The sequence below is a fragment of the Oppia nitens genome, unplaced genomic scaffold (genome assembly GCF_028296485.1).
Source record: "Oppia nitens isolate AA-2021 unplaced genomic scaffold, nextdenovo-longstitch-racon4-pilon3 scaffold2_pilon_pilon_pilon, whole genome shotgun sequence".
Taxonomy (NCBI): Eukaryota; Metazoa; Arthropoda; class Arachnida; order Sarcoptiformes; family Oppiidae; genus Oppia; species Oppia nitens.
In genome coordinates, this window is record NW_026533210.1 from 3,078,144 (window position 1) to 3,327,070 (window position 248,927).

At 25.0% G+C, this 248,927-nt stretch overlaps 34 protein-coding genes and 2 non-coding genes across 43 annotated transcripts; 17 read left to right on the forward strand and 19 right to left on the reverse strand.

Annotated features, from left to right (window-relative positions):
• Positions 1-256: 256 nt before the first annotated feature.
• On the reverse strand, positions 257-1,839 carry LOC128955608 (uncharacterized protein DDB_G0287625-like). The gene is made up of 2 exons (XM_054301282.1): positions 1,215-1,839; positions 257-1,145 (listed from the first exon to the last, which is right to left on the reverse strand). The coding sequence occupies exons 1-2, from the start codon at positions 1,667-1,669 to the stop codon at positions 257-259; spliced, it is 1,344 nt and encodes a 447-aa protein (XP_054157257.1). The 5' UTR covers positions 1,670-1,839.
• Positions 1,840-2,826: 987 nt separating this feature from the next.
• Positions 2,827-3,608, forward strand: LOC128956180 (uncharacterized). The gene is made up of 2 exons (XM_054301864.1): positions 2,827-2,882; positions 2,946-3,608. Exon 2 carries the CDS (start codon positions 2,948-2,950, stop codon positions 3,338-3,340), a length of 393 nt encoding a protein of 130 aa, XP_054157839.1. The 5' UTR covers positions 2,827-2,882; positions 2,946-2,947; the 3' UTR covers positions 3,341-3,608.
• A 1,985-nt stretch (positions 3,609-5,593) lies between these two features.
• Positions 5,594-6,653, reverse strand: LOC128955609 (chymotrypsinogen A-like). Its single transcript, XM_054301283.1, has 4 exons — positions 6,476-6,653; positions 6,262-6,416; positions 5,995-6,166; positions 5,594-5,892 (listed from the first exon to the last, which is right to left on the reverse strand). Exons 1-4 carry the CDS (start codon positions 6,651-6,653, stop codon positions 5,594-5,596), a joined length of 804 nt encoding a protein of 267 aa, XP_054157258.1.
• Positions 6,654-10,481: 3,828 nt separating this feature from the next.
• LOC128955296 (substance-P receptor-like) lies at positions 10,482-26,928 on the forward strand. 2 transcript variants are annotated; one of them, XM_054300955.1, is made up of 5 exons: positions 10,482-10,970; positions 24,383-24,743; positions 24,972-25,158; positions 26,148-26,188; positions 26,427-26,928. In XM_054300955.1, exons 1-5 carry the CDS (start codon positions 10,555-10,557, stop codon positions 26,679-26,681), a joined length of 1,260 nt encoding a protein of 419 aa, XP_054156930.1. In that variant the 5' UTR covers positions 10,482-10,554; the 3' UTR covers positions 26,682-26,928. The 2 variants fall into 2 exon arrangements, with proteins under 2 accessions (XP_054156930.1, XP_054156931.1); XM_054300956.1 differs by having other exon boundaries at positions 24,383-24,734.
• An 8,453-nt stretch (positions 26,929-35,381) lies between these two features.
• Positions 35,382-41,814, reverse strand: LOC128955610 (uncharacterized). Its single transcript, XM_054301284.1, has 13 exons — positions 41,116-41,814; positions 38,800-39,032; positions 38,611-38,725; positions 38,387-38,498; positions 38,016-38,299; positions 37,778-37,874; positions 37,348-37,618; positions 37,070-37,275; positions 36,873-36,996; positions 36,692-36,757; positions 36,008-36,265; positions 35,536-35,645; positions 35,382-35,469 (listed from the first exon to the last, which is right to left on the reverse strand). The coding sequence occupies exons 1-13, from the start codon at positions 41,723-41,725 to the stop codon at positions 35,382-35,384; spliced, it is 2,574 nt and encodes an 857-aa protein (XP_054157259.1). The 5' UTR covers positions 41,726-41,814.
• A 4,709-nt stretch (positions 41,815-46,523) lies between these two features.
• Positions 46,524-51,851, forward strand: LOC128954890 (rho guanine nucleotide exchange factor 12-like). Its single transcript, XM_054300495.1, has 6 exons — positions 46,524-46,663; positions 46,765-48,529; positions 48,925-49,039; positions 49,576-51,331; positions 51,388-51,483; positions 51,566-51,851. The coding sequence occupies exons 1-6, from the start codon at positions 46,537-46,539 to the stop codon at positions 51,772-51,774; spliced, it is 4,068 nt and encodes a 1,355-aa protein (XP_054156470.1). The 5' UTR covers positions 46,524-46,536; the 3' UTR covers positions 51,775-51,851.
• Positions 51,852-51,898: 47 nt separating this feature from the next.
• LOC128954891 (uncharacterized) lies at positions 51,899-53,243 on the reverse strand. The gene has a single exon (XM_054300496.1). It carries the CDS (start codon positions 53,137-53,139, stop codon positions 52,051-52,053), a length of 1,089 nt encoding a protein of 362 aa, XP_054156471.1. The 5' UTR covers positions 53,140-53,243; the 3' UTR covers positions 51,899-52,050.
• Positions 53,244-53,807: 564 nt separating this feature from the next.
• LOC128954892 (uncharacterized) lies at positions 53,808-55,778 on the reverse strand. Its single transcript, XM_054300497.1, has 3 exons — positions 55,501-55,778; positions 55,192-55,394; positions 53,808-54,115 (listed from the first exon to the last, which is right to left on the reverse strand). The coding sequence occupies exons 1-3, from the start codon at positions 55,519-55,521 to the stop codon at positions 53,908-53,910; spliced, it is 432 nt and encodes a 143-aa protein (XP_054156472.1). The 5' UTR covers positions 55,522-55,778; the 3' UTR covers positions 53,808-53,907.
• A 5,585-nt stretch (positions 55,779-61,363) lies between these two features.
• LOC128954961 (pre-mRNA-splicing factor SYF2-like) lies at positions 61,364-62,352 on the forward strand. Its single transcript, XM_054300581.1, has 2 exons — positions 61,364-61,639; positions 61,707-62,352. The coding sequence occupies exons 1-2, from the start codon at positions 61,544-61,546 to the stop codon at positions 62,310-62,312; spliced, it is 702 nt and encodes a 233-aa protein (XP_054156556.1). The 5' UTR covers positions 61,364-61,543; the 3' UTR covers positions 62,313-62,352.
• Positions 62,353-64,441: 2,089 nt separating this feature from the next.
• On the forward strand, positions 64,442-83,448 carry LOC128954947 (rap guanine nucleotide exchange factor 1-like). Its single transcript, XM_054300565.1, has 9 exons — positions 64,442-64,996; positions 77,400-77,814; positions 78,291-78,441; positions 78,751-80,551; positions 80,902-81,073; positions 81,447-81,714; positions 82,288-82,661; positions 82,953-83,084; positions 83,243-83,448. Exons 1-9 carry the CDS (start codon positions 64,906-64,908, stop codon positions 83,367-83,369), a joined length of 3,531 nt encoding a protein of 1,176 aa, XP_054156540.1. The 5' UTR covers positions 64,442-64,905; the 3' UTR covers positions 83,370-83,448.
• Positions 83,449-88,851: 5,403 nt separating this feature from the next.
• Positions 88,852-109,464, forward strand: LOC128954968 (transmembrane protein 198-like). Of its 3 annotated transcripts, none has more exons than XM_054300589.1 (4): positions 88,852-89,086; positions 106,823-107,696; positions 108,382-108,800; positions 108,867-109,464. In XM_054300589.1, the coding sequence occupies exons 2-4, from the start codon at positions 107,012-107,014 to the stop codon at positions 108,993-108,995; spliced, it is 1,233 nt and encodes a 410-aa protein (XP_054156564.1). In that variant the 5' UTR covers positions 88,852-89,086; positions 106,823-107,011; the 3' UTR covers positions 108,996-109,464. The 3 variants fall into 3 exon arrangements, with proteins under 3 accessions (XP_054156564.1, XP_054156563.1, XP_054156565.1); XM_054300588.1 differs by lacking the exon at positions 88,852-89,086 and adding an exon at positions 101,011-101,198; XM_054300590.1 differs by lacking the exon at positions 88,852-89,086 and adding an exon at positions 101,774-101,863.
• A 1,405-nt stretch (positions 109,465-110,869) lies between these two features.
• Positions 110,870-113,104, forward strand: LOC128955125 (phosphatidylserine lipase ABHD16A-like). Its single transcript, XM_054300766.1, has 5 exons — positions 110,870-111,108; positions 111,162-112,191; positions 112,271-112,531; positions 112,614-112,765; positions 112,839-113,104. Exons 1-5 carry the CDS (start codon positions 111,034-111,036, stop codon positions 112,956-112,958), a joined length of 1,638 nt encoding a protein of 545 aa, XP_054156741.1. The 5' UTR covers positions 110,870-111,033; the 3' UTR covers positions 112,959-113,104.
• A 4,321-nt stretch (positions 113,105-117,425) lies between these two features.
• On the forward strand, positions 117,426-117,978 carry LOC128955902 (uncharacterized). The gene is made up of 2 exons (XM_054301580.1): positions 117,426-117,772; positions 117,851-117,978. Exons 1-2 carry the CDS (start codon positions 117,479-117,481, stop codon positions 117,935-117,937), a joined length of 381 nt encoding a protein of 126 aa, XP_054157555.1. The 5' UTR covers positions 117,426-117,478; the 3' UTR covers positions 117,938-117,978.
• Positions 117,979-118,288: 310 nt separating this feature from the next.
• LOC128954959 (peroxidase-like) lies at positions 118,289-122,558 on the reverse strand. Of its 2 annotated transcripts, none has more exons than XM_054300580.1 (17): positions 122,457-122,558; positions 121,987-122,343; positions 121,721-121,897; positions 121,518-121,658; positions 121,301-121,430; positions 120,807-121,021; positions 120,603-120,727; positions 120,309-120,531; positions 120,133-120,234; positions 119,937-120,056; positions 119,615-119,812; positions 119,406-119,539; positions 119,179-119,346; positions 118,880-119,082; positions 118,636-118,805; positions 118,464-118,569; positions 118,289-118,390 (listed from the first exon to the last, which is right to left on the reverse strand). In XM_054300580.1, the coding sequence occupies exons 1-17, from the start codon at positions 122,518-122,520 to the stop codon at positions 118,294-118,296; spliced, it is 2,730 nt and encodes a 909-aa protein (XP_054156555.1). In that variant the 5' UTR covers positions 122,521-122,558; the 3' UTR covers positions 118,289-118,293. The 2 variants fall into 2 exon arrangements, with proteins under 2 accessions (XP_054156555.1, XP_054156554.1); XM_054300579.1 differs by having other exon boundaries at positions 121,987-122,379.
• Positions 122,559-122,951: 393 nt separating this feature from the next.
• On the forward strand, positions 122,952-127,074 carry LOC128955611 (nose resistant to fluoxetine protein 6-like). Its single transcript, XM_054301285.1, has 13 exons — positions 122,952-122,956; positions 124,071-124,336; positions 124,403-124,714; positions 124,779-124,866; positions 124,974-125,044; positions 125,190-125,363; positions 125,437-125,530; positions 125,604-125,748; positions 125,847-125,960; positions 126,032-126,228; positions 126,307-126,433; positions 126,515-126,692; positions 126,746-127,074. Exons 1-13 carry the CDS (start codon positions 122,952-122,954, stop codon positions 127,072-127,074), a joined length of 2,100 nt encoding a protein of 699 aa, XP_054157260.1.
• A 768-nt stretch (positions 127,075-127,842) lies between these two features.
• LOC128955299 (glycoprotein 3-alpha-L-fucosyltransferase A-like) lies at positions 127,843-129,333 on the reverse strand. The gene is made up of 3 exons (XM_054300960.1): positions 128,413-129,333; positions 128,272-128,331; positions 127,843-128,198 (listed from the first exon to the last, which is right to left on the reverse strand). Exons 1-3 carry the CDS (start codon positions 129,289-129,291, stop codon positions 127,890-127,892), a joined length of 1,248 nt encoding a protein of 415 aa, XP_054156935.1. The 5' UTR covers positions 129,292-129,333; the 3' UTR covers positions 127,843-127,889.
• A 952-nt stretch (positions 129,334-130,285) lies between these two features.
• LOC128956375 (nuclear hormone receptor FTZ-F1 beta-like) lies at positions 130,286-132,939 on the forward strand. The gene is made up of 6 exons (XM_054302109.1): positions 130,286-130,519; positions 130,598-130,855; positions 130,926-131,087; positions 131,162-132,060; positions 132,122-132,374; positions 132,482-132,939. Exons 1-6 carry the CDS (start codon positions 130,501-130,503, stop codon positions 132,724-132,726), a joined length of 1,836 nt encoding a protein of 611 aa, XP_054158084.1. The 5' UTR covers positions 130,286-130,500; the 3' UTR covers positions 132,727-132,939.
• Positions 132,940-140,550: 7,611 nt separating this feature from the next.
• Positions 140,551-154,349, forward strand: LOC128956227 (serine/threonine-protein phosphatase 2A regulatory subunit B'' subunit beta-like). 2 transcript variants are annotated; one of them, XM_054301914.1, is made up of 8 exons: positions 140,551-141,189; positions 144,154-144,570; positions 147,507-148,572; positions 152,284-152,645; positions 152,741-153,162; positions 153,233-153,513; positions 153,602-153,849; positions 154,195-154,349. In XM_054301914.1, exons 1-8 carry the CDS (start codon positions 140,804-140,806, stop codon positions 154,334-154,336), a joined length of 3,324 nt encoding a protein of 1,107 aa, XP_054157889.1. In that variant the 5' UTR covers positions 140,551-140,803; the 3' UTR covers positions 154,337-154,349. The 2 variants fall into 2 exon arrangements, with proteins under 2 accessions (XP_054157889.1, XP_054157890.1); XM_054301915.1 differs by lacking the exon at positions 140,551-141,189 and adding an exon at positions 144,002-144,056.
• A 937-nt stretch (positions 154,350-155,286) lies between these two features.
• LOC128956289 (condensin complex subunit 3-like) lies at positions 155,287-159,329 on the forward strand. The gene is made up of 9 exons (XM_054301985.1): positions 155,287-155,447; positions 155,532-156,038; positions 156,099-156,345; positions 156,402-157,077; positions 157,137-157,617; positions 157,693-157,800; positions 157,873-158,422; positions 158,478-158,769; positions 158,837-159,329. The coding sequence occupies exons 1-9, from the start codon at positions 155,328-155,330 to the stop codon at positions 159,198-159,200; spliced, it is 3,345 nt and encodes a 1,114-aa protein (XP_054157960.1). The 5' UTR covers positions 155,287-155,327; the 3' UTR covers positions 159,201-159,329.
• LOC128956291 (uncharacterized) lies at positions 159,326-160,519 on the reverse strand. Its single transcript, XM_054301987.1, has 5 exons — positions 160,237-160,519; positions 160,133-160,159; positions 160,013-160,036; positions 159,740-159,925; positions 159,326-159,663 (listed from the first exon to the last, which is right to left on the reverse strand). The coding sequence occupies exons 1-5, from the start codon at positions 160,466-160,468 to the stop codon at positions 159,482-159,484; spliced, it is 651 nt and encodes a 216-aa protein (XP_054157962.1). The 5' UTR covers positions 160,469-160,519; the 3' UTR covers positions 159,326-159,481.
• A 256-nt stretch (positions 160,520-160,775) lies between these two features.
• Positions 160,776-161,473, reverse strand: LOC128956292 (peptidyl-prolyl cis-trans isomerase cypE-like). The gene has a single exon (XM_054301988.1). It carries the CDS (start codon positions 161,354-161,356, stop codon positions 160,790-160,792), a length of 567 nt encoding a protein of 188 aa, XP_054157963.1. The 5' UTR covers positions 161,357-161,473; the 3' UTR covers positions 160,776-160,789.
• Positions 161,474-161,678: 205 nt separating this feature from the next.
• Positions 161,679-164,703, reverse strand: LOC128955612 (uncharacterized). Its single transcript, XM_054301286.1, has 10 exons — positions 164,683-164,703; positions 164,465-164,549; positions 163,501-163,524; positions 163,265-163,438; positions 163,056-163,180; positions 162,798-162,990; positions 162,588-162,719; positions 162,436-162,519; positions 161,919-162,329; positions 161,679-161,847 (listed from the first exon to the last, which is right to left on the reverse strand). Exons 1-10 carry the CDS (start codon positions 164,701-164,703, stop codon positions 161,708-161,710), a joined length of 1,389 nt encoding a protein of 462 aa, XP_054157261.1. The 3' UTR covers positions 161,679-161,707.
• A 109-nt stretch (positions 164,704-164,812) lies between these two features.
• LOC128956290 (putative defense protein 3) lies at positions 164,813-165,838 on the reverse strand. The gene is made up of 3 exons (XM_054301986.1): positions 165,351-165,838; positions 165,054-165,275; positions 164,813-164,980 (listed from the first exon to the last, which is right to left on the reverse strand). Exons 1-3 carry the CDS (start codon positions 165,690-165,692, stop codon positions 164,852-164,854), a joined length of 693 nt encoding a protein of 230 aa, XP_054157961.1. The 5' UTR covers positions 165,693-165,838; the 3' UTR covers positions 164,813-164,851.
• A 1,822-nt stretch (positions 165,839-167,660) lies between these two features.
• Positions 167,661-168,405, forward strand: LOC128955613 (uncharacterized). The gene is made up of 2 exons (XM_054301287.1): positions 167,661-167,712; positions 167,854-168,405. Exons 1-2 carry the CDS (start codon positions 167,701-167,703, stop codon positions 168,403-168,405), a joined length of 564 nt encoding a protein of 187 aa, XP_054157262.1. The 5' UTR covers positions 167,661-167,700.
• A 670-nt stretch (positions 168,406-169,075) lies between these two features.
• On the reverse strand, positions 169,076-172,354 carry LOC128955464 (uncharacterized). Of its 2 annotated transcripts, none has more exons than XM_054301137.1 (2): positions 172,240-172,354; positions 169,076-169,691 (listed from the first exon to the last, which is right to left on the reverse strand). In XM_054301137.1, the coding sequence occupies exon 2, from the start codon at positions 169,623-169,625 to the stop codon at positions 169,215-169,217; it is 411 nt and encodes a 136-aa protein (XP_054157112.1). In that variant the 5' UTR covers positions 169,626-169,691; positions 172,240-172,354; the 3' UTR covers positions 169,076-169,214. The 2 variants fall into 2 exon arrangements, with proteins under 2 accessions (XP_054157112.1, XP_054157113.1); XM_054301138.1 differs by lacking the exon at positions 172,240-172,354 and adding an exon at positions 169,821-169,876.
• Positions 172,355-173,331: 977 nt separating this feature from the next.
• LOC128956430 (acyl-CoA dehydrogenase family member 11-like) lies at positions 173,332-176,057 on the reverse strand. Its single transcript, XM_054302171.1, has 8 exons — positions 175,562-176,057; positions 175,051-175,507; positions 174,837-174,979; positions 174,623-174,772; positions 174,464-174,558; positions 174,272-174,407; positions 173,679-174,211; positions 173,332-173,592 (listed from the first exon to the last, which is right to left on the reverse strand). The coding sequence occupies exons 1-8, from the start codon at positions 175,841-175,843 to the stop codon at positions 173,478-173,480; spliced, it is 1,911 nt and encodes a 636-aa protein (XP_054158146.1). The 5' UTR covers positions 175,844-176,057; the 3' UTR covers positions 173,332-173,477.
• A 463-nt stretch (positions 176,058-176,520) lies between these two features.
• LOC128954874 (negative elongation factor E-like) lies at positions 176,521-177,933 on the forward strand. Its single transcript, XM_054300478.1, has 4 exons — positions 176,521-176,752; positions 176,858-177,137; positions 177,224-177,485; positions 177,550-177,933. The coding sequence occupies exons 1-4, from the start codon at positions 176,672-176,674 to the stop codon at positions 177,836-177,838; spliced, it is 912 nt and encodes a 303-aa protein (XP_054156453.1). The 5' UTR covers positions 176,521-176,671; the 3' UTR covers positions 177,839-177,933.
• A 620-nt stretch (positions 177,934-178,553) lies between these two features.
• On the reverse strand, positions 178,554-179,629 carry LOC128955354 (mucin-6-like). 2 transcript variants are annotated; one of them, XM_054301018.1, is made up of 3 exons: positions 179,391-179,629; positions 179,095-179,176; positions 178,554-179,008 (listed from the first exon to the last, which is right to left on the reverse strand). In XM_054301018.1, the coding sequence occupies exons 2-3, from the start codon at positions 179,147-179,149 to the stop codon at positions 178,632-178,634; spliced, it is 432 nt and encodes a 143-aa protein (XP_054156993.1). In that variant the 5' UTR covers positions 179,150-179,176; positions 179,391-179,629; the 3' UTR covers positions 178,554-178,631. The 2 variants fall into 2 exon arrangements, with proteins under 2 accessions (XP_054156993.1, XP_054156992.1); XM_054301017.1 differs by having other exon boundaries at positions 179,385-179,629.
• Positions 179,630-180,521: 892 nt separating this feature from the next.
• LOC128956458 (5S ribosomal RNA) lies at positions 180,522-180,640 on the reverse strand. The gene has a single exon (XR_008484521.1). It is a non-coding gene; the product is annotated as a 5S ribosomal RNA (ribosomal RNA).
• A 318-nt stretch (positions 180,641-180,958) lies between these two features.
• Positions 180,959-181,077, forward strand: LOC128956446 (5S ribosomal RNA). Its single transcript, XR_008484512.1, has one exon. It is a non-coding gene; the product is annotated as a 5S ribosomal RNA (ribosomal RNA).
• Positions 181,078-183,369: 2,292 nt separating this feature from the next.
• Positions 183,370-183,975, reverse strand: LOC128955614 (metalloproteinase inhibitor 1-like). The gene has a single exon (XM_054301288.1). It carries the CDS (start codon positions 183,844-183,846, stop codon positions 183,370-183,372), a length of 477 nt encoding a protein of 158 aa, XP_054157263.1. The 5' UTR covers positions 183,847-183,975.
• Positions 183,976-185,828: 1,853 nt separating this feature from the next.
• Positions 185,829-188,720, reverse strand: LOC128956371 (MYND-type zinc finger-containing chromatin reader ZMYND8-like). The gene is made up of 4 exons (XM_054302105.1): positions 188,441-188,720; positions 187,459-188,349; positions 186,857-187,350; positions 185,829-186,783 (listed from the first exon to the last, which is right to left on the reverse strand). Exons 1-4 carry the CDS (start codon positions 188,698-188,700, stop codon positions 186,029-186,031), a joined length of 2,400 nt encoding a protein of 799 aa, XP_054158080.1. The 5' UTR covers positions 188,701-188,720; the 3' UTR covers positions 185,829-186,028.
• A 2,824-nt stretch (positions 188,721-191,544) lies between these two features.
• Positions 191,545-192,469, forward strand: LOC128956373 (mitochondrial fission 1 protein-like). Its single transcript, XM_054302107.1, has 2 exons — positions 191,545-192,107; positions 192,195-192,469. The coding sequence occupies exons 1-2, from the start codon at positions 191,844-191,846 to the stop codon at positions 192,387-192,389; spliced, it is 459 nt and encodes a 152-aa protein (XP_054158082.1). The 5' UTR covers positions 191,545-191,843; the 3' UTR covers positions 192,390-192,469.
• Positions 192,470-193,305: 836 nt separating this feature from the next.
• On the reverse strand, positions 193,306-204,081 carry LOC128956372 (ABC transporter G family member 20-like). Its single transcript, XM_054302106.1, has 7 exons — positions 203,822-204,081; positions 201,764-201,787; positions 201,426-201,688; positions 201,263-201,334; positions 198,046-199,222; positions 195,179-195,370; positions 193,306-193,703 (listed from the first exon to the last, which is right to left on the reverse strand). The coding sequence occupies exons 1-7, from the start codon at positions 204,057-204,059 to the stop codon at positions 193,396-193,398; spliced, it is 2,274 nt and encodes a 757-aa protein (XP_054158081.1). The 5' UTR covers positions 204,060-204,081; the 3' UTR covers positions 193,306-193,395.
• Positions 204,082-206,025: 1,944 nt separating this feature from the next.
• Positions 206,026-208,589, forward strand: LOC128955136 (uncharacterized). Its single transcript, XM_054300778.1, has 4 exons — positions 206,026-206,689; positions 206,780-207,454; positions 207,531-208,075; positions 208,148-208,589. Exons 1-4 carry the CDS (start codon positions 206,182-206,184, stop codon positions 208,448-208,450), a joined length of 2,031 nt encoding a protein of 676 aa, XP_054156753.1. The 5' UTR covers positions 206,026-206,181; the 3' UTR covers positions 208,451-208,589.
• A 6,472-nt stretch (positions 208,590-215,061) lies between these two features.
• Positions 215,062-232,367, reverse strand: LOC128955616 (galanin receptor type 1-like). Its single transcript, XM_054301289.1, has 2 exons — positions 231,961-232,367; positions 215,062-215,314 (listed from the first exon to the last, which is right to left on the reverse strand). The coding sequence occupies exons 1-2, from the start codon at positions 232,365-232,367 to the stop codon at positions 215,062-215,064; spliced, it is 660 nt and encodes a 219-aa protein (XP_054157264.1).
• Between the last annotated feature and the right edge of the window lie 16,560 nt (positions 232,368-248,927).

A 248,927-nucleotide genomic window follows, 5' to 3' on the forward strand; every position in this document is an offset into this window, starting at 1 on the left:
CCGTAATTCATTTGTTAAAATTTTTTTATGAGTATTTAAATGATTTATAACAATAACAAAAAGTGAAACCCTTTAAAATTAATATGAATTAATGAAAAAGAATTTGTTTAAATGTTTAAAATTAATATATATATTATTATATAAAATGATATAAAAATGTATAAATTTATAAATGAAAATACATATATTAAAGAACATAAGTATATTAATATATGACTTATTTAAAGCATTATTATTATTATAATAATAATAATCATTAAACCATTTCTTCTTTAATACGTTTACATCTTTTGTCAAATTGAATGGTAAAATGTGTTGTCTGTTTGCGATTCCTCCTCAGCTTCCGATTTGTGGTGCTCTTATCGTTTAGCAATTCTAGTGTCTGATCATTATTTTTAATAAATTTATTATGTTTTTTAGATTTATGTTTATTAAGCGACGATTTGGTGGTGTATTTCTTCGAGCATTCGTCACAATAAAATTCATCAATAGTTTTGGCTGATTGTTGTTTACATTTTCGGCAGTGTATACGAATAGCAATTACCGATTTGGTCTCATATTTGCAATAATTACAAGAATAGTCTAAAATTTTGCCATTTATCTCTTTAGTAATTGAATAGGATTTGCAATTTATATTTTTTTTGTCATTGTTGTCATTCGTATCATTGTTATTGTTGTTGTCATTGTTGTTATTATTGTTGTTGTCATTGTTGTTGTCATTGTTGTTACTATTATTATTGTTACTATTATTATTGTTGTCAATGACAGTGTCGACAATAACTGTTGAGGAATCAGTAGAACTGTTGTCATCTTCATCGTCAATAATCTGTATTTCTAAAGCACTCATTTTTTCCAAAGATATCGATAGTTTAGATTTGAGACACTCTTTGATCAATTGATTTTCACCGGTTTCTGTATCCGAGTCAGTGGTATCGCGAACTTCTTGTAATGAAAATCTAGTCTTTTTCACGTCTTGTTTCTTGTCTGGCGAATCGTCAGATGACTTCAAACTCAATTTACGTCTATTGAGCTCTTCCTCTATCTCTTGTCTAACACTTTCCTCAAATGTCTGTCTTTTATTTGAATACAATCTGTGATTCAAATCATTGATTCGTGTCTTCAAATCGGTCTCCAATTCTTTAGAGCTGAACATATGATTAAAAAACAATTAGTTAATAGACTCGTGAATCAAATGGCTATTAATGTCTACAAACCTGTCGAGTTGTGACATGAGTTCATTGATTTGTTTCAGATATTGTCTCTCTTTTGTCTCAAACTTTTTTGTCTTCTTTTGCAAATCATTTTCAATATTTTTGCATTCATTCACAGATTCTGCGAGTTTGTCCTCCAAAGTCTTGATAGTACTCTTCAGCTTAACTTCGGCTGTTGTGTCCACAACACGATTCGTACTGTTGTTGTCACCATCACGACGACGACGGTGATGACATTGTCCATCGTTTGTCTTGTCATCGGTGGCCAACACCTCTTCGGGTTTAATATCCGAGTCGTCCAGCAGTTGGTCGACAAACGAGTTGATCAACAAAGCCATATGAGTGGTGGACACACATCGTCGGCCATTCAACTGATCCAATATGAAGTCGCGCTTGTCTTTCATCTTCTTGACCAATAACTCGACGCTCGTGAGTACGTCCCGCAAATTGCCCGCCATTTCGGTGACGACGATGACAACTACAAGTTGGTTACAAAACAATTGGGTAAACAATTTAGTTATTTTTTGTTTGTTTGAATCACTTCCGCAAACAAACAAAAATTTATTCAATTGTTTTGAAATTTTAATAATAAAATAAACAAACAATAAGTTGGCTTCAAATGGATTAACAATACATAGAATACTCTGTATATAAAGTATTGCATTATATTTATTGAGTAATATTGAGTAAAAACTTATTGAAACATACATTACGTTTACATTTAATATTAACTGTAAAGTACTGTAACACTAATGTACTGTATATTCAATATCCTATAACTTATATTATATAAAAAAAAACAATACAAAACTTTTGTGACATTTTATTAAATAATATTATGATTTAAACAACAAAATTAGTTGATATCTCTTATAAATTTTATAATAAATTGATTTTTCAAAAATAAATAAATATTACAATTTGTTAATTTTCAATAATAGTAATATTTGAATGTAATTTATACAATAAAATAATATAAATATTGAATTACTGAATTGAAATTTTGATTTAAAATAAATTTCAAAACTACAAAACTTCAAAACACTGTATTGAATACAGTATATGATATTATTTGATAAATACAATTATACATAGATATGCTTATTATTATTATTATTATTATTTGTCATTTTGTCAAATTTAAAGTCATATTAGCTAAAAAATATATATAATTAATTAAATATATCTTTAAATAATAATATATAATTTATTGTATAATAAGTTTGCGTGAAGTTATCATAAAATTTTATAATTAATAATTGATTTTTATTATAATAAATTTGATTACATATATGTAAAATGTATCCCAATTTATATTTAAATCATAAAAAAAGATTTATTTAGAAAATAATTTTTACGACAATAGTATTTACAGATAATTTAATTAGTAATTCATTAAATTACATAAATATAACATAATATATGAATAGATTATTATTTGAAAACCAATACTTATTATTACAATAAGTATTACTTAATATTTTACTTAATATTAATATTTCCGTTAATACTGTAGTAAAGCATTGTTTGTGTTAAGCATTGAATGCAATCAATGACTGAATTCTATTCAATTGTTTTAGAGTTTAATTTACATCAAAATTAAACTAATATTTATTGATTTGCTTTCAATTGATTTTTTAAAATAATATTATCATTAATTGTCATCAAATTGTAAGACAAATCACTTATTATGAGATTATTTGAATTGATTTTACAAATAATTATTGTCTTTAGGTATGGCATCAAACGAGACAATGAGTTTGCCATCGATGACAAAGAAAATGTATTTAAGAAGTGATTCATCGATAAGACAATCGTTTGATCGATTCGGCGATGATTTGACTGAACTATTGTTGTCTTATCTGTCATTTGATGAGAAGATAAGACATGAATGTGTGTCCAAACAATGGCAACGATTGGTATTTCAAAGCCATAACTATATCGAAGACAACGAGATATATGTTAAGAATTACGAGAAGATAATGAAGAAGTTACTGAACAGTCCATTCAGTGCCACAATTAATACATCCAATAAAGCAGTAAATCTGTGGTTAAAATACTCTTTCGATAAATCAAATATCGATTTAATGATAGACTACGAGAGTGAAGATGAAACTGTTATACAATAGTTTGAAAAATATGGCAAACAATTAAAGAAGATTAACATCACAAGAGTTGACCAATTTGTTGGCAATCAGCTGAAGATATGTCACAATTTATCACAGATTAAGATCAATAGTATAACTCATTTACCGGATGCCAACATTGTATCGCTTATCTTTAATATCAACGCTAATAATAGTAATAATGAAGTATTGTTTCCAAAACTACGAAAAGTAAGGCTTACTCTTCCCTGGTTTCACGTAAAAGATTTTGAAAAGTTTGCCGAAACTTATGGACAAAATATAAAGTCGATAAACATTTACTTTGTTGGACTCGAAAATATTCCACTGATATCTGTGTCCAAACATTTGACACAATTATATGAACTAAGTTACAGTAATTTGCATACTTATAATAAATATAAAGATTTATCACTTATATCTTATTTGGCCAAAATTGGTGACAATTGTCGACAATTAAAAAGTTTTGAACTTAGATTAATCTTTTTGACAGTCGTTGAAGATATTAACGAAACACTGGATACTATTTGCAAACATTTTCCACAATTAAAACAATTGAAATTTGAAGCAATCAATCAATCATTTGGAAAGAATGGTATCAATGAATATGTTTTATCTGTTAATTCATTGAATCAATTGTCAAAACTAACACATCTAACAGTGAGATCAGATGAATGGCATTTGAGTCCGGATTTTATGGCAAATCCCATGAAATATATACCAAATGTTCACTATTTATGCTTTGAATTCTTTATTCCGACCGACAATTTGTTGGACTGTTTGGCAAAAATGAAAAATTTGCGGACATTAGAGATACGGCTATCGGCAGAACAGAAACAATTTTCTGAAACAATTGCCACTAAAGTAATCAATAATTGTCCCAAAATTACGACAATTAAGATAAGAACTACAAACTAATAACTATATATAGTATATATATACCATAATTTAAGAAACATTAAGCTATAAAATATACGATAATTTACGGCAATTGATTGATGTAATAATATTTATTAAATAATAAATTTTTTAATACTTAACATTTTTTTCAGTTAAATATTTTCATTGATTTTTTACTAATTTTTAAAAAAATTATCTTAATTAAAAATGAATTATTAGATTGTATAGAAAGTTATTATTATTATCTTAATATTATAAACAAAAATAATTTTTAATATTGTGTTTTGTTTTAATATTTCAGTTGATATTTAATTAATAAAAATATTTTTTTAAATTTAAAACATTTTATTAAAAAGTGCTAATTTGTGTTATTATTATTTTCAATACTGTAATTTATATTTAGTTATATTTATAAATGTTATAATTAGTGACCAATAATTGTTTTTGTTTGATTACATATGTAAAAATATATCCCAATTTATATTTATAGCATCAAAAACAACAAAAAATTATTTAGCTAATAATTTGGACGACAATAACATTTAATTTATTTGCCAATTCATTAAATTACATTGAATTGCATTGTTTGCAATACTATAATGTAATGAAATTAGTTTTGATTTTATCATCCGATAAACAACTCATAAAATGTATTGTACTCTACAGTACACTACAGTATGTGTTGTGTGTATGTAATTGTATTATCAATAGGGAGACAAAACATAATATTAGTTAATGTGGTTAATGTCAATAGCAAATGTGTTGACCAATATATAAATATATACTGTATATGAATGTATGTGTGCGTCAAACATGTACAGTATGTCTAATACCTGTGCCCATAGATTACTACTACTAGTCAGTACTACTATGTGTACACCAGTCCACTAATATTGGTCTACAAATATAAGATCAAACAACAGATTAAATGGATTTAATGGACTTCTTTTGTTTGCATTTAATCCTACATTACTTAATGTATTTTATTTTGTCGACCAATAATGTGATTTTGTCGGCCAAAACCAAAGTTATGTCTAATTAATAAAATATTACCAATTTATGTACTGTACATACATTTATAAATAATATAAAAGAGTATAATACCTAATACCTAATATTAGGAAATTTTTTTCTATAAAAATTAATATTTTATTATATACTTATATAGCAAATACTCTATATGTTTATAATATTAGAAAATTAATTAATCAAATTGTTATACAAATCTTGTTAGTAGATTTTGTATGCTATTTTTTATTGAGACAAAAAATAAACAAAAATTAATAATATAGATAAATATTATATCATATTAATTAATTGAAATAAAAGTGGTAGATATAATTAAAAAAAAGTTTACAATTAATTATTATCAATAACTTGTTGAATCCAATTAGTAAATGACAAAACTTTAGTATAGACACCGAAATCAGTTTCATCACAACCGGGTGCACCATATGATGTAATGCCAAACTGATACCATTTGCCATCATTGGTTTGACATTGTAGTGGTCCACCCGAGTCACCGGTGCAGGTACTACCGTGACCACCGGCGCATAGTTGTTGTGTTTGGTTGTATACATCACTATATAAGTTATGGCAAATATTATCGGCAACGATAGGCTCCGATACTTTTTGCATTATTACCGGCTGTTTATAAGCTATATAAGAGATTTAATATTATTTAATTAATCTATTATTATTTAATCATATATTATTTACATAAAATAAATGTCTATTAATTAATTGTTGTTATAACTTACTCTTATTTAATCCAATACCAGTGGCCACGCAATCCTTGATAGTAATACTACTGTCGGGCAAACAAATAGGTGCCAAATGTTTATGTTTGCCATTGAAATCTAATGATTCATTTAATTTGAGTAATGCTATATCATTAGATATTTTTGACGGATTATAATTGTTTGTTACAATCTATATATTATATTAATAAATATAACAAAAAAATTTGCTTAATTTCTATGCTTAATATAATTAGCTAAATATGTTTTATAAAGTAATTTTTATACCTTAACTGGTCGTACATTGACTTCACTGGTTTCATGTGCCGTACGATTGCGGACACCGAGTCTTATATTATACTTATCTTTATCGGGCATTTCTACTGTACAGTGGGCCGCAGTTAAGACCCAATTTTCATTGATAATTGTTGCACCACAATTGTCTAGACATTAGATTTATATTAATTATTATTATTAGAAAATTATACTACTACTACAATACCTGCCGATCCCCATGGAAATTGATAGCTGAGTATGACCTGCCACGGAAACTCTCCCGGTGCCACATCAACGCCACCGACTATTAATGATTTAATTGTCTCTGATTTAGCACGAGATTGACCACAATTTTTTGATAATAATTTATCCCCATTTGCTAAACATGTTAAACATATAAACATTAATATTATTGTTGTTTTAGACATAATTACTTAATTTTTATTTCTATTTTTTATAAATAATATTTTATGTTTAATTAAATGAAATATTACTTTTTTATGTTAGAATTTATACTTTAGTTATCTTTGTTATATATATATATTTGTACTAATGATACAATAATAAATTTATTATATATAAAATAATTAATTTAATTAAAAGTGTTTAAGTGATAATATTAAACTAAAAATTGATTAATAGAGATAATTGTTGAGTCGTTATTTGGAAATAACTTATATTGATATAAATATAACTTTTAATAATTTTTTTATTCAGTAGTTTACCAAGAATTATTTAAAGTATTTATAAAATTATCAATAATACTTAAAAAAATATGAAAATAAATCGCCAGGTATTAGTTGAAAATTAATTTTAAAACATAATTTTAACTTTATTTATTAAACAAAGTTTAGTGGAAAAAATACTATTATATTTTGACTATAGTTGAAATATTATTAATAACCTATAATTTTTTATAATAAAATAGTTGGAATAATTTTTTATATTTAAAAAAAATTTACTATAGTTTTTAATACAACAATTACAAAAATAATAATAATAATAGTTATTAGTTGTATATATTGGTACGGTATTGCAAATTGTATGTGTGTAGTACACTGTGTATTCCCAAATCATTTTAATAATTAAGCCTAAACTTACTCTAAGGGCATATGTCTAATATAATGTTTATTCAAAATACAGTACATTTTTATGATAAATGTTGTACATGCTTATTAGCTAATGATATCATATAATCATATAATTATTATACATTATTATATTTTAAAAAATAATACGCTTGAAAATTTATACATTATATATTGATATCATATGATAACAGCAATAATAACTCTAAGTCTAACACACACAGAAATCATTTACTAATTATTAAATTTATTTATTTTAAATAATGTCACTTATATTTTTAAAAAAAACATTATATTTATGTCTAGTAAACATAATAAGTTTTACATTACTATGAATTTTAATAAATTTTTTGTTCAATTGAATCAAAATAAGTATTATTTTGATGCAATTTTCATGTTTTGCAAAATAGCTATATACTGTATACATATTTTTTTCTATCATATTTACATAAAATATTCGACAAATTGATTAAGTAATTTAATAACTATTTGGTTAGACTGTTAGATAAAAAAAATATATAATAACAAAGTTTAATACTTATAACATTTATGATGATAAACAAATTAAATAATAATTTATTTATCGCTAAAAACTGTCTCTAAAAAATTTACAGTCATATTTAAAACTAAATGTAAATTTATTATATTGCAAATATTGCAAAAACACCAGCATATTTATAAAATTATCGTAATAACAAATTTGTTTATTAAATCACAAATTTAAAAATTTAGTTTTACTATTAAATATGAATTTTTTTTGCTTGTTATTAATAAAGTCATTTATATAAAAATATTATTTAAAAAAACATTTATACCTAATAATATAAAATACAACAAGTATAACAAATATTTATTTTTAAAAATGTACTGTAGTTGTAAATGATTTATTAATTAATATTTAATAGCAAAATAATTTTTTTATAAATACAAACGCTTTTAATATTAATAAGTGGAAATTTGATATAAAAAATTATAGCAAATATTTTAAATATTTAATTTATCATTATAATTATTGTTTAAATATAATAAATAATTATTTAATTACACAATAATTATTATAAATTAATATATATATATATAAAGTAATTATTGTATACAGTGAACGTGTGTACAATAAAATCTCAATTAATTGCTTTTTTGCACAAATAATCATAAATTGTATAATGAATATTGTCAAAATAAAGTACCTAGATACTATTGTAACTGCAATTAATATACAGTTAATTATAATTATTATTATATATATTGTATATATAGATTTTTCCTTCTTATCGTAAAAATTATTAACTATAATTGTTATTGTCTTTTATAATTAAATACTTTTTTTTGTTTGTATTGCAATAAAATTATTTATATAAATGAAAGCATTGGGCATTAAATTACTTACTTAATGTTAATCTTTCATATTTTTATATATTGTGTGAACCGATAATTCACATTAATTCATCATTAATTTAACACATGTTTTTAAAACGATAGATAAGCTTAATAATATATAACTTATTGTCTATAAGCTATTGAATATTATTGTATATCTATTGGATTATTTATTATATTATTACTATTAACTAAATTTTATTAATAGTAACATTTATATTTCTGACAATAAAAATAATTTTCAAATCAATGCAAAGCTCTTTATTTTATTTCTATTCAAATTTGATATTCAAGTTATTTATTTTGTTTGCATAAACAAGTGAATACATTGAAAACTTATTTGAATAAATATAATAACACTATTATAATATTAAAATCAAACAATTTATTTGTATTCTATTGAATAAAGACATAACTATATTATATATTAACAAAATAACATTTTTATGACTACAGTATTTAATGAATACATTTAATATATTCAATATAAATTGAAAGCATATATTATATTTACTTTTAACAATTATTTTGTAAAAGTTTAATATTAATATATACAGTATTTAAAGTTTTATAGAAAGTTACAAAAAAAATTTATTTTAAATAACAGATTTAGATTGCATTAACATTTTCTAAACAAAACACACATTAATAATAAACACATAATGTATACTAAATTTATGGGCAAAAGAAATGAATTTTCATTTTGGCCTAACTTTCAACAATAAAAAAAATGTTTATCTTTCAGCAAAAAAAAACATTTTTTTCACAAAAAAAAGTTTTTTTTTCTAAAATAAAATAGCATAACAGTCTATGAGTTATTTAACATTATATAAACAGTCGACTGTGTTACTAGTGCTACCATAAGTTTATATACAGTGTATACAGTGTGTGTGTGTTAGCGTGAGGAGAACTGGTTCTGTGGCACTGGTAGGTGTGTTGGATAGTCATCGTAAAGAGAGAGAGAGAGAGAGAGAGAGAGAGAGATAAAGATAGAAGAGAGAGAGAGAGAGAGAGAGAGAGAGAGAGAGAGAGAGAGAGCAGGAAAGTCATGTCTGTCTGTGCGCAACATTAGTGCCGTTCAGAAGCAGTCAAATAGTTTGACTCTTGCATTGAATATCACACACAAGTGATGACCGAATTTTTCCACAAGTGATGATACATTGAAAAAAACAGTGGAAAAAATTTTGTCCACAAAAATGTGGTAAACTATTAGATATTAGTTTAATCAAAATTGTATCTCTTTTTTAAAAAACAAAATTAGTTAATATTTTTATTATAAAATTTGTATAATATTTATATGTTTGACAAACATGCATAAACTATGTGTTTTTATTATTTAGAAAACACATTTGAAATAGTATACTAATTAATTAATAATAAATTTCAAAATTAAAAGTTATATGTAATAATTTGACAGTGTTTATGTGAACTACTAATATTCAGTTTATTTTTTTACTAAAATTTTAGTAAAATAAATTTTTATTTATATAATTCTTGTTTTAAAAATATCAAATTTAATAGAAATGTTTTTGAAATATTTTTGATGAAAATGTTAAAAAGTTTGCAATTTTTACAACAAAATTATGACAAATTTTGCTATATTTTGTTTGATGTTTTAATATGAGTACAAATAATATACAGTATATATATATAATTTAATATCAATATATATATACTAACAAATGTTTAAAAACTATACTTTCAAATATTAACTGCAAATAATAATACTAATAATTTTCAAGAAATAAAAGTTATAAGCATTTTATCTAAAAAGTTAAAACTTCAATATTAAAGCTCTTACAAAAAATTATTATTTGATAACACATTTTCAGGCGAAGACATGTCAAACGTATCCGCACTGTTGTTGACATTTAACGCCAATTATATCAATAATAGCAACGGCGCCGCTTCGGGTAAACTACAGACAGAACGAGATCTCGAGCTACTGGAGCCCAAATGGCAGGTCATGTTAATCATACTTTATTCCCTTACGGCCACACTGTCACTGGTGGGCAATGTCATCGCCATATGGGTGCTGACGGCTGGTAAACGGTCCTCAAGAGAGTTGCGGATCTTTTTGGTGAATCTATCGCTGTCTGACATAACAATGGCTATATTTTCCATACCATTCACGTATACCGACTTTATGTTAGGTCGTTGGATATTTTACCCATCATTCTGTCCGGTCGTACAGTTCATGCAATTGGCCTCAGTTTTTGTCTCAGTCTATACTCTAACGGCTATTGGCATCGATAGGTATGTGATCTACTGTACCGCATATACAGTATATATAACTTTATAACTGTTTATAACGGTATAATGTATACAAAAAATTATTACACCATACAGTAAATTGATTTTTTTGTATGTTTGATTAAATTACCGTTTAATTTACAATTGTTTTTTGAGGGGTTAATGTATACATAGTATTGCATTGACTGCAATATAAACATATAACACATGTGATTGGCAAGTGTTTTGAATTTTTAAATAACTAATTTTCTAAATATTATTATTATTGCAGTTTTAAAAGAGTTTTCTGTTCAAATTTTAGTCACGAAACACATATTTTATAAAATCAAATATATATATTTATTTATATATAAGTAAATAAATTTCAAAATTAAACAACACAAAGATAATTAAAAAAATATTTTAAATTACAATTATTATACTGTATATATATTGTGTCCTCATTTATCTCATATGATGTCAATATAATACAACTAAAGTACATATACTAAAAGCATTAACTAAATAAATTTTTATTTAATTAGATGAAAATAATAAGCAATAATAAAATAGAATTATTTGTTCAAATAAAATATATTTAGTTAATTTTTTTTAGTTAAAATTAAATCTTTTAAATTTGTTTATTTCAAATTATAAAATATATTTTTTTTTTTTAAATCTAATTCACACTTTTATATTTTTTTAAATCAATAACTCTTTTGCTGACATTTTTAGTTTATATGATCCCTAAGGCTTTTATAAATAAAAAAAAACATTTAACGATAAAATTGTTTGTTTCATCATAAACATCATTGTTAAAAATCTATATACAATAATAATGAAAATCACATTTTTATAATTGTTTTCTCTCTATTTGTTTAACAAATATATTAATATATCTGAAAAAATAACCTTATTATTTCTATTAACATTGAATTAATTTAATAATATACGATTTATTGACAATTTTATTTGTATAAAATATTGGAAGCCATAATAATAATTTATTAATAGACAAATTAATTTGAACAATAAAGCAACTATCGATGAGAGTAAGTAAATATTTATCATTATTATCTAAAATATTATTGTCAACAATATCATTATAATAATAATAATAATAATATAAATAAAAAATTACAAATTTATTATAAAATAAATTTTAATCAACTAACTTTCCATGTAAATGAGGTTATAAAAATATAAAATAATATGCAATATAATACTGTATGAAAATAATGTATTTATTTGCTATCAACGTTGAATTTATATCAAATCCATTTAATGAGAAATCAAAAAAAATTGTTGAACTGTTATGAAATCTTACAATATATGACATATTAAACTAATGTTATATAAATTGACTCTCATATTATTTCTATATAAATTTTTATATATTTAAATACAACTTTAACTCTATATCATATAACTAAATAGACTAATCTGTCATATAATATAATATTTAAGAACATTTGACAGATAAAGTGGGAGTTACAGTATAAACCTATATACAGGAAACAACACCGAAAGAGTATATTTTTAAAAAGCTATTTCATAGAAAATAATAATACATTTACAGAATATTCTGTATTCTACTATTTTCTAATAAAAGAATTGAGAATCCGATAACAAAAAAGTGGTTTTAAACGAAAATGTCATTCAATATAAAAGATAGTCGATATTTATTGTTATCTATATATACTATCTAATAATAATTATATTTATATCAATAAATAAATATATATATAATATTTGCAATATAATCTTGTTATATAAACTAAACAAAATATAATTATTACAATAAATTATATTGATGTACAGATATAAAAACATTTGAATTAAAAACTATGTATTAATATTAGTTATTGAAAATTTATTTAGATATTTATTATTTAAAAAAAAAAGTTTTACCCAGTTATCAATATATTAGTTATCGCTATATACTATTCATAAATTATAATATATTTTTATTTTTTTAACAACTATAATATATATTTGTTATATGTATAGTTATTAGATAAACTTATATAACAAATATACAGTTTATATATATATATATATTCTACATATGCTATGTGTGTGTTTGTGTGTGGTATTGTAAATGAAATGATCTTCAATATAAAATCTTAAGCTTAATATATGATTTGTTTTTATCAACAACAATGTTAGCCAACATTAACAAACAACAATTTTTTATATTTATTTTGTGATTACATTTCCCGTATGAAAGAGTCAAATATAATATATAATACAATACAATACATAGTTGGCATAAATTGTTTTTTCACTTTTATAGCAAAATACCACTCAACTGACTGACTAAAATAAATAGCAATTGTGTATACAGTAGCTGTTTTAAGTAATAATATATAAGATACTCAATAGATTAGCTAATATATATATAAATATATTATACATTTTATTATACAGTATATCTTATATTTATATATTTTGTATTTGAATTATATATATATATATATTATTTGTTTTTGTTGAATGAAGTGAATGAATAAATATTATTGACACTACATTTATGCTATAATGTGTTTCCAATATATTAATATTTAACTTTCTATACCAAAATCAAATAGTATTTGTATATCTATATCAAACAATTATTGCTAAGATATTATTTTTTATCAAATCTAAAAATACCAAAAATACCAACATATATGTCATAATATATAATATCTTATACTTTATTAATAATATTCAATATCTGTAGATTGTTTTTGTTTAACATTTATTTTATCTCAATTTCTAGTAAAATGAATAGATAGGAAAAAATTAATCATTTAGCTACTTAAACTAATTTTGTTGTTAATACAGTACATAAGTCAATTATTATTTTTATATTCATGGTCTAAACAAATTAAATTGTTTTATCTAATAGAGATTTGTAGAAAATTTCAATTAATATTTATATAAAAAAAATATTTATTGTCTCACTATTTTGTATTTATGAATTAATTTTGTAGATAATACATACTATTATATATAATAAAATAATATTTTTGTTTTATTTTTTGGTCTGCGTTTATAATAATAATTATAAATTATAATTTTATAGTCAATTTTGATTTTGGTGTTTATTTACCTTAATTATTTTTATTATTATTACTATTACTATTATCACCATGAATATATTTATGATTAATGATTTAACTTAACGATATTAATGTATTATGGAAAAATCTTATACTCTATAGCTTATATTTCTATTATCAAGTGTTATATTACATAATGACTTATAAAGCTTAATGAAAATTTGTGATCTCATTAATGGTTATAAACAAAAGTAAAATTTTCTAAATATATTTTAATTTTCTCACTAAATCTCATAATACCTAAATATATTTGAACAAATTTATATGAGTGAAATCATATAAGTAAAAGTAAAAATAGTCTAAATTTATTTTGACTAAAATCTAAATTGTTATATTACTTAAGTATAATAATTATCAATTAATAAGTCATCAGATAATTATATATTTAATTAAATAATATTTTTTAATATTAGTTTTGGTCAAATGATTGGTTTATATTATATAATAGTTGAATGAATGAAATAAATTAATGTTTTGTGAGTTTGGATATTTGAGTTTTGGCTAATTTAATAATTATTGTATGAAAATTAATATTTATAAATATAAAATGCTAATAATTTATGCATAGCATATGTTTATAAAAATAAAAATATTTTTATATATTTATAAAACTATCTAAATTATTTAATTAAAAATTTTTCCTTAAATATTTTAGGAAAAATTTCTAGTAAATCTCTTTTTAAAATCGATATATCATTAAAACTATTAATAGAAACTATAATATTTTTACTTAACAAACATTTTTAGTTTATGTTATATAAAAAAAATTAATTAATTGCTAATTTTAATCTCTATCAGTATAACAGTATTATATAATTTATAAACAATCGTTAATATTGTATTTTGTAAAGACTTAAATATTTAGATATTAACTAAATAAGTGGTTAAACAAATTTGTATTACTTATTGATATTATTAAAAACTTTAAGTAACCAATAAAATTTTTGTATTAAATATTTTAAGGTATTAGAGATTTATACTATAATTATTTGATATGTTAAGAAACGGGTAAAAGTCAAAGTTTAATAAATATAAATAAATGTTATTTTTTTAAATAAAATTAACATTATTATATAATTATTAAAATTTATCACTATTTTAAACTGAGTAACTTAAATTGTTTTTAAAAAATAAATGTATGTATAGTATTTATTTTGATTTTTAATCTTATAATAACTTCAATTGTCCAAAAACTAAATTATAATAAATTTTGATAATAATAATAATAAAATATAACTACTGTTAACTGTTAAAAATTATACTAAACTTATCAAATAATATACTGGTATAACAATATATATTTTTAAAAATTATTTTCTTCTATATTTCTATAAAAATGCATAAATAATATAAATTTTTGTCGGCAATTGCAGACAAAAAAAGTTTTAATATCATTAAAATTCAGACATTTAGCTTATAATTTAATAAGATTTCCTTTGTTTCCTCAAAAGTATATTAATTTATTTAATGTTTAAATATATTTTGTATTAAATAAACAGCTTTTGTAAAAATTTAATTAAAAGGAAAATCTATTCTTAAATAACAAATGAAAATTAAGTGAAATTTTGTAATAATAACAATAACAATACACTAAATTATAAAAGATTTTTATTATTATAATATACACAAAATAATATGTGACATAAAAAACTATTTTTGTATCAATAATTGTATATTTAAACATGTGATTGATTTTTATTCTCAAAGTCAATGTCAGCGATATATTATATAAATATATTTTGATTTGACTGACAGCACACAACATACTGTATAATAATACTTATATAATACAGTAGTATATTATAAGTTAGATATTAACAAACAAAAAATTATATCGCGTTATCTTATTATTTAATTTGATAATTATTATAACATTTCTTTACAATTTTCCTGACATTGGATTATTGATGACTTTATACTAGATTTTGAATTCAAATGTATAAAAAAACACTTAATTTGTCGTATAATTTATATCTTATTACCGGTATTTTTATCAAAATCATGCCTTGAAATATTGTACTGTTTCTTCAATTATTTTAAGTATTTAATTAAATTAAAAAACTTTTCTGTTAGTTAAATTATATTAATTTTTAAAAATTAAGTACAATTTAATATTAATTTTGCATTAAGTGCTAAATTATTTTTAATATAATTTACAGTATCAATAATGTGTAAAAATTATTAAAATCATTCATGCATTGTGTTATAATTTATATTAGATCCAAACTATGATATTTCAAATTAAAACTTTTAGATATTTTTATATAATTTTATTAGCATTTTTTAAAAAATGCTTTGAATTAATAAAAATTTTGATTAGTTTTACATTTTTGTTTACTTGTTGTAAAATGATAAATTTTATTTTGTAATTATATTGCCATTTTCACGAACTCCTGAAAGGAGTACGTACTGAATTCTATATGTCCTTCCGTCTGTCTGTCCTTCCGCATTTGATTGAATTTTGACATTTTGACTTCAGATTTGGATTAAACATCAAAAATAAGATATAGGGGATCAGCATTAAAATTTTGATATCTTTTCAGGAACACAGAGAAAATGGCGGCCAAAGTTAAAAAAAATTTAGGTAAAAATTTTTAATTATAGATTTGAATAAAGCATCAAAAACAAGCATAAGGAATTAGCATTAAAATTTTAATATCTCTTCGGGAACATAGAAAAAATAGCGGTCAAAGTAAAAAAATTTAGGTAAAAATTTTAAAATTAAGAATTGTATAGAACATCAAAAATAAGGTATAATAAATCAGGATTAATTTTATGAAAAATGGCGGCAAAAGTATTAAAAATTAAATGCTTATTTAGTCACTGTCATTTGATACCCCATATGATTATGGTTGAATATATTTTGTCATACTGAATCATTTGATACCCCACATGACTATGGTTGAATTTACTTTGTCATACTGAATCATTTGATACCACACATGACTATGGTTGAATTTATTTTGTCATACTGAATCATTTGATACCCCACATGACTATGGTTGAATTTATTTTGTCATACTGAATCATTTGATACCCCACATGACTATGGTTGAATTTATTTTGTCATACTGAATCATTTGATACCCCACATGACTATGGTTGAATTTATTTTGTCATACTGAATCATTTGATACCCCACATGACTATGGTTGAATTTATTTTGTCATACTGAATCATTTGATAACCCACATGACTATAGTGCGTTTATCTTGTCATACTTAAGCATTAGTTTCTAATTTAATTTTTAATTCGGATTAGGAGTTCGTATGGAAATGCTTTCTAGCATTCTCAACTGGTTATATTTGCAAACTAATCTATCTTGAAGCTATATTTTTAAAATTATCGCAGTTAATAATTAATTTTTTTGCAATCATACAATTTTCACTATTTTATTTACTATTATTTAGTAATGTTATATGCAATATAAGTAAAGTTATATGATTTAATAAGACACTAATGAAAATTAATGTACATTTTGAACAAATTGAATATAAATTCACTAAACAATTGTGACTATACTTTAATTTCTATTATTACATTCCACTATTATACACATATATAAATTATATACTGTATTTTACTAAAAATAATCTGCCACTAATTAATTTTTTTTATTTATTTGAATAAATTGCTAAAACCGTTGCAATACATATATGTACAGTACTTTGTGTGTCTGTATGATAGTGAGTGAGCGGGTGAGTGAGTGAGTAAAAGAGAGAGAGAGAGAGAGAGAGAGAGAGAGAGAGAGAGATAGATTTGATACATTAATTTAATTAATAATTGACAATTATTATAATTTAATGTGATTTCATGTCTACCATTAAACATTAATCTGTAATAAATTTAAGATACTGTTGTATTGTATTTACTTTATCTAAAAGTTTGTGTACTTATACACAGTTCATAAATTTAAACATTACTTTGAAACTTATTTTCAATAATCATTATTCAATTGCTAATATTAATCTCTTTTATATGATTATATAAATTTATATAACTTATTTTCTGAAAATTGCTCACTTTTTATTTGTAATTTATTATTATATAATATATAATTGTATTATGGATTTATATTATATATTTTATTCTTAAAGGTTAATTATATTTGTTTAAATGATGAATAAAATTTAAAGTTGTATTAAAAATAGATAATAAATAGCATAATACGGTATTAATAACATTAACTAAGCAGATTAATGCAAATAATAAACATTATATTTATTATTAAATGCTTTTATTATAACATTGATCAATACACTATAATAATAAACTTTTTTTTTAATTAACTGTACAAAATTGTTAATTAATTATAAAAATAATTAATATATTTAATTAATATTTTATTTATTATATTTTAACTTATTCCTAGAGAAATAAAACTTATTTTATTTAAATGCACTATATTAAGTTATACTGTATATATTATCAAACAAAATTATATAAAAAAATAAAAATTAAATACATTTTATTTAAGATAATGTCTGCAAAAAATGCTTTTAATACAACATTACTAATCGAAATTCAATAATATTAAAGATGATGTTTTTTAAACAACATTTTTGTGAACAACACTAAAAACAATATTATGGACATTATTTGATGATAAGTTTAATGTATTTTTTTTTGGTATAATTATATTTTTTTACAAAATCCACAAATATATTGAGTATAACTTATTAAGTATTAAAAAAAACTAAAGGAAAGGAAAATTACTGTAAATATGTGTTTATATATCCAAATGGATAAACAGATTATCGATACAATTTGATGTATAGAATATACACAAATAAATATATTAATATATATTTATATCTAATACATATTACATATATTTTTTGTTATTTTCACATTTAATGAGTACATTCACTTAGTTTATTGCTTTTCATTTAACCAGTTGTTGTATTTTTTAACGATTTGTTAACATTCAGTCATTCATTTATTGAATCATTCATAGCTCGCAAAAAAATTAATATACTTAACTAAGCACTACTGTTACTATTAATTGTATTATATATATATGTATTTAATCGTTAAATACAGTAAATGGAGAAATTAATATCCATTTCCCGGACTATAATAAAATCCAACAGTACTTAAGTTTATAAACATAAGCTCATACTATAGTCCTTTATATTTGTGATCATAGTTTCCCTAATAAATAAATAAATAAACTAATAATAATAATAATAATAAATTTATTATATGTATATAATATGTCTTTTAATATGGTCTCATATATGTCTAAATATGTTTGACAATTGATGACATGAAATGTTAGATCTATTAATATATAACACAAACATTTATAGTTTATATATTTACTCGAATAGTGAAAAAAAACAAAATCAGTTCATAACTTATAAAATTCATAATATGAATGCAAACATTTGCTCTGAATGTTTGCTTAATTTTTTAAAAATAATTTTATTTTTAGTTATTTATTGCTATTTATTAATGTGTTTAGTATTTATGGTATTTTTAATGACAAACATACTGGTTTTATCAAATATCAATTTAAATAAACTGTTGATTATGTTGATATTGCATGTTAATTATATTTACATTTTTTATTAGCCAACACAGTGATTGTTGTAACGTATAATATGTATAAATAGAAAATTAAATTATATTTAGATATAATTTATTGGTTTCATATTATGCAATACTAAACTTATAAATATCATATTTTTATTTATAAAAATACCTAAATAATGTTTTTCTCAGGATATTTACATAAATAACTTTTTTATGTGTGTAAAACTCAAATAATTGTTTGGTATATTTGTTGTGTATGTTTATGTTAGTCTGTGTAATCAAATAGTATTACTTTTAAAAATTTAAATTTTAAACATAAAGTTTTGAAATTTTTTTGGTAATTTTTAAAATTATTTATAATAAAAATATAAATACTGTTTATTTAACTCCACTCATATCAACACATTATTATTTAAGTCTAAATTTTTATTTAATCATTAAAATATAAACTGCATCCTAATATTATATTGGGCAACTTAAGTAAATACTAATAAAATTAATGTTTACGATAATAAAATCGTGTTTTTATAAAAAACTTTGCGATTAATAAAAGTTTTTTTTTAAAAATAAAATAGTTGCGAAAATTTGTTGATTTATTATAATACTTTAATATAAGATTATTAATATTTGTAAATTTTGTTGAAATATTTTTAATAAAAATTAATTAATTTTCGTATTACAGAAATTGATCTAAATTTAAAGATTATGATGTTTTAGTTATATACATACTATGTTGTATACATAGATAATAAACCTGGATAATAAAATATTTTTCAATTTTATTATTATTTAAATCTGATTGAGAAAATTAAAATGTTTATTATCTGTTCAATAATATAAATATTGTGTTTAACTAAATAGATAATTTGTGTCTATAATTAAATGTTTTAGTTATCAATAATATTATTATATAAACTACTAATTTATTTTTATTCATTAGTCACTCAATTATTAATTTTAATTACAACAAATGTTTATTTAGTTAAATCAGTGTTTATGAATATATTTATTTAATGCTTTTAAAAAAATTTGTAATTAAAACTCATGTTTTTGATACTATTGAATATTTGATACTATTTATAGATATATTTGTTTTTATAAATATAATTATTTTTACAGTTAATTTTGTAGAAACTTCATAAAAGTTTCTTAACTAAAATTTAAAAAAACGTTAGAATCTTTAGTGTTAAGTAAATTTAATGTTTTAATTATGAATAAAAGTTTTTATTAGTTTATATTTTAAGTATTTTTTCATTGTATATTTAATTATATTCAATTAAAATAGTTTCATTATATAAAAACAAATAAACAATTATTTTTGATTATATACAGTAAAATTGTATTAATAAATACAAAATTATAAGTAAATAAAATATATAATAAATTGCAGTCATTTATCATTTTGTATAAAAAAGCAAAATTTCTAAACTAAATAATGCCAATATCAATAGTCAAATAATATACATGCAATAATTTATTGATGAATATTTTTATAAAATTATTTAATAATAAACATACCATAACTTTACGGCTCATTAATTATACAGTAATAATCAATTTATTTTAAAATATTTTTTTTGAAGATCTTATGAATCTATTTATAAATACTATTTCTAAACAACATGTGTTTAGATTTAAGAATATCTTAATTTGTAAATCATTTTGATATTTATAATTATTTAAAACTTATTTTTGTCTAATATTTATGGTTACAAAATGACAATCTTATTCAAAGTCATTAACAATAATGTGTTTCTTATGTCGTGAATATACTATTGACATAATTTTAAAAGTTTTAATGTCAATTAAATTACATTATTTTGTAAATAATAAGTTTTTTTTTGCTTAAAAGTCAAATATTCTTATAGGATTTACTATGAATTTTGTAATAAAAATTTGCATTTAAATTGCAACAAATTGTTTTTCACTTAATAAAATTATTACATATAATAAAATTTTAAAATTAAAAAATAATTCTTTACTAATTAATATATTTATTATTTTTAATTTAGATATTTTTAATTCAATACTATCTAAAAATTTGAAAAAACTCTTTTATATAGAAAAACTTAATAATGTCTTAATATAGAAAAACACAATTTTGAAATTCACAGCACATTTGCTTTACTAGAAACTAATAATTTGTTTTATTTTCTAAAATTAGTATACATTGGTTGACATTAAATGTTTTCATTAAGGCTAAGACATTGTCTTAAGTAATGAAATCACAAGTGTTTGTGTGTTTTAATCTCTTAGTTTGACTTAACAATAGTATTAAAAGTTTTAATTAAGCAAACTATACAAGATTTTTAATAAATGAAACATTTTCTGTTATACTTAGTTTGTTTAATTAAAATTGTTTAATATATGTTAGTTATTAAAAGTTAGAAACTAAATCTTAGATATAAAATATAATAGTGATTATATGTTATAACAAAATTATTATATAACTTAAAATTTTATTGTTACATTATATTGTATTATTTATAATAATACTAAAAACTTAAAATTATAAATATGAATATATAAATTTTTAAATATATAAAATTATTATTTTTATAACTGTATTATATTATATCGTATAATACCTGTATGTTTGCTTACCTAATATCCTATATATATGTTAATACAATATATTGTAATTAAAATGATATATAGGTATAAAATTTTATAGTTAAATGCTAAATAAGATCTCAACAAATAAAATTAAAAATAAGAATTTATTATTTTCTTTTTAAATTGATTTATATTAAATAAAATCTCAACTGTGATATTGTGTTAAATTTTATTTTATTTTTATAATCAATTTTAGTTTAATATAAAAAGACTTATAAAGTACTGAACAATATAAAATAAAATTTGTCATGTTTGAGTAATATATTTTTAAAAATGATCTTGTACAAATAGTAAATCTAATTTTATTTAATGCATTTATTTTTATAAAGATTTGTAATATATATGTTTAGTTACAATAAATAATTTAATATATATATATGCATTATATTGTAAAATCTATAGGATATAGTCAAAATGTATTGTATTATTGTTTTTTTTACTTTTTTAAAAATAAACATAATAATACTAATGCAACATTTTATTAAATGTAAATGATATAGACTGTTAAAAAAATATTTTTTTATTAGAAATTTTCTTGAAAACATTTATTTTAAAATAAACATTTTGAACGTTTTGATATAAAATTAACAATATTGAAATGCAATCAGTTTAATATATATTTATTTATTATTTAAAATTAACAATTATTTTTCATAACTTATATAACTATATATTATATAACTAAAATCAAACCTTGAGATTCCTATTATTTATTAAAAAGTTTTTTTTATTTACAATTCATTGAGACTTTAGTTAATTGTAAAGAATGAAACATAATATTTTTGTATAAATTTACAATAATATATAAGATTATTATAATAAAATAATTTATTCTCTAATAAGATACTTAAAAGTTTAATTACATTATTATAAATATTTTGTGTAATATTTTATATTTTCAATTCATTAGAATTTAAGAATTATTGTTGAAAACATTAATTAAAATATAATTTTATTTTACCTAAGTTTTTGATAAATTTTCTTAGAATCTTTGAAATTTACATAACATACAGTAAGTAATATCATTTAATATAATAAATATATACTATATATAATAACTGAATATATATAATACTGAATAAATTTTTGATAAAACCAATCGTATTATATTTGACATTACATTATATAATGTCGTCTTTTACTTATTGAAGTGTGTATTAAATGCTACTTATGTTATCGTGTATTAGTATTCAAGTCAACTAAAAGGCAAATAAAGTAAATATTATTTGCTTTTAAATTTAGGCAAATAGACAATGAAATAAAAATAAAAATAAGATAACAATTTTTATAAGGAATTAATTTTTTTATTTGCATTAAAATTACATTTGAATAATTCAAAGAATTGATTATAAAACTATTTTTATCTAAACTTAATAGAATATTCTATAGTATATTATGAATCTCTTGTATAAATAATTAGTTATTTATGTAGACAAATGTTAAGACAATAAATGTTAAGAAACAAATGTAATTATTGAATATATTTTTTTAAATTGTAATTTAATTGTAAGTATTATAATATTTTTTAACAAATGTGTTTACAAAAACATTTAATATATTAATTAAAATTAACTTTTAAACATAATAATCAATAGAGTTATCTATTTTAAATGATGCTAAATATAATATATTATCAATAAAATATCAATATTAATCTAATGCAATATAAATGTGTATTTTATTAACTCATTTTATCAACAAATTCAAAAAGTTGTTTTTTCCGTTTACACACTAAATGTAAGGCACAAAATAATTGTAAAAAACACGATGTTTTCAAAGATTATATCTATATTTTGTGTTAAGATTAAGCTTAAACTTTACCAAAGAATATAGAAAATCAATTTTTGTTTAGTTTTTTTATTTATATAAAAAAATTCTTTTTAATCGCTATAAACTTTTATTAAGTATAATACACAAACAAAAAATTGTAAATAAAGTGAAAATAGATTTTTATCAAAATCTAGTTATTTAACTATAACTCATAGTATACTATACAGTAATAGTTAATTTAAAAATAAATTGATTATTATAAGTCATCTATCAATATATCAAATATATAGATTGATAATTTTGCACTTTATTATTATTACATTATGACATTGAAGGTTAACTTTAATCTGTATTTTGTAATATACATAACTTAATCCTAATGTATTAATATTATCTAATTAATAGATACATAGCCATTATCTACCCATTGGCCAGTTCACGACTCACCAAATCGTTTGGCACCGTAATAGTGCTCATCATATGGTTTTTGGCTATAGGTCTGGGATCCATATCCTTCTTCAACTCGATGGCTGAGCCATTTGAATGGGCAAACAGTACATATTATGACTGTAAGGAAACGTGGACTCTTGAAACGGCCCGTGCGTTCACTTTAGGCATATTTATCATAACCTTTGCACTGCCTATTCTCATATTAACGTTCGCCTACGGGTCGGTTGGTCTGAAAATGTTGAGACACACGACCCCTGGCAATGCCGATCTGGTACGCGATGAGGCACAGCATAGCGCCAAACTTAAGGTTAATAAGGTTACCAAAAGTTATCCCTTTTTTTAAAATACTTGTTAGATTAAAATTAGTATTATAAGCAATTTATTACAGTAATAATTACAAATTATTTTTTTTTGCATAATAACTATTTGCTATTTGTCTCGCATCTCATTCAATTTGTTAACATTTGACATTTTTTAAAATTATATTTTATTATTTAAAATAAACAATTGGTATTTATTTTTATACGAATATATTTATAAATAGGTCATCAAAATGTTGTCGACAATTGTGTTTTTATTTGCCGTTTGTTGGCTTCCCATTCATGTTCTCAATTTGTTTATTTATTATGCTCGGGATTGGATGGTCGGTCTATACGATACCGAAACCGGATATAATGTCTACATAGCACTGACCATTGGCGCCCATTGGTTTTCAATGGCCAACTCTTTCGGTAATTATAATACAGTACAATACAGTACTACATAATTTGATTAATTTAATTAAATTTAGTTTTATTATTATTAGAAAGTTTTTGTCCCTATCATTTAGTTTTATTATAATATTAATGATAAAATGAGTTAATAAGAAAAAATTAGCAAAATAAAAATAGATGTTTGCAACAACAAAAAACAATATAATTAGTTAATTGAATTTGTGGGTCATATTATTATTGGAAAAATTCGACATTTTTATTAACATTTGTTTCTTAATTTATTTTTATTTTGTTTTAATTTATAATATTAGTGTTTTTTTAGTGATTTACAAAAGCATTAATTTTATTTCTACTATTTATATTGTAATATTAAGTTATTAAGTTTAAATTAAATCTTGAATAAATGTAAGTTAAAATTATTTTTATCAAATTACAATGTGTTGATTTAATTTATGAAATTGAAAAAGTATAGTATTTTAATAGAAACTATTAATTTTGAAAAATTAATAATTTAAAAATTAATTAATTTAAATAATTTGATAATATTAAAACTTATAATAATTAGATATGAACAAGTCAATTTTGGTGTTTAGTATGCACTCATTATAGTGTGCTCTTATAAATATGAGATGACCGTTTGTCTCCCCCCATACAATCCCCACAAAAATATGATACATATTAATATTAATTGGCTATTAATAATAGGTCATCGATAAGTGCACTGGTAGTTTAGTGATAATGTAATGTATGCAAAACAATACATACAATTACAATTTAAATTTTATATACACTACACTGTGTACTGAACTTATAATGTAAAGAGAAAATTAAAACACGTTTATAATATAAGTAATTTATAATAAAATTTTAATTTAATTATAACCAGTGAACATTTTGTAATAATAATTTAATTTAAAGCATAATATTATATACAATATAATAGATTGTAGATTATGTTTTAATTTTATAATAAATAATTAATACTTTTTTAAAATTTTATTTTACAGTAAACCCAATAATATATTGTTTTATGAGTGAAAACTTCAGAGTAAGTATTTAACAGAAATAAAAAATGATTGATTGACACAAAGAGTTTAAATTTGACCACTGATTATGAAACTGTAGTATTAGTAGCACTACTACTGTTGGCCCCAAATAATAGTCCCAGAGTTTTGTCAATATTTGTAAATATTTAAAGATATCAATAATTGTTTTTCTTTATTGCTGACCATTTTTAATGACAGTCAAGTTTATCAAGTTTTCTAACAATAAACTAAATTTTGAAGACAGATCTCAAGATACTGGTCTCGAGATGCTGTCCACTGATGAAAGGTCGCGCCCGACGGGGAGCTACACTTCGCAGCAGTGATTCTCTGCACTCGTATCGGACGTCGGTGTTTGCGATGTCCACAAAAAACACGAGTTCGGGTAACAGTCTGATCACTATGAACTCAATCAGGACTCATCCGCGCGCCGGTGACAACAACTGTGGCCACAAACTCAACGGCAACTCTAAGACAAGAGATTCATATATTCAGTAATTTTTCAGTACAAAGATGTGAATGTTTGAGTGAGTGATGATTGAGAGAGAAAGAGAGAGAGAGAGAGAGAGAGAGAGAGAGAGAGAGAGAGAGAGATTTAAGACATTTTTTCAATAATAAATTCATTTTGATTGACAATAATGTAAAATATATATATCATATGTACTCTCACTTTTGTCAACCAATGTTTGCCCTCAAAACAACTTCTGATTGTCATATATTTTAATACCGAATATACATTACATATTGAAATATACAACTAATATATCTATATATATCGTAAATATTTTATTATACAATAAACATTATATATTTATATATGTATACAAAATATATATATTGTAATATATTTTGTATAATATATATATATATACATAAAGTAGGTAAATGTATGAAATATTTATAAATTTTGATTGAAGATTTAAAATGTATTATCTATTAAATGTGACTTTTTTTTGAATAATGTTTTTATTTGTTGAAAATATTGTCACAAAAAGCTTAAAATTGTAACAAAAAATATGGGTTTTGATTTAAATCAAACTATATATCCATATATTTATTTAATGTTGTGACGTTTAGTTGACATTTTCAAGTACAGTAATTGATATTTTAAATTATGATTATTATAATTGTTAAATATTTATTTTTTCCTAATATAATGCACATAAATTTTAAATAAATTATGTAAATTATTATCAATGTTAAATGTAAAGGTGTAAGTAAGTGGTGTATTAAAAAAAATTGTATCAAACAATTGCAATGAAATGATAAAAAATAAAAACAAACAAACAATTCATCTAAAATTTAAATCACAAAATAAAAAAATAAGTTTTGTTTAAATTTTAATTAATTATATTTAATAGTAACAATATATTCCAGGTCACTCATGTATATTATTTTGAGTAATGTACAATACAGTTGGTTTTAAGTGGTTTATACTAATCTGGATATCTTAAATAGAAATTATAAAAAAATTGATTTAAACATTAAATTTATAAAATAAAAAATATAAACCAGTTAAGAATGCTAGAAAGCATTTTCAGAAAAAAAACTTGAATAACATTGAAAACTATTAGTTTGTATAATTATAGCGGCTATATAATAACATATAAAAATTTAAAAACTGGTCAAATATACATAATATAAATATTGGTATATGTATGGTATCAAATGATTTAGTATAACAAAATAATAATCTATAATTATACTTTTTCCGCTTATAATTATTCTTTATGTTCCCGTAGATATCAAAATTTTAATGCATATTTTTTATCCTTGTTTTTGATGGTTTATTCAAATCTATACTTTAAAAAAATTTCTTAAATTTTTTTTTACTTTGGCCGCCATTTAAAAAAATTTTATACTGATTTATTATATCATATTTTTGATACTCTTTACAATTCTAAACGTTAAAATTTTTACCTATTTTTTTTACTTTGGCCGCCATTTTCTTTATGTTCCCGAAGAGATATCAAAATTTTAATGTATATTTTTTATTCTTATTTTTGATGCTTTATTCAAATCTATACTTTAAAAAATTTTTCTTAAAATTTTTTTTACTTTGGCCACCATTTTGTCTGTGTTCCCGAAGAGATATCAAAATTTTAATTAAACTTTTCAATACATTATTAGTAGTCCTCTAACCGAATCTGAAGTCAGAATTTCAAAATTCGCAAAAAAATTGCTACACACACACACACACAAAAGGCTCGTATAGATTTCAGAAAACAAAACTTTTCAAGTTTTTTTTGAAAATTATATTTAAATTTAAGATTAAATACAAAGTGTTGACAAATTAAAAAAAATAATTAAAAACTACTTCAAATATATATAATATAATAAAAGTATAATATTGAAACGGTTGGATGGGTTGGTTAAGGTGTCCGGTGCTGACTCGACGTTATCGGCACCAAAGTGTTGTCGGTCCTAGAGATGAGTCGGCACCAACACCTATGTAGTTGAGGACATCTGCGACCACAGTATAGCTCTGACGTTGAGCGGTGATGGCTATGATTAGCCAGAAGTGATGAGCGGTGCTGTGATGGCCTATGAGTTGAGCGGTGCTGTATCGACCAATGGGCTGAACGATGCTGTATCGGGTAATGAGCTGAGCGGTGCTGTATCGGCTCAAGTGTTGAGCGGTGCTGTATCGGCCAATGTGTTGAGTAGTGGTGGTGATGGACACGGGAAAGGGACACACGCGACTGACACGGCAAGGGGGCCCGTAGAAGAAGTGAAGAGAAAAAGTAAGAGAGAGAGAGAGGAGAAAAAGTACGGGCCAAAAGCCCAAATGACTTACTCGGGACTTATAACCAAAACCGAGTTTTATTTATAACACATATAAAATTAAAACTAATACAATGAGATACACTATACTAGTGTATCGGAGAGTCAAGTGACGGCAACCGACCAGTTCAGGAGTAAGACAACTTGTGTCGAGCATTTCGCTCGACTTAGAGCTCAGCAGTCTGATCGCTGCATAAGCCACTGCGCGCGCAAACTGTTAAACTCTGCATTCATATTTGATGACTACTTTTGCATACACTACTACTTTGCTCTTATTGGTTAATTCAAACTCTGCCTATTTTTGATAAGTCGCACACTACCACCTAAAGGCAAATTCTCATTTGCATTAAAATACAATACACAAGTGTGCATAGAAATTAATTAATTCATTAATGTTAAAGTATAGGAAACAAAAACCCTTGTTAACCCCTGTATATAAAATATTTAAACCAATGGTTACATAGTATTCACTGAAACGCAAGTGCGTCACTGCATTTACTGACACTATATGTGTCACAAACTAAACTTATATGTTTGTATGTTAAAGTATAGCTAATGTTATTTCTATGGCAATGTTAAACCCATATTTATAATAGTGAATGAGCCGCTAATGCTATTCCTATGGGTATACTAAACACATACTTTATAATACTAAATAACCAGTTAATGTTATTTCTATGGGAATAAATATCTCATATTAAACTATGTATTTAATACACTAAAACATTACTGTAGTTAAAACATGAGAGGTTATATAAGTAATTAAATTTATAATTTTAGTACATTTACTATTGTTTTAAGTAATTTATTATTATTCCGCTACAGTATAATCAAAATAACATTTTAAGATATTAATCTCCGGATTTTTGTATGACACCTTTCCGCAACAACCATATTTTAATTTAAATCTAAAATGTATTGTTAAATTTTCAATTTTTATTCAAAGCAATGTTATTTTTACGGGAAATTTTAAATGTTTCTTGAGCTCAGGTAGGTTTTAGGGACAGGTAGACTGGTCCTATGTAACTATATTTTGCTATAGACACAGGGCACCGGTAGGATAGCTACATTAGTTGACGCGCCTAATAGCCGCAATTGACGCGCCATAAAGCCGGAGTTGACGCGCCTAATAGCCGCAATTGACGCACCATAAAGCCGGAGTTGACGCGCCTAATAGCCGCAATTGACGCGCCATAAAGCCGGAGTTGACGCGCCTAATAGCCGCAATTGACGCGCCATAAAGCCGGAGTTGACGCGCCTAATAGCCGCAATTGACGCGCCTAATAGCCGCAATTGACGCGCCATAAAGCCGGAGTTGACGCGCCTAATAGCCGCAATTGACGCGCCATAAAGCCGGAGTTGACGCGCCTAATAGCCGCAATTGACGCGCCATAAAGCCGGAGTTGACGCGCCTAATAGCCGCAATTGACGCGCCATAAAGCCGGAGTTGACGCGCCTAATAGCCGCAATTGACGCGCCATAAAGCCGGAGTTGACGCGCCTAATAGCCGCAATTGACGCGCCTAATAGCCGCAATTGACGCGCCATAAAGCCGGAGTTGACGCGCCTAATAGCCGCAATTGACGCGCCTAATAGCCGCAATTGACGCGCCATAAAGCCGGAGTTGACGCGCCTAATAGCCGCAATTGACGCGCCATAAAGCCGGAGTTGACGCGCCTAATAGCCGCAATTGACGCGCCTAATAGCCGCAATTGACGCGCCATAAAGCCGGAGTTGACGCGCCTAATAGCCGCAATTGACGCACCATAAAGCCGGAGTTGACGCGCCTAATAGCCGCAATTGACGCGCCTAATAGCCGCAATTGACGCGCCATAAAGCCGGAGTTGACGCGCCTAATAGCCGCAATTGACGCGCCATAAAGCCGGAGTTGACGCGCCTAATAGCCGTAATTGACGCGCCTAATAGCCGCAATTGACGCGCCATAAAGCCGGAGTTGACGCGCCTAATAGCCGCAATTGACGCGCCATAAAGCCGGAGTTGACGCGCCTAATAGCCGCAATTGACGCGCCTAATAGCCGCAATTGACGCGCCATAAAGCCGGAGTTGACGCGCCTAATAGCCGCAATTGACGCGCCATAAAGCCGGAGTTGACGCGCCTAATAGCCGCAATTGACGCGCCATAAAGCCGGAGTTGACGCGCCTAATAGCCGCAATTGACGCGCCTAATAGCCGCAATTGACGCGCCATAAAGCCGGAGTTGACGCGCCTAATAGCCGCAATTGACGCGCCATAAAGCCGGAGTTGACGCGCCTAATAGCCGCAATTGACGCGCCATAAAGCCGGAGTTGACGCGCCTAATAGCCGCAATTGACGCGCCATAAAGCCGGAGTTGACGCGCCTAATAGCCGCAATTGACGCACCATAAAGCCGGAGTTGACGCGCCTAATAGCCGCAATTGACGCGCCTAATAGCCGCAATTGACGCGCCATAAAGCCGGAGTTGACGCGCCTAATAGCCGCAATTGACGCGCCATAAAGCCGGAGTTGACGCGCCTAATAGCCGTAATTGACGCGCCTAATAGCCGCAATTGACGCGCCATAAAGCCGGAGTTGACGCGCCTAATAGCCGCAATTGACGCGCCTAATAGCCGCAATTGACGCGCCATAAAGCCGGAGTTGACGCGCCTAATAGCCGCAATTGACGCGCCATAAAGCCGGAGTTGACGCGCCTAATAGCCGCAATTGACGCGCCATAAAGCCGGAGTTGACGCGCCTAATAGCCGCAATTGACGCGCCTAATAGCCGCAATTGACGCGCCTAATAGCCGCAATTGACGCGCCATAAAGCCTAATAGCCGCAATTGACGCGCCATAAAGCCGGAGTTGACGCGCCTAATAGCCGCAATTGACGCGCCATAAAGCCGGAGTTGACGCGCCTAATAGCCGCAATTGACGCGCCATAAAGCCGGAGTTGACGCGCCTAATAGCCGCAATTGACGCGCCATAAAGCCGGAGTTGACGCGCCTAATAGCCGCAATTGACGCGCCATAAAGCCGGAGTTGACGCGCCTAATAGCCGCAATTGACGCGCCTAATAGCCGCAATTGACGCGCCATAAAGCCGGAGTTGACGCGCCTAATAGCCGCAATTGACGCGCCATAAAGCCGGAGTTGACGCGCCTAATAGCCGCAATTGACGCGCCATAAAGCCGGAGTTGACGCGCCTAATAGCCGCAATTGACGCGCCTAATAGCCGCAATTGACGCGCCATAAAGCCGGAGTTGACGCGCCTAATAGCCGCAATTGACGCGCCTAATAGCCGCAATTGACGCGCCATAAAGCCGGAGTTGACGCGCCTAATAGCCGCAATTGACGCGCCATAAAGCCGGAGTTGACGCGCCTAATAGCCGCAATTGACGCGCCATAAAGCCGGAGTTGACGCGCCTAATAGCCGCAATTGACGCGCCATAAAGCCGGAGTTGACGCGCCTAATAGCCGCAATTGACGCACCATAAAGCCGGAGTTGACGCGCCTAATAGCCGCAATTGACGCGCCTAATAGCCGCAATTGACGCGCCATAAAGCCGGAGTTGACGCGCCTAATAGCCGCAATTGACGCGCCATAAAGCCGGAGTTGACGCGCCTAATAGCCGCAATTGACGCGCCTAATAGCCGCAATTGACGCGCCATAAAGCCGGAGTTGACGCGCCTAATAGCCGCAATTGACGCGCCATAAAGCCGGAGTTGACGCGCCTAATAGCCGCAATTGACGCGCCTAATAGCCGCAATTGACGCGCCATAAAGCCGGAGTTGACGCGCCTAATAGCCGCAATTGACGCACCATAAAGCCGGAGTTGACGCGCCTAATAGCCGCAATTGACGCGCCTAATAGCCGCAATTGACGCGCCATAAAGCCGGAGTTGACGCGCCTAATAGCCGCAATTGACGCGCCTAATAGCCGCAATTGACGCGCCATAAAGCCGGAGTTGACGCGCCTAATAGCCGCAATTGACGCGCCTAATAGCCGCAATTGACGCGCCATAAAGCCGGAGTTGACGCGCCTAATAGCCGCAATTGACGCGCCATAAAGCCGGAGTTGACGCGCCTAATAGCCGCAATTGACGCGCCATAAAGCCGGAGTTGACGCGCCTAATAGCCGCAATTGACGCACCATAAAGCCGGAGTTGACGCGCCTAATAGCCGCAATTGACGCGCCATAAAGCCGGAGTTGACGCGCCTAATAGCCGCAATTGACGCGCCATAAAGCCGGAGTTGACGCGCCTAATAGCCGCAATTGACGCGCCATAAAGCCGGAGTTGACGCGCCTAATAGCCGCAATTGACGCGCCATAAAGCCGGAGTTGACGCGCCTAATAGCCGCAATTGACGCGCCATAAAGCCGGAGTTGACGCGCCTAATAGCCGCAATTGACGCGCCTAATAGCCGCAATTGACGCGCCATAAAGCCGGAGTTGACGCGCCTAATAGCCGCAATTGACGCGCCTAATAGCCGCAATTGACGCGCCATAAAGCCGGAGTTGACGCGCATAATAGCCGCAATTGACGCGCCATAAAGCCGGAGTTGACGCGCCTAATAGCCGCAATTGACGCGCCATAAAGCCGGAGTTGACGCGCCTAATAGCCGCAATTGACGCACCATAAAGCCGGAGTTGACGCGCCTAATAGCCGCAATTGACGCGCCATAAAGCCGGAGTTGACGCGCCTAATAGCCGCAATTGACGCGCCTAATAGCCGCAATTGACGCGCCATAAAGCCGGAGTTGACGCGCCTAATAGCCGCAATTGACGCGCCATAAAGCCGGAGTTGACGCGCCTAATAGCCGCAATTGACGCGCCTAATAGCCGCAATTGACGCGCCATAAAGCCGGAGTTGACGCGCCTAATAGCCGCAATTGACGCGCCATAAAGCCGGAGTTGACGCGCCTAATAGCCGCAATTGACGCGCCATAAAGCCGGAGTTGACGCGCCTAATAGCCGCAATTGACGCGCCATAAAGCCGGAGTTGACGCGCCTAATAGCCGCAATTGACGCACCATAAAGCCGGAGTTGACGCGCCTAATAGCCGCAATTGACGCGCCTAATAGCCGCAATTGACGCGCCATAAAGCCGGAGTTGACGCGCCTAATAGCCGCAATTGACGCGCCATAAAGCCGGAGTTGACGCGCCTAATAGCCGCAATTGACGCGCCTAATAGCCGCAATTGACGCGCCATAAAGCCGGAGTTGACGCGCCTAATAGCCGCAATTGACGCGCCTAATAGCCGCAATTGACGCGCCATAAAGCCGGAGTTGACGCGCCTAATAGCCGCAATTGACGCGCCATAAAGCCGGAGTTGACGCGCCTAATAGCCGCAATTGACGCGCCATAAAGCCGGAGTTGACGCGCCTAATAGCCGCAATTGACGCGCCATAAAGCCGGAGTTGACGCGCCTAATAGCCGCAATTGACGCACCATAAAGCCGGAGTTGACGCGCCTAATAGCCGCAATTGACGCGCCTAATAGCCGCAATTGACGCGCCATAAAGCCGGAGTTGACGCGCCTAATAGCCGCAATTGACGCGCCATAAAGCCGGAGTTGACGCGCCTAATAGCCGCAATTGACGCGCCTAATAGCCGCAATTGACGCGCCATAAAGCCGGAGTTGACGCGCCTAATAGCCGCAATTGACGCGCCATAAAGCCGGAGTTGACGCGCCTAATAGCCGCAATTGACGCGCCTAATAGCCGCAATTGACGCGCCATAAAGCCGGAGTTGACGCGCCTAATAGCCGCAATTGACGCGCCTAATAGCCGCAATTGACGCGCCATAAAGCCGGAGTTGACGCGCCTAATAGCCGCAATTGACGCGCCATAAAGCCGGAGTTGACGCGCCTAATAGCCGCAATTGACGCGCCATAAAGCCGGAGTTGACGCGCCTAATAGCCGCAATTGACGCACCATAAAGCCGGAGTTGACGCGCCTAATAGCCGCAATTGACGCGCCATAAAGCCGGAGTTGACGCGCCTAATAGCCGCAATTGACGCGCCATAAAGCCGGAGTTGACGCGCCTAATAGCCGCAATTGACGCACCATAAAGCCGGAGTTGACGCGCCTAATAGCCGCAATTGACGCGCCTAATAGCCGCAATTGACGCGCCATAAAGCCGGAGTTGACGCGCCTAATAGCCGCAATTGACGCGCCATAAAGCCGGAGTTGACGCGCCTAATAGCCGCAATTGACGCGCCTAATAGCCGCAATTGACGCGCCATAAAGCCGGAGTTGACGCGCCTAATAGCCGCAATTGACGCGCCATAAAGCCGGAGTTGACGCGCCTAATAGCCGCAATTGACGCGCCTAATAGCCGCAATTGACGCGCCATAAAGCCGGAGTTGACGCGCCTAATAGCCGCAATTGACGCGCCTAATAGCCGCAATTGACGCGCCATAAAGCCGGAGTTGACGCGCCTAATAGCCGCAATTGACGCGCCATAAAGCCGGAGTTGACGCGCCTAATAGCCGCAATTGACGCGCCATAAAGCCGGAGTTGACGCGCCTAATAGCCGCAATTGACGCGCCATAAAGCCGGAGTTGACGCGCCTAATAGCCGCAATTGACGCACCATAAAGCCGGAGTTGACGCGCCTAATAGCCGCAATTGACGCGCCATAAAGCCGGAGTTGACGCGCCTAATAGCCGCAATTGACGCGCCATAAAGCCGGAGTTGACGCGCCTATTAGCCGCAATTGACGCGCAAAAAAGCCGGTGCTAATATTAAATATAGTTATGACAATTTAAAAAATATTTAATCGATTTCAAATACAAATTATGAAATAAATTTAGAATAAATAAAGTTAAAATCAAATACTAAATGTTGACATAAATCCGCAATTGACGCTCCATAGAGACATAATTCACATGAAAATACAAAACATTGATCCGGTGTAAAACAAATAAAGAACAAAAAAATAATTATTAATTATTAAATTATCAAACATTTAAATTTATTTATTTAAATCACAAAATAAATATTAAATTTTAAAAAAATAATCAAAATAAATATTATAAAATTATAATACAATTTTAAAGTCTAACATTAATACAATCGTCATTTGCACCAAATTTATCGCCAATAATATTGTTGCCATTGATCTCTCTGTCGTCTAATTTAATAATAATTGTATTGTGATTGTCGACAGCCGTTGCCGACCTCTTGATGGCGTCCGACAGGATTTTATCGGAACTGTCGGTTAAAATACGTTTCGATAGATTCAAAAACGGCGCCTCAAATACCAGATAACCAAATATTGATACAATCAAAGTGATCACTAATATACCCAAACCGATACATATCTGATAAAAAAAAGTTTTTATTAGTTTATTATACTTTTTTAATGTGTTAAATGATATTTGTAATTAAATGAATCATTTATATATCATTTAATATTAGTTAAAACAATTGATACAATGCTTACCAATTCAATGTCGCGATAAATAATAAGATCGCGTTTATGAAAATAGTAAAACCAAATAACTATTAAATTTAATAAATAAATTTGATAAGTTAGTCGACTTAATGGCAATAATTGCTTATTGGATAAAATTTTATTGACAATGCCTGTTAAAAATGAAAAAATCAAAAATTAATTATCAATAATTTATTTATAAATATTTATTTTTTATTTAAAAAAACCTCCTCTTTTATTGAGACATTCATTGAGTATCCAAGCGATTCCCGCAATAAATAAAATACGATGAAAACCATTGTATGCAACAGACAATGTCATCGATGGCTCGTTTTCTGATATTGTATTGTATAAACAGGTTATTATCAATGAAACCAAACTAATTAGCGGTAAAATACACCATAAGAATAGTTGAGATAACTGTAATAATTAATTATCAGATTTTTAGACATAAATATGATAATTGTTTTATTTTATTATCAACTTTTACTTACTAGACTTAATGTATAAATTTTTTGTTTTGTACTCAGATATACACCAATTGATACACCAATAAAATATGAAGAAAAATGATTAAATGGCAAATAATTTTTCAATCTTAAATCAGTTGCTATATCTCTGTATAAAAAAATTGAAAAACATATAAATAATTTATTTATAATAGAAATAGTTTTATTAATTTTGAATTTACCCAATAATTGGTTTATCAATGAATGAACTCTTAAGTGATAGTTTGTTGTAAAAAGTCATAAATATTGGAAATATAACTCCAATTATGATAAGCGATGTGCATATTATACGAAACAATTTTGGCTTATTATAAGTGATGAACAATACTATTAGTGAAATTAAATTGAGCTGAAAGTAGACGCTTATGAACCATAAGTGCGGCAAACACTATGAAAAAACATTATTCAAAAATAAAATTAACAATCAATTGTTACATTTGTGGCAACAAAATATAATTACAAGATTATTAAAGTTGTTTTCGGGTAACAAATTGCTTATTAATAGTAAACTTTGCCACCAATTGTGAGCGCAAGCGTCCCGGAGTCGTTCAGTACTTGAATTATAAACTGGTCCTCCGTTTGGTAGGACAGGCATTAGGAAAACCAGTGTCAACGGCAAGATAATGGGTGGCAATAGTCGTACCAAACGTTTTCCAATATATTTGGCAAAATTTAATCGTCTATTGGTTTTTGTTAAATATGTTGTCGTCGTGAAGGCGGTTAGGAAACCACTATAAACAATGAAAGACAATAAACAAAACAAAAAAAGTTAGTTTAATAATAAGTTATTTATACACAAAAAGTGTCGTAAATCATTGATTAGAATGAGAGAGAGAGAGAGAGAAAGAAAGAGAGAAAGAGAGAGAGGATGTGTTATAAATGGCAAATACCCGATGAGGAAGAATATCTGCGATGAGTTCCAACTGTTTAATATCAGTTGATAGGGAAGACTTTGGCCTCTAATGTTAAGCTCTGTTTGCATACTCTCTAGATTTTGTAAGAATTAATATATCAAACAATTTAAAGAAAATTATTATTATTAACAATAATACACTTTTTTTTTGTTTAAAATATTTGATTTTAAAAACAATTTTTTTTCTGCAAACAAGAAAACTCTTAATTAAGTACTTATAAGTGCTCTGATTTGTGGCTGATATCCAAACAAATAGACGTTTGCCATAACTATCCAAACGATTGCAATCACTTTTAAGCCATTGATTGATTGCAATTGTTTATCATTTTGTTTACACTTTAATGAATATAATTTTTTCAAATTACTAATCAATGAGAAACACATTATCATCGGTGCGCCAGTGCTTTCAATATCAATAGGTTTATCATTAAATAAATTGTAAAACAGTTCACAGCCAGTGGCCAAACCAACTAAGCCGCACATACCGCTGATAATGGCACTGATAGTTGCAAAATAACAAAAACAAAAAAATCATTGTAATAATTGTCTGAATTCATAAATTATATGAAAAAAAATTATGACTTACATTGAAATGATTGAGTAAAAGTCAAGTCTTTGAAATATTGTTTTGACAGTTATTTTCTCTCCCGTATAGCAATCACTGCCTAATTCAGCCTTTATTTGATATCTACTCAATGCTACAATTAAATTATCAAAACATTTATTATGTTTTTAAAAAATAATAATAATAAATTCAATTTTATAATATTCATAAAATATAATTATTAGTTAATAATTATATAAACATACAATGATTTAAAATCATGTTTATATCGTTGGCCTCACAATCTGATACAATGCAAACACCCAGTGAATAGACATTAGAGTAATAGTTATGGGCCAGGGATGTCAAGTGCTGTATATTCTGGACAATTTTATTATTATTATATATTTTATGTTATATAATAGTATAAACTTTTTAATAAATAAAACATTTACCGGATTATCAAGTGATGTATCGGTAAAGTTGAATAGTTTGTGTGAATACCGCAGATTAGGGGATAAGGGGGGCAATGGAGGTGTTATGCGTACCAAACAATACTTTCCGTTTAATTGTTTTTCACTTTCTGTATCCTCCAGATAGCCTCCAATGCATTGATCAAAGTTACCTAGATCAGCTAACGTTCCCTCTAATAGACCACTAGATACTAATTTTCCTGATGCATCTAAATCTATAATATAATTGAAAATACAAATTTAAAAAATACTATTAATTGCATGTAAATTAATTTAATTATTAAATATTTGATTTATTATTTTTTCATTGACTTGAAAAAATAGGAAAATAAATGAATCTATAAATAATAATATGTTCTAAAATATAATTTTCAATATATTATGTTTAATTTATTTATAATTTTTATTATTTTTTATATCATTAAAATTTGTTTGTATATTATTTTAGCAATTAATTGACAAATTAGTTATTTTAATAAAATAAAATAAAATATCTTATATGTTATGCTGTAATGGAAATATAATTTATTTAATAATATACAACTCATTGATTAAAATTATAATTAAGGAAAATCTTTCTCTAAATTATTATCTTGAGTCTTATAATGTATTTTTTTGTAGATACAATGGCATTCATTTTATTGTATATTTTCTAAACTTATTAAAAATATGTGTAATTTAGCTATTTTTATGACATTTATTTTTTCAAATTCAAAGATTGTGTTGTATTGTGATTAACTACTACTGTACATACTGTACAGTATATAATAACTATACATTAAATAATATTATATTTAGATATTACTAATCATGTATTATAAGTTATAGCATAAAATTAAAATAACAATTATCAATGAAACCCTTCAATTGAATTGTAATCAATAACTTACTATTGAATTTAACATTAAGTGTTTAAAAAAATAAAAATTTGTTTATCGCATATAAAAAATCATTAGTCGTGTCAAAAAAAAATGATGTTTTGAGATATTATTATTATTATTATTAAAACATTTTGTTTGACAGTATAAATAGCATTTATTATATACTGTAAATAAGCTTATATAGATATTTACAACATTTGCTAACTTACCTGACAACTTAAGCCTTTGTTATTTAAATTAAGTTTATTTTTTGAAAATAGATATAATCATTAATAAAAAAATTCATGTTAACCAATATACATAAGTCAAAAACATCACACATATTTAAAAAAAATAAAATTATACAATATATATATAAATAATAGGTTATGTTTGTACTACTTTTTTTTATTTAGTTAGAAAAATGTTTTGATACCACTTTTTTAAATAAAATTCTAAAAATAAAAACATTTTATCACTTTTATCGTTGTGTATCACTAAGTTTTCCAGTGATATGCATGATATGTATGATATTATATAACATTTGACTTTTATATAATATATAAAAAATAGCTTTTATAACCCATTTTTAACAAGTAGTGTAGCTTTGTTTGCATTGATTTTTTTAATTAGCATTTTTGTATTTCAAACTCTTTTTCTTCAAAATTATAAATATATTGTTAGAAAAAATAGTATTTCAAACGTGTAAACATTTGTAAATTTGCTTTCAATGTTAAATTCAATCAATTATACTTCAAAAAAATTATAGTATTGAATACAAAAATAAAATCAATCAATTTGTTGAGCAATTTGTCTTAATATGTTCATGTATTGCAAAACAAGTTTCTGTTATTTTATATTATTATTAAAAAAAATTATATGAACTACATTTCACTTTATTATTATTATTATGTTATTGTAATTAACAAAAATTATATAACACTATCAATAAACTAAAATCAAATGTAAATATTACAAAATCTATAACTATTTATGTAATTATTATTAATATTAAAATTATAGCATTCTTTGAATTACTGGTTGTCAATTAAATGATAAAAGTTTATAAATATCACTATTTTAAGTAATACCACTCCATGTGTTTAAAGATAAATAAATAACACAATTCTTACTTGAAATGTATAAAAATATTTTGTTAAAATCAGTACAAAATCATTAGAAAGTTAACAGATATCTCAGTGAAATATATTTCAAGCATTTGACAAACATGTTAAACATATTACAAATATGTTAAGCATTGTTAAAATTGAAATAAATTCATAGTATGGTACTTATCAACGACAACAACAAAATAACTAACACTTAATTAATACTTAATACTGTAAATACTGTATTACAGTATAACTTAATAATAGCATTGAAAATCTCTAAATGTAATAATTTTAATAGAAGTTAAAAAAAATTTAAGATAACATACATTTGACAGCTCTGTTATCAAACTTTTGTAGACGACTGGCCCAACGGGTCAAACCAATGAAACAATTTTGGGAAATGTGTTCACTTAAGATAAAACCGTATTCATTGAGAGCTGGCATCACTTTCTTGAACTCTTTATCCAACTCTTTGGACAATAATTGCCATAAAAAATCATATACTTTCTCGGGAGTCGAGTTTAGCGGTAATTCCTCATCAGTTGGTCCTTTGATAAGCAATTTGTCGAGAAGTTCGACATTATTGTCTTCACTATCATCTCCTGTATCGTCGTATTCAGTGTCCTCACTGTCTTCACTATCTTCACTATCTTCAGCACTGTTTTCAACTTCTTTATGATTATCTTCATTGGTATTAACTTTGAATTCAACTTCATTTGGTTTAACATCACTAGTAGTTTCAATCATCGATTTGTTAATAAACTCCACTTCAGACTCCGTGATTGTGACCACAGTTTCAGTTGTGATGAGAACTTCATCTTCTACTTCAACACCGTCTGTGGCAATAATACTGGTTGTGGACTCATTATGTGATAGACAATGTGAAGCCAGTAATAAACATAAACTAAATATCTTTATTACTGTTTTAACACACATTTTACTAGAAAATGAAACTTTTGCTCAAAACGAGTTGTCTGTTAAGCAAAACTTCAAAAATTGAGATTAGCTTTCCTTGAATACGAAAAGTTTATATTTTATTTTAATTTTTGTTTTGTTTATTGAATTCTCAAATATTATTGCTCAAGAAGTTTACTAATATCATAAATTAACGATAATATTGAAGAAACATATATAGAAAATATATTCACGCATATAATAAAAACTGGTATTCATAAAAAATTATTATAGTTTATGATTTACTAGAAATTTAGTAGTCAAACGTTTGGCTATAAATGGCATACAATTTATTATTATTATTATTAATATTAACTAAACTAATGTACTCAACAACAAACAATAAAAAACTAAGTAAACAATAATAACCAATAGATTTATGGCAATAAGTTTGCCAAATAAATTAGGCTTTTTTTAGTTGTGAACCAAAACTTAAGAGGAATGGTTTAAGTGGTCTAACTTTCCCTTATAATAGACAACTACTGTCAGTCTATCTCTATCTTTCCCTTTGGTTATATATTTGCTAATCTAATGGTCATAAAGTTTATTATAAGTTATATCCAGTCAAAGTATAGCGAGAGTAAAACCTAGTGAAGCCTACGAATGACTTCCCTTATAAGCTTACTATTTGATGTTGTTGTTGTTGTTGCCTAAACTACCAGTCCTTTTCATCAAAAAAGCAAGTCTACAAAAAACAAGTTATCACACCATCCATACAGACATCAATTTACTTAAAGCACTACTTGAGTGTCAACTTTGAAGGACAACAACACTACTATAGTATGCTATTGTCTACTATTTAATATAGAGAAAGACTGAGATGATATTATTTTTTTCCTAAACTCCATGTGCCGTACGACTGGGCACATATAGATTCCATTGACTGTATTGAACCAATGAGCCGCATCAACACCATAGTCCAACTAAAATACAATCATCCCATACACTACTGTATACAATCATCAAAACTTTCATTAAATCGAGAAAATAATAACAAAAATATAAAACTATTGTCACTTTTCAAGGACAGGGAGGTGTTATTTTTTATATAAAAAAGGCAAATGATTTTTTAAAAGCGTTTTTTTAAATAGTAAATAACGTTTAAAAACACATAAAAAATTTAGATTATCTCTTTTATATATATATATATATAACATAATAGCCTTACACTACTATAGATCTTATAAATACAGGTATATCAGGGATATTATTTGATGAGAAAGACCCCTCCTTTAGTATTGTGTCAGTAATGAAAAACATTGATATAAATTATTTTTAAGATTATAGTACTGTATATATACTGAATTATATAACATATATTTAAAGTACAATTTATTTAACTCAACAAAACGATATAAAAAATATGTTTAAAACCTTTTTATTCTGTTAGTAAATGCAAAAATGCAATGAACTCTACTGTATATACTTGTATATAATTTACTGTATATATCTATAAATAATAAAAACTTTAGATTATGATACTGTATATACTGTATAAAATAATTTACTTTAGATACTGTATAAAATAACAACAATGATAAATATCTTGCAAACATGACAATATAAAAAAATTTATTAAGATATCAAATTATTATATGATATATGTGTGTAAAAAAATTGTATGTTTTGTAGTGTTTTACAACAATAACAAAAAAAAATATTGATTGACTTATTGTTAAGAGAAAAATATACAATAATAAGTTTAGGAAATTAATGTATATCTTATTTTTGGTCATTTTCTTAGTAAATATCATATACTGAGACAAAAACATTTATATATTAATATTTACATATAATTTGTTTAATGTGTTGACCAAATAGTAATTGACGTCAATAACAAAGAATATTATTACTATTATAATATGTTGAGTTAGATATTAAAATGTGTGTATATATCAGGAAATATTTGTCAATTATATTTGCATATCAATTATTTTTAAAAAATTATATTATAGAAATACAATATATTAAAATAATACTATTTTTCCTTAACGATGATCTTACTTATTATAAATAATACTAATGTATTTAAATATTAAATATAAACTAATATATAAAATTTTGCTTGGTAAATAATTGTTAATAATTAAAAAATATGAATCATACATTATAATTACTGTAAAAAAATCATTTTTTAAAATAAATTTTTCACCAAAAAATTAATATGCAATTAACTTTTACTTATACAGTATAAAATCATTGAAAAATTAAAATTTAATAATAATATATATAGTATAAAATATTTTGTTTTATTGTTTTACAGTAAATCATTGATATAATAGAGATAATAAATACTAATCGTTAGTTAATTAATAAATAAAAATTGCATAGTACTGTATGTATTCAAAAATATTTAATTAAAAACAATGCACCTAAATATGATATGATATTATAACATATGGGGTATAAAAATAAAATATTTTGTATATTTATATAATTTCTAACTTCAACAACATTTATATAATATACAAAACAGTGTTTTTATCTTGATAATCATCGTAAATCATGTAGATTATACAACATTACAATAATATTTATAAAAGGCTTTACTCATATATCTATAAACTACTGTGAAATTTATCAATTGATAAAAAAAATTAAATTCATTATATAATATTAGTGACAACTTTTTTTATGAAAAAAAAACTAAAGTCTATATACAGTATTTATTATAATAACAATATCTGTAATAATAATATTTGTATATACAAAATAAAATTATATCTACTGTTGTATAATATTAATATACACACAGATCTATGATATCTATGCCAAATACAATATCAACATAACATGCGTGTAATGAAATTATTTATACAAATATTAATCAACTAATATATACGATATATATATATATATATAACAATATTAACAATTCACTGGTAAGGTATATGTTTGCTTAGATTATGGGCTATATTTTGCTTAAACCAGAAACAGAGATAACTAACTAACGCTATACTAAATCATACATTTTATTATTAAGTGGTATACAGTATTGTTGTGTCAAAACGATTTGTAAATTTATAATACTGTATAATTTGCTAATATTACACTATTGTATGTAAAAATAAAAAACTATACCCATATATTTATTTTTTTTGTGCTAATTATTTTTAAAATTTTACTTTATAATTACCAAAATTGCTTTTGATATTGCTAATTAAATTTTGTTAAATTACAGAAAAAAATATTTATGTTTATCATTGAATATAAAGCTAGAATATTCCGAATGATTGTAAATATTATAAAAAATATATTATAAGTTATTTATAATATTATCAAATAATAAATCTGCATTCATATATAATTACTATTAATTTATTTATTTTATGAAAACAATGCATTAAATTATTAATAGTGTTAAAAAACCATATAATTTATTTGAACTTTTTTATTATTATTATTATGCAAAAAATTGATATAATATAATTTATTGTAATATAAATAAGTTTATGTGACATTTCAAATATGTTGTGAAATTATATTTATATATAGATCTTGTTATATATATATATATATTTAAATGTGTATTTGTGTGCGATTTTTTTTACTATAAAGTTTATTATTATTATTATTATTACTGTATTTTCTGAGTATATGTTAAAAGTCAACCAATTATCACACATTTTTTCCAGTGCATTAAAATTGATAATAAAATAAAACTATTATATGATATACCAAACACCGATACGATCTCTCAAACTACTAAATAACTAAACAAAACAACTGATAAATTGTGGGAATCATCACATCATTCAATGGACAATCAAATCAATTGTTGTTATATAAGTATATATATATATACTATATATGTGGGACCTGTTTTTGGCAAAAAAAATAATAAAATAAACTAAGTTACAAAAATATTATCATTAAAATTAGTGCCAATTCATGAATTGTAGCAAAAAAATATTTTTTTTTCTATATATTAATATTGAAATATATAATAAACAACAATAAAACAAACAATAATATAACAAAACATTTTTTCCATTGAAAAACAACAGCAAAAAAAATGCATGACATTTAAAGCAATTTTTTTGTAATAATATACCTGTAATATACCTGCAAAACATTAATTATAGCAAATCATAAAACAGTAATACTGTACTACTTATTGTGTTTAACTTGATATGCAATTCAATGATAATATAATTTTAAAATTTTAATACATATATAGATACATACAGTAAGTGTTGTAAATAGTGTCTAATAGATGTCAATACAATAGTTTTGAATGTTTTAAGCTATGCTTTAAGCAATACATTGGGAGTACAATACTTTTCCATACAATACTACACTATATTTATGTGTATTATTAATACATAGACATAGAGTTGTGTTGATTATTGACAGACATATTATGTTATGTTAAATGATGTGCTGTTTTGTGTGTTTTTGCATTTATTTTCAATCAATGGATTGAATGCAACAACAATACAATGATTAACAACAAAAATAATGATAAATATAATTTTAATACAATTAATTTATTATTAAACATATAGTTATTGTGATATCAATGATCATCAATAATCTATACTCATATCTATTATTATTATTACGTAAATGAGTCACACGTTTTGAGTTATTTATTATTATTATTATTATTATGATATTATCGTAAAATAAAAATTAAAAAATAATAATAAATTATTATATATTTTTTAATTATACAAATCAGTGATTATATAAAATATATTCCTATATTTTGTTACAAGTGTTTAGCAATAATAAAAAGTTTATAATAATAATAATAATATAGTAATTATTATAATATAACTAATGTTACGATGAGTGATGAGCTGACGACCGGATCCGATGTCTTCAAGCGGTGTGTAATCATCCAAAAGGATGAAAGAGGTTATGGCCTTCGGGTTAGCGGAGAGTCGCCGGTGTTTGTCGAGAGTGTCAAAGAAGGTATGAGATGTGTTATATATTGTCCATTGTTTTGTGTTTGAAGACCACCCAAAATTGGTGACCAATTGTTTGAATAATGTTTAATTTTGTTTACCGTACAGGAGGTGCCGCGTGGCGGGCGGGCGTCCGTCCAGGAGACGAGATTATCAAAGTGTCTGGCACTTTGGTAACCCGTATGAATCACGGCGAAGTGGTCCGTATGATACAGAGCTGCGGCTCTTACGTTGGTCTTACTTTGCTGTCGCTGAAGAACCCGCCGCCATCCACAACAAACAATATGCAAGCGAAACCTATTCAGATTACAGGCCCGCAACCGGCCTCCGAAAGTACGCAACAGGCGTACGACGACAGGAAAATGGATATCTTTCGTGATATGATTAATAAACAACGAGAATATTTGGAAGAAATGATAGCCAAAAGAAACCAAACGGAAATCGATAAGACATTGAAGACTATCAAACATTTGGAAAAAGAGATCGAAAAGATGACATTAGACGCCCAACGACATCGACACACATCGATGAGTGCCGAAAACTTGACCACCGGTAGCACCAGTGACCCGACAATAGTCTCTGCTGCTAACGGTAATGCCAAGAAATCGCACTCATTTGGTCAGTACGATACACGGGCGCCGATTATGACGATGGAGTCCGACGAAGACAACGATGACTATACCAATAATAATAATAAAAACAACAGCTTTAATGTTGTCATTAATAACTCGAATAACAGAAGAAATAGTAATTTGTTGATTAACCAGAAAAGCAAATATCCGGATATCAACGAAATCCCTAAAACTGTGGACCAACTCCACGGTTACAGTCTTCAGATGACACGTTTTCTGTTGACACAAGACCTTAAACCCCATGCATTACTCTTTCATACCATTGCTGGACACGTATTTCCATTGTTGGTCGCACAGATGGGTCCCTACAATCAGAAGGCCATCCAACGACTTGCCTGGCAGATCGCGTCCACGTGGCTGATGCACGAATCGCCGCTCACATTCGCCGATTTTCCGCCCGAATTGATCGACCGTTTCGGTTTGACATTAGAGTCATCGCAACAATCTTTGGACACACTGTTTGAGCCATTTTTCGGTGTTACACGTGATATCCTTAAGGAACAGTTAGAGTCATGGCGTCATACCATCAACTTGGGTCTGGCGCCGCCTACGATGCCGACGGCCAAAGAAGAGCTTCACGCCATACTTGACTTAGTGTTGAACGAGTCGACCTCAATTCGCGAGCTTGAAGTGGTGGTCGATTCCTTCATACAACACGCCAACGTCAACAACACATCGACGATGGCTGTGGTAACGGCACTCTTAACCATTGGTCACTGTGTGTTTGCGTGTCACACAAAACATCTACTCTTCACACAAGCAAATTCGTCTCAACCAATTAATCCAGTGCTAAAGTTATCTATGGATCAATCAAATAAGAAACACAAGAGAGCCGTCTCTCTTCAGAACCGAAATCAAATGCCGGGTCATATAGAGGCCGGCCATCACTTTAATCCGACGTACGAGTTCACGAAACCGATTTTTTGTTACGGCTGCTACTCACCCGTTTGGGGCACATATGGTCTTAATTGTGCACATTGTCAGATGTCTGTCCATAACTGGTGCATGAAGAGCACGTCATCAACTAATCCGTGTCCCGGACCTCAATCAGACAATCAGTCGAATAGTGAGACCACGCCATCCGTTAGGGTGCCCAAGAAGAACAGGCGCTGGAATTCTGACAGATATACCTTTTTAGATATGATTAAGAAGATTGCGCCCAACAATGCTTATGACATACATGCGCCGCCACTCATCTCCTCGTCCGACGATTCATCCGATGACGAGGACGACGACAACACGTAAGAGCCGTCACTTTTTGTTTGACTAGTCGTTAGACACGCACTTCATCTCCAATACATTCATATCCTTTTTATTTGCAAATACAGTATACCTCTGTTTGTCTCTCTATTTCTTTCTATATATTAAATAAAGCTTTTTTTAGTTCTCTAAAACTAAAGCTTAACCATCAAAATCACATGTCGTTCCCAAATTCAGAGTAATCTATTAATTTATTTATATTAGTTTATTATAATTGTTAACAGTTTATCGATTGTATGATTTGCAAAAATATATTTTTAATTATATTTTTCCTCATTAATCCACTTTATGCTAAATCTTTGACTTTTTGTATTCACTGATCATTTGTTTCAATTAAATAAACTAATGATATTTATGTGTTAATTGATTGCATCAGATCTGGACTGACACCGCAGCCATTGCCTTCAGCAACAAGTGATACATCAGCCTCCAAGTCGACGACACCGACGCCTCCCAGCACTATAGGGCGATCCGAATCGTTTAAACAACGGGTATGTCATATAAATACATATTTTATATTGCAAGCCTACCCTACCTTATGATTATTATGTCATCAGCTTAATGTGCTTTAATTGAATGCATAAATTAGTGTAAATGTAATGTTTTAATATTGGATTTTATGGTTAGGACAGTAGTAAAAGACAAAGCTATTGATGATATTTATTGGCAATTATCTGAAATTTGACAAAAAATAGTACAAACGTATAGGTCGTTGGCTTTCGTTTAATAAATATATATAATATATATATAAAATTAAAAGCCTATCTCTCATCTCATTTGCTTCTAATAACAACTACCTCCCGGCGCTCAGCACGCGATCGCAATAAACAATATCCCTTTCCATTTACTCGATGACATCCCCATTTGTTATATAGATAGTTATTGTAGTTTTTTTGTTTTTATTTTATTTTTTATGTCCCTAAAAGACAATTTATTTTATCTGTAGTTGTATTGAACCAAATATTTGTTATACTGTAATATGTAATGACATGTTTGTTACAATATATTTCTGTTTTCTCAATATTAGCGAAAAACTGTTCCCTCGTATCGTAAACGCAGTGATCCGGCACTGCCTATAAGTAACACAAATCTGGCCAACAATAGTGTAGCGCAAGACCCGAACAGCAGTTCTCCGGGTGTGACTGGTTCGCCAACATCGACATCGCCGGGCAATTGGGAAGACTCGTCAACAGACGATGACGACGATCAGAGCCATAGCGATGTGCACAGCATTCAGACCCCAACCACTGGATCAGTGACACCGCAACATACCATTGATGATGATTCGCAGCAACCGATTCTCGATGACGATACACCACCACCATTGCCACCCCGTCCGCCATCGGAGAAGCGCAGACAGATTCGCAACGAGATTATTGACTCTGAGGGCCGACACGTTAAAGCCTTAGACTTTATTCATCAACTATACTATAAACCAATCAAAAGTCAAAATCTTATGACTAAAGATCAATTGTCGGCCGTCTTCTCCAATACCAAAAAACTATATAAAATACATAAAAATATTTTGAAAGCGCTTAAAGCGCCGCAACAGTCATTCGAGCAATCAATTTGTGATGTATTTTGTGGTCCATTAGGACAGCATTTAGAGGAAGAGGCCAGTGTTTTCTGTACCACACAGAAGTTGGTTGGTGTCGATACCTGGAGGTCTCGTAAAAAGGATTCAAAAATGAAGACAATTGTCGATAACGATCTACGATCGAAATTATTAGCTGAATCCGGTTCGGAATTTGCAAGACTTACACTCGAAGATCTTTTAGGATCAGTTTTCCAGAGACCATTGAGATATCAACTGCTACTCGAGCGCTTACTTCAGGCCACGCCATCCGATTCAATTGAATATCAATTGATAGCCAGAGCTCTTACTCGAAGTCGTGAAATCGGAGCCAAAGTCAATGAAGAGACACGAAAGGCGGAATCGAGACAACGACTCATAGACATCGAGAGAAAGACTGAAAGGGCGCCCGGATTTATACTTGACTTGGCTGACCATAGTCTTGTACACGAAGGACCTCTTGCCTGGAGAATCACCAAACAAAAGAGCGTCGATATACTGTTGGTCCTTACGAACAGAATTCTAGTGATATTAACACAAAAAGATAACTCAAAAGACAAATTTGTCTTAAAATCGCATACAAATCCGGCTAACAATACATTACATTCACCCATTGTCTTATTGGACGACGTGATTACACGGGATGTGGCCACCGATCAGACTGCCTTTTTCCTTATTTCCACAGATCATCACGTGTTTTACGAATTTTCTGCGGCCAACCCGAACGAGAAGAAACAGTGGAGAGACCTTATATTAAGTACTGCGTCGATGTTTAACGCAAATAAACCCAAAGTAATGAAAATGAAAGACTTGACGACACAGCAGAGCACTGATGAAGAGTTCAAACAAAATGATGAGGAAGAGGAGGAACGGGATGCTGAACAACATGAGGATAATGTCGTCAATGATGACCAAAATAATAACAATAATAATACCGATAATGATATTAGTGTTGAAACTGAAAGTCAATCAAAAGATCAATTAGATGAACAACAAAAGCAATCGAAAATTGAAGGAACCATACGTTATGTACGCGAAGATGAGTGTCGACCACCGGAACTCATATCTCCGACTCAGGTTACGGTCTCCACTGAGCCCAACGTTGCCGAAGCACTGGTCATTCATTCACCTGAACACCGAATTTGTGAAATCGATGAATCAATTAAACAATTATTGGATGAAAAACGAAATATTTTAGCGAATTTAAGAGGTTTTATCATTAGTTATATCATTTTATAAATTTAATTATTGATTTATAATAATTAGGTATTAAAGGTGAATACGAGTGGACAGTGGTTAGCGATATGGGTGAACACGATCACGTGTCCAGTAGTGCACGTGAGGTGACGTTTTTTGATAGAGGTATTGATTATGTCATTCAAATTGTTGATTCAAACATTTTAATTATAAACTATTTATTTTCATTTATTAACCATTAAAACAGCGATGTCTTTGGTGTCATCACTGGGCACTAATGGCTTAACTTCCGACTCATACGCACCGTTAGTTAGTCTTCGCGATCAAATCGACGCACTATTAGCCCGACTAACGCTCAGCCAAATAGAATCCGATGTCCGTCTGACAGCTACCGACGGCGCCGCCAACTATTTGGCGTCCAATGAGAGCACTGAAGATACGGCCGTTTACTTCTAAAATATACAAATTAAATGAAAGAAGTCCTAAAAAACTATATGACATTATTATAATTTAAAAATTGTATATATTTTTTATTTTTATTTTATTTTACTGTTGATAATTGAAAATATTTTTTCATCCACTAAATTAATTAATTAAATTACAATTAATTTTATTGTTCGACATTATGCGATGCCTATAATTATTAGCATTATTTTTAATATAAACAAAAATATTAATAAAGTTTAAGTCCACAAACTATAGTTGTTTTATGGCCACAAAATATATAGATCATCAACACATGGAAAACAAGTAGAGTGTCTGTCCATAAAATGAGGCCATAAGTATGTCCGTAAAGTTTTTATCACAATTTAAACCATAAATCAAATGGTTTTCATTGCCAAACGTATCCGACGGTTCCAAAGTTTGGACAACTTTATGATCGCAGACCAGATGTGCGCCCGAATACATACCGGACACCAAATGGCGATTTGGTTGATCTTTTTGTACAATTATCCTCCAAATACCACTTCCAGGTATATGTAGTTTATATTTCAATAATACACTCAACTGTAGACACTCACCGGTTATATCATCTGTGATGTAGTCAATGTCATAATAGCGGATAAACTCATCATAAGAGCCGACAATTAGTGATAAGCTGTTGTCTGAAGAATTATTTGTTGCAAAACTTGTGACACCAGCCGTCGGATCTTTGTTAACATACAGAGGTGTCAATTGAGTAAACACTTCGGTAATGTTTGGCAAACATTTTGCGGTCAGACAATAGGCTCTCCATTTGGAGTCATCTGAGCCGACAAACAACACATAATTATTATTAAGTCTAACGTTAAACAATGTCCACACGGGTTCACCAAATTTAGTTACCGATAATTGTCTAACAACTGACTGGTCATCAGTCAAGTGGACTATAGATAACTTTCCGTCAGAATCTCCAGTAATTGCTAATTCATTATCAGAAATAGTGGTCAAACACGTCAACAATTTAGATTCGGTGACAAAACGTCTTATAAGTTGAAACTTGTGGTCACTATCAATATTGTCCACACAATAGATGGCCACCGATCCATTGGCGTGTGCGACAAGTGGACAGTCGTCTCGGGAATCATATCGGATGAGTCTAAGATCGAAAACACCGCCGTCCGGACACTCAAAGTCGCTAATTAATTGGTTACTTCGGGTGATTAGCCCCAAACTACCGAAACGATTGTTGATTCGGGCGAGTGTCTGGTCATTGTCGCCGGCGGACTGGTCTTCGCAGAGCTGATACGTACCACAAATAAACAATTGATAGGTATGTGAATACTCGATGACCGACGGGTTATATCTTATAGTTATTTCATTAATAAATTTGTAATTCATTTGATTGATTGAAAAAAAAACAAAATTTTTGATCACTTTTTTGGTGACAAAACGTGTCTTTTAATGTCAATACAAACACATCTGAGTTGCCATCTGTTGGACCAAACATTGTGTGTGAATGTGTTGGCAGTGATTGTATAAATGCTGACTAGTATTGAATTAATAATAGAGTACTTATTATATAATAATTGTAAATTCCTATCAAAAATAAAATCTAAAATTTATTATCTTATTGTTAGTTATCATTGCATTTAAAAATTTGTTGCAATCATTAAATGAAATATTTAATGATTTTTATTTGTTATATATTTCTAGGAAATACCGATGATTTAAAAGTTTGTTAGTTTTTTTTATTAAAAAAAACATTAAATATTTTGTCAATCTATTGAATTTTAATTTATAAGCTTTAAATTTATTTTATCATTTGTATATTAATTTATTTGTTTTATATACTGTGTAATATTTGTTATGAGTGATAATCTTATTTTTATAGTCAAGTAATTGCACATATATTTAGATTATGTGACAAAAAAATTATTTTTAAAACAATTTTAAATCATATATTAATTTTCATATATTAAAAACATATTTGTATTTTTGATTATATCATATAAAACAAGCTATTTTATCATATAGTTATTGTTGTTTTTAACAAATTAATTAAAATATTTTCCCACAAATTATTATAATACAAAACAGGATATACTTAAAAATGACATTTCGACAAAAAATATTGAATGAATAAGTGGACAGTTGTTAGCGAAATGGTTATTTGCCATACATAAGGCGCTTTTTGTAGTCGGAGTCCAACTCAACCTTCATATTCTTCCCAAAAAGTAGACCACTGTCGGCTACTTGTACGCCAATTATCCCGAACTTGCAGTGCAATTCACCGAAGACATCCCTTGAATGTACGTGAAGTACCTTCTGATGAGACTTATTCCAGAACACATTCCAGGAACCACTCAGTGGTAACCTAATAAAAATAATATAAAATGTTACCATCGATTAATATAACGAGTAAACCGTTCTCATTATTGGACTTCAAATCCGAACATTTGGCCGAACAGATGACACTTATGGACTCTGAACTCTTCCTCAAGATTGAGGTAACCATTGATTTCATAAATTTAAATATTTATAGGAAATCATAAATTTAATCTTATTTATAAAAATAGATAAAAATAAATTATATTTATAGAAATCTATCGAAATTTTATCAATACTTATCAAATATTAAATATAAATTTATATCTGTATATATATTTTTAAAGTTTTGTAATATGTTTTGAAAGAAAAAAACAATTTTCTAATATAATATAAGTTTTCCTTGTTTATTTATAAATATAACCCAATTTGTTTTTTAAAACATGCAATATTAAAGGTATATTTTAAGTAAAAGTTTGCATAAAATGCCTTAAACTTGAATTTTTTAAAAATCCAATACACATAATATGCAAAATAAGTTAATATGCATTTAAATTGTTTTTTTTACTACAAATATATGTTAAAGTATATCACCTGAGATTTAGTTCATTGATATTCACACACAATTCATTAGTTTATCTTTTAAAAACATTATATGTATACATAGAAAAAAAATTGTTTGACTGCTGAATAAGCAATGAATGAATGGATGAAATAACATAATACCTAAACGTATTGTTTTTTAATGAAATTCAATGATTTGCACAACAGATACCAGAAGTGTTGGTTTGGGCTAAAGAACAAAAAGAAGAACTGATTCCCAATTTGAATACATTTACCGAACACTTCAATAACATGTCTTATTGGACGCGTTCACGAATTCTCGATGAAAAAGAGGCCAAAGAAAGGGAACGACTGGTTCTTAAGTTTATTAAAATAATGAAACACTTAAGAAAACTGTCAAATTTTAACTCATATTTGGCTATACTGTCGGCACTGGACTCGGCGCCCATCCGACGGCTTGAATGGCAGAGAAATATCACTGAAAATATCAAAGAGTACAGCGCTCTCATCGAATGAATGGATGAAATAACATAATACCTAAACGTATAGTTAATTACATACCCCTTAGCTTTTTTGGGGTCTTTCTGATGCAGATTACTTCTTATCTGTTCCTGAAATTCATCGGTGAAGTTATCCTTGAAGATGAACTCATTGGACGGATCGTCTACTTTCTTAAGTCTTGCCGTACGGACGATAGTTTTCTCGATTATGGCCTTCTCCATAATATCTATATTCGGATCCCAATTCTTGGAAATGAACTTAATCTATAATTAAATAATAATGATTACACAACGCTTGAAGACATCGGATCCGGTCGTCAGCTCATCACTCATCGTAACATTAGTAATATTATAATGTAATTATAAATACCATCTTTGGTTTCTCCGCCATTAAAAATTAAATCCAAGTGATGACAGTGATGACAATGATGACAGTGATGACAATGATGACAGTGATGACAATGATGACAGTGATGACAGTGATGACAGTGCTGGCAGCGGAAAAGGATAATATGCAATAGCAATTGGCGCCAAAATATTAATAATGTAGTATTGTATGGAAAAGTATTGTACTCCCAATGTATTGCTTAAAGCATAGCTTAAAACATTCAATACTATTGTATTGACATCTATTAGACACTATTTACAACACTTACTGTATGTATCTATATATGTATTAAAATTTTAAAATTATATTATCATTGAATTGCATATCAAGTTAAACACAATAAGTAGTACAGTATTACTGTTTTATGATTTGCTATAATAATTTATAATTAATTTATTTATTTTTGTTGTTATTAGAAAATTCCTAATTTGTATGTTTAAAATCAAAAAATATTAGTATAACTCCTATAGTATTAATATGATATCTACAGTACTGTAGTGATAGTCCCCCCCAACCGGGCGCTACAAAACATAACACTGTATGCGAATGAGTCACAAATATATACACAAATATAATATTTATTAATAGAGATACACAGTATGTGTATTGTGTTGCCATTGGTTACGTCAGTAGTGCTGACCTTTTTTTATCATTGCATCGATGATTGCAATACTCTGAGAGAGAGAGAGTGATAGTGTTGTAGTAGTAGTTACTGTTGAACAGTGTATGTGTACTATTCATTGACTGTATTGTATGTATTAGAGAAAATCCAATGTATTAGTACAACAACAGTGTATATGTGTATGTGTTGTATGAGTGGAAGCGCATAGTGTTATGCATAGTGTTTACAATAATACAGTATTAGACTCTCACTGACTCAGACTTACAGTCACTCATACATACATTGATAGCCAATTGAATAGCTGTGCGACAGTCAGTCAGTCAGTACTCGTGATTACCAAACGTGAGCACAAAATATATGCACATATATTGACAGTCTATGTGTATGTGTTTGGACTCATCCATACAGTTATGTGATTGACTGTCACTCACACACATACACAACAAATATAAGTTAGTGATATTATGAGTGATAATCTAATTTTTATAGTCATGTTTTTATCAAATTGATTATTATTATTATTAACATAAAGTAATGTGTATTTGTATATTTCATTATTTAAGCTTTAGATTTAATATATTTATTATTGTAGATAAATTCAATTGTTTTGTTTATAAGATATACTATATTATTCAAACATTGCACAAACACACACACATACACACAGTAGTAATAAAATTATAAAAAATATACTGATCATTTGGCATTGGCAACAAATTTTAAATGCAATGATAACTAACAATAAGATAATAAATTTTAGATTTTATTTTTGATAGGAATTTACAATTATTATATAATAAGTACTCTATTATTAATTCAATACTAGTCAGCATTTATATATATAATGTAATATTAATTGAAGTTAACTTTTAAGTTCATACGTAAATAAGTATAAACTCTTATGCGATAAATGTTTAAATAATTTTATCAATTATTACTTTTGTTACATTCAATCAATTTTTATCTAAAAATCTTGAAATATAAGTTTATTAAAACACATAAATATATTAAATCAATGCCTTATTTGTTTTAATAGTTATTTTTACGCAACTAATATTTTGTTTCATTCAATAAAAACAGATTTAATATTTATTAATGCTTTCAAATGATATTAAACGCTTGAAAGCTAAGTTTTAGTATTTAAAATATTAAATATTTTAGTTATTAATATAATACAAAACAGGATATACTTAAAAATGACATTTCGACAGAAAATATTGAATGCATTAAACTGAATAAAAGAAATATAAAGTATAATAGTATATAATTTATATAAACTTTAATAAACTCACCTAAAAATAGCAATTTTCTATGAAAAACGCATATTTATGAGTATAATTGAAAGTAATTATTTTGATTATATAATTTTAATATAAAGCAATAACAGATGCGTTTATTTTTAGAGATTCAAATTTTTGTCATTTAATAAATACATTATTATTTTTTAATATATATATTCTAGTTATTCTATTTATTTATAAATATATTAAAAATATTTGTAATATAATACTCATCAACTTTGGCAAAATATTCATATCTTTATTTAACTAAATTTAATTATTTATTTAATATAATTTGCTTGTCGAAATTTATGTTGTTGCTATTAATGTGATTATTTGAAAACATTTCAAAAATGTTTGTACATTTGTTTGCTAAATATAAGTGGTATTATGTTTCATTTTTTTTTGTTTTGTATTTAGACATATAGCTATCCTAATTGAACGCTGATTTTTAGTTTATAAATTATAAACATATTTTTTCATTAATTATTACTTCAATTCAATAAAACGCACATTATGTCTATAGACTTATTTACTATTTATTTTGTTTGATTTTAATGTCATTTCTTGTTTTTCAAAACTTCAATTATATATATATATATATAATTTACGGTACAATATATATATTGGTTACATAGAGATAATAATAATAAATGACCAGTGATTGATTAGTTTGCTTTTTAAAAAATTGTTAACCATTTTATTTGCAAATTTCATAAAATGTAAATCCCTTATTTGTTTAGTTCAATTTAAAACCAATGTCTTGTATTTCATTTATGTTAAAAACAAATATAAATTTAGTTATACTGTAATATTGAAAAGTAAATTTAATTATATACTATTTATGATTCATGGCATTGATATTTATCAACTATCAATATTTGTTATACTACTTCTACTACTATAATGAGAGGTTAGTTTATATGATAACATATTTTTATTTAAATAACTTAACTAATTATAAAATTAATTGATATTTATGGTTAAATTTAGTATTAGTTATAGACAATTATTATTATTAATAATTAAAGTAAATTATTATTATTAGTCATTTAAATTTTTGATATTATTAAAGCTTTAATTTTAAATAAATATTTTAATTTCTAATTTATCAATTTTTTATTACTACACTAGTTTTAATTTAAAAAAATTTTGTTTTTATAGTTTAAGTTTAATGTAATATAAGTTTAATATTAAATATTTTAGTTATTAATATAATACAAAACAGGATAATTAATTGATTGATTAAATAAATTGAAATAAATTTGTATTTTTTTGAAAATAAAAAATAACTATTGATTCATAACTATTGGTAATTATTAATATTATTTTTAAAAAATATTTACTTACTTTTATTATTATTATTGTAAATCATGTTTATAATCAAGGTAATGTTATTAATTAATTATTTTTTTAATTATATTTATGAACTTGGTAATTATTTTTTATAATGTATATTAAAAAACTATTTTTTTAATTATATTTATGAACTTGGTAAATTATTTTTTATAATGGATATTAAAAAACTATTTTTTAATTATATTTATGAACTTGGTAAATTATTTTTTATATATATTTAAAAAACTATTTTTAATTTTTTTTTAAATATTTTTTAAACTGCTTGCCATTTAAAAAATGAAATACTAATAAATAATAAAAAAAATTATCTAATATTTTACTGTATATTGTGTTCTATTGAAATACAGTACAGTATATATCTATGCATTAATATTGAGTCATTATTTAATATTATTGACTTAGAGGTCAAGTATTAATGACTCAATATTTGCATCATTTAGAGTATAAATACTGCAATAGTAGACATATATATATATCACGTGATTATATACCGTACACTACAGTACAGTATATGGACTATACATTAGATTGCATTACATTTGTGTAATATATTTATTATTATAATTGATTTATATATCATATGATTGCTATAATAAATTGACTTTAAATTAGTCCAATACTTATGACTTAACAAACAGTTTAGAAATATCTATAAGATATATATCATAAATAAATGTATAGTAATTGTTAATACAATTCAATATAAATATTGCTTTTATACAGTAAAAGGAAATAATTAAAAACAATTAGCATATAATATCAACAATTTAATAGTAATAATATGAAAATATAGTATTATTTATACTAATAGTTATTATTAGAGTATTATTGCACCGGATTTGACACAAATAAAAAAAATATAAATATATTTCAGAAAAACTTTCTTAATTTGATAACTTTTTTTATATACATAGAAAATTTTATACAAAAATTATTAATATTACTATTTTTTTTATTAATTATTGACAGTATAGGTTATAATTTATTTATTGTTAACTATTATATAATTTTTGAAAAGTATTCAAAAAATTATATTTTATTAATATTAAAAAATATTAATTATTAAAAAAAATATATTTATATATTCATTTATCTATCAAATATTTATTAATCTATTATATATTTTACTACTCATTCTCATCATTATAAATAATGACAACAAAAATGTCTAAACATTTGTAAATTTTTTTTAGTTAAACTTTATAAAAATATATATATGAAAATATCTAATCAAAAAAATATATTTAGTTTACATATAAATATAAAAAATAGGATGAACTACCCATAAAGTTATTTGAGATATAAATATATATTCAAGTCTACAAATATTTTACAATTTATTATGATTTGTTAATTAAAATTATGTATTTAAATATTATATAAATTATACTAAATATTGATATATCTCTATAATAATTATCAATATTACAGTATATAAGCCAATAATTTTATTTATAATTTTATCTCTTATTATTTGGTTTTATGCTTAAAATATAATTACTTTTCACGTTTAGATTGTTGTTAAAAAAATTTTAGTTTTATATTATTTACACATAAAATGTTAAAAAGTTTTGAAAAATGTTTTTTTTATTTTGAAAATATTGTGAATTATTTTGTTTGTATGAAAACATATATCATATGTCATATTTTTTTAAAATAAAAGTTTTAGTTTTTTTAATTTTAAGATTTACTAATAAATTTATAATAGTAGTAATAATAATAATAAATTTTATATACTATACATATATGTAATTATTATTATATTATTATTAATAATAAATAACTATTGAATTAAATAATAATATAAATTGTCTAATAATAATCATCAGAATAATTGCTGGAAAGTAGCCAAAGGAATGATAGATTCTGGATGTGATGGATGTGACGGTTGGTTATTATACTCGAGACTACTGCCGGTGTGACTATGATTATCATTTGGCGACAGTGTCGGTGACGGAGACGAGAACGGACGGGTCGAGCCATTGGGACTACCGATGCCCGTCGATGGCGTCGACGGATGGATTAACAGAGACTGATTGCCACCTAAATTGATGTCCTGACCGTCCGGTAGCTTAAGATTATTGCGCCTCCACTTTGCTCTTGCATTTTGAAACCAAACCTATAAATATATATATATTTAAATTTATTGTCAATTTAAAAATATATTAAATTATAATATTAAATAATTATTGCATTTGTAAAAATATTTTTTTTAACTTATTTTTATTTAATAAAAATAATATAATATATTTAATTAAATTTTTGGTTTTAGCAAAACTTTGTTTTGTAAACACTTAAAAAACTTAGATATTTTTAAATTTCATATAATCTAATAAAATATAATATAGTATTATAAAATAGTAGTTTATTTAATTATATAAGATATATAAATAAAAAAATATAATATAATATAATATAAATAAATAAATTGAAAATTTATGATATTGTGATACAAGTTTTGTTAACATCATTATCACTACCAAATTATTTATATATAAAAAAGTTTGCAGAAAAATAAATTTAGTAAAACAAACAACAGTATAACTAAAACATTGAGTTGCCATCTGTTGGACCAAACATTGTGTGTGAATATGTTGGCAGTGATTGTCGTCAGACGTCATACAAGTCTTTACTGTTATTATTGTTGTTATTGTTGTCGTCGTTTCGTTTGTTATAATCATTAATTGATTTCAATTTACTAAACAATCAGTGGTTTTATCAATGATATAAAGAATTGAATTGTTTTTTAGTTTCATTTATAACAATGAGTGCAACCGCCGGATCATCGGCCAGCACTTCGGCGGTCACCGACAAACGGGCCGAACGTATGAAACGTTTACGTGAATTACATCAAAAACGGGTATGTCTTTGGATCAGTTGTTTGATATTTATTTAGAAATTAATTACCATTTTTTTCAATTACTAAGAACGAGGCGAGTGTTTTGAACCATAAAGAAGTGGTCGAAGAAAATAAAAGATTTCAATTGCCCGACAATTGGCAGAAGAAACAAGAGGTGGCACAGTATAGGCTGAATGAAGAGTTGGCCAAAGATAAGGCCCGCGAAATAGGAGAAGACTACGAACGAAACAAATTATTGGATATACAGGCGGATGACTCGGAACGTTGGCACCGAAAACGTGACGCCAAACACAATCCCGATCCGGGTTTCAGTGACTTTGAAGCGGCCACTGCTCGACAATACAATAGACTGACCAAACAAATGAAACCCGATTTAGAGGAATATCAGAGAAATAAAGAAAAGATGGGCAAAGACTTGTTTTATGCCAATCAGAATACACTGATTCACGGACAGCATAAAGATTCAAAAGAAGCCATCGATAGGATGGTCGACGACCTCAACAATCAAATTGAAAAGAGATCCAAATATAGCCGACGGCGACGTTTTGATGACGACGCGGACATCGATTATATTAATGAAAGAAATATGAAATTCAACAAAAAGTTGGACCGATTTTATGGACAATACACTCAAGAGATCAAACAAAATCTCGAAAGAGGAACAGCTGTTTAAATATACAATATACCATTGCTTACTATTTGTTGCTTTTTGAGCTATTCATGAAAAAACCAATAATAAAATTAATTAAAAAAAACATTTGTTTTTACTTTGAATTGACACTTGTATTGAAATTTTCATATCTGTTTAAATCCTTTACCAGTAATACAGTTGTGTTTGTAATTTATGAATAAATTCTTGAGATTTTCTAAGTTTTCATTTACCGGTAAATAATAAATCAATTGTCTATAAAATTGAAAACAATATTTTCAAATAAACAATAATATTATCTTAATTATTATAAAATTATTTAAATCTATTAAATTGTTTATGAGATATTAAATGATTAAACATATAATGTTTGATACCCAGTGTAGGTGTATATAGTGTATATAAATTATATTATAATACAGTATTAGATAAGTTTTTGTTTTGTAAAATAATCTATTAATAAATATTTTGACAAAAATATATTTTTAAAAACCTTTTAATAGTGTTTTTTTATTATTTTTATAAGAGATTATATTTGATATTTAATTTGGTTTATGTCTGTAAATAAAGTTTTAGATTTTTATTATAAGTTATTAAACATTTAGCGATACTATTAGTTTTTTATCCAGTGTTTTGTTGTCTATATATAACTATTAATAACAACAAAATTATTAGCCTATCTATTGTTTTATTATTATTATGTGTTTCTTTGAATTTTGTTTGTTTTTGATGTCTTTTTCACTATTTTTGTTCAACACATGGATAAGTATTTTCAATGAAATCAATAGTAGTAGTAGTATTTGAAGCGAAATACTTATTGACATTTAAAATATACAGAAAAAATAAAATCTTTTTTTACGAGTGTATGAATAACAATGGATTTATTTGTTTGTTATTTAAAATATACAGTAATTTCTATAAAATATATATATATAATATGTGTTGGCGTTTAACTAGAAAAGAGTTATACACAAAAAAAAGACAACAAAATAAATCCATTTATTTTCTAAACATATTCTTAATTGAATTAAATAAATATTTTATATTTAAAATAAAATTCAATCCCATTTATATTATAAAAATTCTATTTTTAAATAAAAAGTTATTACAAAACAATACAACAAAATTTACGAAAATACAACCAAAAAAAAAAAACAAATAAAATTTTTCTATAATTTAATTTATTATTTTCATTAAACATTTAAAACAATTGTTAACATCAATCTTACAAAATTTTTTTAAAATTAATTTCTAGATAATTGAATAATAATAATAAAAATAGTTAAAATTACTTAAATTAATTAGAAAACAGTTGCCTTGTAACATTTTTATTTTATTTTATTAATTTAATTCATACAACACAACAAATTGTAATAAAATATAGATATTTTAATATAATGTAACCTAGGCAATTTTTAATTATTTTTATTTAATTAATTACTTAATTTTTGTTGTTATTAGAAAATTCCTAATTTGTATGTTTAAAATCAAAAAATATTAGTATAACTCCTATAGTATTAATATGATATCTACTGTAGTGATAGTCCCCCCCAACCGGGCGCTACAAAACATAACACTGTATGCGAATGAGTCACAAATATATACACAAATATTTATTAATAGAGATCAGGGTTTTAAAAATGGCAGGCATAAACAATAGATGCCAATTTTGCCAAATGCCTGCCCTGCCTCTGCCATGCCCTGGGCATTTATTTTCAGGTGGTGACACCTATTATTTTAATTTTATATTATTAATTAATTTATAAAACATTGTTTTTATAATATATTTGCTTGTATTTTTGTTTTGTATACCTTTAATTAAAAGGTAATATCATTGGAAATAAGTAAATTAATTGTAAATTTAATTAACACGTTAAAACACTAAATTACATTATTCTTATAAATACAGTTGCTTTTTAGCAATTTAAATTGGCAGGCAAATAAAATAGATGCCCAAAATGCCAGGCATTTATGGCATCTATTTGGGCATTGCCAGGGCAGGCATTTATTTTCTTAAAACCCTGATAGAGATACACAGTATGTGTATTGTGTTGCTATTGGTTACGTCAGTAGTGCTGACCTTTTTTTATCATTGCATCGATGATTGCAATACTCTGAGAGAGAGTGATAGTGTTGTAGTAGTAGTTACTGTTGAACAGTGTATGTGTACTATTCATTGACTGTATTGTATGTATTGGAGAAAATCCAATGTATTAGTACAACAACAGTGTATATGTGTATGTGTTGTATGAGTGGAAGCGCATAGTGTTATGCATAGTGTTTACAATAATACAGTATTAGACTCTCACTGACTCAGACTCACAGTCACTCATACATACATTGATAGCCAATTGAATAGCTGTGCGACAGTCAGTCAGTCAGTACTCGTGATTACCAAACGTGAGCACAAAATATATGCACATATATTGACAGTCTATGTGTGTGTGTTTGGACTCATCCATACAGTTATGTGATTGACTGTCACTCACACACACAACAAATATAATAATGCATTGATATATATATATATATATATATATAAACAACAACAACACATGTGTGATGTGCAATGAGATGACTGACCATTTGAGATGACTGTCCATCACTTAATAATTATATGCGAGGACAACAACATCAACAACTAAAAGATGATCAACACTTACATGTGATAATCACTGGCAAAACACCTACAATGTCATCACCTAATGGTTTGTATTAATTAAGTTTATAATTTTATAGCTAAAAAAATTAATGTTTTTATAATACTTAATAATTTTGTAATAAGTTTTTTTTTAAATATTTTTTAATTTATCAAATAATTTTTATCATATTTTTAAACTATTTTTTCTAACTATTTGTTTATAAAAAATATATTTTTTTAATTTTAATAATTTTTTTGTGGTTTCCTCGTTATATGAGTTGTGAATTATTATTTTTTTTTAATTTTAATTTTTAGGACAACTTTAATAGTTGTTTTATATTTTATAAATAAATATTATTTTGTATCATATATAGCATGTAATTATGATAATTATGTTTTAAATAAACAACAGAAAAAAACTTTATAAAATATATTTACAGTAATAACTGTACCGTTATTTTGTACTATTTGTGAACAACTTTTTTTTCTGTAATTCAATGCCATTATATATATAAATGCTGACTAGTATTGAATTAATAATACAGTACTTATTATATAATAATTGTAAATTCCTATCAAAAATAAAATCTAAAATTTATTATCTTATTGTTAGTTATCATTGCATTTAAAAATTTGTTGCAATCATTAAATGAAATATTTAATGATTTTTATTTGTTATATATTTCTAGGAAATACCGATGATTTAAAAGTTAGTTTTTTTATAAAAAAAAAACATTAAATATTTTGTCAATCTATTGAATTTTAATTTATAAGCTTTAAATTTATTTTATCATTTGTATATTAATTTATTTATACTCAGTATAAGCATAGATATCACTCAACCAAACATAGTCTAATAATTGTGATAATAACTGTTTCATATACTGTGTAATATAATGTTTATTATGAGTGATAATCTAATTTTTATAGTCATGTTTTTATCAAATTGATTATTATTATTATTAACATAAAGTAATGTGTATTTGTATATTTCATTATTTAAGCTTTAGATTTAATATATTTATTATTGTAGATAAATTCAATTGTTTTGTTTATAAGATATACTATATTATTCAAACATTGCACAAACACACACACATACACACAGTAGTAATAAAATTATAAACAAAATACTGATCATTGGCATAGTTTAAACCCAAATTAAATTTCCAAGTAATTGCACATATATTTAGGTTATGTGATAAAAACAAATTATTTTTAAAACAATTTTAAATCGTATATTAATTTAGATTTATATTAAAAACATATTTGTATTTTTGATTATATCATATAAAACAAGCTATTTTATCATGTAGTTATTGTTGTTTTTAACAAATTAATTAAAATATTTTCCCACAAATTATTATTTAGTAATTAATATTTTATAACAGAGTGCCAATTATTGCTTAAAAATAAAAATATATAATACCTTATATAAAAATTAATTTTAATTATAAAAACAGCATTTTTTAACAAAGATTAAATTATATTGAAATTCATTATCTTATAAAATATAGTTTTAATAAGTTTTTTTTTGATAAATTTATGTAAAAAGACAGTTATAATGTAATATTAATTGAAGTTAACTTTTAAGTTCATACGTAAATAAGTATAAACTCTTATGCGATAAATGTTTAAATAATTTTATCAATTATTACTTTTGTTACATTCAATCAATTTTTATCTAAAAATCTTGAAATATAAGTTTATTAAAACACATAAATATATTAAATCAATGCCTTATTTGTTTTAATAGTTATTTTTACGCAACTAATATTTTGTTTCATTCAATAAAAAAAAGATTTAATATTTATTAATGCTTTCAAATGATATTAAACGCTTGAAAGCTAAGTTTTAGTATTTAAAATATTAAATATTTTAGTTATTAATATAATACAAAACAGGATATACTTAAAAATGACATTTCGACAGAAAATATTGAATGCATTAAACTGAATAAAAGAAATATAAAGTATAATAGTATATAATTTATATAAACTTTAATAAACTCACCTAAAAATAGCAATTTTCTATGAAAAACACATATTTATGAGTATAATTGAAAGTAATTATTTTGATTATATAATTTTAATATAAAGCAATAACAGATGCGTTTATTTTTAGAGATTCAAATTTTTGTCATTTAATAAATACATTATTATTTTTTAATATATATATTCTAGTTATTCTATTTATTTATAAATATATTAAAAATATTTGTAATATAATACCCATCAACTTTGACAAAATATTCATATCTTTATTTAACTAAATTTAATTATTTATTTAATATAATTTGCTTGTCGAAATTTTTTGTTGTTGCTATTAATGTGATTATTTGAAAACATTTCAAAAATGTTTGTACATTTGTTTGCTAAATATAAGTGGTATTATGTTTCATTTTTTTTGTTTTGTATTTAGACATATAGCTATCCTAATTGAACGCTGATTTTTAGTTTATAAATTATAAACATATTTTTTCATTAATTATTACTTCAATTCAATAAAACGCACATTATGTCTATAGACTTATTTACTATTTATTTTGTTTGATTTTAATGTCATTTCTTGTTTTTCAAAACTTTTCAATTATATATATATAATTTACGGTACAATATATATATATATATGTATTTTTGGTTACATAGAGATAATAATATAAATGACCAGTGATAATAATCAGTGATTGATTAGTTTGCTTTTTAAAAAAATTGTTTACCATTTTATTTGCAAATTTCATAAAATGTAAATCCCTTATTTGTTTAGTTCAATTTAAAACCAATGTCTAGTATTTCATTTATGTTAAAAACAAATATAAATTTAGTTATACTGTAATATTGAAAAGTAAATTTAATTATATACTATTTATGATTCATGGCATTGATATTTATCAACTATCAATATTTGTTATACTACTTCTACTACTAGACATAGTAATGATATTTATTTAAATTTATTTAAATAAATAATGAGAGGTTATATAACACATTTTTATTTAAATAACTTAACTAACCATAAAATTAATTTATATTTATGGTTAAATTTAGTATTAGTTTTAGACAATTATTATTATTAGTCATATAAATTTTTGATATTATTGATGCTTTAATTTTAAATAAATATTTAAATTTCTAATTTATCAGTTTTTTGTTAGTACACTAGTTTTAATTTTTTATAGTTTAAGTTTAATATAATATTTTTTGATTATAATAATTGTTGTTTTTTATTAATATCTTATTTTCAATACAATTCATTTCACGATAATTTTCAATTAACCAAACTATTTGCCAAATAAGTAATGAATGTATGAAATAATATTGAATAACAACAAAAATATCAATTAAATTCTTAACATGTGATTAATAAAATGAATGTAATTTTTTATATTTCATATATGTTTGTAATATTTTATAAATTATTATCAATTCATTAATTTGTTTGGATATTATATAACTAATGCTATAAATATAAAAACGGGAAGAAAGTAGTAGCGATTGTCATTAATAGTGTTGTTTTTTGATATATTTGATGAAATTATATATTACGTTAACATATAGTAATTGTCGTCATTTGCCGTTCAAATAGACAAACATTGCATGAGATTGTGATTGAGATATTGTAATCATTGTCACTAAATATTTGGTCTATGTTTCTCTCAAATACATACACAAACAACTATATTACTATTTTTATACTTACTTTTAATATTATTATATAAACTCACTAAAAAACTATATAAATGAAAACAAACAATTAATCTATTTTTAGTAAATTTGTCGTCTAATACTGAAACATGTATTTATTGTTAATAGATATAACATTGCATTTTGATAAAAATAGCATAAGTTTTATCGATTTTCATTGATTTTTTGTTTGTTATATTTATGTACGCATAAGTTAAGTCATCGATTAATAAAATACATATACATATGAATATTATTATGTAATATTTGCCTAATATTTAACTCTAAACGTTAATCCAAAAGATGTTTCATATTTAACGATATAAAATATATTATTTTTTTATATTTATTATAATGTTTTAGTGTGTGATGCCTTATAGCGTATCTCATTTTGACTCATATAGGAAAATATATGTCAAATAAAGCCTCAAAAATAATAAAAATATAATTTATGATTACAAGCCATTGCATAACACCATAGCATAAATTGTTATATAAAACATTTAGTATTTTTACTATTAAATTTGATACACATGTATATTTAGATATAAAATAGCATTTATACTTTCAAATATATTGCTAAAAGGATAGTTTACTGTAAGCTTTCTGTATATAATTATATCGTATATAATTAAAAATATAAAAGATTATTTTTATAATGAATTTAAGCCTCAAATAAGGCAATTAAGTTTTGAAAGTATAAATGAGATGTTATTTATAATCTGTTGTGTTATTATATTACTTATACCATATATTTTACTATATAGTCAACTGTTTTTAATGTGTTGTAAAAGTTTTATATTGAGTTCATTATTAAATGGACACTGCCTTCAAATTTAAATGTATTCGCTATAATAATTAAAGTAAATGATAATAATAAGGCAAACAATTTTTTCAACATTTATGATAATATATTCAATCGATAGTCGAAAACCGCTACTTATATTATAAGAGATATTTCATTGTAATTTTGTTGGCATTTAAAATAACAATAAATAAAATTTAATTTATGCGCTTATTGTCATAAATGGTGTGATCATATTATTAATTATAAATAAATTCAAATTAGATATTAAACTTATATACACTTTTATGTATATCGTATTTGATAGTTTGGTTTATATTACCCCATAATAAATAGATTACATCATCTGTCCATCTCATGTCATATTAGAGAGAAATCAGTTTCCATTAAACATTGCATTAGATAGAGAGAGAGAGAGAGAGAGAGAGAGAGAGAGAGAGATTGTACTTAACTGTAATGTTTTGATCTTTAATAATATACAGTATTTAATAATAATTTTTCTCGAAAATGTCAAACATTAAACATTTATTGAGAAAATCGTATATAAAAATACTGATGAGTGGGTGGATGTATAAAGAATAGGATAAAAAAGATATATAATCTCTAATAGTTTATTATTGTTATTATTTCTGTGTCGAAACGTCTTATTATTTAATTTTCATTTCTTTTAAATTTATGTGTTTTTCATACAAATCCTTAATTAGATTTTTAAAGCCCCTAATGATTGAGTTGTTTTTACATAATATATAAAATATAAATACTGTACAATAAATTTCTAATTATTGTTGGCTTACATTACATATACTTTGTGTATAGTCTTATATCATATGATTTTTTCAATCGTTATTTTAAATAAAGCGAAAAATGTATTCACAATTTTTTCTGTTTCTCCCTCACTTATTGTTTGTTATATTTATTATTGACAATACACACACACACACACACACACACACACACACACACACACACATAAATATGTATATATATATACATACATACAAAATAAAGAGAAAATTTTTATGTTTTATTTATATTATTATTATATAATTTAGACATTTATATTAACGACGCCCACATATCACTCAGTATTATAGAAGGATTTACATATTTTTTTTAGTAAAACATAATCTGGATATTGGAAAATATTTTATGAATTTAGTAATTCGTAAACCGCTATATAAATATTGCTATAATATTAATGAATTTAGTTGTTTGTGCGCTAAGAAAATAGTAATCTTTATCTTCGACCATATTTGAGATTTTTTGTGTCTTTACTCTTATATAGATATATCTATATTATATATATATATATATAGTATATATAGTATTGAAGTGTTTTGATAATAGTCTTAAGTTTTTAATAAGTATTTTTTTCTCTTAAAAATTTATTTTTCACTCTCTTTTGGTGTTATTGTACTCAATAGTTAACTGCTGATGATTTCAAAGTCCTTTTTTCATGAGTTTATATATACAGTATTTATATAGTTTATAATTTTTATACTATACATAGTATGTATTACATACTACCAGTATGTCTATATACTGGTATATAAATTTATATATACTGTAAATGAATTCATTGAATGCTTAAAACTGAATTTTTTTTATAGTTTATTAATGTCTTAAAACTTTTTGTTTTGTTTAAGAACTTACTGTTTTTTAATCCATTTGTCGCCAAATAAATATCTGACACTTTTTGCTCTGTAGTCTCATTTCTCTTAAGCTTTTATGCTTCAAATGTTGTTTTTATTTTAATGAGAAAAATGAATTTTCAAATAAATTTTGTCACTAATGTTTTTATTTTATATATATATACAAACTATTATAGCATCACTTGTTGTCTGTCACTTGTATTAATAAATTGTTTGAATATTACTGCAAATACGAGTTCAATGTTTTCATTACAACAATTTGTATAATATTTAACATAAATTAGAGCATTGAGAGAGAGAGAGAGAGAGAGAGAGAGAGAGAGAGCTGTTATTTCCATTTGCTGTTTGAGTTAATGTTTCGTTTCCTCTCAAAAAATAATGAGTTATTAGTAGTTATTCACTTATTTATTATTTGCCATTACTATTTTATATACTTTATATATCGATGTGTACTGTATTATAGATTTATTAGTATTATTAATAACAAAATTTTGATTAATTATATATATATATATTAATATATATTCTCATTTTCGCTCTCTTTTTTTAATATTATATGACACAAAGTTTGTCTCATTAAAAATTGATGAAAACGTTATGATAAAAATATCAAACGTTGCGCTCTTATAGTGATGTTTATATTGATTTTAATCTTAATATAATATAATATGCAAATATTATTATTATTTTTTAGTATTATTATTCAATATTTAATATTCGATATCATATTTTAAGTTAAAACCTTTTTTTAAATTTTAAAGTAGACTTAGATTTATATTGTATATAATTTATATATATATATATAGCAAACACACAATTATTGTGTATCTGTGTCGTGAAAGTTATATTATAAATATAAATAACTAAAAGTAGTTTATGTGCCCAAACAAAACAAAAAAAAACCTTAAGTATATTTTATAGTTAATTTAAAAATACATTTTCTGTGTCGCCTGTTATACAAAGTTTTGTCGCTTAAAATATATACATATAGTTATCATATAATACACTGTATGTATATATATATATATATATGAGAGAGAGAGAGAGAGAGAGAGAGAGAGAGAGACAGAGAGAGAGACAGATATTATAGATATCAAAGAATTAGAACATAACTTAGATTTCCTCAAAAGCACATTAACTTTATTTTTATTCACTCAATATGTCTATCATAGAGATGTTAATTAAAATATTTAATATAAAATAAACTTTTTTTTATTATTAATATTATTTATTATTATTTGGTAATTATGATGTAGTTTTTTTTGTTAATATTCATTTTTGGTTTTAGACATGTATAATATTAAAAGGCATTACATTATTTTGACATGAATTTTCGTATTGAGTTGCGTATCGACAAAATGTTTATCGATTGATTACTTTAAAAAAAAAACTATTTTGTGATGTTTTTATTATTTTTATTTTTTGTGATGAAAAGTTAACCCAAAGGTCTCAAAGTCTACATTGAAAAAAGTGGTGATGAGTTTGGCTACACTTTATTTATAGCTCTTTAATATTGTACTGATGTATATATACTGTACAAGCGTTACATAAAATGTTATATAATATAATAATTAATTTTTGTTTCAGTCATGAGTTTGCTTTTGAATACACAATATGAATGTGTATTCAATATGTTGAGAGAGAGAGAGAGAGAGAGGAAAAAAAGTTTGAATATAAATTAATAATGAACCAACTAATTTATACTGGTATGTAAATAAATGATATACACTATTAATAGTTATTTTGCAAATATGTCTACAAAACTTGTATATTAATATTTTACTGTTAATGTTTCATTTAATGAAATATATGAAAATATTCAATTATCATTTGGTTTTTTTAAATAATTAATACCTTAAAAATTATTGTAAATGTACTGTTTATTGACACAGTCATATATATATAATATATATTGTATATATATGTATATATTTTATGATATTTACTATTAAATTATTATTCAAATTTAGTGCAAATATTTTCCTTACGGGAAATGTTTTTCTATTTAAAAAAATTTTTATCGGAAATATTAATTTATATTTAAAAATGAATTTAAATGAAAATCCTGTATAGAGAACAACACATTTAGAATCCATTAGTTTATAAATTATTATTATTTAACAAATTTAGTTTAGTTTATAATTATCAAATAATTAGACAATTTTACAATTTTACAATAGACGGTTTCTCACACTATATATCTGATCACAAAATAATGATAATAATTGTAAAAATAAAAAGTATAATTGTTTTTAATGTTCATTTTGATGAGTCTATTAGTAAACATAGCTTTTTTACTGTTGATCCCATAAGACGTGTGGGTTTTAATTATAAGGTTTTTTTTGAAGAGTTAAGTTGGATGACTCGTGGCGTCAACTTATTTATTACTATTAAAAAAAACTAATTTATATTATTATACACTATATATATATATAATATATACATTAAATTATATAATATCTTTCAATTTATAAAATTAACATACACTGTAGTAAAAGCCAATGTGTTTTGTTTGGTTTGTTAACTTAATTGAATTTAAATGCTAAATATCTTTCTGTTATTATTATTATTACATGAATGCCAGTCACATAATAGACTAATAAATATTGCGGTAAAAACTTCTTTTTTTTAATTTTTTTCTTTATTGAATTTGAAGTTTATTTTAGGAAACAAAACATTTGTTATTTAATAATATGAGAGATGAAAATTTATCACATGACTAGTCTATGTATTATGTTGTTTGAGAATTTCATATTATTTTTGATGCGATTTTTTGCTTTTTTCATCAAAATGACAAAACATTTATTGTATGACTTATTTGCTCTCTCTCTCTCTCTCTCTCTCTCTCTCTCTCTCACTCACTCACTTAAATTGAGCCGTTTGTCGAAAATACAATGTAAATCCTTTACTGAATTTAGTAGTACTGAATGATTGTTTGAATGGATTCTGGATTTTATTGATTTTTACTTACATTTGAAACATACACTGATATCACTGATTGCATACCTCTTTCATTGAATGTATGCCATGAGGAGAGCAAAAGTTAAAAATAGATGACTTATTATTATTTTTATTACAATTGCTTAACTCAAAGGGGTTGTTGTCATTAGAGACTTTATGTCTACTATTTAACGATCTTTACCTCTCAATGCCTAACAATGAAATGCTTAACAATAGATCAATACTTTGGAAATGATTTGTGTTATAGTTATGTTAAATGCAAAAGAGTTGACTCATTAATTATTAAATAATCGCTTAGTTAAGCAAAAAAATACCTGTCCCTCCCTATTGCTTACATAGTAATACCTACATTATATCTTTGGCGATCATTTGCCACACTTGTATCGCACTTATATTTTAAACGATTAAATTGTTTTAATGGTCCCGTAATAAATGTTTAATAAATTTACAAATTAAAGTAAAGAGCATTATTCAGGATTCAGACTAACATTAACTATTGTTAAAAGTTTTAATAATAATAATAATGAATTTGAATGTATTTATATGTATTTAAAGTGAATAATTTCTAATTAAAAAAATAACTATTGAATTGTGTGTCTGACATGTGTGTGCGCTTGTGTTTATAAAAGCAGAAATATTTATATAATTAAGTTTAACACTCACTCATTCACTCATACAAACAAACACAAGTAGTTTTAGTATTTAATTATTATTTTGCGTTTTTATATTTAAGAGATAAGCAGCGCACACATCAAGTATTATAATAATAGTAAATTGAAATAACTTTTTGTGTGTGTGTTTGAAATATATCTTTGCTTTAAGTAAGTGTCGCCACTCTATAATTAGATAGATTTTTTGGTCCGATTTTTGTTATGGCACGACTTGGATGCAAACTTTGGCGCTAATGTGTCATTTTAACGCCCCGTTTAAAAATACAGACATTTGAAAAAAACATAGTATAGAATATATGTTGCAATTGATATGAAATGCTATTTAAAACCACATATCACTTGTCACTTAGATATTTGGTAAAATTATTTATATATATAAAGTTATATACTTTACCATTTAAATGTCATTGCTATTAGCCTTATAGGTTTATGCGGTATATTTTGTATACGATATTTTTTTGGGTGAGATTTAAGACATTTTCTGCCCACACTTTTCTGATTTGATTGTTATGTTATTTTTTCATATCTACCAACACATATAAATTTATAACTAATATATTATACATTTGAAAGTTATAATCGCAGTTATAAAGAAAACATATAACACGAACTTAACATTTTTTTGTACATCTCATACCTACTTTAAACAACTAATAATTTTTTATGCCTCTAAAGTGCTATACAATAAGCGAACCAATATTTCTTTATTTATTAGCTCTACATCTTCAGCAATACTTATGTTATCTTAAGGCTTATACATTGTTAATAATGTGTGGGAAGTGATGGCTCAAGATTTTAATACTAGTATTTATACCTTACGTATAGTATATGATATATTAAATCTTTTTTCAATTGTGCACACACTGTGGAGAGAGAGAGAGAGAGAGAGAGAGCACAGGTAGATATTATTTTATATTAAAGATATACTGTACACATACAGTACATATCTTTATAAATACAGTACATAACTAGTTGAACATACAGATGATGCTATTCGTGATGTTTTTTCGGTGTGTATGTAAGTGAGTGTGTGTTTGTCTATGTGATTGGTGTACATGTAAGTGCATTACAGCATTACATAACATTATATTGTATTGTAATGGCAAATAAATGCACGAATCACTACATGTATTCAAACACTATCTTTTATTAATGAAATTTTCTAATAATTTATTAATAAAAATAATTTTTTTTGCTTAACAAAGACAGACATTGATTTTTCATGAAGTATTATAATACAGTATACAGAGAGCTATATATATACTGTATATAAAAAAAAGTAAAAGTTTGTAGGCTTAGTTTTATTTTTTGTTGAATAGCCTTATCTTTTATAGACCATTATATACTAACATTTGACATTTAGTTTGAATGATTTGCACTGATGATGACAAACAACATAATAATTAAAATACATGTTTTTATGAGTTATTTTATATTAATCATATGCTTTCATTGTAACAAATACTAAGACAAATGATAGTAATAAATTATTTTCATATAATATTATAAACTAAATAATTTTAATTATTAATAAATATATCAAATTGCCATTTATACTGTATATTAACATTGGTTAAGCTGTGGTAACCGTAATAAGCAGTGATTGCCACTGTAATTATCAATCAAAATATTAATTACATTAAACGCCTTATTTAATACAGAGTTCACACAACAAAACAACATAATTAGGAAATTAGTTATAAATCTAGTATTTATTCATTCATTCATACATATGAGTCAACTGTTTGTATGTTTTATCTTTTGATAACAACATCTGTCTTAATATTTGTAATATTTTAATAATAAATCCGTGATCTCTAAGAGACAAAAAACATAACAATTGATTTGTCTTTTTTTTATTTCATCGGTATATTGTTATTATTGTTATTTCATAGGATATGTGGTGTTGTCTACCAGGTCTGTGCCCTACAAAGTGTTTAGCTTTAGTTTTGTTTATTATATAAAAAAATAAAAATAAAAACTTTTCTTACATTTTTTCCACAAAGCATTCAAAATTATAATTTTGGGGTTTTGTCGCTAAATAATGTTGTTTTGTTTAATATTTTAACAATAATACAGTTAATAAAGTTAAACAAAATTAATAACAAATGCTATGCAAAAATAAATGTTATTTTCCTGTCTCTCTCTCTCTCTCTCTCTCTCTCTCTCTCTCTCTCTCTCTCTCTCTCTCTCTCTCTCTCTCTCTCTAATATATAAAATTTATTGTTTGCCGTTTACTTACTAACTATCTAAGAGCTTTGTGTATAGAGTTTATCCTGTTTTCAAATGAAAAGTTTTTTTACAACAAAAATTTATTATAATATTACTAATATCTAAACAAAATTTTAGTCTAAATATTAATGATATTCAATGGTATAGTTTGTAAACCCCGAGCTAATGATGACCTTCGATACACTCATAGATTTTTTTAAAGGAGTTTTCGGCTTAAAAAACAACATAAACAACATTGAAATGCAAAAAAAAAAAACATTTAAAATAAATGATATGCAATGCTATTGAATATCATATCATATATTATAATCATAAATGACATTTCCATGTCTTATGAATGAATTTTAAGCTAAATTTTTCTTATTTATTATATAATTAATGCAATGTTTGTCATTGTTTGACATGTAATTAGTTATTGTATTGTAATTTTTTTTATTCAATTTATTTTTATGGTTTCAATTGACAGACACATTACGTCATCGGGCGGCACATCGTATCGCCCGAAGGGCCCGATCTTTCAAACAGGACTTCATTGAAAAACTCAATCAAATAAGGAGTCCATCGGCCACACGGTCACAATCACCGCATAAATACGGTCACCATTACAGACATTATAAGAATAAACTGGTCAAAGGTCAACAACAACTACAACCACAGCAAACATTTGATAGCAAAAAGTCACAAAAAAGTGCTAAAAAAGAGAAAGACATCAATAGTGCCAATCAGTTCGTTAAACACTTGTCTTCAGCGCTTCGATACTTCCAGGATGTGGTAGAAAAAGACAAATTGGAACAGTTGTCCGGTTCGGTCACTATTATACTTGAAATTGTATTAACAGGTTATTCACAATTAAAAGCATATCTTATCAATAATGAACAAAGGTTTGTACAAACAAAACATTTATTCAATTATTATTTCATTCAAACAAACAAAAACTAATTAATTAATTAATTATTTAAAAATAAAACATTTTTTATGTACAGTATTTCAAATATTTGTTTTTTTTAAACATTAGATTTTTTTAAACATTAGATTTTTTAGCAACACTTTAATAATAGCGTCAAAAAACAATGTACTGTTTAAACACTAACTTTAATATACATTGTTATAATACAGATTATAATTAGGGAATTGAATATATTATATATAAGAAAATAATATGAATTAATATAATTCATAATAATATAGGGATTGTAATCATAGAAAATATCGTAACGTTTAGATTTCAAGTGATTTGATTGGCTGACCATTAAATGAAATGTTTTTAAATAAAAGACAATTAAATTATAATCAATATTTTGTTAATCAATTTCAATGTAATAAATGATAATTTTGTTTATTATTATTAAATGAATAGTTCACACATAGTTTCGGCAACCAATCAGGTGTATCAATGTTTGGCTCAATTGATCCGATGGTCGGACGATATTTTGCTTAATAATAGAGACAAACCATTAGATAAAGAAAATGTGACCGAAATTGCAAAGAATGTCTTGGAATCAGTTAATGTAATCATTATTTGTTTGTTTTGTTTCATTGCTTTCAATATATCATATGATATATAAAAAATTTTTTTGTTGTTATTCTTATCCTTTTTTTTATTATTCAAATCTCATCTCTATTTTTACTATATTATCAATGGTTTGTAAAAATTAGATAAAAAAAAGTCTTTTTTTTGTTATTTATTGTCAGTTTGTCCTCAATTTTATTATTAAGTAATTCAATACTTATGTTATAATTTTATTTATTTATTTTCTCTTTTTTTGTGTATATTTTCATATATGAAATGATATCAACAATAATAATAAAAACCCCAGAGTTTGGTTCAGTTATGTATTGATCGCTACAAGAATAGAGAAATACTGAATAAAGTTGTTGTCGTCGACGACAACAACCAAAATAATGTCAAACCTAACGGTTCTTCCACACCACTACTCACTACACAAACGTTGGGCCGATTGCCCAAAAAGGCTGATCCGACAACACTTAAACATAATCTTACAAACACCTCATCTCACAGGTCATCACTACCAGAGATACCGTTATCTCCGCGCGAGAAACAAATATTGGAGACAACAAACTTTGAGACTCCGCCACCCGTTCCCTACAGAAGAAATCTAATCGACAGATTCAACCATTCCTTGTCCTCAGACAATGTTCTCAACGACACGTTTGATACCATCGACGGATCAGATCCGCCGCCGCCTAAGCCACCGAAACTGCCTATCTTTGATCAGTTAGAACAAAGTATGTCCAATAGATACTCGGATGATGAGATAAATCCGCCACCACTTCCTCCTAAACGGTTTCCCCGTACAAACAAACTATTGTCACAGCAATCATTTGATTGGCCACAAACATGTCAGTCATCTAACTGTCACTCACAATGTGATAGCATCGACTCGTGTCTCAACCTATCGGGACTCAATCACCTTTCAGCTGATGACCTTTTATCTATGACTCGCAGCGACAACACATCCGAGACCCGAAGCTATCGGTCACAACTTAATTCATATAACACGACTTCATCGTCTGATGAAAATCGGAGCAATAATTCATATATCAATCGTTATGAATATCGGTCGACAAAACAAACTAAAACACATACTTATCATTACTCGGTTGACAGTCAATCGTCAAAAGAAAGTCTTCATTTTTCATTAAGTTCGCCACCATTTCATTCGCATAGAATCGACTCATTGATTGATAAAATGAAATCATTTAATGCGGGCGAAGACACGGTCGACGGCGATATTCCGCCACAATTACCGGTGAAATTACGACCTAAACTAAGTCTTTCCAATATAAACAATATATTAGATACTAAACCGATGCGTCCCGTCTCTCAATACGATAATATTGACGAAACGTGTGATTCTAGTCATTTCAATCACTATTGCGGACACGACACCAACCAAAGGTCACAAACAAATGAGTACTGTCCGCATATCACGACGTCGTGTCCGCATTCAATTTCATGTCCACATTTTCTAAATACCAGTGCTGCCCCTAACTGTCCAACAGTTACAGTAATTGATAGCAATGACCTGGAGAATAGACCGCCACCGTTACCACCGAAGAAGCGTAATATGATGGTATACATGCAAATGGTGGACAGTTATAACGGACCGGAAAGTGTCGAATTTTATCGACACTCACACACCTACCAGACCATAGAAAATCAATGGCAGGCCGTTGAGCGCACATTCATTCAGCAACGGTCTATAACTACTAGTTTTGTGTCGGCCAGCAGTGATGACTCTGTCTTTTCGCTTGAATCGGAGACGTCGTCAACACCGCCGCCTCTACTTCCACCCAAAAAGAAGAAATCCATGTTAACGACAACTACGATGACAACACCCAAACTTAATGAGTCGCCTGAGTTGATGCCGCGCACGAGTACGCCCGTCAGTCTCGTGCCATCGTCCGAGAGTGGCATCAGTTCTCAGTCGGAACTGACCAGAGTTGAGATAGAAGATCCCGAAGAGTTGTCAGCACTGGAAGAAACTGATGTTTCCATATATATTGTGTTCAAGAATCCATGTGATGACGGGCCGGATATTAGGGGTGGAACTGTCGACGGGCTTATCGTTAAAGCGACAGAAGTTTCCAAAAACGGTATTTATTATCATTTAAAGTCATTTAAAAGCACAATATTATCTCATTTCCTATAAAAAGGTCAAAAGTTTACATTAAATAATACAAAAAATTATATCTTTATAACAATTATATAAATATATATTGATTTTTTATATGATAAACGGATTAACTATTTTAATACTTAGTGAACAATAAAAAACAACAAAAAGTCAGTTTCCTATTTCTATCTATAGTTCTCTCTCTTTCCCTAATATGTTAAACAAATCAACGCATTGTAACAAAATTTTTCTAATGAATTGTTGTCCTGTCCTACCAAAGGACTGGTATGTTATAAACCGTTTGTAATATGAGTTTTGTGTTTATTACAGATTTCATGTTTCAAGAGGCCTTCCTTACCACTTATCGGACTCTACTGACTCCTATGGAACTCATAAATAAACTGCTATTTCGTTACAACAAATTCATACTAATTTCTGATATGAGACAGAGAGCGGCCAGAAATGCTTTCGCACTACTGGTCCGAGTGGTCGACGATATGTGGTAAGAGTCGTATGACATATACTATATATTTTTATAACTGTGTTGTCAATTGATTACTTACATATGTGTGCATATTGTGTGATAACCTCCCAAAGCATCCCCGGGACCCACAAAACTTGTTTTTGGCGCAGATATAGCTCATTAAGTGCTTGTGAATAGCACTAGTATTTCAGTTATCAATATTTGTTTGTTTGTTTGGTTTTTGCTTTTTAATAGTCCTATTAATCATATTGTAAATTGTGTTTTGTTTGCTATTTGTTTCTGCAATTGTTTGTCAGCTTTTTATGTAGTGTTGTTTGTTTGACATACCTATCCTCTCCTCTATTCACTATTTGCTAACAAATGTTTGACTCATTGCCCTCTCACTCAACAGTATTGGTGACTGTAATGACAAAGTACTGGAAATCTTAATGGATTTCATCTACCAATTGGTAAATCGAGGCGATCTGGCGCTGGCCAAAGTGCTTCGGACCAAATGTATTGAAAAGTTAGATCAACGGGAAAGGACTCGCAACTCATGCAAAGCACTCTTACCATCGATTAATATCACGAGTAAACCGTTCTCATTATTGGACTTCAAATCCGATCATTTGGCCGAACAGATGACACTTATGGACTCTGAACTCTTCCTCAAGATTGAGGTAACCATTGATTTCATAAATTGAAATATTTATAGGAAATCATAAATTTAATCTTATTTTTAAAAATAGATTATAAATTATATTTATCGAAATTTTATCAATACTTATCAAATATTAAATATAAATTTATATCTGTAAATATATTTTTAAAGTTTTGTAATATGTTTTGAAAGAAAAAACAATTTTCTAATATAATATGAGTTTTCCTTGTTTATTTATAAATATAACCCAATTTGTTTTTAAAACATGCAATATTAAAGGTACATTTTAAGTAAAAGTTTGCATAAAATGCCTTAAACTTGAATTTTTTAAAAATCCAATACACATAATATGCAAAATAAGTTAATATGCATTTAAATTGTTTTTTTACTACAAATATATGTTAAAGTATATCACCTGAGATTTAGTTCATTGATATTCACACACAATTCATTAGTTTATCTTTAAAAAAAACATTATATGTATACATAGAAAAAATTGTTTAACTGCTGAATAAGCAATGAATGAATGGATGAAATTAAATAATACCTAAACGTATTGTTTTTTAATGAAATTCAATGATTTGCACAACAGATACCAGAAGTGTTGGTTTGGGCTAAAGAACAAAAAGAAGAACTGATTCCCAATTTGAATACATTTACCGAACACTTCAATAACATGTCTTATTGGACGCGTTCACGAATTCTCGATGAAAAAGAGGCCAAAGAAAGGGAACGACTGGTTCTTAAGTTTATTAAAATAATGAAACACTTAAGAAAACTGTCAAACTTTAACTCATATTTGGCTATACTGTCGGCACTGGACTCGGCGCCCATCCGACGGCTTGAATGGCAGAGAAATATCACTGAAAGTATCAAAGAGTACAGCGCTCTCATCGACTCGTCGTCCAGTTTTAGGGCGTATAGACAAGCATTGGCCGATACGGAGCCACCCTGTATACCATACATGTAGGTATCATATATAATGCACGGTTAGGTTAAGTGAGAAATAAATAATACATATTTTCTCACTGTTTAACTGAAACATAATACAAAACAATGTTACGCTAAGGAATGTGTGTTTTATTTTGTTTTTTAAATAAAACCATTTGTTATTATTATTTGTTTGTTTGTCTTGAAAATTAGATATGCCTTAGCATTGTTTATAATTTTTTTTATTATGTATTTACTTGTGCTTAAACACAAAAACCACTCCTTAATATTAATAACCAATTGTTTTATTTTATTTACGCCAAACAGTGGTCTCATTTTGCAAGACTTGACGTTTGTACACATCGGTAATAATGATTATCTACCCGACGGTAATATTAATTTTGGAAAACGATGGCAACAGTACAACATATTAGACCAAATGAGAAGATTCAAGAATTGGTAATAAATAATGACTTTTTTTTTTGCTTTAAATTAAGTCATTTTAACGAATCATTTAACAATAAAATCCTTATTTCATTTAATGACTAACTTTTTATTATCAAAAGAGAGATGTAATGATTTATATTGTTTTTTTTTTGTTTTTGTTTATCCGATAGTCACTATCCGTTCAAACGAAACGACCAGATAATAGCATTTTTCAACAATTTTGAAGACTACTTAAGCGAAGATGCGATGTGGCAGATATCTGAAGACATTAAGCCCAGAGGTGTCACCAGAAAATGACAATTCACTCATACAAACCACATCTCGCATTAAATATTGTTAATTTTATTTTCATATTTATATATATATATATTGTTCATAAAAAATACAGCTTTCAAGCTAAAGATGTAATTATTTTGACGATAGCTTTAAATGCAAACTTTCATTATATTACTTCAAATGAATCCTTGAAATCGCAAAACATTTAGTCATATATTTTCATTTGAAAGTCAAATGGATTTTTTTGTTGTTATGTTTTTGTTTGTTTTTTTTATTAAATATGATTTTATTTTTATTATCATAAATTTTATAATCAAAAGTCATTAAAATGTTTTATTTGCATATATCATGTTTTATATAATTTAATAACGAAAGTTTGCATTTAAAACATAAAAGTAGTATATTTGACAAAAAAAAAACAAAAAAAAATTGTAATAATAAGTTTGTGTCCCAATAGAGTGAAATCTATTTGAATCAAATATGTATTTAAACATTTTTTACTTAACATTTTCCTTATATTTAATAACTAATTCAGTTTACTTTACGTAACAAAGTCGGTAATTAATATTTAATTGCTTTTATTGTACTTCAAAATTAAGTTTTTTATATAAAACTGGAAATTTATACTGAATTTTAAAATAATTTGTAAGCGTAAAGTGCCGTTTAGTCTATAATTAAAATTTATTACTATTGACTAATAATAGATTTAATTAGTAAAAGTGAAAAACACTTATTTTGCAAAAATACCAAAAAAAATCACTAATGAATTGTTGTGCGAATTCACAATCAATTTTGTTGTTTTTATAATGATAAAAATGCATTGATTTATTCAATGAATATCTAAAGTTTCTAAAAATAAGTCTATTCAGACAATTATTTGAAAGTAAATTACTGTTTGTTATTAAAATAAATACTTTTTAGATATAAAACTTAATTGAATTATATGTGTAATACTCATGTGTAATAAATTAAATAATTTATTATTCAAATAGTTGGACTAAAAATGAATTGAGAAATGAATTATATATTGTTTTTATATATAAATGATCGGAAATTTTTGTAAATTATAGATTAGAAGTGCAATCAATCTCTTAAAAGAGTTAAAAGTATGTATTGGGACATAATTTTTTAAACAGTACTCTAACTCATTGTATGAAATAAAAATTATTATTAATATATTTATATGATTAAGTTTGTTATAGACATGTAATACATGTAAATTAATTGTAAAATTATTTTATGTAAATTAACAATTCATAAGCTTATTTTAATATTATTTTGTGCAATTGTTTTACTTTATAATATGTATTATTGATAATAATATATTTGATAATTGATGTATTAATAGAATTTAATTTACAATATAATTACATATAACTTATGATTTAATTTTATGTTGAAAATTATTTTACTTATAGATTATATTTATACAGAAAAATGTTAATAATATTAATTCATATTATTTAATTTAAAAATTATATTTACTTATGATTTTATTTATATTTGTCAAATCTGTTATTATATTTAGATTTAGTGTGCATTTATATATATATTTCCTAATGAAACTTTTTGAAAGATTATATAATTATATTATTAAAAATAACAAATTAATATATGTATTATAAAATAAAGTAAAATTTGTGTTTTTAATTTAAATATTAATCATTTTTTTTTATTTCTTAACCCATAAATATCCGATTTTCACATCAATTTTACCGATAATTAGTTTTCCATAAAATAAATTTATGTCAATATTTTTGAATTTTATTTTTTATTTCCTATTAACACATTTAACAAATATTTACTTAATTCACTTATTTTTGTTTATTTTTTCATTTTAATTAAATATAAACGTTTGAAATTCACTACATATTATAGTTTATAATTATGTCTTTTATTTGTTATTTTAAATGTTTTTATAATTTGTTATTTTCGTTGACGAGTTGGACAATTGAATCATTTATAATTTAAATGATTTACAAATCTTATGCAAACACATACAGTATATACACACACAATGAATAGCCTTAACTATTAATTTAAATTTTAAATGAAAATAGTAATCAAACTATTAATAGGATGATTACATAAGTGTTTTGATTTTTAGTATAAATAATAACATTTTATTTTAATTGTATTGTATTATCTACTATAGAATATATACAGTTTATAATATATACTGTTTATATTCTATAGTATATATAAATTAAATATCTTATAATACATTATATAATTATCAATACTGTGTTAATTGTGTTGGTTAAAAAAATAAATTATTAATTACTTGCTAATTACTGAGTGAATAATACTATATATCATATTATTTATTTATTTATTTATTGAATTAAGCATTTTTATTATTTACAATATTTTGAGGTCATCATTTATAAAAATAATAAAATTATTAAAACATTACTAAAAAGCTTTTTGTTTTAATGATAATAAATAAAAATTTTCGTAATTGACATTTAATTAATAAACATATTTCATAATATATACTACATTTATAAAACATACAAATTATACAGTAGTTTCACTATACTCTAAGTTTTTATTAAAAATAAAGTTTTCAGACAATATATATATTTTTTTTAATAAAAAATAATTGCAGATATACTGCAATAGAGAGACAGATAGATAGTTAGGTATCGTAGAGCAGCTGTTGGTTAATATGTTATGCAATTTTTTTGTCCCCAAATTTTCTGCGATTAACAACAATACCAATATGTTTGGCACAACAGTCAGGTCCCAGCATATGGTGTTAAAGGCATAGAATTAATATCATACATATTGGGTGCCATTGAGTGTCTGTACCGCTATTTTATGCCCGCGTTTATGAACACCCTTAACCAATAATACCAGTGCCTATTGTATAGTCCAGACACGCATATTGTTAGCAAAAGTTTATTTATTTTTTAATAATCACTTTTATAAGTGAAAGTTTGTGTGATATCTACTTATACTAAATGTGCAAAAATTCACATTTATTTGCTGTTTATTGACAATGATATTGTTGTGTATATTTGTAATACACATATTGAAAAATACGGTATTGGATATTAGTTTAGGAAAAAAATTAGTTTAATATAAATTCATTGAACTCAGCTATTCATTGATCAAAAAATTGTGAAATAAGTCGTTAAAAAGGTATGTGAAATGTTTAAGTAAATATCTCTGTCTCTCTCTCTCTCTCTCCCTCTTTCTCTCTGTCTCTCTCTCTCTCTCTCTCTCTCTCTCTCTCTCTCTCTCTCTCTCTCTCTCTCTCTCTCTCTCTCTCTCTCTCTCTCTCTCTCTCTCTCTCTCTCTCTAATAATATCATAAATACATTGTATTTGTGTAAACTTCATGTTAACTCAAATATCAATATATATGGATAATCAGTGACTAAAATCACTAAAAAATAGTCAGTCGTGTGTAATATTTACTTTTTGGGGTTATTTTTCTACCAACAAAAAACTAAAAAAAATCATTTTCAATGAACAAAAAAACATTGATTATAAAAACGGCATAACTATTAGCAAAAGGAAATACTTTGAATACTTTTACTCTCCCGGAGCTCAATAGATATATCTTTTAAAAACACAAATACTAACGATTTTCTTACATTTAGATGCTTTTCACTTCATATTAGATATAAATATAATATAAGATTTAACTTTTAAAATAAATCTTTTTAAAAATATATATATATATATATATTTAAATATATTTAAATCTTTCACTCATTTACTATCTCTTTCAAAATGACATTTTAGTTATTTTTTTCTGTGACTATATTTTTAGTATTTGCAGCAAAACTTATTGATGCGGAAACATATTTGCAAAGCAAATACAATATCATAATAATAATAATATTGTATTTATAATTTATAACTACATGTATAATATGTATAAGTTATTTGTTACTATCAATCAAGACTTTCTTCCATTAATTTATTTATTAAAATATATATATATATTATAAATATATGCATTTTTATTCATTTATCCAGACTTTGGTCTCTTATTGTTTGTTTTTTTATTATTATTTTGTATTATTATTATTATTATTTATAATAATCATAATTCATGACAACAACGAAATTATCATTAATTTTCAACACAAAAATATATTACAAATTTATGTAAATTATATGAAAGCCTTTTATGAAGCCATGATAAACAAGAATTTTGGTGTTAAATCATAAAACAAATTCATAAATAAAACAAAATTCACATTTTTCTATCATATATTTTATATTATATTATATTATATTATAAATACAGTTTATATAACTGTATTTCTCGGATAAAGTAATATATGATAGCAAAGTAATAGTGAGAGAGATTGTGAATGTGTTGTCATAGAGACCACTACAATGATATGACTGCCAGAGCGCTTGTAGGGCTGAGCTGAGCACTGAACAAGTTGTGATGAACGAGTAGTTCTGACTCTGCTATCAGAGCAAACACTACCTACCAGTGCTAACTGGCGGTAAACACATACACATATCCATTGGTGTTATAAAAGCAAATGCAATGTGTGTACACTTTTTGTTGGCATAACTTTTTTTTAAACTCCAGTGGCAGCTGTCCTGCAATTATTGTTGCGATTCCTATGCCATACAATTCATACCATTCCCCTCATAAGCTATAACCATACCATCGCTACAAATACACACATAAACTAATTGCCAGTTTATTTGCCAGAAAACAGTCGTCTCATTATTGTATTATTAACGCATAAACTTTGTGTTTGAAAAATTTCATTTGTTTTGTGCCATGAATTTTGCATTTAATAATAATAATAATAACATTACTAATAATAATATATTGTTATATAAAATTATATAACAGTTAAGCAAATAATATGTTTTCAGTGGTCTAAACCCTTTGTGTTGTAAATTTATTTTGTGTGTAAATATGTACTAAAAACTCATATATTGTTATGTAATAAATATAAAAACTTTAGTTTTATTGTGTTATAATTTTGTGTTTAAACAGATTTCATCGCTTGATATTAAAGATATTAATAAATAAATAGATTTCAATTCAATTTTTCATAAAAGTAAATATAATAATAAATAATAACTATTTTCATGAACTCGAAGAATAAAAAACTGATAGAATTTAATGTTATTGTAAAACAAAATTTTTTTATATCTCAAAAATTGTATTAAATTGCATTATATTTATTATATAGTATTTTGTAATTTATTTTAAGTGATAGAGAAGCGAAAGAAAGACATTATATTTTTTGGGTCTTAAATATTGTGTTATTTTTTTGCACTCTCAGCACATAATCGTTGATAGTTTTGACACAAAAAAGAGAGAAAGAGAGAGATTGAAGAAGACTGACGTGAAGAAAGAGACTGAAAACTGATTGATATAACAAAAGATTTTCAACAAATCTGAAGAATATATAGTTATATAAAAAAAAACAATTGAATCGGTTTTATGAAAAGTCCGACTAAGAATGTAATCAATTGATTCAAAACATATTATAGACTATTGTTTGGACAAAAAGTGTGTCACAAAAAAGTAAATACAAAAATACAGCTCTTTTTGAGATTTCTTCTTCGACTTCGCAGAAGAAAAAAAAATTCCTCAAATTCTGTGAGACTGTTATTATCAACAAAAAAACAATTTCAACACAACAACCACTACTACTACTGTTATAACTATCACTACAACTACCACAACAACAACAACAACAACAACTACTACTGATTCTTGTATTGATCGCACAGTAATTAACTGTAAGTTTAATATGTTGTCTCTCTTTTTATTTAATACATAAAACACATTAACAGTATATCTTTATATAATTTTTTTTCTGATAATATTTGTTAAATTAAATATTTACAAAAACTATTTCATTCATTCGTTAATTTATTTTACAAAAAAAACAAATATAATATGTTTGTGTGTTTAATGTTTGTTTTATGAGAAAATTTTGTTTCAATTGTTTTATTTGTGTTCATACTGTATGTATGTTTTATATATATATATATATATTATTCTCTGTTGAATTCAAAAATAGCAGAATTTATTTTCTCAATTCTTACGCACAGAATATTCTGTAGACATCAATGCGCTGATAGTATTGCACACAATATGTATATATACTAACAGAATATATGCTCTATTTTCTTGACTCCTGTATCTAAGTGTCTGTATATAACTTACATTGATATCTATATACTGTAGTGTCTAAAGTGTAAGGTCAGTGCAAAAAGGGCTCAACACCATTGCAGTCAAGGCATATATGTTCAACAATTTATATGAATTAAAATCAATTTATTAAATAATCAATTTAATGACCAAAATTCTGATATAATCTATCAATTGAAAGATTCAGTAAATAACATTTCCTCACTTTGAAAATGTTAAAACATTTAATTGTAATAAATATTTTTAAAATTTAATCAAAATACTTTTATGCCATTAAATATATCATACATTGAAACAGTCGCTCCCTTTTTGACTCTCTCTCTCTCTCTCTCTCTCTCACACACACACGCTATATATCCGACTGTTTTTATTGATTGAGTCTGTGATTTGACCCAATTTTTTGGTACGCTTTCAAAGAGTGTTTTTATTTTGTTTCAATGAATTTGCATCAATTTTCTTATAAGAAATAAAACACAATTTCCCAATGGATTTTCGTGCATAATATTTTTTTGCAGATTTTAAATACAGTACATTTATTTTTAAAATATTTTATTTTATTATAATTTACCATTTGTGGCAAAAATTCATGGCTTTTTTGATAATATTATTCAATAACTAATTGTCATAATTTTTGTATTTATATTGAGAAAAACTCAATTTCTATCCAAACACTTAGCCAAACGCCCCCTCAAAATCCAGGATTTTAAAATATAATCTTATTTTAAAAAATAGTTTTAAATTTTAATTTTTTATTATCATTAATAGTTATTTTATCTGTAATTTTTTGTCAATGCTTTCAAGGCTTATGTTTTCGCCAAAAACTACATGTTTTTTAATTACATTCAACAAGAAAAATGTATTTATTTTATCTTTTAATTTATTTTAATAAAATTGACATATATTTATTGTATATTTATTTTATAGATATCATTAATTTTTACAAATTGTTTTCAATTGTCTACAAAATTAAAATTTAATAATTTAGTTAAGTTTTAATATACTGTATATAGTTTCAAAAGGAAAGTAATGCATTTATTTTATCGATTATAATAAAACTAACAAATTATGTTAAAGTACTATAATTACCTGAAATCGATATCAATTTATTTCATATTTAATATAATATGTATTATATTAATTATATGCATTATGTTTAAATATCAGTTATTTGTTTAATGATTATAAGTTGCTTATTGTTTTAAAATGCTATCATTATTTTAATTTATTTCATCGTAATAAACATCAATGAAAAATGTATTAATCTTTTATCTACATTATTGCTATAATATATACTGTATATTATACAGTATAAAACATTATTCACTTTCTATAACTGTATGTTTGAAATAACAATTAAATATATTTTCAAATGAGTTACTATAATAAATGTTTTGTTAAAATATTTTGTTGAAATATTTTGATTGATTTATTTTAGTTGTAAATAAGTTTATCGATAACTATAAGATTTTACTTTTATATATAAGTCATTTACGAAATATTCAAGTAATTCATCACTCAATATGTTGTCTATATATTGATAAAAATTTCTAACTTTATATACATTGTGTGCCACTTATGCCGTATATAAATTGTGGTGCCATATATGCCATATACAGTATATATATATAAACTGTATTTAACGGAATAAATGTGCTAAAAGTCAACTTTCAAAATACAAGTAAAATCAATAATTTCACATTAAATCTAAATTTGTGAAAAAAATTTATAAAACGATAAAACTCTCCGCAAAATTCATTTTAAATTTAGTGGTCGTCCCATAGGATATCCATTATATTGTAAGGTATATAATAGTTATCTAAAATATATACGACAAAAATAATACAAGCATTTCATGAATTTTCCAACTGTTTTAACGGCTGATTGAGTCTTATATCAATAAATACTAAAACACTATAAAAATCTTCTCTAAAATAAAATAAATCATTTATTATTTTGAAAGCCTTGTGTCTCTTATAATCACTGATTACTTCACTGATTTTCTAATGTATTTTAAAATATTAAATAAAAAAAACACTAAATACATCTAACAGTATATTTCTAGCGTCTCTCACATACATTAATTGTAATTTAAGAAATTAAAAATTATAATTCAAACTAATGAACAAAATACACGAAAATTAAATAATACATTAAATATATTCATTAGCCATATAGCAGTCAAATAATATAATTATACACATTTTCTAACAGTTGATGGCTTAACATTAAACAAAATGAGATAATGAAATAAAATATTAAAGCAAAAAAATAATAATAATATAAACTGCAATTATTTTTTGAAATATGATATCAATTTAATGTATAATCATTATTATGATTGTTATTATTTTTTTCATTATTATTATTATTACAATTTTTCTATATTATATATTAAAATAGACCAAAAAAATGTTTGCTAATACCAATCACTCAATGACATCTAAATAATAATATAAAAGTATATTATTTCATATGATATGAATGACAGATATAATATAAAATGCAATATATTTTTATGTATTGATACACCAATTCTGATAATGAGATTACAATTGATTGGATAACAACCCATAAGAAAAAATACATGAATTGAATTAGTAATGAGAATTGCATTTCATTATTGTTGGAGAGAATTATTGGATTTATAATCCGTTTTTCTGTTTGTTAACTATTTTATTTAGTGACCTATTTGTCCATTTTAGGGCCCATTACAAGAGTCAATTTAAATATTATTGAGATATCACTGTTGGGATTAATATATATATTGCAAAACATATTATGCTTTTAGATTTAAATAAAAAAATCACTTTTTTGTACAAATGATTATTACATATACTATATGTGATTACTGTATATACAGAATGATCTCTCTCTTTCTCCCAAAAAATAGTTGAGTGTATATAACAATTATTTCGGGCAAAACCTATGTTAAACATATATTAACTTTTTTATGGCATCAAATTATATACAATTTTCTTAGACTCCAAATAAATGTGTATTTCTAAAAAAATAGTTGCATTGGACTGAATATGTTGTGTGCTATGTGTGAGTGTCTATTGTGTTATATAATATTAAAATATCATAACAACAACAATAATAATAATCATAGCAAATAACATATCCCTTATGCATAACATGAATATACAGTACATGTATAGCATTTATCTACTATTTTTGTTGCTTTCTTCTTACTTAATAACAAATTAAATGTTACATAAAATATAGAAAAAAATCTATAATAAGAAATAATAAAATAAATTATATAATACTTGTGTAGAAAATTAGGTAAACTTGTCTTTTTAAAAAAATAACTAAATTATAAATCAAATTTCATAACCCAATAAAAGTTTAATAATACCTAAACTAATATAATGTTTGATATACTAAACTAAATATTATTTTTGTTATTTCATTAAAATTATGAATCATAAGCGCCTTATTTAATGAAATTATTACAATTGAATAGTTAATATAAAAATTTATATAAATTATTTCAGAGTATCATATAAATCAATGCAAAGTCCATTAAAATCAATGAACTACTGGGAAATAGTGTCGACAATACTCTCAACATTAGTCTAATGCAAACAAATTTCAAGTATTCATTAGTGAGTCAGTAGTTTTTGGCAAATGAAATACAAATTTTTAATATAATTTTATCCGTTTTATTATTACATTATAGCAACTGTTTCTCGCGATAAAAACATTACGATTGTCATTATTATTATCATTATTATTATTATTGTGATATTAAAGCGATACTGTAATTAAAATCTATTGCTATATATATTATGTTTTTTCCATAACAACCCCAATCCAGCACTTAGTTTAGCGTCATTTTGAGGGAGATTTCAATTTTAATCACTCATTCAATGAAATATAATCTGTGTTTGGGTTCCCACTAACCACTAGTCCACTAAAACACTGTATTACCGGTGCCTAAATGCCACCAGCAATGCACACAGTTATGTGCAATAATTATTTGCCAACTGTCCGTCCCCTTGAAGAGCACAGGATATATATTAGAGAATATGTTGAAAGTTGTGGAAAAGTAGTCCCAGAGTCGAGTCAATCACTCATTTCCGTCATAAGTATCGTCCAAACGGTTTAATTCCCGTCTTTTTTCTCACACGACTTTTTGTGCAAACATTATATCATATGATATATACTGTATATTAATAATACAAAAACGACTATCAAATAGATATTTCAATACTCTATCTATCCCTATGTCTCGAGTCTATCATAACCTTAACAACACGTCAAGCACTTGTGTGTGACATAACTTTACGCCAAAAGCATTCATTGTATTACTTTATACTATCTATTGTCTACTGTTCTATCCTTAAGATATGATAACTTAATGCCCGGCACTAGTGTTGTCACAACAAAAAAACGGATAATATATTTGCTATTATTATCACACAACTTATTGTATAACTATTCTCTCTCCTCTCTCTCTCTCTCTCTCTCTCTCTCTCTTGACTTATACTCCATTCAAAGCCTTTAGTTTAAGCTATTTAAGAGTCAAACAAATAAGTGCTGTCAAAAAGTTTTACACATAATGTCTCTCATATTTAGTAAAGAAAGTGAGACAGATATATGATATACAGTATGTATTTATAAAATATATATCTAATAATAAGTCAGAAAATTTTGTTCTGAAAATAGAAAAGACATTTAGATATATCAAAAACAAGATATCAATGAAATAAAAATAATGAGAAAAAAATAATAATATTTCAAATATAGATATTTTAGTCTAAAAATGTTATCATTTTTGTTGTGTATGACTTTACTCTGTCTATAGCTTTGTTTTTTTATATTGGGATTATTGACATAATATTGTCGTGCATTTCAAGAAATGACTATTTTGTTGTTGAGTTTTGTGAAAAGTTTGATGTGTTTACAGATAGCAAAATAAATGAAAGGGATGCCATCAAATCAAATAAATTGCATCCCATTCCCCATACTCTATGGTCTATCTCTTTCTCATCCAAATTGATCATTAGTTTTGGGCTCATATTTTGTTCTCTATTTTGTCTTTCTCTGTGCTAATAGATTAATGCATTTAAACATATGCCTAAAAACTACACAAAACAGACCGTCAATGAAGTGGCACAGTATATACTATACTATATACAGTATACTGTATTAATACATTATGTGACACAAACATTCAAACTATTTTTTATGGGCATTTCCGATGCCCCCGAAACCTCCCAGTGCTCTCTGTATGTATGTATGTGTTGTATTTATATTTTCCGCTCACTAAACACAACATAAGTTTTTTAACTTAAAGGGAAAAATTTCATATATTTACTTTCAAACAGTCTATGATTATATTAAATACACTTTTGCTGAATATTTTATATCATTCATTGAGTCAGTGTTTACAAAACTGAGAGAAAAAAATAAATAAGTTTTTCTTTATATTTCATTATTTGATTATTTCAATGCCTTTAGTGCTCACAAAAAAATGTTTGACTGAATTACGAGATAAATATAAAAAATATCTTCAAATATAATAACAGTTTGTTTTGAAAGAATAATAATAAATAAGAAAAAAGTAAAAGTAATTCAAATTGTATAATACTTTTTTTAAATGAGTGACAAAGTTGTGTATTATTATTACAAAGTTTTTTGTTGTCTAACAAATTATATGCCATTATTTTGAGTAATAATGAATTTCCGCTTATCATCCAAAATATGATATTACAGTATAAAAAAATTATATAACAAAAAAAATAAAAATTTCTAGTATTTATTAAATATTTAATTCATTAATACATCTCTAATAACAAGTTTTTCGTGTATAATATAATAAAGTATAAAAGTTATTTACTGTGACTTATATGATTTCAAACGAGTAGAAAATTATTATAATAACAATTTATATTAAAAAATTTGAATTAAAATCCACTTTAAAAGAGGTATATTCTATCGTAGAGTACTTTAAGCACATATAATATGTATTAACTCCTTATTTTCCAAATTAGGCAAAAAATTCATTAGTAATTTTCATTTTCATTAATATTAATTTCATAGATAATAGAGAAACAATTTAAATTGCAATTATTTATTTTGTTTTGTAAAATAAATAAATATTTATATATTTAATTTATATAAGATAACATAAATAGATATAAAACATTTATTTAAAAAAAAATCAATAAAAATTTACTTAAATTCCTTAGGAAATTGCTTTTTAGCTTTTATTTAATATACAGCATATTATGGTATTAAACAAAACATTTATATTCATAAATATTGTTTGCAAGATTAGGAATTAAATTCAAAATAAAATATACAGTTTAGGCTTTCGAGCAAATTTCAAATAATACAATGAATTTGAAATGTTGTTTATTTTTTCACTCATATATTTATTATACCTAAAAAATTGCTTTATTTTCTATGTTTATCTCGAAATTCATTTCAATTCAAAAGTTGTTTTACAAAACACACACACAATAATATTTACTATATTTTTTACAGTCAAACAACTGGTTGTGTTTTTAATATTTTATTATTATAGTAAAAAATTGATTAGTTTTTCACTGGAAAACACACCATAACTCATATCAAACAAATTTCATCTAATTTTTTAACAACTTTAGGGCCTAACATGTCTTAAACAGAGAGCACATCCCTGAAAAAAACTATAAAACAACTGTATGTGTCATTGCTTTACTACAGTACTGTATATTGCACTTCACTTCCCATTTAACAACACATTTAATATATCAAACAAAGAGCTTTCTATAGCATATAATGTTTTTCTCCCATATTTTTATGCTATAATAATAATAATATTTTTGTTCATTTCATAACACAAAAAATAATTTCATTTCATAGCACTTAATGAGCAGTCGATTGAATGAATAAAAAAAATTATCTCAACATTTAAATTAATGGCAAATTAGAGGAACAGGAGAGAGAAATATGCGGACCAAATGAGAGGGAAGCACTTAAATCCTTAATTTATTTGCAAATATTTATAATATATAAATACATATATAGATATATATCGCATACCCTATCTCTCCATCCCTTTCCCACTTACATCTCATTATTTTTAACAAACTTATTAAAAAATGCAAACATTAACTAATCTCTTAACGTTATCTTTAATAATAGCAAAGTAGTCCTTTCTCTACACAAATATATTATTTTATTTAATAAATTATTAAACTCTTACATAATTAATTGCTGTTTGATTTATTTAACGACTCGTTATAATAATTTTATGGCAAATCTTTTTTTCTCTTTTTTTTGGGTAAACAAATTTCTCTTTTTTATAATAATAATTGTATAGACGTTTACTAAAAAACATTTGTTTTCCAGTAAATTATTTTTTATAGCACTCGTCGACAATTGTTTTAATTTACAGTACAATATACAGTGTATATGAGAGTTGAGTTTTTTGTTTGTATTAAAAAAAACAAAATTATTTACATTTGGTTTTTAACATTTATAGAGCATTTCATTGTAAAAATTAAAACATACAATATTATTATACATTGAATAAATTATCATTAAAAATATAAGTTTTTAAATTTAATAAAATTTGATAGAATTGTTTCCCATAAATACATATTGTATTGAATAAGTTATTTAAAATATTTTAATTTTTGAATATTTGCTCTCAGATTTTCCCAGCAAATGCATTATTGATTTTAATTTATAAATTTCAATTTGTAACTAAATTTAACAAAAAAAAAAAAATACAATAAATGCACAAAAAAGAAGATAAACTCATGAATTTAAATGTTGTAAATCCTAATATATTTATCAAATGTTTTTACAGTGTAGGGAAAAATTTAATAAACAAATCGATTGCAAAGCTTATTCAAATGAAACACCAAATAAAAATGCAAATAAATAAATAAATAGCAATATTTTTACAGTGCTTGTTATGAATGATGCATAACACGAATCCCTAGCAAAAAAATGGTTATATGTTTTGGCATATCTTAATAAATCCTTTAAAATCATGATTTTTATTATTTTTAGTTTAAATTTTACTTCAATTTTGTTTCTTAGCATTTATTTTCGTGTTTTTCCTTTAATATGACTATAATAAGTTTCTTTCATAGTCTCACACATCATAAATGGTTACATAAATTATATGCTTTTTCTGTGTTGTTGTTGTTGTTGTAAAAAATTCAAAGTTTTTCAAACACTGAATTAAAACTCGATTTGCAAACTGACTAATAAAATATGGAAAACAGAATTTGTTTATTTCAATTGATATGTATTTTCTTATGGCACACAATCAGTCAATAAGCAAATGACTGTTAAAAATAAAATAAAAAGTTTGTTTCAAAATACTTGTTAAATACTGACAATCATGTATTGCAATTGAATATGTCGTGCGTTTAAATTATAGTTAACACCAAATTATGATTATTTGTTGCATTTATTATAATATACTCGTGATTTAATTAAATTTTCATTGATCATTATTTTATTTATTTATTTTTTTTGTTATATCTATTTATATTACTTATTTAATTTCTTGCTTTATGTTGAACTAATTTATCAATAAAATCTATATTTATTTTATCATTAGTTAAGTATCGATGGTTAGATAAGGTTATATACGGTATAAAAATATATGAACAGTATATATATACAGTATATATATATATATAAATTTAATTGAATAGCACCAGTTGGTCGACACCAGTGTTTTACAACAAACAGTCGCCAAAACTCTTATTGTTTAAGCAATAGTTGCAAACAAATTGCTAGTCTATTGTGAACACGTTTTGTGGGGTTTGTCCGCTTAAAAAAACACAACTTTCCAGATGTTATTGACTAAAATAATGTGCACAACATTAAGTCTTAAGACAATATCTTTTTTTTTGCAACTAAAGTGTCAACCAATGGAACCATTAAAGAGCTATTATCCGATGCAAACCATAACCAAAATGTTTTACTTAAAAAGACTTCTTATATAAGAGATTTTCTTTTATGAAGTGAGAGTTAAGTCGATAGAAAAGGAAAGGAAGGAAAGGGACGATTGAAAAGATAGCTCAAAGGGAAGACCTATTGCATCGATGGTTACCATCAGAGACACACATTTCATACAAATATATAGACTGTGAGAAAAAAGGCAATCGAAATGTGTTTTTGCATTAAAAAGATTATAATAAGTTTAGTAAGAGAGTGAACACAACCACTACAAAAACAGGGATGACTTGTCGTTTGCTGTTTATGTGTGTATGTGTTTGTGTATCTGATATAAAAAAATAAATGCCAGTTCATTGCACTGTTAGTTAACAGAGTGCCAGAGTTTTGTCTATTTGTTTGCCTATGACTGCCGGAGACTTATTTAGTATTGACTCGAATAAGCAAAAGCATCGCTTTTTTCTCTTTCACTTAATGTATATCTATATAGACATAAATATACACACTTTGTATTTATATGTTATGTAAGCACATGTATTCAACAAAAATATTATGCAAAAGTCTTTTTGAAACAAAACAAAACAAAAAAAAACTATTTTGGGTGTTAACCCAATAGAGCACCGGATGATTCTATGGATGGTTAGGAGGGAAGCGCTAACAGTGTCGTCACTAAGATTTGTTCCGCTAATAATAATCACTTATGTCTATCACTTAAACTAATATATTTAGTAAAATGTATAAAAAATTAAAAACTATTTTTATTTTATAATTAATGGTAATACTACTACTGTCACAATGAAAATTTGTATCAGTGATACATATTTTGCCAGTATTATAAACATTCACACAAGCAGTATATTTAGTAAACAAATGTTTAAAAATATTGTTTGCTTTATATCAAACATTTCTCTCTTTTTTTGTTATTATTTTTCACATATAAAAATAAAAAGTTAATTTATATAGATTAATAAAAATATATAATAATCTTAAAATGTTTGCACCAAATACTAGTAACAACAAAAACAACAATATATATTGATAAACCATTGATTTATGGAAACTTTTTTTTATAAATTTTAAATTATAAAATTTTTTGCTTATTTTATATTTGCTCTCAAAATTATATTTTTGTTTGTATGATATCTATCACTATGTTATTAAACAGGGGTTTATTTATTTTTTTTATTAATCAATTTTGTTCATATAATAACAATAATTAAATGTATTGGTAGCTATCATTTAGTACTGATTGTTGGATAGATTGAGGTGAGTGAAAGATCCAGTTCCTCAAAAATGGGTGTTGTCTTTAAAATCATTATAATAATAATAATAATAATAATAATAATAATAATAATAATAATAATAATAATAATAATAATAATAATAATAATATAATGCTGTAAACCATAGATTCTAATTATTATAAATTTTAATATACTGTATGTTTATTATTATCTGGTTATCTGAATTTTACTGCTTTTTTTGTTGTTGTTTATTTGTGCAAATTTTTTTAATTTATAAATCTTTGCAATTAAATCCGTTATTGCAAAAAACCATTATTAAGATAATATGAAAATTAGTAATAAAATTTTGGGCCAACACTCGCATATTTAGCATTCAATTAGGGGATTAATACCGAGCGTATTGGGCTTAAGTACTGTATTAATAACAAAAATTATAGCTTAAAATATTAATGAAAAGCAAAACGACAAAAATAAGTATTTATTTCTAAATTGCAATTTTAAAATTTAATTATAAATTGCTTTTTAAAAGTCCTACTTATCTTTTATCTAGGAAAAGAGGCTCTCACTTATCTGTAAATAGAGAGCACCGGGAGATAGGAAATGCTGACCTTAAACTCCCAGCAGATAAATAACTAAATAAAACTACCGTCTAATACATGTGATCTCACAATAGAAATAAAGAGTTGTCTTATCAGATGTTTTGTGAAATAGTTTTAAATTACATTTCAGTTTTTTTTAACAATTTGAAAACATTATTCAATTATAAAATGATTGTCAAAACACATAAACTCTATGCCAACTCTTCATACAATTATTATTATATATATAACGAGTTTATTTCATTTAAAAAATAGTATTCAATATAATATTAGACAAGTTTTCAATTGTAATTATGAATCTCTCAGCAAATAATTAACGACAAATAAGAAGTTTGCTTTTTTATTTACTTTTTAACATCATATGGTGTGTGTGTGTGTGTGTAGTGTAGTGTTATGTTAGTCCCTGTGAAGGTAAACCTCCTCTCGAGAGTAAACCAACAAAACTAGTTTTTTGGACATTGAAGTCAAAAAACATTATAAGTGTTGTTCACATTTTAACTGTTAATCACTACAGTATTATTTAGTGAATGTTATATTGAATTTGAAGTTCAAAATCGACGACTTTTTGATCTCAACTTTTGTGTAACAAAAAAAACAGTCATCAATAATATTGCAATTTATGTTTTATAAGTTATATACTGTACTTTCATATAAGTTATATGTTTGATTACTTTATAATATTTAGTTATACAGAAAAAAAGTATATTTAATGATCAGTGCAATTGATGATATCAGTGCATTTCATGCCCTATCTATCTATCCTATTGGACAAACCTATTAATTAGAAGCAACTATTAGTTAACCAGTTATTCAATACCCTGTGCTCTGATGAGTTGAACAAAAAAAGACACTCTAAGGGCAGTCAAGTATTACTGAACTATAGTTTGTAGCACTTTGTGCTTCACATCATCCTAAGCACCAGTACTTTCACTTTTTTACGGGTAAGTGTCTCATCAATAAATAGTATATATATAATATAAACTATCGATTATGCAATGTTATGCTCGTAATAATTATTACCAATGAATCCCACATTAAATCATAATACAAGTGGTGCTGTTTTCATAGCAATGAATGCAATAATATTTGAAAGTGTACTTCAAATGTGAATATCAATTAAGTTTGCAAATGAAATAAATATGTTTTCATAATTTATTGCTATAATATTTTCGATGGGAAAATAGTTTGCAATTTTTGTTTTCATTTGGTTTCAGTTGAGTGATAATAAAGTAGTTATAATAATCAGTTATAAGGTAGGATATGTAGATAAAAATGTGTTATGTGTTGCATAATATCCAATAATAACAACCAACAAACTATAATATAATATATTATTATAATATTAGATACAATTGATAAGAAAATATTAGGCAAGTTTTATGTGGATTATTCAATAAATTAGTGGTAAATATATAGTGAACATCAAATTTTTTTGTTTCATTTAATTGCATTTTGTGTATTCAATATATTCATTATATTATACTGTGTATTGTTGATGACTACTACACTAAATCATTAACAATATGTTGGATCCATTGTGTGTTTAATTTAGTCCTAACAACACAACACAATTGATAATATTCATAGTCTTTCAATATATCTAATGGTGAGTCAAATGCATGACTTAATTCATGGCAATGGATGCGATGCCTAAAAAAACAGTGTCTCATATTTATTACCATTAATTTATTGAAACCGACATAAAACCCATACATAGTAATCTGGCCCTAACTTTTGGCATTAAGCTATAGTATAGCTGCTATATTGTACAGTATATGCATTTACTCTGCATTAATGTATTCACTGGATTCCCAGTTTCATTAGCTACTGATCCCTGAACCAAACTGAACTCATCTCTCTCTTTATATTTTCCTCTATCAACCTATCCATCTAACTTTCCATCACTTTCTACTTATTCATTCACATAAGTGTCTATGAGATACACAAAAAAATTGGTTTAGATATATATTTTGCTATACTATTGTTAATGTTAAGCACAAGTAGTGCTTTATTTAAATGGATGAATCATACCTTATACTAGTGTTTGATAGTTGAAAAAATACTAAATTTATATTTTGATATCAATTGTAAACTACTGTATAGTCGTGACAATATAATGAAAATTACTATTTGCTGTTATGCCGGTGTCATTAGTAACGGTATATCATATATTAAACTTACTAAACAATGGATGCATTTATGTTTTTGTGTCTACCGTTTTATTTTAATACTTTATACACAGATAAATATAAATAATATATATTTAATGCTAAATAATAGTGCTTAACAGTTGTAGTAATTTAAGTACACTTATAGTATATAAATTATAATATTACATATATTACAATACACAATATTAACTTTATTGCTACTATACATGTAGTTTTAAGTAAAATTTTTGAGTTGAATAACATATATATATATATATATATATATATATATACCGGTATATATACAGTAATATATATGTATGATATATCAAATGTATATACATATAAACTGAATAATATGAAATTAATTAAATGTTCACTGAATATGAAATTCAGTGATAAAACACATTTTCTTATATTTAAAATATCGGTTTACATAATAATATTCACTACTAAAAGTATACAGCATATACTGTAATATTTTATATATGATTATTATTTCATTTTATATTTCATTTTGACTATAAAATCTCTGATAAAGTCAAGTCTATATATCTTTATTTTTGCCAAAATATATATACAGAAGTTTGTGACAGATTTTTGATAATAAAAATTTAATATACACTATTTTAAAGTGCAAATACACTGTTTTGTATTTATCACAACACACACATATCACATATACCCTTATTATATTACAAATAATAATACTGTAATTTTATTACATTGAAACTCTAGACAATATTGAAAATATCAAAATTATTGATTTTTATGTTACACAATATGTACTACATATACTGTAAACAAAACATAACAATAAGCACATAATAACAGTATAAAAATTATCAAAATTTCAAATCTAATTTATGGATAAATAAGTAATTAAACTTATATTATAATCAACACTAAAATAATAATAATAATATAACTATATTTTGTTTGTTAGTTATAATGATAAGCAAATAATTATCATTTGCTTGACTACTGAATTGGTCGCCAAAACATAAAAATACTGAACCCTTTTCCTCCCTTTCCTTAATTAGAAAATTTAATTCACTTATTCATGTGTTGAATAATAATTGACAAAAATGTTTCAAACATCAAAATTCAGTATTTAAATAAAAATATGCAATTATTTATTTAGCATTATTATTATTATATCATAAAAAATGTTTTATTTCAAAATAAAACATTTGATACTAACACTATCAGGAATTCCTTACTTCCTTAAAAAAATATTTTTATGTAATTATTTTCATATACTTTTTATTCACTAAATAGTGTTTTTTACATTCACATCGAAATTAAGAAATTTTAAATGTTTATAATTTCATTCAAATTACCAAATTATTTATTACTTAAACTTATGTCATAAGTATCACTGTTTACAAAATCATTGCACAAATGATATACAATTTGTCATACATACGTCTATTAAATAGATTACTACTTATAAACTGTAGTTTTTTTATAATACTTTTAATAATTTATTTTTAATATTTTTTAATGTGTACTTTAGCAACTAATATAAGTTATTATGGTTATAATTGAGTTTAAATTTTTTTTATATATTAAAATTATTTTTACCAATATTGATTGACTGATATTGATATACACAGTATGTAATGATTTTTTAAAAAATTGTTGATAAAAAAATGGTATTTATTTTATATGTTATAAAATTCCAATATTTTAGTTTTTTGAATAATTTTTTTTAATTAAAAAAACTAATTCTTTATCAATCAGTTACATAATATAGGGAATAAAATAAACTTTTGACATTAAATTAGTTTGAATCAAATCAAATAAAACAACAAATTCATTGCATAAAAATGTTTGATTCATTGAACTAAATAATAATAATAGTGCTATAAAATCATTTTTTTCAAAACAAAAAAAACTCATGTCTTAGTTCAATAGCATCACATAATATTACTAAAAACTTATTATTTTTTTCTATTTATAATTTATATCATTTATTTATTTTATAAATATATTTTCAAAACATGGCATTATTATTATTCATGTGATCTCATAACAAATTCAACAAACAATACAATACTCGTAATCAGTCAAATCATTTTACAAAAAAGCAAACTAATTTTGTGAAATTTTGTATTATAATAATAATCTATTATAAATATAACATAAAATTTTATGTTAACTTCTGGCATTTGTTTACTACACCTATCATATAATAGGCATATACTGTATCTTATTATTATGCATTTTACCTAATATAACGGTATAACTATTACATAAACATCACTATTCATTATAATAACTATTGGATATACAATATATTATGTACAGTTATTTGAAGTAACAAAAAATAAAAACAAGTTATTATAATTTAATTTTATAGAGATATTGTTTTTCAGGTATCAAATTTTTATATTTTAAATTATAAATTAATGCAAATATAAGTAAACACTCACATAATTTACTAATAAATTATTTGTGGTTTTGTGTCTGTATAATTAGTTTACCCAAAAAATATTTATTTGCAATTATAATCAATTGTTTAATTTAAAATCTACTGGCTTTTGGCTATTCAACATTTATTATACATTTATAAAAACGTTTTACAAGTTATAAACATTTTTAATTTGACGAAAATATCATATTTTTAAAAATAACATCATTACTATCAAAAAAATATAATTTATATTTTTATGTATTTCCCAAATTATATCTAATTTTATCGTTAATTTTCAGTCTATGTATGACACACATTGTGCACAACATTTAATACTAACCTACATATTGTTTCAAGTAATTTATAAAATCATTAATAAAAATTACATTATTATATACAGTGCATAACATCCAATATATTATAAGTGGCTGTTTTTACTATTATATTATTATAGTATTATTATTGTACACCAAATTAACATATTTTTGCTCTCACTATATATAGTAAATCTAAAAGCTTTTCAAAAAAGTGTTTCTCATATTTAAGAGTCAAATGCATTATAATTATCACGATATCTCTTATTATAATAACTTAAGGATCTTCCAGTTTCCCACAGACTCTCTCTCTCTCTCTCTCTCTCTCTAATAAAACCCATTACTATTGTGTTACCGGTAACTTAAATGCTATGAAATAGTGTTATGAGATGATATGATAGTTGTCTTCAATTTTGTTAGACTATATACCTTCCGTTGTTGGCATTTATATTATTATTATTATTATCTATTTATGAATACAAATAACAGTTAAAACGTGTATTATATGATTAACATATATGCAGTTATCATTTATTAATATTACGTTAAATATACTATTTTATCGACAACTTTCGCTTAATTTATCAGTTATGCTATTATAGAGACAGTAATGTATTATCTATTGTATGGACTCATTTATTATAGACATTTAGAAATATATGATATATAAAATGTTAATTTATTTTGTTGTTTGATATGTCATTTACATCTAAATCCTAGACATTATATCATACTGTATATGCTTTTACTGTCTTTTTTTAGGGCATATATCGGTCATACATACGGATCGATACATACCATTCCATAACAATAAGTGAATGACATTACAATGAGAGATGATATGTAATGTTAGGAGACATTCAAACACAACACTACGAGATATAACTTTCTATTTTTGTTTTTTTATTCATAGCAGTAAACACTTTATGAAAATACATTACATTTTAATCATTAATGTTGTCCATCATAATTGATTATACTTTTTCAATGAAAAAAAATATCAAATAATACCATATCAAATAAGACAGTAAAGTATTGCATACATGACTTTAATGTTTTATATATATACTGTATATTTTTGATTAATAATTAATATATGCCTTCATTTTTCTTATTTTTTTTATAAATATAATTGTTATTTTTATCCATTAATTCTTCCCCATATTTTATAATTTTTAGTTTTTTAATTTATTTTAAGCGTACGGTATGTTTTTAAAAATGTAATTTCCTTGAGTTAATAAATCATAAGAAATACAATGCATTTATTTTTTAGTTATTACTGCTTATAATTTACTAATAATAAATGTAATAATTTTTTTGCTACAATTATTTAAACTGTAAATATGTATATATATACAGTATAATAGCTATAATATACAACTTTATGCAAATATTTAACTAATATTTATTTATTTAATATTTAAAATATTAATTGAGTTTTGTTGTAATATCTGTTTAATGGTTTCCTAAATAATTTTCGTCACAAAAATTTATTTTAATTTACATGATTTATATATTTGTATAAAAATATAACAACAGAGTATAGTGTATATTAACTTTCTGTAGTTTTTAGCTTATATTATATACAGTAATAGTTGTAATTTATTATTCAATTAAATAACATTCATAAATAAAATGTCATTCAAAATTTTAATAAAAGTTTATATTTTTCAATTTGATAGCTCATCTCATAATTAAAGTCGACTACTCTTTTGGTGCAATGATTTGTTATTAATTTATATGACAGACAAACTAAATATAATGCAAATAACACTCAAATAAAAGTCAAACAACTGATTGATTCAAATGTTGGTGTTATCAGTGAACTGTTGTCGAGAGTTACCACTGGTTAACATCTGGTCATTGATAAGATGACAAACGCAACGATAAGCCGAGTAAACACTGGTTTAGATGGACTGCCAAATACTGATGAAACTAATCCGACACTAAATATCACTTCACTGGTGACTAACATTACGCTCAATACAAGCGCTGCCACTATCACCACAACGACCACAATGTCATACATATCTAAGTCTAGTACCACTGCCATCGAGACGATCAACAATTATACGACTACTGATACCACTGTTGAGACAATCACACCGTTCGACAGCTGCTACTCCACTCCCGATGACTACGAACTGATACCATCAGTATTCTGTTCGTCGCTTATAGTATTCGGTATTATTTATCTCATATACGGCTACCGGTGCTTCAAAGCCGTACTATTTTTGACTGGCTTTGCCTTCGGGACTACCGTTATATACATGATATGTACGGCGGAAAACTTGCTGCCAATGTATGGCAATATCGGTGTGTCAGTAGTGGCCGGACTACTGTTCGGACTCATCACTGTTCTAGTCGTATACGTCGGTCTATTTATGCTGGGATTTCATTTGGGACTTATAGCTAACTGTGCGATCCTTATTGTGATATACCTATTGGAGCCATACATCGATTCAGTGGATCCGCCAAATTCTGTATGGATTTTATTCGCTTTATTTATGTCGTCGGGTCTGACCGGCGCCTGTTCTACGCTATACTTTCAAAAAGGTATGTCCAGTACTACTACTACTACAGTACTAGTCTTTACATTACTTTTTCATTTGATATAAATTACATTTAAAAAAAATACTTTAAAAATGCTATCAAAATTAAAAGATATTTAATTAGTTAAATGAAACTAATTTTGAGTAAACTTTTTAGTTAACACCCAAAATGAGATAAATATTTTCTTTAGAAAAGTTTACGTAAAAACTTTATTTGATATTAAAAATAGCAAAAAAAAACTTAATATTATCTTATGCATTATTGTTTATAAATGCCAATAATTTATTATCGTAAAATTTTTGGAAATTTTTAATTTCCCAATTACTACTATTTAGATAATATTAGCGATTATTATCGTCAATTATATTGCAATATTATACAGTATACTGCACAGTATATATAAATAAATAAATAGCTTTTTATAATCAAAATTCAAACATTAATAACACAATTTAAGCACATTATTTACAATTATTAATAATGATATCATATTAGAAAATATAAATATTAGGAAAACAACATTTGATATAATATGCAAATATTATGGACTAATATTTAAATAAATATAAATCTTTATCTAAATATTTATAATAATATTGACAAAAAATGTCATAATTTTTATCAAATTAAAATATTATTATCTTTTTTAATAACTAATTAAACTAAATTGATTAATATTGACTTATAGGCTGTACAATACTTGCCACTGTGTTTTATGGCAGTTCATTGACACTCATTTGTTTGGATTATTTTATTGAAAATTTTAAACTCATTTATTGGTTTCGCGATAAACTAAGAGACGGCCAAACACTGTACGAATCGGTTGGTGTGACCCAAACAACCAGTTTATGTCTGATCTCATGGATAGTGTTGTCTTTATGGCCGATATGTGTCGTCAAAGGTCTGATCGTGCAGTGGTGTCTCACTGGAAGAGGTGTTAACTATGAAAATGACTATAACTACGGTGTGGTCACATCAACGACCAGTGCCAACGCACAGAGTGCTGTCAATCGGATCAGACGTGAGGAACAAAAACTGGAACAAAGACAACGAAAGTATCGTTACTTATATCAGGTTAGGACAGCTCATGGAGACGTCATATCACAGGTAACACCCGATCGATAACTTATTTGTTGGAAACTTAATTAATAGTTTTTTTTATTATCGGTATAGCAATACATACAGTCGTTAAACAAAAAGGTTATACCACCGGATAATAGTCTCACCTATAATTCAGACCTATCGACACACTTAACAATAGTACCGTCGGACTCGAGGACAACCACTATGTCTGTCGCCTAACGGATGGACAGACAGACACACATCACATACACTGACCAACAAATCAAATAATAAACTAATATTTTAGTTTCAATTTCACAAATAATAATAATTTAATTCATTAATTATTTCAATTCAATTAATTTTTTTTGAAAATTATTTTAAATAATAATTTGTGTCATTATTTTTATCGTTAAATCTTATCTTAACTAATAATTTCGGCTGCACTTTGATATTTGGGCCGCGCCGGAGGCGGGGGTGGGTGGTATAGGTAGATAGTACTTGATGTCTAGTATACATATGTAAAATATAGGACATCGCAAACTAAAGGTTCAAAAGTTATAAACTTAAAAAATTATTTTTATTGCAAGACTTATTATTTTTTGAACCTAACTTAACCTAACCTAACATAACCTAACCTAACCTAACCTAACCTAACCTAACCTAACCTAACCTAACCTAACCTAACCTAACCTAACCTAACCTAACCTACCCTAAACTAAAATAACTAGCGGCCTACCGGCCGCCATTAATCTAACCTAACCTAACCTAAACTAAACTTAAAACTTAAACTAAACGAACTTAATTTAATATAAAGTAACCTAACAAAAAATTTTTTATTTAATAACTCAAATTACAATTTATTTTATACATAGTATTTTATATACGTTATTTTATATACACTAGCCTACTGAGGCTCTACAAAGAAAATATACTAAATTACTGCTATTTATATTTACTATATATTGAATTTTTTAATTAAAATGTTCATAACTCCTTAACCTTTTGTTTGCGATATCTTATATTTTATATATGTATAGTAGACCTCAAGCACTACCTACCTATAGCCCCCACCCGCGCCTTCGGCGCGGCCCAAATATCAAAGTCCTGCCATAATTTCACTTTAATTATTAATAATAAATAATCAGTAATAATAATAATATTAATTATTAACATTAATTAATACTACAGTACAGTAATGATACTGTATATCATATTTATCATATATTTTGGCGCTACACTAATTCATCTAGGATAATTTATGACATTAAATGTATTAAATTAAATATAAATTATATATATATTGTACAAAACAAACAAATGCTGTTAATTGTAATTTAATTATAAAAATTATTATTATTTAATATCAATTTATTTATAAATAGCTAATTTATGTATTATACAGTTAATGATATATATATTATTTGAAAAAATGCTTTTATTTTAAGAGAGAAAGAGAGAAAAAATAAAATACAAAAGTCACACAAATTGTAAAAAATTTGTTTTTAATTAATAAATAAAACTATTTTATCATTGAATATGTGTTTAAATTTGTTGTCATTTAATAAACTTTTATTAAATTATTTGAACTTACGGTTAGTATTGAATGGCTATTCAGGTGATAGTGTGCACTGTTAGGGCACAGGTAGGTATGATTTAGTGGTGATTTAATTACATATATATTTATATCATTTATTAAATAAAAACAATTTATTTAAACATAATTTTTATTCAATTAATAATTTAAATAAATAATTATTTAATTCATATGAATGACTAATAGTTTCAAAGTTAAGGTTTTAAAAGTCAAAACTTTTATTATGCAATACATTAATGCAATGCATATAATGTTTATTACATTTGGTACCATTTAATCATATGATTGTTATTTTTATTAATAATACTTTACTGTAGAATAAATTTATCTTAAATTTACACCAAAACAGTATTAATGTATAAAAAAAACTTCTATAGTATTATAAAGGCCTAAATGTATAACTCGACGTTATTGTTGTCATAGATTGAGTCAATTTGATTCATATATTGAGCGCATTTGCACTTTTATGTTATAATATACAGTACAGTATATATTGTTAATTAACGACAATAAGTTAAAACTTTGCGCATATTTATGTTATCTATGAATGCATTGATTTTTTATTTTAATAGCTGTATATTATTTTAATAAAAATTGTGACAAATATAATAACCAAAAGAAATCACTTGTTGTCCACAATCAGACATAACCAACAATTGGATCAATCAATTGCCGAAAACAATGTCACTCCAAGAATTTTGGCATCACTTGACTGGTCCCCGATTGTACCGTATCTTTAGGTTTCGCGATCAACCGGTAATTGACTTTTTATTATTTTCTTGATATTAATGAAGACATTTGATCTATAGGGTCGGCCATATGCGGCCAATCGAGTGGAGATCTACTCAGACATTGTAGTCAGAGTTATATCGGTAATGTCATCGGTGGCCATCTACTCGAGTCCCATAATCATTGGTTATTTGTGGCGCAAGGGATGGGTGTCTACCGCTAATCCGTACGCTGTGTTGAATCCATCTATCATGAGATTTGCCATTATATTTACCTTCGCATATGTCGGCGCTCTTGTGGTCAGAGGTATCGGCCGATCGGCGAACAGAGAATACAAAGGTTTTGCCACAATTCTCACGAAAGCCAAACAAAAGGATGATATGTCACGTCTGGCACTTTCGCGCTTTGAATTTGATTTCAATCACTGGCCAATTGATTTTCGATGGTATGAATCAACTTTTACTGATCCGAAAAAACCTCCGGAACTGGTCGTTACCGGTCGACACTCGAAACGCAATATAATGATTGCCATTCCGTGCGATTTATTGAGTTATGTTTTGGTTCACACTATTGCTCGCCGTATGCTATATCCCGGTTCAGTTGGTCTCCTTAATTTGGCCGTAAGTCAAGCCATGCTTGAAGGCCGAACCAAATTGGTTGAAGAGAATAATGGCGAAAGATATAAACTGTTGGCCAGAGATGGCAATCAAATCGACACAATGTTTGTCGACCGAAGAAATCGCAATACAACTAAAGGCAAGACTCTGGTCATCTGTAGCGAAGGTAACGCTGGATTCTATGAGTTCGGTACAATGGGAACGCCATTAGATATTGGCTATTCGGTTCTCGGATGGAATCATCCAGGTTTTGGTGGAAGTACTGGACTTCCTTATCCACAAAATGTGATCAACGCCATGGATGTTGTCATTCGTTTTGCTATCGAGCGTCTAGGCTTTCCATTGAACTCAGTACTATTGCATGGCTGGTCTATTGGTGGCTTTCCCGTTAGTTGGGCCGCACAAAGCTATCAACAGGTGAAAGGACTTGTTTTGGACGCATCGTTTGATGACGTGTTACCACTGGCCGAAAATGCAATGCCACCCGCGCTTAGTAAGTCTTACAACTTGTAATTACTGGTATATATATATTTTTTTATTGAGTAATTGATTTTGTTATCAACATTTGTTAGATCCCATTGTACGCAACCTAATCAGGACATACTTTAATTTAAATATATCGGAAAACATTAATCGTTTTAATGGACCAATACTTTTGATTCGACGACTTAGAGATGAGATTATCAGTACTAATAGATTGGAACAGTTGAGATCAAATCGTGGCAATGATATGCTTTATAAACTACTTAGCAACAGATTTCCGGTGTTAATGGCCAGCGATGAGATTAAAAAAACACTTGCGAGTTGGCTATTAGCTAATCCAGCGGATCAGGGTTTGATAATTAATACTTTAGTCTAAAGTCTAATGTTTTAATTGATTTAAATATTATGTTTAATTATATAATAAATTTTTAGCCACACTTATGATGCGTTACGGTGTTACCGATGAGTTGTGTTTGAATCAATTGTTGACTTATATGAAGGAAAACGGTGTCGACTATCCCTTGAATATTGGGGATAACATTGATATGACTATTGACATGAAAATAAAATTGGTTTTGTTTTTAGTAAGTTATTTATTATTGAAAATAACAAATAGATTTATGATTTAATCAATAATTGATTTTTAATTGAAATCAGGCGAAGAAACACATGAAACACTACGACTCGACTCATTGCACACCACTTCCGGCCATTTTATTTGAAGAACCCTTTGATTTGTTAACTATTTTTAACAATAAAATTAAATCTAGTTTATAGATAATTGTATATATGTTTAAAATGTGATTATTGATTATAAATAATTTATTTTCAATGACTGCTCAAATTAGTTTTGATATATTTTTTCACACAAAACATTTTCATTTTGTTTATATAATTAATAGTTTTTTTAGCAACGTTAGTCACATTAATTATATTAATTTATATAATAATTATTATTTTTAAATACAATTTGTTTTTTTTAGATATACCGTAAGTTTATATTTTTAAATAAATAAAATAATTTTTAATACTTAATTTTAGTAGAGCTAAATATTTAGTAATTTATTACCGGTAATTAATATTAAATTTGCAATTATAAAATATTAGTTGGCTTTCAATTAATTAATTATTACTATTGTACTTATATCTTATAATAAGTTATAATAAATATCTTATAACTTATATTGTTACCAACTATTGAATTAATGTTTATATAATAAATAATTAAAGTATATTTTTGTTATTATCTATAGTTTATTTAATTTTAAAGTATACATAAATTGAGAATACAGTAATATTCATTTTAAAACTAAACATTTAAAAGAAATTAATTAAAATTTGAATATTATTTCATTTGATTTTGAAGCAAATTGAGCTCAAATGTAATACTTTTATTATACAACTTTATGAGCTCCTGTTCCTCACTTGTATTCACTTTATATCCATTGATGATTTGTCTCATCTCATCATAAATGGTACGCAAATTGATTTTCTGTGACATTAAAAGCTGAAAGAATGGATTCAATTGTTTGAAACCTTGTCTGCGATGTAAATGATAGGCCACTTCCATCGGTACGATAGCTGTGGGCATCACTGCAGCCAATAGTTTGGTCAGAGATCCGCTGTTTGCCGACGACAACAAATGTTTCTTATACTCTGCCATTGTTTCACTCATAGGTTTGTCTAAATCCTGGATGATTTGTGAACCAAACTCTTTCGACATTTCTTCAACAATTTCGGGAACCGTTTCATCAAAAACACCCAAACACTGCTTGAAAAAGTAAATGTCTTCGTATTCATGTTTGCCAAGTGCTGCGGCTTTAGTATAGATATCCATTAAGACAGGTCTCAAATCGTAGATATCTTTAAGTCTTTTTTGGCCAAACGACTTGCTATTGTCGTTGATCTCTCCCGTGAAGACAACATTTTTAATAGCATCGCATTCGTAGATCTTTTCCAGCAATGATTGTGACGTTTCTTCTATCCTATCAATCAATGTCTTATCCAACGTTAAGTTCAGTTCTTCAATAAGACTTTTCTCCATTAATTCCATGCCTTTAACAATAAAACAGGTCTTAAAATATAAAACTAGTATTACGTGTAGATAACACTAAAGGATTGAATTAACAAAATATGGTTTTTGTAGAATTTTTCAAAAAAAAATGTGATATTTAATATTAAAATTATTAATTTCTACAAAATAATTGTAAAATATGTTTTTAATAACTTTCAAAAAATTTTTTTAATTAATAAAATACTGTAGTTTGCATTGAATTTGTTATTTAATAAATACCTTTTTAAGAATATTACAAAATGCACCTAAAATATTACATTTAGGATTTTTTTTAAATAATTCAAATAAATTCAATGATTCGTTTTAACTAAAAAAATTGTTACCTATGTTAAGTATACTGTTTGTCAGTTAATTATTAGTCATTTCAAGGCTATGACAAAAAATATTTATAAAATATTTGTATTAATAATAAAATACTATAATAAAGAAATTTTTATTAATCTAAAACTATTATAATTATAGGTATTAATATAATACTCAACAATATTAACAAATTAGTTAATATTTTATTACATTTAGAAAATTTATTCTATTTTTTTAGCAAAATATGTAAAGTTTTGATAATTTCTATGAATTGATTGACAAAAATAATTAAATTCTACAAATTTTAATCCGTTTTTTCAACAAAACAATGTATTTTTGGTCAGAATTTTTGTGTCCATACAAATCAAGATATCTTAGTTTTGTTAGTTTAGATAAAGAGTCGAAAACTTGTTTATTGATTGAATTGCATGAGACGGACAACTCCTCAAGTTTTGGTAAATTATGCCCAACTTTATAGAGAAACGATTGATAACAAATAGGCTGACAAAAAATTAAACTCAATTTTTTCAATTGTTTGCACCGATTGAATGTATCGTCGGGTACCACATAATCATTGGGAGAATAGCCACTTAATGACAACCATTTTAATTTGTAAAAGTGATTATTAATTGTCGACAATAGGTCTGTCATCACTTCAATGTTATTGACTGTCAATTGGAGAGATAGTTCTCTGAGTTGTTTGCATTTATTACCGATATGTTTGAGGTATTTGTTGGACTCTGAACTACACCTAATGTTTCTAATGTCTAGACTCTGAAGTTTTATCATCGATATTATAACTATGAAAATCGGTTTGATTTGTGGCCATTCAAGAGGACGAGTTAAACCAAAGTCGATGCATAATATCTTTAATGTTTTCCCATAATTGTTGGCAATTGTCTCAATTTTTTCTTTCAAATGGTCGACAATTGGTTCGGCGACTGTATTAATATCGCAACTAATATGCAATTGCTTGAGTCGTGCAAAACTCGGTTTATCTGTCTGTGAGTCCACAATCAAGTTATTCAAGAAGTCAATCGGAGCCATATTTATTTCAGTACAACAATAGATTAAATATACCAATTGATGACATCGATGGACACATCTGTGAAAACAATTTTCAGTTTCATCGTTTACATCATCAAAATCCAGACTAATTCCTATCAATTGATTCGCAAATTTATCAAAAAATGTTTCTATTTTTTGCACTGAAATATCGTTTTCGATGTTTAAATCAATTGATTGCAAACGATGACAGAATTGAGTCACTAATCTTAAGATGTCGTCCGTCAAGTCTAAACTGATCTCAGAGTCAATAAATGTAAAATGTCTGATATTATAGCACTTCACAAGAATTGTCTCAAAACGTTGACAGAAAAGGTCTTTAAATTCTTGTTTATCGGTATTGTTCTTCATTTTGTTCTTCATTTTTTGTATCAAATGTCTGTTAAGAATGAGACTCTTTTTATTGTAAAATATAAATTGTTGCCATTGTTTGGACACTCTTTCGCATCGCAACCGGTCTTCAAGTGAAAGATATCTTGAGATCTCAACAATCAGTTCATCGGGCAACACAAGTGGCTCTTCATTATCATCTGTTTGGTGACTGTTGTCGATGACTATTGTTTCTTCTGTTTTGTCGACAGTATCTTCACACGAGATTTGATTGTCACTAATGGTAATCACCGATGACTTCATTTGATTACTTTTTTGGTCACCATTTAAATCATTTGTTTGATTGTTTGTTTCAATCGGTTTCTTAGTTTTGCATATAAACTGATCATTTGATATATGATTTTCAGTAAGTTTTGTATCATTTTTTTGATGAATATCAAGATTGTCATCATTTGTATGACAACAGTGACAACAGTTACCCATTATTACTATAGTATCTGTTCTGTTGTCTATCACAGCGATAATAATATAATTTTTAAAAACTTTTTATTTGACAGTTATTTAAAAAATTTTGAATTATTATAATTGAAATAAAAGTAATTGTTAGCATTACTTATTGATTAATTTTTATATCTATGTTATTAAAAAGTAATTTTTAATCTAAACTATTAGTATCATATATATATACAAAAATAAATAAATAATAATTTGCATATTATTTAATTTAAAGTAAATTGTGTTCAAATGTAAGACTTTTGTTATATAAAATATTATGAACTCCTGTTTTGTCGGAATCCATACCTGTTTTCTCACAATATTTTTTGATATTAGTATTAATATAAAGTAGTTTAGGTTATATTAGTTATATTAATTTACATAATAATTAATCATGAATAAAACGCGTCTATAAAATCATTATTTTGCAATTTTAATTAATATATAAATTTTTAAATATTAATAAAAAATGAATATAATTAGTATTATCTAAATTTACACAAAACTAACAAAAATAATTATATAAATTATTTATTCTATATATTGTATTGTTTTTTAAATGAATACTACAAATTACAGTATAATAAATAAGTAGAATCTATAAATTTTATCAATGATTTTATAGTATAAATAAAATTGTTTGTTTATTTCAAGGTTATTAAAAAATTAATATTTCTAATAAATAATTTCACAAATAATAAATAATTCTACGAATTGGTATTTTTCTTAAATCTTTATATATAATAAACTTTATTTGATAACTATTAATAGTTACTATTTTAAAGTTACTAAAAAAAATAATTTTGAAAAAAATTAATTAATTCAATATTTAATACCAAATGTCATCTCAATAACAATTAATAAATGATTGACAAAATTCAATAAACTTTTTAACCAGTAAAACAAGTTATGAATCATTTGTTGTTAACTGGATATCATATTATCATATATATAGTAGTTTATGATTAAAAAACAAGTTAAAAATAATCAAAAGTTATATTTTTCATAAAATTTTTATTATCAAAAGAAAATGTTTTTACAGACAATATTACTATCATTGTTTGTTGGGTTTATTATCACTGATTATATCAATGATCGCAATCAGACATTTGTGGCCATCGATAGTCAGTTGGATGAAGTAAAGGAAGTTTTGGCGTTTGCTTTTGATGCCAATACTACCAACAAAGAGACCGTTTTGACTCACATTTACAAACATAATGGCAATCAAACTATCTATCACTTGGAGTTTCGCATCGATTACTACCGTCAATGCGATCCAAATGATACCAGTGTTTGGGTGATTAAGACACCAAAAGGATGTAAAGTAAGACATGTTTTACATATTTTTCATTTAACTAATCAATAATTTTTAATAAATTAAATTTTCCACAAATGATTGCAGACATCATCTAATTGTGATACAGATGTTATCAAAACTAACTCAACTGAAACACCCTATCAGTCCGTTTCAATACATTGTGTGGCTTAACGACTATGTATTTCTAATAAATATCTCAAATAAAATTATCACAATAGAAAAGTTTTTTTATAAGTTTTATATGATATTTAATAAATATCAATAAACTATTAATATATAAATTTTTTAGCAATAATTAGTGCTAATGATAATAATATTATTAATTATTTATATTATCGTATCTATCACCTAGATACTAATTATATAAATTTATTTTTTTAATTATTCAATTATAATCATATTGAATGTTAGTTTTAATAAATATTATAACAATTTTAAGAAGTTTTCGTATTATAAGATGTTTTTAATTTATTAATAAAAAAATATTTTATGACATTAAACAAAATGTTTGTCAAACTCGTTGTCAATTAGTACTCAATTCGGGCAGAATTGCTGAAGACTTTCTCGCCCTTCCAGAAGTTGAGATCAACTTTTGCTAACTTATCGCAAGATATTCGGACATTCCTATCGGTAAATAAAAATGTTAATAAAATTATAATAAAATTAATAACATTTATTTTTTTAAAAAAAATCAAACCAATCGTATGGTTGTAGAAAACCCAAAGGTTGCATATCTTTGATTTTGATGCCATTATCGCAAATAAGTCGCGACAAACTAGTCTTACGTATCTCCCGGAGTTGCTCTGGATATTAAAATGTCATTAATTAAGATATATATTAAAATAAACGATTGTTTTTTAAAGTCATACCTTCTGAGAAAGAGTGAGCCATATCTCCGTTTTCATACCAGAAACGGTCACCTAATTTGTTCCGACGGTGTTGTTCGGCCAAAATACACGCAAACGTTGGTCCGACCACTGCGTCGGGCAATCGTTTTTCATGATTACCGGCAATAAATAGATCGATGTCGTCAACGGTTCTGATAAAACAATACAACAACTATATCTTTTGTAGCAAATAAAAGAAAAACTTAGAAATCAATTGTTGGCTAACTTATAGAGTTTTGAGAATGTCTGAGCCGATCCCGACTGCATAACAGTGTCCAACTCCTGGAAAGATCGGATGGCATTCATACCACATATCTTTCGGTACTCATTATAACCGGGCAGTCCGTGTTCACGACCTCTCTGTAGATTCAATGCTATCAAATCCATACCAAATCCTGTATTGTGTTCTTCAAACAGATGTTCTGTTAACTAATTAATAGAAAAAAATCATAAAACAATTAAATTGTAATTTCACTTAAACAACAAACAAACAAATTTTTTTAAACAAATTTGTTTAATATTTACTTCATTAGTGAAAAATTTATCAAATGTTTGAGTCGGTTCTGCCGTATATCCCAACAGATATTCATCGTAAGCTCCTTCTCTGTACAATGACTTTGGATTATTGAAGACATTCCTCAACTGAAGTCGTTCAGTGACCTGACCCTTACTATTCATTAATTCAATGAAACCCTATTTAAAAAAATATATATATAAACATAATTTTGTATTTTAAAAAAATCAGATATAACTTGAATTAATGTATGAAAACGATAGGCTGCGGTTGCAAATGAATTGATTATATTAGGATTGAGTTTAGGGTCGTAATCAAAGGTATAGCCATAAGATTTGGGCAAAATCTGGAACTCCTTCATCACTGTTCGGCCTAAAAACAAAATACAAATCCAATACATAACAAGTTAAGTGATATTTATAACAACAATAAAATATCAATACAAACCAATTATAAGTGGTGCCCATTCATTATATGTGATGTGCTGTATCTCTGCGGCCACAATACGTCGGGCCTCTTGATAGACAATTTCATCGGACCAGTTGGGGTTCAAAGCTAACAGAATACCGGCAATACGGTTATGCTCTCGAAGTAGTAGGTTGTGAACCATTGCCAGACCCGACTGTTCATTGACTCTAACATCACCTAATGATAATAATCATATTATTTCAATAGCAATTACGGTACGGTAATAATAAATCAACATTTAAACTAATACAGTTCCTATACCTGTACTTGAAATATAATGTATAATTAAATTAATACAGACCTCCGACAAAACACTGGATGCGCTGTCTGTCCCGTTCAGGTACAGCACATTCGTCCGACCGGTTTTCCGAATCAAAAGGCAAAAACTCAACTCTATTAACCAGTGATACCCGAAGTCTACCTATAATTTAGCAATAAATTAAAAATATTTAAGTGTTTGGTTAAAACATATTTTCCAGATTATCATCAATTAATACCTCCTTTAAATTCTCTCAGATGTTTCATCCTATCTTCATCTGATCCGTAGACCATTGAGCCATCAATAATATGTGTCAATGTGTTCATCTGTTCTCTGTGTCCTAACAAAAAATAAAGTATATTTTTAATTAAAATTTAGATTTTCATTTTTTTTTTTTTGGATAACATTTCTTACCTAAAGCACAGTTAGCTCTAGGACTGGGAGCATTGCGTACAAAGTTCATACAAGATTGTCTATGTTTAGCATAAAATGGATCGTTTCGAGGAATAGGAATTGGCAAACATGAAGGATGGTTGATGTTTCTGATGCCAGTGCGGGACTCATCGGGACAGCAAATAAGACCCTCTCCAGTGGACGCTCGGGTCGATGCGGTAAGAGTTAGGTCGTGATCAATAAACTTTGTTAAATAAAAGAAAAAAATTTAATAATCTTTTCAGTGAATATATTTTTTTTTAAGTATGAACATACCTGTCCCCATTGCATAACAAATAGTGTAAACTTTTTGTCGGCTATTTTTGAATCGGTTGCTGCCGCTAATGACACTACTCGAGCACCGGGCAACTCATCGCCTGTCACTGATATACGAGAAACACCTTAAATAAAAAGATTTAAAATTTATATTAATATTATACTAAAGTCTTGGATAAAACAATTAATTTAGAAATCAATTACTGAGTCCATCGGAATATGCCGGCGGTAATAGTCGGACAAATGGTGTGTTAGATTTGCCCCAAAGTGGTCGCTGAAGATTATTACAGCTACCGTCGGCCGTACGATATTTAGACTGTTTGCATACCGGCTCTTGAATACAATATTTTTCCAAATCTGTGTTTTCCAATGAGTACTTCCACAGTCCATCTCTGGCCTCTTCATTGGATAACTTGAATCTGATTTATAATGATTTAAATTATTAATAATTTAATTGATAAAGTGTTTACTAATTAAAACAATTAACAATAGAGTGCTATTTTATATTATTTCTCTTAATTTATAACATGTAATATGATATAAGAGTTACTAATGTATTGTTGAGGGTCTATATAATTGAGTCAAAGGGAAGTCCTGTCAAACATACATTTCCAGAATAATTGTGAAATTTTTTTTATCAATTATTTTCCAATTATAGATTTTATAAAAAAAAAATTATATTTAACAAAAATTCTAACCGATCTCTAATCTTAAGTGTTGTCAACAAGTTTATGAAACCCCCTTTTGTCAGTTGGAACTGATTCTCATCGAACGGTCCAAAGAATGCCTGATGTTGTGATTGGGTTGACCCGTGTCTCTGAAATATACCTGATTAGGGCGTCCCAGTCGTACATATATTAATAAAATAATTACTAATTAATATAATACATAATACATGAACTAATAATACTAAACCTTTAGAAATGAGTGCTTTTTCAGTTTTGATAAATTGTTCAATAAATTGATGACTTTCAGCGGCTGCTCTGTCGATATCTGCAAGACTGATATGTTTGATCTTAGCCGACGGTCGATATGGTTGTGGTATCCGAATGGGTACTAGAAATATGATATTAACGTTTGAAATAAAATACATTTTTTTGTGGTAATAATTAGCTTACAATAAGATTCCGATACTTTTCTGATTTGTTTTGGACAACATATGCCAAAAGCACCGTTAGATAGTGGACAACGATTGGCCAAAAAATCTTTCACATCGTTGTATTGACTGAAACAATATGTGGCACTTTCGCAAACACCTGCTAAACCATCAGTTGTCTTACATGGCTTTCCAGTGACTAAATTAGATAAACCAAAAATATAGTCTCAATTTTTATTATAATTATATCTACTGTATAATAAAGTCAATTCATTGACATATCTAAACCTGATGGCTGAGGTTGTGGTTGAGGTTTAGGTTTAGGTTTAGGTGGATAAACCTCATTAGCAGTATTATCTCCTTCTCGACCTCTTTGTTGTTCTTCCTGTCTAATCCTTTCCCTTTCATCTTTTCCACGACATGGTCTCCTATGTAGTCTTCCGTGTCTGAAAAATTCGCACAAACGGCTCAGCCTTTCGCGATGTTTTTCTCGATGTCTTTTATATAATCCGTGAATATATCCATCATTATTGCCAATATAGTCAACTTCACGATTCGGATCATTTCTATTTGGATTAATGGCTCCGGCGATGCCATTGGCTACACCACTGGCCAACCTATCAATCCTTGTCCACGCATTGCCCGCTATTTTAGACAAATCAGGAAATATTGAGTTAACATCTGTTAACAGTTAAAAGTTATTTTATAATAAATCAATTATTAATCAATTTGTTTTAAATGAGATAAAAATAATTTACTTAAATTTTGTAAAAATATTGTGCATAAAAATAATATAAATCCAAAACTAATTTGTAACTTCATTTTTTAAAAAGCATTAACTAACTATTAAAAGTTTTTTTAATAACTACATAATTATATGATATGATATTAGTGTTATATAATATTAATAATATTGTTTTAATAAAATGTCTAAAAAAATTGTTAATCAATTTCCTGACGATTACTTTTTTTTAAAGGAAGTTCACTGTAATATGTCATTAATTTTTTTTGTGTTTCAAATGCATGTCTTAATTGTTATAATTTTTTGATGAGAATATTATTTTAGTATAAATAATAAATTATAAAAATTAATATAAAAAATCACTCAAAATAATAATTTTAGAATAATAACAACAATAATTTATATCTAATATTTTATACAAAATATTTATTAAAATAAATACTATATTTTCACAAATAATATCTTAATATCATATTTTCATTTAAAAAAATATTAGTGAAAGTAATAAAAAATGACGTTATTAGACAAGAATAGACAATTAAATTTAATAAATTAAGTTTAAATTATATTTGTTTTTGTTGAGCACACTCTAACTTAACATATATTTAATAACATTGAAAATAATAAACATTTTACACATTAAAACAATGTTATTTTACAGTTTTAATTTTTTATAACACTTACTTTTTAGATTAACAATTTAAAAAGTGAAATTATTAAATATGTTTGATAATTGTGGTGAGCAAACAAAAAACAAAAATTTTTTAGTAAATGACCTAAAAAACAATAAAATCAAGTTTATTGTAAATTTAGCATTATTAATTTTTATAATAAAAAAACTATCTTAAATTTCTCAATTAGAAATTATTAGAAATTACTTTTATGCGTTTTTTTTTAAATCCAATGATTTAAAAATCATTATAAAATTATGCAATTTAACATTATAAAAATATTAATATATACTTTATAACTTATATATTTATATACTGTATATATTGTATATTAATAAATCACAGTTATTTATTTTATTATGAAATATTTTAAGTTTGCAATATTTACAAATACAAAAAAAACTTTTTAGTGAATCTTATTGTTTTAATCGTCTAACTATAGGTAATAATAAATCAATCATTTTTAATACAGTGGAAAACAAAAACAATAACAAAATAATTTTATAGAAAATTTAGTACAACTTTTTTTTGGGGCCGAAAAACAGTTGGATTTTAAATATATATATTGTTTTGTTAGTAGTTATTCAATCAATAGACAATCAATATGAGAAAATAGTCAGTTATTAATGTAATTAGCAGTGAATTAGTGGGAAAGAAAAAAAAGAGTAAATAACTGTTTGAATTAAAAATGAATTTATAATATTAAATAATAAAGTTTTTATTTGAGTGTCATTTCAAGGGCTCCACTGATTTTGTCATACAATTGTTGATTCAAACAACTATTGGGTTTTCATTTGATTAATTTATTGCAAGATTTTTCACGAAAAAGTTAATCATATTTTTTGAAAAAAGATCTTTTGAATAAAACATTTCAACTCTAATTTTTTAAACAAAGTGATGGCTAGATATCAATCTAATAATATTAATCAAATTGTAATCATAATTATTGTAATATTTAGTTTTAATAAAAGCTTATGTATAGCATCTATAGTTGACAATCATAATCATAATGAGTACAAACTGTGGGAAAAGTTTTATAACTATTCAAAAGTTTGGTCCAAAGATTATGTCAAAACTCATCAAAACAAATGGCAAACATTGGCTAAAGAGGCTAATGTATCGGTCGACTGTCGTAAAGCCATAAACTCTGTATTTGATGGCATCGGTAGACTAGACGACTGGGCCGTACAGATGATTAATTCGTGGGCAAAGTTTCCCCCAAATGGTAATTAATAATTAGTTATTTATAATTTTTTTAAAATCTAATATTTATAATGATATATAATATGAGGTGCTTTTGATGGTACTTTCACTGATTTGGGAGCCTATGACCAGTGTTTGGCAATTGATGGCAATAAACTTATAGGTAAAGGACAGTATTGTTTGCTTGATCTGAGTCTACCCTTACCTCAACCGATGCCCATTCATCACAATCTGTTTCATCCAATCGATGTATTGCTTAATGAATTGATAAACAATACAAACAATGCTTTAGTGAAGATCTCAAAAAATGCTTCAATACTTTACTGGTTAGCACTTCGTGTTGGTATTTGTACACCAAATAAGTGTACATTAAGTGACATTAAATTGTTAACCAAAAGAGGTTTTAAATTTTAATTATCAATTAATTATCATTAATTATAACTAAACTAAAATATCATTTAAAGAGTCATCGCTTATGGGTCTAAATGTTCGTAAAATTAGGTGTGAAATCAAAACAGAAATTAAATTTAATTCAACACAATTGGTAGCCCTGTAAGCAAACTAATTGATGATATTTGATAACAATTAACTTTTTTTATAATACATATATTATAGTAAAAATAAATATTATTACTTTTTTTATTTCCATATTCTTACAGTTTTACGATATTTACATTTATTTTATGCTCGACTATAGCATCTATTTGTGGATTTCTACACATTTATTACAGTAAATAATTTTTTGTCATTTTTAGTGTAAATTATTTTTTTTCTCAACTTTTAATTTATATTTTATAATACTTTTATAACTAATTAAATATACTATACTATTAATATGAATAATTAAATATTATTTGTTTGTTTGTTTTATTTAGATAAGACATGGTTTCGCAATTTTGTGAAAATATTTTCATTGAAAATAAATTTTGATAAATTAATTACTGTTAAAACCAGTCAGGAGTTGTCATGTATTCATGGGATCAGATTTTTTACACTAATCTGGATTATCTACGGACATACTGTCCTATGGAATGACTTTAACTTATTTGGTATTACTTTAATATTACAGAGGCTTCTGTATGATATAAAATTATGCTAACTGTGCCACACATTCAATCATAGGTCGCACACTTAATATTAAACAACATTTAACAAATCCAATACTTCAGCCAATATTCAATGCCGGCAATAGTGTGGACACATTTTTCCTAATTAGGTAATCGTTTATTATTGATAAAAATTTAATAATTTGATTAGTATTATAAATTGATCATGCTTATTTAAATTAGTGGTATACTTACATCATATATAACATACAAATTAACAAATGGAGACTCAACTAAATTCAATGGATTTGCATATTTCATAACCAGATATTTACGATTAACACCACAAATGGCTATATTTATGTTAATATCATTTCTCATACCATTGGTATTATATCTGTATAATTATTATATAAAATTGCTAATATATATGCATATATATACAGTATAAATATTGTTTGTTAATAAAATACAATTATTCTATAGATAGGTTCGGGTCCTATTTGGCATGAGTTTATAGATCCCGTTATGGACAAGTGTTATAACAATTTTTGGCAAAACTTTATTTTCTTACAAAATATCATTGATGTTGAAAATATGGTTTGTATTATATAAGAGAAAAATTACAATCTTTTTATTTTATTAAATATTTAATTTAAAAAAATACTTAGTGTTTACTTCATACCTGGTATTTAGCGGTTGATATGCAAATGCATTGGATGTCATTTATCATAATAGTAGTTATGTTACGATCAGTTAGACTGGGCTTATGGTTGTCTATATTGGCTATCATTGGCTTCTATACTTCAACAGCTATAGTAACCTTTATTAATGACTTTCCACCTGTTTATACAAATACTGGACGAACGTATATATATTTTAACAAATATTTTAAATCTAATCATTTATTAAAATTATGATTTTATATTAAATTATTATTATTCAGTGAATTTTATGTAAATGTCTTCACAAATGTCCTATACTTTCGTCCGACACCTCACGGCATCTCATTTTTTGTGGGATTTGTTTTGGGTTATTATATATATACCAATAGATTTGTCAAACTATCAAAGGTTTTTGTCATAATTAATAATTTTTTAAAATTTATATATATATATATATATATATATTTTTAAAACTAAATTTATTAATAGATGTCTTCATTTATCGCATGGATAGCTGTTATCATTGGTTTTGAAATAACACTATCGGACACAATATTTTACAATTATGGACAACCATTTAATAAATATATATCTGCGGTAGTGTTTCCCTCATCGCGGTTATTATATGCCGTATGTTTGGCGGCCACTATATGGTTATGTATAACAGGTATTATATTGTAAATTTAAATTTAGTTATTTTTAGTGACATATATTTTATAGGAAATGGAGGTTTTATTAATAAATTTCTATCATGCAAAATATTGGTACCATTTGCCCGGTTAACCTATTGTACATTTTTGGTTCACGCCTGGTCTATATATGCCTTTATCGGCACCCGGAGGTACCTCATCGACACCACAATGTACTCGACATTAACAATATTTTTACAACACATATGCGTTTCCTATACATTAGGACTCGTGTTTTCATTGCTGTTTGAATATCCAGTAATTAATTTGCTAAACATTTGGTTAAAATATATTAAAGACAAACGCAATGAAAAGTATGCCTCAATAGAGATGAGAACCGATAATAATATGAATCTTTAAATAATTGCATTTAAAAATCTTAATTTAATTTTAATTTTCTTATTTGACATTTTCATGTATTATAATATTTAATTTAATTTTAATGTAATGGTAAACTTTGTTAATTATTTTTTATGTGCCAATTATTTTGTAATTAATGTATATTACCGTAAATTCATGTTTATATGACAACTTCGCATAACATCTACGGTAAGTATTATTATTATTGAATTAATAAAACAACTAATTTCTTTAATTTGACATTAGATATATTATAAATAATTACAATGTAATATAAAACATAATAAAATTATTAACATAATATAGCATTAAACAAAAAAAACAATTAATATAACAAATATCATTACAAAGTTTTCAAACTAAATATCTTCAAATAACAACTTTTAGTGGGAGTATTGACAAATGAACTAGGTGAAAATATTTTTTGAAACTGACCTTTAGGTGAGTTATCTGTGAGTGTGTAGGTTAAAGTCCCTTATGGGCACTATTGTTTTTATTGTTACCGTAATTATAAATATTTTTGCATTAAATAAAATAAAAATGTGATATGTATAGTATACATTGTATACTATACTTTAACTAGGATTAATTTAATCTTATTAAAATACAAATAATTAATTTACTACTATTTAAATATACTGTAATAGTAAAATAATTATAAAATGAGCAGGTGACATTTGAGGTAAACTAATTTCAACTGATTTTTAAAAAAATATATAATAAAACAAAATATTAGTATATAAAATAAATAATCATAATTAAGGCCGTTATGAGCTAATTGATAGTTAAATGTTATGTAAAATATGATAAAAAAATTAAGTATATTTCGGATTTCGACAATAAGCCTCTTTGAACCACCAATTAATCAATTTATTTCGCTTCCAATGATCGACACGTTTACCATAATATTCATTTAATTTACGACACATTTGACAAAAATATGTAAATTGTGTCCGTTTTGGACAATAACTTAATTTCCATTTAAAATACGAATTATACTTTTGCTTATCATTTGACAATTCTTTTAGATATTCGGCTAATTCTTGCGGCGATCGGAAATCATTAACATTTATTACCGAACGGTTAGCCATTATTTGCATATAGTTTGCCGAACCATAAACCACCTATAAGTTAGAAATATTAATTTTTATTATATATAATAGACATTAAATAGTCATATTATCTTAAAGAACTTACAGGTATTATATCATATTCTACAATATGGAACAGCTTTTCGGTGATATAGTCTTTGCATAACTACATATAATTTGTATTTAAACAAAAAAAAACATTAAAAAACAATTTCATTAAAATTATTGGATATAACAAAAAACAAACCGAGTTTTCAAATGATAGATAAAATTTGTATTTCTTTTCCAACATTTGCAGACAAGAGTCGTCACGCGGACAACTGTATTGTCCGCACGAGCCGTAAATATCGACATCGATATACTTTTGCAATTCCTGAACATATTGTTCCCGATTACCGGGCGTATCACAGTTGGACACAATCCACGCTACGTTTCGCTGTTTGCCGTCAAATAGATCTTCGTTGAGCCATTGGCGGCGACACCGATCAACTGACCCGTACGGCACATAGATATCAGAGTCTCTACGATAGGTCATTGTCCAGTCTATATCGCTGGCCAGACGACGAATACGATATTCGGGTGAATAGTGAGGAGATTCCCAATTATAGAGTATCCACTTCTGACCGGATTTGTGTATATGCGGCAAATCGCGAGGATTAATGTCTCGCCAATGAAAAAACACGGCATCACTTCGTGACAATCGGGATCTGTCATCAGTGAGCAAACAATTACTATGACTACAGTTTAATGTCTTGAGATCGACACCCGACCAGCTATCAGATCCAAAGTATTTGGTCCACAAAAGTACTATGAATTGGTACTCTTTGACTGACAAATGAGAAATATTATGAAAACTCAGATCGACGTCTTGATCGTCATCGACAACACTATCAATGTATGACTTTTCTTGAATTTTATTCAACAGATAATTTTGATGAATATGAAGTGTCGAGTATGGGATCAATTGGTTATTCAATTTGTAGACTATTATCACAGCTAAGACAATGGCCAGTAATATAAGATAACGTTTGCGGTTAGTCATCGCTGATATCGGTGGCCAAACACGCGATGACCAACCAATCAGATCATACTGTTTGAGACTCTGATGTATTGTCGGTATTGTCATCAATAGTGATGATCGCAACCGTTATAATCACATTAATTAATAGCACATATCATATGATTTCAATCGTTTTCAATTGAAATCTATTAATATTTTTTTAATGAAAATTTTCTAAATAGTAATACTAATCAAAAATAATCGGAAGTAAAACATAACTTACAATGACTTTCCTATAAATACATTACACTGTCATTCAATTCAATTCATATTTTATTTATTATTCAATATATTTATTACACTATTTATAATAAATATAATAATAGAATATTTTTAATGTCAATTACATTCTCTATCAATAATACTAGTATTACTGTTATAAATATTGCTGTTATTATTATTAAAGACTCAACTATTTAGGAAAATCCAAATTGATTATCAAAGAAAAATAGTCAATAAAGCCTACAATTTCTACTGTGAGACCTAAGTTTTTTTATAAACGGAATCATAAAATGCAGTATAAAAACAAATAAAACCATTTAATGTAATATTTCTATAAATTTCAATATCTTAAAAATGTTTTTAATAATATAAAATTCATATTTTTAAAAATTACTGAATACATTTTTATTATCAATTATTTATTTAATGTTGTAAATGTAATAACGTATATAAACACAATACACAAGTTATATCATAATTAAATGTATTTTTCGTTTCAATTGTAAATCAGAAATTAGTAGTAATTATTAATTACTGGATAGTTATGTCTTTGGTTAACAGTTTACACAATAATTGTTTTCACAATGCGATGCAGCTGTCAAATACATATATGTGCGCCACATTTATATAAATTAATGTTACGATGGGCGGAGCCTAATCTACATTATAAGGCTTATACACATTAATTTAATTTCTATATTAACAATAATCTATGCATCTGCAATACTCACAAAAATAAAGTGTATATTACTGTATAAACACATGCATGCAATGCATAAATGCAATGTTAGAATACATACACGACGTCCGTCATCACAATATGTGTGCCACTAGTAGTGCCCCTCAATGGATGACATAATGTTAAAAATGGCGAACACATCAAACATACGAATTGAATGTCACTATTAGTGATACTTATATTTAGTATACAATAGTTATGCAAAATCAATGGTTGTCCACAACATCGATGTCTCATCAATGGTCATCATAGTTATCACCATCACTTGATCCATATACACACAAACGTCACTGAATGCAACAATGTTTTGATAAATGAATTATCAAAATATAGGTTTAAATTGTTTTTATTGTTATCTTCATCTGATTGTCATCTGTTTGCTAACAATTTGTGTTTTATTTATTGAAATAGATGTCAATGCGGTCATCGGGTCGGTACCGTCTCCGATGCCCGCGCGGCCGGTCAGCACACCACTCATGACAACAGTTGGCGGCCACTGTTTGCCGAATTCGTCCGTCAAAATAATGCCGTCATCGCGAAGTCAGTCGACGACACCCGAAATGAATGGCTTTAATGCTATACAACAACAACAACAACAACAACAATACCTACATTTTCAACAACACTCTGTGATAAACAATGTTAACGACCCGAATGGTCAACAAATCGGTAAATTATTTGTTGAGTTAATTGGATATATCATATCATATCTTAATGTAATTTTGATTTCGATTTATAGCAATGCAAACAATGTCTCAACCATTTCATCATTTGTTAGTAAGTCGTGACAGTGGATGTCTATCAGCACACGATTATCATCCTGTGGTGACCGACAGTTCGTCCCGATTGTCGCAGACATCGCCACTGACTCCACATTCTCAAACAGAATTCAGATCAAACAGTTAGTGATAATTTGCAATTAGACTAAAATATGTTAATTAATTCAATTATGTATCAAATAAATTGTAAAAACAGCCACATCTTCGGCATCAGTAATCTCTTCCGCTTCAGACGAGTCCAATACATCGGATTTTGCGTCTCCTTCGCGACGACACTCGAGCGACAACAATGACGATAGATATTCGCAAACGTATAACAATTCAATGGCCACTGACTATAATCAATCTTCTGTAACGAACGCACATTTGATGGCCATTTCTGGTTCGGCACCGGGAGCTGGACTCAGTCGCCAACAGCTACTGTCTGGTCCCTGTCCTGTATGTGGTGATCGTATATCTGGCTTCCATTACGGTATCTTCTCGTGCGAATCGTGCAAAGGATTCTTTAAGCGTACCGTTCAAAACAAGAAGAACTATGTATGTCTTCGTGGCGCTAATTGTCACGTTTCGATGACCACTCGTAAGAAATGTCCCGCCTGTCGGTTCGATAAGTGTTTGAAAATGGGTATGAAATTGGAGGCCATACGCGAAGACCGAACTCGTGGTGGTCGCAGTACATACCAATGCTCTTATACTTTATCGCCGCAATCATTGGCCGACACTCGTTTGCTGGATATGACCTCAGCGTCAAGCGGTCACTCAGATGTTCAAATAAATACTGTTAATAACGAATCTCTATATTCAACAAATATGTTGACCAAACGTGAGCCAGACTTAGACTTAATGGATACGTCTGAGAATAAAACCGTTGAACCCATTCCACGATTAATACAAGAGATACTATCTGTTGAACACCTGTGGCATAATGCAGACAAAGAGACCGATAGTTTGGTCGATAATAATAAATCCGATAAACAGCAAAACACAAGTATTAGTCAAGAGTCAAGTGAAATAGATTTGTGTAATATCGCTGATCATAGACTTTATAAGATAGTAAAGTGGTGTAAGAGTTTACCACTCTTTCGTGAGATTCAGGTTTGTCTTATTAGAGTTGTGTATGTAATAGATGTTAATAATATATTTAATTGTCATACAGATGGACGACCAAATATCATTGTTGATCAACTCGTGGTGTGAACTTCTTTTGCTAAGCTGTTGCTATCGATCAATATCAACACCAAACGAGATCCGACTTTCGAGCGGCAAATCAATCACTTTAAACGAATCGCGAGAATTGGGTTTCGGAACAGTCATCGAAAGAATGCTTAATCTTACCGATCATTTGCGTCGTTTAGAGTTTGATGAATACGAGTATTGTTGCCTTAAAGTCATAATACTTCTCACGTCAGGTATTATAAGTTTTACTCTTTTCTTGTATTTTTAACATAATTACGGTAACAATAAATATTTTATACTGTAATTTATATATATATATATATATATTTACGATATATAGATGCAAGTGGTCTTAAAGAAATAGAAAAAGTAAGGTTGTGTCAAAAACAAGTGCTCGAAGCCCTGCAAACATATACCCGTCACCATTACCCGAGTCAGCCCTCAAAGTTTGGCGAACTATTGTTAAGAATTCCCGATTTGGAGCGCACCTCACAAGTAGGCAAAGAGTCGCTGGCATCGAAACAGAAAGAAGGAGATGTGCCATCATTTAATCTATTGATGGAACTATTACGAGGTGATCATTGATAATGTTGATGGTGACAAATCCATGTTTTACCATAATTACCGACTATCTCATAAAAAGAGCCATTTTATTGATTTGGTGCCAATTTTTTATTAAGCATTATGTCCTATAAATGTTAACCAATTTTTAGGTTTTAATATTTATTTTATATTTTTTCGACAAAAAAAAGGTTTCTATAAATATAATTGTATATTGAATCTAATTTATTATTATTAATATGAGGTAATATATTATTTTTGCACAAATTTTATTTGAAAATCAAAGCATTTTTGAATTAATATATAGGATTTTTAAAGTTTATTTTTAAGAGATTTTAGTGCCAATTGTTTTTGTTCAATGATCTAAAGTTGCTTTTTTAATTGTTTTATAAATCTATATATATATATATATAATTATTAATTATTTTTATTTGTAAATATTAGGCGATATATATTTGAATACAATTATCACTTTTGTTATTCATTTCTCATAAAACAAATTTAATTATACACATTAATTGCACAATTAATATAATTTTTTATTTAATAGACAGTATTAATTATTTAAAAAATTTTATCATAAATTTTTTATTTAAAGCACGATGTTTTCATTTGATTTTTGTATTTATAAAATATTACTGTAATTTTTAAAAACAGTAATTATTTGCAGATGAAAATTAACAATTTGTTAGACACATAGATTGTACACTAGATTTGAAATAATTATTTTGAAACTTTTGATTAATTGTCCGATTTGTCAAACAAGTCATTTGCTTTTGTTATAATCAAAAGCTATAAAAACGATTTGTCCGAATCAATGCATTCATAACTTTATCCGTATTATTAATATCTAAATAATCCATACATTTGTTATCCAATGCAATCGTAAAAATTATTTCTTTTTTATAATTTTTGTACAAATACTTAACAGTTATTGTTAAGATTATTTTGTACATTGTTTTTATATATGTATATTATTATGATAACTGTGATGTTTTTATTAAATAATAATGAATTAATTGATCTAATGGTTTGGTAATTAAATCAAATTATGTTAAAAGTATATTACAAGCAATTTTTATAAACTTTGTTAGAAGTAAAATCAAATTATTAACTTATATAAAATTATATATAGGTTTTTGTGGTTACCTATTACAAACTATTAAATTTTTAATGTTTTTTTATTTATTAATTAAGATTACGGTACATAAATATTTCTATACATATAAAAAAAATCTTAATTTCAATTCAAAAATTATTTAGTTTTAAGATTTATAATTATATTTTGGTTGTTTTTATTTATAAAATTAGTAAATTTCAACTATAATACAAACATATTGTCAATTTTATAATTACATACATAATAATCAAAATATATATATCAAACAATTTACATTTACATTATTATCTAAAATAAATTTTATATTAGGCTATTATAATTTATTATTTTTGAAATTACAATATATATAGGTTAGTAAAAACGCCAATAATTTGTATAAAAATGATAGTATATATAATATATAATATTTACTATAATTTATAACTTATATGAAATAAGTTTGTTATAAACATAAATCGATTACATAACCGGTGTGTTTCATAAATGATTTTTAAAGATCAAAATATTTTTTAAAAAACAAAAATTTATACAATTTCCCATTTAAATATTATGCACATTGTTTTTATTATTATATATTATAGATTAATAAATATTTAAATTTTCAAACGATAATTACTTTTGTTAATAAATGATATTTTTTTAAATTATAATTTTATTAAAAAAACATTTTTTGTTTAATAATAAACTGTTTAATGTTTTTAAATTAATTTTAATAAGATTAAAATATATGCAATGATAAATAATTATTGCATTAAATATAATGAGTAGACATTCCTATGGGTTGAACATGAATGCGGAAATGTAGTTAAAATACACTTTCCCTACATTTTCAAATGTTAAGTAAATAAATATATTTAACAGAGAGAGCGAGAGAGAGAGAGAGAGAGAGAGAGAGAGAGAGAATCCACTATTACATAAATAACTGAATTAGACATATAAATGATTTGTTTTGCCAAACATGTAATGCGATTTCACAATTTAAATGCCATTTATTAAATTAGGTTTCTTTGATAGAGAAAAAATTAATTTATTTTAATTCAATTAAAATAAAATTCTTAGTTAATATAAAATAGATATAATATTTAATCGATTAATTTAAGTATTATTAATTAGTGAAATTTTTTTGGCACATAATTATTATAAATTATATTAGAAGGGCAATGTCTAGGGGGATAATTTTGGTATAAATACCTAGTAATAGTGATTTCTATTATATATATATATATATATATATATATATATATAATTTATTAGGAAATGATAAAATAAATTATTAAAAAATTGATAAATTTGATCAAAAATATCAAGTTGTTACTTAATTGATATAAAGTACTATATCATATATCATTAAATAAATATTTTCAATATTATGTTAAATAATTAATCAAAAATTAATCAAAAATTAAACTTTTAATACATTCAACATATGACAATTTTATTAATTTCAACAAAAATATCTAATAATAGTTTATATTTTAGTTGATTATTATATCAAATCTTTTTTTTTTGATAAATAATAGTAAAAAGCGGTCTTTTTATGTTTTGATTACATACAGTATTTATATATTCATATATAAACAGTTTATATCATTATTTATACAGTAAATTATAACTATTGCTTAATGTTTGTTGAATTTTTTACACATAATATTTGAAATTTAAATATTTAACTCAAGTATTTCCTTTTTTGAAAATAAAAACATTATTTAATGAAATAATATATTATAAACATTAAATTAAATTTACAAAAGTTAACATCTATTTTTAGTAAACATTAAATTTTTGTATGTTATAAAATTTTTTATTGTAACAAAAAATTAAAAATGTAATTTATTTAATAGTCTGATAATTTAATTAAGTAAAGCTTTAAATATAATATTAAATTAAGTAATTTCTTAAAATGAAAAATCATATATAATTTGTTTAAATAAAATTAATATTTTGCTGTCACACTATAAAAAAATATTTAATATATTACTTCAATAAAATAAATTAAAATATAAAATTCATTATTAATAGTAATAATTATAAACGCATCAATGTTTGTATTTTTTTATTTACTGTATAATTTGAAAATATAATTACATAAAGTATTAGTTACATAATTTACTTAACTTTAACTTACATGTAATGATATATCAAATTAAAAAATAATAATTATCAGTATTTAATTAAATAAACAAACATTTAATAAATATTAATAATAAAGATATTAAAATTTTTTTATTTGAATAAATATTATTATGTAGATTATATAGTATAACATAATATTATGAATATTTAAGTATAGTATATATATATATAGTATAACAGATTATAAATGATAAACCAATTGTAATATATTAAACTCAATTCTGTAATGTATTATATCATAAAAGTTATGATATATAAAGTTAGGGGAACGACACATGCGAACAGTGCCTTCAAGAGTGAGCTGAGAGGAGTGGGTGACTGTTTGAGCGAGTCTTACCTCACAATTGCATCAAAAGTTATCCAAACGACTAATGTGAGTGACTGTTACTGTTGTTGTTGTTTTTGTTGTACACAACTTTCCTTTGCCACCGACAAGTTATAACAAACTATATTACAGTATATTATTGGGGGAATAGTAGTCAAGAGGAAAGTTAGATATAGTGAAAGAGAAAGAAGTTTGTCTCACTTTTTCTCTTTTTTTGCTGGAGTTTCATAGTCTAAATATTTGGCATCAAATCAACTAATACAACACCATTGACTACAGTATATGTATGTACAGTATGTATGGTTTTATTTTGTTGAGGGAATGGTATGAAGAAATAGTATGAAAAATTACTGTCACTTCTATTAATAGCAACACTTATTTCTCATCTCACAAAAACACGACGACTGGAGTGAAAGAGCACAACCTTTCTCTCTGTTTCTTCTATTCATCAATTGATGTGAACTCCCGGTTCTCTAAGTCTCGTACACTCAAATGTTTTTGCCTCACTCTATCTCCCTGTCCTCAAACACTCAATGAAAACTGTTGATTGTCATGATATTTGTCAAAATAAAGCAACACTACTTTTGTTATCACTACAACTATTGTGTCTACACATCATATTGAATCAAAAAATGTTTGTTTTTTATTACATTTGACTTTTATCTATTGAAATCATTGAATGAAAAAAAGTTATTACATATGTGTTAAACAAATAATAATAATAATAATAATAATAACAAGTGGTAACTGTTTGTGTCACATATGAGCGCATAAATGAAATTATTTCTTCATAGCTTATGATAAAAAACATTTTTATGTAATATTGAAAACTATTTTTTCTAATATTTGTTAATCCGACTACAATCACGTATTTATAATATAAATATATATATATAAAATATATTATATATATATATATTTACATTATATAAATATATACTATTTATATTTACTCTATATTTGTATAAAACTGTGTCTACAAAACATATTAACAGTAAAAGTATATAAATTTTTTCCACTAATAATAATCACATTCTTTACATTTTGTAATGTAATCCTCTGGTGTGACTCAATCAGTGATTTTTTCGACTGTTATTTAATGCCATTTAAACGGTAGGTAAAGCGTATATAAATTACTTTCATAATATTTATATTTGTATTATGCTTTTTTACAGTAATCTATCACAAAAATAATATATAATAAATTGCTTTATGGGATTTTATATTTAGATTTTTAATTATGGGGGCACTTTAAAAATAATCTAGTTTAACATAGTTTATTTTGTATTAATATTAATGATTTGTATCATACGATTGTTTGGCATAGCTTAATGCAACTAATGTTAAAATATTTTTATAAGATAACAAATATTGTGATTACAATTAAAACAAAACGAAAATTTTTATTTATTTTTATAGAAAATAATTTATATAATATATGTATCCTTTTCTCGCAATAAGGTGTTTATATGATACACACGTATAATATACTGTATTATCAATATATCATATAAACAATAATTTATTTGATATATTAATCTTTGAACAAAAAAGTGTCGAACAAAACAAATATATAGAATATCACAAATTTCCTATACATTTATTGCAACTTTTATTTTGTTTATCATTGCTTATAATTGTTATGACTTAAGCTCATGTATGGTATCATATATTAAAAAAAATTGTTACATATTTCAAACATACCAACCAAATCAACATACATACCATTTATGATATTTAGATCAAGTTTTTTATTAATATTATAATAACAATCTTTTTTAGTTTCACTGCTATAACAACAATCAATTATTGCCATCTAATATAGTATTGTGTTGTTTGACAATTAATTTATTAGATAAATATTGTTATTGTTTTTTATTATTACGATATAAAGATTTTTTAAATAACAGGTCACAAACATTGAACTGAATTGTCATAAATTATAACTTTATATAAAATTATTTTTATTTCAGAAAAATCATTTTTATTGCTTATATTTTTTGTTAATTACTTTTTTTAAAAACTTGCTTTTAGTAGTTTTAGTGTAATTCATAAATTGTTTTATATATCTTATAAAAATAAAGATAAAAATCTCAAATACTATTCACACATATACAGTATTGTTAATATTAAGATTAATACATTTTAGACTACAGTCAACCCATTTTTATGACATTTTAGTTAAATCCAAATAAATATTACATTAAGCTGTATGTAATGTGTATGTGTGTGTGTCATAAAATGTTTAATGATATTTCAATTAAGCCAATAATAATAGTCATAATCATCACTTAACTCCTATTTTTATGTTAGGATAACATATAAATATACAAATATTTTTTTGTCTTTTCTAATGTCTGTGAAAAGTGCCAATAAATCATAGGCTGTTTAAGAGTTTAAGAAAAATGGTAATTAAAAATCCACAAAAAACCAATGTATTGGGAGTTTGATATTTTCAAAAAAATAAAATCAATTATTATTAGTATTTGCCGTATATTTGCATAATTATGAATTGATAGATATGTCAGGTCAAGGATGAGAACTAATGTATGGAAGGCATTCATATTTACATAAAGCAGATTATGTAATATATTTATAGAAACCATGAAATATATTTTCTATAGTTATTTGAAGAAAAAATATTTTGCAAAATAAAAATTCAATACGTTTTTTGTAAGCAAAGGATAGGATAGGCTTATGGTTTTTGGTGTGTCTCTGATGTCTAAAATAAACTGAAATATCTCATTGAAATATTTTCAAAACAACTTAAACAGTGTGTGTGTGTGTTAGTTATTATTATTATTATTTTATTATAAAATTTAAAAACTGACAGCCCTTTAAATCTGTAAAAACATTGTATTACATGTGTATATCATTATAAGTGTGCAAACCATTTATGGAAATATAGCTAACTATTCAACTATTATGGATATCATTATAGCATTATTTAAAAAATTTCTTAAAATTACTTTTTAAAAAACTTTTTTCTATTGTTAGATATATAGTTTATTATCATTAATTTTTTAGTAGATATTTTTTGGTTATTTAATATATATATATATATATTATAATAAATATAAATTATATATACTGTATAAAATAAATAAAAAATAATTACTTTAAAGACACGATGCCGATTTATATCTGATGTGTTATTATATAATATTATCCATTATATAAGATATTTTATTATAATAAAATATTTATTTTATATACCATTAAACAATCCATATTTTATTAGAATTTTGATAAAACAGTTTATTTATTTTTTGCATTTTATATCAATTTAAAAATAAATTGATCGTCAATTAAATAAATGAAAGTATTTGTATGTTATGTTTTTTCTATTTGGCAAATATATACTATAAGTTTACAATCAATATATTAAATTATTAAATATATTTTATGTAGAATATCATTTAGTTTCTATTATCGTGTATAATAAGTAAATATCTATATATGTATATAATATATTATATAAAAGAAATATTATTCAAGCGATAATCCAAATTATGATATGATAAATGACTTATTAAATACATTGCTCTAAAAATATATTTGTATATAATATAATATATAAAAAATATATAGCTATCAATAGATCTTAATTTGTTTATGAAAACCGGTTTTCCGTTTCTCTAAATATATTTTAAATCAGACATAGTTTAAAAAAATGACCGTCAAATTGATGCCATTATTGTGTTGGCGGTAAAGTTCCTAATCGGGGCTCTCCTCCTATCAAAAGGTGATACTCCTATCGCAAACATACATCACTTGTATTTTATATAATCTTTGAGTAGTGAATATTTATATGAAATTTTTATTTACTTTAAATGAAATTGCTTTTGACTGTATCGTATATTTTCTATTTTAAAACAAACTTATACATCAATATCTATATTTTTTATAGGTTTAACATCAAGTATATATATATACATCATCTAGAAACTTTTAATGTAAGTTTTAAAGTTTAAGTTTGAATATTTGTGTATAAATAGTATAGTATAGCATTAATAAACTATAGTTTCTAAAGTGTTGTAAATTTCCACATAAAATTTACAACTATAGTTTATAAACTAATATTATAAAATAATATGTATTAATATATATATAAGTTAATTACCGCTAATTTAGTAAAACATAAGTTGTATGAATTTATTACATATTAAATATATTTAAGTTTATATGAAAGTAATTTTTATTATTTTTCTAGTGTTTAGTTCATCAATTAAAACATTAACAGTGCATTTAATTAAATATTTATTATTAATAAATTTGTTCAAATTTAAACGATAGTATATAACAATATATATTATGTTAATTTTCAAAAAATCACAAAAAATATTATATTAATAACAATAATAATCACATTTGACTACAAATAATATTTTTATGTAAACTATTGATACGGAAGTATTTTCTGGTCTTAATATATCGTATATATATATATATATACCGTAAAGGCGTTGTCGGGTTAGAAGATAAAGTTAATTTCCAGTTAATCCTTAACTGTCATTCATGTTATGTGTGCGAGTGGGCCGACAACATCACAGGTACTGCCGTCACGTAAAGTAGTCACTCGGAGAACAGTTTATCACCGATCGGTTTGCGTAGATCTGAGAGCCGTCCGTTCCGTTCACGCTTTAGAGCACTGTCCATGTATTATTGACCCGAAACTGGTCGGCAATCTCAATGGTAATGACTGCGGATCAGTTCATTACGGATTGTGTTCGCCACTGACTTTACCGCCTGTCGTCAACATACCAGTGCTGCCGTCGTCGCCGACACAGTCGGCGCACACATTGACACCAATTGTGGCCAAATCGGAGAGTTTCCGCGACAAAATCCAGGCCGCCATTGAGCTCCTGGCTGTCGAAGAGGAACCGGCAGATTTGGAAACATTGCTCAGGTATTTAATAATAAAATTATTTTATTTAATACAAAAAAAAATATTATTCTTTTTTTAATTTGAAATGAAAAAAGAAAAACAAGTTTTTTTTACTTTGAATGGAAATTGGTGTCAAAAACTATTAAAAAAAAGTTTTATTTATATTTGTTTTATTAATTGTCTTTTTGAGTTTAATTATCATTTGAATTATTTGAATATATGTCATAATAGTCATAATATTTAACAATTTTTATCTTAATTTATCTTAATCTTTATATTCGTGTTTAATGAATAATAATTTCAATGTTTGTTTTGCTTATTTTATTTGAACAATCAATTTAATTTATGTTACTTTCAATATAAACATTTACTATAAGTTTGTTTAATGCATATTAAATTAGTTTTTAAGTTTTAATTTAATAAAATATTTATTTTCAAACAATAAAAGCATTACATTGTTTTAAAGCAAATAACAAAAATATATTAAATAATATATATATATTGTAGTTTATGGTTGTATTTTTTTGTAAATAATAAATATTAAATTAAAATATTAAACAAGAATACAAATCAATAGTAAAAATTTTAACAAAAAAAAATATTGTTAACTTTTATTTGTAAATTTTTTGATCGTTTTGTTAAAATAATTTACAATATTATACTTAAAATCATTAATTAATTTTGATGAAGTAAAAATTCAATTTATTTATAAACAAAGTGTTAATATTGAAAAATTTTAATCTATGAAAAATATTTTTACAAAATATTACAATTTATCATAATTTCTAATTTATTAGATATATATTTTGACATTATTATTATTAAATACATAAACAGTTTTGAAATTGATATCCAAATATTAAAGTGAGCAATATTTTGATAACAATTATATTTTTAAAATAAATTATTAAAATTGTTACATACTGTTTATTTAGTTACACGTATTGTAGATTAATCTTAAATTATAATTTAAAAATAAAACAATTATTGTGAGTATAATTTGGTTTAATTTGTAATAATTTAGACAAACTAAATATTAATATAATATTACTAACATATAATGTTTAAAAAAACAGTTTACTCATTATTATTAATAAATAAAAATTTTATGTTATAAATTGGAACAATTTTATTGTTTATTAAATTTATTAAATACTTTTAAGTATTTTATTAAACTATAATTATTATTAAAATATTCAATAAAAATGAGTATCAATAATTGTTTTTGATTAGATAAGACAATTATTTTAATAACTGGTTTTACTGTAATATAAAACTTTTTTTCTTATATTTTTACTAAAAATATTTTTATTCAAAATGATTTAATCTAAACTTAATTAATCAATGAATGTAAATGGAAAATTCAATAAATCAATCTATGATATTACTATGATTTATTATATAATATACTATATTATTATAGCTATTTTTATATAAATAAATAAAAATTAAATGTAAAATTAAATTTTATCGTTTAATTAGTAAAAAATATTTAGATTAAATAATTAAAGATTATAATATTTTAATCGAATAATTTTATTATTAATGATTTAAATTAATTAATTTGAATTAAAATTATTTTAGACTGAATAAGTTTGGATTATTAGAAAAGTGAAAATATATTAAGTTATATATACTATATAATAAAATATTGTAATTATTATTATTATATATATTTAACATATTTAATTAAATATTATCTAAATTAGTTAGAAAATACTATTTAATCTAGCTCAAACATTATAGGCTAATTTATCTAATATTTAATTATTTAATTTTATAACAAATATATCTACCATATTATATCATAATTGTTTTATAATAGTTAATATACAATTGTATAATTTATAGTATTTTCTAATTTTAGTTGAGCCGACACCTACACATAATAAAATTCTATGAATGAAAAATAAAATAATTTAACAATTTAAATAAAATTTAAATAACAAATGCTTAATATTATTATTATTATTACATTGTGTGACATTGCATTTAAATTTTCACTAACTTATACATTACACAATGATATTGCTGATTTGTTAAAATTTATTTTTTATTTTTTGACGACATCGCCATTTAGAAATATATATTAAAATGTTTATAAATATACAGTATATTTGTTTAACCGATACTCTATTGTATGAGTTTATGGACTGATTCGATGCAAACCCATGTATTCAAACGTGTGGATCAAAATTAATTACAACAAACATATAGTTTTATTAATAGTACGGTATATACGTAATTATAATACTGTATATAATACCGTACACCGTGTCTATTGACTGAAAAAAACGCTTCGGTTTGTTAGTGGTACCAATTGGTGTGTATAGATATACTGTATGTGTGTGCAAATGATTGCGACACTGTTTTGTTGGCACCAACGACATACCAGTGCCACTAAAATATAATATACAGTATAATATACTCTACAACGGAATTATATGCTAAAAATTTGTGTGTAATAAAAATAAATTGCTTGTAGAGTACAATATTAACATTATATTAGTGATATATTCAATATATGCTGTATATATACACTTAACTTATCATTCCGTTATATACATTATATTATTATTATTATTAATAATAATAATAAACCATCATTGAAAACAGCAGTTTTAAAATTTGATATAATTTAGTTTTTAATAATTTATTTAATAATTATAATATTTATTAAACGCCTATATATTGTTTTAGGAATTTATGAGGAATTTTGTAGGTTTACGAAAAAAACTTGTTTTTCCAATTCATATATTATTGTTTGTGTTAAGTCTAGCGTTCAGAATATTCTGAAATGTATTTTTAAAAAATGTTTTCGTCAATCAATGTTTAGAGTTATTATTGAAAACTTTAAATAAATTATTTGTGACACAAATCTCTGAAATGTAATTTTAAAATTAAAAATAATAATAATTAATGTTTTAATTAATATAATTTTTTTTTTTATTAATTATGACTAAAATATTTGTTATGATTTTACAGAAATTTTGTGATTGAAGACCGAAGACGTCAAGAAGCGAGACAGTCATCGGCCGCCACTCTGGACTCGAAGACCGGCAAAAAGATTATCATTAGATCCCATTCCCAGATAGATGTGCTAAACAATTATCGCAACGATGTCACAGTTGACGGGTCGACTACATTACCAAACGATGGATTGTCATCGAGTTTGGTGCGATCGCGACTCTCCAAGTTTGACACCGACCGGAGCCGATCATTGTCTCCATCGCCGTCCACCAACCGATCCACACAACGCCAACACTTAACAGGTCCGCCATCTGTAGAGTCGTTACAGTTGTCAGAGTCGTTGTCGTCATCGTCTTCATCGCCAACATCGCAGTCATCATCGGCAGAGAAAGTAATTTTTGGCATCAGTCCTAAGTCTAATTCACTGTCGAGGTATTGTAGGACTTATGATATATACATAACATTTTCACTTATAGTTATGAGAGGATACCGATTCTCTTTCAAAATATTTTTAAATACTATTTATTTTATATATGAATTATTGCTTTAGAAAAATTATTTTTTTTATTTGTTTTTAACTTTTAAAATTTATACAGTAATTTTAATTATATATATTATTTATATTTTGATAAATCTACTGTAATTTTAAATGCGTTTTTCTGGGATTTTAATTTTTTAGTCAAAACTTAAAAATATATATTAGTTTAATTGCAAATACAAACAAACAAAAATAATATTTTTGAAGAATAAAACGTCAAAAATATGTCAGTTATGAATAGTGAAGAAATTATCTAATAATTTAGTTTTATTTATTTATTTATTTTTTAATAAATATTGAGGTCATATACAGTATATAGAGATACAGTACATTACGTTTGATAGATATCTACTTTTTTAAAAAATCATCAAATACATTTTTTTATTTTGACATCAAATCTTATAAACATAACTTTTTCATATATATATATATATATATCTATATAACAAATGTAAATTAAGTTCAATATTTTACACCATTTATTATTTTTATTAGAAAACATCAACAAAAATACTAAAATTAATGGTTTGCTTGATTACAAATTAAAACACACAAATATCTCATTTATACGCTTTAATTTTAATTTGGTGGTGACTGATCCGCAGACCTTTCGCAGACCCCATTTATCTCGAGAACCGATGGTCTGACGACAAAATGATCAAAAGTAATCTTGTAGATATTAGTAAAACTAAGTTGCACATCATGGTCCCGATCGGATCGGATCACCCGTTCCCGATATATAGCCGAAAAACAGGTTATTTTTAACAAATTTTCTCTGCAGACCCCTATTATTTCGGTAACCGATAATTGGACAACAAAATGGCCAACATATATTTTGTAGATATTAGTAAAACTAAGTTGCACATCATAGTCCCGGTCGGATCGGTTAACCCGTTCCCCAGATATACCCGAAAAACTGGTTATTTTTAACAAATTATGTCCGCAGACCCCTATTATTTCGGGAACCAATGACTATACAAAAAAATGACTAATAGTAAAAATGTAGAAAATAATTATATAAAGTTGCTCGTATTAGTTTCGGTCAGATAGCTATAGCCGTTTCCGAGATATATCCGATTAAGTTTTTAATATATTTAAAATATATATTTATATAAGCTATGTCCGCAGACCCCTATTATTTCAGGAACCAATGACTGGACAAAAAAATGACCAATAGATAACTTGTACATATTAACAATATAAAGTTGCACATGTTGACTTTGGTTGGATCCGACTACCCGTTCTCGAGTTATACCCGAAAAACGGGTTTTTTTAAACAAATTAAGTCCGCAGACCCCTATTATTTCGGCAATCGATGAATGGACAACAAAATAACCAACAGTAGACTTGTAGATTTTTAAAATATAAACTTGCACATCTTTGTCCCGGCCGTATCGGTAATCCCGTTCCCGAAATATACCCGAAAAACCGGGGTTTTTTAAAACATTTTTCGGGTATATCTCGGAAACGTGTAGACAGATCCGACCGGAACTAATACGTGCAACTTTAAATTTTTATTTTTTACATGTTTACTGTTTGCCATTTCGTTGTAAAATGACCGGTTCCCGAAATAATAGGGGTCTGCGGTCTTAATTTGTTTAAAAAACCCGTTTTTCGGGTATAACTCGGGAACGGGTAGTCGGATCAGACCAAAGTCAACATGTGCAACTTTATATTGTTAATATGTACAAGTTATCTATTGGTCATTTTTTTGTCCAGTCATTGGTTCCTGAAATAATAGGGGTCTGCGGACATAGCTTATATAAATATATATTTTAAATATATTAAAAACTTAATCGGATATATCTCGGAAACGGCTATAGCTATCTGACCGAAACTAATACGAGCAACTTTATATAATTATTTTCTACATTTTTACTATTAGTCATTTTTTTGTATAGTCATTGGTTCCCGAAATAATAGGGGTCTGCGGACATAATTTGTTAAAAATAACCCGTTTTTCGGGTATATCTCGAGAACGTGACAACTGATCCGGTCGGGACCATGATGTGCAACTTAGTTTTACTAATATCTACAAATCATGTGTTGACAATTTTGTTGTCCTGTTATCGGTTCTCGAAATAATAGGGGTCTGCAGAGAAAATTTGTTAAAAATAACCTGTTTTTCGGCTATATATCGGGAACGGGTGATCCGATCCGATCGGGACCATGATGTGCAACTTAGTTTTACTAATATCTACAAGATTACTTTTGATCATTTTGTCGTCAGACCATCGGTTCTCGAGATAAATGGGGTCTGCGAAAGGTCTGCGGATCAGTCACCACCTTTTAATTTCACTTATAAAACAAATTTTAAATATTTTAGCAATTTTGGTGTTTAAAATCAAATAACAATTTCTATTTGATATAATTATATATAACTTATAATTAATCATTTAAGCGAAATAACAAAATTTGACATGTACATAATCATATTAATGTTGTTTACTCATATGGTTTTATAATTTAACTAAATTTTGACATCACATACACATAAATATTATACACAGACATAGACACACACACACACACACACACACACACACACACACACACACACACACACACACACACACACACACACACACACACACACACACACACACACACACACACACACACACACACACACACACACACACACACACACACACACACACGCACTTACATCAAAATATTTATCTATTATATAGTTATTGACTAATTGTAATGAATGAAAGTTTTTGAAAAAAATATATAATTTATGATTTTAAATATATCTTAAATATTTTAAAAATCCAAAATATAATTTATCTATTATTTAAATTAATAATTTAAAAATTATTTTCAGATATAAAACGTTGATAGAGTCTCGTAGGTATGAGCCGTCCTCCTCTTCCTCATCATCGCAATCATCATCGATAACAACAAGTCCTATTAATAGTCAATTGTTTAGTGAATTAGAAGACAATGAGTTGCTGACTACCGGTGCTGACCGTCAGCAACAACGACATCAAACAATACACGTGAGACCATATATGAGAGATAGTAATAATACACCTGTTGGTGGTGTTGTCACCAAAATAGATGGCTTATTGTCAGCGCAATCGCCAACAAATGTATCGTTCGTATCGGTGCCAGAAAGAGAACCGACTTCTGCGCGAACGCCAAGTGTTGTTGACTCTAAAAGTAAGTCAAACTCAGGACAGATCACCGCATCTTATTCTTTATCATCATATGAACCGCAAACTGTATCGCAAGCATCAGTCGTCGCATCCAATGTTCAAATGTCGCCCTCACCGGTCAAAAGTGTGTCAACCAGTGCTAAGAAGACACCGACTACAGGCAAACTATTGAACACAACTGACTCACGTAATGGTAAAAATGGTGTCAAAGCGCGACCACTGTCGGCACCCGAACCCACTTTAGAGGATATATTTGTTCAGCAGTTGACTGACGACGAAAAGGCTATATTACAGAAAAACTCGCGGATCAGTGGTGCCAAAGATGGACAATTAGTTATGGATAATAATAATACTATAAATGATAAGTTGTCGGTCGGCCTAAATGGGAACGGTCTTAAATCTAAACCGGTCATCGATAAACCCAAACCTAGAATCATAACGTTGTCCAAACCGTTGCCAAAACCGGAACCCAAAGCTCCAGAACCTAAATGTGTAAACGGAAAGCTAGTATTCGGACAAATACCTGTTAAGCCTGTACTTAGTAAAGGATCGGTAGCCGAGAGAGTGTTATTGTTTGAAAAGTGTCCGGAAAAGACATCTGTGACCAAAGTTAAGGTGTCGGACAAAACACGTGAAAAGATAACTTACAATAAAGTGGGACAATGGATGAAACTCAATGATAATAATAATAATAATAATAATACAAATAATAATAATATTACTAATAAGCAGGTATGCAATTTTTTTTAAATTTATAACTATCTTAAATTTTTAATAAGTTTTTTAATTAAACATCTCATTAAAAATTTAATTAGTTTATCGATTTTACTGTATTTTATTTTAGTATTAATTGACTCGTTATTTCTAAGAATAATTGTTTTTTACTAAAATTTATTTTTTAATTTTGACTAAAGAGTATCTTTATAGACGTAAATAAATAATTATATATATATAATGTATATATATATAATAGGATTAAATAGGATGTAAAAAATTATTAATAATCCGGATTATAAATTAATTTTTTAAAAATGTAGGTTCAAGTTTACAACACTAATAAGCTATAAGATTAAAGTTTAAAACTTTTTTTTAATCAATTATATATTATATATTTTTTGTAGAGTTTTAAAATATTAGATTTTTTAAAAATTATTAATAAATATAGATAAAAATAGATTTATTTGTGTTATATAATTCGTGGAAATTTTCAACACAAAAAATATTACTCAAAATATTACTCAAATTTACAATTCTAATGAACCGTAATATAAATAGTCATATATATATCTATATAATTAATTTAAATTAATGTATATTATTTTGTTTGCAAGTAGAAAAAAATCTATTGATTTTGCAGTTTTTGCGTGCATTACAAAATACATTATATATACTTTATATATATATATATATCATGAAATATATGAATACTATTTGCATGTATATGCAAAAAAAAATAATTATAATAACATAGCTAACAGTATATCAATAAAAGATTTTACGACAATTTTTTTTACTAAAGTTTATCACAGAATAATCAACAGAATAATGAAAATAATGCTAAGTTTATTAACAGATAAATTCTTATGTGTTGTACACATCAGTGTGTAATATACACCATAAAACATACTAATGTCTGTTTTCTCTATGTATGCAAAATTAGATTTTATTTAATACTTAATAGACTATACTGTACTGTATATGCTATGTATTTAAATTTTTATAAACAAAATGTGTATCATATCTGAAAAACGTTGTGTTTAATTAGTTTAATTACATATGACATTGAAATTTGGCACTAAAATGATGGATGAAAATCTTAGAAATTGAGTGATACTTGAAAAAAAATTTTATATACAGTTTTGTTTTGTGTGTATGAATACATTTATCTATGTTTTTAACGATTATTATTTTGTAAAAATATAAGTCAAACTCCATATTCCTTGACTGGATTACCCCATAATCCTTCACTTATTTTTCTTTAGCTAATTACACACAAATAAAGTTTGTTTTTTGTTTTTATGATTTAGTTTTTGTTTGACTTTTGTTTTACTCTTGCTTTTTAATCATTTTTTAATTACTTATATGCAAACGTTTAATCAACATATATATGCTTTAAAAAAATTTTTAAAAAGATATTTAGCGATATTTATGATTTTAAAGCAATTAATTTTTTGCTTATTAAGAATATATTGTAATTATTTCATTAATTAGTAGACATCATCGTCTTCGTCATCACATTTAATTTAATTTAATTACTTGAAGTTATATAAATTTTCATCATTTTTAAAACCATACATACATATGCACTATGACTGATACCTAATAATAGCAATGAGGAAGTCCTACAAAATAAAAGACAGTATGACTTGACTTATTATTTTTTGAATATACAGTATGTATTAAATTTTGCAATTTTCTCAGAATTAAGCAAAACTATTGAAAAATTAGTTTATACCGTATCTGTATATAGTCTTATAATGCAAAAAAAATATATATTGTATAAAAAAAAAGTTTTATGCCAAACATTTTTCGTTGTTATGATTTATCAGACAAGTTATCCCCCAAAGAACTATACGTTTAACGGTTTAATGGTTTTGAATTCATTGTTCTCGAAAAGTAAACATTTTGTGCCAAAACATAATACCATATCTTTAACCCACATATACTGTATTATTGAATATATACGTTATATTGTAATGATATAATACAATAATTAACTCTTTAGCTATACTACCTCTCTAGTATATGTATATATATGATATAATTAACTTTTTTTATAAAGTCAAATGTTATTGTAGTCCAACAGTTAATAATAGTCTTTTGTTGTCTAATAAGACAAAAAAGTTAAAAAAATAGATTTAAGAATTTTAAAAATATATATATTAAAATAATATATTATTATAAATAATCTGTCAATTTGTTAATATTTTCAAAACAATTGCCAATATTATTGTTTATGATTTGACTTCAAAATAATTGGTATACTCTACACTAGTGTATAATATCAAGAAAATTTATTATTTTACTTAATATGCACATTATTCTAGACAATATTGATTACAAATTTGTTTATAAAGTTATATTAATAGTAAGCGTACAAAATTATCCTCTCATTACTTATTGATATAGCTTTTTACATATAAAAAACTATACATCACATGTTATATATAAATATTAAAATCAGCCAAATAAATATGCTTTCATATGCCAAATATATACAGTAAATGTATATATGATTTTTCACACCATTTATTTGAGGGAAATGTTGTCACTTTTATTTGAGTACTTGAAGTCGTCTCTCTCTCTCTCTCTCTCTCTCTCTCTCTCTCTCTCTCTCTCTCTCTCTCTCTCTCTCTCTCTCTCTCTTTAACTCTTTAACATTTGATAATAAGTTTTTTATTAATAAAATTTTTACTTTTTAGTAGACAGACTTTTATTTTTAAAAAATAATATCTAAGCTCCCGTTTCACTAAAAAAAGCCAATATTATCCATCTCTGCAAATATCACTCAAAGTTTGCTTTGAATGGCAACAAAAAATAAATTTGTAATACAGTTGTATTTATTATTAGCTCTACTTTTTTCTGTATTACTAATTTTGACAAAAAAAAGAGAGGATCCTATCATTCATTTGCTGAGAGTTTAAATTTAATATAACTGTAGCTTTCTTTTCCGTTAATCGGATCCAATGTACTGTCTGTCAATGGCTTCAAAAAATATATAAAACTTTATTTTCAAAAATACTGAGAGAGAGAGAGAGAGAGAGAGAGAGAGAGAGAGAGAGAGAGAGAGAGAGAAACATTTGAAGGGAAATGTTTTATAATCAGTAAAAAGATCTGTTTTGATATATATATAAATAATATGAATACTATTTTGATATACACTTTATATATGTTTTCTATGTACAGAACATAGTATAGTAATTTGATACACAGTTTCAAACAAAATTCAAAATTCTCATTATAAATATAACTTTTTATATTATTTTTATTAGACAACATAAAATATATGATATATGTATTACTTAAATTATAAAGTACTATAACATATACACATTATATACTACAAAATATTATATATATCTTTTCCAAATCTTTTTACGAGTATTAATCTTTCTCTATATTCTAAGCTAATTAAAATTAATATATTGTCAACAAAATGATTACATTTTAAAATTAACTTAATATTTAGTTTATAAAATTCAGTAAGTAAATTTTAAATATAAAAACACATTATCATTTATCAATTAAGGTAGTTTTAAAAAATTAATTTTTATAATATAAAGATTTGTAATTTATATGCTAATTATAATTAGTATTCATTTTTTTATTAAACTGTTATATACAGTAGTAATTTGCTAAAATAACAATTGAAAATAAACTACAAATTAAAAAAAAATGTTTTTATATTTTATTAATAAATTGAATTTAAATTTTATTATACAGAATGATATAATTGGGCGACGATTTTCCCGAAGTAACTCATTGACGTCCACACCTGCGGGACAGTTGCCTAAGTTTTACTATCCGGTGGGTCGACCCTATTCATCACACGAAGTGGAAACACAGATACGTAAAATAACTTCAGTTTTTGATCGATTTCCCACCAGAATAGTGGGCCGTAAAGAATTGGCGGCAATACTCAAATTAGTAGGTCTACCCCTCTATTGGAAAGAACCAGTGTTTCGGGCCGTTAATAAAGCGGCCAATACTAACGGTAATAAAAATATCAATAATAATAATAATAATAATGGAAACGGAAAGAAGGAATTAATTACTTGCGAAGCATTCGTCGACTATTGGAAAAAGTTATTTAATTTTTTAGATAATATTATTAATTTTTCTCTAAATTTGTTTAACAATTTAACTATTGATATACCGATATATTATATATTTTTCATAGACTGATCTCAACGTGTTATGATAATACGTCACGATTTTTTAAGATTATGACCGGCGGTCAGCGTAACTACTTATTGCCCGAAGATTTTGTGCCAATGCTTCAGGACGTGATCGACACACATCCCGGTCTGGCATTTCTCAAGGAAGCTGAAGAGTTTCATTCGCGATACGTACATACAGTTATAGCCCGAATCTACTATTGTGTTAATAAGTCGTGGACGGGAAGGATAACACTACCGGAGCTCAAAAAGTCAAACTTCATACAAGTCTTGTCATTGTTGGAAGAGGAAGACGATATCAATCAGATAACGGATTATTTTTCTTACGAACACTTTTATGTGATTTATTGCAAGTTTTGGGAACTGGACAAAGACCACGATCTGTTCATCAGTAAAACAGATCTCAGTCGACACAATGATTCCGGTTTGACATATAATTTGATTATTTTCTATCAAAGGTTTGACTAATTTCAAAAATTGTTAACTTCTTGTAGCGATATCGTCGCGAATGATTGACCGCATATTCTCGGGTGCCGTCACTCGAGGCGATACTCGAAAAGACGGTTTGCTATCATATTCTGAGTTCGTCTGGTTTTTGTTGTCCGAAGAAGACAAACGCCATCCGAGGTCTATAGAGTATTGGTTCCGATGTATGGATTTGGATGGAGACGGATATCTATCGATGTATGAATTGGAGTACTTCTATAGTGAACAAACCAAACGAATGGAAGCCATTGGTATCGAAGCGCTTCCGTTCAACGATTGTTTGTGTCAGGTATTAATGATCCCGTCATCGGATATTTAAACATTTATTATTATTATTATTATCTTAATTTAACCGATTAACCAATTATTATCAACAGATGTTAGATCTGGTCCGACCTAAACATTGCGGACAAATCTCATTATCCGATCTGAAGAGGTGTCGTCTGACGCCAATCTTTTTCGATACTTTCTTCAATTTAGAGAAATACTTAGACCACGAACAGAGAGATCCGTTTGCCTCGAGTCGCGATGAGGACGGACTAACAATGTCTGATTGGGATCGGTTTGCGGCCGAAGAGTATGAACTGTTGGTCGCCGAAGAAAGTGTTCAGCAAACGAATCAAAAGTAATTTTCAGATATTGAAAATCAAAGTTACTTTCTTTAAAAAAAAATATTGTCAAACATTTACTAAATTTAATAATAATAATAATAAGTATAAACTATAATAAATAATAATATAAACTAAAAATTTATAAATTTGCTGAATGTCTAGTCAATTACTGTATTAGACTAAACCAAAAAAAGCTGATATCAAAACTAAAACTTTTGAAATATTTTTTAATAACGATTATGCAATAGTTATAACAAAGTGATTAAACTTATCTCTCTCTCTCTATATATATCTTTCAATTTTAAAAAGCAAACAAACAAATTGTTATTAATTATAATGTGTTGTTAATATTTATAAAGTTTATTGGACTTTACCGGTGAAACGGTTATCACTGGTGACTATACTACACGCGGCGGTAATAGTGGTTCGCGATATACATCACAGCCACCCGATTACGAGTCGGACTATTGCGACCCACAGGATGACAGTGATCTTGTTTGACAAAACACATACACATAATATGTATCACATTATTATTATTATTAATTTTATTTGCAATTATTTCTATTATTATAAGATTAAAAAAGAAAAAAATATATAACTATTGTTACATCAATTTTACTACTAATATTATTACAATAATTATTATAGATTTTATAATATAATTATTAATTTTGTTTCTATTTCTAGTTTGTTGTTTTTTTTATATATTATTACATTTCAAAGTCAAAAATATAATATAAGATATATATTACATTTTTATAAATATATTCATCATAAAAAATAAATAATATAAAATAAATTATATGTATATATATATATCATAATTATTAATTAATTGTTGATTAATTATTTGGAAAATGAATTTCTTTGATAACTAGTTTTATTTGAAAAAAATAAATGTAAAATTTTAATTATATTTCCTTTTTTTTGTTATCTACTAATTTTTATTAATTAATTTACATTTAAATAAAATTTTTAGTGTATAACAAATTATTTGTTTAATGTTTTTTTCATATTTTTTTTAATTTGAATTTAATGTTCAAATTGTTTATTCAAATTTAGCAATTAATTATTTAAACAATTATTAAACACTTATTGAAATAGTACTATAATGTTTTAAATGTTATAAAAAAGTTTTATATTTTATTTTATTTTCATTAAATACAAATAGATGTCACTATTGATGACTATTATTGTAAAACATATTCTACTTGTATTTAATGCATTGAATACTGTATTCTAAATTAGCGTACAATTGAAATACATTGACATTAGTTTTGGCGGCAAATAAAACAACACATAATAAATGCAATACTAGTTTGTGTTATAAACTGTAAAATAGAATACAGTATTGTATTAGAAATTTTCAAACACTGTATAGTAATTGATTGACTCATTGATTGAATGAATTAAATCAAATGTTTTATAATTATTATAATAATAATAATTACATAACTTTTGTTATCATTTGATTGATACGAAAGAATTGATGACAACAACTGAAGAAGTGATGGATGCGAACAAAATGCGAACCATTTTTGATAATTCACAGCATTTGCATAAAATGCAGAAATGTTTGCAACAGATAATGGATTTGTACCGCAAATGTGTCCGTATTTTGTGTTTTCTTTTTTTTGGTCAACAATTTATTGTCAACCGATTGTTCAATTGTTTTGTTTATGTCTTCTTCTAGGAGTCATCTGACGAATGGTTTTCAGATTTTAAGGCCGAACTCCGCAGAGATATATTGTTTACGTTGAACTGCGACCCGAAGAGTCCGTACACTAAGCATACCATTGAGTTTGTCGCCAACTTTTTAAGATCGTTTTCGGCCCCGAAAGAAGTGGTCAACACTGATGGCGATACGACCATCATTGACGACGAGATGGCCGATCTATCGGCAAATAATAATTCGGATGCTGAGAATCGGGAGCCGCAAGACGGCGACGAATCACAGGACGAGTTGGGTATGGAAACGTTCGGCAGTGAGTCGTTTACCCGAAATAAGGACCGATCGATGGCTAACACGACTATTGTTACCGAAGAGCCAACATTTGCCGATTTCGTCATCAAAGAACATTTGATTAGATTTTTGAATAATAAGTCAACACATATTCGTTACAATTGTTGTCTACTTATTCGCAAACTTTTTACCGAATTAGAGGACATGGATATGGAGGTCTACGAAAAGCTTAAAAAAGTATAATTCATTTTTTGGTAATTTTTTTATTGCAATTAATGTTTCCATAATCTACTTCAGGCTTTGTTAGAGAGACTGCGAGACAAAGATAAGTCTATCAGAAGTGCGGCCGCACTAGCTTTGCATCGGTTTCAAGAAGTAGACAAATATAAAGACATGGCTAGCGATGCACTCAAGTTTCATTTGAAGGGCGATCCAGACTTCAGAGTCCGACAGTCATGTCTTCTCGCATTACATCCGACTCTCAACTCAATCGATGATTTTATTAACGCTACGCGTGATGTCAAAGATATCATTAGAAAGACAGGTATTTATGATTTTTAAAATGCGATATAAATATATTTAACCCATTCTTTTATATAGCATTCATATTGATTGCTGAAAAATTTGATATCAGAAACATTGGTATCGATAAAAGGCTTGAGATTTTAAAGAATGGTCTGAATGAACGACACGCGGCCGTCAAGAAAGTAATCGAAATCAAACTGTTGCCCAATTGGGTGAAGACATATAACGGCGACTTTACTGCACTACTCTATGCACTCGACATTCAAACGGATCCACAGCTTATCGAACGAATGTTTTATTTATATTTTGATTTTATCAACAAAGATGTCGATGAAAGTACCGGAAAAACTGGATTTCATAAATTCATAGATGATTTCCGTAACAGATTTCTTGCAGACTTTAATTTGTTAACCAAAGAGGACTTAACAGTGGAAAATTCATTTCTCTGGCATATTATTGCCAAATATTGTAAAGATAACGAAATATCAGTTACTCTAACCATTAATAATGAAAGATTAATGACTGACAATGAAGAGACTGATTCACAACCTATAGAGTCTAACGAAGAGACTGTCGATGCATTAGATCTCATAATACCTGATTTACCTCATTATTGTAGATATCTCTCTATATTTGTTAAGCAGATTCTTGTTCAGCGATACGAATTGCATCAGTTATTAGAGTTTGAGTTCATATTAAATCAATTGTTATCAATGGGTGAACTCATTGAGATTGGAGATGAGGCTCAAAGGTTTGTTTGTATAAAATTCATTTAACAATAATAATAATAATTTTTAATTAAATATTTAGACAAATATTACGTAAGTGTGTAAACGATATTCTGAGCGATGAAGATCTCTTTAAGCGCATTCACAACTATGTACCGCATGTGATGAAAATATTTGCTCAAAACACTGACACCAATATCTTTTTGGAGACGACACTAGAGATTATTGATGTCATAAATTCTAGTTCAATGGAAATCGATGAAACACCAGTTCCCGTTGAGATTAATCCCGAAACGATAGTAGAAAAACTAAGACAATACGAAGTTGAATACGCAAAACTTGGTTATCAAATAGAAAAACTCAAAGATAATATTGAAGATACCGAACAAAACGATAATTTTTTGAGTGATAAAAAGGCAGAGATGATAGCTGTCATTCAGGCAAATATCGACGAATTGAAAGCCAAGAAAGAGGAAGTGTTTAACAAACGACTTAACCTGAGTTCAGCACAACCGCCACCATTACAACAGACACAGCAAAACAATGAAAAACAAAATTTAACGGTTAGTTATTTGTTAGTTTTAGTATTATTTTTTTAGTTATAAAATATTTATAACTATTTTAATTTACACATTTAGGACGACCCGATAGCTCTCCAAAGATGTTTACAGATATTTGCTTCTTGTCTTGAATTTGGTGGCTTTAAATCGGTTAATGCTGTCGTATATACACTTATTGAACGACTTGTAATTTATTTATTTTATTTATTTATATATTTTATTTTTAAAAATATTTTTCATTTTAATTCTTATACTTAGGTTATGCCTAGTATTCCCAATCAAGAGATTATTGTTAGGAATCTTGCGGTTAAGTGTTTGGGTTTGTCGTGTCTCTTATCGCAAGATTTGGCCAAAAAATATTTCGGACTCATTGTACAAGTTTTCAATTTGGATTCCGAATTACCACAAGAAACGGCATTGAAGTGTATTTTCGATATTTTATGTTTTTATGGTTTGAGTTGTTTTGAGGAGAAATCGAAATCAAAAAATTTAAATAAAAGCCGAAATAACACTACTGTCTGTAAAGATGACAATAAAGAGAATAATAGTATACATAATAATAGCAACTCAGTTGACAACAGTGACGATGAAGAAGAAGATGATAATGATAATGATCGCACAGTTATAGTGCACAATGAAACCAATGTTTTGTGCAGCGATTCCGAGGACCAGAACTCCGATGATGAAGAACAAGATGAAGATAAGTTTATTAATTTGTTTACCGATTTACTTGAAAGAAATTTGGTCTCCGAATTGGACTCTATTCGACTAATCACTGGACAGGGAATCGCCAAACTGTTTCTTTTGGGTAATTATTGATGAAAAGTAATCCGATTTTAGATTTTTTTATGTTTTCATTATAGGACGCATGTATTCGCCACAATTGTTGTCGCGGTTGTTGATCATGTGGTACGACCCGGACTCGGGTGAGGAGTTGCGACAGTTTTTAGGCGTATTTTTGCCAATTTATTCGGGCGTCCAAATGAAGGCCAACTTGAAAGGCGAGAATGCGTTTGAAGAGTGTTTCGTTAAGACAATTGAAACGGTCTATAATGAGGCTCTTAATTATGTCAATTTGGATAATTTGATCAATTTTTTGTTACAATTATTATCATATGAGGGACACAAAAATTTGGCCAAATCTATTGCAAATCAGTAATATCAGTATAATTTGATTGTTATAACAATTATTATTAAAAAAATTTCAATTGTATTACTCCAGGATTATCACTCGTTTTGGTGCCAATGATCTCAATGATCTTCTATCAAATAAATACTACTTAAGAATACTTTCGGTGTTGAACTTGAATGAAATGGCCACACATGACATCAAAGAGTATAAATTGTTGATTAAGAGGATCGAGAAATTTGTGAATAAATCGAAAAGCAGAACAAAGCTGACTATGAATCGGTTGCAAACAATTAAAACAAAAATCGATAAACAAATGGATTTAATTAAATTAAATTCGTCGCGAGTGTCGACTATTGAAAACTTTGAATCCCTATCGCTGTCACAATCAATGTCACAAAGTTCTTGTGATGAGTTATCACATATCGATGAAACACTTTTAAGTATTAAATCATAAACTTGAGACACAAACAGTTTATTTTAAGTATTTTTTATTATTATTACCGGTTTTTATAAGAATTTAAAATATTGTATAAAAGCATTTAAATATCTGTTTAAAAAAAATATTACATAAGTGGCAGCATTTCACAGCATTTTTTACTTAATTTTTAATAAATTAAATGTATTTTAATTATCAAAATATAATACTATAAGTGACATTTTTATACTTAATTTTATTTAAGCATTAATTTATTGAATAAAATAGTTGATTAATTAATTAATTAACATTTAATTATATTAGACATTATAAAACTTGATGGCCATTGTGTCTGTAGTTAATGATTTGCAGTTAACGGTTCCTCTTTTGACTTTTTTGCAATCTTTCTGTTCGATGACATTCTGGATGGCATTGAAACCCGTTTTCATCAGTTTCTGATCTACATCTTTGCATTCAGTTGTGACAATTTCAGAGAAACAACCTAATGGTCACAATAATTGTTAATTAATTTTTGTTTGTTTTTAAATTAAAGCTTTAAATTTTGTTTTTAAAAGTACACATTAGATCCCAAAGAGCTTTGCACTCGTTTTCTCCGAGCTTTTCAAGTTGTGTATTGAGTTTATAAGTATTGGTCGCCCTTTCAATACATGGGCCCAAATGTGGTCGTATTTTTTCCCGACAAACTGCGTCCAACTTTGACATACGTTCGGTAAACTCTTTTTCGTCGACACCAAACATCTTTGCTAAGTAAATGCAATTCACAAATGTTTTTTATTTTAAACAATTTTCGTTGTTTTGTTAATTATTTAATAAAATTTATAAATAATTACCATAATTTTCAACATTAGGCTTGTCTAAAAATTAGTTTTTTTAAATACAAAATAAAATTATTAGTATTTTTTTTATTTATTGAATTAATTTATAAAAATTATTTGTTACAATTTAAATACCTGTTGGTTGTTCAGTTTCATAGTCATCTAATATATATATATTAGTTAAAAATTAAGTGTTAATGTATGTAAACTATTTGAAATTATTGTTTTAAATTGTTTACCAAAATTGGGTCCTTTATATGGTAACTCATAATCGCTTTGATACAGTTTTAAGTGGTGTCCATTACCCACTTGATTATCAAATTTATTTTTTAGATTTCCAATCGCATCATTATATCCATCATTGTATCCTAATTTATATTCTTTATTAAAACAATAGATTTGTTGTAATGAAACAACAAATAATAGCCAATTTATTATGAATTTAGATTCTATGCTATTTAAATTCAACATATTTTTGTAGTTACTGTATATATAATTTACATTAATATTTTTTAATATTATTTAGGGTTTTTTTTAATTACAAAATTAATTAACTTTAACAAATTACTAACAAATATGGTGACTAAATATAATACAGTATAATACTGTATAATTATGAATAGAGTTATTACTACTAATATACAGTATAACTTTGACTAACTTACAATTTCAACTTATAAATTATAAGTTATAATTAAATACTATACTAAAATACTATTCAATAATTAAACATTTAGATAAAAAATATTTTTTTTTGTCAAAATTTTTATTATTAATCGAGAAAATTATTTATTATTTCAAATCATTGTGAACTTTAGCTTTCAATATTGTGATGGGATCTATAGGTTTATCATCATTGGTCTCCACTTTACCGATAGCATGGACCACATCCATGCCTTTGACTACTTTACCGAAAACAGTATGTTTTCCATTTAAAAAACTAGTTTTTTTCAATGTTATAAAAAATTGACTGCCATTAGTATCGGGTCCGGCGTTGGCCATACTAAGTATACCCTCACTGTCGTGTTTGAGATTAGCGTTGAACTCGTCCTCAAACTTTTTACCATAGATTGATTTACCGCCCCTACCGGTGCCGGTTGGGTCGCCTCCTTGTATCATAAAATTATCGATAACTCTATGGAAAATAGTATTGTCGTAGTATTTCTTTTTAGCCAATTCTGCAAAGTTTTTGCATGTCTTGGGTGTCAAAGACCAGAACAACTCGAGAGTGATCTCACCCTTATTGGTGACCAAAGTTACATATTTATCGTTATGTTTGGCCGCTTGACTGCACCCGACAAACGAGATGATCAACAAAACCAGTTTAACCAAAAAATCTTTATTTTCTTTTAAATACATTATTTTGTTTTATAAGAAAAATTCAATATTTAATTAACACAAATACACCATTTATTGTAAATTAATTAATTTATATCATATTATTCAATAGTAGTATACTGTTTGATTGATTATTATTTTTTTGTGTTAAGTATTAGTACTTTAATATTGTAATTTAATTCAGTATGAGTTTTAATTAAATTTATATTACGTATTATTTATAAACTATTTTTTTTAAAAATTACTATTACTTATTTTAGTAAATAAATACTGTATATTAGTAAATGTTTTATTAAATAAAATTAATGAGTAAAACATAATATTTTTAAAATCTGAATCTTTGAAATAATATGTTTGAAAATACACATAAAGTTAAACAATTAGGTGAGTGCACGGCGAGTGTGCAAACTCTAAGGCAAACCCTTTCGGTATAGTCTTGGTGTCGGTGAATGTGGACGACTGACTCCAAGTGGACGCGTGATAATGGATCACTTGATGCGAGTTTGTGGCAACTATTCAAATGTTAATTTAAATTTTTACATTTTATTGTTGAACTAAAAAAAAACATTTATAATAGATTTACTTATCAGTGGTGATACCAGTGGCTCCAAATCATAGGAACAGATACGATTAGAGCCCGGGTATGTTATCCAGTAGTGATCCGACTGACATATACTGCCCTTCCGTGACAGATGTCTCGGATAAAAAGCTCGTACACGTAGTGGTAACAGTGCTTCCGATGTGTCTACAAATGGTACCGACGATAAAGGCTGACCACTGTCACCGCCGCCAACGCGTATGGGCTCTGCTAGAGGTTGTGCCTCTGACTGAACTAATGCGGCGATTCTTTCGACTAAATCCGAGTCCGTGTTATTTATTGCAGTGATCGATGCGTTTAGGGAACTGTTGTTTAATTTCAGTGACTCCTGTGTCGCCTTAAGAGTCATATAACACATATTTTTTGGCTTTCGTATGCATATCGAGTAATCAGTGTCTGACATCAATAGATAAATATTCAATAAATCACTTTTACTTTTAAGTAAATTTTTTTAAAATTGTCAAAATTGTCAAAAGTCAGGTATTTATGTGGAGACACCTACTCTGTAGGTAATGCTGTCCATCGAAGTTAAATGATTTTATGATTCCTTTGTTAGTGTTATAGTATTGTAGGCATCCCTGTGGGGCTGATATTATAGAAAAAGTTATTGAAAGTCATAAACTTAAGTGCCTTTAAGCTTATGTATGGCCAAACCTAGTAAGTGTTGTGGTAATGAACAGGGAAGTTGTGTTATCTTGATCTTCCATTTGCGATCCATTTGTCCGATACCTGTCAACACTGTCAGTGAAATAGCAATACTGTCTGATTCATCCACAGGTATATACACTGTTGTTAATCAAATAATCAAAATTGTTTTTAAATCAAATTAATGTTTCATTAAGTTTTCATTGCCAGTATCCATACAATGGTGTCCAGTATTATTGCCGCATAATATAGGTATGGGTTGATTGCGATTGGATTGTGTCACTACAAACAGATCTTCCTTACAATTGGATTCACTATTAACTGATCCGAAGTTGAAGTCTTTGATTTCGGGTTTACATTCAATTGGATTTGCGATTTCAAAGTCAATAAAGTCGACTCTCATTTGGCATATCTATTCAAAAAAATATTACACATTTTTTATCTAAAAAATACATATTTAAACCAAATAACTAATACTTTTTGATTGTCGAGTTTATTAACTTTAAGCGTACAACTAAACGGTTCGTTAAAGCCATTGGGATAATTGGGACTCAAAAAATATGATACGTTGGCTGTGTTTGTTTGGCCACAACTTTTCTCAACTTAATATTGGAAAAAACCAAAATATTATAAAAAATTGATTGTTTTCTTTAAATAATAATTTCAATGTAAAACTTGGGACTCACTTAGACAACAAACGCCATACCCATCGCCACATTTACCGCTTTCTATGCCATTATATTGGGAGCACTGTTGCGGTGTAAAACAGGTCCCATAAGCGATGGTCTCATTATTGTCATTACTAATCATACACTCCGTAGTATCGACACTAACGGAACTGAATAGTGAATAAGGAAAGGCTAAACAAAACAAAAATATATAAATAATTTTCTTAAAAATAATATGATATAAATTGATTTACATCTAAAGCCTCGTTGATTATCATCTGATTGAACATAAATGATTGAAAAATTTATAATCAAATTAAATAATAATAACTTATACATAGTTTAACGATTTGAGTTGAAACAAACAATACTTGAAACTGATTTCTCAAAAACAATATTTGAAACTTTAGGACCAAAAGTGTGTTCAAATTTGGAGGAAGGGCTCTGAAAAGTGCTGTATATCTAAAATAAATGGTCAGTTGGGTTTGGCTAATACAACCCCCCTTAGATCGAGATTTTCGGATTTTACCCTCCCCCCAGACATTTTTGAACAATTGAAAAAAATTTTCGCTTAAAACAGAGAAATGGCCTTGCTTAATATATATCACATATGATGCATAGAGAGAGAGAGAGAGAGAGAGAGAGAGAGAGAGAGAGAGAGAGAGAGAGAGAGAGAGAGACGACTTTAAGTACTCAAATAAAAATGACAAGATTTCCATCAAATAAATGGTGTAAAAAATCATATATACATTTACAGTATATATTTGGCATATGAAAGCATATTTATTTGGCTGATTTTAATATTTATATATAACATGTGATGTATAGATTTTTTTTTATTTAAAAAAAGCTATATCAATAAGTAATAAGTAATGAGAGGATAATTTTGTACGCTTACTATTAATATAACTTTATAAACAAATTTGTAATCAATATTGTCTAGAATAATGTGCATATTAAGTAAAATAATAAATTTTGTTGATATTATACACTAGTGTAGAGTATACTAATTATTTTGAAGTCATATAATATTGGCAATTGTTTTGAAAATATTAACAAATTTATTAACAAATAGAGTAATTTATTAAATATTACGATAAGTTTGAATAGATAATAAAATTTTAGTAATTTTAGTAAAGTTATGTAAATATTTTCTGTAATTTTTTAATAAAATAGATAACTAAAGTCAATACCATAGAATAGCAGAGTATAACAAACATTTGTTGTCGCCGACAAACAGCGGATCTCTGACCAAACATTTGGCTGCAGTGATGTCCACAGCTATCGTACCGATGGAAGTGGCCTATCATTTACATCGCAGACAAGGTTTCAAACAATTGAATCCATTCTTTCAGATTTTAATGTCACAGAAAATCAATTTGCGTACCATTTATGATGAGATGAGACAAATCATCAATCGATATAAAAGTGAATACAAGTGAGGAACAGGTGCTCATAAAGTTTTATAATAAAAGTATTACATTTGAGCTCAATTTGCTTCAAAATCAATTGAAATAACCACCAAATCATTTTTTGATGTTATATTGTATTTAAATAAGTTATTATTGATATTTTATTTATTAAATTTTTATCGAAATATTAAATTTATAAAAATAATTTGTATAATAAAAACAAATTTGCTGACACCATCAACAAGTAATTCATCGATAAGATAGAGGATCCGTTTTCAGTAGTTCTAGTCTTGCTTTCGGAATGGTTGTCATCTCCATGACCCTAATGATGGTCACCAAAAAAAAAATAATAATTACCAAAAAAAATTTAATTTAATAAAATAGTTTTCTCAAACCTGTTGATGGTGTGAGTGGTCTCCGTCTCCCACAGAGTTTCCTTTGATGTCCTCAACCGGCAAAACAATCGGTGCCGACGAAAGGTTTACCCAAAATGTTTTCACATCTTTGACAACTGTGCCGACAAACTTTATGGCCGTACCTTTTGGCAAATTTTCGGGCGGAAACCAGAAAGCGGTCACCGATTGCTTGTCATTTCGGTTGGAATGTGTTAATGTGTTCTTTAAAAAATATATTTAAAAAAATTATAATACATTTTATTTTAAAATATGTATATTAAGGTGTGGCACACATACATCCTGATGGCCATAACAGTTGATTGTGTGTGTATTGTCGGGATCCTCGGCCTGGAACCGGCCGATCGGCTCATTGCTGGAACCATTGGCGTTATGTGCCTGAACTGCAAATCCGCGAAACGCCGTGTTTTGTGGACTCTCAATGATCAGCTTAATGGAGCCCTGGTTTGGATTACCGGCCAAAATGTATGGCGACGGCGATGTCTGTGCTTTGACGCGATGACTGGGCGCCAGTGTATCGCACACACTCTCCGGTGCACCCGTCGGATGACAGTCGACTAGTAGATCGACTAACAGTGCGCTCAACAAAACGGCAAATGAGGTTTTAAATGTTGAAAACATATTTTTTTATGATATATTTGATGACACTTTACTTTATTAATAAACCAAATGGTGTGATGTGTTTAACACAAGTTTTTTTTCATACAAATATTGAAGTTGTTCTCTGAATATAATTTTTTTTATTTGTTTTCTAAATACTAGTAAAACAACTCTCAAAATATGTTTCAAATATTTCTCTCTTTTTTTTAATAAACTGAAGTATAAAACTTAAAATACAGTAAAAGTTTTTATCAAATGTAGGCAATGATTCATTAACTTCAATCACAAACACACTTTCATCTAAACTATCAAATATAATAAAGGGAAGGAACTGGATGTCTGTGTAGTACTACAACTCCTGTGTTAATCTAAACTAAATGTAGAAATAATATTAAAAGTTAATAATAATAGATAAAGGAGTCAATTTCCTACCAAAAATCATTGTATAGTTTGAAAGCTATTTTAAGACTACATTTACTGTACAATTAATAATCTGGTGTTTAAAAGTTGACGACAAATGTGAAGCCTTATTATATACTGTAGTATATTATAGGCTTTTAAGTCGTTGTTGTTATTTAGGATTTGTACTGATTTCCTAATAATCATTTCAAACTTCCCATTAATAATCACTTTTTCATTTTTCCAAACAAGTATTGAAAGTTTTGTATAAATTATATCAATTTTGAAATAATAATATTAATAATTTTTTTTGTTATTCAATAGTTTTGTGATAAATCATGTTTTCAAATGTGTCGATAAAATATATAAAAACATTATAAATTATAAAATCAAAATATTTATAATTTGTTTCTCATTTTGACGTTTTGTCTAATTCAATAGTATTACTTTTGTTTTAGTATATCTATAATACTATTATAAACTATTGAATTTCAACAAAATGTTATAATAAATTATAATCTACTTATATACAGTAGTGTCCAAATTGAAATGCATTAACCCTTTATTTTTTTAAATGTTGAAATATGAGTATAATATACTGTATTCTATAATATATATATATAACTATTTATTATATATTTCAATATATAAAATATGAAACTTAAAATATAGTATTTTAGTTTAGTATATCAAATAATAATATGAGAATTGTCTATAGATTTATATTTATTTAAAATTTATGAAATTGACATTTTATTCGTTATACACTATAATTATATACTAGTTATAAGCAATCATAAAATATTATTTAAAACTTAAAAATATGTTTTATTGATTTAAGTTTAATTATGTAAAAAATATTATTATTTTTTAGTTTTTGTTTATTTAAATAATGTAGTATATTTATATTTAGTTTAGTATCAAGTTTAATAATTATATTTGATACATATATACAACATACAGTATACATAATAATCTAATTTAAACATTTCAAAATATAAATAAATGTAAATAGTATGAATGGGTTAAAAATTAAAAAAAAATTGCTGGAAACTTTATTTCATGCATTACTTTGTGTTAAATTTAATTAATATTAATTACACTTTAAATTATATCAAATAAAAAGCAAAAGTATAGTATTTTTATGTGATTTATCAATTAATTCAACGCATTTTCATACAGTAAACCTTGAAATACTAAGTGCGAGAATTACTGAACTATTTTTTTTTGTTTGTTAAGAGAAAGTAAAAATTTTGGCAGTTTTTCAATTTGTTTTATTATATGTTATATTAAAAGCTAGACTTAATAAAAAAAAACTTAAGCACTGGTAGCTCTGGATTTCCCCTCCGCTATACTGTCAGTGTATTTGAACATTAATTAATATTACATAAACTATTGAAGATTGACATTAAATTAACAGATTTTGTGATGCAATCACTAAATGAAGACTTTAAATATTTATGATTTTTTCAAAAACTGAAAATATATTATTAAAAAAAAAATTTTTTTATTTGTGAGGGACTTCTTATTTGCACGACTTCGGGGCACAAATACATAAATTATATAAATTTTATATATAATATGTATGTCAGTATAGATTAATGTACAATAGTTTAGATGTTTAGTCGAAATGATAACTTTTGTAAGTATATATATATTAAATATATATTTTTATATATATATTGCTATTTATTAGATTTATAACATTAGATACATAGTTTAAAATTTTCTTTGTTTATTATAATTTTCAAAAAAAAAATATAATAAATACTTTTTTTTTTAGTTATGCTATGTGTTTGCATTGATGATAACATCATCGTTGCAATCAAATTATGGTTACAGTGGTTATAATTTATCGCCAAATTTGGCTCTAAATAACTTCTATTACTATTATCCCGAAAGAAATTATCAAAACGTATTCTCGACTATCGATAACTATAACAATGATTATGCATATACCGGATACATACCATCCTATCAATTATCTCCAATTTACAACACCTATCCATTGATTAATCCACATCCAACTGTTGCGCCACCGCTATGGTCGGGAAAAAAACCAACAGGACTGGTAGGCGGCAAACGGATCACCACTATTGGCAGCGTTTGGCCACCACGTCGTGAATGGGGATCTAATATACCGCCAGTCATTGCCGCTACTCCTAAACCACCGATAGAAAGGTGCAGATGTAAACCACCCGAAGGAATTGGATCTGAAACGGATATGAAGACTAAAACGACGACAACCACTGAAAAGCCTGATATCACAACTGCAACGGACGTCAAGGATAGTGAAAGTGACGATGAAATGAATGATAATAAAGATGAAGAATAATAAGTATTTTTATTTATTTTTTGTGTATTTGTATTACAATATAAATAAAATTCTTATTTTCTGGTCATCTTATTTCCGATTATTATTATTATCATTATTTATGTCAAAATTTAACTCAAATTATCCAAAAGTTTTCATAATTAATACTATTATTTTTGTGGTTTACTTCAATGTTTAATCAAATTAATTATTTACATTAAAAAACTATTGATTATATAATATTAATAATAATAATGTTTACAATATTTGATATAAGTTTCTTTCTCTCAAAAAATCGCACCATTAATGGCCAATCAATATATTCATATTACAGTATATTATATGTATAAAACAAATTCTGTAAAAATAAGACATTGAAAAAGCCGTATACAGTGTTTGTATATACTATATATATATATATATAACATAAAAATAATTATATAAATATTACATTTATATAATTTATGTTATATTTCAATATATATATATATCAAAACATTATTTCCATTTATAATTATATTAATAATTACAATATCGATAATATTTTTTTTTTAAATCAAAACCAAAAAAAAATACAAGAAATAAAAGACAAAATAAAATTTAAGGGAATATTTAAAGTAATTATAACTTTTAAAAAAAAACTTATAAATGACTTTCAAAAGTCTCTCTTAATTTCTAGTATTTTTCGGAGATATGACAAAAATATAGAGAATCTATTTGTGAGAAAAAACATCAAAATTAGTGCAAATAAAATATTTAATGACAAAAAAAACTGAAAAATAGTTGCACTATATATAATGTATAATAAATAACAACATTATATATTGAAATTAAATAGCTATTAATTTCTCTTTTTTGATAATCAACTCAATGTTGTTATACAAAAGTTGGAGCATTTTCTTGATCTGTTTGAAACTTTCGACCACTGCTCGCACCCGGAGATGCAAATCATTGGATACTTCTGATTCCTGGCCAGAGTTGAGTTTGTGGTCGTAATCGATTACCGGTAGCTCTTCGGTGGCCACTCTGTTGATGAGTGTCATCACTTCGGCCGAGTCATCAATGGATATGAGATGCGGACAAAACAGTTGTTTTCGTTCAAACCATTCGAGTTTATGGCTAACAGACCGCAAACAGTCCTTGGCTTCGGCTATAGAGCCCTCGCACTCGTGTGCGTTGACAATGACGTTACAGACTATCTGTTGGTCATTCATTTTGGTCATCATCGACGTCCAGATCATTCAATTGTTCCCTTCAAATGTATCGATCAATTGATACTACTGTTCGACGGTTTGACAATAAGTTCGCTAAACAAATATATATATATAAAAAATTAAAAGTTTTAAATAACAGCAAACAATAATACAAATCAACTGATTTAAAAAAAACAGTTTGTGTGAAGAATTTTCAAAACTATTGAAGAATATAATACATACACTAAACTTGTATTTAAGTTTTTAATTATTTTTTTTATTGAAACAATTCCAACAAAACAAAAGTTTGGCTTCAATTTAGTTATCAAAAATAAATACAAAGTGAGATAAGTGTCACTAAAATATATAATACAGTATAATAATAATAATAATAATAATAATAATAATAATAATAATAATAATAATAATACACAAACACAACAAACGATACGACACAAGAATCAGATGAAAATTAAAGTCAAATTAAAATCAGAGCTCATATTTAAGTCATATTAAAGTATATGTATTTACATTTATATATTAATAATGTTTATTACAGTATCTGAAAGTTGTTTGTATTTAAAAAAAAAGTAAATATGAGATTTTGTGGCAAAAAGTTATATTAATAATCAATTTATTTGAACATACAGTCTAGCAGTCAAAATGATATAAACTTTATCTATAATATCTTTATATTATATAAAGTTATATATATATTAATACAACAACCAGTTATATTTATGTAATAAATGATATATTAATAAATATTATATAATATTTTTTATTGATTTATTTGTTATAATATTTCATGTCATTTACTATTACTAAAAATATCTATAATACGGTAATTTGATTTTGATATTTATTACTAATGTAAATAATATAAATACATAAAAAGTAAAATTAAATGTCATATTTATTAATTGACATGAATTGAAAGTCTCGGTTGAATTTACGTAAGCTTTGTACAGGAGATTAGATATATTTAAAAAAATAAAATGTTTTAAAAATATCGTACAATAAGAGTAATAAACGTCTCATTTGAAAAACAATAATATTATTGTTATTAAAGTATTATTATTAGTTTAGTTTACTTTCTTTTTTATAACTCATTAAAACAAAGAGTTTCTATAATTATATTTGATTTAACAATAACAACATAATGTCAGCAAATATCGCAATCATTTAAATTTAAAAGTTATTTTTTGAAACTTATTTGTGTTGTTTAATCTATGTAATAGTGTTTTGTTATATATTTATATATTGATATGTTGGCTGATTTTATATATCTATGATTATATATATTTAAATAAATATATATATTTAGTTATGCAAATATATTTTATCAACTTTTCAATCATCATCAATAGCATAACATTTTGGCTACACTTGTAATTTGATTTATCGCTTTGAAAATTGAAATACTAATAAAAATGATATAATAAGTAATTTAAATAACTAAAATCAGATATGAGACTGAAGTTTCAGACAACAGTACTGAATATTATTTTTTTATTATTAAACAAAAACAAATAAATGTCAAACAAATTTGTTATTGAAATTAATGTTTTTTTATTTTCAATAATTCATTTTGTTATAGAAAGTACAGAATATCTTCATAGACTACATCAGCAAATGGGTTTTTATCTAAATAAAATTTACATATTTTTATTATAATAAAAATTAATTTTAACAAATTGTTAGACAACATTCAAAATCTAACATTAGTTTTGAATATTACCTGTCCTTTACAAACAAACAAAAAATAAAAGTTAAGTAATGACAATATTTGAATAATTTATATGATTATTATTTCTAAACTTTTGCCAATTTTATAGCCTCTCTCTCTCTCTCTCTCTCTCTCTCTCTCTCTCTCTCTCTCTCTCTCAATGGGTCCAAACCAACCTCACTCTAAATTATCTAACTGTTTAATCGCAATTAATTAGTAAAATATATGAGCAAATAAAACATGTAAATTTATATCATATATAATAAACATTATTATTGGCAACTATTAATATTAGCCAACACTTTCAATTCATGTACAATACTGTATGTATTAATACTACTACAGTTACTACTTTTAATACTGTAATAATTAGTAATAAATTATTAATAATCAATCATATAATTTATAATTTTTCTGAATAACCAAGGTACAAACTAATTATGTTAGAAAATTAAAAATAATTGTAACTAGGAGATATACTATCATCTACATATGTATTTTTTATATATAAATTAATGTGATTATTATAAATAAAAGTTAGTAAAATACTATTTAGTTTATTAATTAATACTTTTTTATGAATGAACTCCTAAATTGTGTTGTTATTGACTGATTTATCTCATGAAAATTATTATCATTTATTTTATTTCAATAATATATTATGGCTAAGATGGTTGTTAAGCATATAAAATATAAATATTAAATGAAAAAAATATATCAAATAAATATTATTTGAAAAATATCAGTATTTACTATAAAAAATATTCATCACATTTAGTGCTATAATAAAATTTATGTATTTATTAATAATTTTTTTTAATATCATGTTAATAATTGACATTTCAATAGAGTTTATTCATAGATACAAATAAAATTAATTATATTAATATAATATCATATAAATATATATCATATTATGATATTTAAACTTACAATTTGATTAATTTTTTACAGATGGGTTTCATAATTATACTGTATATCTATATTATCACAAATTTTATATATCCTTTCAGTAGTAAATTAATACTACAGTAAACAATCCAATAGTTTATTGATTTTGTTTTTTGTTTTATTATCGTTTATAAAATGTCGTTATTATTATTATTATTAATTTTAAACTTTAATTTTTTAAAATATTTATTAGCTTAACACTCAATATTTTTAAAAACATAACATAACATTAAATATGACACTAAATACTGCTAAATATATGGTATTTTCAAAATAATTAACTGCTATTTATATATACATTTATAAAATACAATCACTATTTGGCATTCATTAATATAACATTAAAAGCGCCTGTTTTTTAATTGCTTATAAAAACAGGTCAATTATAATAGTATTTTAATTTATAAGTATATTTATAATAAATTTGCTAAATATTATGAATCAAAATCATCTATATATTACAATATGATTTTAATAATAATATTGTAAACATTTTTGTTTAGTACATTTAAATCAATATTAATACATTAGCAATTTGTGTGTATATGTGTTTGTTTGTGTAAATAAAAAAAATACACAGTATATTACAGTACTGTATTATTATAGCATATATTAATACAGTACTGTATATTACACTGTGTCTACACTAGAGGACAGACATGTAATCTAAGAGTGAAAACTTATATAATAGACTGCAATCTATAGTGATTTATATAAAATATAAGAATATTCTTTTAATTTATTAGATATTAATAATAATAAATATTTATTTATTTATAGATTTATATTATTGATAATTATTAATAATATAGTTGTAAATGTTTTATGAATATTGATTTTGCCGGTAATATTTAGTAATTTTTAAATTAATAATATTAACAATATTACATAATATGTTAACATATTCTCAATTGTTTACTTATATCATAATTTTATTATCGATAACTAAACTTGATGTATTTACTATATACAATATATATTATCTAGATAAAATTAAAACATATCTCCATAATTGAAAATATACAGCACTATAAAAATTATGAATGTAAAATTACATAAATAAAAAAATGTTTTCTAAACTACTAAATTGCCGTATTTATAAATACATTATTTGGATATTATATACCGGTATATATATATATATAATAAAATTAAACAATTAATAACCATGGTAAATATTTATCAAGTTTTGTACAGTAATATATTGCAAGTAATGGTATTTATTTAGAATAGCCATTCATAACCAGTTTGTAATCGATTTCAATTGAACTCTTGTTGTATAAGTTAAGACCATAATTGGTTATAAATGGCGCCAAATCCTGTCCTCTACACCACCTGTCGGAACATTATAGATGACAAACACACGAATCAATTAAATATTAAGACAATTAACAAAGTATTCATTCAAACAAAATCCAAACCTGAGAGCAGTTGTTTCATCCAAATCTGTAGAGCCAACCAAACATGAATTTTCCAGAAGTGCCGACGCAATGAAAAGTCGGGCCAAACTGAATGCAAAATCACGAGAACCGGCCTCTAAAGCATTGGGATTATTATAGACAATGTCCAGAATAGTGTCCACCGAAGTCTGTACTTTAAGTGCTTCGTCCTTTAGAATGGCGTGATTTGCAGCCAAATCCAGACGGCTTTTGATATGAGATTTAAAAGCCTTAAGTGCTTCTCCACCAGTTTTAGCCATAACTCGCAGCACATCCAGAGCCAGAATATTAGTAGTTCCCTCCCAAATGACAAAAATTTGTGAATCTCTTAACATAACCGGCAGTCCAGTATCTTCCATAGCTCCCTGTCCTCCAAACGCTTCCAAACCTTCGGAAATCGTAGACATCGACTGTTTACAGACAAACAGTTTTGATATTGGATTTAATAAACGCAATAACAATAACTCTTCATCAGAAGCCAATCCCTGCTCTTGTCTGCCTAAAAGTCGGACGTTCTGTGAGGACATAAAATTACAAATTATGAATAATTTCAAGAGTAATAACTACAGTATTACCTCAAATGCCATTATAAAAGCTCCCTTAGCTTCGGTGTCCATTCGGGCCAATGTTTGCATATGAATCGGGTATTGACTGATAGGCTTTCCAAATGCTTTTCTTCGTTGAGCATAATCTCTAGCAATCGTTAATATTCTAACAGATTTTTGACATCAAAATTCAATAATAATTACATCAAGATTTTGCAATACCTCCTCATATAAGATGCACTTCCGATGGCATTATGTATTCTTGTGATTTGAAGCATATTAGCGATGGCAGCAACACCTCTGCCTTCTTCGGACATCTATTATTCAAATAAATAACTGTTAAAAAATAATCACTTCATTTGATTCAGTTATTTAAAATACTTTATGAGCAACAGTTCCGTCCAATAGTAGTTCAGCTGTGGGCACCTGACGAGTGCCTAATTTGTCTTTCAGGCGAATCATATCGATATCATTCAAACGATTGTTTTCATCTCTTAATTTTAGGAAGAATAGTGTCAATCCTCGAGTGCCCTTCAAATCAATTAAATGCCGATAATTGTTATATTTGTTAGCATTAAAAATATAAATACAATACTTGCAAAACATTTCCCTCGTCGTCGGCAATTCGGGCCAAAGTTAGGGCAATGTCCGCATCGGTTGCCGACGAAAACCATTTATATCCATAAAGTTTAAATATATCTCTTCCCATAGGGACAGCCACAGTCTCAGTGCCGCCGGCTTTAAAATTATTGCAATTATTTTCAATTAAAACTTTCATATGAATACAAATATTTGTGGTCAACACAGACCCACATCAGATCCGCCGCCTTTTTCGGTCATCCATTGACCAGAAGTGAAAAACCGTTTCGGGTCACGAGTTGTCAGATTATTAAATACCTCTTCATAAATCGGTTGTGTCTTGAGATCCAAAGACTCAATAGTTTTGGCCGCGCCATCGGTCATAGCAATGGGACACGAATAGAGACCCGAAGAGGGCGCGTATAGATATAGTTTTGCGAACTGATATAAACGGGAAAACTCGTGATATTTGCGTTCATAACCGATAGCAACGATTCCTTCTTCGGCTGACACCGTCTTCTGCTGTTTCCATGCGTTGCAAACATAAAGATCATTACAAGTCTGTCCCCAAGCGTTCTGTTGAATCAATTTTGGCAAATGTCTGTCGCATTCAACGCCTAACTCGTAGATATCGTTGGCCACGCGATCACCAAATCTGGTCAAGTCTTGGTTAATCTCGCTATACATCTAAAAAAATATAGTATATGTTTAATACTTGCAATTTGTTTGCATAAGTTATACCTCTTTTGGTAAAACTCTTTGCAAATACTTTTGAAGAAATGGATCGCCAGTCCATTGATTGCTGAGTCGTGGCATTTCTTGCGAAAAGTTTCCGTACTTTGGCCGCGAAAATGGTATCCATTTTGGCTTTGAATCGCCAATTCTGACGGGTTTTACACCGACTTTAGTCTGATTGACAACATTTTGATATATCGATGAAACTGATGACAATACTCTTGTATTTCTGTGATTAACCAGTGATCGTATCGACGATTCACGACAACTCTTCAGCAATGATGACATCTTATAAAGACTAATGTTTTAATACATAAAGTGTTGTTTTGAAGACGAAAGACGAAAGAAGACGAAACAAAATACGATAACTTTTTATGAAGACTTGAAAATACTTGAATTTTTTTAGTGTCTTATCTTTGTTTGATTTGTTATCTTAACTGTGGATCAATTAGTATATTAATCAATGGTAAACAACAAATGTTATATCAATGAACTCAACACTTGTTTAATGGGAAATAACTTTTACAACAAAAAACTTGCGATAAATTAGTCATAAAATGACTAAAAAAAAGTTTTCTTTCAAAACAACATTTCATTTATTGCTAAAAGTTATAATCATTTGAAGGCCAAACCAAACAACAGATTGTTTGTCAATCAAATTGAAATCAATATCAAAATAACAAAATAGTTATGAAATAAAAATATATATTTAATTTTCATATCAATTATAAAAATAACTTTAAAATACAGTGTGTTTTCAAAATTATATTTTTTTATATAATTTATTAATTATTAAAATATGTTTTTAATTAATTTTGTTTGACATAAAAGTTTTATTTACATTGAATTCAATGCAAACTTAGATTTATTGACTGCAATAAACATATACATAAACAATTGACCATAAATTACGTTAACATAAATTTGTACTTATTTTATGTAATGATTTTTTATGTGTTCATAGATTTGTGTTGTATTTGTATTTAATAATAACATTTATGGGGTTTCTATTGTTTTGAACGTAATTTGTTTACTGAAAAACTCATTCATTTAATGTAATTTTCGGTAATAATTGTCAATCAAAGACAACAAACCATATCATCGGTGGTGCGGACAATGGTTTTCATACAATTACCGACACAATTGACTGATGAGGAACAGATGCTTCAGAGAAAGTATCAGAAACTTAAACGAAAGGTCTGTTTTTTGTTTGTTTATTGTTTTTTTAAGGTAACAATCATTTGATGATAACTTTTGAATTCTTTGCTAATGTTGTTGTCGTTGTTGTCATTATTATTGCAGAAGAAAGCGTTACAAGCATTGAGAGCACCAAAACCCGAAGCACAGCCAATCCAACAGCCGATCAAACGGACGTCCGAGAGCGGCACCGATGCCAAAGAAGTGGCCAAAAAGCTGCTTAAATTGGGAAAAATTCATGCCATCAAACAACCGCTGGCTAAGGACAGACAGGCCTCGGGTTTCAAGCGATCGGTTTCGTTGGAGAGGAAACGTGGAGTCGGCAGTGATAGGCCGGGTGGTTATCAACCGTTTAATCAGTCGCAGTCCATCGATGACGATAATGGTTAGTGTCTTAACTTAAACTTTAAATTAATTTTTTCTTTACATGTGATGAAAACTAATTATCTTTTTTTTGTTGTTAATATTCAGCTCCTCTTGAAAATATTGTTTCAAATCGAGTGAAGCCATTGTATGAGACATTTATCTCTTCAAGAGATCCCGAAACCATTGCACGAGAAGAGACGGTTAGAGAGAAACGAAGAGACGGTAAAGCAAATTATGTCAACAGAGATACACCACAAACGGGAAATACTATTTATGTTCACGGAATCGGTATAAATGAACCCACATTGAGGACAGGGTTCTCGATGTTTGGCAATATAATGAACATTACCGTTGAAGTCGATAAAAAGTATTGTTTTATTTAAAATGATTTTATGATTTGATTTCTGAATTGATTGTTGTCATTATAATAGCTGTGGTTTTGTTACATTTGACTCCATTGAGTGCGCAAACAAAGCCATTAACGACATGAATCACAAGTTAGTGAATGGTATCAAATTGAAAGTATCATTAGCCCGAAAACAGCCGGTTGTTAACGAAAAGAAACCCGACATCAGTAATGATACCATTGCTCATTCATCGTCTGCATCAACAGTAGATGTTTGGTCAACAATTGCCGCTAAATATTCACAGAAAAGTGATGTCAAAAGCAAACGAAGTCTTCTCAGTTACGAAGAGACCGATATATTTGCTAACATGTAATTCAATTGTATTATTGTTTTTTAAATTATTATTATTTCAATCATTAATAAAAATCATTTGTTATTTTTTAAAATAAATATCACCCGTAATTGTTACTGTAATGAATAAAATTTCACCAAATATACACATAAAACATACAAATATTTTTTAATTTTATTACAATTTAATAAATTAAATTGTTTTAAGTGAATAAAAATTTAAAATGAAATCTCCTTTACCACCACTATTGTTAACATTATTATCTGTTAATAATAATTAAAAATTTTGATAGATAAATATACCCGTAATATACAATTTAATAATTTTGTATATATATTGTAATTTAAAACTAGTTATTACCGGTAATTAAAAAAAAAAATCCGCAATAAAAGCCAATTGTATAATAGTTTTTATACATTTATCAATAAGATTTTGTATCTTAATGTAAATTATTATATATAAAATATTTATTTCAGATTTACTATCAAAAGTCATAATTTTATCAATTGCTATATTGACTCTTATGTCATACAAAGCATTTTTAAATGAAAATTGTATAAAAAATTGGGTGTGACTTAAATGATTACTAATATATACTTTAGTTTTGATTATTGAAATATATATAAACTATTGAAAACATTAGCATGCACAATTTTATTTGTTAAAAATGATATTTGTTATTTTTTAACTGTATACTAAAAAAATTATATATTAATAATAGTAAATTTTTAAAAATTATTATTATTTTTATTATAAATGTTATACATTAAAAATATGATACAACACACAGACAAACAAATACATTATTATTTCATTAGTAAAGCATTTTAACTGTTAAATAGAGGAGGAAAGTGGCCACTATTGCGATCAGTTGTGTGCCAAATGAGTGTACGTGAATGGCTGAATGACCAGCACTGTCGCCACCGCTGGCCGACTCTCTATCACCGGCAGCGGTCTTACGCGACTCACTGATCGAGCCCGTGGCACCGGACGGCAAACAGTTTTGTCGGGGAACGCACTGATTGTTGTCTTTGACGTAACCGTCCCGACAGAAACAACCGGCCACACAGTTCATAGTACACGCTTGTGTAGCACTGTTCGGGTTGCGTACCGATTCACATGTCTCAGGACAGGCGGAACCACACGAATTGTACACCTCGTTAGCCAAACAATCCCTTTCCTGTGCCCGGCCTAGAGATCAAAAGTTTTTTTTTAAAAAAAACACATTTAATTTATTTAATATTTTTTGAAATTATTTAACAACAGATTTTTTTTACCACAAATAGCCGAACAAAATATTATGGCAAACAATACGATGAGTTTTGTCGACATTTTTTTCAAAAAATAAAAATAATATAACTGTAAAATAGAAATTAAAATTATATTAAATCACTTTCAATCAATATCTTGTTATTAATATATGACTTATATTTGTTAAAACCGGAAAATATTTTAAATTATAATTTACGTTATATATAAATATATATACATATAATATTATCTAGGCTAGTTTTATTTAATATAGATTATATATAATCAATTAATCTATTGGACAATATTTACTCACTATTACTTTTTTTTGTTAATTGATAATAAAAATATTATTGAATATTTGACACAATTAAATGACAAAATAAATTTATGTCTGACTCTAGAATGGTTTCAAAAAAAAAAAAATTAGTAAACTATGAACACCAGACTAGTACTGTATATATAATTTTAATTTGTTTTATGTCTGAATTTAAGTGTTATATAAACGTATGAAAAAAAACCTTAACACTTGATTGCTAACATTGGTTACCGATATATTATATACAGTATAATTTATACACAGTTTATATAAGGTATATAAATATATCGTTAAGTAAACAATTTCAATGTTCAGTCTCTGAGAGCACCGGAATTTATATGTAATGTGTTTCCTATGAATTATGATTATTATAACAGTATTAGTATTATAATACTAATTGAGATAATCGTTAGAAAATTTGTGATTCAAAATCTACAAAATTCATGGATACGTGATATGAAATATTGATAAATAAATACATTTACTTTTCACAAAACGCCTAATAAACAAATATGTTATTGTTTTCAACAATCTATAGATTTGTATTATACTGTATATTAATTTAACAAATGATATCACTTTTTTTAGTGATAAAAATATATCAATGTATTCATTACTTTATTACTTATGAGACGACAAATTAAAGACGTTAGCTATAGGTTTGTTAACAAAATTAATATACAAATAATATTAGATCTACAGTATTATGATTTTATTAATAAAATAAACATTATATTCTTTATATTGAAAAATCTATTTTTACTCTAATAAAATACTACTTTTTTATAACAACCTAAACGTATATTAAATATTTTTAAATATGTTATTTGAAAAATACAAATAAATAATACATTCAGAGTCTGAATTTCAGACAAATTTATTACAACAATATTTGAATTGATAAAAAAATACATTATTATAATACTATAAACTAATTATCATTATATAAAACTTATTATATAATATAGATTATTTATATAATTATTTAATTTATTAATATTATTAGTTTATATTTAAAAATAATTTATTCAATATTACCAATAATTGTATATTTAATTTTATTAATTGTAATTTAGATATATAATAATATAAATTTATTAAAAAAAAAGTAAATACTATATGCAAAAAAATGTATGTCTAGGACACCCGGTATTCCCAGGTGGTCTCCCTCCCAAGTACTAACCGGGCTCGACGCTGCTTAACTTCGGTGATCGAACGAGAACCGGTGCTTTCAGCGTGATATGGCCCTAGACATAAGCTAGGTGAGTTAATTAAATATTTAAATAAATATAATGTTTAAAAAAATTACTTACAAAATTAATTTCCTAAACTTAATAACTTAATAATATTATTTTCATAAACTTAAAATGCTTAAACTTCATAAAAAACTTTTGACAATATTTATTGTTTTATTTCTGATTTATACTGTATTTAGTTTATATGTGATAGACGTGTGAACAAAAAACAATAATTAAAATAACTTAATTAAAATTACAAATACTGTATATAAACAATATTATTTTTTTAAATATTATATTTATTTAAATATTTAATTAACTCACCTAGCTTATGTCTAGGGCCATATCACGCTGAAAGCACCGGTTCTCGTTCGATCACCGAAGTTAAGCAGCGTCGAGCCCGGTTAGTACTTGGGAGGGAGACCACCTGGGAATACCGGGTGTCCTAGACTTACATTTTTTGCATATATAGTATTTATTTTTATTTTTAAATTTTTATTATTATATATATCTAAATTACAATTAATAAAATTAAATAAACAATTATTAGTAATATTGTATAAATTAATTTTAAATATAAACTAATAATATTAGTAAATTAAATAATGATATAAATAATTTATATTATAAATATATATGCAATTTTAGGTGCTTTGTCACGCCCTAGACATTAGGTGGGTGCTCTAACTAATTATTTAAATCAATAAAACATAATTAATAAATCTTATTTAATGTGTAATGTTAATTATATGCTAATAAAATAGATTCATTTGTTTAAAATATTCTAATTATAAAAGTAATTATTGTACATAATTTAGTTTCAATAGCTTTTTGTTTGACAATTATTTTGAATGTAATTCAATTGAAAGTTTTATATGGCTTCTGGAGAATCGTCTTAAATATGAGGATCAAGTGAGGGATGCATTTTGTGTGAACGGCACAAACATTTGGGATTTGATAATTCCTTCAGATTCTACAACACCAACAACTGATCCAACAACTAATCCAACAACTAATCCAACAACTAATCCAACAACTAATCCAACAACTAATCCAACAACTAATCCAACAACTAATCCAACAACTAATCCAACAACTAATCCAACAACTAATCCAACAACTAATCCAACAACTAATCCAACAACTAATCCAACAACTAATCCAACAACTGATTCAACCCAATCTATTGTCAGCACAACAAAATCATTAGCAAATTGTTTACATAAACATAACTTATTTAAATTTCTAATAATACTAATAATTATAAACATTTTAATTTCTATTGTTTTGTAAATTATTTGAGTTAATAGATTAAAAAATTCATAAATAGAATTATAATTAATTAAAATATTTTACAAAACAAATTACTAAATTATGCAAACATGTTAATACAAATAACAGCTAAATTAATATTATTATTATGTTTAATAAATTTAAATACTAATTAAAATAAAGATATGTGTTTAATAACATATGAACTTTCAACATAAAACAATAATTTTTAAAAATTATCTAAATTACTGTATATTATAAATTTATAGATAAATTAATTATCGGTATATCTTAAAGTTTTAATGATAGAATAATTCTAAATTATATTTATTAAAAATTATAAAATTATTTAAATAATGAATTTGACTATTTATATTAATAATTAGATAAAATAAATAAATTCACAAATTTAATAACTTATAAATTTAAAATAGTCAAACATCATGATCAGGACAACTCATCTACGACTATGGACGACCTACTAGTGCTCAAACCGATACCGTTTTCTTGCATCACTACATCCATCTGATCTTAGCCGCCATCAATGACAACACTCTGACCAGTTGGACATTAATTGTGATCTACGTGTTGACTATGATTCAGGTTATAGTGCAGTCGCCGTTCATTGTGGACGGCATACGCCAGTGCTCTAACTCGTGACCACTGCGCCAACTGAATCCGGGAACTCATCACTTTTGCCCTGATTTTGAATTTAACTCTTTGGATATTAAATACATTTGAATTGAAATCACTGGATAAATATCACAACAATGAGGAACAGTTGGGTCAGATATTATGGATGATTATATCGCACACAACTGTCCCGTTAATGCTCTTCAATCGGTTTCATTTCAGTGTATGTCTGCAATGAAATTATTATTAATAAAATTTTTAAAATTACAAAAAAAAACTTACAAAATTACTTAACTTTAGCTAATTATTACTAAATTATGCAAAATTCTTAATGCAAACAACAACTATATTTTTATTATCATATTTAATCAATTTAAATGCTAATTCAAATATATATATGTTTGATAATATATATATATATACATTAAACATTAAACATTTTTTTATGAAACAATAATTAAATATTCATAAAAAATTATATCATATATCAATAAATTACTACATATTATAAAATGATTGATAAATTAATTATATATTAAATATTCAATGTCATAAATAATTGAAAATAATATTTATTAAAAATAACAAGATTTAAATTAGTAAAATAATAAATTTTATTATTCATAATCAAAATAAATAATATAACAAACATAATAAACTTAAATATAATCTCATTATAAATTTTAATTAAAAATAACAATTTAATAAATAATTATATTTGAATGACTAATAAATAATATTAATTAGACATAAAAAATACAATTATTAGATCACAAATTATAATTTATATAATTAATTCATATTAAAATACAATTCAATACAAACACAAAATATTAAATTCAATTATAATTTGAACGAATTCGCGATAAAATTAATGGCGAATTCTTCGGACACAACTTTCTGTACTCCGAATTGAATCCATTTTCTTCATCGACTGTCATATCATTCCAGAGTTTATTGAAACCGCAGATATTTATTCTCGGCTTACCGTTCACGAGATAACCGGTCACCACATATGGATCGCCTATTGATAGCCCAATACCGCACAAACTGTCGTAAGTTCCGGTCCACAGTTGGCGCCGCATCAGTGCCTCATTTGCCACACCGTCGCGGAACCGATAGACTCGCCACAAATCGATGCCATACACTGTGCTATCGTTATCGACGGTTCGGTTGTTGGCAATGACCAGAGCGGCAAAATCTGAATCACAAAAATGCCTATCATTTGGTTTCCAACTGCAGGAACAGCTGCCGACAGAGTCGATGGTCAGCCAACACAATATGATTATCGATAGAAACAGTAGTTTTAAACCCATAGTTTTAAATATTATTTAAAAAATATTAGAAAAATAAATAAATGCCAATTAATTATAAAAACTTGATTATAATAAATTCAAAAACTTGAATATCAATTATGTGTATACAGTAAATGCAAATTAAGTAAAAAGTGTTAAAATGTTTGTCATGTACTTGAATTGAGTCTAATGTTTGACTAAAATAATTAGAAAATCTTTTTTAAAAAATTATAATAAAAATAACAACAATTTTTTCTAAGAATCGGTGCAATAAATATTTTGGCTAAACTTCAAGTCTGTTATACAATAATCCAAATCTTATTTAATAATGGATTATTAATATTATCAAAAATTATTGTATTATTGTTTCAATTAAAAAGTTTAAAATATTATATATAAATATTTTTACATAAAATGTAAATGTTATTTTAGTCACTGATTACAGTTAATAAATATGCATATTATGCAAACATTTAAAAGTCATAAAATTATTAATATAATACAAGTATAAAAATACATTTTATTATGCGTTGTTTTAGTTTTTTTTAATTTTCGGTTTGGTTGTTTAAAATTTTTTTAATGTGTTAATTATCCAAATTATCCAACCCATAACAAAAATCCCAAATTAGATTTGTTGTCAAACATTAAAATGTGTTGTTTGTCCTTCAATATTGTAATTAAATAATACTTAAGCCATTAATATATTGAAATTAATATTTATAATGATTTTGAATATAGATTGTAATATAGATTGTGATAATAATGTATTGATTATATATTATATGGTTTAATAATTAAACTTTAATTGATTTCTAATAAAATTTTAAAGTTATTATACTTTAATATACTGTAGAATTTCAAATATTGTTTTTAGCAGACAATTGAAAATAAATAAATATTATTAGCGGTAATTTGACAACCATGCAAAAAGTTAATGTATATAAAACAATATAAAATTTAAATCAATTTAATTTCAATTTAAGTGATAAATAATTTATTTGATTTAATCAAATGTTTGGGTGATATTATTATAATTTATACAAATAGATGAATCATTAGATATTTGTATTATTAATGTTCACAAAAATGATATAAATTTGTTTTACATGTTTATAATATTTGTTTTCATGTGATCACATTATTGATCATTTAACATATTTTTAAAAAAAAGTTTGCTTTTTAAAACAAATTTTAAAATTATAAACAAAATAATTAAATTGCAATTAGTCTAATTAATTATTAATTTAGTTTTACATACAAACTATTTGCATTTAAATAATAAAAGTGTTAAATTTAAAGTTTACTACAAAAACTTAATGGCTTAATATTTATCGGAAAAATAAATCAAATTATTGTATGTATCAGTAGTTTTAAATATTTTAAACTAAATTAAACAAAACATTTGTAAAAATAATTAACTTTAAAACCCAGAAAATCTAATTTGAAAGCTCGCAAAAAATTAATTAATAATTATTAATAAATAAAACTTTTTTTTTAAAAAAGCTTATAAATTAGTACTTATGACTATACAAAGTGTAATTTATTACACTTATAAATTTACATAAATATTTGTGTTAATAATTACCTTTAATTAATTAATTAATTAATAACTAAAAAAAAATAATTAATATACAACGAGATCTTTAAGCACTGGGGTTATTATATTGCAACAAAACTTGGATTATAAATAATAAATTTTAGCATTTATAATGCTATAAATTAGAAAAAAAATGATCTGTATCATTTAAATTAACAAAAATAGATTATTTGAATTATACATTTTTCCGATAAATAAACCATAAGCGTAATTGAATAATAATAAAAATTATTATTTTTTTTAAATGAGAATCTGTTTACTATTTTTGTTTTATAAAAAATAAATTGTTAGCTAATTGTGTTAACAAAAAAAAGATTATCATAACTATTTTTCAAACAATAATTATTTTTTAGTAAAAAAAATATTATGTATTTCGTTAATGATGGGAATAGACTACTAATGATAAGTGTATTTGTTATTTAATTAATAATTTCAAAATTAAAATCTCATTTTTTTTAACTATGAATTGTATTAAAATCACTAAATGATGTGAAATTGTCGCCAAAAATATGTTTGTTTTCTTATTGATGAAAATCAAATCATGAAAAAGTTTAGATATATTATACAAATATATGAATTATATGGTTGTATGGATAGAAACAAAATCTAAGACTTCTTGGATGTAGAGGCTCTCTGGATCTGTTGACATACATTTACGTGACTCTTCCAGTGACTCTTCTGGCATTCATAAGTGCAATACCAGGTGTCGTAGCAACAGAACAGTTGTGCCTCTTTAAGACACTCCCCGCACCACTGTTTCCTCTTTGTCTCCTCAATAGATGACAACAATCGCTTCTTTTCAGTGTCAAACTGTGCCATCAATAGCTTGCGCTCCAAATCGTGTTTCTGGCGCTGATCCTCCAATGCTTTATCCCTTTCGGTGACCCAACTCTGTCTCATTTCCATCAAAACTAAATCCGAGTTATGTTTAATCTCTCGGATCTCTTGTCGATGCATAGCATTCTCGTAATGTATTTGTTTTTTGAGTCTTTCCAACTCCTCTCTAAAATTGTTGTTATTATTATTACTATTATTATTATTATTAATAGTACTGTTATTTTGATTGGATATAAGTTGTGGTGATGTGACAGTTGACTGGCCTTTCGGTTTGACAACCGATGCATTTGCTGTAGTCGTTTGCTGTGATGTATTGTTTGCATTTGAACTCTGGTTTGTTTGTTGTTTATTGGATGACGGCGTGACTGTCGGTGCAAATGATGATGTTTGCGATGAGTTGCTACCGGTTCTCATTATTTTGCTGGCCCGCAACGCTTCGGCCACATTGCGTTTACCGACACGTGCCGTCCGAGCGCACGCGTTGGCGCTTTTGTCATCTTTTAGCTGCGAATTGCTTTTGATATCTAAATTTAATAATTAATGAATTTATCAATAATTCACTTTAAAAAATGTATAATTTTTCAAAAAATATCGTACTTTTATTTAAGAGATTTGTCGATTCATTACTGATTTTAATCTCAGATTTGAGTTCATCCAAAACTTTATCACTGGTCAGACTAAACACTCCCGGAGCGACTGGTTTTGTAATATTTGTAACACCGCTTTCATCACCACTCTTATCGTTGGTATCATTGCTATTATTATCCAAACTTTTATTACTATTTTCATTTGAATTGGCAGATATATCGGCGGCACCATTGGGTGATTTATCATCTACTGTTTGCAGTCGATAATCAATTAATTTGTTGTAATAGTCATTATCTTCATCTAAAATGAATATCTGTTTGGCTGAAAACGATGTCTTTGACGGCGAATATTTAAACTTTTTAGGAAAACGCGCGTTCAGTCGTTCCACGTGAACGGCCAGCTCTCGCATAGCGCCCTCAAACTTAGCCTTATGTGTCTTATTTGGTTTGGAACCGGGATGTACTTCAGATACTAACCAACACGAGTCTACAGTTACCCAAGCTCTGTGCAAATAAAAATAGTATTTGAAAAATAAAATACCGGCAAAAAACAGTTTAGTGAATGTTTATAAATAATTTTAATTTAATTAACAAAAAACTATTTAAACGTACCGATCATGAGTGCCGAAAAAACGACAATCGACTTCGTTTTTGTTGCCGAGTCGTACGGTCTTCGCAGGCCATAATGGGTAGCCCTTTACCCGAGCGAACACCAATTGATGTGGCCGTCGACACGGCTCGGCAAAGGACGACTCGGTCACTGTATAAAAATTTCTAAAACAATCGGGACATATGTCCATCTCTACCATCTCATTCTTGGCCACCCGTGACAAGTACTTAGCGTTTGTCGTCAACGGATGATTGTTATGGTTATAGATAATACAGTTGTGAACAATCCATTTGATGTCCGCCAAAAAGGCCGCCTGTGATCGATATCGATTGCTATTGATTTTGTTTTCGATAGTCGATAAATCCATTGGACAATGAACTAACTCGTGATAATCGGGAAACACAATGTGCGACACCGGCTTATGGAAAGTTAGATCAGCCGAAAGACGTATAGTTTGCAATGCGAACGTCAATAGTTCGGACATCTCATCGATGGTCATCTGAGCCAACAGTGACTTAGGAGGCAACTCTTCGCTATCATCGGTGGTCATAGACTGTAAGTTTTCTTCTTCTTTTATAATATCTTTACACTCGAGACAGATCCATGACTCAAACGATTCAATTAACGTTTTATTCATAGATTTGTTGTTCTTGGACTCAATGACAGTGCCGTCACCATTGGTTATCGGTATACATCTGAGATGATAACATCGGGGACACTGACGACACTGGATATTACCCTTGTCTTTATGACACACCCAACAAAACCGGTCGCGCGACGAAAGGAGCGGTCGTGTTGGGCTACCGGAGCCGTCAATATTAGTAGTGTTACCACTCGTGTCCATCACGTGTTGGCCATCATCGTTATTAATGGTCGGAGAGAGACAGATATCACTAAATAGATTTACAAATAATAATAAATAAATTATTAATTTGATTTTAATTATTAGTCATATATTATTATCGGCAAAAAATACTAAAATACCTGTTATTGTTGTCCAGTGTGTGGTAAGTGTTGTCCATCGATGTCTGTACCGACGGTTCAATCTTCATTAGCTGCTGATGTTGTTGAGCCAGATGTGCATCTGTGGCGGTCATCGGTGTCTCACTATTATGACAGCTATTGACGGCAGTGGTGGTCATCAAGGGTTGCAAATGATGTCCATCGCTATAATCACCGATATTTTCGTATATCTTTGGCGTCAATGCATTGCTTTCACCGCTTAATTGACTCTCAATTTCCATAACTATTGTTTTAAATTGAATACAGTTTTTATTTTATGGTTAAAGAGGGGGAAAAATAGCAATAATTTCACTAAAAATTTATTAATATTATTATTATTATCACTAAATTTTATTGTCTGTCGATAATTATGTTAAAATCGGTAAAATCTGGCCAAACAGTGGCCAATTGGTGGTCAAGTTATGCATCGCGTGATTCAATTAATAACAACAAAAAATTATAAATAAAATAAAAGTAATTCTATTGAAAACAAAATTACTGTTTTGTTTAAACAAATAATAATAGGATTACAACAAAAAAAAGTGTCAATTAATTCAAATGTTTGCCGTTTTTAAAGCCATGTTATTATTAACACAAATGTGTATTGAATTACATTCTATAAAAAAACATATATTAATAACAATTTAATAATTACTATATAATTATTATTTTATTGTTAAATCTATAGAATTGTTTGTAAATATATTGCATGTATTGTGTGTGTGTGTTGTGTATAAAATGCCTCAAATTGATTGTCGCAGTCAATAGATATTAGATGACAGCACCGGTACTAATGATTAAATAATGACTTACTATACAAATAAATATCAATAAATTTATTATTAAATTAAATACAATTTGATTAACTATCGGTATATTTGAGGGACAGTTAGTTTTTTTTCAAACAGTAGCGTTTTTTTTTTTGTTAAAAAGTTTTTAAATATTATGTATTATATTTTTCAATACTAATTATAGTTTAAAAAAAAAATTAATTCATTAATATTCTAGACATTATTAACTAAATTAATTAATATTTTATATTCTTATTGAATCAATAATATTGATACTAATGTTCTTAAAATAGTTTTTAATTGTTTCACTGAAAAACATTTACTAACAATTATATCAAAATATAGTATCGATAGAAATGAGTTACCTCTCAGATGGTATCATCTAATGATAGTTTACTTTACAATACATATAAATATCCAATCATTCAATTATTATTTAACTTGTGTTATGTGTCATATGATATGATATCATATTTACTTATATTTTAGTTATTATATATTATATATGATTAATATACAACAGAAAACTTAACATAAATTAAATTACTGTTATTAAATAATTGAATACTAATAAAAACATTTTATATAATTTAAATTTTAATGTTTAAAAATAATTTAAGTTTTAAAATTTATTTTATTAATTTAACATTATAATGAATTACATTTTACAAAAATTCAAAATTAAATCAAAATTTTTATTCAAAATACAATATATTATTTAAGTAAAATATAAACTTTATATAAAATATATATTAAATCAATAGTATTGTTTTTGTAAATGTTTTATAATTAAAATATAAATTCAAAGACAATCTACCAAATAATGTTATTAAATACATATTAAACATTTATATTTTCATAATGATGTAAATTTCTAATAATTATATTTCATATCAATTATATCATTTATAATTTAGAAATCACTTTTGTTAACTATATTGTCATTGATTATAACAATTTATGACAATTTGTGGCACTATATATCCTTGATTAAAAAACATTAAATAAAAATTAATTATTTTTATTAATTTTGTATTACTGTTTCAAATTTTTCAATGATTTATCATTTTTAAATATAAAATATATTATTTAGATAAACATATGCTATCTTAAATTGTTTAATCATTATTTTCAAATCTATATTAGTAGAGTTTCAACTATTAATTAAACAATTTTTACGACTATATTTTATAAACAAACAATTAAACATTAAAATTATTTAATTAATAAAATCTTTAATGATATGGATAATATTATATATTTTTTATTTTACTTTTTAAAGGTTAACTCAATAAGGATTTTCTAAAAATTTTAAAGATAATTATTTATTGTGTCTGCAAACAATATTTTACACATTTATAAATACGTTAATTTTAAGATATATATTTTTATTAATATAATTATAATAATCATTAGTAAAATAATAATAATATAATGACATATCTTTGATGGAGAGGAGAGTAGTGGAGAGAGAGAGAGAGAGAGAGAGAGAGAGAGAGAGAGAGAGAGAGAGAGAGAGAGAGAGAGAGAGAGAGATTGCTGTGCATTAAAATAAAAAACATAATAAGTTTGTCATTATAGCCAACATAAATGTAACTTTTTTTAAAGTTTTTTTTTTGAATGACATTAAACATTGATAATTAACAGTAATTACAAAGATATTTAAAAAGACATTTGTATTTATTTTAAATCACTTTTTTATTTTAATGACAATTCTATACATATTCTAAGTTTTATAAAGCCTTTTAAAAACACTGGTAATAATTATATAATTTTTTTCAAAACTTTAATTTTATTTAATAGATACAAATTAAAGTCAAGAAAATAAAATATTCTTTTAAAAAAATAATAATATAAAACAAATATAAAAAAATATTTTTAATTTATATCGAGTCAATACAATTTAAAACAATAGTATAATAATAATATTTTTAAAAAATAATGATTTATTAAGACATTACAAAATTAAGGTATTTATACTGTAATAAAATATTGTATTACATAATACTGTACATTACTTATGTAAACTTTAAAACCACTTGCGCCTATTGAACAGTACATCAAATTAAAGCTTCAATTACTATTAATAAACATAAAATTAAATAATTTAATAAATAATTATTTATCAAATTAATATCATAACATTATTATAATATATTGAATTTGTTTTATTAAACAATTTGCTAAATTTGTTTGTATATTGTTTCATATAACTGGTGTTCACCTATACATACAATGGTTGACACGACTGTATGCAATAAATACATTGAACAACAAATCGTATGAATGAATCATACATTGGTTTACATTATATTTTTTTGACACAAAATAATGGGTTATTATTTTGGATGACAAACGCAATACTAATTACAATACAATCAAATTGTTTGTCATTTTATTAAAAAAAGTTTATTAACACTAATATTATAATTATTATTATCACTAAAAAAAATGATCAATGATTTAGATTGAATATCAAGTGATTGAGTTTACTTTTGCTTAATTTTGACGATAATTACAATCAGATTTGCGTGAAGACAGAAAATATTGGACACATATTTTTTGTCCGTTAGTGATTAAACAGCGATACGGAAATGCAGGCCATCCTCGAGGACTACATTTCACCGGACGAGTTGAAGAAGTTTTGGCAAACATATGAAAACGAAAGGCGAAAATCTAAGGATGGTTTGGTTAGTCCGCAGACGCGGTTCGAGTACGCGTTGGCACTGATCCGGTCGCGATACCCGACAGACATACACCGCGGAATCACCGAACTGGAGGACTTGTGTTCGACGGGCGACCCGCAGGCCCGTCGAGATTATCTTTATTATCTGGCTTTGGCCAACACTAAACTTAAGGTATGTGTGGGAACCATTGGATTAGCTATTGAATCAATTGTCGATCACTAATATCATATATTGTTGTTGTTGTTGTTGTGGCCACAGGAGTATCAAAGAGCGCGCGACTGCATCAAGAAGTTCTTGAGCGTCGAGCCGGAGAACAGACAGGCACAGGAATTGGACAAACTTATCAAAGATAAACTGACAAAAGAGGGTCTCCTCGGTATGGCAATGGTCGGCGGCGCCGCCGTTGCCATCGGCGGACTCATTGTGGCCGGCATTTCGATGGCCAAGAAGTAATGTCAATCGCTTTTTTGCTTTTATTGTTTGTCTTGTTTATCAATGCACTCATAAGTATTAATAATAATAATATTTAAATACAATATTATCTCTTTGTTTGTATAGAAAAAAAGAGTCAAAAAATTAAATTGAAAACATCTTTTCATTTTAATTAGTTATTTATGTTATTTTTTTAAAAAACATATAAAAATACAATTTTTTATTAGTATTATATAAATTTTTATTATATTGTATATTTTAAAATAATTTATGCATTAATATGCAACAAATTGTATTATAAATGTTAAAAATTAAATACCGGTACAATTCACTACAAGTCATACTATTTAATATATTTTATTTTGCTAATTATATTAACTTTATTTATAAATTATATTGATAATTGATCTGGTATACATTATCTAAAATTATTAAATATTCAATATATACCGTATTTTAAGTAACTTTATTTTATTAAAACTATATTACGGTAACCTGTAATTATTGTCGTACTATTTGTGTTGTATTTGTTTTAAAGTACGAAAATATACTGTATGTTTTAATTAATTAAATTACAATGTACAATATAATAATTTTTGATAATTAGTTTAAATAATTTATTATTATTACTATTAAAATTTATAAGTTACAAAATATTCATATAAATTATTACATTAAAAAAAAGAATATAATTTTATTTGATTTTATATTGTAAAAAATTATTGTATTATAATAAATTTTTAAAAATATTAATTGGCATATTTTGCAATTGTTGTTTTTATTTAAAAAAAAATAAGGATCTTTAATTAATTATACTATACTATAGATGCATAAATTGATAAAAAATATTAAATATCATTTGTCATAACATGTGTTGATCTAAAATAACTAAACTATAAATATTTAAGATTTTAAAAAATTCAAAACCTATTTCAAAAAAACATCAATAATTAAATTAATTTTTATAGCATATATCAGTAACACATATTAAGTTTAATTCAAAAATAAAATTAATTATCAATTTTTATTATTTAAGTTTAAATATCACAATAGCGGCGATCAGGAAGAATGCGATCCATACACCAGTGATGAGGAAGCCGTTGAGTACGGCTTGTTTGGACAAATCAAAGCCACGGATCAATATGTGTCGGTAGGCCTCCATTGGTATTGTCTGAGGCATTAGATAACTGATATACCGGAGCAATGGTATCATTGTGTCGACCGGCCAGAAGATGCCGGTTATAAAGCAAAACATGAGTTGAGAGCCGGCGCCCAAACACAGGGCGATTATCTCGTGCGTACAAATTGCAGACAACATTAGCCCGTAGCACATACCTGTCCAATAAAGGACAACAAATTATTTCATTAATTGAAAGCAAAATTATTATTATTAATACTGTAATTTATATGTAAATTACCGGTAATTATGTATTATATTATACTGTACTATCAAATAATACATTTTTCATTAATGTGAATGTGTTTGTATGTATGTATGTATGTGTACTTCAATAGGAAATAAGTATTGATATATTATTATAGTATATTTGTATTATATAACAACCTATGTGTGTTTCAATAGGAAATAAGTATATTATTATATTTATATTATATAACCTATTTTATTAAACATTATCTTAACTGATCAATAAATCAAATCAAATGGCTAATATCAATTTAGTATTTTACAAAATATAAAATTTAATAAACTTATAATTATATATAAAAATTTTAAAAAATAAAATCGTTTTTTGCAATAATAATCAGTACACTTAGCTGGCCTATTAAATTTTAAGAAAAATATTTAAGTAAAAATATAACTAATTTTAAAATTGTTTGTTTAAAAATATTAATATATTTATTTAAACAAATAAATATTATTTAATTATCACTATTATTGTTATTTTTAAAAATACCAAATAATAATGTTATCAATTATTTCAATGGCAATGATTTTAAAATATACAATTGATATCAAATAATATTTGATGAACATATCCTGTCTAAAATTGTTTAATCATTATTTTGCAAAATCTATAGACTATTGGAAGTTCAACTATTATTTAAACAATTTTTACGACTATTTTATTGTTTACCAAAATCTAATACAATTTTTAAAGGTTATCTAAATAAAAAAAATTGTTTTTCAGAATATCAAAAATAAATTTTTTAATTAATATCTTGTTTTTGTTAAACAAAATTTTTTAAATTAATTAGTAGAAAAAAATATTGTGGTTTACTATCTGATGCAAACATAAAGCTCAATGTCTTCAATAAAAAAAAATCTTTTTACAATAAATCTTATTTTTTCATTAGTAAACTATATATACTGTATATAATTTACTGTATATTATTTGTATCTATAATCTTATTTCTTATGTAACAATCACAAGACTTTTATCGTAATAATTCATTAATTTATTTTCATTTAAGCAAAAAAAAGTTTGTTTGCTTTTTTTTGATTTATAAAGAGCTGCTACCGCTGCTGATTGTAATTGACAATGTATTTCATTGTTAATATTTTTTTTTTGAAAAATTAGTTTAAATTATTTAATAATTATCTGTTTTTTAAAAAAATATGTTTTTTTGTAGATAATTATGATTTAATGCAAGAAATGGCTTTTCTTAATTTTGTTTGTATGTATAAAAGGGTTGGTTATGTTTTTTTGGAGGAAATGTCAGTGTGAATGGCATTTTCGCGATATTGTGTAATGAGTTAATGACACATATATTTTGTTGTTTGTCTGCCTGTTTGTATGTATGGTACTGTATGACTGTGAGCTACCGGTGCGCTTAAAGCAAAGACTTACCGCATATACCCTGAAGAAACATCATTAATATGGCCAATATGTATGAGCCATTCATTGGGAAGTCGAATATCCAGAAGCCCATCACAACTGTCAGTGCGATTTGCGATATTAACAGTAGAGTGACGTTAATTATCTGCGAGACTATGAATTCAGTCGGTGTCACACCAGAGATCATTGAACGCTCTAATGTACCTATTATTAGGACAGACATATACATGTTGTTATTTTAGAGGAACAGTAGCTTTATATATATATATATATATATATATATATATATATATATATATATATATATATATAGTCATCAGGATTCACTGAGATATCATCAAATAAGTGCTATCATGCATTTACATGGGCTTCAATTGCTATATTATCATATATATATATAATGCATATTTATTATATTGTATATAATTATTGTATTTTGTTGTTGTTATATTAATTATCTAGTTTATCATCTAGCTTATTTTATGATAAATAAATTTGTTTCACAATAATTGTATAAACTAATTAAATCTAAACATGTGATAATTGCTCATATTATGTGTAATATTTGTGAAATATTATTTTTAATATCTATAAAAATAGGTATAAAACAATTAATTAATATTATATATATATATATCGAGAGAGAGAGAGAAGAGAGAGAGAGAGATAGTATCAGTTTTAAAGATATAAAATATGTAAATCATTAAAACAATAATTTTTAAGGAAGTTTTTTTAAATAGTAATAAAACATTAACAATATATCAAATAATAACAGCAAATATAGTATTTTAATAATTGTCTATTTATTCTAAACTGTTGTTTCATTTTAATAATCATAATTCAGTACACAGTGTAATGTATAGTAAGTAGTAGTCATATCATAATAGCTTAACAACTATTACTGGATTTTTCTCGGGTCACTACAACTCGTCAATTGTTTAGTCATACACTTAGTAGTAGTGGAAAGTCATAAACATATATTTGAAGTCACAGTCAGAATCTCTAATATGTGTTTTTTTATTCAAACTAATTATTTGATTGCACAACAATGTGAATCAAAGTATATACAAAAAAAAAACTACTAAATAAATAAATATTGTTTTTTATAATAAAAAAAATTATAGACTTATTTGTCTAAAAAGTAAATGTGCTGTAAGAGAGAGAGAGAGAGAGAGAGAGAGAGAGAGAGAGAGAGAGAGAGAAATAGAGAGAGAGAAAATTAAGTTTAAAAATACATTTATCTTAAAGTTCATGATTTAAGTTATATAAAAATCAAAAGGTGCTTGACCAATTATTTAATAAAATACAATCAATTAAATTTTAGCAATGTCATAGGGTTTTTGTGTGTATAATATAATGTACAAATTTTGATAGCTATTCATATATTAAGATTAATTACTAATATTAATATTTATAAATAAATTGTTTATAACGAACTTTCTTAAGCAGTTTATATATATATAAAAAGTTTAATAAACGACTCAATAATAATGATATTAATTAATTAATTTAATTTGTACTTAATATATGAGAACCTATTATAAATAAAATATTATTTAATAAATCAGTTATATTATTTTAATTGTTGATTATTTAGCATTAGTTTTTCAATTTTTTTAGATAAATTATTTTATTGATGATTCACATCAATGTTTTATTTAAAATAACTAATTTTCTTTCAACAGTATCTGTACTTATAAAAAACAAATTTAACATTTTAAAATAATACTATCAATATTATCGTATGTATAGATACAGTATATTAAAAAATAATTAATACAATGGAAACTACATTTACTGTACAAAAAAAAATATTATTTAACTATTAGTTCTTATGAATGATTGATTAAATTATTGTAATAAAACTAAAATTACGTTTATGTTTGAACAAAACTGAAGGGCAAACTATTATTAAAAATATCAATTATTATTTCAGTTTGAAATATGCATTTATAATAATAATAATACTGTAATATTGTTGTCAATTATTTTTTTTTAAATGTACAATAATTTTTATTATAATAATTTAGTGTAATATTTGCTTAAAAATTAGTCTTAATCAGTTTATATTATTTATATAGTTAAACAAATTCAGCTGGTACTTTTTAAAAATATATATATTATATGTTGCATAACTTAAATTTCAAAAATAATTGTCAATATGTATGCAATGAATAAATCATTAATAGTTTTGAAGCCAAACAACAAAATATCAAAACATTTACATTTTCTGAGAATTCATTTTTTTTGTTGCAATTATATTATGCATTGAATAATAAATTAATTTTTATTTTATTATACCTGTAGTACACGCATACTAAAAAATTATATCTACGTTTACATATAAATATATATTATAATTATTTAAATTATATACACTATTTAACATTTAAAGTTTTTAAAATTATTATTTTAATAATATATTACAATCATCTATTATCATTTTCAAAATTATTTTCAAATTAAAACTTATGTATAAAACTTATTTTGTATTTTATTATATTTATTTATTTTTCTCTCTCGTTTCTCTATTGATATTTTCAATAAATCAAAGTAAAAGTAAAACAACAACAATAACAATATAGAAAATAATTTAAATCAATTCAATAGATTCACTATTCAATTGAAGAAATCATTTCCATATTCATTGAATTGAAATTTAAATCACAGATATATCATCAAAATATATAGGAAATGAACTCAAATTACTAATTAAGGGCAACACTATTATCAATATTATTATAAGCACTTTTGAAAATTGTAATGACAAATAAAATTTATATTATTCATTAAATATACAATAATTAACTTAATTAATTAAACAAATAATGATTATTAATTATAAAATACTAATAATTATAATTATTATTTATAATTACCTTCGCGTCTCTCCGATAGGAAAGCCATACTAGTGATGGACATTGTGGCAAAAAAGACAATAAAAATCATAAGTCCCGGTCCGACAAACTCAATCATATCGGCCTTTTCTGAGCCATAGATGGGTCGCTCAAAACGGACGGGCAGTTTGAATCGGGACAGGTCTTCACCGAAAGTGTAGGCAACCGTTTCGGCAAATTTGAACACAGCGCCAAATACCTCCCGACGGATAATATTGACGTGCAATGCATTGGATCCGTCGTAATAGATCTTAATGGTGCTATCGTCCACTGTTTGATTGTCAATCTGGTCACCCGATCGATATAGATTTCTCAACGCCAGTGAAAAGTTATCTGATATGATAAGCGCAGAATAGGTGTCTGCATTCCGAACCGAATCTATGGCCGATTCGGGAGTTGGATAGTATTTTAATGCAATAAAGTTGTTGTCAATGGATTGCAAAAAGAGTTGACTCAATACGGGTGGGAACTCCTGATTACTGACGGCTAACTGGACAGCGGTGGGATCGCGACCCATGCAAAGTGCAAAGAGGGCCACTTCGAGGGCCGGTAACAACATAGTTATCAACAGCTCTGGTATCCGCCGGAACAGTCGCAGCCGATTCTTATTGCACAACACTTTGATCCGGTCGACGGACCGCACCTTTTGTTTGGTCCTAAAGTTAACTAATTCGTTGTTATTATTACGCGCCGACACGTTGTTGACGATCTCGATGTCCGGCTCTATCTGTGTATACACTTCTTTGTTGTTGCGGGCGGTGGAGAACAGACTGTTGTGATCGGCGTAGTGTCCGGCGCTGCGCCGCGACAGCGACGCTGCCGTTGCAGACATGGCTTTGGCGTCTAATTGAGACAAACTGTTGGCTTTTCCGTTGCAGACCAACGGCTCGTTCAACAGTATCTCTAATTTCTTATGTGATTCATTCATATTGTCTGTTTGGTCGATGAATGAGTGATCGATGGCAAGGGAACTGTCGTTTTGTTGTTGAATAGTGTCGTCCTGTTTGGCTAACATCAGAAACAACTTCTCCATAGTATTGACCCGATAGTGGGCCACCAATGCGTGCGGATTTCCTTCGGCCAGTATTTTGCCGGATCTCATGAAGCCCACCATATCGGCCGAACCCGCCTCCTCTATGTAATGTGTTGTCACTATTACCTAATGTTTTAGATATATTACATCTCTATTAATATTTTCATTATGTAAATGCATAAAACCGTATAATTATTGCAAAATATTACATAACAATGTTTGCCAAAGTATATGTAATATGTTTTCTTTTATAAACAATTTATAATTTTTTTTGTTATTTTAATATTTGTATTAATAACTTGTATTTAATATTTAATTTTTCTCTATTATTTCAATGTTTAGATGAAAAATGTGTTTATTTTATAAAATGTATACTAATTGTTTTGTAATCTTTTTTTATAAAATGTTATTAATTTATTTGTTAGGTTTAAATTAATTTTTTTTTTAAAAATAAAAATATGTAATATATAAGAGTTTGCATAGAAATTTAAAACTTTTATATATAAGTGTTTATATAAGATTATTAAATTGAAATATGAACCTAAGAAAATTATCATCAATTTTGAAAAAAATAAAAAAATATTATAAGAGTGAATGAAATAATAAATAAAGTTTGGGTCAAAATTCACGATTGAGTTAACACATCAGTCAAACAACTCCATGAATTTATTTACATTTTTTATTTCATGTGATATTCATAACTTACTGCACATATATATATATATATATATATATATATATACAATAATTAATGCCTTAAAATATTTTTTTTTGTTAAAAAATACATATAAATGTATAAATTATTAGATATAATTTTATAAATTTAATTCAATGACTTTCATTCAAATTGAGTACAGATTTTTAGTACTTTAAAACTTATTGAGTAATACATATGTGATTTGATAGATGATTTTTTTTGTAAAAAAATATTAATATATGAGATGAACTTTGCATACAGAAGTCAATTGAATTTATTATTTAATGACAACAAAAAAATAATGCTCTCATTGTAAGACACCCTTAATATAAACTGAATCCTCTCTTTTAGATGTCGAGTGCATGGAAACAGATAGCAATTTTTTGATATATCGGCACTGGTTTTAGTGTAAACAATGAGATAACACTTCCCAGCGGATCCCATCCCAAACCTGTCGTCTCCACTATATGTATGTGTGAGAGACATATCTTCAACTGGTTGTTTAGCTAACTAACTATAACTAAATGTTCATTTGTATGACTCGTGTAAACGCCACTAAAGTCAGGTCTACTACTACTATATAGCCTTTTAATATAAATTTAGTTTTCCTAAAAATATTTATCATTTATATATATAATATATACTGTATATAAATAATTGTAGTCTTAGATTTATATTTATTAATATAAACAAAACAAAAACACTTAACTGTGTGCTTTGCGCATACATTTAGTAATAATAATAATAATAATATATAAATGGTTTAATTATTTCAATTCTTGGCATTTTTCACAGGCACTCACAAAAATCACACATAATTTAACCTCTATTTTGCTAATAATGTTGTTTTTTAACAATAAGGTCTTAATAAATATAGATATGATTTTTCAAGAGATCATGCATTACAAGAATCGCTGATAATAAGTGTCATATTATATAAAAATTTAGTTAGTTTGCCAAAAAAATAAATAAAGTTATTACACGCATCATATTACATAAATTAAACTGAAAATTAAGTTAACACAACAATCTTATCTAATAATTACTCAAATGACAGCCACAGGTCATTAATTAGACGATATATCACTGCATTTATCCAGTTTGCATACAAAAACTATGTACTGTATGTATGTATGTATGTATGTATGTATGTATGTATGTATGTATGTATGTATGTATGTATGTATGTATGTATGTATGTGTGTGTGTGTGAATCTGTTGTGAAATATCATCAAAAAAAAGCCGATAAATTCATCAAAATAGCTGCCAATAAATCTAATTCATATATCTAGTACTTTGTATATAAATTTACTTTAAAATAAAATAAAAACTCTTATTCTTTCCGAAAATCACGAGATAATCAGCAATTAAGCAATTAATTGATAACTAGATTTCATTGCCATAACATTTATATATGATTTATATTATCATTTAATTATTATACAATTGTTTAAAATAAAAATTCTTACCGTAAGTCCTTCTTTGCTAATCTTAACCAAATAATTCCAAATACATTCCCTGAGTATGGGATCGACACCGACCTACCGGTGCACCAGAAATACAAAACCAATTAGTCAGGGAAATCATGAGAAGGTTTAACACCTCCTGCAAAACCATAGCTAATATACTAACTGTTGGCTCGTCGAGGATCAGTAGCGGCGGATTATTGATGAGTGCAATGGCCAACGAGACCCGCCGTTTTTGGCCACCGGACAGATTGTCGACAAACTTGTTCTCCAAGTGCGACAACTCTAGTAATTGTAGTAAGAAATGCATACGCTTTTGAAATATTGTGCAATCGGTATTACAAAAGCCTGAATAGTATCGGAGCGTCTCTTTGACGGTGAACTGGGATATCAGTGCTAACTCTTGTGGCATATATCCAATACCCGGGCCTTTATTAGTCAAAAAAATATATAACATTTTTGAAAATTGCCGCTAAATTAAAAGCATTTTACAAATATCTATACCTGGAATACCACTTTCAGAGGTTCCTATATTTTAAATAAATTAATTAAAACAAAAGGTTAATATTTGATAATTATTTATTATTTTAATATTTATATTAATTATCATGTTATATGCATGCAAAATAAATAAATCTTTCTAAATTATTAATCTAATAAAAAGATTATTTTAACACTGTAATTAATAATATGTTTTTTGTGTATTTTTGAGATTTTATTAATTAATTTATTTTTGATTAAATTTTCAAATATATAAATTTTTATATAAAAATTACATTTAAATATGGCGTTCAATAAAATTCAATAAGTAAGGTTTAATAATTAAATTTTAATTATATATTAAATGTAAAGAATATTATTTGTAAAAGTATTTTATTTCATAAATAAAAATTATTATTAAAAACATGTTTTGATTTTAACTATATATTGATTCAGTAGCTATCAATGAATTGAAATTGATATCAATTGAAATATAATAATTCATTTAGTATTTTTTAGTATATAATATAAGTATAGTATAATATTTTTCACAATAACCCATCAAAAATCAATTTTAATGTTTGCGTCAATAAATTTGATTCATTGGGAAATTATTAAAATTCTTTGTTATCTAAAAAAATTGTATAAAATTAAGATTTATATATATTTTGATGATATCATCGATTCTTTTATTATTAATAGTTGCCGGCAATGACTGGTATTTATCTAATGATATATTTTTTCAGATAATGAAATATTTTATGGCCCTTAATTGGCAATAAAATTCATTGATTATTAAATAAATATATAAATCAATATTAAATATAAGTTCACACAATGTATTTAATAGACAGTGTATTTAACCCAATTTTTTGCCTATAATTTTAATTTTTAAGCAACAACAACAACCTTTAGACTTTAGACAATAAACTCATTGAATAATCATTGAATTTATAATATTATGATTTTTGGCTTTTGTCCGCAAACATTGATAAAAATATTAAATCAAATATTTGCATAACATATGAAATCATATAACTAAATAAATTGTTAGTTTAAATACAATTTATAGTTAAATCTTATTTATAAAACAATTAAAATATTTGTCTGAACTTTGAATTATTATCAAAAAAAAAACTAATAAAAATTGATTTCAATGATTTATTTATACTATTATTATGTTCGTATATTTTAATAAATTTTCTCATTAATAATAAATTTTATTAAATAAATTTTTGTTTATTATGTTTGTGCAATTATATATAAGTTATATATACACTATAAGTTTTAATTGCAAGTTAAACAGTTACGCAACACCAATGACCGGATGTTAAAATACAATACAAAACATTTACAATATAAATACATTATGAGATTATCCTGTAGGTCATGGTATAGCTACCGGGATACCGGATTTTATGAATTATAATTAGCTGATTATATAATAGTAATGTAAAAATTTTAATTAATTTAACAAATTAAGACTAATATTTTTTTCTAAAATATTCAAATATAAAATCAAATTTTATATTCAATTTAAATCTATAGCTAATACTATGTCGTCGATTAATATAAGATTTTGTTTGTACATAAAAATTTAACTCATATTATAGTATATTTAGTGCATTTACACCAAGGATTATATTGAATATATGATACTTTAAAAAAAATAAAGGAGTAAATGTAAAATAAGAAAAAAACCACACTTTCAATGGCATTCATAATGATTTAATTGCATAATAAAAATTGTCGTTTTGTCGCTAAATATTTTCTCACATTACATTCAAATAATATAATTAAAAATATTGTAAATATATATATATATATATGTATGTATATAATTGCTGTGTATATAAATTTAAATATAATTTATATACTTTTAATAGCTTTAATTAATGACATTTTTTTTAAATTGAAACAAAAATAAAACACAAAAAAACATTTGTCAGACATTACTTTCTATGCGATAATTAATAACTAATATAACTCTCATAATGACTCATATATTAATAGTTTTAGAAAAGTTTTTTTTCTAATTTAAAAAAAACAATACTTTAATTAAAATAAAAGATGAAAATATACCGGGCTTTGTGTCAAACACTCTGACGGTACCCTTTCGGGGCTTCAATCGGCCGATAATACACCGCAAGAGTGTTGTTTTGCCGCAACCGCTGGAACCCAACAGGCCGTAGATGACACCGCGCGGCACATGTAGGCTGGCGTTGGATATCTCGGGTTTTTGTCGCCGATTATACCCGAAACACAGATTCTGGACAAACACACCATCGCATTGAGTGTTATTTATACTACTTATCTCCATTGGTTTTTGCGATTTTCAATATATATATATATATATATTGCTATTTATATATATATATTCTTTAATTATTATTATTATTATTAATATATATTTTTTTGATGTCAACTATTTATTTAAACATTTGACATAATTGTCTCAATTTTATGAACACTGCATACAAACACTAGTTGTCAATAATGAATGAATGAATTAAGAATAATAATAATAATAAAAGCTTACGATTAACACTATTTTTTTATATATGCAAAAGTATAGCATTCATGCGATTAACACAATAATATAGTTTAGCAATGAGTGTGTGTGTGTCTATGTATGCACTGGTATTAACTGAACCAAACATATAGGGATACAAATGCTAATACATAAGTTGTGATTGTATTTCTCCCCAATACTAAACACACAGTCATATACACAGAGACACTGCTTAACAGTCCCTAAAATTAACAGCTCATAGAGTTTGCGTCGATAAGTGTTTTTCAATGTTTTAAACAACAAGTGTTTTCTACTAAAGAGAGCCAAACGGAGGAAAATAAAATATAAATACTTTTTGTAAATATATAGGGGATTAATATTAACATATGTAGTACATTAATAATATAAAATCAAAATCATAAAAATCATATGATAATAAATGTATCTATTAATCAGAGTTGCACTTGGGGGGAGGGGATGGGTATGCCGAAAATACTCCCCCCATAAGACCAAGATTTTTTTGGATCCCTAGACTTTTTTTGAGTAAATAAAAAAAATTGTAGCTTAAAAAATGTAGATAAAATATCTCCTAAAAAAAACATTCGGGAATTCTAATAATTTTCTGGAAATTTCCTCCCATTTAAATGGGAATTATCAGAAATTTGGGTCATATTTTTTTGAAATATTTCTTATTCCCCCTCAATTTTGAAATAATTTCATTAATAATTAATAAATTAATGTGAAAAAATTGTAGTTAAAAAACATGCAATAAAACATATACCCCACACCCTATACCACACCCCCAATATTTTTCGAGATCTTTTCATTTTATCCTATCTTATACCCCCTTAAAATCAAATTCATTGCTTAACCCTGATACTAATATAATAATAAATGTATTAATTTTATTTTAAATAATTTAAAACCAACTTTGGTACAGGTAGTAGAGCACTGGTAACTCTTGTGGCATATATCCCATTCCCGGGCCTTTATTAGTGAAAATTATAATATTTTAAAAACATTTCCGTTTAATTATAAGTCTCGAAAATATCTATATATCTAGAAATACCAGTTTCAGAGGTTCTTATATATTAAATAATCATATGTTATAATGTATGCAAAATAAATAAAAGTTTTTCAATCATTATTTTATTTAAAGAAAATACTTTCAACAACAGTGTGATTAATAACTAATATACTTTATTGTATATATATATTTGAGGTCTAAATAATTTAGTAATTTTTTGATTATAATTTGAAATAAATGAATTTTTAATATAAAAATTTCATTTAAATATGGTGGTTAATAAAATTTAATTTAAAAAAAATTAATTCAATATTAAATAGAAATATAATTCTTTGTAAAAACATTTAATTTCATAAAAAAATAATTATTAAAAAAACATGTTTTTGATTTTAACCTATACATTGATTTATTTGTTATTAATAAATTGATATCAATTGAAATACAATAATTAATTTTGTATTTAAAAAAAATACATAATGTATTTAAGTATACATATTATAATACATAATATTTTTCACAATAATCCAACAAATTAATCAATTTTAATATTTACGTCAATAAATTTGATTCATTGGAAAATTATTTGTTATTAAAAAAAATGTATAAAAATAAGATTTATATACGTTTTGTATATATATTTTTTTGATGATATTATCATTTATTTTATTATTAATATTAATAATTACCGGCAAATGATTGGTATTTATATGTCTAATGATATATTTATTTCAGATATAATACGACAGACGTCGACACCAATTGATTGCAATATATTTTTTTTATCACATGTTTTGCCGAATCAATGATTGAATGAATTGTTTTATGTTTTGATTACAAACTTTTTTTTATGTCATTTGTTTTAATCGCTGAAGAAGAAGAAGACATTGATATTGTGAACGACCGATGATGTCGTCGTCCACCGCTTTGAGACCAATGTTGACGACAAAAGGACATCAATTGCTCTATCGATGGCTATCAGCACATCGCAGTCCACTTAACAGTTGCCGCCGATGTCTGACCACTACCGGTGTATCGTCGAGACAACGGCGTCGACAGTCGTCTTCTGCCGATAAGAAAAATACATCAAATGTTGTCGTCGATAGTAATGTTGATTATTTGGGTGTCTTGGAGACCAACAGCCGAGTTTCGGCCGGTTTGTATGACTCGAACTTCAGTGCCGATACTCTATACGAAACGTACGGCGATTTGACCACTGGTCGTAACAGTCGACAAAGTGATCAAAAGTATATGTTGACCACTTTCGGCAGAGTGAGACTCGACCAACAAAATATGCCCAAATTTCACGGTCACTACGACCCGACCAACACTCGCGCCGGGTTTAATATGGCTGAGTTTGAGGACAAACTGAAACAATTGAAGACAACCGATGAAACTAATAGTCAAAATCTATGTATTTATTTTAGATTTATATAAAACTTTAGTTTTACTTTAATATTATATTTTTTATAAATTTTGTTTTACAATATTTCAACCGAAATAGCGGACAAATCTGAGGATAATATCATTGAAGACCAATATTTTGATTCGGTTTTAGTAAGAGACAGCAATAACACCGCAGAGGTCACCGAAAAAGATACCACGAAATCTGATTTATCATACATTGATAAACAATACTTTGTGGACAATACTAATATCGAGCCGTTGTTTAAAAAGACGATTGACTTCAAGTATACTCAAGATTTTAATCAGTATTTGAAGGAAAACAAAGAAGAGATAAAAGAGGAAATTGATTTCATTCGTCAAAATCGACGCCAAAATTTTGCCACTGACGACAGCGACGATGATATGGATCAGTTTAATCGACAAAACAAGATAACAGCCGAACCTTTCGACAAGAGTTTATTGACTGAATCTCCGCTAAAATCTGAATTATTTACCCAACACTTTGATTATAAGTCAGAACTGGTTTCCAACGAAGAGAAGATAGCAGAAGAACTAGAAAATGCTAAGATTGAAGAACAAAAAGACATTAAATTGGATGAAGTAGTGAAACCAAGTCTTCAATATCTACCAAAAACTAGAACCGCTGCTCAATATTTGTCTGATCTTCAATCGGGTAAACAAATGCCTGAATATTCCAAAGGGTTTAGTAATGATGTAAACAAAAATTTTCGCCAAGAAATGAATTTAGGAATTGAAAAGTTAGATTCAAAAGGTATTACTGTTTTAATAATTGTTAATATATTATATGAATGTATGACTAATTGAATAATATTTGTGTCAAATTTAAGGATATCGTGTATTAAGTGGACAGGTATTTGACTATTCAAAGTTAACCAAAGAAGACATTGTAAAACTGTTGCTTCGGTCAGTTCTCTTCAATGATGAAGATATTGTGGCCATCAATAAACCCTACGGAATGTCAATTCATGAGTGTGAAGGCAAGTATACACCCGTTTTGACAGAATATTTGCCTGAATTATATGAAACTCTTGGCTGCGATATGTTATATACCGTTCATCGGTTGGATAAAGACACTACCGGTGCTCTCTTATTGGCCAAAACACAGACAATGGCTAATTTGTTAAATAAATTGTTTGCCGAACACAAGATTATCAAACGATACTATTGTATAACACGTGGAGTTCCCGATCAACTCGAGGGTATCATCGATATACCCATTGAAATGGGTAAGTGTGACGGTAAAGAGAGAATGGTTTTGAGGCCACAGGCTCTCGAGGAGTATCGAAATACTGTTAAGTCATTTAAATATGCCAAACGTGCTGTCACTCAATATAAAGTGATGGCACACAATAATAATGCGGCTCTTTTAGAGGTATTATCAAGTGATTTACATTTTAAATAATATTAACTATAATTACAGTAAAATTTATAATTGAATTGTTAGGTATGGCCACAAACTGGAGTCAAACATCAAATTCGGGTTCATTTAGGCTTTGGTCTGCGGTGTCCAATATTAGGTGACCACAAATATTCTCATTTGGATAAAATAGTGCCTCAAAAGTTGACGTCCGATATGTTGGTGGCGTTGAAAGTGCGACAGTCCAAAGTACGACACATACCCATGCATTTACACGCACGACAGTACTGTTTGTCTGGTATCGGCAGAAATGGCAAAAATATCTTTATTAACGCTCCGTTTCCGCATCACTTCTACAAAAATATGTCGCGACTTAAACTCAGAGAATAATTTAGACTCTCATTGATGTTAACAAAAAAATGGTTGTCAACTGTTGAAAGTGATATCAAATATACAGTAGTGATGACCACAGGTTATTGGCTACCGGTTCCGACTAGAATTGGCCGATTATGTTGGTATAGTTATTGCCCCCACAATTGATAAGCAACTGTTTTGTCTTTAATCATGATTGTAATTATTCATAATTTATACTGAATTTAATGGTGTATTTATTGAAAAATATTATTAGAGATTTTAGTTGTTATGTAATCTAACATATATAAAAAAATTTTAAAAATAAAATATAATAAATAAATTGTAATTTTATTGTTGTATAAATTTGTAACTAATAAAAGAAATATTTCAATAATGGTTAAAATAACCCTGACATTTTAAGCCATGTCAAGTATTATTACATTCAAAATAAATTTATTTCAGTAAAATATTTTTCAATTACTTTATTCGTTCAATATTTTTTTTATTTATAAATAACCGGTACTTACGGTAATATAAAAAAACTATATGTTATATTAAAATAATTTAATACTTACCGGTAATTCTCAATAGTAAGAGGTAAATAGTAAAATTGCATTTCAATACAAGTACAGTGTATTAAAATAGTTTAAAACTAATGTTTAATACAAATTGTTGAAGTTATTGATTAACATAAATAGTATAGTGTATTATAATATTTTATCATCGTATTATTGCTGTTTTATTGATTTTGATAGTTTAATTTATTTAGAAATTGCTAAAATATTTCAATAAAATAAATTTATTATCAAAATTTTGTATAATAAACTATAAATACAATAAATTATGATTTTAATAATAAGTATAAATCACATTTTTTTGAAAAATTTATTTTATTTTTTAATAAAAATTTAATTTTGTGAAACAAATTCAATTCAATATTTATGTTAATTTAATCTAAATATTTGTACTATTAGCAAAAATATTAGAAAATTTTTAACAAATATTTTTTTAATTCTTAATATTTTAAATATTTAATGAGACATATTGTCTAGAGTCTAGACTCTAGAGAATAAATTAACTTTTAAAAAATTATACATCAAAATGTGTGTAAAAATTACTAAATTTTAAATTAATCACATTAAATCTCACGGGTTTATATTTAAAAAATTTTTACAATAATTTACAATAATTTTAAAAAATAAATATATGTACAAAACTTTTTACAAAATAATAGTATATCATATTATCAATAATAATAATTTAACATTTTTAAGTAGAATACCGTATTTTAGTATTAATTGATTAAATGTTTTATATGGTTAATGTTTATAACAATATTTAATTGTCAATCAATATTATGTATTAGTAATTTATTTACAATTCATCACTTATTCCCGTATTAACTGTCGTTAATGTAAATAACTTTTTGTACATTAGTTTTTTCAAATCAATGAAATCTTTCTGTAAATAAAAAAATAAGTAAATTTAATAAAAATTTTGTAGAATTAATAAAAAAATACAATATTATAAGAAAATTTTTAAATTATTGTTTTATATTTGTTAAATATAATAATAATAAATAATATAATTTAATAAAAATACTTAAATTATTTATGTAATTAATCAAAAAATTTAAAGAAACTAAAAATTAAATTAAGAAACTATTAATTATAAGTATATATTTTTCAATATTTAAGTTATCTTATTTAAAAATTATATATATTCTAATATTGTATTATTTAAGTACGATATACATTATATTTATTAGTTTTGTACCATATTATATACTTAAGTAATAAATAAAATGTTAAAATTAATTAATTGACTAAATAAAAAACTCTTTATCGTGACATAATAATCATAATAACATCTAATAATAATGAGAATAATTATTAGATACCATATTTATATCAAAAATTGAGACAAAATTATATTATCAAATAAATCAAATGTCATGATTTATTTATTAAATCTATTATATACCAAATGTCAGTATATCTTACTATAAACCTATATTTAATTGTTTTACTATTGTAAATAATTTTGTGGTAAAATCTGAATCGATAAAATCGATACCTAAAAGTATATATATATATATACAGTTTTATTATTGTATACAATAGTAGTAATTTCCTACTATATTATATCAGTTTATATATACTACTATATATATATACAGAATATATAAATAACTATAGATTTGCTAACCGACACATTTCATCTGTTTAACAAAATTTACAGATTGTATATCTGGTTAGCGATAACTTATATGATCATTATTTTTCTGGATAAATGAATTACAGTGACGTTTTAATAACATATTATAGAAAATACTATACAGGATAACGAAAATAAACAAACAAAACAACCGATTAATTTAAAAAAAAACATTTAAAACAAATTATTGTAAAACAATTGAAATTTCCCTAATTGTAAAGTTATATTTGTAACTTATTATAATATCTACATGTATTGTAATTTATATATATATATATTTAGGCATATAAAGTACTATTAATATAAATTTATTTTATAACATATAATATGTAAAAATTTTGTCAATCTTGTAGATAATTCAATTTAAAAAACTATATATTTTGATAAATGTTTTTTAGCTTTTTTATTTTAAATTATTCTTAGTTAAAAAAATATAATTTACAATATATTATTAATTACAATCATTTTTATAGCGCTAATCATGACTATTTACAATTAATGGGTATTCAATATTAAAATAAATAGTTATAATATAAAAATAATTATATTTACAATCATTTTAGCAAAATACTGATTTTTAGTTAAATTAGTTTTTTTTAATTTAAAAAATAATTCTTAATACTGTATATTTAGTGTAAAATAAAAATAAAAATATATTTGAGATATTATTGTCTGTCTATTTAATTATAGTTTATAAATTAAGCATGTTCAATTTAATTTAGTAATAAATTATTGATTGGTTGCTACTGCTATTGAAAAAAGTTGTTAACTCATAAATGAGTTAATGTGTTTAAATAATGTACTACCGGTGCCCACATTTTCAATAAAATAATAATAGCACTTAGTTTATAATTACAATAATAATAATACTGTACAAAATATCAAGGTTTATGTCTTTTTTTAATTAAAATTATAATAAAAAGTTTGTATAATAAACACAAAATTGTTATTTAATTAAGTAAAACAATAATAAATTCTTGATTTTATTATAAATAATTTAATTTTATGCTATAATAATTCAGTGAATGAGTAAATAAGTAAACGAAAGAAAGAGAGAGAAGAGAGAGAGAGAGAGAGAGAGAGATGTAGAGATGGGCAAATAGAAAGTTTCTAGAAAATTTCTCTGAAATAAATTTCTATAGAAATTTAAATTTATTGTTATACTATGGGATCCCCATATCTATAACTATTTTAATAATATATAAATAATGAGAAATAAACTACTACTCATATAACATTATACTATACACTACTATAAAAAATGCGATACCTATATGTAAAATAATTATAATTATTTAATAATAATCATTTTATTATATATATATATAAGAATTTAAGATAATTAAATAAATTAATTGTTACTTTAATTAATAATTAAAATATTAATACTAATATTTAATTATTACTTGTAAAAACAATGTATTGTTACATAATAACATATATCGAGAAAAACAAAATTAACCATGGGGATCCCATAGATAGAAATTTCTTTTAGAAACTTTCTAGAAATTTCTCTATTATTTTATAAATTTCTCTTTTTTGCCAACATTAGAGAGATGACATCGTATACGTATAGTTTAATATCTACTAAAACTAATATTATATAATATAATAAATATAAGCACAAAATCATTTACAAACAAACAAAAAATTAGTACAGTTTATTATACGATTGTTTCATCATATAATAAATAGTATAAAAGCAATCGTATAATAAAATGTATTAATTTTTTGTTTGTTTGTAAATGATTTTGTGCTTATATTAAAAAAATTATTTTACTTTAATAATCGATTGCTGTATAAGACAGTATGTTATTCTTAAGTATAATTTAAAATCATATATAAAATAGCTTTTTATAAATCTATAAATCAAATTTTGAGACAAGTTTTTCAAAAAAAAACTGCATTAAAAAATTGAATTGATTGCTTAATTTACATTTCAATAACTAAATTACTAAATAAGTAATAATTATAATTTAGATAAATAGACATTGTTATATTTAAAATTTTAATATAAAATTTAACAATTTATCATACTTGTAACAACATTAATAAAAGCAATGTTTCTATTTTAATGATTTTAATAAAACAACTTTTCGGTGTTTAATCACATAGAAAACAGTATTATTAATCTATTAAAATTTTTAATGATAATTATTACTAACAAAAATAATTGTGCTAATTATGTTTTGCTAATATTTAAATTACTACAATATAACACATTTAATGTTTGTTTGAAAATAAAAATTGTAAGCTATAAATATATACAAAAAATCTCTGTCTTTTTACACTATTGTTACATATAGTTTAGTCATTAAATATAATTACTAATATATATATTATATCATATAAATATATAATTTTAATGTAAGTTTAACTGAAATTTATATTTAAAATGAAATAAATCTTATAAGTTATAACTTACTCTAAAGTTTGCACTCATAAAGCAATAGATAAAAGGATTAATACACGAGTTTGCCATTGCTATCCAATGTATGACAAAATATGAACCAACAAACAGGTAATACTGTAATGGATTGGGATTTGATAATATTGACGGACGAAATGCTAATAATAATAAAAATATATGCATCGGAAGCCTATGTAATAAATAAATAAAGAAATAAATAAACAAATTAAGTCTATTTCATCGAAATATATAAATATGACACTTATGTTATATAAGATTAAATAAAAATTTGAATTAAATTATATACAAACCAACACAACACAAATAGTATCCACACAGCAAATAACATTTTGATTATCTGTTAAATAAATACAATATAAATGTTAAAAAATAAAATACTGTAAATATTATATAATACTGTATTATATATTATAATATTATTAGTTAAATAATAATATATTATTAAATTCTAATTTATCGTGAAAATTGCAAAAAACAAACTTTTGTTTTTTTAATTGTATTAAATTTAATGATTATTTTTACACGTATGTAACAATTAGTTGTTTAAGATTAATAGTTGATTAAAAGAATAATTATATCAATATTATTAACATTACAAATATAATAATACTGCAAAGTTTATAAATATATAAATACACTACATATAAGAAATTAGTTATACTTATAATATAAATTATATATATATAATAATACAGTATAATAACCACCTACATTGTCAATTAATAAACTATAAATAATCTCATATCATATTTATTACATAATTTGATATCTTTTGAAATCTTATATGTATAGACTATAAATATATAGCTATTAACGTTAATACTGTAATAAAACTAATATTTAGTTTAGTTAACAATTCTCAACCATTTAAATCCAAAATTATAAATCTTACTTAAAATATAATCTTTACTTTTAAAAGCATACTTCAAAAAATAATCCAAAATAACTTATAATAACTTACAAAAATTGGTAGAAAGTATGTGTCACTAAATAAATTATTGTATTGAATAATTATATCAAATGATTTGTCTATTTTTTTTATTGATTTTTTTTATGTTAATAAAGATATAAAATTAGACTAACTGATGAAATTAATAATAATAAAAAATATCTTAAATTTATTTTTCAAAATAAAACTTACTAACAATTTTAAGCTAAACAAAATATCTATCAATCATTATTATATAAATCGATAAATAATAAATCTGTAAAATCTTAAAAAAAAGATCTTAAATATCTTAAAAACAGTAGAATTTATATATAATGTACAGTATATAGTGAACAATACACTATATTATATATAATACTGTATTTTATATATCAATAACATTTACTTATACTAATAGATATCATAATTCAAAACACTTGCTTTAGATTTGTTGTTTGCCTGTGAATGTAGTGATTGTGAACTATTGGGCGCTTTATAGTAAAATATTTTATATCCAATATTGCCATAAGTATAAGCGAGACTATATTAAACAAAACAAAATAAAATATATATAGATATATTGTAAAAGTGCTAAATACTTAAATGTTTTTTTTAAAAAATATTAATTGATAAAACTATTACTAGGAAAATAATTTATAAAAACTATCTATTTGAAAGAAAATAATAAACATAATAATTACTAATAAATTAAATAAACGCTTACTATAGCTTAAAATTTTATTAGCAATAAAAACATAATTATAAGGTACATAGACTAAAAAAATTTAATCTTTTTTTTAATGTTATAATCTATGTTTATAATTTACAAAAGTATATTTAACTTATTTTAATTGAAATAAAATAACTTAAAAATATAATATATATAATATATATCTAAATAGAAAGAGAAATAAAAAATAAAGTACAAAATTAACACTTAATTGGAATTTTATTCTTAAAATAAACTGTGAAAATAATCTTAACTAAAAATTTCTTATTTAAATTACGCTAATTAAGAGATACTTAATGACAAAAAAATTAAAGTAATAGATATTTAAAAAATATATTAAATTACATAATAAGAGGCATCAGGAAAGTCATCAAAAATATGACAACAGTGTAGGCCTTTCCTCCCGCTTCATCCCATTCCTCGCGACAGTCAACATAAGTTTCGTTTCGGTAGCTAAACGGAACTGCCCTCGAGTGCCACCACTGGACACTGCCTAACAGTGCGCCAAAAATCCAGCCGATTATCAACATTAGGTTTGTGTGATGTTTGAACCAATGATTGGCACAATTGAATGAATGTATGGTTGCTATGTATCTGATTGATAAAAACAACAAAAATAAATTAATAATATAAATACTAAGTTTTGCAATTTAATAAATATATTTAGATATCATAATATACAGTAGTATTAAACTTTTCTTATTATAATCTATCTATTTGTCATCGATATAAAGATAGTGCATTACAATTAGGATTGCCAGCTCATGAATATTTTTTTCAATTTTAATTTTTTAATTTTATAGTGTGTTTGACATTACAATTAAAACTTTAAAAAAAATATTATAATAATAATAATATCATACCGAAATTTAATTTTATAATACATTTATAATATATTAAAAATATACGAGATTTTTTTCTAAACTATTATATATATATTAAATAATATATTTCTAAATTTTATATAAATTTTGTACAGATAAAATTGTAATTTATACATAATAAATAAAATCTCCGTTAAGATATTAAACAGATGGCAACCATATTTATTATCTCTTATAGCTAAAAAAAACCTAACATTTCAACCATAAAATTAAAAATCTTGTATTGCATTTATTATATAAGCATTTATAACGCTTTACACTAATTGTATATTAAGTAATCAATATTTAGCCAATTATTAGTAAACAATAATCAAACTCGTAATCACTATTGTTAGCAATAAAACTAATTATCTGCTGATTATAATTGTTTATCGATGTCATCAAAAATATTTCTTTTCTTTTATTATTTATACTCTTAATTAAAACCATATATTATATAGTACTATATAAATAACTTATAGCACAATATAACATGATGTTTAATAATAATAATAATAGGTCAATAAAACAACATATATATTATAAATAAAATATCTGCTAAATGTTAAATATTTTTTGTTTTTTTCTATTTGTTAATTAAATTTTCTCTGTATTTATGTACTGTATGTATGTATGTGTGTTAGAATAGATGATTGATTTATAGTTAAAATATTCATTTCAATGATAAATGATATTTTGAATTTTAATATCTATAAAAAAATGTCGTTTAATATATTTTTCTAAATCTTTTTACAAAAATTATTTGTACAATAAATAAGTTGTTTACATGAAAAAAGATTATATTATTAATAGTATTTTTAAAGCAATGTTTAGTATCTAATAAACAATGTTATTTAGTAGTTTAATTAATATTAAGTTTAAAACTGTATATTACTAAGTTGTTTACAAGTTTTATCAATATTTTAAATTAAAAAATTAAAGTTTTATTTTAAGGCCATAATGATAAATTGTGTCAAAAAATATGTCAAATTAATTGAATAATAAAATTTATAATTAAAACTTGCAAATTTTAAAATCAAATAATATATTTAATAATTTTTAAAAAACAAACTGAGTAAATGATTAAAACTGTGATTAATTAAATTGATTTGTAATAGTATACTAAAAATTATTATAAAATATTTTTTATGAAATTTCATGTGAATAGCTCTTTTGAACACAAAATTGTCGATTTTTAAAAATAATTTCATAACTAAATTACAAAATAATTTTTAAATTTTATATTAAAATAACTAAATACATGTAATAATTGTGTAAATACTAAATTAATACAATTTATAACATTATATTTAAAATAATTATCAGTAATGAAGGTTCATTGGATTTTATCACAGTTATTATAGTTTAGTATTAATCAATTTAAGGCTTTTAAAAATTAGTTATTAATATTTATATAATAGTCATTAATATTTTATATAATAGTTATTAATATTTTATATAAATATATCTTTAGGCAAAATATGTATTTAAATTAAGTTTGTCATCGGTTTTGACGGCAAATATTTTATATTATATGCATTAATAATAATATATACAGTACTATATCAATAATAATAATATATAATAATATATATATAAATATATTGATTGAATATAAACTATTGGCAAATATAAAAACAAATTACTGTCAATTATCCGTATATGTTATGTAACTCAATGTGTCTGATAAGGTCTAGACATAATTTGGTGTTTAGTGCAGCAGTTTTTTTATATACAGTATATATGTTTTATTATAGCAAACACTACAAACAAATATTATGATAAAAAATAAAAAAAAATGCTTTTTACTGTCAATACTAAATTTAATAAACAGTTATATATCGAAAATTCTGTATACGGTATATACTGTATATATATATACTTAAAATAATACTATCAATTAAGTTGTTTCAGCAAAATCAAGGTTTTCATAAAAAAAATCAATAAAAACAAAAAATTCAATTAAACATTTTAACACAAGTCTCAATTGAAAACAAAATTATTTTTAAAAAAATAATCAATAGTTATAATAGATATATTGTTGTGAATATATTCATCTCAAATATACGTTTAAATTAATTATTATTAATCTCTTTGTTTTTACATTTATTTATAGATTCCAATGTAAATCCATTTTCAAATGATTCTAATCCTTATATTTGATTTTGTTATTTTTGAACGTTCAGAATAGGGATGATTCACATATTAAGTTCGAACTTTTTTGAGAAATCTAGACCTCACTCCCCTTCTATGTTCGCAAGTATAGTCATTTTATAAATTATGTTTGCATATCCCTAATCCCTATCCTTAAAAAATAAAATAACCTATCACAATATTTATTAATAATCAAATTAAAATTAAATCAATCTTTAAATCATTTATCCTTAATGAAGACCTAATATGATGATGGCTTTGAGTTTGACATCAATTAATTTAAACAAATAATGATTTAAACGAATATTTTATAAAATTATTTTCACTTTTAAAAAGTTTTTTTTTCAAAAAAACTGTAAATAAAAATATTTATATTAAAGTAATATTTATTATTCAAAATTTGTTATTAAACTGTTTCTCGTCCTCGTTGACACCCCCTCCCCCTAAGGGGGTATTATGTGAATACCTGTCACTGAAAGTGATCCATAATTGATTAGACAATATCTATGATTTTAGAAATGATTCTTCAATTCTAACCGAAACACAACAATATTTTAAGCAAAAATTAAAAATGATTATTAAATTACGCTTTTTTCAGTTAAAATACGCGATTCTATTAATATACTGTATTGAAATAAATTTTATATTATTAATAATTATGAAACGTTTAAACTTTAAAAAATAAAAGGAAATAAAGTGAAAATAATTAATATTCAATTATATTCAATTAAGTTATTATTATTTATTAATATCTTAAAATAGAAAATAAAATTATTTTTACTTTAACATAACAGATATGAAAACATTTATTTTAACTAAATTGTATTGATTTTACTGTATTATTGTTTATTTACAATACAATATATTTTTTAAATAATAAACATGAGATAATATTTCAATGAATTTAAATTATATTTTATATTAAATTTTAAGTAAATAGGATATAACATTAGATTCTAAACAAATAAACATAAATTCTATTAAAAATTAATTATTATAAAATATTAATTTTTGTTGTCAGATTATTATCAAAATTTAATAACATTTACATTGTAATTATTATGTGACAACAATTAGTTTTATTATAAATTTTGCACATTTGCAATTAAAATTTTTATCTAAATTTATTATTATTATTATTATTATAGTTAAATTATTTGTCAATTTGAGATTAACAACAGAGTTAAAAACAACAGAGTTTGAAAAAAATAAAAGGTTTTGAATTTTGGTTTTGCATAATACAATGTACTGCTTATATTACACAATTTTTAAAACTAATATTTACTATTTTGAAAAATTATTAAGTAATTTCTAGAAAAATAACTATTATAATCGTTGTTTTTAAATAACAAAAATAAAATAAAAAATATAAATTCGATAAAAATTAATATTAAATATATATTTATTATAAAACATTGTCTACTATGTCCTAAACATAGTCCTCAAATTTTGTTTGTATGCAAAATTGGTTATGTATTATACTGTATAATACGCTTCTCAACGTACATAAGTCTCTGCCAACAATATATAATATATTTAATTTTATTAATAAAACTCGTGTTTACTACAAAACAAAATTGATTAATGTATACAGTATATAGCTTATCACTATTTTAATTACGATGATAGTAAATGTTATTGTAATTATTATAATAATTAATTATAATAAAATAAATTAAATAGGTTCTTTTATTGTTTATTTTTATATAAATACTAATAATAAGGTATAGAAAATTATAATTTCCGCAATAATTATAGTACAATAGAAAAATTAATTTCAATAACAATTAACAATAATAATTATTATTAATACTGTATAAGTAAACAATATACATATATACTAGTATATAGTATATTGCTATAGCAAACCATTTTTACTATGATTGTATGTATTTGTCTATTTTTAAAATTTTTTCAACTAATACAAACTACAATTCTAACTTATAAATTATTTTGTGAATAATAAAATAAAATTATATATTATTGTTGATCATCTAATATAATATTATAGAATTTTTTTAATAATATCAATAGAATTTTAATAACTTATTGATGTATATATATATATATATATATCTTTTAAAAATAAGATTAATATGTTTGCTATATATTTGTATTACGGAAGTTATTTGTAATAAAACATATTCAATGTAAAATCTAATGTAATTTATCAGTAAAAAAAACTTTGAATTCAACTAAAGTGTACAAGAATTTGTAAAGTATAATAATTTTAGTAAATAACTTTTATTATAATAAAATTTAATATTTGATCAAACAATTAAAAATAAATATATTAATAGAAATAGTTTTATGTTATACAGTATATAAATACGGATATAACTGAAAAGGTTAGATAAAAGCAGTCATTCATTAAAAATAAAGTAACAATATTTTTATTTTTTGTCTGCATAATGTAATGCATTAAATAAACAGTGTATTTATAGTTGAATAGTGTTTGCATAATAAAAACAATGAAACAGTAAATTCAAAACAAATTTTTATTATAATTTAATAAAATAGACTATTAATTACTTTTATAATTTTAAGGTTATCAAAATGATAAAATAGACAGTATCTAAAAAATTATTAAATATTTTATCAAGATCAAAATTAAGATATAATTTTGTATAAATTTTATTTGAAAATTTATATTGAAAATCTTTTTAAACGTTATATTACTTATATTTACGTTATGTTTACTTTAATTTTTAAAGGATTACTATTTAGCCAATTAGTCACTACAGTTGTTTACATTTTATTTAATCAATCTTTTGTAATGTGTATTTGTATAATGAATTATATAATAATTAACAAATTATACAAAATTACATGTTTGCTAACAGGCGTTATTGTTTATTTAGAAAAATAAAAATTTATGTATACAAAAATAATAATTATTATATATTTAATATATTAAGTAACTACAGAATATAATTCAAAACATGTGTTATATTTAAAAAAATTAATTAAAAGTTTATTTTTAAAATAGTTGAAAGTATATTTAAAACATAATATTAGTTATAAAATGTTATAATTAGTTAAATTAAATTAATCTATATTTTATCATGAGTTTGACTTAAAAATAAATAAATATATTAATGTATAAGTTGTATTGTAGATTAAGTTATGTATTGATTTTTAGTATAAACCGAAACATTTTTTTATTATAATGAAAACTATTTTTCTGACCGTATTTTTGTTTTGTTTTATATTAATATATATATATTTATAAATAAAAAATTGGTACAATTTATAATATGAAAAAAATATTTGTATTATTTTATTTTTAATTAAAAATATTTAAATAATTTAAGTTTTTTTAATATTAGATAAATGTTGCTTTAAACAAATAAACACTTGATATTATATTTAAAAAAAATCTATTTTCGTAGGAATCGGTATATGATTTTAGTACAAAATTCAAAATAATAAAAAAATAATATACGGGCAAAATTTTTATAAAATAAAAAATTACTTTAGATAACGTTATTGAAAATTTTAGATTGTATACAATTTATATATCATCGACAATATTACCACTATATCTATATATATATATATATATATATCTATTTTTATACAAACCATTTTATCTTATGAACTAATGTACATATTTTGTAAACAATATCCTAATTTATTTATATAAATCCAGGTATATATATTAAATTATATAAATTTTAATGTACTCTATATTGTATATAAATTTATGTATTTATGTAAAAAATAACTATAAAATTAGCTTTTATTCAAATTAAAGTAAATTTACATTAATTTATATTGACTTTACATGTATAAACAGTACATAATCAGTATATTATATTTTTTTCAAAAAAATTGTTGCGATATATTTAAATACTTATTATTAGTGTCTTGATTTCCAACTAAAAAAATTATTTTGTCGGTTCAACGCTTATAACTGGGACTTAGTATGTCCACCTAACTTGACCAGTGGACGCTATTTCCGAAATTTTATTATAACTATAAATAACTATTTGTTGTGTTAGAAACTATAAAAACTTATAAATAACTATTTCAGTTATTTTGAAAAATATAAGCATTAAATTGTAAAATTAACTGTTTCAACTCATATCACTTTTTTAACAATAGAAATAATTAGTTTATTTATATAAATCATTTTTGTAAATATGCTGAAAACAAATGAATTATATATCAGTTGAAATATTTATAAAAAATAAATAACTATTTCAATAACTATTTGGCTTTTTTAGCAACTATATACAACTATTTAATACAGTTTAAATAACTATTTTAAAAACTATTTGACTTTTTTTAGCAACTATTATAACAACTATTTAATAGAGTATAAAAAATTATTAATCAATACACTACTTATTATATTAAAGAAGAAAATATTTTTCTGAGGAATTTGTTTTATAACAGAATATTTCTTGACATTAGTCAAGAATAATATCATAATAATAATAAAACAAATCATACAATATTTGAGTTTTAATATCCATATATATATACAGTATATACTGTACTGAATATGAGCTTAAATTAAGATAAAATATGCTTAATATTAAATTATATGATATGATTCATACTGTTATTCACTAATTATTACAATATATATAAGCTAAATCTTCTTATATCAATTATTATTATTATTATTATTTAGAAAGAATTTATTATTTTTGTTTAATACTTTTACTCGTAATTGTAATTAATAATATATTTTTTTTTTAAATATTTAGCTTAAAGTAATTTATATTGAAAAATAATGTATATATTAAAAATGTTATATTATTTATAATTTTATTTTGAGAAAATAAAGTCTACTTTAGAAATTTTTGTTTACTATATTATATTTTATTATTGTTATACTAATTACTAAGAGATATTGATTACTGGATATAAAAATATGGTTATCTTAAAACCTATTAAATATAATGAAATTTTTCTTTGAAAAACAATAACAGTTTTTTTAAGAAATAAAATTAATTATGATATTGAAAAATTATTTAAAAACAAAAAAACAATTTTTAAAAATCTTTTATTAAATTGACAAATAACTTATAATAGTACAAAAATACTGTATATATTTTATTTATTAAATTTCAAATAAAAAAAGGATATTTAGTAAAATTCAATAATTGAATCAATGGAAAACTTAAATCAATAATCAACTTATTTTTAGTGTTAACATATCATAAATATTAATGTTATATAACTTATAGATTATATAAAGTTTGTACAGTAATATTTTAATATTAGTAAATGAATTTGAATTGTCATAAATTTAATTTATAGTTAATTTATAGTCTCATTTATAAAATTTAGAAGCAATATATAAAAAATTGACTGTAAACCTAGTTTACATATACTGTATATTGTGTACTACAATAATATCATTCATTGTATGATATACTGTAATATTATTAGTTGTCCATTCAATTACTATAAAATAAAATTTATCATTTATACAGTCAAAATTTTATATGTTATACAATTCATATTGTATACAGTCATTCATAATGCATGAAACAATATATATATATATATATATATATATATATATATATATATATATATATATATATATATATATAATAGTACATTATTAATATTTATATACAGTATTATTATGATTTTTTGCAATATTTTTATAAAATTTAAATGACAAATGCAAATGCTGTAAATCTTATATTTTATTTATAATATTGTGTTATATATATACAGTACACTGAATCACAGATAAATGACATTTAAACAAAATATTTTTATTGTTTAGAATATTTCTTAATTTGTTGTTTGAGTTTGCAGTCAAACATTTTTCATTATATATAATAAAATATATATTTTTATATATACTATACTATACTCTATAATAGAAATTTTATACCACTATTACTATGATAATTAAATTTATAAAAACAAATAACCAAAATTAATTCATAAACCATTATTATTTGAATTTTAAACATTTTTATGAAATCTAAATGTTTATTAATTTTATTTCTTTAATAAAATAAACTTGTTAATTGAAATAAAAATAATTTGTTTTTTGAATTTCAATTATATTTTAATCTTTTATTTTTTAAACAATTTTTACTATATTGAATATATTGAATACTTAATTAGAAATTCAAAGTTTTTAATTAGAGTTATCTACATTTATAAACAAAAATAATATAATTTTAATTAATTGTTAAATAAGATACACAAAATATAGTTATCACAATAAATCATAAAATAATTTACATCACTATTTAACACTAACATTTTGATTTTTATTTAATTGCATTGTTAAATAATTATTTTCAATTAATATAATATAAAATACAAATACTATATATAATATTTTTACTATTTAATATAATATAAATAATTTAAAGGTTTACTATAATAAAAATTAATAATTAAGTCTTAATAATAATTATATTTTTAAAATTCATTTTTCAATAATTTCTAATCATAAAACTTAATTAGTATTAATTCTATAGATATCAAATAAAAAAATAATATTTATATTAAGTATTTTAAAATAATTTATTAAATATTTATTTCAAATCTTTTATATGATTGCATATGTATGCAATTAATCACGTATTATTTAAATTGATGTCAATGTAAAAATTTTATATTAAATAAATTTAATATAAAATTAAACTGCATTTACACAATGTCTACAAAAAAAAACTGTTATTTTTAGCATAAATTTAATCAAACATTGATTTTTATTATTGTATAATTCTATAAGTTTTGTTAATAAAGTTTTGTAAAAAACAAATTGTTTTCAAATCAATAACAAATAGTATTACTGTATATTTATTATAAAGGATTTATTTTATATAACTAATAATATTGTCAATATACATGTATATATATAGATGCATATATATTTTTTAAGAGTTTTATAAAAATAGATATTTAATTAAAATAAAGTTTTTTTTAAATTTTATTTTTGAATGTTTTAGACGCGTACATGTATTCAATAATAATAATAATCTAAATTTTAATATTGTATTATTGTATTATTTGCAAAAGTAGTATTGCAAATGTATTATTGCATTATTTGAAATCTTGAAAATTTAAAAATTTAATTAAATTTAATTAAATTTAATTAAATTCACCTAAATTCAATAGTATTTTTTATAAACTTAATTATTAGATAAACTATTTGTACAAATTTAAAATACTAAAGCAGAAACTATATTATAATTATAAAATAATATGAATAAAATAATGAAAATTACTTAACTAAAATTGTTGTGTTACTTAACTAAAAAATATATATATGTGTGTTTATATGTTTTTAGGAATAGTTTTTATTTTTGTTACAAAATAGATGAAAAAATTTAAAAAAAAAATAAAACAATTTAAACAACTAAAAAAATGCCTAAAGTAACAACAGTAAAACAACAACAAAAATTTGAAACAATTTGACGTTTTAAATATAATAAGTATATTAATGAAATATTTAGCTCCCGTTTACACTGTCTAACACCTGTTATCCACTTGATATCACTTAGACATCTGAACCCTTGAAAACATTGATTTTATTAAAATCCTTTTTTCACACTTTTAATAATCTGATGATTTGAAACTATATCTAAAACAAAATTAAATTGTTGTCTAGAATTTCATTTGGCTCTAATCTGGATCTAGTTTTTATGTATTTGTTTTAATTTATTAGCATTTAAAACAAACATTGTCATAATATTACAGTATAATCAAATTAAGAATAAGTTTATATTTTTATTTAAAATATTATTTTTAATATTTAAACAAAATTTAGAAATTTTACCAATCAAATGTTTATTTTCTTAGATAATAACATTTTAGATTATTTATATATTTGAATAAAATATAATATCAATTTGTATATATTTACAATAGATTCTTATCATTTACATTACTAACTAAATATTTGCTAAGAAATAAATTTTTATAAAATAAAATATAAAATTTACTTTTTTAACAAACATTGTTTGATTAATAAAATTTATTTTCTAGGTTTTCATTTATTATACTAAAAAAAGACTATATTTAATAGGAGTAGACAATTATATCAATTATAATGATATTATAATAAATAAAAGTGAAATCAAATTTATTTCTATTATAGATAAAAAACTAAATTCTCGTCTATAATAGTAAAGTAATTTTCTTTTATTATTTACTTACTGGTAATATGGGCTCACTTTCTAATAAAAAAAAGTGATAAACAATTATATTTAAAAAGAAACATTAGTAATAATAGTTCAGATTTTCTCTAATAATATCTGAAAAAGTTAATAAATGTGTATTTTGTTTGCAAATCAACGTCTAGACCGACACTATGGACGTCCTTAAAGAATATTCACCCAAAATCAATGTTATTGAACAATATTTTATGGTTTCTAAATGAGATAAAATTATTATAATTTAATTTACTTAAACAAAATGTCAATAAATTAGATTAATTATAACGTTTATATTAAATACAATATAGTTTTTCGGTCACTAACTTTTTCAAATAAAGAATAAAACAAAACGTAAAAAAATTTTAATCAAAAAACGTGATAACAAAAATTTATATTAAAAATAAATAAATAAACGAATATTATTTTATATCAAATCTATTTTTGTCAAATTCTGAATAATATCTATTAATAGATATTTTTATCACAATAAGACACTTTATATTAAATATATACAGACAGTATACCGGTATTTCTAAGTATATTTCCTTATTATTTTATTTATAAACATATAATAATAAACACATGTTTTACTCATATGCATTAATATCTATAAATCTGTATAAACAATTTTATAAATAATAATATTTTTTGATTATTAATAATAATAATATTAGTCGTTAATAAATAAACAAAATATATTCAAAATAATTTCAATTAAATTAATTTAATAATTTAAACTTAGTTTAAATGCATAATAAAGCGTTAGATTTTCAATAATGCAAAATTGATAAATTTTTGTTTTGTGTGAAATGTGTAAATTAATATTATAAAAATTTTAAGTTTATTATTCATTAGATTAATAATAAACACAAAAATATTATTAATATCTATTACTAAAAAACCTATAAATCATAAAACATGTATTTATTTTTTTTATAAAAAAATAAATATTATAAATAATATTTTATCCATGATTACAATAAATTAAATATTAAATGTCTAGAAAATTTTTAAAAAAATAAAAAAATAATCAGAAAATAATCATAATTGTAAAAGTTCAATATACGTATAAATCCTATAAATATAGAAATCATATAAAAAATAATTTGAAATTATTTAAAAAATTATTTTAGAAAGTTTCCAAATGAGTTTTTCTGTTGTTGATTGAAACCCTATATTAGTTTATTATTTTTAGATTTATTTTGAAAATTTCTTGAAACTTTATTAGAAAAATTTATCAAATATTATTACTTATTTATAATATAATATAATATATATTAATATTTTGTATGAGCAATAGATTATTAATAATATTATTATCAAATTTTGTCAACCATCTATAATCTTTAAACTAATCAATTATACTTATTATTTTAACTATTATTTCAATACTAAAAATATAAAAGTATATAATCTTTTTTATTTATAACTAATAATATATTTTTTATTTTACAGCTCATATCACTGATCAAATCGTTGAAAAAATTATTAAAATCCAAAATTAATATTGTTTGTAATAATAACAATAAAATAAAAAATTGCATTTTTAAAATTTTAATTGAGAACCTTAATTAATTATTTTTAATTGATATATTTTTATAAGAATAATTGTAAAATATATAGTATATGTTATGATTTAATTTATGATAAATTTTTTTATATAGTAGAAGTATTAAATTTTTTATTTTTTGATTAATACTATAATAAAAAATATATTTGATATTATATTTAATAAGATTAACTTAGAAAATGTTTAGTTGAAAATGATTAAGATTTTATATTTATTAATAATATCATTGAAAAATTAATATTTATTTTTTCAATAATACTTTAATAAAATTACTTATATATATTAAACAATAAAACTTTTTTTTTTGAAAAAAATAATTCTATTTTAATAAATAATATAATATTAAATATAATACATTAAACATATACTGTTAATATAATGATTATAAAAAATACAATATATAAATGATAAATACTGAATATAAGCACAAAATCATTTATTCAAAATCATTTACAAACAAACAAAAAATTAATACAGTTTATTATACGATTGCTTTTATACTATCTATTATATGATAAAACAATCGTATAATAAAATGTATTAATTTTTTGTTTGTTTGTAAATGATTTTGTGCTTATAATTGATATAAATCAATAATAATATAATTATAAGTATTAATATAATTATGTAACAAATAATAATATTATATGCCTTTTAAGTAATCTTCTAACAATAAATTATTTAATTGAGATTTTATTGTATAAATTTATATCAATATATATGATAAAGTAAATCTGCAGATGTTTATACAGTAAATTTATGTATTAAAGTTATATACAGTATATACAAAATTTAATTCTGTATAATATTTACTTTACATTCAATTATATAATAGAAATTACAAAAGTAACAAAAACATATTAAACTTTATAAATTTTCATTATATTCAAATGTTTTTGAATTTTAAAATTTGTTTGTTTTATTTTAAAAAAACAAATTATAAAATATAAGTAATGATGTATACAAATTACATCTACTAATTTCTATTATATTACACAAAATACATTATAAATTTATACATTTATATTAAAATTTTTTATAGCTCTATAAATAATACAACTATAGCTATAATTTGGGTAATTTTAGTTAACTTACAAATGTTTTATTAAATAAATGCAAAAATGGTTTGTTTTGTAAAAATTATTTCATATTTTTCCAGACACTTGACAACTATTGTATAACACATGTACTTTATATAGTGGTAACTAATAATAAAAATCATTTAAATATTATCATTATAGTTTGCTAACCAATTTTATTAGTTTACTCATTAAATTCGATGCCAATTTTTTAATTATATAAAATCTGTCTAATCTATTATATAATGTTTAATACAATAGCTTAACAACAATAAAACATTTAATAGATTAAATTTATCATTATTATATAATAATTATTACATAATTATGTAGATTTAATTTTAACTTAAATATTACGCAACTTAGTGTTTGTACTATAGATTTATATTATATAAATTTTAATATAAATCAAAAAATATTTTCTTAAGTTTTATAATAACAAACATTATATACAAACAATTATGTTTTTTAGTAAACAAAATATATAAATTTTATTTAAAAAAAATATATTATTATTATTACAAAGACTAAAAAATCAGCAAAATTATCAGTAAATAAAGTTAATAATATAATATATATAATTTTATTGATATATATATATATATATATATAAATGCATTTATAAGACTTTATTATAACTGTATGTTATGTTTGTTGCAAACATGATTTTCAAAATGTTATTTTGATTATCAAATATTTTAGTGTAAAACAATTTATAATACATTATATCGATATACAGTAGACATTGTTTAAAAAAAACTCTTCATAATTATTAAAAATAATAATTCATATTAATTGATTAAATTTCTAAAGTTTTTTTTGACATAAAATAAATAATATAAGTGTATACAGAATATTAAATTATATATAAATAAAATTATCTAATTAATGGTTGGATAAAATATTTATTGATTGTTAGTTTAGAAAATCTGCGCAAACCTTAAATAATCAATTAATACTAATATAAGTTGAATAAAATTAACAAAAAAATAAAAAATAAAACAAAAAATTTGTAATAGAATTCTCATAAAAATGTTTTAATGAAAATACTTTGAATACTCTGAAACTCTGAAAATAATTACTATAACTGAATGAAAATTATTAGCTCAACGATTGTATCATTGAATTACAGATTAAATTAGTTCAACTTTTTTTTAAAAAAATAATTGTTTATTAAATGTGAAACAAACGGCAAATTGATTGTTTTGTTAACTTTTGTGTAAATAAAATAATTGCATTCCATATTAGATTATTTTAAGCTAATAAAAGCTTATCACTGGAAATATAAAGATAGAAATTTCTAATAAGAATTTTTATAGAAGTTTTATGACATTTAAAAAATAAAATATAAATGTATTGCAAATACAGTAGAATTAATATTATTTTTTATATAAAATTATGTTTCATAACGATTACAAGTTATTTCAGATAAGAAACAGTATAACTATAATAAATGAATTGATTGAATATACATATAAATATTGATTCATAATCTAAACAAATTGAATCAATAGATGTGAAAAATTGTTTATTTTATTGATTTTATTTTCACAGACAAACAATCTTTAAATATATATAAAGTACTAAATGTTGATTAATAATATTTTTCTATTAATATATTAATCATCTAATATAATGAATAAATATTTATTATGTAATATAACTATAATCAAGTAAACTTTTTATTAATAATAAATTTCTTTGAAAATAAAACTGTAATAAAAATATTATTGTTACTATCAATATAATAATATTATGATATTTCAATTTCAATTTTTTAAAAATAAACAGCTTATTATTTTTTACAAAATAAAATATATATATATATCTATATTTATATATTTGTAGACTTTTTTTATTTATTCATAATGGTTATACAAGTATAATATTAATGATTATATTTCAATAATATTAATGGAATATATTTACTGTATTAGTAAATTATACTATTTTACTTTATTACTTTAACATATATTAAAATATATTAAATATTAAATTATATTCAATAAACATAACATAACAAACATAATTTACAGTATATTAATAATTTGTTTGAAAAAAAACATATTTAAAATTATTAATTATTGACAATTTTAAAATTCATAATTCATTAACATATTTATTTGATACAAAATTATATTTATTATTAATATTTAATAATGAATATAGTTATAAAACAATCAGAAGCAATAAAATTTAAATATGAAAAATTAATAAATATGAAAAATGTTTAACAATTTAATTATCATAATTGTTTTTTTTTAAATAATTAACTTTATTAATAAATAAATCATCTCAATGTGTGATAAAATTAAATACAATATATCGTGATATATTACTATTTATTTAACTATATTTTAGATATATTTTTTAAATTTTATTTTAAAAACTATTTTCAACAAGGTCGTGCAATTTTTAATTTCTAACCCTGAAATTAGTACTAGAAAATATAACTAATTAAAATAAAAAAACACTTTTATTAAAAATTTATTAACCAGAAAGTTGTTAACGTTAGTTAAGAAACAAAAATTGAATTGCATTACAATTAATAAGTAGAATTCAATATAAAAATTATGAGCAATTAAAAAAATATTGGCAAATCATCAATTGATTAATGATTATAATTAGATAATTACTATTATTTTTTTATTACATTAATCAAATTTATATACTATTTGCTTATGTTTTTATAGTTATTTTTTTGTAAATATTAAAATAGAAATTAATAAGATTTATAAAATTAAATAATTTATAGTCGAAAATTAAAATTAGTATTTTCATTACCCTAAGGCATCTAATGGTAATTATTAAAAGTCAACTCATTTTGGTTGAAATATAAACTAATAACATTAATGCATACATATTAATATAAGATATTCTGTACATGTATTTAATGTATATAAACTATAATAAATCTAAATATACACATAAGTAAACACACACACACACACACACACACATTGTGCATATAAACTCACTTAATAAAATTGTTAATTATATACCATATATTGTAAATGTCGGAAAATCTTTTTATTAAACTTTTAATAAAAAAAAGTTCAATATTTCAAAAATTCGATATACAGTATATATAAAAGCATCTTTATTTTCTATAAATAGATACTGAAAATTATTGTAGATATAATTTTAGATTATAGATATAAAAACTAAATATATATATAAAACTATACATTTAATAACTCAGCTCAGATAAATATAATATATAGTAAATATAAATTATTAATAAGCACTTTAAAAAACTATCAAATATAACTTGCATTAAAAAAAATATATCTATAATATATTTTATTAATAATAGAAAATTATTTTTTGCGAAATAAAAGATTAGATAAACATATTTGATATTAACATCCGATCTGATAAATTGAGACATAAAACTAATTTATAATCTAAATTTTTGGCTTACCTTTCAATGCCAATAATGGTAAGCGTATAGACACTGACAAAGACGCTGAGCACCTGTACGAACTGTGCTGTCGAGCACATGAAGTTTGGAAAGATCCAGTAGCCCAGCATAAAGTCAGTGTATGTAAACGGTATGCTAAACAGGGCCAGAGATACGTCGGCCAGCGATAGATTGATAAGAAATTTGCGTAAACTAATGGGACACCGGCGCCCGTTTGACAACACAAATATGACGGTAACGTTGCCCACAAATGCCAGTATTGCAGTGATTGAGTAGAGTATCACCAAATAGATCTGTAGGTCTCTGTTGAGTGCATCCAATGATGTAAACACAACTGTGTCGTCCTGTGTACGACCCATTAGTTTGGCTTCGGTTACATTGTTTGTCATCACCCAAATTGGATCCATTATTACAGTATATTAAAAAAATATTGTTTTTTTTTCTTCAAACAGTTTTATTTCAGTACTTGTTTAAGATTATACATTAGATTTAGTTTTTTAAAAACTTTATCTTAAATAATTCAAACATTAAAAACATTAAATTTTTTATATGATATTTATCTAATTGCAATTTCTAGATAATTGAGATAACAACTAATAATTACAAATAATTAAATTAATAATAATTATTATTAATTATTATATAGAATAACTGTAATAGAGAATAAACAAATCTTTTTATTATATTTACTTTATTTTATTATATTTAGTTAATAATACTTAAATAATATAGTTTTTTATATAAAACTTTTATTTAAAAAGATAATTAGTTTGAATAATATGAATATCTATATGCAGTCAGACACACACACACCAGTCCCTATGTCTGGTTAGGAGACAGTAAGTCAGTCATACAGTCAGTCAGTTGTCTTTGACTATCTTATATAAAGTGAAAGCCTGAGGATCTGTATGTCGGTGTCTTTCAATGACACTGTACTGTAGTTTACTCTATGACTACTATTAGAAACTACTTATAATAATAATAATAGAGAAAGAGAGCGCATGACTTCATCAATACTCTAAAAATATTTTTATTTATTTTTTTTTTTTGAAAGTCGGATCATATGATATTATAAGCGATTGGTTTATATAAATATATTCAAATGATATATAAATACAATAAAAACCACAATTTATTTTAGAAAAAAATCGTGTCTTAAATAGCATTCAATCATTTAATAGATATATAGTATATTAATACTTACTGTATATATATTTCAATTATTGGTGGCTTATATTTCTTTTGAAATATTTGTAAGATTTGTAAGTTTTTTTTATTTATTGTTTTTTATATAATAAACGACGTATTGTACAGATAATAATATAAATTAAACTTTAAATAGTTTGAAATGTTAAAGATATTTTGTAGAAAACTTTATTAATTATTATTTTAGATAAAAATCTTTTTTAAACACGTTTTTAAATATTCATTTGTTTCATATCTTATCTGCAAAATATGTGTTAATAAAAATATATTAATATATATAAAAATATAATAACATAATAAGTGAAAATTGACAAAAATTAATTTGATTTAACATTAATCATTTAATATTAGAGATGCTAATTTTAATTTTTTTAACTAAATTAATTTAAATGAAATATTTTAATTATATTGTGTTTTAAATGTAATAACAAAAATTATATATTTAATTATAAAAATTTATTAATTATATACAGTATATTCAATAGTACTCTATATACTGGTTTTTTTTGTAAAACATATTTTGATTTAAAAAAATCATAATTGTTGAGTAATCTAAACTAAAATATCTTTAAATAAATATTAATGTTTCATTTAAATATCAGTAATATTGGATTTACTATTATATTTGATATTGTTTATCACAAAAAAATAATAAAAAGTAAAAATTTCGTTACTGAAAAACAATAATTATTTTTATTTCAAATTGTTAAATACTTTACAATTTATATAGAATTTTAAAAATCAAAAGTAAAATAAAGACATTTAAATTATGGAAATATTTTTACAAATAATTTAATATAATATAACTAATATAAAATTAATTATAAAACAAAAATTCTATATTGTTAAAAGTAAATATAAAATTTATCCAATACTTGAAAAAAATGTGATATTACTTTTTACTAAAATTTTTTAAAAACATCACTTATCACATACAGTAGTAACTGTATATATATTATGATATAATAAAGTTATAACTAAATTTTGAAATGTAGTAATATTTAGTAAACTATTTATTTATTATTTTTGTATTCATTTTATTATTGAGTTTATGCCGTATCACTAATAGCTAAAATAATTGCTTTCATTATATTATGATATAATAAAATTGTTATTTGTAAGCATTTTTTAATAAAAGATAATTATTTCAAAGTTAATGTTTTAAATTTTATTTAATAAAATAAATATTATTTTAAGTTTAAAAAAATATTTTGTCAATTAGAGTTGAAACTAAAAATTTCAAATATTATTTCATAAAATTAATATAAGAAAATTATTTTTAAAAATACAATTAATTTTATTATAAATTATAATTAAAAATATTATCTAAAACAACTTTAATTCATTAATTAGATTATATTTATAAATTTATTTTATAATAATTATGAATAATTTATATATTGTTAACTAATGTAAACTATAAATACTTTTAAAATTATTTTGACTTAAAATAAATACTTTTGTTTTAATGTTAATATATTAGAGAACAAAAATTTGTTAATATAACATAAATATTTATATTTTAAATATAAAACAATAAAATCAATTTTTTAATCCAAAAATAACATTTAGAAATGTATTGATTTTAAATAATTTCTTTATAATAAACATTTCTTTTATTGTTTTTTTACATAAAACACAAATCTTATTATGTATTCAATAAAAAATAATATTTTAACAAAAACAAAAAAAAATAAAGCAAAACTTTTATATTTTTATTAAACTACATAAAGTATAAAATAAAAGTAAATTTTTATATTATTTCAACCATATTTATCATGTAAATTTTAAATGTAAAAACAAGTATAATTCATATTAAGATAAATGCATAAATGCTTTGAATTTTAAATTTACTATAGATTTAGTAATTTTTATTGTTTTTTTTGTTGATAAAATTGTTATATAATTTTCAAAAATTTTATTTTCTAATTTATCTTTGCGCAACAATGATTTATACAAAATTAATTTAAGCGTCAATTTTAATCTAAAAATAGTAGATTTTATTTATTATAATATAAAACAATAGTAACTTTTGATATGAAGTAACTCATATATTTTACATTTTAAACTAAAATACAATTGATTTTTTAATGTAAAATATTGTAGAATATTGAACTGTATTTTTAATATATAAATATGTATATTAAAATACAGTTCAATATTCTACAATATTTTACATATATATATATATATATATATATATATATATAGAATTTAAGTAAAGAAGAAATATATTAATACAGTATTAATATATTTCTATTGAAATATCAATTTCATAGATTTGATATATTAATCACTGTTAATACTAGAGATGGGCAAATAGAAAGTTTCTAATAAATTTCCCTAAGAAAGTTTCTAGAAAATTTCTCATGAATAAATTTCTATAGAAATTTAACTTTATTGTTATAGTATGGGATCCCCATATCTATAGTTATTGTAATACTATACATATAATACAGTATTATACAGTATAATACTATACAGTACTACACAAATGCTATATATAAAATAATTATAATTATTTAATAATAATTAGTTTTGTAAAATTGTATTCATCATTTTATTATATACTGTATATCATACTGTAGTTGTTTTAATTAATTTTTTACTTAATTAATAATTAAAATACTAATAATAATATTTACGGTAATGTATTGTTATATGATAGCAAATATCGAGATAATAAAATTAACATGGGGATCTCATAGATAAAAATTTCTTTTAGAAATTTTCTAGAAATTTCTCTATTATTTTATAAATTTCTCTTTTTTGCCAACACTAGTTAATACAGTATTTTATCTTTATATTCAGTATATGAGTGTACAATTCTATATATATATATATTTAAATTTTGTGGGAATTTAAATACACACAAAATTGAAATGTCTAAATAGCAAACTAATATTCAACAATATTAATTAACACACAAGAAAAATAATTACAGCTTTATTCAATTTTTTTAGGAAATTAATCTTAAATCATAAATATATTAATAAATAATAAATAAATACATCAATTAAATTTATAAATAATTTACAATCATGTTTATATGTACATGTTTACATAATTTCCTAGTAATTATTATAATTAAAATATTTATATTTAAAAAATTGTTGTCAATTAAGTTGCAAAGTAAATATTTTGAATATTAAACACCAACGCTAACATAATTTTATTTTTTAATATTAATAAAATATTAAATTATAATATATATATATATATTTAAATTTAGCATTTATTCAATTAAGTAGTCAAAATGTTTATTATGTGTGTTATAAAATAAAAGTGATTATTATGTAAATACAACAAACAAAGAAAACCTTGATTTTCTTATATATTTATTATATATATTTGAAAACTAATAAAATTATTATTATTATTGTTTATGGAAATACCTGAATGTACATGTTATGAATTTTATTTTTAAACAAACAATTATATTCAATTTAATAATACATATAATAATATAAATTTAGATGATTTACAATACATTATACAGTATAGTGTATATAAACTTTTAAAAGTTAATAATCTCTTTTGTTTATATACTATAGTTACACAAAAAAAACTATACATTGATAATAATCATTTAATTTTAATATAAATTAAATATAAATTATTTTATTAATCTATTTATGATAGATCTTAATATAATAGATACAATAAGTATTTCAAATGATACAAATATCAAACTTAATTGATATTATTATTGTTTGTTAAAATTAATATAAATATTGTATATATATTAAATTTTAATCTAATTTACTCTTTAGGTATTAATTATTTAAAAAAAAAAAAATTTTTTTTTGGATAACAACATAATATCGTAACAATGAGAGACAATCTCCATCTATACGTAAATAATGATATTATGTTATATAATAATACGTTAATAATAATAATAAGCATATATTATATTACTAACTGACTAACTGTAGATTAAAAGTACAATTATTTGATAAAAAAAATTTTCCGCAGTTTATTATTTATTATTAGAAATTTTTTTAACATGATCAAATTAATCATTACTAATTATTTTTTTCATTTGCAAATTTTTATAAGCTATATAAATAGTTAATTAATAAGTTTCATATAAACTTATTAATATATCTTATTTAATGTTAATTTATACATATAATTTATATTACATATAAATAATTGCTTTATTTGTAATAAACTTAAAAGATAAATTAAAAATTTGCAAATGAGTAATGAAAAATTTATAATTATATAAACAGATTATTTTTAATTAATATTTTAAAGTTAGTATAAATAATCTTTATTTTTAATACATTAGTTGTCAACTATGAAGTCTATTATTTGTGCAATAAAATTATATATAAATAGCTTAATAATATAAAAATAATTACAGTATTTTTGATAAATATATAATTTTATTTTAATAGACAATGTACAATATACTGGTACCTAATAATTAGTAATTATGTAAAATAAATTTATAATAAAATAAATAAAATGTAAAAATAAATAAAATGTAACAATTATTATTTACAATGACAATTACTAATAATGATTTTAAAAAATAATGTTAAATCTTGATAATATTATCTAAACATTTAAAAATTAATAAATAAGTTTTTCGCAATTTAAAATTTTAAAATAATTTATTACATATTAATATTCAATTTCTTTAAAAATATTTTAGAGCTTTGTATATTTATTTTTTTTTAAAAATCAATTTATTTTATAATTTTAGAGTAAATAATAATAACTACAAATTAATTATACTGTTTTATCATATTTTAAAAGATTAATTAATATATTGCAAAATATAACTTATTAATTATTCAATAATTGAATAATTATGATATAGTTAGTAGATTCATTATTTTACATAATTATACTTATAAAGCAATAATGTCATTAATAATATTTATTTAATTATTTTTAAATTGTTTATTTATTTTGTTGTGGTATAAGTAATATAAATTTACTGTATATATTATACAGTATACAGGTATGTTTATTATATAAATATATAGGTTAAATGATTTATGAAATATTAATATACAGTATAAGCACTCAATAAATTTAATATATTTAATAAGTATTACCAATCTATTACTATAAAATACAAATAAATTAAATTGTTATATTTGATTGATTACTTTCATTTATAAATCAATTAGGGGTGATTTACATATTATGTTAGCACTTGAGGGGAGGGGGGGTCGGCCAAAACAAACTTTTACAAACGAGGGGGAGGGGAGGGCAGAGATCTTAAGAACGTTCGCATCAAGAAATAGATATTTTATTTTTTAGTGGTAGGGGTTAGAGGTTAGAGATATGTGAACGTAATTTTTTTAAATGATTACATGCGAACAATTGCAATTGCAAAGGGGTGGGATGGGGTCTAGATTTCTTAAAAAGTGCGAATGTAATATGTGAACAGCCCCTTACCAAAATTTTGTAGACATTATTTGAAATAATAATAATAAGAAAAACATATAAGAATATCTAATTTATTTATTTGATTTATATATATCAAGAAAAATCAAATATTTGCATTTGATTGCAATAATATGATTATGATTTATAGAAATTATTTTTAATAAAAATTATTTATTTAGTAACAAAATAAATATATATATTTAAATGAATCAGTGACTATACTTTATTAAGATTTCTAAAGTATAATTATTAACAAGGTTATTTTTTTATAAATATTATTTATATTATTTAGTTTTTATCAGATTTAAAATAAAACTCAATAATAAAAATTCTAAATTATTTAAAATACATAGTATTGACAAAACTATTTAAATGATAATAAAATTATATAAAAAATGATAATATAATTAACAAAATAAATTCATATTAAACTTGTTTATTATGATTATAATGTATAGTTTTAGTGAATGCTCAGTCAATATAATACATTAAACATTATATATTGTATTGTGTTATAGATTGCGATAAATTTGCTTTGAAACTTGACTATTTCTATCAAAAAAATATTTAATATATAATAATATATTTGTAATAGAAGATACTTTTATTTTGAGAAATTTACCAGAAAGTTGTATAAAGTTTTTTATTAATAATTATGAACACTGAGTTATCGATCTTTTTTTACAAACAATATTATTATGTTTTGTTCACAAATATTAATAAATTGTGATCTAAAATCTCTTATAAGTTATAACAGGTATAGTTATTTTCCAATTGGAAAATAAAATTTATATATATATATATAAAGCATTAAAATTTAGTATAATTGTTAATAATTAATATAAATCATTTAATGTTTTTTCATTAATAAAAATGGGTGAGTTAAAAAATATATATAATATTAACATATAGTATTATAAGATAATATTAATTTATTTTGAATGTCGAAGTTGTATCATCATTGTCCATAACATCTTTATAATATAATGTATGCATATTATAGTAAAATTTATTACAGTATATACGTAATATAATTTGTTATAATAGCTTATATATACCTGTCTTTAGAGTTCAACATAATTTGCAATTGTATTATAAGTCTAACACAATATGCTTGAGTCACGAAAGTTATAAATTTATTAATATTTATATTATTATTGTTTTCATCAGAAAAAATGATATTTTTCTATATAAAATTTATATCATTTATTTAACAGAACTTTTTTGTTAATAATTTTTTTGTCTACAAAAAAAAATGTTTATATTATATTTATTATAAAAAAAATTATTTACAATTTAATGTTTAAATATATATATATAATGTGTGTGTATATATGCACAGACAATAAATAAATAATATATAATTATTAATGATATAAATTGTTGAAAAAAAATTGTTTAAACTAATCTACTAAACTAAAAATTAATTAAATATATTTCTAAATCAACAAATTTTATTTATACTATATTTATTGTTTGTGTTTATTTGTTATTTTTAAAAATTAGTGTTCAAATGTTTTAGTTAATGATGAACTATAAGCAATGTCAAATTATATAAATTATCATTTATAATTTGACAATAATAATATTGTAGTCAATATTGCAAACAATAGAGTAGAAAATCAATCAATTATATTATATTGTAATATTAAACATAATTAACATGTTTGCTTTTATGTATATAAACTATAAGTAATCAATTAAAATTATAATATTTTACAATTATTGCTTAAAGAAAATAGTGTTAATAATTAATTAATAAAACATTAAAATAAATATTACTATTGTTATAATGTCAGCAAAATTATTATTGAATACCACTGTTAAGGACACCGAAAATAATAACTTTGATAAACAATCGGCACATTCGTCGTCGGCGTCAACTGATAGCCGCAATGATGACCGAAACGGTGGCGTAGATATCAACGAAAAAATTAATAAAGTTAATGATTTGCAAAAATATTTGCGATCAGAGGTCGACAAGATTGAGACGGAAACTAACAATGAGATCAACGAAAAACATGACCCAAACTATGATGAGTACAACTATTTTTATAATGGCTATAATAATAGCGGTTACGAGGATATGGATGAATATGAAGAAGACAATTTGGATGATGATAATTATGAGGAAAATTCAGACAATATTGACAATAATAACACCAACGACAATACCAACACAACTACCACCACCACCACCACCAACAACAACAACACAAACACCAACAATCTTAATGTTAACAATAAAATCGACAACAAAACAACGGTTTTGAATGGAGACCCGAAAAAGACAATCAAACAAAATAATCTGACGCTCGAAGACTTTGACACACAATCGGGAATTAGATCACAGATGTCGTCCACAGAGAATATTAACCGAAACGGTAGTGCAATGCCGGCCTATTTGAGTGACAATAAAACAAATCAATCGGCTTTTGGATTATTAGTGGCGTCTATTAGAAACCGTTTGTCCAGTAAAAAGGTTGATCCCATTGAAGATACTAATGGCAGTCGTAAGATACGAACCGATGCTTTTGAGGATAAGAAACGAAACCGAAACTGTTTTATGGCCTGTTGTTAACTAATAGGTATCTAATAATAATAATAATTTAATATCAAATTATTTTAAATAAAGATTATTTTAAATTGAGAAAAAATATAATATATTAAAAATTTTATTTTAAAAAATGTGACAAATATTTTGTAGTGTTTATTATAAAAATTTTATTATAAATATATGTATTATAATATTATTACTTTTATTACTATTATAATTAATGTTTATAATATCTAACATTTATTTATTAAATTTAGCTTAAATTAAAATTACTTTTGTTATCGCTGAAAGTTCACTATATATATAATATAATTGTAAATATTATTACTATTTAAATACACTAATGTATAAAATGATGTATAATTACAATAACTACAATATGTTATTTATACTAATATATTATATTATAGTTATAAACATTACTAACTAAAAATTATAGTTTTATTTTTAAAATTTATATAAAAACTTAATATATTTATGTTGTTTACCCGTAACGTGAACTTTACTTGTATAATAAAAAAGTTATTTTTTTAAATATTAGTATTTAATTTTATTAATGTTTTATAATAAAAATCTATTACTTTTATATTAAATTATTTATACAATTATAATTATTATTATACTATAAAGGTGCAACTTTATTGGCAACATTTTAACAAATATTTTTATTATTATATAAAATAATAATATATAAAATATATATATTATATTACCTAATAATTTTTATTATAAAATTATAACATTTATTTTATTTAACACCTATTTTATTTTTTTAAATTCTATTAATCTAAAATATAAACTATATAAAATTATTTTAAATTATAATGATTTTTTAAATACAAAAAATTAATAAATTAATAAATAAAATAAACATTAGTAAAAAAAGTAATTATATATAAAATATTTAAATATGTAAATAAATTAAATATCATTTTTAGCTTTCGGTAAAAAGGTATTCGTTTGGGTCCAGAATTTTGTGACAAAATTCATGAACCGTTGATCACAATTGGCGTAAATGAGACCACATTTATCACAATCGTTGCGTCGGCCCAATTGGACGCCCAATTTGCGGGCGTCGGTCAACACCGACGTCAACAGTTGACTGGCCAGCTCTGACTTACTGTTGGACAGCTGACCGCTGACCACACGGCGACAGAAGTCCTCGCAATCGAATCGGTTTTTACAGACCAGCATTTGGGTGTCACTAATACCGGTGCCGAAGTCGGCGGCGGTGCCCAACTGCGATGTCAGCAGCGGATCATCGGCCGAGACAACCAAATCGGGCGATCGCTTGTGTCGGAAAAGTTTTGATTTCAAACAGTAGACGGTTTCGATGGTCAGTAAAATCACAAATAAACAACTGATAATTTGTTTCATCATTTTTTTTAGTATTACTATTATTTTTTTCGGTGGTAACTAAAAAAATCGGTGGTATAGTTATCTATAATAATAATAATAATAATAACAACAACGGTTGAAGACTGTAATGTTAAGAAACTACAAACAAGAAACAGACTATCAGTTTGTAGTATTAAAACAAATCTAATGATACTTTTTTGTTGCGATTCCTCTCTTTAAATAGCCATTCATTTGAGTGACCTATAAGTCATTTTTATGGACAACAGGTTGTCGTCTACACGGAAAAGAAAAAGAAGTTTTCACTTAAATCTCTTAAAGAGAGAGAGAGAGAGAGAGAGAGAGAGAGAAAGAGAGAGAGAAACAAAGAGAGAAACTTGTTTTGCTTTCACATTACTTTTTCATCATATGATGGCCTTAGATGTCGATAAAGATAAGAGAGCAAAAAAAAGGAGATCCCGATTCGTCCACGCATTCAGGATATAATTAGCTAATAAACGTCAAAAAAAGATGAGATGTTAGATGAGAGTCAGGAAAAAAAGTAAAGGGTTTACACATTAATATAATTATATTAAAAAAAACAACTTTTCATTTAACAAATGTTTGGTGTGTTTTTAGCTCCGGGTTAAGTAAATAGCGGGCCATTCACGCAAAGGTGAAGGTGAAGGTGAGGAGCAATTTATAATAAAAGAGAAAATACCTGTTTTTAAGGGCTGAGCCGCCAATTTAACAGCTGTTTTTGAATACCGGTATTAATTTATTGCTTAAACCGATAATTATATGTTTATTAATAAGAAAATGATTTATTTTTTGATCGTAATGTTTTCTAAACATTGATAAATATAGTTCAAAAATAAAATTTATTTTTCATAAATTAGTATATTAAACGCATTTATTATAACTTCTAAAATTATATAATATCTGCATTTTAACTATCATATTAATATTGTTATTAATAATATAAAAAATTCAAATAATAATTTCATTATTTTATTATAAACGTGTATAATATTATTTGTTTTTTTTGTAATAAATAATGAAATAAATGTAGATAAAAATTTGTTAATATACAGTATTATTAAATAAATATAAAGTTTTCACAGTATATATGAAATAAATTCAAGAAATCAAAAAATTATTATTATTATTATTTTAGCTAATTTATTTGATAATAAGTTAATTATTATTATTTTAGAATAATTTAAATAAAAATTATACAAATTATATATATATAAAAACATTTTTAAAAAATAATTTATTAACTATTATTTTATAAAATTTATTATTATATATTCAATGGCCTCAAAACCGGAAGACATTTTTTCTTTTCATTTTATTTTAATCTCTCTTTAAACACAAAGTTATCCACAAAACAAGTTTTATTATTATAACAAAATATTAGCGTATTTTCATAAAAACAGCATTTAATTCATTGATAGATAGGTTTCTCTTTTATTTCTATAATTACTTTTTTTTTGGCTTTAAAATCGGGTTTTAAAGTTCAAGTTTATATGATTAGGAAATATGATAATAAATTAATTTATTTTTAAAAATGACATTTATTTATATAATATATTCTGCAGGTTATTGTGTACATTCATTTAAAAAATATACACACAAACCATTTATATACGTTATAATAAAATAAATTCATAAATTATATTTAGCGTATAGTAACAAAACAAATGCATTATTTATTTTTTTTATAAAATATTAAAAAAGGTCACTAATAAATATAAACAATAATTAAAATATTTGAGTAACAGTTAGAATAAAATTTAAAAATTGGAATTTATTAAACTTTTTAAGTTTTTTATAAAATACTAATAATGTTTTTTATTAGTATATTTTAAAAATGCATAAAAATGATAAATTAATATTTAGATATATATAAATATATATTATTTTTATAAATTTAAAGTTATTATATATATATTAAATTATCAAATAATAAATATAATACAGTAATTTCTCTAATTTTTTTATTTTTCTAATATCATATATTAAATTATTATAAATATATTAAACAAATCTAAAAAATAACTAAAATTCTACGTATAAAAATTTATTTTGAAATAATAAATTAGTTTAATATTAAATTACTAGTAATAATGGAAAATAAATTATAATTAAATCAATACTTATATAGAAAAAATAAACACAAATATTTTCAATTAATAATATATAAATTCAATGTAAATATTTAAAAATCTAAATTAACTTGATAATTTTTATTTAAAACATAAATTAATAAAACTAACATAAAATTAGCAAATTTATATTATAAATATTATTATTTTTTAAATTGATTATTATTATTAAGGTAATTATCAAATATTTAAAATTAATGTTAGTCTATAACGTCTATGTATAAAACAAGTACTGATAATACCGATGATAACTATAGTGATAACAATGGTAACGGTAGCCCATAGTGGAAATGAACACCTAATTGAACCTTCATTCAAATGTTTGATACACACACTGTAGTTACTGCTGTTTAGCAAACTGTCCATATCTTTACTGAACTGTATCCACAAATGCGGGGAACAGTTGACTAAATATTTGGTCGCATCTCTCATACAGGCTGTCATAGTCCAGAAACCTGGATAATGGTTAGAAAATTATAGACAATGGAGATAATATAGTAAACAAATACTTGAAATAATTTAAATATACCACAACATAGATGCATAATATCAGTATCACTGGTTAGCTGTGATGAGTTAATATTGAATGGTCTCTGAAATAGTGATTTCATGATATAGTCTTGATATGTGAGCTGACATCTAATCAATTGGCCGATTGAATGCTGAAAACACACATCACTGGTAAAGTTTATATTGATTATGCCGTCCATTGATAGACAATAAGTTATTAGTGATATTAATAAAATTGTATAAATTAATTTAATTTTCATAACCATATTAGCATTAAAATTAAATGCTAATACGAAATGATAAATAAATATAGTATAATAAAATATTATAATAACACAATTAGTTTTTGTATAACAATATCACATATTATAGTGAAAAATATGTTAGATAATCTTAAAGTTACATATTAATACTATATAAACTTAATAAACAAAATTACATATAAAATTTAAAGTTAATAATATGTTAAAAATAGTTAATAACAATATAAAAATTGTGTTAAATAATTAATTATAATAAGTAGTATCAATGTATATTTGTGTAACTTTAATTATTAATTAACTTGGAAATTATAATTTATAATAATCATATTTAAAAAAAATATATATAATAAGAAATCTATGCTTAGCAATTGATTTTTTCATAAAGTAATTGTTTCCTAATTTAATTTTTACAGATAATATTTTAATACATATACATTTGTTTTAAATGTAGATATAAATATGGATTATAAAAAAGATTATTTTAAGTCTATAGTCTATAATATTGTTAGATTTTGTATATGAGCCTATCATATGAGAAATTTATTTTTTAAAATTATGTTTTTATTTTACAGTATAATCTAATAATGTAACAAAAAAAATAAATATCAATATAACTATGGTAATAAAATTATTATTAGTTAAAATTTTATTTAAAAACTATGCAAGTTTTTAAATAATGATTAATTAATTATAATGTAATGATTTGTAATTTTAAATTAAAACCATATTTATTAATATTAATAATATTTAATAATAATAAAAATAAAAAGTTAAATTAAAAACAAAAGTTTAACATTTAAAAACATAGATGTCATACTGCATAACATAAATTAATTTAAAATTAATATTTTACAAAAACAGTCTAATTTAAAATCAAATTTAAAAAATCAAAAATGTTTAAAAAAATGTTATAAATTTAACAAATTTTGAATTTAATAACAATATGACATCAAAATATCAAATATTAACTCAATATAAAGTAAATGATGAAATACAGTAATTTATTATCTATTAATTTACCTAATATTATGATTTACTATAATCTTTTTGTTTACCAAGATATACAATGTATAATATACTATACATACTGTATATGATATAAAATATAATACAAATAGTAAAATATAAATATAAGGCTAATAATAAAACATTTAGAAATATGGCATATTATAATCTTATAGATCACACAAGTTTTTACATACATTGAAAACTAGAGTATATAAAAAAAAGATTGTCTAAAGAGATAATGTATTTATAATCTTATTACTAGATATCAATATATCAAAACTACTTATTGATATTACTTTATAGTCCATTAGTATTTTTTTACTTAAAAAACCCATTTAATATTTAAGCATTAAATACCATTATTAAGCCATAATGGAAATCAAAGCTATAGATCGGTTACAGTAGTTTCATATTTATTGATATCATATAATCATAAAATTGATGTTTAATAGTATTAAATATATGATGGATTTATCATTATAAATCTTTGTAATATAGATTTATAAACAAAAATATGTAATGCTTAGGAAAATATAAGATATTGAAAAATTTATATATTTGTTATTTATATATAATTTTATTATTATATATTTGTTAACCAATAAGTTATTTATTACATTAGTTTTTATCAATGCAATTAATTTAAGTATATTCTATATTTTATGAGTAAGAATAATAATAATACTATTTACAATATTTAATTAATATTTTTAGTTTTTAAAATATTTAAGAAAAACAATTATCACATTATATAATTTGCTTAATTAAAATGCAATAATGAGATTTATAAGTATATACCGTATATAATGGGAAAAATGATTTTTATAAATATTAAAAAAAATATTAAGTAAATATTGTAAATAGTATTATTATTACACATAAAATATAGAATACAATTCAATCAATTACATAACAATATACCAAGATACTTTTAATTTATGTCCTATTGAAATATTACAATTTTTGACATTTATCAGTTTTTTATTCAAATACAACCAAAATTTTGTAGAAAATTCCCAAAAACACGTGTCTAATGATTTTGTATCAGTATATTATAGTTTTTTTTAAATAGAATTTCAATATCTCTTATAGTTTTCGAGATATAATACATCCCTTTCCTCACATCCCGGAGCTGTAATAGAAAAAATGTGCTAATTCTCCATGATTTTATATTACATTAGTAGTATGACTTTAAAAAAGTTATATCCAAAAAACCCTGTCAAGCATTTTTGGAACCAATTTTTTTTATTAAGCAATATGTTTAAAGTTAATAATTTATTTTTAATTTAAATATATTTTCATTAGAAATAAAATAAAAAATAAAATGAATCATCTTAATTATAAATATAAAACATTGAATCATATTTATTGCAATAAAACTATTATTCCTGATTATTAGTCACTAAATTTTATATATAAAAAAAATAAAATAAAATAAAAAACATTTCACAGGAAAATAAGTCAAATCAATATTATTTGCTAATCAAATAATACGTACAGTTTAGAGACCAGTACTCAATGTAGTCCTCAATAAACTGTTTTCAATACAAATATTTAGTATATATATAATCGCAAAAATATTGATATCATTAACTTTGAACTTTAATAACTTTTTTATTTTTTAACTTAAATAAACAAATTTGATATCAAATGAAAGAACACTTTTCAAAGTTTATAATGCATTAATTATCATATTATCTATAAAAAAGCATAAAAGTAAGAAATGGTAAAAAAAGTTATGTACAAAAAGTATTTTCGTGAAATCAAAACTTTAAATATTATTAACAAAATAAAGCTATTAATTTAGTAAAAACAATATTAATATCGAGTATTGCCTCCGTTGGCATCAATCACAGCCTGCAATCTTCTTGGAACACTTTGGATCAGCTTTTCTGTGACTTCTTCAGGTATATTTTTCCAGACATTAAATAACGACTCTTTAAACGCAGAAAAACTTTGCACACGTCTGTCCAATTCATCCCATAGATGTTCAATAATATTGAGGTCAGGGCTCTGTGGCGGCCACTCAAGTGTCTCAATTTGATTGTCAGACAACCATTTCTTTGCCAATTTTGATGTGTGCTTTGGGTCGTTGTCCGCTTGAAATAAAAAATCATCGCTTATTTGTAGATGGCACTCTGAAGCAAATGTGGGGTCAAAATATCGTTAATAAATGTATCCATATTGATCGACCAAATGGCCAATTGGCCTGTCATACACCCCCATACCATATCACAGTTGGACATATATTATCAGATTAATGCTTTCGCCTCTCTTTTTACTCGTTGGCGACGTTTAGTACTAATAATCTCAAATATCTGACCACAAGAATATGACATAGGCATCCGGATGTACTTTCGTGCAAAGTCTAATCGTTTTCTCTGATTTGTTAATTGGACGTCTTCGCGCAATAACTGTAATAACCCATTTCTTGAATCCGGTGTCTAATAGTGTTTCGGTGACACAAAATGTTTCTGGAACTCTTCCTTAATCTCATCGGTGGTC

What these genes read in the sequence shown, in the direction of transcription:
- LOC128955611 (XM_054301285.1), top strand. An exon ending in GAATGACTTTAACTTATTTG is followed by an intron (nt 125,364 to 125,436) that starts GTATTACTTTAA and finishes ATTCAATCATAG; the next exon opens with GTCGCACACTTAATATTAAA. An exon ending in TCATTGATGTTGAAAATATG is followed by an intron (nt 125,961 to 126,031) that starts GTTTGTATTATA and finishes AAAAATACTTAG; the next exon opens with TGTTTACTTCATACCTGGTA.
- LOC128956373 (XM_054302107.1), top strand. Translation starts at nt 191,844, where the DNA reads ATGCAGGCCATCCTCGAGGACTACATTTCACCGGACGAGTTGAAGAAG. An exon ending in TGGCCAACACTAAACTTAAG is followed by an intron (nt 192,108 to 192,194) that starts GTATGTGTGGGA and finishes TTGTGGCCACAG; the next exon opens with GAGTATCAAAGAGCGCGCGA.
- LOC128956291 (XM_054301987.1), bottom strand. Translation starts at nt 160,468, where the DNA reads ATGTTGAATTTAAATAGCATAGAATCTAAATTCATAATAAATTGGCTA. An exon ending in GCCTAATGTTGAAAATTATG is followed by an intron (nt 159,926 to 160,012) that starts GTAATTATTTAT and finishes GCATTTACTTAG; the next exon opens with CAAAGATGTTTGGTGTCGAC. An exon ending in AGCTCTTTGGGATCTAATGT is followed by an intron (nt 159,664 to 159,739) that starts GTACTTTTAAAA and finishes TGTGACCATTAG; the next exon opens with GTTGTTTCTCTGAAATTGTC.
- LOC128954891 (XM_054300496.1), bottom strand. Translation starts at nt 53,139, where the DNA reads ATGAATTACAAATTTATTAATGAAATAACTATAAGATATAACCCGTCG.
- LOC128955902 (XM_054301580.1), top strand. Translation starts at nt 117,479, where the DNA reads ATGTTTTTACAGACAATATTACTATCATTGTTTGTTGGGTTTATTATC. An exon ending in AGACACCAAAAGGATGTAAA is followed by an intron (nt 117,773 to 117,850) that starts GTAAGACATGTT and finishes AAATGATTGCAG; the next exon opens with ACATCATCTAATTGTGATAC.
- LOC128955136 (XM_054300778.1), top strand. Translation starts at nt 206,182, where the DNA reads ATGATGTCGTCGTCCACCGCTTTGAGACCAATGTTGACGACAAAAGGA. An exon ending in TGAAAAGTTAGATTCAAAAG is followed by an intron (nt 207,455 to 207,530) that starts GTATTACTGTTT and finishes GTCAAATTTAAG; the next exon opens with GATATCGTGTATTAAGTGGA. An exon ending in ATAATGCGGCTCTTTTAGAG is followed by an intron (nt 208,076 to 208,147) that starts GTATTATCAAGT and finishes TTGAATTGTTAG; the next exon opens with GTATGGCCACAAACTGGAGT.
- LOC128955614 (XM_054301288.1), bottom strand. Translation starts at nt 183,846, where the DNA reads ATGGGTTTAAAACTACTGTTTCTATCGATAATCATATTGTGTTGGCTG.
- LOC128955612 (XM_054301286.1), bottom strand. Translation starts at nt 164,703, where the DNA reads ATGAGCACCTGTTCCTCACTT. An exon ending in CAATAATACTGGACACCATT is followed by an intron (nt 162,720 to 162,797) that starts GTATGGATACTG and finishes GATTAACAACAG; the next exon opens with TGTATATACCTGTGGATGAA. An exon ending in ACTGGTATCACCACTGATAA is followed by an intron (nt 161,848 to 161,918) that starts GTAAATCTATTA and finishes ACATTTGAATAG; the next exon opens with TTGCCACAAACTCGCATCAA.
- LOC128956430 (XM_054302171.1), bottom strand. Translation starts at nt 175,843, where the DNA reads ATGTCATCATTGCTGAAGAGTTGTCGTGAATCGTCGATACGATCACTG. An exon ending in AAAGAGTTTTACCAAAAGAG is followed by an intron (nt 175,508 to 175,561) that starts GTATAACTTATG and finishes ATATTTTTTTAG; the next exon opens with ATGTATAGCGAGATTAACCA. An exon ending in GATGAAACAACTGCTCTCAG is followed by an intron (nt 173,593 to 173,678) that starts GTTTGGATTTTG and finishes ATGTTCCGACAG; the next exon opens with GTGGTGTAGAGGACAGGATT.
- LOC128954892 (XM_054300497.1), bottom strand. Translation starts at nt 55,521, where the DNA reads ATGGCGGAGAAACCAAAGATG. An exon ending in TGGCGGAGAAACCAAAGATG is followed by an intron (nt 55,395 to 55,500) that starts GTATTTATAATT and finishes ATTTAATTATAG; the next exon opens with ATTAAGTTCATTTCCAAGAA. An exon ending in GACCCCAAAAAAGCTAAGGG is followed by an intron (nt 54,116 to 55,191) that starts GTATGTAATTAA and finishes TATTTTTATTAG; the next exon opens with GTTACCACTGAGTGGTTCCT.
- LOC128955609 (XM_054301283.1), bottom strand. Translation starts at nt 6,653, where the DNA reads ATGTTTATATGTTTAACATGTTTAGCAAATGGGGATAAATTATTATCA. An exon ending in ATTTCCATGGGGATCGGCAG is followed by an intron (nt 6,417 to 6,475) that starts GTATTGTAGTAG and finishes TCTAATGTCTAG; the next exon opens with ACAATTGTGGTGCAACAATT. An exon ending in TGGTATTGGATTAAATAAGA is followed by an intron (nt 5,893 to 5,994) that starts GTAAGTTATAAC and finishes TCTCTTATATAG; the next exon opens with CTTATAAACAGCCGGTAATA.
- LOC128955354 (XM_054301018.1), bottom strand. Translation starts at nt 179,149, where the DNA reads ATGTCGACAAAACTCATCGTATTGTTTGCCATAATATTTTGTTCGGCT. An exon ending in ATTTTGTTCGGCTATTTGTG is followed by an intron (nt 179,009 to 179,094) that starts GTAAAAAAAATC and finishes TTTGATCTCTAG; the next exon opens with GCCGGGCACAGGAAAGGGAT.
- LOC128954968 (XM_054300589.1), top strand. Translation starts at nt 107,012, where the DNA reads ATGACAAACGCAACGATAAGCCGAGTAAACACTGGTTTAGATGGACTG. An exon ending in TACGCTATACTTTCAAAAAG is followed by an intron (nt 107,697 to 108,381) that starts GTATGTCCAGTA and finishes ATTGACTTATAG; the next exon opens with GCTGTACAATACTTGCCACT. An exon ending in ATGGAGACGTCATATCACAG is followed by an intron (nt 108,801 to 108,866) that starts GTAACACCCGAT and finishes TTATCGGTATAG; the next exon opens with CAATACATACAGTCGTTAAA.
- LOC128955125 (XM_054300766.1), top strand. Translation starts at nt 111,034, where the DNA reads ATGTCACTCCAAGAATTTTGGCATCACTTGACTGGTCCCCGATTGTAC. An exon ending in TTAGGTTTCGCGATCAACCG is followed by an intron (nt 111,109 to 111,161) that starts GTAATTGACTTT and finishes TTTGATCTATAG; the next exon opens with GGTCGGCCATATGCGGCCAA. An exon ending in TGCAATGCCACCCGCGCTTA is followed by an intron (nt 112,192 to 112,270) that starts GTAAGTCTTACA and finishes AACATTTGTTAG; the next exon opens with ATCCCATTGTACGCAACCTA.
- LOC128954961 (XM_054300581.1), top strand. Translation starts at nt 61,544, where the DNA reads ATGAGTGCAACCGCCGGATCATCGGCCAGCACTTCGGCGGTCACCGAC. An exon ending in GTGAATTACATCAAAAACGG is followed by an intron (nt 61,640 to 61,706) that starts GTATGTCTTTGG and finishes TCAATTACTAAG; the next exon opens with AACGAGGCGAGTGTTTTGAA.
- LOC128956227 (XM_054301914.1), top strand. Translation starts at nt 140,804, where the DNA reads ATGTGTGCGAGTGGGCCGACAACATCACAGGTACTGCCGTCACGTAAA. An exon ending in TTCGTCGACTATTGGAAAAA is followed by an intron (nt 152,646 to 152,740) that starts GTTATTTAATTT and finishes TATTTTTCATAG; the next exon opens with ACTGATCTCAACGTGTTATG. An exon ending in GTTCAGCAAACGAATCAAAA is followed by an intron (nt 153,850 to 154,194) that starts GTAATTTTCAGA and finishes ATATTTATAAAG; the next exon opens with TTTATTGGACTTTACCGGTG.
- LOC128956180 (XM_054301864.1), top strand. Translation starts at nt 2,948, where the DNA reads ATGGCATCAAACGAGACAATGAGTTTGCCATCGATGACAAAGAAAATG.
- LOC128956372 (XM_054302106.1), bottom strand. Translation starts at nt 204,059, where the DNA reads ATGGAGATAAGTAGTATAAATAACACTCAATGCGATGGTGTGTTTGTC. An exon ending in AGTGTTTGACACAAAGCCCG is followed by an intron (nt 201,788 to 203,821) that starts GTATATTTTCAT and finishes TTTAAAATATAG; the next exon opens with GAACCTCTGAAAGTGGTATT. An exon ending in TGATCCTCGACGAGCCAACA is followed by an intron (nt 201,335 to 201,425) that starts GTTAGTATATTA and finishes GTGCACCGGTAG; the next exon opens with GTCGGTGTCGATCCCATACT.
- LOC128956289 (XM_054301985.1), top strand. Translation starts at nt 155,328, where the DNA reads ATGACAACAACTGAAGAAGTGATGGATGCGAACAAAATGCGAACCATT. An exon ending in ATGAAAAACAAAATTTAACG is followed by an intron (nt 157,618 to 157,692) that starts GTTAGTTATTTG and finishes TTACACATTTAG; the next exon opens with GACGACCCGATAGCTCTCCA. An exon ending in CGCCAAACTGTTTCTTTTGG is followed by an intron (nt 158,423 to 158,477) that starts GTAATTATTGAT and finishes TTTTCATTATAG; the next exon opens with GACGCATGTATTCGCCACAA.
- LOC128954959 (XM_054300579.1), bottom strand. Translation starts at nt 122,520, where the DNA reads ATGAAGTTACAAATTAGTTTTGGATTTATATTATTTTTATGCACAATA. An exon ending in AAAAGTATCGGAATCTTATT is followed by an intron (nt 121,659 to 121,720) that starts GTAAGCTAATTA and finishes TCATATTTCTAG; the next exon opens with TACCCATTCGGATACCACAA. An exon ending in TTGTTATGCAATGGGGACAG is followed by an intron (nt 120,532 to 120,602) that starts GTATGTTCATAC and finishes TATTTAACAAAG; the next exon opens with TTTATTGATCACGACCTAAC.
- LOC128956290 (XM_054301986.1), bottom strand. Translation starts at nt 165,692, where the DNA reads ATGTTTTCAACATTTAAAACCTCATTTGCCGTTTTGTTGAGCGCACTG. An exon ending in ACTGTTATGGCCATCAGGAT is followed by an intron (nt 165,276 to 165,350) that starts GTATGTGTGCCA and finishes TATTTTTTAAAG; the next exon opens with AACACATTAACACATTCCAA. An exon ending in ACCACTCACACCATCAACAG is followed by an intron (nt 164,981 to 165,053) that starts GTTTGAGAAAAC and finishes GACCATCATTAG; the next exon opens with GGTCATGGAGATGACAACCA.
- LOC128955464 (XM_054301137.1), bottom strand. Translation starts at nt 169,625, where the DNA reads ATGATCTGGACGTCGATGATGACCAAAATGAATGACCAACAGATAGTC.
- LOC128954874 (XM_054300478.1), top strand. Translation starts at nt 176,672, where the DNA reads ATGGTTTTCATACAATTACCGACACAATTGACTGATGAGGAACAGATG. An exon ending in GTCCATCGATGACGATAATG is followed by an intron (nt 177,138 to 177,223) that starts GTTAGTGTCTTA and finishes GTTAATATTCAG; the next exon opens with CTCCTCTTGAAAATATTGTT. An exon ending in ACCGTTGAAGTCGATAAAAA is followed by an intron (nt 177,486 to 177,549) that starts GTATTGTTTTAT and finishes TCATTATAATAG; the next exon opens with CTGTGGTTTTGTTACATTTG.
- LOC128956375 (XM_054302109.1), top strand. An exon ending in AACAGAATTCAGATCAAACA is followed by an intron (nt 131,088 to 131,161) that starts GTTAGTGATAAT and finishes TTGTAAAAACAG; the next exon opens with CCACATCTTCGGCATCAGTA. An exon ending in CATAATACTTCTCACGTCAG is followed by an intron (nt 132,375 to 132,481) that starts GTATTATAAGTT and finishes TACGATATATAG; the next exon opens with ATGCAAGTGGTCTTAAAGAA.
- LOC128955610 (XM_054301284.1), bottom strand. Translation starts at nt 41,725, where the DNA reads ATGTGTGTTAAAACAGTAATAAAGATATTTAGTTTATGTTTATTACTG. An exon ending in AAATTTATACATTAAGTCTA is followed by an intron (nt 36,758 to 36,872) that starts GTAAGTAAAAGT and finishes ACCGCTAATTAG; the next exon opens with TTTGGTTTCATTGATAATAA. An exon ending in CAAATGACGATTGTATTAAT is followed by an intron (nt 35,646 to 36,007) that starts GTTAGACTTTAA and finishes TGCGGCTAATAG; the next exon opens with GCGCGTCAACTCCGGCTTTA.
- LOC128955296 (XM_054300955.1), top strand. Translation starts at nt 10,555, where the DNA reads ATGTCAAACGTATCCGCACTGTTGTTGACATTTAACGCCAATTATATC. An exon ending in TTCAATGGCCAACTCTTTCG is followed by an intron (nt 25,159 to 26,147) that starts GTAATTATAATA and finishes TTTATTTTACAG; the next exon opens with TAAACCCAATAATATATTGT. An exon ending in TTATGAGTGAAAACTTCAGA is followed by an intron (nt 26,189 to 26,426) that starts GTAAGTATTTAA and finishes TAAATTTTGAAG; the next exon opens with ACAGATCTCAAGATACTGGT.
- LOC128956371 (XM_054302105.1), bottom strand. Translation starts at nt 188,700, where the DNA reads ATGGAAATTGAGAGTCAATTAAGCGGTGAAAGCAATGCATTGACGCCA. An exon ending in ACACTGGACAACAATAACAG is followed by an intron (nt 188,350 to 188,440) that starts GTATTTTAGTAT and finishes AAATCTATTTAG; the next exon opens with TGATATCTGTCTCTCTCCGA. An exon ending in TTTTTCGGCACTCATGATCG is followed by an intron (nt 187,351 to 187,458) that starts GTACGTTTAAAT and finishes TTATTTGCACAG; the next exon opens with AGCTTGGGTAACTGTAGACT.
- LOC128955616 (XM_054301289.1), bottom strand. Translation starts at nt 232,367, where the DNA reads ATGGATCCAATTTGGGTGATGACAAACAATGTAACCGAAGCCAAACTA. An exon ending in ACCATTATTGGCATTGAAAG is followed by an intron (nt 215,315 to 231,960) that starts GTAAGCCAAAAA and finishes TTTATCAATCAG; the next exon opens with ATACATAGCAACCATACATT.
- LOC128955299 (XM_054300960.1), bottom strand. Translation starts at nt 129,291, where the DNA reads ATGACAATACCGACAATACATCAGAGTCTCAAACAGTATGATCTGATT. An exon ending in ATCTATCATTTGAAAACTCG is followed by an intron (nt 128,332 to 128,412) that starts GTTTGTTTTTTG and finishes AATTATATGTAG; the next exon opens with TTATGCAAAGACTATATCAC. An exon ending in TAGAATATGATATAATACCT is followed by an intron (nt 128,199 to 128,271) that starts GTAAGTTCTTTA and finishes TCTAACTTATAG; the next exon opens with GTGGTTTATGGTTCGGCAAA.
- LOC128955608 (XM_054301282.1), bottom strand. Translation starts at nt 1,669, where the DNA reads ATGGCGGGCAATTTGCGGGACGTACTCACGAGCGTCGAGTTATTGGTC. An exon ending in CTCATGTCACAACTCGACAG is followed by an intron (nt 1,146 to 1,214) that starts GTTTGTAGACAT and finishes TCATATGTTCAG; the next exon opens with CTCTAAAGAATTGGAGACCG.
- LOC128954890 (XM_054300495.1), top strand. Translation starts at nt 46,537, where the DNA reads ATGAGTGATGAGCTGACGACCGGATCCGATGTCTTCAAGCGGTGTGTA. An exon ending in TGTCGAGAGTGTCAAAGAAG is followed by an intron (nt 46,664 to 46,764) that starts GTATGAGATGTG and finishes TTTACCGTACAG; the next exon opens with GAGGTGCCGCGTGGCGGGCG. An exon ending in CCGAATCGTTTAAACAACGG is followed by an intron (nt 49,040 to 49,575) that starts GTATGTCATATA and finishes TCTCAATATTAG; the next exon opens with CGAAAAACTGTTCCCTCGTA.
- LOC128954947 (XM_054300565.1), top strand. Translation starts at nt 64,906, where the DNA reads ATGCGAGGACAACAACATCAACAACTAAAAGATGATCAACACTTACAT. An exon ending in CTTATCAATAATGAACAAAG is followed by an intron (nt 77,815 to 78,290) that starts GTTTGTACAAAC and finishes TTAAATGAATAG; the next exon opens with TTCACACATAGTTTCGGCAA. An exon ending in CCACCCTGTATACCATACAT is followed by an intron (nt 82,662 to 82,952) that starts GTAGGTATCATA and finishes TACGCCAAACAG; the next exon opens with TGGTCTCATTTTGCAAGACT.
- LOC128956292 (XM_054301988.1), bottom strand. Translation starts at nt 161,356, where the DNA reads ATGTATTTAAAAGAAAATAAAGATTTTTTGGTTAAACTGGTTTTGTTG.